Source organism: Hyperoodon ampullatus (genome assembly GCF_949752795.1).
Source record: "Hyperoodon ampullatus genome assembly, chromosome: 2".
In the NCBI taxonomy this organism is placed as follows: domain Eukaryota; kingdom Metazoa; phylum Chordata; class Mammalia; order Artiodactyla; family Ziphiidae; genus Hyperoodon; species Hyperoodon ampullatus.
The window spans coordinates 137,462,238-137,750,595 of NC_136915.1; the positions used below are offsets into that span (position 1 = coordinate 137,462,238).

Consider the following 288,358-nt stretch of genomic DNA (forward strand, 5'->3'; position numbering starts at 1 on the left):
AACATACTGAAACAACCTTAGCCACGGGGGACAGACACCAAAAACAACGGGAACTACGAATCTGCAGCCTGCAAAAAGGAGACCCCAAACACAGTAACATAAGCAAAATGAGAAAGCAGAAAAACACACAGCAGGTGAAGGAGCAAGATAAAAACCTACCAGACCTAACAAATGAAGAGGTAATAGGCAGTCTACCTGAAAAAGAATTCAGAATAATGATAGTAAAGCTGATCCAAGATTCTATTTCCCAGATCCAAAATCTTGGAAATAGAATAGACAATATGCAAGAAACAGTTAACAAGGACCTAGAAGAACTAAAGATGAATCAAGCATCGATTAAAAACACAATAAATGAAATGAAAAATACTCTAGATGGGATCAATAGCAGAATAACTGAGGCAGAAGAACGGATAAGTGAGGTGGAAGATAAAATAGTGGAAATAACTGATGCAGAGAAAAATAAAGAAAAAAGAATGAAAAGAACAGAGGACAGTCTCAGAGACCTCTGGGACAACATTAAACGCACCAACATTCGAATTATAGGGGTTCCAGAAGAAGAAGAGAAAAAGAAAGGGACTGAGAAAATATTTCAAGAGATTATAGTTGAAAACTTCCCTAATATGGGAAAGGAAATAGTTAATCAAGTCCAGGAGGCACAGAGAGTCCCATACAGAATAAATCCAAGAAGAAATACGCCAAGACACATATTAATCAAACTGTCAAAAATTAAACACAAAGAAATCCTATTAAAAGCAGCAAGGGAAAAACAACAAATAACACACAAGGGAATCCCCATCAGGTTAACAGCTGATCTCTCAGCAGAAACTCTACAAGCCAGAAGGGAGTGGCAGGACATAATTAAAGTGATGAAGGAGAGAAACCTGCAACCAAGATTACTCTACCCAGCAAGGATCTCATTCAGATTTGATGGAGAAATTAAAACCTTTACAGACAAGCAAAAGCTGAGAGAGTTCAGCACCACCAAACCAGCTTTACAACAAATGCTAAAGGAACTTCTCTAGGCAAGAAACACAACAGAAGGAAAAGACCTACAATAACGAACCCAAAGCCATTAAGGAAATGGGAATAGGAACATACATATCAATAATTACCTTAAATGTAAATGGACTAAATGCTCCCACCAAAAGACACAGAGTGGCTGAATGGATACAAAAACAAGACCCATATATATGCTGTCTACAAGAGACCCACTTCAGACCTAGAGACACATACAGATTGAAAGTAAGGGGATGGAAAAAGATATTCCATGCAAATGGAAATCAAAAGAAAGCTGGAGTAGCAATTCTTATATCAGACAAAATAGACTTTAAAATAAAGACTATTAGAAGAGACAAAGAAGGACACTACATAACGATAAAGGGATCGATCCAAGAAGAAGATATAACAATTGTAAATATTTATGCACCCAACATAGGAGCACCTCAATACATAAGGCAAATACTAACAGCCATAAAAGGGGAAATCGACAGTAACACAATCATAGTAGGGGACTTTAACACCCCACTTTCACCAATGGACAGATCATCCAAAATGAAAATAAATAAGGAAACACAAGCTTTAAATGATACATTAAACAAGATGGACTTAATTGATATTTATAGGACATTCCACCCAAAAACAACAGAATACACATTTTTCTCAAGTGCTCATGGAACATTCTCCAGGATAGATCATATCTTGGGTCACAAATCAAGCCTTGGTAAATTTAAGAAAATTGAAATTGTATCAAGTATCTTTTCCGACCACAATGCTATGAGACTAGACATCAATTACAGGAAAAGATCTGTAAAAAATACAAACACATGGAGGCTAAACAATACACTACTCAATAATGAAGTGATCACTGAAGAAATCAAAGAGGAAATTAAGAAATACTTAGAAACAAATGACAATGGAGACACGACGACCCAAAACCTATGGGACGCAGCAAAAGCAGTTCTAAGGGGGAAGTTTATAGCAATACAATCCCACCTTAAGAAACAGGAAACATTTCGAGTAAACAACCTGACCCTGCACCTAAAGCAATTAGAGAAAGAAGAACAAAAAACCCCCAAAGTTAGCAGAAGGAAAGAAATCATAAAGATCAGATCAGAAATAAATGAAAAAGAAATGAAGGAAACGATAGCAAAGATCAACCAAACTAAAAGCTGGTTCTTTGAGAAGATAAACAAAATTGACAAACCATTAGCCAGACTCATCAAGAAAAGAAGGGAGAAGACTCAAATCAGTAGAATTAGAAATGAAAAAGGAGAAGTAACAACTGACACTGCAGAAATACAAAAGATCATGAGAGATTACTATAAGCAACTCTATGCCAATAAAATGGACAACCTGGAAGAAATGGACAAATTCTTAGAAATGCACAACCTACCAAGACTGACTCAGGAAGAAATAGAAAATATGAATAGACCAATCACAAGCACTGAAATTGAAACTGTGATTAAAAATCTTCCAACAAACAAAAGCCCAGGACCAGATGGCTTCACAGGCGAATTCTATCAAACATTTAGAGAAGAGCTAACACCCATCCTTCTCAAACTCTTCCAAACAATATCAGAGGAAGGAACACTCCCAAACTCATTCTACGAGGCCACCATCACCTTGATACCAAAACCAGGCAAGGATGTCACAAAGAAAGAAAACTACAGGCCAATATCACTGATGAACATAGATGCAAAAATCCTCAACAAAATACTAGCAAACAGAATCCAACAGCACATTAAAAGGATCATACACCATGATCAAGTGGGGTTTATTCCAGGAATGCAAGGATTCTTCAATATACGCAAATCAATCAATGTGATACACCATATTAACAAGTTGAAGGAGAAAAACCATATGATCATCTCAATAGATGCAGAGAAAGCTTTCGACAAAATTCAACACCCATTTATGATAAAAACCCTGCAGAAAGTAGGCATAGAGGGAACTTTCCTCAACATAATAAAGGCCATATATGACAAACCCACAGCCAACATTGTCCTCAATGGTGAAAAACTGAAACCATTTCCACTAAGATCAGGAACAAGATAAGGCTGCCCACTCTCACCACTCTTCTTCAACCTAGTTTTGGAAGTTTTAGCCACAGCAATCAGAGAAGAAAAGGAAATAAAAGGAATCCAAATTGGAAAAGAAGAAGTAAAGCTGTCACTGTTTGCAGATGACATGATACTATACATAGAGAATCCTAAAGATGCTACCGAAAAACTACTAGAGCTAATTAATGAATTTGGTAAAGTAGCAGGATACAAAATTAATGCACAGAAATCTCTGGCATTCCTGTACACTAATGATGAAAAATCTGAAAATGAAATCAAGAAAACACTCCCATTTACCATTGCAACAAAAAGAATAAAATATCTAGGAATAAACCTACCTAAGGAGACAAAAGACCTGTATGCAGAAAATTATAAGACACTGATGAAAGAAATTAAAGATGATTTAAATAGATGGAGAGATATACCATGCTCCTGGATTGGAAGAATCAATATTGTGAAAATGACTCTACTACCCAAAGCAATCTACAGATTCAATGCAATCCCTATCAAACTACCACTGGCATTTTTCACAGAAGTAGAACAAAAAATTTCAAAATTTGTTTGGAAAAACAAAAGACCCCGAATAGCCAAAGCAATCTTGAGAACGAAATACGGAGCTGGAGGAATCAGGCTGCCTGCCTTCAGACTATACTACAAAGCTACAGTAATTAAGACAGTGTGGTACTGGCATAAAAACAGAAAGATAGATCAGTGGATCAGGATAGAAAGCCCAGAGATAAACCCACGCACATATGGCCAACTTATCTTTGATAAAGGAGGCAGGAATGTACAGTGGAGAAAGGACAGCCTCTTCAATAAGTGGTGCTGGGAAAACTGGACAGGGACATGTAAAAGTATGAGATTAGATCATTCCCTAACACCATACACAAAAATAAGCTCAAAATGGATTAAAGACCTAAATGTAAGGCCAGAAACTATCAAACTCTTAGAGGAAAACATAGGTAGAACACTCTATGACATAAATCACAGCAAGATCCTTTTGGACCCACCTCCTAGAGAAATGGAAATAAAAACAAAGATAAACAAATGGGACCTAATGAAACTTCAAAGCTTTTGCACAGCAAAGGAAACCATAAACAAGACCAAAAGACAACCCTCAGAATGGGAGAAAATATTTGCAAATGAAGCAACTGACAAAGGATTAATCTCCAAAATTTATAAACAGCTCATGCAGCTCAATAGCAAAAAAACAAACAACCCAATCCAAAAATGGGCAGAAGACTTAAATAGGCATTTCTCCAAAGAAGACATACAGACTGCCAACAAACACATGAAAGAATGCTCAACATCATTAATCATTAGAGAAATGCAAATCAAAACTACAATGAGATATCATCTCACACCAGTCAGAATGGCCATCATCAAGAAATCTAGAAACAATAAATGCTGGAGAGGGTGTGGAGAAAAGGGAACACTCTTGCACTGCTGGTGGGAATGTGAATTGGTACAGCCACTATGGAGAACAGTATGGAGGTTCCTTAAAAAACTAAAAATAGAACTACCATATGACCCAGCAATCCCACTACTAGGCATATACCCTGAGAAAACCATAATTCAAAAAGAGACATGTACCAAAATGTTCATTGCAGCTCTATTCACAATAGCCCGGAGCTGGAAACAACCTAAGTGTCCATCATCGGATGAATGGATAAAGAAGATGTGGCACATATATACAATGGAATATTACTCAGCCATAAAAAGAAACGAAACTGAGCTATTTGTAATGAGGTGGATAGACCTAGAGTCTGTCATACAGAGTGAAGTAAGTCAGAAAGAGAAAGACAAATACCGTATGCTAACACATATATATGGAATTTAAAAAAAAAAAAATGTCATGAAGAACCTAGGGGTAAAACGGGAATAAAGACACAGACCTACTTCAGAATGGACTTGAGGATATGGGGAAGGGGAAGGGTAAGCTGTGACAAAGCGAAAGAGAGGCATGGACATATATACACTACCAAACGTAAGGTAGATAGATAGTGGGAAGCAGCCGCATAGCACAGGGAGATCAGCTCGGTGCTTTGTGACCGCCTGGAGGGGTGGGATGGGGAGGGTGGGAGGGAGGGAGATGCATGAGGGAGGGGATGTGGGAACAGATGTATATGTATGACTGATTCACTTTGTTATAAAGCAGAAACTAATAAAAAAAAATAAAATAAAGGAGAAATGTTCACTTTTGTTAAGATGGAAATTGACAAACTCAGTAGGCAGAGGCACTGTTTCTGTTTGGCTGAATTCATGTTTCTAGTGATAATTCAAGGTGTAATAGGGTTTTCTCTGCCACTGCAAAATCTGAAAATGATAAGCATCTCACCAGAGTTTCAGGATGGCCCATTACCTATTCTGTGGAAAGGATATTCAAAATACCATGCTCCATCAATGTCTTCTTTGACTTATTAATCAATGGACAACTACTGAGTTATCTTATCCTTGCTTCAAAAAAAAAAGAAAGAAAAGAAAAGAAAACCACAAACAAAAAAAAACTGTTAACGATGAAAACGTATTATGCCAGGCCTTACTATGGCCTGACTTGGAAATTTAGTTTCAGAGGCTTTTGTGAATAAACCAAGGAAAGAGGACCTAGGTGTATCTTATTCCCACAGGCCGCCAATAAATATTTGCTTAACGGAGAAAAAATTAATATATAGTGTAGGAGAGAACCTGACAGATGCTTAGCATTATTGAGTGATAGCAATGCCCAAACTCATCTGTGATCAAACACTATGAAGTATCCTCCTAAGGATAAACTTATTACAAATAAGAAGTGAACATTCAATTATGAAGATACTTTCAGTTTCAGCTCTGATAGGTAAAAAGCTTGGAAGTTGTCACTGTATCTTGTCCTTACAAGATAATGCTGTAGAGAATGAAAATCAATGACTTTTCTCAGACATGATTAATAAAACATGTAACTACGAAAGAATTTTAAAACTGTAATTATGTATGTGTATATATGTGTCTCTGAAAAATCTGGGTCAAAGAAAACTGGGGCTATCAGTATAAACTCATTTACCTCTATCTCTTCTTACCTTTATTTCCTCCCAAACTTACCAGTATCCATCCAACTTGAAGGATACAAGTGATTTTTATATACTGTGCAAGGTTTTTTTCTTATTCATATGTCCGTGTTTCCCCAATTCTCTAAATTACTGTCTACATCTTCAGTATCTCCTTTATCGGTTCCTCCATTTCAACATATAAAATAGAAGTCCTTCTCATTCTAAAAACTTCTTTTTTGCTAATTATTTTCTCTTTTCATCCAAACTCCTTCAGAGCAGCCTATTCCCACTGTCTTCACTAGCCCCGCCTGGCCCCCACAGGCAGCGCTATGCCCTCAATTTATTGCAGTCTGGCTTTCTTGTCCACCACCTCACTGAACTGCTCTAAGGTCACTGGGGACCTAACTGCCCAAATCCAATGGACACTTACATTCTCTGAAGTATGACGCTGTCATCTACTTCCTCCTTCTTGAAACTCTATCACCTCTCTCCTTCCCAGAATTCTTTCTCTGCTTATTACTTAAACGTTGTCAGTACTCACAGTTCTCTGAAATTTCATCCATTTTCATGATTGTAATGACTGCGAAGTGCTGGTGACATTCAAATTTTTATCTTTCCATGTCTTCACGTGCATGTCGAGTTACCTATTTGTCTCCTGAATTCTACAGGTGCTTTCAAATTCTACATGTCCAGAACTAAAGTCTTTTCCCCAATTCAGTTATTTATCCCCTATTTCCAAACTCAATGATACCACCACCCAACCTTAGTCACACGGATGGGGGTTCAGCCTCCGCCTCCTACTTCTTCCTTACTTCCCAAGATCAAGTCTTGCTTGTAATTTCCTAAATAAAATTAGAACTTATTTCCTCCCTTCATATATACCTTATTTCAGACCCCTTTCTATTACCTGGTCTAGAAGTTACCAAATTGCTGTTTGGTGGAACCAGTTGGTAGACACTTCTATGAAAAGAGGACTCTACAGACAAATAGATTTGCAGGTGGCTGTGTACCATATGCCTGCTGTGACGATCCAGAATGCACATTAGCCTACAGCAGCCCCAAGAAGCTGTACAGTAAAGAAACCTCCTCAACTTCACTTAAGCCAGGTTCTCCCTTCTGCCGACCTATAAACCTTTCAGTAGGGACAGGAGAGGAGGTGGCAGCATGAAAGTCCCCCTCGAAAATAAAAAACACTGCTCCTCAGAAGAGTGGGGCATAATTATCTCCAGGCTTCTTCAGATTCCTCATCCATACTGATGTCAGTGGTCTAAAATGCCACCTGAACTTTTCCTTTCCATTCTTAGCTATTTTCTGAGGAAACCAGCTCCACGCACATGGATGGTTAAGACCCGCTCTCCTCCTCCTCGCTGCCTCCTTTAGGGGCACTTGCCGCTGCCTGGGGACACTGCACTGATCCTCCAGAGCCTGTGCCTGTGGCTCCGTAACACACCCCTCGCACACTCACGGCTCTGGACTTCTGCTGTCCACTCTGCCTTGAGTATCCTTGCCTTTCACCGGCTGACTCACCAGTTTCTCACGAGTCCTTTAAGACTTAGCTTAGGGACTGCCTCTTTCGATGACTTTTCTTTGCCTCACAGCTCCCCCTCTTCTTCCACAAACGATGACTAAACGCCCTGAATATGCCCGTCATAGCATGTCACGTGCAGGATGAGACATCTGCTGTGCGTCTTCCCCTCTCACTCCACTGCTAAAGGGCCAACACTACATCTTGCTCATTGTTTCACTCCTCTAACACACAATCCATGACTAATGAACTAACTAGTACTCTAGTAGTCCTCTTAGTAACAATCAGGCAGGACCTTTGAGAAGAAATCTGACACTCCAGCTTTTCTCTGATCTCACCTTTCAGTCTGACTGAACTAAAGACTTATCTGTGCATATTTTACCAGGGAGACATAATTTAATCCAGAGATGTGTCATCACATACTCTTACATACTCTGCTGTTTAAAAATTCTGCTCAGATGGGGGAAGGAGACAGGTGTGCTCTCTGACAGCCCCACTGTTTTGCACTGCCAGTGCTCACTGGCTTCTCTCTCAGTGCCTTCCTTAAACCCTTCTTAACAACAAGGAAACAGAATAACAAAGTGATTAAGAGCCTGGGTTCTGCCTATCTGTGAAACTGAAGCACAATCAAGGAAATAGAGAATAGACTGGTGGTTGCCAAGGGGGAGGGGGTGGGAGAGGGTAGGATTGGGAGTTTAGGATTAGCAGATGCAAAGTGGTATATATACAGGATGGATAAACAAAAAGGTCCCACACGGGACTTCCCTGGTGGTGCAGTGAATAAGAATATGCGTGCCAACGCAAGGGACATGGGTTCGAGCCCTGGTCCAGGAAGATCCCACATGCCGCGGAACAGCTAAGCCTGTGTGCTACAACTACTGAGCCTGCGCTCTACAGCCTGCGAGTCACAACTACTGAAGCCTGTGAGCCACAACTACTGAAGTCCATGCACCTAGAGCCCGTGCTCTGCAACAAGAGAAGCCACCAATGAGAAGCCTGCACACCACAAATAAGAGTAGCCCCTGCTCACCGCAACTACAGAAAGCCCGCGTGTAGCAACGAAGACCCAACGCAGCCAAAAATAATATAAATAAATACATTTATTTTTAAAAAGTGGATGTATTAAAAAAAACACCAAAAGGTCCTACTGTATAGAACAGGGAACTATATTCAATATCCTGTGATAAACCTTAATGGAAAAGAATATGAAAAAGAATGTATATAAATGTATAACTGAGTCACTTTCCTGTGCAGCAGTAATTAACACAACACTGTAATTCTACTATATGTCAATAAAAAATACAATTTAAAAAAACTGCCATAAAAATCATCACATAAGGGGGACTTCCCTGGTGGTCCAGTGGTTATGACTTCGCCTTCCAATGGAGGGGGTGAGGGTTCAATTCCTGGTCGGGGAGCTAAGATCCCACATGCCTTGCAGCCAAAAATCCAAAACATAAGACAAAAGCAATACTGTAACAAATTGCATAAAGACTTTAAAAGTAGTCGACAGCAAAAAAAATCTTTTAAAAAATCACATAAATCAGAAACAAATGAAACATAATAAACTCCATACATTAAAAAAAAAAAAGAGCATGGGTTCTGGTCACATCCCAGCTTCCCACTTGGTTACAGCTGTGTAATTCTGGGCAACTCACATAATGTCTCCTCAGACTCCTCATCTATAAAATTGGGATGGTAGTATTTCCCTACCTCATAGTGTTGCTGTAATCCATAAACACGGTTAAGTGCTTTGGTAAATGTTTGATGCTCTCTGGTTATTGTGAATTAAAATATGTCCATGGCTTCTGGCCATATGATTTATAATAGTTTGACAGTTAACCAAATGGTAAAACGATTCCATTTATTATTCCCATCTCTTTTTACCCCTTACCCTGTTTTGTTGTTTACGTATTCTCCCACCACAGAGTGTTAGTTCCAGGAGAGTAAAGGCTTTATTTTGTTCACTGCTGAAAGCAATAGCACCCAGCAAAGTACTGTACATATGAAGCCCTCAGTAAACACCAGCTGAATGAATGGTGCAAACTGTCACAAGGAAAAATACACCAAAACTTTCATTATAATAAAAAAGTATAGATAAATCTTTCTCTAATGGCTTCCAGTCAAGTATTTCAAAACACCATATGCTATAGTAAAAACATAAGTAATTTATTAAAATTTGAAGGCAAAAACATAATTTTAAAAGATTTAGACCTATGTTAGGCGTGATGGAATATGGATGCTTTCTGGAAATTCACAATCAGATCCAAGAGTCTCACTTTCAGAATGTTCTAGTAGACTGAGTTTACTTTTAGTTGTCTTTGATGAAACAGTCACTATTGTACAGAAATTTCTTAACAGAAATGTGTTTTTTCGAAGACTCACTTCTAATTGGTTCAGTAAGCAAAGAATTATTTTGCCCAATTCCTTTGCTTTTCTGCTTTACAGGTGAGTCAGAGCAGGAATGCAGGTCCTTCCCAGGTGGTTTCTTAGCAGAGTCGTTTTTGGTATATTATGCTTTGGTCATTTTCTCTGAAGAAGACCTGCTATTTCTAGGTAATTCCTCTTCTTTTCTTTGACTTCCAGTTGCAGAAATGACGTCTGCTGAAGAAGAACACGTTCTAGCATTGAAATCTTCAAAAGACTCCTGCCGCTGCTCTGGGACTATGACCCCCAGGTTGTCTTTGGAAGTTTCTAAGGCCTCCTGAGTAGAGACTGGGACATGGAAGGAGTCAACAGGCAAAGGAATCCCAGCATCACCTGTAATTTTCTGAAACTGGAGGGAAAGACAAAAGACAAGACAAAAATTCAGTGATGAACAAAGCCAACCATTAAAAAGTAGAGTTCAAAACTTCAATGTTACTCTGTGATCTTATTATTAACATAGTCAATTGATTATTCAGAAGATTTCAGAGCCAGTTTTTTTCTAATTATATCTTGCCAAGTGATTCTCAGCTTAACCTAGCTATCTATATCCAAGGCTATGTCTGCTACATTTTCAGACTTTGGTGATTGGGGTAGTTATTACCCATTTCCTTTCCCTCACTAAAATGAAACCCTACTCTGTAAGAAAATTAATTTCTTTGCTATCCTCCAGGCACAAGTAAACAGTATATAGTTTGTGACCAGACTGTGTTCTCAAGCTGTCAGTTCACAAGACCAGTCTGAGATTGGCTGAGCTGGGCAAAGGGGACACCAAGTGAGGCTGGAGGAAAAGCTCACAGGTTTCCCCTCCCATTCCCATGACCAGGTGAGTCAGTATAAGATCTTACGTATCAGCTATGTCAAGATTACTTATTATAAAAATTATATCAGTACGTGTACCTTCATTAGTGTTCCTTCATTGTAAGCTAACTGCATACAAATAGAAACCTAGATAAAATATGAATAGAACAGACATTTATACAATTTAAAATTTGGAATATTTTCTGTAATGTTTTCTTTCTTCATTAAGGAGAGTTTGCTGTAACTCCTACATTTTCTAAAGAACTTCCAGTTTTCTTATGTACAACAATACAGTATCATGAAATGGGCCCACATTTACTAATCTCAGATTTGGAGAGGACTCCAGAGTCTTCTAGCTCGCGAGCATGTGAACTATTAGAGACTGACCATTATTATTTTCTCTGTGATTTGGTCATTTCCTTTTTGCTAATCACTCTTAGAATCATTAAGTGCTGTCCTCTCCACTTACTTGGAGATTTTGCATTGGTCCTGGGGCACTCTGCTTTGATTCTGATTTTTCTTCTTCAAGTGCCTTCTTTTCTTCTTTAGGTGGACTACTAACAGTAGAATTCATCTGGGGACGACCTAGTAAATGAAAATCTGACTGATCTATACCAGCCATTGTGGCCAGCTGCCCAAGCCTGGACCAGAGGAGGAAAGGAGAAAAGACAAAGGTTATTATAATCACAGAAGAGCAATTAAGATTTCCTTAGAGCTACAATCATAATACTTCTAAAATCTTAAAAGCCAACATCCTACTCCAGACTACAAGCCTCTCTCTCCCCCAACTTCTCAGCCCCTTCCAGATTCATCCTCTAGGAGACATCCCACTGTCTCAGTAGCAGCTTCAACATGTACCATGCACCCCATCCACTGCCTGTCACACCTCCATTCCCACACTTCTTTACCACCTTTCCTCCAGTTTCCAAGAATGTGTTTGTTCCTTCCTTCCCAACACCAACGCCAATTCATTCACTAACAAAACACCACTCCATCAACTATCAATCTCCACTTCCCTCTTTCAGCAAAATTGCTCGCAGTTGAGAACCACTGACCTATATCTTCCCTGCAGATTAATAATAATTTTTATGTCTAAGACAAAAATAACTTTAATTCAAACTTATCAAACAAGCAAAATAAATGAAAGAGAGGAAAATTCTTATCCATTCCCGAATATTTTCAATGAAAACTGCCTTCAATTTAGTCTTTAGAAAAAACTGTACCTACTAATTACTCTGTCTACAGGTTACTCTTTTATAATGGGCTCCCCACTCTACCAAAGCAGGCTCCCCTATTTGCATTTCTTAAAAAATTTAATTCCTCATGTTAAAACGTCAACTATATTACCTATAATTACACTAAATTTGGCTAAATATGGCCACGTAAGTGATGAAAATTGCTCCAGTTCCTCAGCAAACTACCATTAGAGTCGCAAAGAGAAGAATGCCATGAAGAGAAATGAACTAACCCAGCATCTTTAAGGAGAACCAGGAAAGCATGGAACTTCTGAAAAGAATTCTCAGTGCTGCCCCAAACACCTTCATCATCCAGGATCATGCTTGTCAATGAGTGGGCATGAAGGGCTTCAGACAAAGAGAAAGTTGTGTTTCTTAACTGGGCATTTTCATGTTCCAGCTATACAAGAAGACTGAAAATGTCTGACATGACTTTTTCTCATTGTCATCAAAAGTAGTCTTGTCTAGTTTCAAGGAACAAAACTAAAACACTCAAAATGTAATTAATCTGTAATTAACCTAACTCTCCACCAGTAAAGACAGAGACCATATCACATAATAACCAAAACCCCCAGGCACCCAACAAAGTTTCCTATATAACGCTTAGGTGGTATATAAATAAACCAAAGTTATCGTTTTATTAATGATCTTTCACAAAAGATCACATTTCTAACTGGTTCAATTCATAATGGAGCCTCATTCCACATTAGAAAATTACCTGCTTTAAGTTTCCCTTAAATTAGAAAGTGAATTCTAGAATCTGATTTGAACAAAACATATTACAACTCTGCTGAATGTTAACAATTAACTTTAGTGAGCAAAATATCTAATGCTTACGTTTAAAAGTCCTAAATCGGGCTTCCCTGGTGGCGCAGTGGTTGAGAGTCCACCTGCCGATGGAAGGGACGCGGGTTCATGACCCGGTCTGGGAGGATCCCACATGCCGCGGAGTGGCTGGGCCTGTGAGCCATGGCCGCAGGGCCTGCGCGTCTGGAGCCTGGGCTCTGCAACGGGAGAGGCCACAACAGTGAGAGGCCCGCGTACCAAAAAAAAAAAAAAAATTCCTAAATCATACCCAACCCAATTTATTAAATGTGCGATCACCAGTATTTTCTTGGGCTCCTTCAAAATATTCACTCGTGTGCATTCTTTCCCTTCCGCTCATCACCTATGCACTTAAAACCCCCTATAAGCTCAATTCCAGTATTTCTCAGAAAGGCTGTTATGTTCATGATGCCCCTTTTGCCTTATATAAGCAGGTGCTCACCATTTATTGAATGAGTGTCCGCCAATCCAGTGGATGCACTTTGAAAAATTCCTCCCTATGCTCAATCTCTGATAAAGTATATTTAGATAGAACTTTTTAGATTACGCCCTGCTTTCATGCACATTACCTAATGTAATTCTTAGAGTATATATTTTTATCTTTCATCGCATTCTTAGAAGTTTTCCAATATCTTAAATTTATTTAAATGATTCACTTTCCTAATTCATTGCCAGGAGAGTCTCATCATGTCTTTTATGCTACTGTATATACAGTATATGCACAAAAAGTGCTTTCTTGAATCAAAGAATTATGAACAGAAAATAAGCTAATGTCATAAGAAAGCGCACACACAGACACACACAAAATGAGATTTTCACATTTTGAAAAACATGCTTTCTGGAATATAGATCATATGATCACTAAATACCAGCAAATGCAAAAGTCCACATGATACAACCAATTTGCAACATATTACAGTTTTAAAGTTTACAAACTATGTGTACATGGCTTAAAATCAAATTGAAATAACACCAAAACACTCTCAAAAGTGTAAGAAGTTGTTTACTTCATTGACTCATTTATCAGCCTTCAGTCTTATTACTCTTTCCTCCTTTAACTGCTTTAGGCACTCCTCCAGTTTTTCCTGAACAGAGTAAATGTTATAACTAATTCGTAGTATAATATCCAAAAGCCTTTCCAGCTATAGGCCTCGTCAGGTTTTAGGGGCAGAGCCAGAAGTGAACTCAGATTTTAGTCTGCTGCTGGTGATATCATACCGTGCTAGTGAAATGAATTATCAAAATCTATCAAATTAACATAGTAAAGATTTATTTAAATTCCACTCTTTCCAACATAAATGTGTGGTAGCCCACCATAAAAGGCATATGCGTATAACATAGCAAATCAGAAATAAATAGTTAAGACCAAGAAAGAAAAGTTCTATTTTTATTTGTGGGTCTCTTTATAGTAGGAAGTCCTATTAATGAACATGTTTAACATACCTGAATTGCATAATTGCCGATTCAAAAGCATTATTTTAAAAAGTAATCACTTTTTTTTTTTTTTTTTTTTGCGGTGCGCGGGCCTCTCACTGTTGTGGCCTCTCCCATCGCGGAGCACAGGCTCCGGACGCACAGGCTCAGCAGCCATGGCTCACGGGCCCGGCCACTCCGCGGCATGTGGGATCTTCCCCGGACGGGGGCACGAACCCGTGTCCCCTGCATCGGCAGGCAGGTGGACTCTCAACCACTGCGCCACCAGGGAAGCCCCAAGAGTAATCACTTTTAAAGCAATTTACAAGTCAAGCACTGTTCCTGGAGTTCCCTGGGCATTAAATAATCTAATCATCAAAACCCTAAGAGGGGGCTTCCCTGATGGCACAGTGGTTAAGAATCTGCCTGCCAGTGCAGGGGACACAGGTTCGAGCCCTGGTCCAGAGAGATCCCACGTGCCTCAGAGCAACTAAGCCCAGGTGCCACGACTACTGAGCCTACGCTCTAGAGCCCCCGAGTCACAACTACTGAGCCCGCGTGCCACAACTACTGAAGCCTGCGCGCCTAGAGCCCATGCTCTGCAAAAAGAGAAACCACCGCAATGAGAAGCCCGCACACCACTACGAAGAGTAGCGCCCGCTCGACGCAAGTAGAGAAAGCCCGTGAGCAGTATCCAACACCCAGCTCCGCCAAAAATAGATAAATAAAATAAATTTATTAAAATAAAAACCGTACGAGGAAAGAACAATCACTAACTCCATGTTATTTTACAGATGGGGGAAACAGAGGCAGAGAAGTAGAGTAAGTAGAGCAGCACAGCCAAGGTCACACCACTAGGTAGCAGAGCCGCACTGTGGACTCAGGAAGCTGGCTGCCATTCCTGCTCACGGAGGTGGTAGTCTTCCCATCCACCAAGGTTAATAAAATAAAATGAACACTGATAAACTCTCTTAGGAGTTTTAGGAACTAAGACACTTCGGTCCTTGAAATGGGGACACTGCTTGCAATAGGCAGACTTCTAACAGAGCCCCTAAGACTCTTACTTACTGAAGTACACAAACCTTCCACTTATCCAATCAAACTCTAAATCTAGGTGCTGCAGTGAAGGGATTTTGCAGACGGAATTAAGGTCCACAATCAGTTGATTTTTGTAAGACAGGGAGATTCTTCTAGGTGGATGGGACCTACTCAGGCACCCCATGAAAAGGACCTGAACGCTTCCTGAATTGAAGTACAAAAGGGACAAAAGGGAGACTCTCCATTGCTGGCTCTGAAGAAGTCCAATGCTGTGCCAGGAAAGGCAAGCAAGAGGCCTCTAGGAGCTGAGACTGTCCCCCGACTGACAGCCAGCAAGGAAATGGGGACCTCTGTCCTGCAACTGCAGAATCTGAATTACGCCAACAAGCCGAAGAAGCCTGTAGGCATTCTTCCCCAGAGCCTCTGGATGCTAACACAGCCAGACTGACATCTTGATTTCAGCTCTGTGATCCACACAAACTATGGTGAACATCCAACTTTTGGGGCTCAATGTCTTACACTTAAATTTCATGTGCTTTAACAGGAGGGAACTCACACGTTCCCGTGTGTATCTGAGCAGGAAACCTAGTCACGCTGTGCCTGGACTTCTGACCTACAGAACTGTGAGCTAGTCAAATAGGTATTGTTTTCAGTCAGTAAGAGTGTAGTAAAAGAATCAATATCCTACTCAACCTCCAGGTTCGTGAACAAAATAAATGATTGTCATTGTTTTAGGCCACTGTTTCGGGGTGGTTTCTTATGCAGCGATAAACAATCAGAATTCCTATACTTATGAAAGCAGTACGGTATATTTATACCTTTTAACTGCTTTGAACAATCACTTAAAGAATGAGGAACTCTAGGGTTTCTCTGGTGGCGCAGTGGTTGAGAGTCCGCCTGCCGATGCAGGGGACACGGGTTCATGCCCCGGTCCGGGAAGATCCCACATGCTGCAGAGCGGCTGGGCCCGTGAGCCATGGCTGCTGAGCCTGCGCGTCCAGAGCCTGTGCTCCACAACAGTGAGAGGCCCGCATACCGAACAAAAAAAAAAAAAAAAAGAATGAGGAACTCTATTATATGTCATCATTGGGAGAGGAACTGGTATCACTTTCTGGCGAGTAGCTCTTGGTACCTAACAACAATCGTATATCAGGAGTTTATCCTAAGAAAATCAAAGATGTGGGCAAATATTTATCTACCAACATGATGCCATAAGATTGTTTATAAACAAACCCTAGAAGAAAGCTAAGAGCCTCCAAATTGGGACCGGTTTAAATAAAAACAGCTCACCATCCGAAGGAATGCGCTGTGAAGCCACTAAGAAAAGAATGACAAGAGGACTCAACCACAGTTAATGAATGGGCTTCAGGAGTGCTACATTCAAAATATATCTGTGCATTTTTCCTGGGAGATGATGCATAAGCTTAATCAAATTCTCTGATGTAGAAGAGTATTTAGTGACATGGCAAAATATTTCTGATACTTTTTTAAGACAGAAGAGCAGATTAGCTGTGTGTACATGCAGAGGTGGCTTTTATTTCCTTCAAGAAGTTGTTCATTGTTTTCAAACATTTGCTCAATGAACATATATTTTTATATTCAGAACATGTTTAAAAAATTGAGAGTCTAAGAACTTCAAATTCTTTAATGTTTCATTACTAAAGCCAGTCAAGTTTTCAATGGGGAAAAAGGGAAAAAAATGAAAAATTCCTCTACTTTTACTATAATGGTTTCATCAATCTTCTAAAACTGATTTCAAAGAAATTCTAAACAAATAAGCAAACAAACAAAAAACCCTCACCAGTCAGAGGAAAGTAGACTAAAATTCCTGACTGGTTCTAAATAGCACATCAAAGTGCAATTACATGCAACAGTTTCTCCCTCTAGTGGAGGGAATTAGAACACAGTGTTGAATTTTTGTGAAAAAGTGTACCCTCCTCCTACAAAGTATTCAGAATTCATGTCCCTTACATGGAAATATGGAACCAAAAAAGTTAGAAAGTAAAATTGCTTGATATTCTATTACTTAAACAAGACTAATGATAAGGCTTTGGAATAATTTTCCTTCCTGTCATCTGCTCTCCTTCCTCCCTTCTGTACACTGGCTAGGGTGATTTTTCTAGGACAAAGTTCCCATCATATTGGATATCAAATTGTTTGTTCAACTTTTCTCCATTTAACATTGAAATCAATCATTTCTCATATAATCAGGGGATTCGTAACCTTGATTTTTTTTTGTGTGGGCTACAAAATATTCCACTGAGTGGGTTTACTGGTTAACCATTTCACACATTTAAATTCTTTCCAACTTTTCAATATTATCAGACAAAATAACCGTTTTTATGCATGAAGGCTTTTTTTCCATATTGAGAATAAGGTTCTTACAATAAATCCATAAAAATGAATTTGAGATCAAAGCAAATGAACATTTTTAAGGCTCTGAGGTACCTATCTCCAAACTTCTTTCCAAAAGATTTCTGAGATTTTACACTGCCATCAGCGACGTATAACTTGGTATATAACCTCTACTATAACTGTTGGCTTACTTCCTCACTTAGAGTGCAAGTTATTTGAAGATAGGGGGTGTATTTTATTAAGTGTTTATCCCCAGCAACTGTGCCTAGCAAAACGTAGACGGTCAATAAATAATTGCTTAATAAGGAAAATCCCTGCCAATACAAGATGTACGTGTGTGAAAGACAGACTCTGTGTTTTTCTCTAACTGGATAGATGAAAACTTGTCATCTTCTTTAATGTGCAATTTTTTTGCTTATAATTAGTCATTAAATTTCTCTTTCAGATTATATTGTAAAAATTCAGATTCTCTGAGGCAAATGGGCCTGGCACTACCCACTAGGTATATAACCTTGGACAAATTCTATAACACTAGGCCTCAACTTCCTCATCTATAAAATGGAGATAAGATCCCATATCACAGAGCTCTTGTGAGGATTACATGAGTTAGAACACATATAAAATTAGAAGAGTGCTTGGTACATAGAACATGTGCAATTAATGCTGAATGAATGAACATGCGAATGCAAACAGTAGTGAAGGGCTTAAAATGAAATGGTCTCATCCCACTCCCACATCCAGCACTCAAGAAGCGACTGATTCTTTATGCAGGTTTTTAATTGTAAAATATGATATGTGTACTGAGAAGTGCACAGAACAAAACTGTCAATGTGACAAATAAAAAGAGAATACTTACATAACCACTACCTGAATCTGAAAGTATTAATACTTGTCAGCATCGCAAAAACCCCCCATATCCTTTTCTTATCACAAGCTCCTTCCCTCTTCCCAGATAAACACCAACCTCACTTCTTGACAATCATTTCCTTTAACCTGCATGCATCCCTAACAAAAAAGTTTAGTCGTGTCAACATCTAACTTTATGTAGAGGATCATAGTATATGAAGTCTTTTCTATCTTATTTCTTCCTCTCAACATTGGTTTAAAAAATTCATCCACATTGCTGCCTGTAGCTCTAGTTCATTCAATTTTATTGCTGGATAGTTTTCCCACTGTACGAATACACATCATTTATTTAATTTTTGACTCTTAATGGACATCTGGTTTGTTTTCAGTTTGTGCTAATGCAAATCATGGACAGGAATCCTGCTTTACCCGTTATTCTGGTGCATTTACATAGGGCAGGGGTGAGGGCTGCTGGCTCACAGGCTATTTATATACCTTCAGTTGATGGAGAGTGCTAAATGCTTTCCAAAGTAGTTGTGTCGATTTATACTCCAGTATAAACAGGGTAGAAGATTCCCATAGTACTTCAGGTCTACAATACCTGATACTACCAGACTTTTTATTTATGTATTTGTCAATCTGATTGACATGTAGTTTCCTTGGTTTTGACTCACTTTTCACTTATAACTTAATGAAGTCGTACACTTTTCTGTGTTTACTGGCTGTATGGATTTCCTTTTTTATGAGGTTTACGTCAAATATTGTTATCTTTTATTATTTTATTATTATTATTTACTTTTGGCTGTATTGGGTCTTCGTTGCTGCGTGCAGGTTTTCTCTAGTTGCGGCGAGCGGTGGCTACTCTTCATTGCGGTGGCTTCACTTGTTATGAAGCACAGGATCTAGGCGTGCAGGCTTCAGTAGTTGTGGCACGTGGACTCAGTAGTTGTGGTTCGCAGGCTCTAGAGTGCAGGCTCCGTAGTTGTGGCAAACGGGCTTCGCTGCTCCGTGGCATGTGGGATCTTCCCGGACCAGGGCTCAAACCCGTGTCCCCTGCCTTGAGAGGCAGGTTCTTAACCACTGAGCCACCAGGGAGGTCCAACTATTGTTATTTTGAATTCTTCTCCATTTCCAAGTAATACTCTTGCATGACTATTTTCTCACTAAATTGGACGCATTATCTGTTCACTTTCTAACTTACTAATAAGTAAGGGTTTAGTTCCTCTACACTCTTTCCTATGTCCACACTGCTCAGTAAAGTTCTGTCATCATGAGTTATTCCACTGCTCATGATCTCTTTGACTTGTAGTGATATACTTAAAAACCTACATTGTTGATCAACTAGAAACTCTCTCGACGTCACGCTTTGTAAAATGAGGACATTCATACCATCTTCCCTTTTTTCTACCTCCTGTCTACCTTCCAAACCTAGCTTTTACGTTGTCAAAGTTGAAATTTATATTCTGTTCTATGTGCAGTTAAGTCTTCTGTTATTTGAGAGTCAGTACGGAGTAAGGTTTAAGAGAACAGGCAGAGAGCCTAAACTCAAAGCCTCGATCCAACCTTAAATTAGGTACAGCCTGGGCAAGTTCCTTCCCTGCCTTAGCTTCCTGTTCTCAAAAGTGGGAATGATATTAGCACCAACCTCATAAGGCTATTCAGAGGATTAAATGAGTTAATATATGCAAAAACACTTAGAGCCTAATATATACTAAGTACATACTAGTACACAATACATTTCAGTACATACCAAGTTAATACTAATACATACTAAGGATAGTTTACTTTAGTTATTTGTGATTACATGCAAGTTGACAATAAAAGCTGCAAACCAAGACAGTATTGCCATTATTACAATGAAATTAATATTGCCCACTGCAGATGTACTGTGTCTCTGTGTATAGACTACACCTCGTTCCCTACTGTGCCAGTGTCACTGCCCTTGTGCAGGGTGACCAGATAACCCAAGCCACCTTGGGGTGTTCCAGTTTATACCTGTTGTTCTGATTTTACAGCATCAGAGCGCCTCCTTACACTATTGAAGTGTAAGGAGTTTGGACAAGTTCTGGTTTGGACAACAAATTAGATAGGTGGTCATTACCCTTGTGTGTCACTGAAAAGGGGGACATCTATAGTGTCAAATTTAAGTGGATTCTTCCCTTCCTCACCAATAGTAGGTTAAAAATCAGCCATAGTTTAGTTTGCTTCAGGTTTATGTCCGTATAGCCCTTTCTCCTCTGGAGTTCAAGTTCCTTCTCCTCTTCCTCTCCCTCCTCCCTTCCAACAGTGCCTAATACCTAGTAAGTACAATATGCCTCAAGGTGTTTCTAAGCTCTCAACCACACAATCAATAGAAGCCTCTCCACTCTAGACTAGCTGCAATCTGCACTGAATCCCCTATTACCTTCCTTCTTGGTTTATTGCCTCATTTTGCTGGATTATTTCTATAAATAGCTTAAGGTGTGTAGCACAGGAGGTCAATTTTTCAAATTTCTTTGTGTACAAAATATCTTCTTCAGCCTCCACTTATGACTCATAGTTTGGCTGGATACAAATCCCTAGGGTGAAAATTATGTGCCTGAAAAACTTTGGAGGTATCTTTCTAATGCCTTCCAGGATCCATGGTGCTCATGACAAGTATGATAAAGTCAGATTTTACATTTTTTTTTAGGTGACCAGTATTTTTCTCTCTGGAATGGATGTATCCTCTCAGTATTTTATTCTATTTTAATTTATTTTTTCAGTATTTTAAAGTTTCACAATGAAGGGTGCCTAGGTATGAGTCTATTCTTGCTCGTCTTGCATAACTATTTTCAATCTGAGGCCTGATGTCTACTTTCAGCTGTGGGGAATTTTGTTGCCCTTTGACAGCTTCCCTCCATTTTTTTTCTGGGTCTGGAGTTTCTAATCGTAACATGTGGGATCTCCCAGATGCAGCCTCTCTAACATATTTCTATCACATTTTCCATTGTGTCTTTCTTTTTTATATACTGAGAAATTTTTTAAATTCCTACTGAATTTATTTCAGCAACCATATTTTCATTTCCAGGAAAACTCTCTTGCTTTCGGACCATTCTCTTTTTCATTAATACCCTAGTCTTATTTTATAGTTGCTAGCTCTTTTTAAACCTCTCTCAGGATACTAATTAGGGTTTTTTCTTAAATTATTTTGTTCCCTAAGTTGTCCCTGGTCCTACTAGGATATGTTTTCACTCTTTTTCCCCCTCTCTCATGTTGTAAGCTTTACTCAACTATCAGGCAACTGACAGTTATTTTCTATTTAAGAATGAGTGCAGAAAGCTCCCTGAAGTCAACGATTGATTGGCTTCTTATGCAGGAAAAAGCGGGGAGTAACTGTAACAGGATCCCCCCCAAACACAATTTTCTAGGGTGTAAAGACTCACACTAGCTGCCCCAGTTCTCGCCAGTTTCACTGTTTTCAAAATGAAATCATCTCATTTCAGGAGCGTGAGGGCGGGGCTGGGAGTCCACTCCTCCAAACACAACCCTTCAATGAGCTCCCCTATTTCAGTCACACTTTTAACTAACTCCACCCTCTCTCCTACATGCGCACCTGAGCATGGGGCTACTTTTTCAGGTGGGGTCAGAATCCTCCTCAGTTGCAGGTGGTCCCTGTGCATATTCTAGGTGATGCTTTTCCTCTGTTCTACTGCTTCAGTTTCACACTCTTCCACCTGTCTTCTGTCTTTCAAAACTATGTTGAAATCTCTTGATTGTTGTGGGCATATATACTTAAACACTTTGATACCATCATTGTAGTGTCTTGTCAAAACAGAGAAGAGCTAAAAGGGTTCTCAGTGCCTTCTGAATCTGCTATTCTGTCGTCCCAGTGTTTAAACTTCTTGGACTTCCCCAGTGTCTATGACTGCTTTTAGAAATCTCGTGGTCTATTCATGAAGGAATACACCACATCTAAAATAACAAGGAATGTGGGTTAGATGCTCTAGGGTCTTGTCAGACTCTGCCATTTACTAATAAACCACTAACGTTCTACAAATTTTAGGTGCTCATTTATAAAACGAAAGGGGGTAACTCTACATGAACTATAGATTTCTCCTACTCTAACATATCATAATTTTCTAAGTTCTTTTCTTAAAATTTCTCTATATTATCATTAATTTTAATTAAAAAATAAAAATCTAACTTTCTCTTTTGAAAATCAAAGAGTAATTCCCGTAGTCCTACAATAATGGGATAATTAGTTCTGAAACCTGTCAAGTTTCATGTTTCATATGAAGAGAAAATCATATTAAATAATTTTAAAAAATTAAACATGGACTTTGTAGCACAAAGACAAGGTCCCCCCCAAATGGTGTTCCTTTATTTACTAGAAATGTTCAGCTCTGCATTAAAGTTGAAATAAAATAAATATATTAATTTTGAGGTGCAAAAATTTCTTATACAAATCAATTTTTCTTTTCTGTCCATACAAACAAAAGTATGGAATGACATTAGAGGTCAGGTTTATTTGGTAATAGAATGTAGCTTCTTGATATATATATATTTTTTGTTTGTTTTTGTTTTTTTGCGTTATGTGGGCCTCTCACTGTTGTGGCCTCTCCCGTTGCGGAGCACAGCCTCCGGACGCGCAGGCTCAGCAGCCATGGCTCACTGGCCCAGCCACTCCGCAGCATGCGGGATCTTCCCAGACAGGGGCACGAACCCGTGTCCCCTGCATCGGCAGGCGGACTCTCAACCACTGCGCCACCAGGGAAGCCCGCTTCTTGATATTTTTGATTTTAGGAAAGGAGAATATCAACATCAAAACTTTTTTCAACTTTACTTTTATTTAAAATGAGGCCATATTTTCCTCTTATAAAAAGAGAGTTCAACTAGAACTGTCAACTTTCTCATCTGTAAGACAAGAGCACTCAATCAGCTGACTGTATTCATTCAGAGCTCAATTTCCTTATCTTATGATCACTAAGGTTCTCCCTAAATCTAATATACTAAGGTTCTAAGGAAAGGAAAATATATTACTAATGACATGTTTTGATTTTAGTTTCTTAAGAGTTCAAATGTCCACCATTCACCTTGGTCTAAGCTTAAGGAACCATTCAAGGGGATACAATGCAGATGGCATGAGAAAACAGAACCCTCACACAAGCTGTGCCATGTTGCAATCAGCCTTCCATTTGAAAAATAATCTTCTCTATAGCTTTAAAGTGATAACTTTGTACCTGCAATGCTTCTTGTTTCAAACGGATTTTCTCTGGCTCTTCCTGAACACGTTCTGAGGAATCATCGACCTCTTTGATTTCTGAGGAGGAAGGACTCTCTACTGTCACAGTCACAGGAAATTCTGATGGACCTGAGTGTCACAAGAAGAAGATAGGAAACCACAGAGTTGTTAAACTAAAGTGCAAAGAAAGAAGACAAGATTGTATAAAAGACAACACAAGCCAGATACCAAATATCCAAATATTAGAGGACATTTAACAAAAGTGATCTGAGGTATCATTATTTATAAATGTCTCTCACTGCTCCTTAGTGTAAAACAGGCAATGACTAAGTAAAAGTACAGGAACTTACTTTTGCTATGTTACTGGACAGACCTCTGTTGTACGTGGTTAGGATTAGTAATGGGAATTGCCCGTATTATTTTATTAAGTTTCTTTCACAGAAGCCAAGTGAAGATCCAAGGTAAACATTTTTTTCTCAGATCAACTTTATACTGCAAATGAAAAATTTATTCTTCACCATCAGACAAAAACAGTCTGGAAGAAAATGTAGTTTTTCAGAGGAAAATACATCAGTAAAGGGACTGATGAATAATCAGAAAGTCAACATATCTAAGCTGTGAATAACAGACATTAGAATTTTAAAAAATAAATCGCATACACATACAGAACTAAAACTGACCCATCAAAAATTTCATCTTCTCACCACCCTTAAGCCAAAACTAGGGCAACAATTCTCCCAGCAAGCTTCACTGCCACTGCAATGTTGTTCAATAGGACATTTCCAAACATTTAAAAACTGACCTTGCCACAACCCCATAAAAGTCTACAGATCATAAAGAACTGTGCTGGGATTATATAACCACGCAGAAGACAAGTCACTAGGACATCATTTTGACAACAAGCAGCAAACCCTGCAGCATAGGAAAACCCTAACAGGAGAACGAGGTGCACACCCCTCTCTCTGGGAATGCAAGGCCAGGACTGACACCCAAGATGCTCTTCTCTCAACCTCAGCAGTGGTGCCTTTCACAGAGCAACTATGCAGTCTCCCAAGACCACTGGGAAGGAGAATCTGATACTGACAGTATTAGCTTGCCATGAGGCCATAAGCGAGGGAATGTGTGTGGCCTTGGTGAGAGAGCAGAGGTTTGGGAGATGTTGCTTTATATTGGCTTTCAGATCGGGAATTTGTACATATAGCCCGCAAACAACGTTTCTTGAAAACATGTGAACATTCTTGAGTATGACAGCTCCATGTGAGGGGTCAGAAATGGCAGTCAAGTTCGTTTCACTGTGTAACAGCTGATTTGCAGACTGGAAAACAGGCTTCCTGGTTTACAGACATAGCCACAAGGCTGCCCATTGTGTGCCAAATCCACACAACTACACAGTTGCATTGGGAGAGCGAACAAACATGTTTTACATGGATTTATTTCAGAGAGGGAAATGCTTCTTGTAAGGCTCTGTCAGTTTAAAAAGCAAGAAGAATGACCATCCACCTTTCCCAGTTCAAGCCCTGTATATCATAAATATGATAGCTACACACCAGCAACTGATTACATACGAGCTTTGATGAATGGAAAGCCCCTAAAAAGATATCAACAAAACGAAGTTAGATCTTCATGTAAATACATCACCAGTTAAACCCAGTTAATACAACTATTTAGTAGTATGAACAGTATCCATACAGAATTGTGTATAAAAATAAATAAGCTCAAAACAAGGACCTGGAGGGCTCTGCTACGGAGAAAACAGAACAGAATTCAGCCTACTGGCTTGGTAATAACTCTCTGAACTGCTGAGAGGCCCCTTCAGCTCCTATGTTCAGGACGGTTGAGATTTCAGTCTCACTTCTTTAAATGGTGATATTAATCGTTCTCTAATTTACCACCCTGTGTGACGAGGATGGACCTGCGATTACGTGTCTCAGGAAGAAGATAGGAAACCACAGAGCTGTGAAACTCAAGTGCAAACACTGGGGATTCAACACTATAGTTTATGCAACAGCAATTCACATTACCATTTGCAAAAAAGTAGTCGGTTGTCCAGTGGGGATTATAAACATCCATTTAACATGAGCAACTGAACAGATATTTTACACAGTAACTACTTTAAGCACTATTTAAAATCAATTCTCTTTGTTTTCTTAAGCAATTATTAATCCCCAATTTCGTGATTACTACCAAGTAAGTCACCTGAAGATCATCTAGAGCCATCTATTTCACTTAGCAAGCCTAAAGCTATATTCAACCATTTTATTTACTGTTCTGTGACAAAAAATTACCATAAACAGCTATCCCCTGGATAAGAAATCAGGTAATGCTAGTTTGACTCACTAAATCTGATTTATTGAGTTAATAAGCCAGTTGATTTAGAATAGGTCTAATGCATATTTTTCATCCATTCTGCATTAAACTATTTCCCATGCCTGAAATGTCTTTTTTCCCATTCGTACGTATCCAAATTCCTACTTCTGTGCTGTAGGGCTTCGCTCAACTACACCTGCCTTTAATGAAACTTTTCTCACATGCACAATTGGTGATAATTTTCGTCTCCTCCAGACTCCCACGGGGTTACCTCTGTTGTGACACTTGAGAAACAACTTGAAACTCCCAATTTTTGTTTTTCTTCCTTAGAGGGCTCATTAGGCAGAAGCCATGTGTGAGTTACCTTTTTTCCTCTACACAAAGCACCAGAGACCACCCACATAATAGAAGTTCCAAAATAAAGAACTCTAAATGACTGAAAAAAGACAGGGAATTCAAACAGGTTACCTGTTGCTTCTTGCACTTTCTGCAGTACACAAGGCCGGAAACCAGACACTCCAGGTGGTAGCGGTTCAGGAGGGTAACATTCTTTACCAGCAGAGTGTTTCCTTCCATTACTTACAGGCTTCTTTGCGGCCAAGACTACGTTTGACAAAGCATGAAAAGAAGGAATCAAGATGCACCAAAGGTCTACAGAGCAACTGTCACACATGTACACGTCGAAAGGAATCAAACAGGCACTTGACAATGATGCCAAGCCCATTAAAAAGAGGATCGTTTTGTACAAAGGTTTTACATAAGCCAGCATTTTTAAAAAATATAAGTTCTCTACAGTAACAAGTTATTTTAACTAAAAGTATTGAGATGTGCAGAAATGCAAAAATAAAGTTTAAAAAAAAATCCCAAAGTATGATACATTTTATGTATCATGCAGAAACACTCAAGTTTTCTGAATCTCAAGGACACAGAAACACCCATGACTTCTGCCAAACAGAATCTTCAGAAGTAGACCGAAATTTAAATTTAAGATGAATTTTTCTACGTAAAAACAATAGAAGTTATAAGGCTGCAAGTTGCTGGGGGGTAGGTGAGTCAATGTTACCCTCCTATAAGCCTGTCAAGCTTCACTGCTCCTTTGATTTCATATAGAAAACACACAAAAAAACAAATGAAACCCACTGGATAAAAGAGTGAAATGTGGAGACTTATCCTATATTTCAGTAGTAAAGAGGCAAGTATCTTTATATGAAACACTTGGTTGCAAAAACTAGACCTACGTGTTCATATTTTACTTAGAACAAGCCATATATTAAAATTCACGTTTAAATATTTAATTTGAATTTACTGAAAACAAACATCATAGGTTAAAATGATTATGTTTATCCTTCAAAGCTACTATATTTTATGTTTATTTATTTATTTATTTTAATAGATCTTGATTGGAGTATAATTGCTCCACAATTCTGTGTTAGTTTCTGTTACACAACAAAGTGAATCAGCCATATGCATACACATGTCCCCATATCCCACCCTCTTGAGCCTCCCTCCCACCCTCCCTATCCCACCCTCCCTATCCCACCCCTCTAGGTCATTGCAAAGCACCAAGCTGATCTCCCTGTGCTATGCTGCTGCTTTCTACTATATTTTAGCAGCATTAGGATGCAGGGTAAAATGGAGTGTATGCGGTAATATAGGACAAATATTTCATACAGTGTAGCTTATTGATAATCACCACACGATCCTGTGTGATTTACATGCCTCTTAAAAATATATAGGAGCTCAGTTCATTTTGTGCTATTTTATTGTGTTTTTTAACTTAATTGCCATCAAAGAAAATGTTTGTATGCATATGGTTTGTATGTGTATACCCTTCCTTTACTTTCAGAAACTAATGCAAATGCATTTGTATTAAAATTTTTTTTAATTACACTTTTCTTCTTAGGAGATAAAAAAATTTCTAATAAAAGTTCCCATCTTTTATTAGGTATACATAAGTACAATATAAATGTGACACAATTCACACCATTATTTCACCCCTATACTCACCTGGATCTAGGTATATACCCAGATACTGATTTGGCTTACCTCTATGTCTCCAAATAACTGAGGCAAATACAAAAAAAAAAGCCCAAGAAATAAAATTACTCTTAAAAGAGCTCAATGAGCTTGTATACTTCAGTTACATTTCCACTTTGTTTAATCATGCTAAATAAAAAAAATGTTTAACTGTTTTCTTCTCATTCCATGATGCCCTATTATTCTGTACTAATTTTACAGAATTCCTAATATGTTTTACATATACATGTTTCATTTATATATATTTCCATTTCTAATATCATAGCAAAAGTCAATGTAGCTATTTTAAGAATGCTTTACATATGATATAAATTTTTAATAATATCTAATTAGTGTGATATCACAGATCTTAACTTCTTTGAATGTACTATTTGATTATTAAAATATCACTCTTGAAATAACAATTGGCAGACAATCATAAGCTTTTTTTTGACTTCATAAACACTCTTAACAACTTATTTAATACACTAAGCAAGTTGATTAATAGAGAATCAAAAACATACAACTTTAAGTAGAAAAAAAAAAGCTGTATTTATGAAGATGTTTACAACAGTTTATTTTAGGTTATTTCCAATTTTTCACCGATTTAAAAAATTGACCAACTCAATGAAACCTTGTGAATGCAATGTTAAAAAGTATAACTATGAATCACAGAGTTTAAATTTAGTATGAAAAGATATGAATGGCAAATTATATTGAAGCTATGTGGAATTATGTTTATAGACAGCAGGAAGAGAAAATAAAAATATAAATATTGCTTGATAGGATAATGGGATTAGAGGTGGTCTTTTAAATTTTTCATTTTTATGCTAATACAATACCTTTACAAAACCCAAAAATCTTCAAACAACACATTTTTTAAAAATTATGGTAAACTACACAAAACAGAAAATTTATCATTTTAACCATTTTAAAGTGGACCGTTCAGTGATATGAAATCAACAAATTTTTAAAACTTTCAGAGGGCACCTGAATAAAAGATGTGCTGTCCACTGGTGATTTTAATGTATCTGGTATATAACTAAAGTCACCAAAAAACTCTTTCTGGGAAATTGGAAGATCATAAACATAAAAAATTTATTTTGCTTTTTATTAAACCTTATTGTTTTGGTGTTTCAAAATTCAAATTTACTCACAAGAAAGAGTCAGTTTCATATTAGATTTGGTTTCACAAATGCTGCTCCTGCTATTCATTCTTATCACCAAAAAAAAAAAAAGACTATTTGTGACTAACGATAATATATTCCAGAAAATAAAAAGTTAAAAGGTTTTCAATCTGCATATCTGGGAACCTAAATTAAAGCATCACACAACATTTTCAAAAACAGAAAAGCCATTTGATTTGACTAAAATCTTAGTTTTAAGATGGCAGAAAGTACCTTGATAATTTTCTTTTAAGAAAGAAAGAAAACCAAGCCATTGAAGAGAAATTCTTCCGAGAGAACTGAAACATGTTATATACCTCTGACTTGGCACCCCTTCCATCTGGAGAACTTTTTTGGTAACTATTATCATCCCAGAATGATCTAAAGTAAAATGAATTGAAATTAGAGTAATTATTTTCCAATGAGTGGCTATTTCCATTTAAAACCAAAAGCCAAATAATTATTGCTTTTCCCATAAAATTAAATATGAAACCTACATTATGTAATTATACACTTATTTCCCCCTTTGTGTATTCTAATTTCTTCCTCAGAAACCTAAGATGCCATCTTGCAGACTGCCCACAGTGGCTACTATTTTGGCAGCAGCAAAGGTCAACTTTAAACATTTTGCATCTAAAGTGGCTTTGGATACCTTTGGATACAAAGTACAGTCTGAGCACCGTCCAGACACTTAGATACCTAAAGGGCATCTAAAATATCAAACCAGGGCATCCAAGATAACAAACCAAAGTCCTGATGTTCCCTCAAAAGCTGCTCCTCCCACCAGTCCCCTTCTTCTAAGTGATTCCACCCAGTTGCACACATAATCATCAACGACTTGTCTCCTTGTTACTATTTCCTTCATACCCCACATCTAATCTATCTGCAGGTCTTGATAGCTACACCTTCAAAACACAACCTGAATTCAACCACTTTTCACTTGCTGCAAACTTCCAACCTAAGCTAAGCCATAAACATCTCTTATTTGGAGCCCTGTGATAGTCTCCTAACTGGTCTCCCTGTTTCTCTTCTTTATCCTCCCAAGTCCATTCTCTATACCAGGTCACCTTATTCATATACTATTTGGATCATGCCTTTTTCCAGTTCAAACCCCTCTTCTCATTTAGAATAATCCACATCTTTACTCTGGCCTTCAAGACTTTACAAGAGCAGACCCCTGGCTAGCTCCTTGACCTCATGTCATACCACACTCTTCTTCACTCGGTACTCTGGCCATGTTGGCCTCCTTGCTTTTCCTTAAATACTCCACCCACCTACATGCCTGCATACTCATTGCCCCCTTGTCCTGGAATGTGCTTACTCCAGATCTTCCAGGGCTTGCTCCTCTCTTCATTCATGTCTCTGTTCAAATGCCACTTCTCCAGTGAAGCTGTCCCCTAACAAACCTATCCAATGGAGTCCTACCTGCTCTCCCTCACTCTCCTTACATTAAGATACTTTTGCACTTCCTACCCTCTAAAATTATATTACTTATCTGTTTACTCATTTCTATCTGATCTCCTTCACTGGAATGTAAGCTCCATGAGGGCAAGACTTTTGTCTGTCTGGTTCACTGCTTTAACCCTAGTGCCTAAACCCGTATCTGGCACACAGAAGATATTTAAAAAATTACTTGTGAATCTGACAAATGAATAAAGTACTCCTGGCAAGAATTCAGAGGTTGCACAGGAAAGAAATAATGCTCTTGGTGGAAGCAGGCTTAGTATCTAGGTTCACCTCTATTCACAGCAGATCTAGGTTCACCTCTATTCAGAGTAGAGATAAGAACAATTTACAAGTATAATTCACTTTAATTAGTACATTATCTGCTAAAAACATAAGGGAAGTGCAACACTAGAAAAGTACAGTTGAAGCTTGAACAACATGGGTTTGAACCTCACAGGTCCACTGACACACGCATATTTTTCAATACATATGTACTATCGTCCTACATGATCCAAGGTTGGTTGAATCCACAGATGTGGAACCACTGACTATAAACTTATACCCAGATCTTCAACTGCGTAGGGGTCGACACCCCTAACCCCACATTATTCAAGGGCCAACTGTATATGATGAGGAAAGTTAAACACATTGTTTTAAAAAACTGTCAATACGTGAACAAATTCTTTTTGTTTTGCTATGTGTTTATCAATTTAAAAAAAGTGACCACATACCAACAAGCAGATTTTTTTCTTATATCCAGAACGAGCAGAGTTCTGTTGGTTTCAAGGGCCTTTAGTAAAGCCTTTGCTCCTTCACTGGTGAGGCCGCACTGCTGCAGGTCAAGTGCTTTCGATGAAAGACAAAAGGTCACTTGCTAACTCTACAGATTTAACATAGAGACAACTCTCATTTTCTCACGTGTGGAAGAGTCCTGCACAAGACAAGTCATGGCAGGTTTGTAATTTTGGGTATGGAAAAAAACAGAAACATATCCGCACACACATAATGCATAATCCAATTTGAAAACCTCTTCTTGGATGTGCAATGATAACCCTGGCTTTAGTACCAATAAATCATACAACATATTTTACAATTACAGAACTGAAGAATAACTGTATATAACGTATGAGCAAAAAGCATCACAAAATGAATCTCAGTTCATAATTAGCAAGGGCGGCAGTGGCATGTAAACCTCACAAGCAAAACCTGGTGGAGCTCAGAAATGCACTGCATTCTTTTGATCATGATCTTCAGCTCCAAATCACACTTGAAACTAGTTAAAAGGGGAAAACAAAATAGAAGAAATGTAATAACTGTTAGTTTTAGAGGAAAAAAAGACAAGTCTAAGAGGATACAAATAATAAAAACTTTAAACAATGTGTGAATAGAGAATACATACTAAAAACCTACCATGAAAGTATGATGGTCAAGAACCCTCGCAGTAAAAGGTCAGACAAAAACCATAAAAACTGATCATGAATTCTAGTAGTTCTGGGGCTGAACAACCTACTCATTTAAACCAAAGGGATCATCACTAAAGCACAGGTATTAAAAAATATTACATGAAAGGAAACTATCATGAGTCTTATTTTTAAGTGTTGTGTGGACCATCACATTAAAATAACTGGAGTCTTTCAACACCCCCATGACGCACAGAAATAGCAAGTCAGACATACGGATCTGAAAGGATATGATACAACCCTTACAAACTCTCACTACAGAAGAATGGACACAGGGTATAATTAACCAAATAGCCAAATTAATACAAACAGCCAGTAAACCTCACCAGTAAATCAAATGAATACAAAATAAAACAAAATGTGGTTATTCTCCTATCAGATGAAGCCAAGATTCTGTAAGAAAAGCCTTTAAATCATGTCTATACCCTTTTGATCCAACAACTCTCTTTCTAAGAATTTAACCAAAAGAAATAGTCAGAGATATAGGTAAGGATATATATCAGAGTACTATTTGTAACTGAAAAACTGGACAAAGCTTATATACAAGAATGGATAAGCTATGTGCACTGTGGCATATTCATATAATGGAATACTGAACAATCACAAAAAATGATGTAGGAGATGCAAATTTACTGACTTGCTAAAATGCTCATACTAAATTAATTGAAAAAAGTTATAAAATTTGGAGTAATCCCACTTGCATAGAAAATGGAGAGGTACTCATTTTTGTAGTTTTACATTTTTTTTTTTTTTTTTTTTTTTTTTTTTTTTTTGTGGTACGTGGGCCTCTCACTGTTGTGGCCTCTCCCGCTGCGGAGCACAGGCTCCGGACGCGCAGGCCCAGCAGCCATGGCTCACGGGCCCAGCCGCTCCGCGGCATATGGGATCCTCCCAGACCGGGGCACGAACCCGCATCCTCTGCATCGGCAGGCGGACTCTCAACCACTGCGCCACCAGGGAGGCCCTGTAGTTTTACATTTTTTTACAAGTGCTACAGGCCAGTGTTTGTGAGAGGCAGGCTTCACATCTACTGTTGGGGTGGACTACAAATTGGCATAGAATTTCTGGGTGGTAATTTGGCCATGTGTATCAAAAGTCTTAAAAATATGTCACACTTAGTCATTGCACTTGTAGTACCTTATTCTACAGAAGTAATCCCGATGGACACAGAGATGTATATACAACGTATTCACATTGTTTCTGACAGGGAAAAGCAAACTGTCTAAATCGAATTGCAAAGAATTGATTAAACTATGGGACATCAATACGACGCAATACTACATGATACATCATTAAGTGAAAAAAGCAGGAATATGAAATAGCAAGTATACTACAATTCTATTTTTGTAATCCCTAAGTGTACATATATATTTGTAGAAAAAGAAAGACTGAAAGTATATACACCAAAATGAACAGTGATTATATCTGGATATTAAAATTATAGGTAATTGTTCTCTTGTTACTCTGTATTTTCTATAAAGGATATATGCAACTCTTAGAGAAAGTTTAAAAGCAAAATAAAAGCTATCAGTAAAATGAGGCTTTAAAAAAATCCTATCACAATAGTATCATGCCAAAAGCTAAGCATATTTCACATTAAAAATTCAATATTTTCAAGTTTAGAATTTACCTCTAAGCCATAAATCCTCACTAAGAGATTCTGCCAAAGCACTTGCACCCAGGTCACCAATGAGCGTGTTGCAGTTCAGAGTGATGTGCCTCAAACCAGCCATACAGTCAAGATCAGGTCTACTGGAATGAAGACTCTCAGCCCAGGTTTCTTCATGCCTTCTGGTAGTCTGACACTTCAAAGATTTAATGGGATGAAATTAAGATGCTTGAATAAGGAAACAGGGTGTGCCTGAGTACGGCTTATTATGTCAGAGATTTACACACACACACATATCAAGCATATATGCCAGGAGCATCAACCTGAGAAATTCAACAGTCACTTCTGCTTTACGAGTCCAGTGACCCAGATTCTGCTCGGTCAGTGATTAGATTCTAGCCACTGGATTTCCTGTTTCTGAACACTTATGTAAAGTTGGACAACTCAATTACAGTCTATGAATTATTTTCCTTATCTTCTAAGTCAGGGAATTGGTTCTAAATTCTATCTTTGCTGAGGCCCTATATTTCATCATCCTGTCCTCCAATGGCCTCCAAACACCTGACTGGGCAAACCATAAGAAAACTTTTTAATATGCATCTTATTTATTAAATTATATACACAAAGTTCCATATATATAATTTATGTACATGATAAACTACACAGATTTTTAAAAATAATACAAAGGTAAAAATGTTCTAATATTTTCTTTTCCTAATTCCTAAGGCATTATTTTATTTTACTTATTTTTTTATAAAGATTTATTTATTTGTTTGTTTGTTTGGCTGTGCCGGGTCTTTAGTTGCAGCATGCCGGATCTTTTAGTTGTGGCATGTGGGCTCTTAGTTATGGCAGGCACGTGGGATCTAGTTCCTTGAGTAGGGATCGAACCCAAGCCCCCTACATTGGGAGCACATAGTGTTAACTGCTGGACTGCCAGGGAAGTTTCAAGCATTATTTAAAAAACTATATTTACAAAGTGTATCTCACATGCTACCTAGGGTATGCACACAAGCTTTAGAGGCCTGGACTATGCACAGCCAGTTTGATGTGCCTTGGGAAAATAATGGTTTGACATTTCAGCAAAAGTACTGTCTTGAAGACATTCAATTCTTTATATTCATAAAGTAAATTTGGGTAACAGGGAACACTGACCATAAATGAAAAAAGTCTTATTACATTCCTGAAAAAGTAAGAGTCAAAGTGCCTTTGTTACTCTAAAAGGAAAATCATTAGTGTCATTTTTCTATTAACAATAACTTATTAAAGCTCCAAGGAGAAACAACAGCAATCACTTACACAGTGCTTAGTATGTGCCAGGCACTATTTATACAAATAAGTGCATTTAAACCTCATAATGAGGCATAGAGCTTAAGTGATTTGCCCATGGTCACTAGCTATGAAATGGGAGAAAGGGAATTTGAACCTAGGCCATTTGGCTTCTGCACCCAAGTTCCTGACTGTTTTCTACCTCAGGGGTCAATGGACTTGCCCTGTATAGGCGCAAAGAATTTTTCAATTTTTAAAATCTAAATTTAAACATTTCCAGATTTGTGGGCTATACAGTTTCTGTTGCAACTACTCCGCCCCACTGGCGTAGGGTGAAAGTAGACATAACTACCATGTAAACAATGGGTGCGACTATGTTCCAGAAAAACTTCCTTTACAAAGCCAGGCGACGGGCTGGATCTGGCCCACCAGCCAGAGTTTACCTATCCCTGATCTGCACCATCCAACTATTAAAAAGCCTTCATGTCAAATTACTAACTAACTTTAGGCCTAAATACAGTCATTATAACCACTGTAAAGTTGTTAAGGCATCATTTTAAAAACTGTATTTACAAATTGCTGATGTACTGACTTTTATTTGTTTAAAAACTACAACAGCTAATAAACACTTGATTCATTTAAGTCTTGAAGACTATAATGGCATAGTTTCTTCACAGTATTACAATAAATGTTTTCAGTAAAAAAACATACATAAAAGTATTATTAGGTATTATATATTAAATCTCTTATTTCTAAAATTAAGTGGACTATCTTTACTAAATGGTAGAATCCCAAACTGAAAACTGGTCATATTCTTTCAGCAAAATGAAAGCTGCGCTCACATGTATCAAAAGACAAAAATTAGGGCTTCCCTGGTGGCGCAGTGGTTGAGAGTCCGCCTGCCGATGCAGGGGACATGGGTTCGTGCCCCGGTCCGGGAAGATCCCACATGCCACGGAGCGGCTAGGCCCGTGAGCCATGGGCGCTGAGCGTGCGCGTCCGGAGCCTGTGCTCCGCAACGGGAGAGGCCACAGCAGTACCGCAAAAAAAAAAAAAAAAAAGACAAAAATTAACTGCCCTCTGTATCAATATATTAATGTATTTCAATCACATATGTTTTCATGAAAGTTTAAACATAAAATCACCTTTAAGATCTAGGCCATATGATCTGCTCCCTGCCATGTCAGAATACACCCCGTGAAGTTTACTTAACTTGTCTTAAGTGTGATAGAATTCTTTATACCTTGATAAATAACTAAAAGGAAAAAAAAATCCACACACACAATAAGGTGAAGAGCCTATACATTTGTCAATCTTGACTTATTTGCTTTTCTTGAGTCAGTTGGAGGTTTATAGCCACATTCTTAAAATCATTAACTACAATCTTCCCAAACAGGTCATTGACGAACAGATGCATTCTAAAACTTGTCAGTAACAAAGTGCTATTCCAGTTTACAGCAACAGTTTAATTCTATTTAGATACTAAAACTGAATACACTGAATACTGCAAACTTTATGCCCAACCACTCAGCAAAGTACTACATACCTTTTCAGATATAGGAAAAAAAAGAAAAAAAAGAAAAAGCATACGATTCTTCCTATTTTCATTGCCAAAGATACATCCCAATCTTAATGATCAATCAGCGATTTAAACGTCAACTATAAACCCAGTATACTGCTGCTATGCAGTGTACTAGAGCAATAGAAGAGAGAGGACCTCAAACCCTCTGTTCCCTCAAATTCAAAGGCAGGCTTCCTGACCCCTCCAGACCACTACTGGACACAGGGAAGGCACACTAATGTTTCAGGACCCCAACCAGCAGTCACCTGCTTCGTGATTACTTCCATGACACACCCTCACCAACACCACTGACTTTCCTGCTCCTACGGGACGTTACGTGTATTTACTATTTTAACACATAACACAGTGCATCATAATTATGATTGCACATAGATGTTCTAACAATTTAAAGAGAATGATGACTTTTTTGCTCTTTACATCTTGCTATTTCCCTTCCCATAATATTTCTTGAAGCGAAACCATAAAATATAGACAAACACAAAAAACAGAAAATATACAAAATGTGTGGTTTGTGGCTTAACACAAAGTTAAGTAAAATTAGTTCTGACAGTATCCGGCGTGACAAACTTCCATGGTACAAATGAGAATGGACCAAGATTTGAGCAGGTACAGGAGACAATCCAGGCATGAACACCACCAAGGAAAGGTAGACAGGAAGTAACATGGTGTGTAGGAAATCACGAGACCAGTCTGATGGGAAGAGACTTAAACAAGACTGAAACTCACTTTCTAAACCTCCATCTACAATTGGACAATTCGCAGGACACAGGTGCACCAAAGTGGCCAATTTATTCAATCCCTTTAATATGGAGGAAGAGTTTAAAATTTTACTGGTTTAATTTGCCCCAAAAGCAACTCTCAACACTTATGGCCTCTGTCGTCGGATCTTTGTATGAAATTAAGTCAAAGTGTGGAGCTCCTTTTCCTTATTTTTTTTCTCCTTAAAAAAGAAAAGAAACAATTGTTCCGAGTAAAAACAAACATATTCCAAAGCATGTGTACATTGAAAAGTAAAGAAACTTTACTAACAACTTCATAAAAACTGACTTAAAAGTTTAAAAAGAAAAAAACATTTTTCAAAGTCCTTCCGACTGGAGTCGTGTCTCATAGTGTCCTTTCTTTACAGAAATAGTCGTATTATGACACATATGCACAAGGATTAACACCATGACACACTGTACACGGCGGGCCCCGGCGAGCTCACCAGTCGTCGTCTGAGTCCAGGTCTCTGGGGGGGATCCACTCCACGGAAGAGCCCAGCAGAGTCTGAAGCTCGTTCGTGAACTCCACCAGATCTAAGAGCTCCTCACTTTCCGGATTAAAGGACTCCAGGTCTTTGGGGCAAGAGAATAAGAGACTTGCTGACACTTGCCGGTAGAACTCGGCCTCCGCGACGGTGACAATTTCCGCATTTGGGAAATTGCAGCGGAATATGCAGGAGGACATTTGCAGTTTCTTGAGCAGGTCTGAGAGCAACAGCCAGTTACGAGGCCTGCACCAGAGAAAGGACAGTGGTTTGAGTTTCCGGCAAAATGAGAAACGCTCCCAACTATGCACTACCCGTCTCCTGGCGGTGAAAGGGCCTGCTGCTTCCACTTTGATTACCCCACCCCCACCCCACTTCTCACTGTCCTTAGAAGATCTACTTCTTCTTTTTTTTTAAAAAAAATTTTTTTATTTATTTATTTTTGGCTGCGTTGGGCCTGTTGCTGCGCACGGGCTTTCTCTAGTTGTGACTCACGGGCTCTAGAGCACAGGCTCAGTAGCTGTGGCGCACAGGCTTAGTTGCTCCGTGGCGTGTGGGATCTTCCCGGACCAGGGCTCGAACCTGTGTCCCCTGCACTGGCAGGCGGATTCTTAACCACTGCGCCACCAGGGAAGCCCGGAAGATCTACTTCTAGCGGGGGAACTCTGGACTCATGTGCATGTGTTAAGAGATCACCTAGGGCGGATCAGCCAACTTAGACAAAAGCAGGAGCAGCGCCCCTGAACGAGCCTCGTTGCAGGCCACCCCAGTGCTGCCTTGGCTCTGGCCACAACTCAGGTCACCCCTATCCAAGTAAGTGCACCCCATTCTAGTCACTGGGGAAAACCAGTCTGTATGCCAACCCAAGGGAGATGGCAAACACCTCTTTGACCTCTCCTCTCCTCCGGCCCTCACGGAGAGAGCATGAGAAACACTCGAGGTCACCTGGCTTTCCTTTCCTTTCCCACACCTCCAACCCGCCCCTCAGTGCTGCCGGGAGTGAGGCTTTTTCAAGAAGGGAGGTGGTACAATCCTTCCTGATACCCTGCCACGCTTTATGATCTCTATCCCGAATAGAATGTCACCACAAAGGCAGACACGTTCCCAGCCTCAGAGTCCAAGGAGGATGCTACTCCTTAAGCACCGGGGTCAACACACAGCAGAGAAAGGTCTCCTGATGTGTTCACTCCGAAGGGTTGGTCATGGGGCGCAGTGGCCCGACTGTGGGGACAAGACTCGATCTAAGCAAATCTGAAGACACATAAGATCCCAGGTGCCACATACGGCTTTCTCTAATCTTATATGAGAAGAGGGTACATCAGTATCGTCCCGTGGACCTCACGCGCCTTGGAAGGCCCCTACGGTAGCCGTTTGGGGAGGATCCCTTCCCCAAGAGTTTAGTGACTGAAACTGTGCAATTGCAGTCGCTGACTCCCGTGTCCTTTGGGCTCTAGGGATGTGTTCCAATGAGGGCAGTTGGCTGGGGAGCCCTCCCACCCCCCAAACTTTTCTGGAAAAGTTCTACTGCATTATGTGAGGTCGGTGGACACTTGGTGAGGAATTCACTCACCCCCCAACCCATCCACCCTCATCTGCTGAAGGGGATTTCTAACTCCTGCCACCCCATAGAGCAGCTGGGCTGGCTCTCGACCACACGCTGGCCACGCTCACCCGAGCGACGGACACCTGCACGTTATAACACGGCAAAAGGGGGCTTTCGGAAAATTCAAATTCCAATAGGTCACCAGAGGCCTCGTTGCTGTCATCCTGGTCCTCCGGTCCTGGGGGATTTGCTAAAACATCGTAACCACTTTCATCATCTGGTTTTAACCGGGGGGGCAAACAAGAGAGAGGTCAGTAAGCTGGAGCAAGATTCCAGCTGTTCTCCAAAAAGGACCCTGGAAAAATTCTATCCCAAGCAAGCCCTGCTCACAGCACTACCACCACCCCCACCCCCACAAGCCCAACTGAAACGAACAAGGCTGCTCACCACACACACAGCTGCCAGAGAACTCCGAAGAGCAACCAGGGTTACTGTCGTCAGGAGCCTGCAGGTTATTTAAACAGTCTGGAGAGAGAGGGGGAGAGAGAGAGAGAGAGAGAAACAAGATAACGCCTGCTGGTAAGAGGCAAATGCTGCTGGAGTTCGGGAACATCTCACGCTGGGGCTGGTGTCACCTCCTGACAAGTCCCACTGCACACGCCTCCAGGTATCTGACTGAAACCTCCCCACGCATCCACCCGCCTTCCTGAGGGACTGCCCGCCTCACCGCCCCAGCCTGCCAAACAAAAGCTAGCCTGGCTAGCTAAGAGTTTTCCAGGCCCCCACCTTGCAAAACTCAAAGTATGTATCTCTTCTTTGACAGACTAACGTTGGGCCGCTTTTCCCAGTAAAGGGTCACTTAGGGTAAACGGGGGGTGGGGGTAGGGGGAACCCAGGTGAAAGGCTGTGAAGTCACCGTCTAGATGCTTGAACAAGACCGTGTCTTGACCTCTGCCGTACCTGTTAAGAACTTCTCCATAAGTTCGCTGTGGTTCACTTTCTTGATGGTTCTACCTGAGTAAGTAGCCAGGGTAGGATCAACACCGTAGGAGAGGAGCAAGCAGACAATTTCGACATGATCATTCTTGACAGCATCGTGGAGAGGCCTAGGAGAGGTGCGGGGGATTACACCTGTGCACGCGACGCTTGCTTCTACGGACACGGGGCAAAATCGAGCGTGTGCGGCCAAGCCTCGTAGGCGCGCTATTTCACCGAGGAGGTGAGTGTACGGTCGCTGCGACAAATTACTCTGTTATTTCAACACATAACCCTTTACGGGACAGGTGAAGGGACCATCTCAGGCCTAATCCTTCAATGCAAATCTCTCTTAATGCATGGCCCAAGGAGGAACTCAGGCCACGATGAAAACGTTTCCAATGAACTTAAATAGTGACAGACTGTAAAAAGGTAATGTACGGCGGGGTGGGGCGAAGAACCCCAGCATCACGGAAGCAGATACGACAAGCCATTGTTATACCATTACAAACAAAACCCCAAAAGTGCAGTTTGTAAAAGAAACTAGGGGCAAAGTGGAACCTCTCCTGAAACCAACTTGGAGATGAGTGATCAACCCTCTCGCCCAGAAGCAGTCGACAGGCAGGGCGAGTTCTCAGGAGGGTACAGAGTCCTCCTGCCCGTGTCCGCTGGGGTCAGGAACACTGTCCGCAGTCCCATCCAGAAAGGATGCTATTTGGAAACCATGAACCACCAAATACCTTACGGTTTTGCTAATTTTATGACTGTCAGGAAAGCCCCAGTGCCCTGCCTCGTGGTGGCATCCCAGGTACAACCAGGAAGATGCTTGGGCTGACTCAGACCTGGGCCTCTGGCCAATAAACCGAGGTCAAGGACAGAGTGGGGGCCAGGCCCGGGGATGTGGGTGGACACGGCAGGTCCTATCAAGCCAGTTGCCACTGGACCTGTCTGTACTCCTGGAACTTTCAACTCACATATATGTTAAAGATTGAGATTCAACAGACGCTGGTGAAGAGTCCAGGATCTTAAAAGAGAACACCCCTGATTATTCATGCAGGCTCAACATTTTCAGGGACTTCTGTCCATAAGAGCGTCACAGAGTTTTAAAGTTCTATGTAAATTTGCCAGAAAGATCTGTCCGATTCCATTCTAGAGGACTCCGCCATCAGTGTGCTTACATGGCACTCACTCTCCATCTTTCCTTCTGGGGTTCCCCGCACACCCTGAGAACCACTGCCTATGCCCCAGCAGGGCCAGGCCAAGAGCAAGACCGCCACTGACCCGGTTCCATCCTGGGCACTGCAGTTTACATCGGCGCCACATTCAAGGAGGTGTCGTACGATGTTGAGCCAACCTCTTGCACAAGCCTCGTGCAGGGCACAGTAACCTGCGTTGTCGCGGTGGTTCACATCACAAATCTTGTTCTCCAGGCAGTACAAGACCACCTCCTACGGGGAGAGGAGAGGAGAGGAGATACCATCAGACCACCATACAGTGAACCTTGTAAGGCTGACCTCCCCATAGCTTGGCGGTGCCCACTTTCAAAGGCATACATCCTTGGGGCCAAAAGCCCACCATGGCGCGGGCAGGCGGCAGGCATCCTGGTGGGGGGCGAGAGTGCGTGCGAAGGGCTTGGAGATGCAGACAGTGTTGTCTAAGGCTCTGCTGCACCAGTGGCCTGGCCATGGGCAAGTTACCCTTGAACTTCTCCAAGCTTCCACAGGGCTGCTGAGAGGACGCATTCGGATAGCGATGAAAGCCCTCAGCCCAGGGGCCGACGTGACCAGTACAGAGGTGTCACGGCTGCTAACATCTTAGATGACACATTGCCAAGCACAGACCATTCTCACTTGATGGGTCTGTTCAGTCGGTGGCAGTGGACGATAACACAAGTTTAGATAAAAGTATGGATGACCAACACTTAAAGAGAGCTTAAATCAGCCGGAGAACATTCCCCAGCTTAGAGAAGCAGGGACACCCAGGTCAGCTACATCCTCGCGCCCCCTGTTAAGACCCCAAATCAGAACCTGGGCCTCAGATGCTCTTGTCTGTATGTTAAGTAGGGTTAAAGAGAAGCTCTCTCCCTCCATCCTCGAGGAATGACACAAAATGCCTCCAGTAACCCCACCCTCTATTTTGCCTCACTCCACCCTCTCGGGGCAGAATCAGTCTAATATTTTCATATTTACTCAAGTTAATGACAGGAACCTGATACACCACAGGCTGCAACCTCCACATTTCAAGAATCAAATAAAACGATCACCGCCCCCCCCCACCAGAGATGTTCTGTGTCGACACTGTGCATTAGAATCACTGTTATTAACCTTATTTCTTTGGCTTGTTAAAATATTAATATGAACCACTCAAAGTAAGCAGAGCAGGAATTTATTCAATGTTTTATTACCTTAAGAAAGTTTTCAGACACATCGAAAGCATTTGCCACCAGAAAACACGTTATACTGTTTATACTGGGTAAGTCGTGCCCAGCAGAGAGCCGTCAGGTTCTGAGAGCTGGGAGTAGGCAGAACGTGCATGTGGCCCAACACATGGTCTGCTGGGTAAGGGGGGATGGGATGGGGTCAGAACAGGCCTCCTTGTGACATCTCTCAGGTAACTCATCTGTTAAACCTAAATCGGGGGTCATTCTAGCCGCCCATAAGTGCGAGATGGGTTCTGTAAAACCTTTTATGCCCTTTAGAGGACACGCCAATCAAAGGTGACCACTCACTTGGGAGCGAACTGGAATGTTCCATTTGCTTACCACGTGAACCCAATGGGGCATGCTGGTAAACCTGGCCATCGGTGCCCTGTTACTTCAGGTCACTGCAGCAGCTCCCTTCCAAAACAAGAGGAGGAAGAGAAAAGGCACACCCACGAATGCGTTTCTCCGTTTACATCCCAACCTGCCAGAAAGCCCACAATCCTCTGGGCTCCCAGGCCACCTGCCCCGAGCCCTGGTATCCAGGATACCGCATGAAGCTGCTGCTCTTTTAGCAGGCCCTCACTAGCCAGACTTGAGTGGACGGCTGCAAGCTAATGAGTTGTGTGCCCCAGCCAGGGAGAGGCCCTGTCACGTGGCTCTGGGATCAGGTCTGGACGCCACCAACTGCTGTGCACAGATCAATTTACTCAACCTAGGGTTTATTTGCTGTGACAATCATGGCCTTCACCTGGAAACCTTCATCACTACTAGGGCAGATTCAAGGGTACCTAGAAATGAAAGGCCGTCCAAGCTGATGGGTAAGTCAACTCTCTTCTCGTGGAAGATGGCAGCAAAGGCAGCAGTAGCCCCACGGCCAGGTCAGACTTTTTGCCACGGGCTGTCCTAACTCAACCACGTTGATCCCACTATTTACAAAGTGCTTCTCATTTCCCCAGATGAGGACGTCTTCTGTCACCCACAGGAACCCAGGAGATAGCAGGAAAGGAAGGCAGTACTATCCTCATTCAACACTTGGAAACTGAGGCCCAGAGATATTAAACCCCAAGTTCAATTAACATGAAGTACTAGACCTATAACTCAGGTCTTTGGTACCTGGTCAGCTGGGAAGATTCAAAAGGCCCAAGAGGGCCCCAGTTAGAGGGATGCAATCCAGCTGTGACGAGCATCCCACAGGCCTTCTCTGTTGGGGGTCAAGTGGGCTAACTACACTCTCCTAGCTAGGAGGGTGATGGCCTCTAAACGGATGGCAACCGTCGCCACCAACACTTTCTCTAATTGAAAGGTGAAGAGGCGGGGCGAGTCTGTCGACACAACACATTCCTTGGTTTATTTTCTCCGCTAGAAATAAACTGGAGTGTCTGAAGGGCAGCCCACCCATTCCCGAGCAAAATCCAACTGCTTTTGTTGGACAGCTCTCTGTTCAGCGGCTATAAGCCGAATGCCATTGCCCGCAAAATGTAACCATAAAGGCCATGAACCCGATGTTGTTCATTAATTAAATGCCTCATTAACTTTTTAAAAAACATGACTTATTCAATTCATAGAAAATTTAACCATCACCGCTAAAGGCACAAGCATGTGGCTGCACACTGGCATTTTAGCCTAAGAAATAGAAGCCTTTTTCCCAGGGGGGAAAGGTTTGAGGTCTTTGGCCACGCAAGTGATCTATTTAACGCGGATCTGAAGCCAGAGTGTGTTTCTTAACTTCCAGAACCAGATTATCATGACATAAAGCTCAGACAGCCTTTATACTGCACATGGTATCTTTGGCTAAGCAGAAGAAAATAACCAAGAATGCTGAAGACAAAACTTCAGGGAAACCCTCCCAAACCACACCCTTATCTGGTTAAGCAAACTGTCCTTCAATTTTAAAAGGTTTAAGCTGCCACATCTCCCAACTGGGCCATCATCCCAACATTTAAAATTCTGCCCAGAGGGCTTCCCTGGTGGAGCAGTGGTTGAGAGTCCGCCTGCCGATGCAGGAGACGCGGGTTCGTGCCCCGGTCCGGGAAGATCCCACATGCGGCTAGGCCCATGAGCCATGGCCGCTGAGCCTGCGCGTCTGGAGCCTGTGCTCCCCAACGGGAGAGGCCACAACAGTGAGAGGCTCGCGTACCGCAAAAAAAAATAATAAAATAAATAAAATAAAATAAAATTCTGCCCAGAGAAATCCCAGAAAGTTGGATTCAAAGTTGAAAGCGTTCATCTATCTACTTGTCACAATGTTCAGCATCAACACTGGTGATCTGTGTAATCTACATATTGAAATTTACATTTGAAGAAAAAAACAAATCCGACCATAAACATTCCCAAGGCTTCCTGTGCAATCAAAGGCCAGTTAGCCTAAAAAAGTATGGATCAAGTGCCCCTTGGTCCAGGCCTCAGAGCCACCAAACCAAAATGGAAACTGTCTTAGAGGACCAACGAGGGACTTTTGACGTCTCTGGTCCCAAAGGGAGACTGCTGGAAATGATGCCAAGTTCACAGGTGGGGCTCGGAGCCCCGCCCTCCACGGCGGGTGCAGCAGCACCCTGCCCCCACCATCTCCAGCATTTGCTGGAAGCAGGAGTCTACTTTCTCAACCCTAACCCAAAAGTTGGGGTTGGGGGCTCCCCCCCACCTCCAGCGTTTGCTGGAAGCAAGGAGTCTATCTTCTCAACCACGGGGGGTCTAGCTCAGCACTATGTGCAACATCTGCTCTGTCCTCCTAGGCGCCCACTGTCAGCTCTTGGGAAACCAACTGGGCGCTCCTTGGACTTCACCTGCAAGTAACTGCGCTAACTACCAGAAAGTGCTCTCTAGCTAATGGAGAGGTCTCCAAGAGACGTGTAGATATAAACAACAGCACATTCAACCCACAACACCAACAAAAAACACCCCCAAATTAAGCATAGCCCTAGTGCTTCCAACTTCCCACCCACAGTCATGCCTTAGGGCCAAGGCAGGCACACCTCGAAGGGCTCACGGCACTATGGACAGGGGTGGGGGGACGACGGGAGACGGGGGACGGGGGCATAGAGCTGGCTGAGGGTGTGGGCGCCAGGGCTCCGGGCCAGCCTGGGTCCTGCCACCCCAGTGCTCATCCACACCTCCATGCTCAGCCTGCTGAACCGCATTTTACTGTCACCATTCAACTCCCAGAGGGCTGATGCCAGCACAGAAAAATGCCTTTGCCCTGTGGGCTATTACATCACAATTGCTACTGACAAGTATGGTGGGGGAACTGCACAGGGCAGAGAGAGTCACCTGTCTCACAGAGGTTTTGAACTGTAAAAAGGGCAATTCCAATGTGAGCCAGTCTTGCTGAGGAGCGTGGTGGGCTGTGGAGCACTGCTGGATTGCTACCTGTACGGGTATCTGCTAACCCCTCTGAGGCTCTCGTTACTCCCAAGTGAAGATGTTAAAAGGGTGAAAGGAGTTACTACAGATCACACGGGCTTAGACAGATTATCACCTATCTTTCTGTCTATGTTGCTCTAGCAATAGAAGCTATCACTGTCATCAGCCGTGCTGGGTTGGGATACAGCAGTGTGGACAGGGAGTTTTGGGCAAGGCTCAACCCCCACTCCCCGCCCATCAGCCCTCGGCTCCCGTGCCCTCTCAGAAAGAGACTGCTCAGGTCTGCCCCACTCCCACCCCTACTCTGCACACACACTTCCCACCCGCTACCCCACAGGGGCATCACTCTGCCCCAAACAGCACAAGTTATTAGAGCTAATAACTACTCTCCTTCTTGCTACTCAGAATCCAAAAGGGCTCATTAAAATTCCCCCGGTCGCCAAGCCCTGGGTTAGGTCAGATTTGATATCAGAGATAAGTGAGCCGGACTGGCCGAAGCAGCCTACCTGCCTGAACGGGAACGGAACATCAGAGAGGCCTGCCTTTCTTTTCACACCACGACTGAACAAGCCACCAAAGAGCCCGCAGTGTGAGCGGGGCCAACGCAAACACCCTGCTGGAACACCCAGCCCAGCCCGCCACGTGGAGGGGGCTGGGCTCTGAGACCCGCCCCCCATCCCCAGCCAGTGTGTCCCCCACCCAAGGAGCAGCAGCCGGCGGATCCTGATCCGGGGCACCCACAAGGATGCTCACCTCGTAGCCAAGCCGGGAGGCCTGCTGTAGGAGGGTCTCGCCCGCGTTCTTATTGACAATAAGTCTCCGCGCTTCCGGTGGCATCAGGCGGGACTGGGTGGTCTCTGGAGGGGAGCTTGAGCATGTCAGCCGCGAGGCCTGGGAAGCTGGTAACAATTGCTGCAAACGGTCCAAGGGCTTCTGGTCCTGCTTGGCCGGCGAAAGATCATAGTCGGAACTGGGCTCAGGCCGCTCCTGAGTGGAGGAAAGCACTTTTCCTCCTCTCTGTCAGGGGGAGGCGGGGCGCGAGGAAAGGGTTGCATTTTTACTAGCTGGAAACTTCACCACCACCCAGGAGACAGGTCCCCTAGGAAGGGGCAGTGACGTTTTGGGGGGAGGGGTTCAGGAAAAGGAAAGCTTTGTCCCCAGAAGCAGAGAAGTAGGCAGGCGGGATGTGCCTGCACAGGCCCGGGGGGCAGGGGAGAGCCAGGGGCAAGAGGTACCTTGCCATCCGCATTGTCCACGTAGGAGTCCCCTGGCAGCGGCAAGCCCCGCCTGGGCTCCTGAGGGATCAAATGCTTGGTTTTGCACGGTCGCTTCCCGGGTGGTTTCTCGCTGTTGTCGGTGTATTTCTGCGGCAGGGGCGAAGGCTGCCAATCCATTTCTTCGTCCATGCACAGCACATCTGTCAGGGGGAGAAGAAGCGGGCGTTACACAGTTGTAGCCGGTGAGGAAAGAAAAGCCCATTGTTAGCACTGATCGTTGGAGCAGCTTCGGTTTTTAAAGACATACCAATTATGTTTTCAAAGCACTAATATTTTAATTATCCCACATTCAACCGGCAAATAGGCTAACCCACGAAACGCCAAATGGCAAGTCGCTTCAAAGGGCCGCAAGAGAGGGCAGAAGCCAGCCCTTCGTGCGCTCCTGTCCCCACCCGTCGGGGGCCTGGATGCTCGGGACAGGGCGACTGGGGACAGCCTGAGGCTGGAATGAGGGCACTGACAAGCACCCAGGGTCACCCAAGACTTCCCTTCCTGCCCAGCCGCGGGCTGGGTGATGAGGAGCAGCCCAGGAAGTCGAGCTCCCGCCTCACTGTCCATTCCATAAGAAGTGTGCAGGCTGAAAGGACCTCATGAAGAAAACTCCCCGCTCGCCACACACTACTCTTGTCAACTTGGATGGCGCTCAGGTCCCCTCCAGGGCCGTTTCCCACAGAGGGCGGGTGATCCACCCTCCAGGAGCGCCCCCCGCCCCGTGCGGACCTTGTTCATTGTCACTGCATTTAAGGGACTCCTCCAAGCAGCTTCTGTTGCTTTTGGCCTCTGCCCTTTTCCTGCCAGGTTTCTCTTCGGAGATGCTATTGCCCTGGGGGGTGACCGCAGGCTGAACCGCCTGGGTCACTTCCTTCCTGCCCTGCCAGCCAGGTTTGCTCTCTGTTGCCGACACCTGCTGCTCCCGCCATTCCCTAAGGTGCAGCAAGCGGCGCTGCTTTCTGGGATGGAGCCCTGTTAATTCAATGCACACCTCAGGTTGGTCAGCTCACTATAATGTGGCTCTTCTAAGTGGTTAGAGGAACTGTTTGTCATTTCCCTCTCAGGCCAGTCAGCTAATGGAGAAATAACTACAAATTAATGAAGAAGTCCCCCGGGGCGGGGAACAAACTGTCTTACACATCACTAACAGGGGTGGGGGAGGGGAGGGGTGTGGTCACTGTGTTGGCTGGAACTTGTCACCAAGTCTCGGGAGGGGGCCTATTTGCCTTTGGCCACCTTTGGGCTCCAGCCCCGGCACCTGGCTTTGCGGGGGTCGGGGGTGGGATGGGGGTGGGGGGTGGGGAGGTGTGAGTGGCTCCCCCCAGGGACCCAGGATGGGACTGGAACTTACCACTGCTCCGCTCCAGGACTTCCGTAGGGTGCCCTGCGGGCCCGAAGCGAAACCGAGCTCACCTTTGGAGACTCGTCTCCGCTTGGCTTTCAGCAGAGTCCTCCGGGAGCTCTTCCACAGTGGTCTCAGTGTGGTTCCTAACGCCAGAGACCTTGCGCTTTCTGTTCAGCTGGAGGGTGGGGCTGCGTGACGCGTCCGGGGCCGCCTGGTCGGCGGGGGTCTCTCTGGGGGGCTCTGTGTCCATGAAGTAGTCCTCACTGTCTTCTGGGGCTTCAAAGGGGTCAGGTTTGCTTCCATCATAACACTCCCCTAGGGGAGGGGAGACAACCCGGAAAGGAGGGAACAAAGGTCACCAGGAGCAGGCAGGACCCCCATGCCCAAGGCAATCTGCTACCAACAGACCACCCCCCCCTTTGGAGACCAGGGGCCTCACACACTGGAAGCACAAAACCCTCAGAAAGACGTCCCAAAGGAAGGACAGCTGAACACAACCAGCAAAGAAAGCAGAAAATGAGGTGCGTAGCCCACTCACGATCCATCCTTCAAGGGTCAAGGTGAGGCATCTACACCATCCCTCTGTAGGCATGTGAGATAACTGCCTAACTGCTTAACTCTCCAAGGTGGCTTACTCTTGGGGGGGGGTGGTGAGTGACCTCACAGTAAGATCCAACCCATCAGGGCAGAGCTACAAATTACTACGGAAACAGCTGCTAGTAAACAAAAAAGGCTGATGTCATCAAGAGACCAAATAGCCCCCAACTGCCATCTACACAGACATAGCACCAATGTTCACTTGGGTTAGCAGGGGCGAGGGTGAAGAAAAAGGGTAGGGAAAGAATGGTGGGAGGCTGGGAAGCTGGGGAGACCAAGGGAAGAGGAGCCTGGCAAAGGGAAAGGAAAGGCTTCCTGGTGCACACACAAGGGTCAAGGGCAATTTCAAAGAACTCAACCAGATTGCTACAAGTCCGTCTGTCCTCTTTCCACACCCGTGGGTGGGAAAAGCATTTCACTGCCATCGAGGGGCTGCTCCTATTTCCTGTCTAGGAAGAAGGCCCTCAGTGACACCAGTCACCCCACCTGGCACGTCTCCACGCCTTCCTTCCCAGGCAACAAGCATCTAAGGACATTTCAAAGACAAGGCTCCAACCCCCTTCATGGGGGGTGGGGGGTGGGGGGCGGCGGGCAGGGCTGAACTGCTCACACCCCAGCTCCGCCTGTGTTGCTCCTGCCCCCTCTGCTCAATCTAGCATCCACTTGGGGCTTTTCCTCCAATCACCCCAGCCTAACATCACTCCTCACTTTTGCTCTAGCCAAAGAAACAGTTCAACTGCTTTGCTAGTCACATTGTTTCTAACACACAAATAATTCCATAATGATCACTGTGCTGTTAAAGAGTTCCCCGAAGATGACCCTGTGTCCATCACCGGCCGGGGGTGGGGGTGGGTGTATGAGTTTGGTATTTCGTTAACACCTGAGCTAAGCTCCCACAGCCCGTTTTTCTAGATGAAATCATAGACAGACCCCTCACATGCTGCTCGCATTCCTCCACTCGCATAGACCACTTCAAGTATCACTCCCACTTCTGCCCAGCCGGCTGGTCCCCTGATCAGCCTCTCTTGGGGGCATTCCCAGCATTTAATGGCAGTCAGTTGTGGGGATGAACCTCACCCTGGCCTGGGCTAGCCTGACCTGTGTTCTCAATGGTGGAACACACTTAGCTTTTCTCCAAGGGTATCCCAAGGTGGGACAGATCCCCATCTACTCTTGCCGGAATGGTGGAATCACCCCAACCGCGAGGGTCTCCTGTCATGGCAGCAGGAGAAACCCCAAACTCCTGGCCTGTGCTTACGGGTGATGCAGCCCAGGCTACCGCAGGCCCGGTGAAGACGGCGTGCTGCAACTCTCACTCCGGCTGCTCTGTGACCCTCTTAAACACTCGGGCAGGAATGGCGCCGCTTTACAACTCGGCCCCCTTCACTTGTAAAGTGGGAATGTTACCGCTAGCCTCCCTCCAGGGTGGGCTTCATAATCACGGGCCGGGCTCAGCACAGAGAAAGGCTGGAAAAAGCCCTTTAACCAAAAGATGCCAAGACTTTCAGACCAGCCTGAATCTCAGGCCTGAAATGTATGAAATTTTAAGAGGTGAGCCCTGCTGGTTACACCATTGGACTTCTCTGGTCCAATCAGCCTTCCCTAAAAGCTCTGTGGGAGGGGATCCATGGAGGAATGGAAGGGCTACCTTAAGAACCCCCATGTCCAATTTTAAAGTTTCTTTTTCCAAACTAGGTCCATCCACCCTTCCCCCAACCCCAGAGCCTTTTAGGGCAAAGATCTCAATTCCCCTCAGCTAAGGCCCCCCAAGACATTACGCTAGTGTGACCTTACCCAGGCCAGTAATAACCCTGAAGGACACCCACCCCGACTGCGCAAGATACCCATGGCCACCAGCTATGGGGTAGAGGCTCCGTGTCACTTGGAGCTTCTCAAAGACTGTTCTAACCACGACCCACAGGAGGATTACCCGTGAGGGCAAAGGAGATGGGGAGATAAATAGATACACAGGGATCCTAACCATCAGACTTTGCCATCATTGCTACTTTTGGCCCTTCTAAAAGTGGGAAGCCATGTGCCCTTGGTCACCCAGTCTAAGCAAGATGTGAATGTGGTCCCTGCAGCATGGTCCTATGACTCACAGCACATATATCCCAAATTCATTATGGTTGTACCATAGCATCACCTCACAGAAGCATCACCACAGCAACATTTACAAGTCACTGTGGCAACAAAGGACCCTCACCACTGTTGAGCCATGCCCAGGTGAGGCCTAAACAAGGTGAGAGGGTTCTGAGTCGCTGGAAGGCTCCCCAGGATTAAAATCCCCTTCTCTGTACCTTAACTATAATAGCACCTCCAGTCAGGGCTAACCTTGTTAAAAGTTACACCCGCTACAGAAGGAGTGCAGGGGATCTCTGTTCCAAAGTAGTTTACAAACGTGCAGGTGCTCAGCTGGAAGAGAAGTTCCCTGAGCAAAGAAGTTTCATGAAGCCCCTTGACTGAGGCTTCCTCCAGCCCCTGGCCAGGCACTGCCACTGAGCAGGTCCTAGGCCTGTCCCAGCCAAGTGGTTGGCAAGGGAGATGGTTACTCCAAGTTTGAGAAGGAAGGGACCAATGCCTCCTTGCCCCGCCCCATCTTCAAATGCCACTGAGGGTTCCTAGTGATGAACTTCCAAGTCTGAGGAACCTCCAAACTCATTTCGTGAACTTCCAAAATAAAAATTTCACTCAGCCACCCATGTGATCATAAAGAATAAATGAGTATCTCAGCCACTGTGTTTTCAAGTTAATTTCTTTTTTAAACAAGCCCCTAGCAACAAGATGCACCCGCACCAGGACAACCAGGGCCGCGCAAACAGCACCCACCACCTTAGAAGCTCCTGGGCCCTCCATGGGTAGGGGCTGCCTCAGAAGGGGGAAGGCATCTTGAAGGCGTCCTGGACCCTCTCTGTGACCCCTGCCCGCCCCAAATCCCCGCCCCAGCTCCCATGTGCTCACAGCTCGGCTCTCAGCCACACCGACACCCATGAGAAGGACCTGAGCCCATATCAGCTCAAGACATCATGGCCCAAGAACAAGAAGGCCCATTCATATCCAGCTGAATGGAATGAACACCTGCTGTGCCTTGGATGTGGAGGCCGCAGTAAGAACAGTGGCCCCTTCAGGTGACCTTTCCTGACCAGCTATTTACAAACCACACGTCTCTACAAGACAGAGGGTGGATGGGGAACCCACCTCCGTTGCCCCAATCTTTCAAACGGAGCCCCTCAACTTCCCCAACCCTTCTCCTGCCCTCCCATGGTGGCGATTCATGGCTCACTGGGCCATGTCCCGGGTGCTCCAGGAAGAGACCCGTCGGTCGGTCTGAGATGGGAGGCAGGCGGTGGGGGGAGGGGGCTTTCGGAATCATCTGGGGCTCAGGCCCTGCTCCCCATCAGCCATACCGAGTTCTCGTCTCCACGCTCAGCAGGAAAGACTGGGAAGGACGCACACAAACGTCTCTGGGAAGAAGGGTGGGTGAGGCCACTGAGACGTGAAGGGCAGCGGCCACCCTGGGTTTGGCCACGTTGCTGGAGAAAAGGGCAAGAAGACTCGAGGCCGGTTAACTGCCCGCTCCCTTCCTCCAGCCTCCCTCACCGTCCACCCACAACAGGCAGATCCCCTCCTCAGAAAAGTGCATCCCCGTGAACTTGGCCTTGCCCACTTTTATCACATCTCTCTGAGAAACTTCCCCAAGAGCTGAGTTATGAGGCCACTCAGGAGGGTAAGGGCTGCGTGTCAGCTGTGAGCACAGGCAAGGAGGGAGGCCTTCTTGCTGCTTCACTCCAGGCTGGCCTGGACCCTCCGTTTTTCATTCCAGTCCCGAGGGGAGGAGCTCGGAATCGTCTACTCCAGGCACATCAAGAGCCCCATCACTCGGGTAAGGCCGCCACTGACTAGCCCCAGAAATCCCCTTCTACGGGAGCCACGTAGGACAAACCGGTCCCGGTGTGGCTTACCCAGAACCCTGGCCACAGGCCTTTGTCTGACCCCAAAGATGAGCTGGGGGAGGGCAGTGCTCCAAGCAGCAGAGAGAAGCACACGCTGTTGCTGACCACAATTTTCCCGAACTGCATCAGGCATCCACGACCTAAGCGTGCGGGCGAACGCCAACCCTACGACTGGGTCCAAGGGCCTGGGCCTCCCAAACGTGCCCACCACCCCCGACTGTCCTGTCTCAGGAGGATTTCACGCCCACCCTGTCCTCGACGTTCACCTAGGTGCCCTCACTCACCACCACCGGTGAGGTTTCTGGGGTCCGGAGCAGGCTGCAGGCCACAAGCACGCACACTGAAGAAAGCGGAAGAAAGACCTCCACTTGCTGCCAACACATCTCATTAGCCCAGGAAGTCTCGAGGGCAAAGCCCGAAGTCAACCCCAGTGGGGGAGCAGCTGATGGGACCGCAGAGTGTGACTCGAGGCAACACTAGCTTTCTCTCCAATTTTGCCTCCAAAACATAATACACCCTGTCTGGTAGGAAGAACGCCCTCGTTTATCCCACGCCCTTGGAGCGTGCTGTCAACTCCTAATGACTGCAAACAAGCCTGCCACAGAAAATAATTATGCTCATCTTTCTGGTGCCTTCATCAGCCCTCATCTCATTTTAACGAAACCTCTGCCTTTGGAGGGAGAATCCGAGTACTCTCCACTCCCTCCCGTAGGAGACTGTCACTCTGGAGGGTCTGGCTCTGGCTGCAAGTGTCATTCCACTGCTACCAAAAACCCGTATCCGTACCTGCTACAAAACAGAACACATACCTGCTACGCTGGAGGTCTTGCACTGCCATTCCTCTGCTCTACTGTATCAGACTATTACTAACTACAGGACTAGCATTTCTCTGGAAAAAGGAGACGCGTGCCAGGAAACAACATTTCATAGGTGCTTCACTCCTGGATGCTGCAACGCTCAAAAGGACAACCAGCCTTGCAATCCACAGCTGGGAAGGGTGGCCAGAACAGCCCGTTCTCCGAACAGTCAGCACCCAGACGCTGGGCCATCGGAAGCGTATTGTTTCCTCTCACCTCCCTCGGCACTGGGAGTGGAACCGCCCCATTCCCACCGACGTGGTACCACACATGAGCCGCCTGGGTTCACTTACATCTCTCACTGTCGTTCTGGTCGGCAATGGCCTCCTCCAGGGCGACCGACTTTGGCTTTTTGTCCTGACTTCCTTTCAGCCTTTCCCAGTCAGCGGGGCTGAATTTGCGCACCTCGGAGTCTTTGGTCGTGGGGTGGCCACCTTCTCGCTCTTTCATCTCCAACTCTGAGAAGCGCATCACTGCACGCTAGAAAGAGAACGGAGATTGAAAGAAGACACACCTTACCACCAAAGCTATTTCACTGCCCTTACCTTAAAGGAAAGTATCTTCAAAGAAAAGTTTGCCCAAAACCAACCACAATTTATGATACAACTGAGATATTTTAAAATTGAATGATAAAAATGTAAGAGTGTCTATGTGTAACTAGTCACACACTCTTTATTCGTAAAGCCATATGTATGTAGAGATATATGTGGTGTGTATGTATAGCCATACATACACTGTGGCATAGAGACAGACATTCTCTTTCGAAGGTAAATAAAACAAAACAAAAACACAACGCAAAGAAAGCAAAACAAAAACACAACAGAAAAGAAAACAAATGCACAATGAATAAAGACGACCATGGCCCACAAACTTCCCTTTGTATATTTGGAAATGAAATTTAACTCAAAAGGTTTATGTAAGATTCTAGTAATAAAAATTTGAAGAACTGACCTCACAGTAAGCAGCGGGTAGACATAAAATACTGTCCTCTTGTAATCCTTCCATCTATGTAATTAAAATGGGCACTCAATGGATCATTTAGATAACTTCATCCATTTTTATAAGCATAAACCAATTTTTTTCTTAACATTGCAAAACAATTTGGCTTTATTTGTCTTTTAATTAAAAATAAAATATGTTAAGGAAATTCCTATACAACATCTGTCATTCACTAGCAAGTTAAATACATACTCTATCCCTTTAAGCAAGGTTTGTTTTTTTGTTTGTTTTTTGGTGGAAAAAAAAAATTGCACGAATCTCAGACATGCGGCCGCTACACACCTCCACCAAGTATCACGTAAGGCATTCTAAGCAGCGCTTTTAGGTATATTTGTTAACGTACAGTAACGGCAGAGAAATCAAAGCGATTGATAGGTAAATGTCATGCAGTCTTTTAGACATCCTTCGCAATAAATAAAACTTCCGTCATCAGCATTCGAGTGGAGTTCGCTTAAAATCTACAGAATAACTTAAAGTATCCACTTACGTCCCCTTACTGGACACATTTCAAACATTTAAATTATCCTAAGCTTCATTAACCAAATCAGCCTGGTGTCCTGCCCTATCATACCCCCGGCCCCCTCCTCTTCACACATTAAAAAAACCTGACAACTGGTCAGGCTCCTGAAATTCGGGTGGGGGGGGCTCACCTGCAATGCCCGCTGCTCCCGGCTGAGCTGACTGGAGTCTGCGTACAGTCCGGTAGCGACACACTTGAACCGGTCACCCACGTAACCAGCGGAGTTTGCGATTCTCTTTGCCAGCTTAGATGGCTTCGGTTTCAGAACTTGCCATCGGTTGATCCCGCCTCGTCAGCTCCGTCTTTGGTGTAGGTGAGGGTGACGTCCACACTCGGTGGGGCACTGCCCACGCAAAATGGTTTGGGATCCTCTTGGGTTTTCCCGAAAGTGACCACAGAGCCGTCCCTCCCCAGGGTCGGCTCCAGGAATGGAGTCGAGACTGGCGTCGCCAGGTTCTCCTTGTTGGTTACCGCTGGAACATTCTCCTTGCTTAAGCCAGAAACTGGCTGAACCGGAGCCTGTTTGAAAGTATAGGCTTCGTGGAAGTCACTGATGCGCCCCAACTCCTCTCTCAGGGCAATGAAATCCCGGTGTGGCTGTAGGGCCACATTTTACTTTTTTATTTTTAATATATGTTCACATGTTTCCATAAAGGATCCAAGGTGGCCCATAACGTAAGGACACACAATATTAGCTTTAAAAAAACATGAAAAAAAAAAAAGGGAAATCATGATCCTGGAAATGGGTTGCATCCTTTTAAGGGGTATAACAGAATGAGTGAGCCAAAGATTTGGGAAAGGATCTCACATTTCCACATGTCCAAATCTTAAAATTGCACCAAGTGGGAATGTAGCCGTGGCAATGTTAACCTGAGAGAGCTCTATGATCGTTGTCTTTACTCATCACTTGGTTGCAAGGTTATAAATGACAGGGTAAGTCAAGGAGGGCAAGTAGACAGATAAGAATCATTTCCTGATTCTCAAAAGAAGGGGCATCACCTAGGGAAGGGTACTCCAAAATCCTACAGGAATCATCTTGATATACTAAATTTTCTAGGTGGCAAAAGTATCTCATTTGACCCTAGCAGCCAGATGGAACTTTTCTAAAAGTAGTGAAAAGCTACCCAACTGAATGCAAGTCATATGACTAGGAGCATGTCAGTGAAAACTTCAAGTGAAGATGCTGTGGAAGAGCAATTCACCTTGTGTCTGAGCGTCCTCAGAATGTGCAATGGGAGACGCAGTACCTGCTCTGTCTCACAGTGACCCTCCAACCTCTAAACTCATCTTTCCTGGGAAGCTGAATTCAAAAAGTCAATTTAAAAAACAAGATAGGGCTTCCCTGGTGGCGCAGTGGTTGAGAGTCCGCCTGCCGATGCAGGGGACATGGGTTCGTGCCCCGGTCCGGGAAGATCCCACATGCCGCGGAGCGGCTGGGCCCATGAGCCATGGCCGCTGAGCCTGCGCGTCCGGAGCCTGTGCTCCGCAATGGGAGGAGCCACAACAGTGAGAGGCCCGTGTACCACAAAAAAAAAATTAATTAATTAATTAATTTAAAAAAGATAAAAGTCTCTAGTAGAGAAATTTTATCAGAGCCTAGTATTAAGAGCTGTAGAGCCACAAGTTTCCCATGATACAGCCTTAGCAGAGGCTGTTAAGGCAGTGACAGAAAATTTGTACCGAGGGAAATAGCAGAAGAGTTTGCCTACAATTCACGAAAATGATCCCTGCACTTGGCCTGAAGGAAATCAGCAAAATTTATAACAGCTTGTGTATTTGTATGTGGGATTGAGAATGAATTTAATTTTTTAATTTCTCTGAATTATCACATAAGATTCAGAAGATGCTCTCTCTGCCTAGAAGCCACCCCACTGGGATAACTATGCCTATGGAGTTCCTTTGCCTATGACTCCTACTTGCTAACAGACTGGCAGCCTGGCCCCAGGGCCTAGTCGCTGCTCCCGGTGCAATGGTGGATATGGTGTCAACGGTTGCAAAATCAAAGCCCCTTACATCTCTCCATGCCTCTGTCCCACCCCCCACCCCACTCACCATTGATGTTCAGGAAGGGGAAGGTGTCCTGGATGGGAACGTGGTGCTGTGACTGGTCCAGCTCATCTTCCTCATCTTCTTCATCCACATCATTATCTTTCTCATCCCAAGGAGCAGATCCAGTGGATCCTACCCGAGAAACACACACACACACACACACAAAGGTCAAAAGTGAGGCGCTCACGTTGCACTGTCATCCCTGCAGCTGACCCACTGTTCAAGCTAGGCACTGCCAGCACAGAGGTTCCTTGGGTGCAGTGTGCACCCTCAATGCCAAAGAGTGGGAACCAAGGGTGTTCACCCCACTCCCAGCTCCTCCTACGGAGCCCCAGTGCAAGCTCTCATCCCCTCCCCTATCCAGGAGCTGCAGACCCTACTCCCTTCTCCTAGAAATCTTTTAATTCCTACTCTAAACCCCTTTCTACACATTAGCATCCCTTCTAAGGACCCAAGGAGCACAGCTTCTCTCCTTTATAAGCTTACTGTGAAGACAGACCCTTTCCTCATGGCAGAGCCTCACTAGATTCACTGGAGGTCAAGTCTAAATTATCTGGCTCTTAGTCGGAACTTGCTAAACATTGAGTAAATATAGGGATCAGGTGGTATTCTCCTAGGAAAAATACCATACAAATTAAATGATCACTTACCCATCATTTATAAAGAGAACTTAATAGCCTTCATAATGTCATGTCAATTGATTCTTAGAACAGCCTTTGAAATACGCAGGAAAGATGAGAACCCAGATTTTATAGTGGAAGAAGCTGAGGCTCAAAAGGTTGAATGACTTGATTCAATGTCCCACAAGTAGTGAGATGGAAAGACCGAGGTTTATAACTCAGACCTTCTAAGTTTTAATCCCTCCTTCTTCTAAACTACCTGGCCTCTCTTCTCAGTGTTGAGTCCCAAGAGAAGTTATTTTTTATAGAACTCAATACCCCCTCTTCTTTCTAATGCTTTACTGTTCCACTGCGTGGGCAGGAAGACTGTGCTGAGTTTATATCTTTTGTTCTCTGGGTTCTTTCTAGGGACAGGATTTCTTGCTTTATTTACCAGTCTTCAACTTTGTAAGCGAGGAGACTTTCAAGTCGACTATCGCTTTAAGGGCCCAGCCCGGAACCTGGCACACTGTCCACCTTCTCCCCAGCAGCTGGGGCCTCACCTGGGTTAATGACAGAGCCCTGGGGCTGGGGGATGTCACACACTTGATATATCTTCACTGGGTTCATGGGCACCTCCTTGGTGCCGTCGTACATCAGGTTGAATTCCCTGCTCTTGTTGAGCGCACAGCGGAGCTGGGCCTTCCATTTAGCTGGGTCAGGGTCGTCCACCCCTTCCTGGTACTTCCCCTGTCTCCACAGCCCAGGCCTGAGGGATAGGAAACTGCAGTGAGTGCCTGCTTGTTGCCCAGAAACACTGGAAAGTGTGCCCGCCGTCCCTCATACAGACACAGATACACACAGCCCTGCCTGACCGCCCCATCACCCCAACTCCAATTTACAGAGACTGCAGCAGAAAACACCACGCTGGGGACCAGGCAAGGCGGGGCCTGAGAGAAATTAAGCCAAATGCAAATACAATATTTTAAAAAGAGGAGCCTCATCTCAAGTGCTTGTGCCAGCATCATCTGTCAAGACTACAATGGCCTTAATGAAGGGTTGAAAATAAAGAAAAATCTGGAACAAGTATACACCAAAATACTAATGGTAACTTTTGGATAGCAAGATTTCAGGTAATTTTGTTTTGTTTTGTTTGTCTTATTTGTTTTTCACATGAATTGCTTATATAATAAGAAGAGAAAGGGAGGTGGCGTATGATATGAAGAATTTAGGCTTGCTGCTCCCTCTCCCTTCAGTCTGTAATCTGATGCACAAATAACTGTTGAAACCAAGTACCTTTAGGAGTAGCAGCCCATAGGAGGGCAGGAAGCACGCTCTGGGGGTTCAGCTGGCCTCAGTGCGAGGCTGAGGGCCTCAAGTCCTAATAAACTCACACCACCTGCCTTTCCCTGCTTCCTCAAACTCCCACATTGGGAACATTTTGCTGGGAACACCAGTGGCTGGTGGCCTGGGCCAAAACCAGTGTGGCCCCGCCTCTCTGGTTTTCAATGTCCAGGTCTAACAGGCATTTATGTGTCTGTTCACGGGATATCAGCCCTCCCCCACTGTTAACATATCTCAGATGTCTACACTTTCTTCAGGGCTGTGATGTATGTGCTGGTGCAGAAAAGGGGGATGTCTTTTGCAGAGGACTCAAGATCAAGAAAACGAGATGGACCGGCCAGACTGCTCCCACTTGATGTTAGGAAGATAAGGTGGCCATGTAGTTAGAATTCTGCAGGGGAACATAGTCTATATAGTCTATGGGTTTGCGGATCCACAACTTTTATTTTTTCAGTAATGCCAACCAAGCTCATAAGAGACTGACATATAATCCAGAATGCCAGTCTACTCGTTTTCAATGGGGGATAAAGCTGGTCAGTGACCAGCATGGTTAAGTCCAATAACCTGGACATAACCACGTATGATCTCAACCAGTAACTCCTGTATCTGGTTTCTAATGACAATTCCAAGAACATAAGACCCACTCAACATTTAAGTCCAAATTTTCAGATGACTCCAAAGCTAAATGGAAATGATTTGATATTGAACTCTAAATTTGCATTATCTAGACTATCTCTTACCCAGTTGCGTAACCCAGAATCGACAGTAAAAGGCTCCTGCTTTCCCCAAAATCACAGGGCATAAAAATGAAAAGCACTGGAAAGGCAAGACCCCCAGTGAATTTGCAAAGCTGCTCTTGTGTCTTTTTCTTTTTGACCTTGAAGCCAGGAGAAATTCTAAAAATACAAATGTATTAATTTTTAAAACTTGACTTTACTGAATATTGTTCAGATCCCCAAGCCTACAAAAATAATTTTATTTTTTTAAAAATGCTCCCTGCCTCAAAGGAGTTTACAATCCCTTAAAGGAGACAGATGAGTCAATAGATTAGAAATATAGATACTATGTGAACGCCAGTAAAACTGCCTAATCCATAAAGAGTCGGGGGGTAGGTATGGTTGGCCAAGTTTATCAGAATTTATGATTCTAGGGCTGAATCTTGAACATGGGTAGAAGTTAACCAGGTGAGAAGCGTGGGTCACGATACTCTAAGCAGAAGAAGCTTTATGGGCAAAGGCAGAGGCTGAAAAGCACAGTGCTTAGGGGACCTACAAGCAGTTCAGCTTGCGTGGAGGCAGCATGAGATGAAAGTCTGGGCTTGTAAGTAGGAACCATGCCAAGGAGTTTGGACCTGATTCTTAGAACACTGAGAACCACTGAGAGATTTAAGCAGGTTGTGATGTGATGAGATTTAAGTTTTAGAAAGAACCCTCTAGCTGCAGGACTGAAAAGGGTTTGAAGGGAGGCAAGGCATGAAGATAATATATAGTCTCTATATAATCCATATAATAGTATTACTAGGGTCTGAACTAAGGAGGTGGCAGTAGGGATAGAGGATACAGGTAATGAGCTGTTAAAGACGTTGACTTGACAAAGCTTGATGATGAACTGATTCCTTAAAGAAGGTGAGAGAGAAATCAAGGATGATTCCCTGGTTTAGGGTTTGGGAGACTGGGTGGGTGGTGATGCTGGCCACTGAGATAGGAGCAGGCTTAGAAAGATGATTTCCCTTTGGAAATGTCGGATTTCAAATGCCTGTGGAAGGCCTAGGGGAGAATGCCCGGCATGCCCAGGGCAGTTTTTTATCCCCACTCACCTCTCACATCGCCTGAGGGACTCTCCCTGCCTGCCCCCAGCCTGGAAGAAGGTCCACCAGATGACTGACATCTCTGCCCTGTGGACAAGGACCAACTTCTTTTCAGTTCTGTGTCCCTGCTCAGGCTTTAGCACACAGTAGGTCAATGTGTATTCGTTGAATTGCCTCAAATTTACAGAAATACACTTCTTGGGGAATGGATAAGTTGCTATTACAGATGGAAGAGCAGAAAAACAGCTATGAGCAGAAGGCCAAGGAGACACTGCAGAAAGTGCTGGAGGAGAAAATGCGTGCAGAACAGCAACTGCAGAGCACACAGGTGTGGGGATGCTCCATAATCCTTGGGGCTGGGAACCCTGGGGCAGTCTGGGTGGCAAGGGAGCCAGCTGCACAACTCCCTGGAACCCCCAAGGCACCACCCTCTCCTCTGATCTCCCTCAGCGGTCCCTGGCTCTGGCCGAGCAGAAGTGTGAAGAGTGGAAGAGCCAGTACGAGAGCCACCCCCAGCATACAACTGTCCCCTACCCTGCCAGCGCAGTAATCATGAATGCCGTCTTCCTTCTCTTTTTTACAATGTGGTACATACGGATTTTTTTTTAATTAGATTTAACCAGCTTTTAAACCTTTCTTCTTTCTAACAATATTAGTACTCTCTGACTCTCCAAATGCGCCTTTTAAAGTTGACTTAATTTATGGAAAAAATCACCCTTCATACTTTCCCTTTCTTTTTTAAACCTCCCCATGGTAGTGTAATGTAGTAGAAGGAGATTTGGCCTGGGAGTTTGGACACCAGGGTTCTAGCTGCAGTAACCCACAGTTACACACGTTGTATCATTAAAGAAAAACGTAACTTACAGAAATGTATGAGGCCATTATGCACGTACACACAAATATATATTCACTCATATATCCATAAAAAAGTAGTCTGGAAGGTTCTATAAAATGTTCAAGGTGTTCATCCCAGGGTGGAGGAGATATAGGTTAACTATATTACCCTCTTAAATTTTTACAGGAAATATATATTACTTTTATAATTTAAAAAACCAAACTTTTCATTTTTAAAAACCTAAAACATGAAAGAAAACTGGAAAACCAACAAAATCAAAAAAGTCCCTAAGTCTGAGGCAACGATTTTTTTATCCGAGTACAAGTGATGAATGAAAATACTAAGAATGGTGTGTGACACCTTAAAGTATAGAAAAAAATACAGTAAGGCAAATAGGCATTAAGATAACAGAATATAAAAAGTTACCCAGATATATTCAGACAATGGACTACTATTCCAGTAATAAAAAGAAATGAATTACTCATATGAACTACACGGATGAGTCACAACAACATGAGGAGCCAAAGAAGCCACATGCAAAAGGGTACTTATTGTGTGCTTCCATTCATATGAATTTCTAGAATAGGAAACACTAATACATAGTGAAAGAAAGCATGTCAGTGGTTGCCTGATGCCAGGCCTGGGAAACTGACTGTAAAAGGACAAGAAGGAACTTTTTGCAGGTATTGGAAGTGTTCTGTATCTTGACTTTGGCGATGACAATATAGACAGACACATCTGTCAAAACTCATCAAATTACATGCTTAAAATGGGTACACCTTGTTGAATGTAATTCATACTTCAATAAAGTTGATTTTAAAGTTAAATTAAAAAGTCACCTATGGGGACTTCCCTGGTGGCACAGTGGTTAAGAATTCGCCTGCTAATGCAGGGGACGTGGTTTCAAGCCCTAGTCTGGGAAGATCCCACATGCCGCAGAGCAACTAAGCCCATGCACCACAACTACAGAGCCTGTGCTCTAGAGCCCGTGAGCCACAACTACTGAGCCCGTGTGCCACAACTACTGAAGCCCACGTGCTTAGAGCCCATGCTCCACAACAAGAGAAGCCACCACAGTGAGAAGCCGGTGCACTGCAACAAAGACACAATGCAGCCAAAAGTAAATTAATAATAACTTTAAAAAAAATAAGTCACCTAGATGTCCGAGTGAGACAGAGTTCCTTTAAGCTTTCAATCCCAGCTCTTCTCTGAAGCCTCCCCTCATGCACCCTGGCAGCATGTGACCACTTTGCATCTCTTTAACACCTTATATTTATCGGTTCCATTCAGATTTGATGCTTGAAAAGTTTTGTATATTTTATGTCTATCTTCCACTAAACTTGGTTCCTCTAAGGCAGGAACAATAATCTCTTTCATAAATTGAGACCATTACAAAAACAGAATTATGTTCCCTTTCCTCTCAATCAGGGGAATTTGAAGTAGGATTGATGAAATCCTGGAAATCATAAGCAAAAATGTCATTTCTGCATTTTTATGGCCAGAGGGTCCTCTGTTTTCATCAGATTCTTGAAGATATCACAGAGCCCAACAATGTTAAGAATCTCTGCTTTGAATCCATGTGCTTTCACCCAGCTCTATGGTACAAGGCACCCTGCCCCTGGGGCAATCTGTCTGTGGTCCCTGCAAAGATGATAAACCCACATCAAAGACACTTACTCTTCTGCATGTCAGTAGACTCTACTGCCGTCTCTTCCTCCACAATGATGTCACTATCGCCATCTTCAAGATTCATTTCTGCCTCATCTATAACACTGTCTTCTTCCTCTTCCTCCTCCTCATCTTCCTTGGAAACATCCTTTAATGTGGCAAGTAGTCTGTTGTAACCAGAAACTTGTTCTGGTTCACTCTATGCTTCACTTTCAGAACTTGAAGTATCTATAAACTCTCTGACTAAAAGGAAAATGGGGATTTTAAAAACAAAAATTATATTGTTCTTGTTGCTACCCCACGACTATCATCAGGCCCACAGTGGAACCAAGTTCAGACTTTTCTAAATAAAAACTAGCTTTTCTGCAAATATGCAATCTCATCTATTCAACCAAATCTAGCACCAAATTTGTTTAAAACAGCTAATCTAGCTATGATTCTAGAAGCTCTTCCTCTTCTTTGAACTGCTAATGTACCACATGGGAAGACAGCAAACTAAACACATGGAGCTTTAGGTTATAAGGCGATCTAACCTATGTGTCAGACACTTGGCACCTTTAAAGGAGCAACAGGAAAACTTACAACAAAAAAGTGTACTTTATTTCTGAGTCTGGGGTAATGAAATAAGACCTTTGATGATTTTGCACTCTATTTTATGTTAAGAAAACATGACATTCCCTCTTAGGATTCACCAAGAGCCCTCTGGTAAGCCTCCTTAACAGGTTCTAACAGGCTAATCTCTCAGGACAGTTTCATACTCTATACTATATTAGTTATCACAATGGCGTTTTAACAGACACCTGCACTTAAAACTAAGCAATATTACTAAAATACAGCTTACATCTGAAATCAAAAAGAGTGGAAATGTAGCCAAACTTTATTACCATATATAATCTTAAAAGTAACAGTCCAGAATCTACTATCATAAAGAAGGTATAAAGCATTACCAGTTGACAAGTCTGTGGTTTTGCTTCCTTTCTGGAAACCCTGAGAAGAAACAGGCAATGTTAAACTCTAACTTCTAGTATGTAGCAATTAGGAAAAGCCTAATGATACAACTTTAAATGAACATGGCAGACTATACCGTTATAAATACATTATTATCTATTGTCAAGTAAAAACTCCATATGCATTTGGACAGGTTTTGTAAGGATATGCCAAATAGATAATAGACGAATGAAAAAGTCTAACAAGACCACATGACAAATACTACAGTCACACAGGCTCTCATCCAAAAGATGGGAAATTTTGGCAAATACAAGCCCTCGGGGTTCACCTTTTCTAGCAAATTTCTTAAGTAGACTATCCCTCTAACTGTTGATAAAGCAGCCCAAAGGGGGTGGGATGAGCACTAAGATCATAACTGAGAGTCTGGACACTTATAGAGGAACCCACAACTACCCAAACATTAGTTTCCTCGTGGTCATTGAATAGATAGGTGATGTCGAGGGTCCCAAGCAATTCTTTTCTTATTTTTTTTTAACTTATCTATTTATTTTTGCCTGCTATGGGTCTTCGTTGCTGCGCCCGGGCTTTCTCTAGTTGCGGCGAGCGGTGGCTTCTCTTGTTGCGGAGCAGGGGCTCTAGGCTCGCGGGCATCAGTAGTTGCACCACCCCGGCTCAGCTGTTGTGGCTCGCGGGCTCTGGAGTGCAGGCTCAATAGTTGTGGCGCACGGGCTTACTTGCACCGCGGCATGTGGGATCTTCCCGGACCAGGGCTCGAACCCCTGTCCCCTCCGGGGGCAGGCGGATTCTTAACCACTGCGCCACCAGGGAAGCCCCCAAGCAATTCTTTAAAAACATATAAAACGAAAACAAGCTTATAAAATCTCTGCCCAGTAGCCACACAGGAGGCGTGCCGTCTAGCATAAAACTACAGGCTCAACAAAGGGTAGGAAGACCGGTGAAGAACCCCATCTCAGGCGGGAAGCCGCCAGGCTCCCCGGGCGAGCTAGGCCGGCGCCGGGGCAGCGTGGGACGCGGCGGGAGCTGCCCTGTCACTACCCCCGGGGCACCGGCGGACCAAACGCAGGGACACGCGGGCTCCCACCGGGAAAGGACGCCGGTCCCAGCCTTGCCTCTCCATACGTGTCACAGAAGGGATGCTCCTCGCCGAAATCCCTTAGATGCTTCTTCTGCTTTTTAGTTAGGGAGCTGAGCAGCTGGCTCCGGCTCCGGCTCCCGCGTTTGCCCATGGGGAAGACGGCAAGTTAGCCAACCTCCAAGAATCGCGTTTTTCACCCGGAAGTAGTCTTGTCAACCCACTCACGCGAGATTGAAAACGGCGCTTTACGGCGGAAGCAGGGTGCCATAAAGCAGACCCGCTTTACGTCGCGCTTGTACGACAGGCGTTAGAACTTCCTGTTTCCCATTCCGCCCCCTAGCGAGGCTCTTTGGAAGCACGTGCACGCCTGCCTGCGCAGCTTTTCTCTGAGCCCCATAAGGAAGGAAGGCAGGCAGGCAGGGAGGCTTCGGGCTTCCCCAGGTGGGTAAATGGGAGGGTGTACTTTGTGCGTCTGTTTTGGCTGTGAGAATCAGCCTGCATAAACGTGTAGTGACTGAGATGGTTGAATGCAGTGCCTTTATATTATGCCATAATACAAATACCAACTAACATTTAAGGCTGCCGGTGCATCTCAATTCATCCTCACAACAACAGTAAACAAATAGGCCTTGTTAATAAGCCTGATATTGGAGATGAGAAAGCTGATGCTTACAAAAGGTTACATACACACTAGCAAGAGAGGAGATGGAAACCTAATTCTCTCTGATGCGACCATAGGCTTTTCCCACTAGGATCTGCCCCATGCGTGTGCCATGTGAAGAATGAGGACGCAAGGCTGAGATTCCCGCCCTTACCCTACCCCCTCATTTTCTGAAAGGATTGCAAGGGCCCTTGGTAACAAATCTGTTCTGGCACTTTTCATGTTGTAAAAGCAAAAACACATCCAGAGAGGTAAAGTGACTTTCCTAAATCACCCGGAGAGTCGATGTTAGAGAAAGCAGTAAAACTCAATCAAGTGTCTCAAAACTGAATTGGGGCAGATTGGGATGGAAAACTTTTAAAGGGTAAGTAACTTTTCTATATCTGGATCGTGGTGGTGGTTACACCTTGTATACAATTACCAAAATTAATCAAACTGTACCTTTGTAATTGGTACATTTTAATGCAAGTAAATAATAACCTCAATAAACAAAGAGGTAAAAACAGCGCAACTGGACTTAATACTCTAGAGACAGGCAGAGTGTGCAGGGATACTTAAAAACCACAGGATAGGGCTTCCCTGGTGGCGCAGTGGTTGAGAGTCCACCTGCCGATGCAGGGGACACGGGTTCGTGCCCCAGGTCTGGGAAGATCCCACATGCCGCGCGGAGTAGCTAAGCCCGTGAGCCATGGCCGCTGAGCCTGCGCGTCCGGAGCCTGGGCTCCGCAACGGGAGAGGCCACAACAGCGAGAGGCCCGCGTACCGAAAAAACAAAACAAAACAAAAACCACAGCATAAACACAGAGACACTTTGTTTCTAATAGTAACTTACAATGTCAATCATAAACCACAGAATTCACCTGAATATTTAAGGTAAAATAGGAGCCATCAAAGATAGTGTTCACTGCCTCTGCTATTAGACAAGCGTCTGTGAGAGAATTGGACCTTTGTCCAATACCATGTCACACCTATACACGTCGCACTACAACTATTCAAATCCTAGTTTTCTCCTTCTGGGGACCATCTACTCCTAATTAGATTCTGGGAGCTTAGGGTGGGGGAGGGAGGCAAAAGGGGAGGGAGGATCAAGAAAATATGCAAACAGCAGGTGGTGCCAGCAGGTGGCCCAGCCAAGGAACCCAGAAACAAACACACATCTGTCTTCTGTCTCATTTCAGCATAAAAAGTACAGTCACTTACGTAAACAAAAGGCTGCTTGCAAATCTCATCATACATACTAAGGCACTAACCACAGTATAACCTGGCTATGACAATAAAGTCATACAATGTTTTGTCTCCTCCCACCCTATTCCAAGTGCCCCAGCTTCCCTCCCCAGAGGCAACCAGTTTCTTGGTGTTCTTCCAGAGATCTGCTCTAAAAAGCTATACTCTTGAGCACTTGATGTGACTCTTTACTCTCTCCTGCTTTCCATGTCATTGTAGTCCTATGGACAGGTCTAGACTGTTCCCAGGTTCAGACACAACTGTGCCCTTGCTCCACCCAAGTGGTCTCATCATTGGCTCACTGAGCCCGCTTCTGAAAATATTTATATTAGCCTTTGACAACATAAAAGGGGATGCTTTGTGAAATTTTAAAATGAGAGTTCAGAATTTAAACATATTTTTCATGCCTCCAGTGAAAGTTCTCTTAGTAAAACCCACACAAAGAAGATGCATGTGCCAACTAGTGAAGGCCCTGGTAAAATCGTAATAAAGGCAAAATTTGTTCTTCCCTTTCTTCTTCCCACGCTCACCCCTTCCTTTTCCCTCCTGCAGGGTTTTCTTTGCCCTTTGCCCTCAAGGACTCAGTATTTTCAGGGGTAAAAACAATCCAGGAAATAATCTTTTATACTAGTTTGTAAAGAGAGGCTGATGAATTAATGTTACTTGGGTATTTCAATTCGGGGAGACTCCCTAGGATAACGATCTCAAGGGGTGGGAGGGCGGTGGCTGTCCCTTAAGACAAGATGGTCAGAATATTCAGAAAAGTGTTAGTTTTTCTTTATTAAAAACTTTTTCTTTGGAAAATTTCAAGTATATACAAAAGTAGACAAAACAGTATAATACACTCCCATGTTCCCATCCCTCGGCTTCAATGCAAGGCCATCTTGTTTCATTTATATGCCCACCCACTACCCCTAACTCCCGCCCCTGTATTATTTTTGAAGCAAATCCCAGACATGGTATTATCGTATCTGTAAATATTTATTTCTAAATATCTAAAAGATAAGGGTTCTTTCTTTAACATAGCTACATTGGCACTATTTCACCTAAAAAAAAGATGATAACAATTATTTAATATCATCATGTAACCAGTCAGTATTCAGATTTCTGATTGTCTCATAAATGTCATCTTTTTTTTTTTACACTGTTAGTTGAACATGTTCTGCTGTTCTCTGTGTTTCTCGCGAATACATTGTGGGATTTAGAACTTTGATCAGATCTCGTTATAGCTGATATTTTATACTTCCATCAGGAGGCGTACACCGTCTGGTTGCCTTTCATTTTGTGATGTTACCAGTCATTGGTAGTCAATGTCTAAATTCGTGAATTCATTAGAGGTCACATTCTAATTGTATCATGAGGTGATATTCTAATTCTATCATTTCTTCTTCACTTACTTGCTGGACTATTTCTATGAAAGCAAGCTTTTCCTTCCCCTAAATTTTGCTTACCCAGTGGTACTGTTTGTCTAGGAAAAGCAGAAGAAATGCTTGATTCTCTCCCTTCATTTACTAATTTTCAACACAAGGAGTCAATTCACTGGATCTTCTAATGTTGACCAATCAACTTTTTTTAAATTTTTAGTATCATTATGAACTCATGGAATTACACAAATTGATGTGTTTTAATCCCTTGCAAATATTATGGTGTACATGATTGGAAAGAGCTTATTTGGCATATAGTGATGTATTTGAAAAGACAAACTATGTCCTAATACAAACCACAGAAAGTAAACAGGAGTCTATCTGAGATTCTCAACAGAGCAGGAATGGGAAGGTGGGGAAGGAGCACAATTTGAGGATACAGATCAGATGCTGGGGAAGTTTGAGTTTTGAAATTTATGTGATAATATAAGTGGTAACAAGGGCACATGTGTTCAAGATATGTTGACAGGGAGCCATAAATAATCCAAAGGTATGACTCTCTAATTATGAAAGCTCCGACACCTCAGCTACTGATTTGGGAAGATTCTGGGGAAGGTGTGTGTGCACCCACACATCTGTCTCCTCCTAGATGCCTCAAATCAGACAGTCTCCTCCACCACATGTATGCATACATGTCTGTATACACCCCAAAGCCATCCAGCCTCTTCCTGAGAGTGCTGGCAGAAATCCATAAATGAATCTATCTCACTTTCCAACCCAGACAATGAAACAGACTTTGGCTTGGGACTTTAGGAGACTTCTCCACTAACATGTTCAGAATTACTTGTTTCTGACTCTCTTCTTATCCTTGGACCAAGCTGAGCACTGGTAAGTGTTCTCAGAGAAGCAGCTTTCTTTATTCCAAACTTGGACCTGTATAAGAGGAGGAGGAGGAAAAAGAAGGCTCAGTAACTCCCTTGGAAGTACGCTGCCCACCTGGGGCCCTCCCTCCAAACTTCTTCCCTTCAGCACCAATCTAACAGCCCACTTCCATCTCCCCTGGCAAAGAAAGTTGTCACTGCACCTGCAGATAAAAGAGCCAAACAAGAAATTAAAAGTACCATGAGCGTGAGGGTTCATAGTCCTGATTTCAAATATGTTTCCCTGTTGGGACAGAGCAGTGTCCTGATTTTGACTTTGGTCAGCACCAAACTACCTATCCTTTGATTTTCTATGGCTATGATATGAGATCGTGGATATGAAAGCTCTCTGAAATTGGACAAGTGCTGTGTGGATGGGAGGGCTTCTCACTGCTATTATCTGCTTTTTGTTTCCTCCTGTAAATCATTCTCTCCAGGCCTCAGTCAAGTCCTTGAGGGCAGCAAGGCACAGGCCAGACAGGAACTCCTGTAAGTCAGGAGCTCCTGGCACAGGGCTAGGGGCAGGGTGATCTGCACGAGCAATGGAGAATGTGTTGACTTCAGAAAAATGAGTTATCTGGGGATACAGGATCATTGGGGGTCAGTGAGACGAAAAACTGGACTTCTGTTCAGTAAGACTGATTGACCAAATGTGTTTTATCATGTCTCCCTCCCCAGGCCATTCCAGTAAAATGACAATGAAGGAATAAAAAAAAAAAAGATTTTAACCCACAAGGTTAAGAGAGGACAAAAGCACAGGCAGGGAGATAAGATGGATGAAAGATTTCAACAGGAAATATTAGGAGATGAAATATTATGTTAACAAAAATAAGGAGTGGGGAGGGCTGATATTTTGATTATAAAAGTTTCAGTACTATTTAATTTTTAAAGCAGATATATATAAAATTTAAGAAAAATATTATTATAAGTATTTTTTTTTAAAGAAAGAAGCAAGAGCACCTGGGACTCAGGAGAGACCTGGGTGTCAGATCTTTCTTTGGTACTTGGTGACAGCAGAGCTTGTCACCGTTTCTGTCTGAGCCTGAGCCCCTTTATCTGAAGGAGCTGAACAAATCCCACAATCACCTTCTAGTTCTAACAATTCCTAGTTCTACAAGTAACTTATAGAGGCAGCACTGACGTCCTCAGAAAAACAACCTGTGCTTTGGAATTAGTCAAAAGTTGTCTCAGATTTCCCCTCTTTCAATTCCTAGCTGTGTGAGCTGGCTGGGCCTCAGTTTACTCAACTCATGCATGAGGATACTGCCTATTTCTCAGGACTGACAGAAGGATTAAATGAAATAAGTAAAGCAACAAATAAGTGAAGCAGCAAATGTATGTTTTCTCAACTGCTGCACCTCCCATATTTAGGCAAGGATCTGGCACAGTTCTGGTCACCAGGCATTGGTTTAATTAAAACCTGAAGAGTTCAGAAATGAGTCACTGTATTATTTATTCTTGGGGTAGGGAGATTGTGAAGCACCTCATTTCTGTTGATTGTATTAGGGGCAAGGTCCAAGTGTGGATATCAGAGCCTAGTGAGTAATTCCTTTGAGGAGAGGTAGCTAACTAAAGGGTAGACAAGGGAGGGCATGAATGAGAGGTTCTTTGACCAAGTACCCTCCATCCCTCCACCCCTCCACTGTGGGAACTTTCTCTTAACAGTGTCCACATACACAACCTCAACCTAGATTAGCCTCCTATTCCATTACCTATCGTTCTGCAGAAAAGGTAAAGATGGTGTCCACAGGGATTTCCTCTCTCTTGAGTGGCTCTGGACTGGCACACTGATTTTCCACACTATGGGCTGCCTTCCACACTAATTTCTCCACATCTCTTAAAACTTTGGTTGCATAGCATTCAAACAGGTCATTCGATCTGGATGCTTCTCCTAGACACCTACAGCTCGACCCCCCTCCTCAATTCCCACAGTCTGAATCCCAATTTGTCTGAGTTGAACTGAGGCCTACAAGGTGACTAAATGCCATGGAGGGTTAGCCCAATCCAGGAAGAAAGGGAAGATGTACATACAGATATAAGAGTTCAGTGTTGATCTCGTGTAAGCCCTGACCACGAGCGCATCCGAGTCAAGATCAAAAAGGATTTATATCTTTTCTAAGACAGACCCAAACCAGAGCCCTGGATCCATCCCACATGAGACACAAGCATCATTCCTTCATTCATCCTTCAGTAAATGTTTATTCAGCGCCTCTTATATGCCAGACAAAATCCCTGCCCTCATGAAACTTACTGCCTCCTACTGTTTTCTTTTATTCCCACTGAAGCCCTCTGTTTAAACCTTCCCAGGTGTATCCTTCTACTATTGTGGCCCAATCCTATCCCCTACCCTAATCTATCCTAAGCCCCTTTGTGAGCTCTGATCGGTTTACTCTTCTGGTCAAAAACATTTTGTGATTTCCCAATGTTTATTGAATCAAGAAACTTGATTCACTCATCCAACAAATGTTTATTGCATGTCTACGATGGGTCAGGCTCTGTTCTAGGTGCTGGGGATACAGCAGTGAGCATGAGAAACAGATAAAAACTTCTGCTCTTATAGTGCTTATATTCTAGTGGGGGAGATAGACAATAACCAAGATAAACAAGTACGACAAGTAAAGCATGTTAGTTGGTGATAAGTTCTAAGAGCAATAAGGCAACAGGTCAGGAAGTGGAGGGGGCGAGGGAGAAGTAAAATTTTAGATAGACTAACCAGCAAGAAGAAGACATCCAAGTAAAGATCTAAGAAAATGAAGGAGGGAACCCTGGGGATAGCAGAGGGAATATGGGTCCAGAAAGAGAGGCTGGCAAGTGCAAAGGCCCTGAGGTAAGAGCACACTTTAAAGGATGAGCAGGGAGGTCAGAATGAGGCCCAGTGTCTGGCAGAGTGAGGAGAGAGGGGAGACGGTTGGGATGTGAGATCTGAGATCTAATAGCTGCAGCTTTTACTCTGATAGAGATAGGGGGCCACTAGGGGCTTTGAGCAGAAAAGTGACGTGGGGTGACTTGTTCTGCAGGATCACTCTGGCTGCTGTGTTTAAAATAAAGAGAAAGGAGAAAATGGCCAAGCAGGGAGATGAGTTGGAAGGCCCCTTGCTGGCCCTCTTCTGTTTGTCCAATCACATCTCTTACTATTCTGCTACCCTGTAGCCCTAACAGACTCTTCTTCCCCGAACACACTTGGCAGCGGCTGACCTATCATCCTTGATGAAGTGGCCTCCACTTCGAATAATAATAACAACGGGAATAATAGCTGCTACTTATCCAGCATCAATAATTCCATTCAATTTTTTAAAAAGTATTGTCTAATTTCACTTACAGACATTATTTCATTTAATGTTTATATTTTGTCCCCACTTATTGGGAAAGCTGAGGCTTTTTACAAGTTGCCACCAATTGGAAGGTCCCTGGGCCCAACCATAAGATAAAGAACACTTGATTCCCTTTTGGTCTCAAGTGGACCATTTGCATCTTTATGGGTCTCCAGACCATGTGACCCTCTGGGCATTTCCTCACAGGAAGCCTGCACAAAGGGAGAGGGAGGTGTTTAGGATGACCCTTAAATGTCAATATTAATTATCTGGATAGAAAAACAGAAACAAAGGACGTTTTAGGCAAAGAAAATAGCACTGCACAGGTTCAGAGGTACCACATGGGAGGGTCAGGAAACTGCAGTTTACTGGTGTGTAGCATTTATAGGGAGGCATTAGGCAGGAAACAGATCTGGAAGGCCTTGAATGGAATGTCATATCAAAGAGCTAGACTTTCTCCTATTTACAGTGAGGGAACATTGAAGGGTTTTAGGTAAACAAACAAGTAAACAAAAATATTGTTTAAGCTTTAACAAGGTAAGAGTGTCCGGGAATGTTGAGGACTGTGTCTACTTGGAAAGCATGCATTCCTTGTAAAGGAAGCAGCCAGAGTTCTGGCTGATGGTTGCTGTACAGAAAGACAGGCCCAGTTTTGCCACTGGGAAATCTAGATTTTTATATAAAATCTTCCAATTTTTTATATGTTTGCAACAAGTTTTTAAAAATTTTTGATTACGTATAAAATTTTAATTGTATATAAAACCCCGCATAGGAGCTGCCCTCTGGGGGCTTCTGCCTGGAGTATAAGTAAGCTCCAGGAGGACAGGGACTTTGTCTTATTTCCACTGTGTTCTCAGTGCTTGCCACAGAGTCTGGCACACAGTAGGTGTTCATACATGTTTGCTAAATGTATATGTATGTGTGAGTTATTAGTATTCGTATTGTACGCTTGAGGAAACTGAGGCTCATGGAGGACAACAGATGACACGGGAAGTGGCCACACTCAGGTTCAAGTTCAAATCTCTGAACTTGGAAATAGACAAAATGTCTTGCAAGAAAGATGGATTAAGGTAGACTAAGAGTAGAAGAGTAGAAACAGCTCTTCGTCAGCCCCTTACACCACCCCCATCCCCGATCCAGGATGTGGGGACGGCTCAGATGGCCTGTGTGTGGCTCCACTTGATTTTCACCCCCCTGGGAAACTTCTGATGCCGTTCTCTGGGACTGTTTTCCCTCTCTTATCTCATTCAGACCTAGGAGTCAGAGATGAGGCAGCCCATTCACCACCTGTCCCTCCCCAGCACAGTGACATCTGTAAAACGTTGAGTTGCTAGCAGTAGCAGTTTCTTCTGGGTCTTTCAAATCCAAACAAGGACCCACCAGATCTTGCTGTCCAGGATCCTGGATGACTAAATCCCTAGGGGTACCAGGTAGCTACAAGGCTTTTTCTGATCTAGTTCACTCTTTTGCAAACATTATTAGCAGAGCTGCTCATGGCTGCTGCATACATAGAAATGAAAGGAGGGGGGCTGTACAGCAGAAACTAACACAACATTGTGAAGCAACTCTACTCCAATAAAAATTAATTTTAAAAAAAGAAAGAAAGGAAAGCAGGTGGGAAAACAATAGAGCCAGTGAAGGGGGATTTGGGGAAATAGAATATCAGTGTTTGAGGCTTCTAAAATCAGAGTCAGGATTTCTGCTAAGATCTACTCAGTTGCCATAAAATCAATCCTTCCTTCCTTTCCCTCTTTCTTCCTCTCTTCCTCCCTTCATCAAATCAGACAATAGTTTAGTCAGTCAAGAAACATTTGTTGTTCAGTGTTCAACAGACTCCCATAATTGGCAGGGAATGATTTGAATGATGCCCATGAACTGTGTCACATTTTATTCATATATTCATACACTTTCAATTTATTCAGAAAGGATAAGGAGAGAAGGAAACACTAGCATGTTTTGCCAACTATTACAATTCACAGGGGAAAGCTGTTGTTCCTCTCAACAATTCTGAGAGTAATTTACCAATTTCTGGACTCTTTCCAGAAGCTTGTATTTGAAGGCACAGTCACGGCTCAGTGCACTGCTTTCTGTGCCAGAACCCCACGCACTGCATTGCTGGCCAGTCAGTTCATCTTGCACACATTCATTTTCCTTTAGTGGATTTATTTTCAAGTCCATTGGGGGATTTTTCTTAAATTTAATCTTTAAAAGAGTCTTACCCAAGGTAAATGGATAAATTACCAGCTGGTAAATGGTGAGTAGGAAGCGGGCCAGGCCCGATCTGCCTGCCCCTGTGTCCTTTGCATTAGGTCATGGAGGGGAACCCAAGCTTTGGAATGTTAATCTTGCCCACGGGCCTGAAGTAAAATCCCAGGATGTGAATGTGCATGACCATGTGTCTGTCCTGGGGGCGTGAAGAAGGCAAGATGCTCTGTCCTTGACCCTGACTGACTGAACCCAGGGGCTGGATCTGGAGGTTTAGGGGCCGGGGAACCTCTCTCTAAGTGCTTCAATGTCTGGAGGCCCCAAGAGTTTCGCTGTTTCAGAGCAGGCATGGCCAACTCCCAGTTGCTATTCTGCGCTGTGGCAAGTGCCAGCTTGCCTTCCCTTCCCGCCCAGCCTGGGAAACCAGAGGCGTTTCTAGCTCAGGCCCAGACCCGTCCTGGTGGCCTGGATTCCACCGCCTAGGCAGAAAGCTCATCTCAGCCCAGGGACCATTCCTCCCTGGGTTTTGTCACAGAGGAATTTCTATTCCAGCAGTTCAGGGCGATGGGGGTGGGTGGGTGGCCACGGGCTTCTTCTCCCTTAAGCTACAGAGTGGTGGGGTGCATATCAGTGTGTGGAGAAGGAAAGGGGGGAGGGAAGGGAAGCTTGAGACATTCCATCCCTGAGGTTGTTTCATCCCCAAATCCAAGGCAAATAAGGGAGTTGGGAAGGCTGGACTGTCTGCCCAGCAGCCCAGTCCTGAGTCCCTGAAAGGAGGACTTTCTCGCATTCCTACAGGAGGGCGGGAAAGAGACTGGGTCTGGGCAGGTCTGGAGAGCACCTGTTCCCTGTGGCTTTGGGGGAACGCGTCCCGACTCACTGAGCTCTCAGGTAGGAGTCTCTGGGTAGGAAGCCCAGCCTCTGATTGCGCAGGGGCTGTGTGTGTGTGTGTGTGTGTGTGTGTGTGTGTGCGCGCGCGCAACAAATAATTGTTTGGTGCATCCGTGAACTTTTTGCTTATCTGAAATTCAAATTTAACTGAACTTATCTGGCAACCCCAATATAGGGGGCAGGGCTTGGTTGGACTGGACTGAGGCTGACACTCCATCCCCCTGCCTCTCCAATTTCAGGGAGGCAAGGGCCAGTTTCTGGACACATAACCCTGCCTTGACCTGCTCCCCACCCTGAAGCAAGAGAATTCCTTGGGCATTGCCTGTCCCACACAGCTAGGGCCCCTCGGACTTCAGACTTCAGTTCTGAAACTCCAGAGACTTTCATGTCAACTGGTAATGCTCCGTCCTGGAGTCCCTTTGAAGATGAAAAGCTCTCCTGAGAACTGAAGTGCTCTGTTATTGTAATTAACATAATTAACAGCACTTTTGCTCATAGCCCTGTAGGAAACTGGGGGACTTTGCTTTTTGTAAGAAATACCTACCTCACTCTCCCAGGAGATGGCCAACCTCTTCTAATCCAATACGAGGGTAGATGTCCCTGCCCGCCCGTGTCTGCTCCCACCTACCCTGACTTAGCCTTGTCTTTTTATTTGTTCAGATGGTTTTTCACTACAACAAGGCACCCGGCTCTCCCGGCACAGTAGACACCCTCTCCTGGGAGATGTCTGTGCCTTCTTGATGAATGGTAAAGCCTGGAGTAAAGCCTTTTGATAAATGGTCTACCCTAGCTCTGCAACGGACAGAAGGGGTGCCAGCTGCTGCCATCTCACTTCTCAACCCAAACGCCCTGACCACTAGGAGCAAACTCTTCCTTAATGCCAGGAATCAGGTTGTTGCTATGTAGAGTGGCCATGTGGGAGGTATATAGCATTTCCTTCTGAAGGTAGCTGGTCATACAGTGGTAACCAGGGTAGCTAAAGGTCACGCCCAGGGGCCTTGTCCAGAGTCTGTTGTCTTAATTATTTATTTCTAGGAGTGCATCCTTCTGCTTTCCCCAAGGAGGTGATCAACTCTTGCACAGGAAGAGCCAGCGCATTCCATTCCCTAAAGGTGTAGCATAGAGGAGATACTCAGCATTGCTAATTGGGTTGTGAAAAATTGATGTTTGTGATAGACCAGAGAAGCATGTCTGCCTCTCTCTGGATTCCCAGGGCTCTTAGCAGCTCTCTCTGGGTTTCCTGGCATACCTACTGTATGATTTTTATCTGGCCTGTCACGTGATTGTAAAAACTTACAGAAGTGCTCTATGTTGTTACTACTGGCAGTGCAAGGCCTCTGCCCAAACTGGCTGAAGGTTCAAGAATTTTAGACAGTTGACTCTGATGACGGCTAGAGGTTATAAAATTTCCCTGTCACCCCACATCTGTCTTCAACACCTTGGTATTGTCCTACCCTAGATTCTCTTAGGAAATCACAAGAAGGAAAATTAGAGTCCTGGACCCCAGTAGAATGTGCTTTCAGGTCTTTATAGCCTGTTCCTCCCCCCACAACATACACACACACACACACACACACACACACACACACTCATCTGCGAGTGGCAGAGTCAACTCCTCCCCACCTTCCTATTTCATTCAGTTTAATTTAATAGGAACTTATGCTTAGACAGAAAATGATGCTCAACAACAATAATGGCTCACATTGAGCTTTGTAGATCTAGTCTCTTTGAGATTCAGAGTCACCAGAACATGTCAGATGAACTAGAGGGGTCCTGACAAGGCTCAATGACAGACAGTTGTGACAAGGCCACTGAAATGACCTTCACCGTAAGACAGTAGTGACCTAGGGCCTGGAGCCCATCATAGGGGTGAGTTGGCTCTGGGAACGGCATGAGGCTGATGCTGAAGCCTCCTTCCAACCCACCTGCCTTGACACTATGGGTGTGCCAAGGGAAATGGCCATGCACTCATCAAGTGAAGAACTCGGACCCTAAAGAGCTATACCACTGGGAGCTAGTGGCATGCCTGAGACTGAGTATAACAAATTGGGGGGAGTTGGGAGGGCACAGGGAGGGCTGGGGAGAATGTCTGCTCTTGCCCCCTGGAGCACAGCCAGGCTTCAGCAGTGACTGCTGATGAATGTAACCAGGACTGACCCTTTGGACTGGGTCAACATCATTGAGAGACTTGGCCAAACCAGAAGGAAGACTGAACTCCTTGCTAATCTACTCTTGGAGAAACTTGGTGTCTTAGTCCATTTGGGCTGCTATAACAAAGTACCATAGACTGGGTGGCTTATAAACAACAGATATTTATTTCTCACAGTTATGGAGGCTGGGAATTCCAAGAAGATTTGGTGCCTGGTGAAGACCAACTTCTAAGTTCTTAGAAGGCCATCTTCTTGCTGTGTCCTCCCATGGTGGAAGAGACGAGGTTGCTCTCTGGAGTCCTTTTCATAAGGGCACTAATCCCATTCATGAGGGCTCCACCCTCATGACCGAATCACTTGCCAGAGGCCCCAGCTCCTGCTACCATCACATTGGGGGTTAGGATTTTGACATATGAATTTGGCAATGGGGCATGGGGACACAAATATTCAGTCCATTGTACTCAGTGTCGTTGGGATTCCAACTTTAAAAGAGACTTGGTCCCTTTAGTTAAAGGCTGAAGTACAGGGACAACTTTGAAGAGCAGTTATTCTTCAAATAATATATACCCTTCAAGGGAAATAAACCTTAACTATCTTTTCTAAGAGAAAAAGCTAGTGTTTTCTTCATTTTTGAATCAGGGCTACACAATTGTCTAATTTTATTTTCTTTTAATGAGTCTTCATGGTCTTTTTGTTTTGGGAAGAACAAACACTGGTTCCTGGGTATATTCCTGGCTGGTTGAAGAGAATGTCCTCCTTGGATCCCAGCTGACAGTGCTCAACACTTACCCATGCTGCCCTCATCTCTTTTCCTGCCTTGTCCCAGATACATTCACTGTCATCCACCCCAGCCATCAAAGAGACTACAGTACAGTTACTTTAGGATTGGAGGACACAATGATCCAAACATTCATCTGGCTCCACAATCCCCTCTTCAGGCAGAGCTGGAGGAGTTCTAAGTCTGCAGAATGAAGGTAGTCCGCCTTCAACACTGACTTACAAGCAGCTTTGCAATCTGCCTTTGTGGAATTTTCAGTGCAAGAATTTATGGTAAACTCATGAAGGACATCTTTAGCTGCAAACTTTATTTCTAAAATTTTTAGTTCTAGTCAGAATAAATGCACAGAGAGGAAAACAAGGAGAAATAAAAACCACAAGAAGATGCTGGAAATCTTCTTCATGAGAAATGTATGGTTGTTCAATATGGGAAAGGCTGACATTCTTGGGGCTTCACTATCTGAATAAGAAAAGCTGCCCCCAAAATGGAAGGTAAATCAGCGCCCAAGGAAAAAGATTAAGATCGATCACTGAAGCCTCCCACACAAGATGTAACAGGCTGGGCAGTTAAGCCTGTGATGGGAGAACCACACCAGGGAGTGATTTGCTAACAGTCAAAAGTCGGAGAACATAGCAGCTGCTGTCAATTTGAGCTAAGAGGCAATTATAGATTCACTTTCATTCAAGATGGTAATTCTTAACTTCATTTTTTTAAATGTAGGACCGTAGTCTATATCCTGAGGATCTTTTCCCCCACTTCTTTTCTCCTAAAGAAAAGCATTCTCATAAACTGTCATGTAGGTTAACTGGTGGTGCTCAGAAAAGTCATGAATTTTATGGGCAAAATGGCATGTAAAAGGTGAATGCTAAAAAAAAAAAACCCATCACATTTAAGTCAGGCCTTCGCAGGCTGGATTAATCACTCCACCTCTGTTCTCTCGGTGCATGGCTCTTACTTTCATTCAAGAATTTACCATGTTGTGATGTCATGGACAATCATCGGCTTCTAGGACTCCTCCTTCCCTCAGGACTCTGAGCTCCCTGAGGCCAGGGCCTCTGTTTTATTCTTTCTCATAAACTCCCTTGCCACTCAATATATGCCCAGTGTACAGTAATGCGCAATCAGTGATTACTGAACAAATACCCTCCAGGTCCTATACTAGTTCCAGTGGCATATATGAAGTGTAAACTCATTTTGTACTTACTGTGATGGAGATTTGAATCCAGATCCAACTGAGTCCAATACCCTCAGTCTTAAGCCCTTTGTAAACCTGCCTTTCCTGAGACGGATTGATCAGTAAATGGGAGAAGATATCAGCTTTCCTGCTCCCCAAATGGCTTCTCCTTCTCCATCACCTTGCTGGTTCTTCTTCATCGCCCCCCCAGCCCCTGAAATTTACAAGCCCCCAGGGTTCGGTTCTCAGGCTCCTTCTCTGTATTTACACGTCGTGATCTCATTCAGTCTCATTCATATGCTGACCACTCCCATTTGGGCATCCTGGACTCTCCCCTGAATCCCAGATGTGCATGCATATTTGACTGCCTCCAGGACCTCTTCACTTAGATGTCTAATAGAAACCTCAAATTTAATGTGTGATTTGAATGATCTTGACATTACTTTTTTTTGATATACCAAAGTAATAAATTCTGTTTATGACTTCTTTAAGTTTACATAGTGCTCCAACATATTAATACCCTCTGAGCTTCAAAAAACCAAATACATTTACAGTAGCATTATCAGTCATCAAAATGACAGGGAAGGAAACTTTACCTTGTGAGAATGCACAAATGTTCTCATTAAGGCAGCATTGACCCAGACGATCATTTAGTATCTGTCAAGATGGATAAAAGGGTCTCTGAGCCACAGGAACGGAGGGAGAACAGAAGCAGTTAACAGCGATGGGGAGCAGGGCCCATTAGCTTGGCCCCTATGATCCCCTCATGTTGTATCCACGCCCCACACAGGAACTAGCATGGATGGCGTGGATTTCACAAAGTGAATTCACTCCAGTCTCAACTGAGAATAATTCTATCAGGAGAGACTTGAAATACTAGCTTCAAGAAATGTTGAGAAGTGGGAGGAAGCCCTTGGTAAAAACATGAAAAAGGGCTTCCCTGGTGGCGCAGTGGTTGAGAGTCCGCCTGCCGATACAGGGGACGCGGGTTCGTGCCCCAGTCCGGGAAGATCCCACGTGCCGCGAAGCGGCTGGGCCCGTGAGCCATGGCCGCTGAGCCTGCGCGTCCGGAGCCTGTGCTCCGCAACGGGAGAGGCCACAACAGTGAGAGGCCCACGTACCAAAACAAAAAACAAAAAAAACATGAAAAAGTCTCCAAAGTCTTTTGGAGGTGGGCAGCATCAGTAGCGAATCGGCTGCTCCAGGAAGGCGTCGGAAAGGAAGATTTAATGTCCTTGTCACCCGTACAGACATCACCGTGATTTCGCTGAAGTCCAAATCGGTTCACATAACCCCCTTGCTTGAAATCCTTTAAGCGTTCCTCACCTTACATGGGATTGGGCCTCAATGCCTCAGCAAGGCATGCAAGGCCTTTAGTGGGCTGAATCCTCACCTGTCTGTCTCTCCAACCTCTCTACTCCCAGCCACCCACCTCAGCAACAGGGTCCACAGACAGTTCTCCAAACACATCTTTCCACCTTGCTCATGCTATTCCCTCTCCCTGGAACCTTCTTTCCCAGGAAACCCTGACTCAGTGCATCCTCTGTGCAACTCCCCATGACCTTTCCTCTCTCCTCCACAGCAAGAGGAGCTTCTTTATCTTCTGGGTTCCTAAAACCCTTTGTAGACACCCTTCTAATCTAGCCCATGACAACATAATTATTTGTTAATTGCTTTGTCTCCCCCAATTAGACTATGAGGTCTTTCAAGGGGAAAGCCTGAGGTCTGAGCTTTTTAAATCATTAATGCCTAACATTATGACAGGAACACGGTAACTGTTTAGAAAATGTTTGATAAATGAATGAAGGTTTGCCTGCTAAGCCTCTGCCAGAAAAATGTGAAAAACAGAATGTAGTTACACCAACATTCCACTAGAGAGAGGGAGGTAAAACTTTATCCCCTCTAGTGTAGCATTTTAGCCTTGTTCTCAGTCAGATGAATATAATCTGATAAAATATTTCAGTTTTAGGCTAGGCCTAATATAAAACAACCTCTGATAAGCTTGAGGAAACATAATTATTACAGGTCACTCTATGCCAGGCTCTGGGTTTGACAATGGATAGTTCTTCTGGGTACAGATGAATAGAAAGGGTAGGCACTATATATAATAGTGTTTTACATTTTCAAGTTATGTAGAGTGCATTGAAATGCACTACAAAGCTTTTCTCTTTTCAGACATAATCTCGTTATCTAAAACATGCTCCACCTAGAAAGCTCATTGCTCCTTACACAATAAACACTGTGGAATCCGATGACTACCCAGCTCTCTAATTTCCTGTTGCCCTATATCCCTCATACCCTGTCTTGAACACACACACATGCTGTTCATGAAGTCAGCTGAAACAACTCATACAGCCTAAAATCTACAATCTAGATTAATCTCAAGTTCAATACCGATGTTCAATGAGCGTGACAGGCTGACAAACGCTCAAAGGCAGCAGATGACCCTGCTCCCCGGCCCCCAACCCCCAGCAGCACCAAAACCCTGACTGAGCTGCTTCCTTAGCACCCAGCATCTATCAGTTTAGCATTTATCACAGTGTATCGTAATAGTCTGCATACTTATCCATACCTGGATGAGGCTGAGAGCTCCTTGGAGAGGCTGGAATGGATCTTATTCTTTCCCCCAGCCTCAGCTACTAGCACAGCACCTGGCACATGGTGTTTAGAACATTTTTTTAATGAATAAACAAGCTCATTTCATTATACTGGTAGCGAGAGACTGATTTCTACCAGCACTCTCAGGAAGAGGCTGGATGGCTTTGGGGTGTATACAGACGTGTATGCATACATGTGGTGGAGGAGACTGTCTGATTTGAGGCATCTAGGAGGAGACAGATGTGTGGGTGCACACACACCTTCCCCATAATCTTCCCAAATCAGTAGCTGAGGTGTCAGAGCTTTCATAATTAGAGAGCCATACCTTTGGATTATTTATGGCTCCCTGTCAACATATCTTGAACACATGTGCCCTTGTTACCACTTATATTATCACATAAGTTTCAAAACTCAAACTTCCCCAGCATCTGATCTGTATCCTCAAATTGTGCTCCTTCCCCACCTTCCCATTCCTGCTCTGTTGAGAATCTCAGATAGACTCCTGTTTACTTTCTGTGGTTTGTATTAGGACATAGTTTGTCTTTTCAAATACATCACTATATGTCAAATAAGCTCTTTCCAATCATGTACACCATAATATCTGCAAGGGATTAAAACACATCAATTTGTATAATTCCATGAGTTCATAATGATACTAAAAATTAAAAAAAAAACTTGATTGGTCAACATTAGAAGATCCAGTGAATTGACTCCTTGTGTTGAAAATTAGTAAATGAAGGGAGAGAATTAAGCATTTCTTCTGCTTTTCCTAGACAAACAGTACCACTGGGTAAGCAAAATTTAGGGGAAGGAAAAGCTTGCTTTCATAGAAATAGTCCAGCAAGTAAGTGAAGAAGAAATGATAGAATTAGAATATCACCTCATGATACAATTAGAATGTGACCTCTAATGAATTAACGAATTTAGACATTGACTACCAATGACTGGTAACATCACAAAATGAAAGGCAACCAGACGGTGTACGCCTCCTGATGGAAGTATAAAATATCAGCTATCATGAAATCTGATCAAAGTTCTAAATCCCACAATGTATTCGCGAGAAACAGAGAACAGCAGAACATGTTCAACTAACAGTGTAAAAAAAAAGACGACATTTATGAGACAATCAGAAATCTGAATACTGACTGGTTACATGATGATATTAAATAATTATCATCTTTTTTTTAGGTGAAATAGTGCCATTGTAGCTATGTTAAAGAAAGAACCCTTATCTTTTAGATATTTAGAAATAAATATTTACAGATAAGATAATACAATGTCTGGGATTTGCTTCAAAAATAATACAGGGGCGGGAGTTAGGGGTAGTGGGTGGGCATATAAATGAAACAAGATGGCCTTGCATTGAAGCCGAGGGATGGGAACATGGGAGTGCATTATACTGTTTTGTCTACTTTTGTATATACTTGAAATTTTCCAAAGAAAAAGTTTTTAATAAAGAAAAACTAACACTTTTCTGAACACTCTGACCATCTTGGGTTAAGGGACAGCCACCGCCCTCCCACCCCTTGAGATCGTTATCCTAGGGAGTCTCCCCGAATTGAAATACCCAAGTAACATTAATTCATCAGCCTCTCTTTACAAACTAGTATAAAAGATTATTTCCTGGATTGTTTTTACCCCTGAAAATAATGAGTCCTTGAGGGCAAAGGGCAAAGAAAACCCTGCAGGAGGGAAAAGGAAGGGCTGAGCGTGAGAAGAAGAAAGGGAAGAACAAATTTTGCCTTTATTACGATTTTCCCAGGGCCTTCACTAGTTGACACATGCATCTTCTTTGTGTGGGTTTTACCAAGAGAACTTTCACTGGAGGCATGAAAAATATGTTTAAATTCTGAACTCTCATTTTAAAATTTCACAAAGCATCCCCTTTTCTGTTGTCAAAGGCTAATATAAATATTTTCAGAAGCGGGCTCAGTGAGCCAATGATGAGACCACTTGGGTGGAGCTAGGGCACAGTTGTGTCTGAACCTGGGAACAGTCTAGACCTGTCCATAGGACTACAATGCCATGGAAAGCAGGAGAGAGTAAAGAGTCACATCAAGTGCTCAAGAGTATAGCTTTTTAGAGCAGATCTCTGGAAGAACACCAAGAAACTGGTTGCCTCTGGGGAGGGAAGCTGGGGCACTTGGAATAGGGTGGGAGGAGACAAAACATTGTATGACTTTATTGTCATAGCCAGGTTATACTGTGGTTAGTGCCTTAGTATGTATGATGAGATTTGCAAGCAGCCTTTTGTTTACGTAAGTGACTGTACTTTTTATGTTGAAATGAGACAGAAGACAGCTGTGTGTTTGTTTCTGGGTTCCTTGGCTGGGCCACCTGCTGGCACCACCTGCTGTTTTGCATATTTTCTTGATCCTCCCTCCCCTTGCCTCCCTCCCCCACCCTAAGGTCCCAGAATCTAATTAGGAGTAGATGGTCCCCAGAAGGAGAAAACTAGGATTTGAATAGTTGTAGTGCGACGTGTATAGGTGTGACATGGTATTGGACAAAGGTCCAATTCTCTCACAGACGCTCGTCTAATAGCAGAGGCAGTGAACACTATCTTTGATGGCTCCTATTTTACCTTAAATATTCAGGTGAATTCTGTGGTTTATGATTGACATTGTAAGTTACTATTAGAAACAAAGTGTCTCTGTGTTTATGCTGTGGTTTTTGTTTTGTTTTGTTTTTTCGGTACGCGGGCCTCTCGCTGTTGTGGCCTCTCCCGTTGCGGAGCCCAGGCTCCGGACGCGCAGGCTCAGCGGCCATGGCTCACGGGCTTAGCCGCTCCGCGGCATGTGGGATCTTCCCAGACCTGGGGCACGAACCCGTGTCCCTGCATCGGCAGGCGGACTCTCAACCACTGCGCCACCAGGGAAGCCCTATCCTGTGGTTTTTAAGTATCCCTGCACACTCTGCCTGTCTCTAGAGTATTAAGTCCAGTTGCGCTGTTTTTACCTCTTTGTTTATTGAGGTTATTATTTACTTGCATTAAAAGGTACCAAATTTAAAGGTACAGTTTGATTAATTTCGGTAATTGTATACAAGGTGTAACCACCACCACGACCCAGATATAGAAAAGTTACTTACCCTTTAAAAGTTTTCCATCCCACTTTGCCCCAAATCAGTTTTGAGACACTTGATTGAGTTTTACTGCTTTCTCTAACATCGACTCTCCGGGTGATTTAGGAAAGTCACTTTACCTCTCTGGATGTGTTTTTGCGTTTATAACATGAAAAATGCCAGAACAGATTTGTTACCAAGGGCCCTTGCAATCCTTTCAGAAAATGAGGGGGTAGGGTAAGGGCGGGCATCTCAGCCTTGCGTCCCCATTCTTCACATGGCACACGCATGGGGCAGATCCTAGTGGGAAAAGCCTGTGGTCGCATCAGAGAGAATTAGGTTTCCATCTCCTCTCTTGTTAGTGTGTATGTAACCTTTTGTAAGCATCAGCTTTCTCATCTCCAATATCAGGCTTATTAACAAGGCCTATTTGTTTACTGTTGTTGTGAGGATGAATTGAGATGCACCGGCAGCCTTAAATGTTAGTTGGTATTTGTATTATGGCATAATATAAAGGCACTGCATTCAACCATCTCAGTCACTACACGTTTATGCAGGCTGATTCTCACAGCCAAAACAGACGCACAAAGTACACCCACCCATTTACCCACCTGGGGAAGCCCGAAGCCTCCCTGCCTGCCTGCCTTCCTTCCTTATGGGGCTCAGAGAAAAGCTGCGCATGCGTGCACGTGCTTCCAAAGAGCCTCGCTAGGGGGCAGAATGGGAAACAGGAAGTTCTAACGCCTGTCGTACAAGCGCGACGTAAAGCGGGTCTGCTTTATGGCACCCTGCTTCCGCCGTAAAGCGCCGTTGGCAAGCCCGCGTGAGTGGGTTGACGAGACTACTTCCGGGGGCAAAACGCGATTCTTGGAGGTTTGGCTGACTTGCTGTCTTCCCCATGGGCAAACGCGGGAGCCGGAGCCGGAGCCGGAGCCGGAGCCAGAGCCAGCTGCTCAGCTCCCTAACTAAAAAGCAGAAGCAGCATCTAAGGGATTTCGGCGAGGAGCATCCCTTCTATGACACGTATGGAGAGGCAAGGCTGGGACCGGCGCTGCCGGCGTCCTTTCCCGGTGGGAGCCCGCGTGTCCCCGCGTTTGGTCCGCCGGTGCCCCGGGGGTAGTGACAGGGCAGCTCCCGCCGCGTCCCACGCTGCCCCGGCGCCGGCCTAGCTCGCCCGGGGATCCTGGCGGCTTCCCGCCTGAGATGGGGTTCTTCACCGGTCTTCCTACCCTTTGTTGAGCCTGTAGTTTTATGCTAGACGGCACGCCTCCTGTGTGGCGACTGGGCAGAGATTTTATAAGCTTGTTTTCGTTCTGTATGTTTTTAAAGAATTGCTTGGGGGCTTCCCTGGTGGCGCAGTGGTTAAGAATCCGCCTGGCAACGGAGGGGACAGGGGTTCGAGCCCTGGTCCGGGAAGATCCCACGTGCCGCGGTGCAAGTAAGCCCGTGCGCCACAACTATTGAGCCTGCAGTCTAGAGCCCGCGAGCCACAACAGCTGAGCCAGCGTGGTGCAACTACTGATGCCCGCGAGCCTAGAGCCCCTGCTCCGCAACAAGAGAAGCCACCGCTCGCCGCAACTAGAGAAAGCCCGGGCGCAGCAACGAAGACCCATAGCAGGCAAAAATAAATAAATAAGTAAAAAAAAAATAAGAAAAGAATTGCTTGGGACCCTCGACATCACCTATGTATTCGGTGACCATGAGGAAACTAATGTTTGGGTAGTTGTGGGTTCCTCTATAAGTGTCCAGACTCTCACTTATGATCTTAGTGCTCATCCCACCCCTTTGGGCTGCTTTATCAACAGTTAGCGGGATAGCCTACTTAAGAAATTTGCTAGAAAAGGTGAACCCCGACGGCTTTTATTTGCCAAAATTTCCCATCTTTTGGATGAGAGCCTGTTACTGTGTGACTGTAGTATTTGTCATGTGGTCTTGTTAGACTTTTTCATTCGTCTCTTATTATCTATTTGGCATATCCTTACAAAACCTGTCCAAATGCAATATGGAGTTTTTACTTGACAATAGATATAATGTATTTATAACGGTATAGTCTGCCATGTTCATTTAAAGTTGTATCATTAGACTTTTCCTAATTGCTACATACTAGTAGTTAAAGTTTAACATTGCCTGTTTCTTCTCAGGGTTTCCAGAAAGGAAGCAAAACCACAGACTTGTCAACTGGTAATGCTTTATACCTTCTTTATGATAGTAGATTCTGGACTGTTACTTTTAAGATTATATATGGTAATAAAGTTTGGCTACATTTCCACTCTTTTTGATTTTAGATGTAAGCTATATTTTAGTAATATTGCTTAGTTTTAAGTGCAGGTGTCTGTTAAAATGCCATTGTGATAACTAATATAGTATAAAGTATGAAACTGTCCTGAGAGATTAGCCTGTTAGAACCTGTTAAGGAGGCTTACCAGAGGGCTCTTGGTGAATCCTAAGAGGGAATGTCATGTTTACTTAACATAAAATAGAGTGCAAAATCATCAAAGGTCTTATTTCATTACCCCAGACTCAGAAATAAAGTACACTTTTTTGTTGTAAGTTTTCCTGTTGCTCCTTTAAAGGTGCCAAGTGTCTGACACATAGGTTAGATCACCTTATAACCTAAAGCTCCATGTGTTTAGTTTGCTGTCTTCCCATGTGGTACATTAGCAGTTCAAAGAAGAGGAAGAGCTTCTAGAATCATAGCTAGATTAGCTGTTTTAAACAAATTTGGTGCTAGATTTGGTTGAATAGATGAGATTGCATATTTGCAGAAAAGCTAGTTTTTATTTAGAAAAGTCTGAACTTGGTTCCACTGTGGGCCTGATGATAGTCGTGGGGTAGCAACAAGAACAATATAATTTTTGTTTTTAAAATCCCCATTTTCCTTTTAGTCAGAGGGTTTAGATACTTCAAGTTCTGAAAGTGAAGCATAGAGTGAACCAGAACAAGTTTCTGGTTACAACAGACTACTTGCCACGTTAAAGGATGTTTCCAAGGAAGATGAGGAGGAGGAAGAGGAAGAAGACAGTGTTATAGATGAGGCAGAAATGAATCTTGAAGACGGCGATAGTGACATCGTTGTGGAGGAAGAGACGGCAGTAGAGTCTACTGACATGCAGAAGAGTAAGTGTCTTTGATGTGGGTTTATCATCTTTGCAGGGACCACAGACAGATTGCCCCAGGGGCAGGGTGCCTTGTACCATAGAGCTGGGTGAAAGCACATGGATTCAAAGCAGAGATTCTTAACATTGTTGGGCTCTGTGATATCTTCAAGAATCTGATGAAAACACAGGAAGGACCCTCTGGCCATAAAAATGCAGAAATGACATTTTTGCTTATGATTTCCAGGATTTCATCAATCCTACTTCAAATTCCCCTGATTGAGAGGAAAGGGAACATAATTCTGTTTTTGTAATGGTCTCAATTTATGAAAGAGATTATTGTTCCTGCCTTAGAGGAACCAAGTTTAGTGGAAGATAGACATAAAATATACAAAACTTTGCAAGCGTCAAATCTGAATGGAACCGATAAATATAAGGTGTTAAAGAGGTGCAAAGTGGTCACATGCTGCCAGGGTGCATGAGGGGAGGCTTCAGAGAAGAGCTGGGATTGAAAGCTTAAAGGAACTCTGTCTCACTCGGACATCTAGGTGACTAGTTTTTTAAAAATTATTATTAATTAATTTATTTCTGGCTGCATTGTGTCTTTGTTGCGGTGCGCCGGCTTCTCACTGTGGTGGCTTCTCTTGTTGTGGAGCATGGGCTCTAGGCACGTGGGCTTCAGTAGTTGTGGCACATGGGCTCAGTAGTTGTGGCTCACGGGCTCTAGAGCACAGGCTCTGTAGTTGTGGCGCACGGGCTTAGTTGCTCTGCGGCATGTGGGATCTTCCCAGACTAGGGCTTGAAACCACGTCCCCTGCATTAGCAGGCGAGTTCTTAACCACTGTGCCACCAGGGAAGTCCCCATAGGTGACTTTTTAATTTAACTTTAAAATCAACTTGATTGCAGTATGAATTACATTCAACAAGGTGTACCCATTTTAAGTATGTAATTTGATAAGTTTTGACAAATGTGTCTGTCTATATTATCATCGCCAAAGTCAAGATACAGAACACTTCCAATACCTGCAAAAAGTTCCTTCTTGTCCTTTTACAGTCAGTTTCCCAGGCCTGGCATCAGGCAACCACTGACATGCTTTCTTTCACTATGTATTAGTGTTTCCTATTCTAGAAATTCATATGAATGGAAGCACACAATAAGTACCCTTTTGCATGTGGCTTCTTTGGCTCCTCATGTTGTTGTGACTCATCCGTGTAGTTCATATGAGTAATTCATTTCTTTTTATTACTGGAATAGTAGTCCATTGTCTGAATATATCTGGGTAACTTTTTATATTCTATTATCTTAATGCCTATTTGCCTTACTGTGTTTTTTTCTATACTTTAAGGTGTCACACACCATTCTTAGTGTTTTCATTCATCACTTGTACTTGGATAAAAAAATCGTTGCCTCAGACTTAGGGACTTTTTTGATTTTGTTGGTTTTCCAGTTTTCTTTCATGTTTTAGGTTTTTAAAAATGAAAAGTTTGGTTTTTTAAATTATAAAAGTAATATATATTTCCTGTAAAAATTTAAGAGGGTGATATAGTTAACATATATCTCCTCCACCCTGGGATGAACACCTTGAACATTTTATAGAACCTTCCAGACTACTTTTTTATGGATATATGAGTGAATATATATTTGTGTGTATGTGCATAATGGCCTCATATATTTCTGTAAGTTACTTTTTTCTTTAATGATATAACGTGTGTAACTGGGTTCACATTAGCTTAATCACATAGTATTCCATTGTAAATAATATGTGGTAATTTAATTAGTACCCCTTCGATAGAAATGACGAAATCATTTTTTCTAGTTATTTGTTATATCAACGCTGATTTGAACATCTTTACATGTACTAGGTCAGCAGTCAAGCTCAGTTTTGAAACTTATGTCTTCTACCTGAATTTGCTTAAAAGTAAATGATAGCCTAAGGAATTAGATTTCATTTGTCAACAGAAGTGTAATTATATTTATGAGTAGTAAATAATTTCACAAAATGTTTTATCAAAACTGCAGATGCGGCCTTACCTGCTGACCCTAAGGGAAAAGATGGGCACGGGCCACCTGGCACAGCAGAGGAATCCCCAGAGGAGTTTACAGATGCAAAACATGAGTCATTCTTCAGCCTAGGAACCAACTTTCTCGAAGAGGAAAGAGGAGGCAACTGTTCTCTGAAAGCATCACAAGGTCAGAGCACAGCTCATGTTGTTTGAATTCAGCTGGTGCTTAGTATGGGTGGTTGTGGTCTAATACCTGTTAAATCTCTTGTTATTGGAATGAGCAGTAATAGAAACAGATAGTTTAGCAGCTAGATGTAGAGCTGGAAAGAAATGCTTCTCCGAGATCTTTTGTGTTTTTCAGGGTTAGGCAGTGTTGCGAGTGGGCGCGGCTGTTCATGAGGACAAACAGTTGAACAATGATAGCAGGGAAGGCCAGTTCCTCAAAGCTCACGATCCACAGCTGGGGTCAGGGGAAGACTTCTGATTTTTTTCCCCAAGCAGGGAAGGGAGAGAAAGAGGAGAAAAGTACTTTGCATTTTTCTCTCTATCCTTCACTTGCTCTTCCTTACTGGAGCAGTAATTTTACAGATTTGTGAGACCCGGCAGTGGCTAATCTGATTGGTCCTTATTACTAGGAAGCACCTCAGAAGCCAGAAAGCTCCACCCTGTCTCCCCAGTCTCTCTCTTTATTTTTGGCTGCATTGGGTCTTTGTGGCAGTGCGTGGTCTTCTCACGGTGGTGGCTTCTCTTGTTGTGGAGCGCAGGCTCTAGGCACACGGGCTTCAGCAGTTGTGACACGCAGGCTCAGCAGTTGTGACACATGGGCTCAGTAGTTGTGGCTCGCTGGCTCTAGAGCTCAGGCTCTGTAGTTGTGGCGCATGGGCTTAGTTGCTCCGCGGCACTGGCAGGTGGATTCTTTTTTTTTTTTTTTTTTTTTTTTTTTGCGGTACGCGGGCCTCCCACTGTTGTGGCCTCTTCCGTTGCGGAGCACAGGCTCTGGACACGCAGGCTCAGTGGCCATGGCTCACAGGCCCAGCCGCTCCACGGCATGTGGGATCTTCCCGGACCAGGGCACGAACCCGTGTCCCCTGCATCGGCAGGCGGACTCTCAACCACTGCGCCACCAGGGAAGCCCGGCAGGCGGATTCTTAACCACTGTGCCACTGGGAAAGTCCCCATAGGCGACTTTTTAATTTAACTTTAAAATCAACTTTATTGAGGTATGAATTACATTCAACAAGGTGTACCCATTTTAAGTATATAATTCGATAAGTTTTGACAAATGTGTATATTTATATTGTCATCGCCAAAGTCAAGATACAGAACACTGGGCCATGCCTCTGTCCCCATGACTGTTACTTAGACAAGCCTGTGGTAGGCTGAGGCAGGGCTCTGCTGTCTCTCAGGTCCTGTGTCTTAGCCTGTGCCTGGGTGGGCAAGTCAGGTTGGTCTCATTCTGTGTCCTGACTGCCTTTTTTGGTCCCAGTGCCATTCTTCAACCAGCTGTGCCACTGAAGTTGAAATTTTAATCCTCATTTGGTTCTGTTAGCTATTCTAGACAAGAGGAAGAAGTAGCAGGTAGAATTTGGGCAAAAACCACGTTCTGAACTCAAAAAACGTTAAAAAAAAAAAACCCTGGAGGAAACATTAGGAGGCTTGACTATCCTAAAGTTTCTCTGGTTGTTTGGTCTGTACTGATATATTATCACCTAGAATTCTTATTTCCTATCGTTCACCTTTATCTTAGGTCTTAATATAAGGTGCACTGCATTTGAAGTTTTACTACCTGGGTCCCTGAATGGGTCATTTAACTTTGCTTCTTACATGAGTGGGGCTGGAAGAGAAGGTTGGGTGGCCAGTGCAGAGCACTGACCCTGCCATTTTGATCATTTGTTCACCTCAGTTGAGTGTTGAGCATTTATATTTGTCTTCCAGTGCAGGTTAAATCAGACATGGAACCTGCCCTCAGGGATCTTGCAGTCTAGTTAGGTGAGGTAGGACATGCACATATATGTGTTGGTGTGGATAACTGAGGGCAGGGTGGGGCGCTTGAGAGAAAGTGATGACTGTCTATAGGGGACCAGAGATGGCTTCTTTGGAGCCAGAACTGTGCCTGACACAGTAGGCTCTTGGGAAATAGTTACTTACTGTGAGTCAGGGGGTAACATTCAACGGATACTATTTGGATATATAGAAATGCGGTGAACAAGAGGATAGAATTTTCAGTTAAAGGAAGGAAAGCCACAGTGGCAGAAGAATTTGAGAGCCACGTAATTCAAAAATTACATTAGAGAGGTAGGTTAGAGGTGTATGTTGAATTTCAGTCCAAGAAGTTTCTTCAAAGGTTTTTGAGGTGGGGAATAACGTGATTAAAGAAATGCTTTAGGGAGATGAACCTGTCAGAAACTTTTAAGCTCTGGACTGGGATAAATGATGGGGAAAGTTGATGGGGAAAAAGATGAGTTAACATCATGAAAACAGGATGTCATTCACAGGGGAAGACTGGAAAATCCCTGTCATTTGCCCTAAGTGTTCTAATATTCTTTATTTCTGAATTAGATCCATTTGCACAACATGTAAACAAAGAACTGAAAGAAAAAGAAATCCAGGCTGTTGCCACAAATCCCAAAACTACCCACCAGCTAAAAGTAAGCATTGTTCCATCATCACAGTTACAAATGGAGAAAAGCAGTGGTCTTGGGTTTTAGTGGTCTCCCTGAATGTATGATACACACCCGTGGCAGATGGCTTGATAGGGAGCAAGATAGAGGAAGACTGGAAGAGCCCAGTAAGGCACAGGCATAGCTAGAAAAGGCACTGGGAAGCTGGAAGGTGGGGACCAATAAGATAAGAATGCTTTGGAGACAGGTACACCAGGGTTTAGACCAACGTCTGCAAGGGGCTATCTCATGACCTAAGGCAAGTTAATCTACCTTTTTAATCTTCACTGTTCTCATCTGTTAGAGGGGGACAGTAATGCCTGCATCAAAATAAAGTAATTTAGTTTACTGGAAGACATGTACGAAGTGTTCAGTCAGACAGTAGCTACTGCTGTTCATTTGTTTGAAATATCTGAGATAAGTTCACACCTAAATTATTCAGTATGGAGCAGTTTTTGCTTCTTTTTTCGGTGATTTTTTTTTTCACCACTGATGCTATTCATAAGAATTGGTCATCCTTGTTTCATTGAAATTTTTATTGAGATAATAATTATAGATGCAGTTGTAAGAAATAATACAAAGGTATCCCATGTGCCCTTTGCCCGGTTTCCCCCAGTGGTAGCATCTTACAAAACTGTAGTACAATATCACAAGTAGGAAATTTCCACTGATACAACCTACCTGTCTTATTCAGATTTCCTCACTTTTGCTCCTGCTCCTTTGTGTTATTTAGTTCTCTACTGTTTTATCACGTGTAGGTTGCCCTGGCCACCACCACAGTCAACATACAGAGCATTTCCAGCACCATAAAGATCCCTCCTCTTCCCTGGTGCCATTTTATAACCACACCCACCTCCCTTCCCCCATTCCTAACCCTTGGTAACCACTAATCTGTTCTCCATTTCTATAATTTTGTTATTTCAAAAGCGTTATATAAATAAAATCATACAGGTTGGCTTTTTTCACGCAGCATAATTCCTTGGAGATTCATCCCAGTTGTTGGCATATATCAATAGTTAATTCTTTTTTATTGCAGAGGTCATCCTTTCTTTATTGCTAAGATCAGCAGTTTGTTACAGTGCAAAAATTCCCAAACTGGTATTCCACAAAATACTATTCTTTTTGATTCTAATATATGTCTCCAAAAAAAAAAAAATCCAAAACAACAACAAAAACCTTGTTCCACGTCCAAGTAAATTTGGAAAACTCTGGGTCAAACGAAGTGGAACGGAGTCCTTGTTACAGGACTCAGCAGAACCTTTAGTGTCCGATCTGCATGTGACTCTCCCTGAGGGGGATTAGGTTTTGTGGTGGTTACCGAAGTTATTTGACCGTTGGGCCCCCTTTTCTTTTGTCTAGAGTAAATTTTGACTTCCTACAGTGTGGTCCACAGGACAGTTTGTGACCCACTGATCTAGTGAAGAGCTCACAAGGTTTCTAAAGTCAGAAACCTTGGGCTCTAACCCTTAGCTCTGTTCGCCTCTGTTTGTCTGAATCCTATAAGCTCTGAACCTCAGCATTTCCTAAACTGCAAGAAGAGCATTATAGTGTTTAGCTTGTAAGGTTGTTGTGAGGATAAAGTGAGAGGATCTGTAAGTTGTGAAAGGCCTTGGTAAATTATAAAGCACTATATGAATGTAAGGTACTATAATTCATTTCTAACTTAGTTCTTGATCATTTCTCCCACAGTGGCCCATCCTGGGCCAGCTTGTCTTTTCATCCAGGTTTTAACAGTTGGAAACCTTTAAACCCCCAAAGGACATTGACTTAAAGTCACTTCATCTCCAGAAGCCTCTGGAATCCACCTGGATCAAGACCAACAGCCAGTTCCTCTCTGGTCCCCCAAATTCAAGTAGCCCCTTCACACCCCTCCAGAAAGAGCTCTTCTTAATTATGAATTCTTACCGGGACCTGTTCTACCCAGAAAGGACTGCCCTGAAGAAAGGGGAAGAGATTCGCCACGTGTACTGCCTGCATGTGATAAATCACGTTCTCAAAGCCAATGCCCAGGTGCTTGCCAACAACAGCAGATGCCGAAGCCAGAAACTTGGGTTGGGTGATGATGATGACTTCAGGGACCAAGGGCTAACGAGGCCCAAGGTGAGTGGCAGCAGCAGAACTTTGCCCTCAAGGAGGCTGTAAGGCTCTAACATATGGGTCCTGGCACTTAGCAGGTTCTCAGATGTTTTAATGATTGGAATAATGAATGAGTCCAAGAATGAGCATATTAGATGGGCCAGGTAATGTCACAGCAGTGCTGCAGACAGCTCAGTGGACTGTCTCTAATAGCAGATCTAACTGGAAACTGGAGTAGGAGGTACCTCCATGATAATTCTCTCCTTAAAGCTAAACCCTGATCCTACATAAGTAACACTCCACTATAAATCTCTTCTTTGTGATTGTCAGAGCTGGATGGGACCTTAAGGAGCCTTTTATTCAATCCCTACATATTACACCTGTGGACAGAGACCCAGATTCGTAGAGGACCTTGCTAAAGAGAACCAGGGAAAAAGTAGCAGAGACAGGACTAGAACCAAGGATTCTCTTCACCAAGCCACATAAATATGTAAACCTTGGAAAACAAAATCCCTGTTTTTGCATTGTATCCTTATTACTGCTTAAAGTGATGATTATATTTATGTGGCTCATAAGCCTAAGCTCCAGTGGATTGGGAGCTTACATCGTTTAATTCTGTCTACATTTTTCATGATGTGCTGGAGCTAGATACTGTGCCACCCATACCCCCTTACCCCTTAGCCTCTGTGTCTATATTGAAGAAGCCTCATCTTCTTAGATTCTTCCCATTGGGCTTAATAGGATTTTAGGATTTTGATACTGATATGGCTCTTAGAGATTTCTTAGTCCAACCCTCTTGTTTGATAGTTGGGGAAACCAAAGCCTAGACACTTACTTAGTGTGACAGCCGGGACAGTAACTTGGCCCTCTTCAAAACTGATCCATCATCCCTGCACTGTACCAAACTGAATCACTACACCCCTCTGGCTGTGCTGGTTGCCTTTCTGAGAAACTATCTCAGAATCTTGAACATCAGGATAATAAGATTATCTGTTTCCATTTAGAATTGCAAAATAGAATATGAGGTAGATTACCCATGAATCACATTCAGAATTTGGTGAATTGCCTGATCTGACTGGGGTTATATCCATTGATTGTATTGTTTACACAAGAGTAGTTAGAAGGTAATCATTTGTTAAGCATCTTCTGTTTTTTTTCCTCAACAGTTAAAATTAAGCACTTTTGGAAATGTTTGGAAAACTGAATCCTATATTTCCCATTGAAATATCATCTTATTTCAGAAATCCTTTATCATCATTTCTGAAAAATGTACTAGGAAATGTACTAGAAAAGTAATGATGCTTTAGTCCTTTCCTTACTAACTTTATTCTCTACTTAATACATCTAATTCATTTGTTCAGCATATTCCTTGGGTCTTACGGATCAAAATACTGAACTAAGTTCTGTGGGAGACAGAAATGAGTAAAATTTCTTGTCCTCAAAGAGCTTTGTGTGTTTATGCCCTTGGGTTTTTGCTAATGGACTTACCTCAAAAAGTATTTCTGGGCTTCCCTGGTGGCGCAGTGGTTGAGAGTCCGCCTGCCGATGCAGGGGACACGGGTTCGTGCCCCGGTCCGGGAAGATCCCACATGCCGCGGAGCGGCTGGGACCGTGAGCCATGGCCGCTGAGCCTGCGCGTCCGGAGCCTGTGCTCCGCAGCGGGAGAGGCCACAACAGTGAGAGGCCCACGTACCGCAAAAAAAATTTCTACATTCTGCTTAAGAATTGCGCCCCCCACCCCAAGGAGCCATGAGATTGAAGTCCATAGGACATGGTGCTGTGGGTCGGAAAGATGCTCAGCCTTCAGTACTGAGTCAGGTCCTGTGTAAAGGGGGTGACACGGATGTGGTCCTTGGCCAGGGGCTGTGGAACGGAGGGCTCCTTAGGTCCCCAGCAGGCTCACCTCGAGCTGTCCTTCCTTCCCCGTGCCCCTCCAAGGCTGCCCATCACTCCCTCCACAGGTGCTGATAGTGGTGCCATTCCGGGAAGCTGCTTTGCGGGTGGTACAGCTCTTCATCAGTCTTCTTGAGGGCGACAGCAAGAAGAAAATAATTGTAAGCAACAAAAAGAGGTTTAATGGAGAGTATGGCTCAGATCCCAAGGAGAGACCACCCAACCTGAAGAGGCCTGAGGATTATGAAGCTGTATTTGTCGGCAACATCGATGACCACTTCAGGACTGGTAATTCCTCCTTGTCAAAACTGAGACCCTGAGGGACCTGAGGTGTGAGGTGCACATAGCTGGAAGCTAGAAGCCTGGAATTAGGCATTCTTTCAGAGGGTCACTGTCTCAGCCTCCTAGCAGAACCAGGACGCATTTGAGACCACTCGTCTGCCAGGGGAGAGTCTTGCCTTGGCTAATGGGGTACATACTTGGCTAATGGGATGGAGTGTCTGTGAAGGCATGTATGAAAGGCACCTGCATGTTTATAACAAATGTCTCAGCATGCCTATAGCTGGTAGCTCACAGTCAATGCTACAGGGCTTCTTCGGGGAGTTGGAGGTGATGGGGCTGGGTGGGTCAGCCTGGGGAAGATGAATAAACTAGAGCATCTGTACGTAATGGACTTCCCTCCTGCCTGCCATGTGGAGTGCCCACACCTGAATTATCTCCACTCTGGACTTACTGACTCCCCCCCAGCTTTGCACATTTTTGCTTGTTTGTCATTCAGCTCCCATGTACTTGGTTGCTTGTTCATTGAAAAAGTTCCTGGAAAATATTTATTAGTCACGTATGCCCATTTACCACTTATTAAGCATCTACTATGTGCCAGGCACTGTTAAGCTGGAGATATGGAATTAAAAGTTACTGTTAAGCAAGTCCAGCCTTAAGACAAATCAGACAGTATGGGATGAGATGTGTTACGGTTAGAGGATAGTGGGTGTTCTAGTTAAAGTATTTAAAGCAAATATCCTTACTCAAAATGGGCTCAGGACTGTTAGGGAAGGCCTTCTGTTGGAGGTACCATCCATACTAAGTTGAAACCTGAGTCAGATTTAGCCAGGTACAAAGTGGAGCGATGAGAGTGGAAGAAAAAGTTTCAGACAGGAAACGGCAAGTGTGGAGGCATCAGGGTGAATAAACCGGCATGACTTAGGATTCAGAGGCTTTAGCATGGCTGGAGTGTGCAGTGCAAGGGGATTAGAGCTTATGGTTAGTTTTAAACATATGCAGGCGGCCAACAAGGAGCTGATAAATCAGTCTTTTGTTTAATTGATATATAATTGACATATTAGTTTCAGGTGTACAACATAGTGATTCAATGTCTATATACCTTACAAACTTATCACAACAATAAGTAAAGTTACCGTTTGTCACCATACAAAGTTAATGCAGTATTATTGACTGTATTCCCCATGGCATACATTGGATCCCTGTGACCTGTTCACTTTATAACTGGAAGTTTTATACCTCCTGATCTCCCCCATCCATTTTGCCCACCCTCCAACCCTGCCCTCCCTGCTGGCAACCACCAGTCTGTTCTCTGTATCCGTCTGGTTTTTTGTTTTTTAGATTCCACATATAAGTGAAATCACATGCTGTTGATATTTGTCTTTGTCTGACTTATTTCACTTACTGTGATACCCTCAAGGTCTATCCTTGTTGTCGCAGGTGGCAAGATTTCATTCATTTATGGCTCAGTAATATTCCATTGTGTGTGTGTGTGTGTGTGTGTGTGTGTGTGTGTGTACACACCACATCTTTATCCATTCATCATCTGTGGACACTTAGGCTGCTTCCATATTCCATATTTTGGCTATTATAAATGTTGCATTGAACGTAGGAGTGCATATATCTTTTTGAATTAGTGGGTTTTTTTCTTTGGATAAACACCCAGAAGTTGAATTGCTCAATTGTATGGTGATTCTATTTTTAATTTTTGAAGAACATCCATACTGTTTTCCATAGTGGCCGCACCAATTTACATTTCCACTAACAATGCACACGGGTTCCCTTTTCTCCACATCTTTGCCAGCATTTGTTATTTCTTGTCTTTTGGATAAGACCTATTCTGACAGGTTTGAGGTGATATCTCATTGTGGTTTTTTTTCTCTCTGTGCTTTGGTTAATAGCAACTTATAATACATGGTGGCTGTAAGAATTTATAACTCCAAAATCACAGCCTATCATTTTATATTATTTCATTTTGATCACAGCACTTACTAGCCACCTGATACATTCTTCTTCTTTTTTTTTTTTTTAATTGGAGTAGGTATAGTTGATTTACAATGTTGTGCTCATTTCTGCTGTACGGCAGTGACTCAGTTATACACATATATACATCCTTTTTTATATTCTTTTGCATTATGGCATATCCCAGGAGATTGGATATAGTTCCCTGTGCTATACAGTAGGACCTTGTTGTTTACCCATTCTAAAGGTAATAGTTTGCATCAACTAACCCCAGACTCTCAATCCATCCCTTTCCCCACCCCTGACCTTGGCAACCACAGGTCTGTGAGTCTGTTTCTGTTTTGTAGATAGGTTCATTTGTGCCATATTTTAGATTTCATATATACGTGATATCATATGGTATTTGTCTTTCTCTTTCTGACAGACTCCTCTTAGTATGATAATCTGTAGTTGCATCCATGTTGCTGCCAAATGGCATTATTTTGTTCATGTTTATGACTGAGTAGTATTCCATTGTATATATGTATCACATCTTTATCCATTCATCTGTCAATGGACATTTAGGTTGTTTCCATGTCTTGGCTATTGTGAATAGTGCTGCTATGAACATAGGGGTGCATGTATCTTTTTGAATTATAGTTTTGTCCAGATATATGCCCAGGAGTGGGATTGCTGGATCATATGGTAATTATATTTTTAGTTTTCCAAGGAAACTCCATACTGTTTTCCATAGTGACTGCACCAACTTACATTCCCAACAACAGTGTAGGAGGGTTCCCTTCTCTCCACACCCTCTCCAGCATTTGTTATTTGTAGACTTTTTAATGATGGCCATTCTGACCAGTGTGAGATGGTACCTCATTGTAGTTTTGATTTCTCATTGTGATTTTGATTTGCATTTTCCTGATGATGAGTGATGTTGAGCATCTCTACATTTGACTGTTGGCTATCAGTACGACTTCTTTGGAAAAATGTCTATTCAGGTCCTCTTTTTTTTTTTTTTGCAGTACGCGGGCCTCTCACTGTTGTGGCCTCTCCCATTGCGGAGCGCAGGCTCCGGACGCGCAGGCTCAGCGGCCATGGCTCACGGGCCTAGCCGCTCCACGGCACGTGGGATCTTTCCAGACCAGGGCACGAACCCATATCCCCTGCATCGGCAGGCGGACTCTTAACCACTGCGCCACCAGGGAAGCCCTGTTTGGGGTTTTTTGATAATGAGTTACATGAGTTCTTTATATATTTTGGATCTTAACCCCTTACTAGATTTGCAAATATCCTCTCCCATTCAGTAGATTGCCTTTTTGTTTCATTGATGGTTTCCATCGCTGTGCACAAGCTTTTTAGTTTGATGTAGTCCCATTTGTTTATTTTTGGTTTCATTGCCCTTGCCTGTGGAGTCAGATCCAAAAAAATATTGCTAAGACTGTTGTCAGGGAAGTTACTGCCTATGTTTTCTTCTGGGAGTTCTGTGGTTTTCAGGTCTTATGTTCAAGTCTTTAATCCATTTTGAGTTGATTTTTGTAGATGGTGTAAGCTAGTGGTCCAGTTTCATTCTTTTGCATGTAGCTGTCTAGTTTTCCCATCACCATTTGTTGATGAGACTGTCTTTTCTGCATTGTATATTCTTGTCTCCTTTGTCATAGATTAATTGACCATATAAATATGGATTTCTTTCTGGGCTCTCTGTTCTGTTGATCTGTGTCTGTTTTTGTGCTATTACCGTACAATTTTGATTACTGTAGACTTGTAGTGTAGTTTAAAATCAGGGAGTGTTATACCTTCAGCTTTGTTCTTCTTTCTCATAATCAGTTTGGCTATTCAGGATCCTTTGCAACTCTGTACAAATTTTAGGATTATTCTAGTTTTATGAAAAATGTCATGGGTATTTTGATAAGGATTGCATTAAATCTGTAGATTTCTTTGGGTAGTATGGACTTTGTTTTTGAATTTTCTTTCTTTCTTTATACAGCAGGTTCTTATTAGTTATCCATTTAATACATATTAGTATATACATGTCAGTCCCAATCTCCCAATTCATCACACCCCCACCCCCACCCCCACTTTCCCCCCTTGGTGTCCAGTATGGACATTTTAACAGTACTAAGTCTTCCAATCTATGAGCATGGTGTATTTTTTCATGCTTCTGTCATCTTTAATTTCTTTCATCAATACCTTGTAGTTTTCCAAGTACAAGTTTTTTACCTTCTTGGTTAGATTTTTTTCTAGGTAGTTTATTCTTTTTGATGCTATTGTAAATGGATTGTTTTCTTAATTTCTCTTTCTAATAGTTCATTATTAATGTATATAAACACAACAGATTTTTGTTAACTTTGTATCCTGCAACATTACTAAATTTATTTATTAGTTCTGACAGTTTTTCGGTGGAGTCTTTAGGGTTTTCTCCATAAAGTATCATGTCATCTGCAAATAGTCAGTTTTACTTCCTCCTTTCCAATTTGGTTATCTTTTATTTCTTTTTCTTGCCTAGTTGCTGTGGCTAGGATTTCCAATACTATGTTGAATAAAAGTGGCAGAAGTGTGCATCCTTGTCTTGTTCCTGATTTTAGAGGAAATGCTTTCAGCTTTTCACCACTGAATATGATGTTAGCTGTGGGTTTATCGTATATGCCTTTGTTATGTTGAGATACGTTCCCTCTATACCCACTTTGTCAACCCATCCTTGCATCCCTGGAATAAATTCTACTTGATTATAGTGTATGGTCCTTTTAATGTATTGTTGGATTCAGTTTGCTAATAATTTGTCAAGGATTTTTGCATCTGTGTTTATCAGGCATAGTAGCCTGTACATTTCTTTTTTTGTGGTGTTTCAGTATCAGGGTTATGCTGGCCTCATAAAATGAGTTTGGAAGTGTTTCCGCCTCTTCAGTTTTTTGAAATATGTTTGAGAAGGATAGGTATTAAATCTTCTTTAAGTATTTCGTAGAATTTATCATGAAGCTCTCTGGTCCTGGTCTTTTGTTTTGGGGGAGCTTTTTGATTACTGATTCAATCACATTACTAGTAATTGATCTATTCACATTTTCTGTTTCTTCATGATTCAGTTTTAGAAGATTGTGTGTTTCTAGGAATTTATGTATTTCTTCTAGGTTATCTGACTTGTTGGTGTATAATTGTTTGTAGTAGTCTCTTATGATACTTTGTATTTCTATAGTGTCAGTTATAGCTTCTCTTTCATTTCTGATTTTATTTGGGCCCCTTCTCTTTTTTTCTTGAGTCTGACTAAAGGTTTGTTAATTTTGTTTATCTTTTCACAGAACCAGCTCTTAGTTTCATTGATCTTTTTTTTTTGTCTCCATTTCATTTATTCAGTATTTCTCATCTGACTTCTATTATTTCCTTCCTTCTTTGTTGGAAGTTTTTTCCTTTCAGCATATTTGAACATATCATGCCATCTCCTTCTGGACCACAAAGTTTCTGATGAAAAATCAGCTGATATTCTTATGGGGATTCCCTTGTCTGTAATTAGTTGTTTTTCTCTTGCTGCTTAAGATTCCCTCTTTACCTTTGACTTTTAACATATTAATTATAATGTGTCTTGGTATGAATCTCCTTGGGTTCATTTTGTTTGGGACTCTTGGTTCTTGCTGGACCTGAATGTCTGTTTCCTTCACCACGTTAGGGACATTTTTAGCCATTATTTCTTCAGATAAGTTTTCTGCCCCTTTCTTTCTCTGTCCTCCTTCTGGGACCCCTATAATGTGGATGTTAGTGCCCCTTTCTCTCTCTTCTTCTGCGACCCCTTAACACCGATGATAGTACACTTGATGTTGTCCCACAGTTCCCTTAAACTGTCCTCATATTTTAAAAATATTTTTTCTCTTTGCTGTTCTGTTGGGGTGATTTCTACTGCCTTGTCTGCCAGGTCACTGATCTGTTCTTTTCTACCATCTAGTCTGCTGTTGATTCCCTCTAGTGTATTTTTCAGTTCAATTATTATAATCTTCAGCTGTGTGAGTTCTGTTTAGAACTTTCTTATATTCTGTCTCTTTCTTGAGTTTCTCACTGTGTTCGTTCATTCATCTCCCAAGTTTGGTGAGCATCTTTAGGACTATGACTTTGAATTCTTTATCAGATAAATCACTTACATCTGTTTCATTAAATATTTTTTCTGGGGTTTTATCTTCTTCCTTCATTTGGAACATGTTCCTCTGCTTCCTCATTTTGCTTGACTCTCCGTGTTTGTTTCTGTGTATTATGCAAAACAGTTACTGCCCCGTCTTGAAGGAGTGGCCCTGTGTGGGAGATGAACTGTATTTTTAACTTTTTCCTAGTTCTTGGTCGTCTTATAAACTGTTTGTTTCACTCCCATGGAGTCTAGAAATGCAGTCCCACCCCCATCTGCCTGAGCCTGGTGCTCAAGGAGTGTCCCCTGTGTGGGCTACATGCGATTGTTGCCTCAGGTCGTGTCCCGCGAGTGGCATGAGATGGGGTAGGCGTGGCTGCTCGTTGTCCATGTTTGTCAGTGCTGCACACAGGCAGTGCAGGGCCGTGGGGTAGGGGGTACTCACCCACCACCACTGTTAGCAACTTAGAGTGAGAGTGCAAAAAAGTGGCACCCACCAGTGCCATCAAGGTAGAGGGAATTTGTAAAAATGGCATCTGCCAGCATTCTGTCCCCAGAGAGAGTCCCAGCCAACTTCTGCCCCTCTGGTAGATGCTTTAAGATTAGCAAGTGAATCTCCTTCACATATGATCTGGGCTCTTTACAGACTGCTACTTGTTGCTTAGGAAAGAGATGTGGGCAGGAAATATAAATTTTTGTGATGATAATGTTAAAGCCATAATTAGTGAATATATTTATCCAAAGCTTTATGTAGAGTGAAAGAGAACTTGTGGGTGAATCCAGGGATTTGTTGAAGAGCTCTTTGAATATGGAAAAATAGATAAGGACCAGGTCAGTAATAGAAGTAAGTGTTAAAGTGATAGAAACCACCAGTAAGGAAAAGAACATTTCAAGGAGGGTGTGCTTATGCATTCGTGACAAGAAACACTAAAGTGCCATTGAATTGGTAACTGAGAGCTGTTGGTGACCTTGGCAAGAGTCATTTCAGTGGTGTCCTGAGACTCAGAGGGAGATTGCAGTACATTAAGGAGTGAGTGGGAGATTTTAAAGTAGAGATAATTTTTTGGAAGGTTTGCCAGTGAAGGAAAAGAAGAGGGTGGGAGCTAGAAGGGACCGTAGATGCAAAGGAGGGATGATGATGATGACGATGATGATTTTAATAATTAAAGCAGTTTGAGCACAATTACATGCAAAGGGGAAGATGTGGAAGGTACAAGGGGAGGCTGCAGTTTGAGAGGGTGGAAGCTAATGGCTTGGTGGTGACTCATGAACTGATGTGTGCTTGGCTGTTTTGTGTATAGGGGTAGCAATACTGCAGAGAAGCATCCGACTTTATGCCCCCTTCTATTCGTCAGACATCCTCATTGCCTCCCCTCTGGGCTTGAGGACCATCATTGGTGGAGAAGGAGAGAAGAAGAGAGATTTTGACTTTCTGTCTTCTATTGAGCTTCTCGTCATTGATCAAGCTGACATTTACCTGATGCAGAACTGGGAGCATGTCTTGGTAATGCTGGTCATTAACATTTAGAGACAAGAAGCTCAGTGGTTTGAGTCTGAAATGGTTATTAAAGTCCAGATTAAAACTCAGCTTGGAAATGGAAATATTCCACATTTTCCAATTTGAAAACGGGAAATGTTGTCCCCTCTTCTACCCACAAGTTGGTCAGTAAAGTATCCAGAAAGATAAAAATTCTTGTCAACATTTTCAAATCTCCAGAAAAGATTTCTTCCCCTTAAAAGTTGCTTCTAGTAATAGACCAGTTTAGTGTGGTTGGTTGGTTGGTTGGTTGGTTGGTTGGTTGATTGAAATCCCTCCTCACCAGGAATGTTTTTATCTAAAATAGTTCCTCCTATTTATGCTCGTTCTCTTTTGTTTGGTCTTCAGTGGAGATGGAAAACATTGCTCATGATTTCTTAATTTGTGATGTTTTACAGAGAAACGTAAGATGTTTTTGTCCCCCTACTGTAATTTGTACTATGATTTTTTTTCTCCCTCTCAACATACTCTGCAATGTTTTGGGGTTTAGGATTGTGCTTTGGAACAATCCTCATCACAGAACTATAGGTTTATTTTTATAAGGCATGTGAGAATTTACCTTTTCTACAACCCCAGGACTTGGAGTAAGTTTGGGACAGATAAAGGGGAGTACTTATTTATAAAGTAGGGAATAAACTTATAGTACTTGTGACCCTTCAATATACATTACAAGGTAAAAATATGATTAAAATAGGAAAGGCACGTCGATGGTTGAGTCATCTTTATTTTGAGCAAAAGGCACATGTAGTCACTCAGGGAATTTTCTAACGTTTTGGGAACCAAGTCATGGAAGGACAGCAGCTCTGTTTTCCATGTCATTTCCCTTCTTGTCCAAGTCTGGAACTGAGTGGCTTATAGAGTGACCAGAGTGGCATTTCAGAATTTCCTTTAAAAGAAATATTCTGTATAGGTAGCATCTTGATCCTTTTTGAAAGATCCACAAGGTGGCCAGTTTGAGCTTTTCTTCTTGTTCGCTTGACTATGGGCAAGTCACTCACCCATCTGAGCCTGTTTTCTTGTTGTAATTTGGGAGATGATAGTATCTACTTCATGGGGTTAAATAAGATGATGGGCTTATAGAAAGGTTAGCAACGCCCAACAGGTTAAGTGTTCAATAAGTATTAATGGAGTATTATTTCTGCTCAAAGCATTTGATGAACCACATGAACCTACTGCCCTTGGACTCACATGGGGTGGACTTTTCTCGAGTGCGCATGTGGAACCCCAATAATTGGTCCAAGTACTATCGTCAGACGCTGCTGTTTGGGGTCCTGCAGGATGCCCAGATCAACTCTGTGTTCAACAAGTACTGCGTCAATGTGCAAGGCCAGGTGGGTTCTCTCCTTCTTTCTCTGAATTTTCATGAAGTATTGTGTATTGTTTGGGTCATGAGGCAGAAGGAGAGGACAGCATTTGGTCAACAATGGGGATAGCTCACTTCCTAATGTTCTCACTGACTCCTGGCAGGTGGCTGTGAGGAATGTCCCGATGACAGGCTGCATCAGTCATGTCCTGGTGCAGCTCCCACATGTCTTCCAGAGGATGGAACCTGAAAACCTAGCTTCAGTGATTGATGCCAGGTACCCTCCCCTGTCCCATTGGATCCCTGGGGGGTCACAGAGAGGGATTTTACTTGGGCGTTCAAATTTAGAATTGTATTCCGTGTTGGCTTTCTTAGTTACCATTTACGAAATGAAATGAGATAATTGAATCCAATCATGCCACTGACAGAGGAGGACACTGAAGGCCAGAGAAATGGTGTGTTGTCCTAGTTCCAATAGTGTCAGGGTTAGTAAATCAAGGGTACTTTCCCCTAGACTGTGGCATTTTAAAATTACATTAATTTTTTAATGCCTCATGTCAACAACTTAATTCTAAGCCCTTCAGGGCAACAACTGTTTTTCTAATTCTCTATGTAATTTCCCCCTGTCTTCTCATTGTGTTTAGTCAGGGGACCCATGGTAGCAGAATGGTGCTTAACACATGGTAGGTGTTCAGTAATTATTTGTTGACTGACTGATTGACAACTGAATGAATGAATGATACAGTTACGTACTTCCTAGAATAATTCTCTGGGATATACAAGCATCACATCTATTCTTTATGATGAATAGTGTTGGCACTTACTTTTTGATGTGCTTAACAAGTTTTATCCCTATATAATCTCTTTGCAATGAGGTAGGCCAAATTGGCCTCTTAGGGGAGGTAGAAGGCGATTGTGACTTGCCCAGGGTCATGCAGTTGGCAGTGACACTATGGCTCACCTCTAGACCACTGACTCTGCCCTTTGCCTTTCCAAATCAGGTTTAACTTTTTCGTCAACAAGATTTTGCCTCAGTATCGTGATGCAGTCATGTCTCACACGCTTATCTATGTCCCCTCCTACTTTGACTTTGTGCGTCTCCGAAATTACTTCAAGAAGGAGGAACTGAACTTCACTCATATCTGCGAGTACACCCAGAAGTCTGGTGTCTCCAGGGCCAGACACTTCTTCCTTCAAGGAGAGAAGCAGTTCCTGCTCCTCACAGAGCACTTCCATTTCTACAAAAGGTAAAGTAGGGCCAGGTTTCAAGTGTCCTCTCTGGAGGGTCTGCTTCCAAGTGCATGGTGGGCTTTGCTGTGTTATAAGGTCCTCCCTTGCTTCACCTCCTGCAGACAAGCCAGAGTTTGGGGGGCTGGACAGACTTTTCTTGATTGGTTGGTTGGATTTCTTTCAAAATGGGCATTGTTGGAAAAGGTGGTAGAAACGAATGAGTGACTACAGCATAACCTGTATATAGATCTGGAGTGGGTCCATACTTAGGGTACCTCCTGTAGCTGTGGGTATACCCCTCAAGAAGGATATTACAGAGTTGAGCAGCTCTCAACTGAATACAGGAAAGGGAGGAACCTGTCGTAGAAGCACAGATGAAACACTGGGGACTGTGTGGTCTGTGGAGATGGAAGTTGAGTACAGGGTCAGTGTTCAGAAAGCTCTCATTTGTCCTGAGGCAGTGCACACACACTTCTGCACCAAGGAGAACCAGGACTAAGGGGCTCCTTGAAGTTTAGGAGAAGCAAAAGGTGAGGGGCTTAGAGGTGAGTATTTAAGGGCTTCAGGGTTTGCTTCTTGCTGGCATCATTATTTGCTTTGTTCCAGTGAGTTGTTGTTTTCATTCATGTTGGAAATGGTATTTTGGGGGAGTTTGCACTCAGCAGGTCTAAAGAGCCCTTAGTTTTCCAAAAGCTTGATACATCAAAGCAAGTCCTTTAAATGAAGTGGATGGATTGGAAAACTTCCCAGCGTGATTGTCTGTGAACTAAGCTGGGATGAAGACTGCTCTCAAGTAGCAGCTTTTCAAGGAGAGGGCATGATGTCAAAGGAGCCCTTTCTCTTAAGTAGGCAGGACAGTCTTCTGTCTTACACTGTTCATTTATTGACCAAACTGTTTTGTCCCCAAAGTCACTATAAAGACAAACCGAACACGTGCCATTAGCTTTGTACCCTGGACCAGGTTAGTGGGTGTTTAAGTTGAATGGAGATAATCTGCAACTGCCAATTATCTCAAGGTTCCCAGCTATAGATTTTTTTTGCTTGAGAGGTCACCAAGGTGATGATGGGTATTTTGATCTGCAGTGTCTTTGTGATTTGATTTTTTCATTTGACCTTGGGAAAAGTACATGTATTTTACACTTTAGTATCCAGCTTTAAAATTCTGTATTTATATTCTCTATGGAAGTAGGCCGTGTTAGACATATTGCAGTTCATTTGTGAGCTAGCAAAAAACTTTCATCCTGAGGATTTGTTTTCTTTGGGGAGATGAAACCAGTAGAATCTTAGGATGGGATGGGCATTTGGTCATGATGGCCCTCCTGAGGGGAGGACAGTTCACAGTTCTTTCTCTGAGCATTATCAGTGGGTTAGCACAGGAAGGATTCTTAAGCAGGGGGCAATCAGAAACTCTGGAGGTAGGATTTCTGGAGGTGGGAAACGCTAGTGGGGTGTTTCTGAGTGCTCCCTGCCTCAGGGAGAACCCCAGTTATAGAAGTAACAGACCTCGTCTTTATAGACTGTATGCAGGAGCCAGCCTTGCAAGTCAGTTGTGGTTGCCTCATTTATCTTTAACAGTTGTCAGGTAACATAGACATCGGGAATGTCCTTAGTTTTAGGTCCTGTCACAGTGTTACGCCATATTTGTAGGGGTCACCGAAGACCCAAAGCACATACAGGAGAGGAGGAAGGCAGGGGAAGAGGTGCAGAAGGTCATGGGAATTGTTACTAACTGCCCCTCTGAAGAGGTTCTGGTCACGTGCTCTTATTTCCAGGAGATGCCTAGTCTCTACTGTGCACGAATTGGTACTAAGAGAGATTTTCTTGGGTTTTAAATATAATACCTATTGGAATTGGTTTTGTTGTTTTATTTTGCTTTAAAAATACTCTCATTATAAGAGTATTACACAATTATTGTAGAGAACCTAGAAAATCTAGGTTAAAAAAATGGGATCACCTATCATCTTACTGATATAAATACCCATTTTGGTGTATTTCTTTCCTGTCTCTTTGATGTAAAAAACATGTGCACGTGCACACACACACAGACACAGGCATTTTAAAAAGGACACCAACATTGGGATCACAGTGTACGCATTTGGATTTTTTTTCTTTTATCTTGAATGTTTCATGTGCTTATTGAAAAAAAGCTTAAATAAGTTAGCATTTTGGTATATACTTGTATGTTATGGATGTATTTTTAAGTTAATATATATATATAGTTCTACTATATCCTGCCCCCGCTCCAACTTTTTATTTGGGAAGATTTCATTTCAAAAGACATTGTAAGACTATCCCAGTGAACATCTCTAACTCCTTCCACTTAGGCTTCACCAGCTGTTAGCATTTTGCCACATTCTCATGCACCCACATTCTCTGTCTCTCCTTCTCTCTTTCCACTCACATCTCTTATTTTTTCTTCTTGAACCATTTGAGAGTAGATTATGGGAGGCTTCATGACACTTAACTCCTAAATCTTTCAGCCTGTAGAGCTTAAAAACAACATTCTTTTATCTAACCACAACACCATTAACATACCACTTGACATTACTGCAGTAATACCATCTAATATTTAGTCTGTATGCAAATTTTCCTAGTTGTTCCCAAAATGACTATTACAGCTGTTTCTCACCACCCCCCCACCCCAATCCAGGATTTAGTTAAGAATCCTACATTGCACTTGCGTGACATGTTTCTTTAGTCTATTTTAGCAGTTCTCAAGCAGGAGCAGTTTTGCTCCCCAAGGGACATTTGGAAATATCTGGAGACATTTTTGGTTGGTACAGTTGGAGGGTTATTCTAGTGGTCTAGTGGTTCAAGCGGGTCAAGGCCTGGGTGCTGCTAGACGTCCTACAGTGCACAGGACAGCCCTTACAACAAAGAATTACCTGGCTTAAAATGGCAGTAGTGCCAGGGTTAAGAAACGCTGATCTAGAATAATTCTCTTCCTTTGTTTCTTGCTGTGATACTGATATTTTTTGAAGAGTCCAGTCCAGTTTCCTGTAGAATGTCCCACATCTGGATTTGGCTGTTTTCTTATTATTTAGATCAGTGTTCCCAAACTTTGCTACATATTAGAATCCCCTTGGGGAGCTTTTAAAAATCTGAATGCCCTGGTCATACCCCAGTATCAATTAAATCATGGTGTTTGGGGATGGGGACCAATTACAGGTATTTTTAAAAAACAAATAGGTGATTGAGTGAGCATCAGAGTTCGGGGACCAAAGATTTAAACATTATTTTAGTAAGAATTCTACATAGAGGATATTGTGTACTTCCCCCTGCATCTCCTCAAGAGGCCCAGGGTGTCAGTTTGTCCCATTTTTGGTGATACTAAATGTAATCACTTGGTCAAGGTGTAGGTCTGCTAAATCTTTACATTGTAAAAATACCTTTTCTGTGTAATTATAAGTAACCTTTAAGGTGTGTATAGCATCCTTTTTAATGGTTGCATAGTGTTACATTGTATGGGTATATAATTAACCCAGTTTCCTTTTAATGGGCATATTGATTTGTTGTTTTCTGTTATTATATACAATAATGCCAAGAGCATCCATATGCATAGTTGATAGCATAGTTGCCTAGGCATTTCCTTAGGATAAATTTGGAAAGGAAAACTTATTTGTTCAAAAGCTGTACCCAGTTTAAAATTTGCTGTGTGTTGCCACTCCCATCTTCTCCCCTCCCCGGTGAAATACACACACAATAATTTATACTCCATTAGCCTGTTTCTGTAAATTCTGTAAATATTTCTGTAAATTCTCCTTTTTTCCAGTGACTTGATAGTCAAAATGATACCTCATGGTTTTAATGTCTTTTTCTTGCTTTTCTGTGTTTTTTGTAATTGTCAGTTGAATGTAGTGCCTGAGTAAGTAGTTGGCCTGGACGCCTCTTCTGTCAGGCCACTAGCGTGGCAGTTGTGAATCTAGTGAGGATTTGGTTGTTACCGTCGTTGCCTTCTATTTACCACAAACTGCCAGTTCCTCCAGCAGACAGTGGCCCACTGTGGGGCCCAGTGCTGGAGGGCCTTGTCTCAGTGTCCTGCTCCCCTCTCAGCTTTCACCGTGCCCTGCACCCCTGTGCCGAGGGAGAGCCTCTCCCACGCTCCGGCCCCTCCCCCAGCAGCAGGCTGCTCCTGCTCGCTCCTCCCCTAAGGCTTGATGTGGGGCAGTTGTCCTCCTCCTGGTCCAGCTCAGATGCAGGCAGGTTCTGTCCGTCCTGGGCTTTGGAGCTGGCGCTTTCTCAGGGCTCCTGCACCACCCTCCATGGTGGCCAGCCTCTGCCTTGTTCTACGAGGGGTCTTGGTGGGAAAGAGTTCCCTGCTTCTCTGCAGTGGTGGCAAACATCTGCTTACATCAGTGCAGGATCTTGGGCTGAACAGGCTTCATGCCCTTTCCCCTTTGCCCAGACTGCTCTTTTTACTGGATGTAAGTCCTGTGGTGGGGAGGGATGGGGTGAGGGGTTAATGCTCCTCCCTTAGGGCACACAGTTTTGCTGCTTCTGACTCCCCCCTGGCAGTTGACCTTTGCCCCTCTCACTGGCTTCAGGCTTTAGCTTCATATACAACATGGCTCTGAGAAGAGAGTGAGTTTTCATGTCTGCACCACCATCGGGGTCTCTCAGGTCTTCTGCCTTGCGTCCAGTCTTTCCAGGGCTCCCAGTGGAGACCTTTGGAAAAGCCCTCATGACTGTGAAGTAAAGGAGTGTCCGGGAATCCCAGGGATTCTGAACTGTCATGCAAGCCCATAATTGCCCTTTAAGAACTTGTTAAAAGTGTAGCTTTTTTCTTCCTACCCACTTTCTTAGCAGCTGCCCTCTTCCCCACTGTGCTCTGCCAAAGGTGAAGTGGTTCATATGTCCTGTCTTTCTTCAGACCATCTTGTCACTCTTTGGAATTCAGTCAGTGATGGGCTGAAGCTGGCTCATACCAGCTCTTAAGGTATGGTTGCACATCTCTTCCCAGTTCCAAGTTCAGCAACATGACACTGGTAGCTTGAAATGGAGTATTTACACCACAGAAATTGGCAAATGCTTCAAATCAGCACCTATCCTCCCCCACTGAGAATCAGTTGTTAAACACACACCAGGGCACCGTTGAATCAGTTCACTTGGTTGCCCTGTGACATCAGCTGTCTAGGCTCAGGAAAAGGAACACTGTTGTAGATTATCTTTTTCTTGTTAGCATGGGAGCAGTATTCTCTTGAGTTTTCTACATACTAAGCAGAAATGGAACTCTGTGTTTGTTTTGATAACTACTGAGGCAGAACTGTGTTTTTTCAACATCATTAGCCATTAAAGTTCCTTTATGGAAAGAGGATGTGGAAAGCTGATCCAAGTAATGGACTGCAGTTATATTTTGGGAGAGGAGGGTCTCCAGAGAGATCAGGATGAGCCAAGGGATAAAAAGACAAGGAAAACTTACCGTCCATGAATAAAATAAAATTCCCGAGGGAGTCTGACATCAGCCCTGTATGAGAGTCTTAACAGGAAAAATCAGAAACTTGTCAACGTATAAAATCTTTGGTCATGGAGCCCAAGAGGGAATGATTGATCTCAACCCGAACCGTAAGGCGCGTCCCTAGGGTCTGCACCCCCCCCACACACACACCATGCAGCCCTGTGCAGCAGGGAAAGAAGCGAGGAAGCTGTTGAAATTAATTGCCTTCCCATAATGCCTAATGGGTCCTCGGGCAGGATTTTGTAAATGGGTGAACTTGGGACATCTGCCATGGAGTTAACATGTCTACAGAATGACAAGAAAAGACTAATGGGAGTGCATTTACAGTTTATGCTGTTTATTTTATGTACTGGGTCTGGTCTGACCTCATCTCCATTACAGAACACTGTTTTGCCTGATTATAATTAGGATAACGTTAAATTGGAAATGCCTGCTTTTCAAATTTTCTGTGACAGATTTCTAATCCTTGTCTACTATTCTTCCCCACCCTACCTCAGTCTGCTCAGATTAGGCTCAAGAAGTGCAAATTCATTTTATCATTATCTTAAGCCAAACATTAGGAATTCAAATACACTGTCACAAAAAATGAGCCCCTCCAGCTCAAATTAGAGTAACTTTTGGTCTGTGTGTTATTTGTGCCATGGTCTTTCTCCTTGCATGAAACAGCGAGAGTGACTATGTCCCTGTAAAACTCTTCGGTGGCTTTTCCATAGAATTTCTCATGTAGACATAGCCTCTCTTTCTCCTTCTAACAGATACACAATAAAAGGCATCAGGAACCTAATTTTCTATGAACTGCCAACATATCCCCACTTCTACAGTGAAGTCTGTAACATGCTGCAAGCCACCACCAGAGGAGAGGAAGCTGCCTGGACCTGCACTGTCCCCTACTCCAAGTACGATGCCCAGAGGCTGTCTGCTGTGGTCGGGGTGGAGCGGGCTGCACAGATGCTGCAGTCCAAGAAGAACGTCCACCTCTTCATTACTGGAGAGAGATGAGAATTGGTTGGACAGGAAATGGTGTTTGGTGTGATATGTCATGCTTGATTCTGTGTCTCTTGGACCTGATTCTGATCACTTACACAAAGAAGGGCTGCAACAAGGAAGGAGCACCAGGCAGGTTCTTAGCAGATACTTCTTTCTTTTCAGACCATATATACCTGAAAAGTTCCGTGTAAACCAGATTTTGGTAAAACCCATCTTTCAGAGGTCAGGGGAGAGCTCATGGAACTCTGAGAAGTTGATAGAAGGAATCTTCTACTTGTGAATTTTTTTGTACGCCATAAATTCTTTTGTTGTGATTTCACCTCTAATTTATTACACTGGGTAAATTCTTTCAGATTTGCCTGTTTCTATTTGACACCTTCTTAAAGTGAGGCATGCATTTCTTTGCTTGTGAGAACTGGTTATGAGAAATTGGAATACTTCTTGCTGTTGAATATCATCTTAGTTTTGGATCGCAAAGGTTTTGCAAAACTGTTATTTTTCCCCAGCCAAACTTTTTTAAACCTTAAATATTCTATTTTAATTCAACCTAGAAGAGCACATTCGTTCACTGATCTTTTTTTAACTCCTAAATGTTTTAATGAAAATATATACTTAAAAAATCACATTATATAAAATAACATTAATTTCTACCTTATTTCAAGAAATAATTTTATGAAATTCTTGATGTCGCAAATTCATCGTCAACATCACTGTCTTCATTGCTATAGTCATTTTTTAAGTCATATAACATAAAAAGGAAAAGAAGTTACACTTTTAAAAACATTTTTAGGGAGTTCCCTGGCGGTCCAGTGGTTTGGGCTCGGCGCTTTCACTGCCGAGGCCCAGTTTCAGTTCCTGGTCAGGGAACACAGATCCTGCAAGCTGCACAGCGTGGCAAAAAAAAAAAAAAAAAAAAAAAATTGAACTATTCTCGGACAGAAAAATTACCAATTCAGAACCTGAATCATCTGAAAATAAATTGCCAAGTTGCTGGGCCTGTCACTCGTAAAAATCACTCCTGAATTTAGTATGTATTTCATGTAAACAAGGACATTTTTCTATGTAACCTCAAAACAACTGTCAAATCAGGAAATTGCCACTAATCCTTGGGCCCCATTCAGATTTTGCCAAATGTCCCAATAATAACCTTTATAGCAAAAGGATGCAGTTCAGAGTTACATACTGCTTTGAGTTGTCATGTCTCTGTAGTGGCCTTTATTCTGAATGGTACCCCAGCTTTTTCTTGACCTAGACACTTTATTTTTTTAATTAAAAAAAATTTTTTTAACATCTTTATTGGAGTATAATGGCTTTACAATGGTGTTTCTGCTTTATAACAAAGTGAATCAGCTATACATATATCCCCATATCTCCTCCCTCTTGCGTCTCCCTCCCACCTTCCCTATCCCACCCCTCTAGGTGGTCACAAAGCACCGAGCTGATCTCCCTGTGCTATGCAGCTGCTTCCCACTAGCTATCTATTTTACACTTGGTAGTGTATTATAAATCCATGGTACTCTCTCACTTCGTCCCAGCTTATCCTTCCCCCTCCCCGTGTCCTCAAGTCCATTCTCTATGTCTCCGTCTACCTAGCCTGCCCCTAGGTTCTTCAGAACCTTTTTTTTTTTTCAGATTCCATATATATGCATTAGCATATGGTATTTTTCTCTTTCTGACTTACTTCACTCTGTATGACAGTCTCTATGTCCATCCACCTCACTACAAATAATTCAATTTCATTTCTTTTTATGGCTGAGTAATGGACGTTGACACTTTAGAAGATTACAGGCCAGTTACTTTGGATGGTGTTTCCTGTCAGATTAGGTTAGGTTAGGTTTAGTTTATGCATCTTTGGCAGGAGCAGCATAGAAGCAATGCTGCGTCTTCCTCGCTGCATCTCTTCAAGCGGTGCATGATTTCCACCTGTCCCATCATTATGACACTAACTGACCACTTGTTTAAGGTGGTGCTTGCCAGACTTTTCCACTATAGAATCACTCATTCCCCCTTTATTAATTTATATTAATATTACAAGTATGGATTCTTCAGTTTTTATTCAGTGGGTTGTAATTGGTTATTATCGTTATTCCTTTAGATGCTTAAATGGTCTCAGATATGGCCAGCAGGAACACCTTCAAGCTGGCTCCTGTGTCTTCTTGACACATCCCCCTTTAACTTGGGCATTTCTTTATTTTCTGACACTATAAGACATTCCAAGTTTGTCTTGTACTTTCCCTATTCCAGCCCTGCTTTCTTTAGTGGAAAATTATCTTAAAGCAAAGATTTGAGTGCTAAGTGTACCCAGTACTGTTGTGGAGCCACTGGTCCCAGGCCATCTCAGTGGTCAGAGTTTGGGAATATCTGCATGTGTGTGTATGTATACACATACCTATGTGCCCATGACATCTAAATTTATTTCTGTATCCATATATTGAAAACCATGAATTTACACCTTACCTCCAATTTCAGACTAACAACACAGGGTTCCTTTTGTTTTCTCCCTTTCCAAACTTGTAACTCCCTTGTCAGATAGACATGTGGCTCCCATTAGGCTCAGTGGAACAACCCATATTGGTACAGATTTTCTTCCTCTTGGACATGCTTAAAATTGCTCATCAAAAAAAAAAAAAAAAAGGGCTTCCCTGGTGGCGCAGTGGTTGAGAATCTGCCTGCTAATGCAGGGGACATGGGTTCGAGCCCTGGTCTGGGAAGATCCCACATGCCGTGGAGCAACTAGGCCCGTGAGCCACAACTACTGAGCCTGCGCGTCTGGAGCCTGTGCTCCGCAACAAGAGAGGTCGCGACAGTGAGAGGCCCGCGCACCGCGATGAAGAGTGGCCCTCACTTGCCACAACTAGAGAAAGCCCTCGCACAGAAACGAAGACCCAACACAGCCAAAAATAAATAAATAAACAAATGTGGGGTTAAAAAAAAAAAAAAAAAAGAATATGTTAAGAAAAAAAAAAGTGAAATCACTTTTGGGGTACTTTTCCTGCTAGATATTTAAATAGGCATTTTTATTTGTCTCTCAACATGGAGAGTAGAACTATTCATTCCATATATAGATGGGTTCCTAAAGTTTTGCAAATTTATAGGCTTAAGCCAGCCAAACTCATGGTACAAAGAACATTTTCTTAAATATATATTTTTAAAATGGAGTATAGTTGATTTACAATGTTGCATTAGTTTCAGGTGTACAGCAAAGCAAATCAGTTATACATGTATCCACTCTACAAAGAATTGTCTTATCCATAGAGTGCCCTGTGGTTATTGGCATATTTGTGCTGTGTTTACCATAGAGCCTGTGTATTATGAGAAAAGAAATGAGTTATTTGCCTAGTTCAGAGATATGAGGAAGAAGGGACTCTGATTACCCCCATCTTCTATTTCCATATTCTTTTCCCTGTGAATTGTAGCTAATTCATGGCTTTCATTATCACTATTCACAAGACTCTCAAATCTCCATCTTCTCTGGACCTCCACTCACATGTGAGCCTGGATTTCAAGTCTATGTATAGCCCCAGAAATACATGTTTTTTTTAAGCATCCCTACTGATTTTAATGCTAGCTTGTAGCCAGCTAACTGCTTCTCGCCTACAGAGAACACTGAGGGTTTCAAGTGCGAACCAAGCAGTATTGCTTCTGTTCCTGGCTCAGCACCTGGGAAAGAAGGTAAGCCTCAGCAGTGGCGCCGGCTCCTGAGTTGATTGCAAAGAGTTGACTTTTTGGAGTGGTTTCATCAAAAGCATGCCTTAACGTCAGGTCTCTCACACAAAATAAGGGAGAGAAGAGGGTCTACTGGACCACGGATAATAACACCTGAGCTGGAATTATACACAGTCTTGATATTTCTTAGCAAGGCTCATCTTCAGCAAGCAAGTACCTATATAGTGCTGGTAGAAAACAGACAAAGGAATGGTCCCAATCCTGGGAAGAGGTAGAATTTTAAGGTAGGAAGAGGAACTTAACCAGAAAGTAAGAGTTTTAAACTTTTTTTTTCTTCCCATAGTAATAACAACTTAGCACTTTTCTCTTTGAGGGGAAAAAAGCTTTGAGTCATGAATGCTTTCTGCAGCTGGCTGCACCATATGCAGTATTCAAAAGACAAGAACTAGCTAATCATAGAGAACCAGCGGCAGCTTAACAGCCCTCTGCTGGCTTCCAAAGGGCTTATAATTGAGTGCAGATGGTCCCGGCAGGATGGGTATGAATCCCTGCTGACTCGGGCCAAGGGGGGCTCATGAAGCCTCCCAGCCCTGATTGTGCCCTCGTGGGAGCCACTGAGGAAGGAGGGGAGGCAGGTGGTGTGAGAGCCTGCTGGCTGCCTCCTGCCCAGCCTTCCCTTGGCTGTGTGGACAGATCTTCAGGCTGCAGAGTGTAGCCAGGCAGTATTGTTGGCCTCAGGCTGTACTGCCAAGTCCTAACGGCTACAGAGGACAAAAATGGGATCACAAGTCCTGAAGTCCAAAGGCTCTGCCTATTCTTTCTTCTTGTCTCTGCAGGAACCAGCATAGAGATTGTGCTTCAAGGTTGACGCCTGGCCATTTGGTGACAGTGCGGAGTGAGCGCTAAGACGTGTCTGGCTTTGTGCCATCACTTCCGTCATCTCCAATCCAACTGGATCTATAAGAATGAGGGAGGACATATGTCTCCTCATAGGGTTTATGGAAACTGATGGTGGCAGAAAAATAACTGGCAAGAAAACAGACTTCAATTCTCTGAAAGTTGGCGACCACCTGTTTTTCATTTCTTCAGGTGTATTTCAAAGCAAAACTAGGAAATGGGTCCAGATCCCCAGTTTGGTAGCAACTTAGAGGTCTTGTGGTCCAATCTGCTGCTTGACCCCTGAGTCGCCTATAGGTTGTCTCTGAGAGGGAGATCAGCTCAGTGCGTCGTGACCACCTAGAGGGGTGGGAGGGAGAAGCAAGAGGGAGGGGATATGGGGATATATGTATATGTATAGCTAATTCACTTTGTCATACAGCAGAAACTAACACAACATTGTAAAGCAATTGTACTCCAATAAAGATGTTAAAAATAAAAACAGGACTATCATACAGAGTGAAGTAAGTCAAAAAGAGAAAAACAAATACATATTAACATATGTGGAATCTAGAAAAATGGTATAGATGATCTTATGTGCAAAGCAGAAATAGAGACACGGATGTAGAGAACAAATGTATGGTTCCAAGGGAGAAGGGGTGGTGGTGGGATGAATTGGGAGATTGGGATTGACATATATACACTATTTTTTAAATACTTTTTTTAACATCTTTATTGGAGTATAATTGCTTTACAATGGTGTGTTAGTTTCTGCTGTATAACAAAGTGAATCAGCTGTACGTATACATATATCCCCATAGCTCCTCCCTCTTGCGTCTCCCTCCCACCCTCCCTATCCCACCCCTCTAGGTGGTCTCGAAGCACCGAGCTGATGTCCCTGTGCTATGCGGCTGCTTCCCACTAGCTATCTGTTTTACACTTGGTAGTGCATATATGTCCATGCCACTCTTCTCTCACTTCATCCCAGCTTACCCTTCCCCCCCACCATGTCCTCAAGTCCATTCTCTATGCCTGTGTCTTTATTCCTGTCCTGCCCCTAGGTTCTTCAGAACCATTAAAAAAAATTTTTTTTTCTAGATTCCATATATATGTGTTAGCATACGGTATTTGTTTTTCTCTTTCTGACTTACTTCACTCTGTATGACAGTCTCTAGGTCCATCCACCTCACTACAAATAACTCAATTTCGTTTCTTTTTATGGCTGAGTAATATTCCATTGGACATATATACACTATTAATACTATGTATAAAATAGATAACTAATGAGAACATACTGTATAGCACAAGGAACTCTACTCATTGCTGTGTGGTGACCTAAATGGGAAGAAAATCCAAAAAAGGAGATATATGTACATGTATAGCCGATTCACTTTGCTCTACAGCAGATACTAACACAACATTGTAAAGCAACTATATGCCAATAAAAATTCATTAAAAAAAATAACAGGATCTGAACCCAGGTAGTATGATTCCCCCAAACCCACATTGTTTTTCACTAGTTGATGCTTCTCTAAAACAAAAACAAAAAAGCAGTCAATAGATTGTAGCTATTATTATTACTACCCCTTTAAAAGGAGAGATCTGAAATTGTTGAACTCTTAAAAAGACAGAGGATTATAATGCTTTCTTGGTGGTGGTAGCGTTGTTATAAACAAACACTAAGTTGTTTTGTATGCCATGCTTCTGGATTGTATGACATTCTAAAGGGCGGTCTAGGCTTCTGAGAAGCTTAATGCCTCATATAGCAGATGATTATTGAAGGCATATTTTTAACTTGTTTGCTGCTCTGTTTATCCTTGGTCCATCGAGCTTTACCCAGGGAAATTAAATTCTTAATATCAGGCCAAATAAAAATTAAGAAGATACCTTTTCTTGAAACATGCACCTACACGGAAAAGCAGCATAACAGTGTTTAAAATCATGGACACTGAAGCAAGGCTTCAGGCCTGGGTTCAGATCTTTGCTTTGCTACTTTCTAGTGATTTTTATGAAATTCCTTAAACTCTCTGTGTCTCAGTAGCCACATCTGTAAAATGGGCTTATGGTAATAGTAATACCTGTCTCTAGAGTTGTTATAATAATTAAGTTACTTAATCCATGCAGGGTACTTAGAACTGCTTGGCACATAGTCACTGCTCAGTCAGTCTGAACTAGTATTACATACAGACCTTCCGTCCCACAGCACAAAGCTAAAAGAAAACAAAGGAAAGTCGTGGGGCATCAACTTCTGTTTTGGGTGATTCTTGTCTATAAGCCTTATTCTTTTTAAGTGAGTGAAAAAGAAATTTTGAGAGAGAGGGCTTCAGAAAATAGCTGTGGGGATTTTACTCAGCAAATTCCAGGGCTTAAGGACAAGGAAGTGTGACATTTTAATGAGTTATAAACACCAGGTGGTGCTGTAAACAAGTTCAGTAACAGGCTCTTCACCTCCCCTCTAGCTGCCTCTGGCCTGCCACTGCCCTGCGCCCTCTTGAGCTGAAGAGACCCAGAAACCCAAGCCTCTTTTTTTTCTTCTTCTTCTTTTTGAAACAATTCCAACACATAGGAAATGTGAAAATTCAAAGACAGTTACAAAAACTTGTGGTATAATTTAATTGTTTATAAGTTAACCCCTTTTAAAAATGAGTCCACAAATAACATGTTTATTTCAGGACACAGTTTGTATAGAGCAGTGTACATTATGTTTTAAGAAATGGAAAATCACTACCAGGTGCAATCCATAATTAAACTCACAGATAACTGTTAAAAATTAACATTTTAAACACCCCAAATTATAATAACTTGATGAATAACTTCCTTTGGGAATCCAACCAAATTTGTACGTATGAGGCCCAAGTCAAATGGTCCCCTGCTTCCCCTTCACCAAGCTCTGGCTACACCTTTTGTGCAGAGAAAAGACTGGGCACATGACTTGGAATTCTGGTTGCTTGTCTGAACCTTCATTATAGGGGGGGTCAGAGTTTTCCTCATAGAGAAAACTGCTGGGTACTTTCCTAGCCTCTTATCCACCCACCTCTTCCAGGCCTGGCTTGTCACTCACTACCTTCTTGAGACTATCCATTTCCATACCTGCCCCAGAGCAGATGCCCTCCTAACACTTCCTCCCTCTTTGGTCCTCCTCTTGGGAATAGTATTTCCCAGACCTAAAGATAGCAGGAGGCCATGGGGAAAGAGAAGTAAGTTAATATTTATTGAACACCTACTATGGGCCAGGAACTGTCCTGGGTGCTTCATCTGCATCATCTCATATAACAACCGCAAACCTAGTATCTGTCACCATTTTTTTTCATGTGGGGGAAACATGCTTGGAGAAATTAGATATCTAAGGCTTCCAAAGTTAAACAGCTAGTTAGTGGCCAATGCTGCATGTTTTTTCTGTCATCCCCATGAGATTGAGAAGGAGGTCAGGACTAGCGGCTCAGATGGTGATGAATCTGCAGGGGATTCTTTCAGTCTGTGGCCACGTCTGCTCCATTTTATTAAACCCAGCAACTCTTAAGCATGAACTCTTCTCTCTGACTCCCTTGCCACGGCTTTACTTAGTTCAGGCCTTTGTTAGCCTCTTCCTGTGGTACAGTCCAGACTTTGGAACCTGCTAGCTTAGGCTTCAATGCCAGCTTTACCTTTTACTGGGTGTGTGACCTTTGTCAAGTTGCTTGCCTTTGTCTTACCTCAGTTTCCTTATTTGTAAGACGGAGATAATGACATCTTTCTTAGGAAGGAGAATTGTGAGGTTGAAATGAAACCACATAAGTACTTATAGATCTCATCAAATCCCGTTCTCTCCCTTTTGCTTGGACTGCCTACTGATTCATCCATGCTACAAATATGTACTGTGCACCCACCATGTGCCAGGAATTCTTTTGGGCACATAGGATAGACCTGCTTCCTGCACTTGGAGAATTAGAGTGCATGGGGGAGACAGAAAATAAACAACGAGAAGCTAGATAAAAATATAATTTCAGATGGTGCTAAATGCTGGAAGAAAATAGAGCAAGGTCAATGGATAGAGATCTTTGGCTATCTTGTTTCCTCTGCACAGAATGCCCTGTCGCCACTGTGGAACTCTTACCTTTCAAGACCCCCTTCAAATGATCCCCTGCCCCCGTCTACGGCCATACCACCCTGAACGCGCCCGATCTCGTCTGATCTCGGAAGCTAAGCAGGGTCGGGCCCGGTTAGTACTTGGATGGGAGACCGCCTGGGAATACCGGGTGCCATAGGCATTTTGCCTCCCGCTGCGGCTCCGCCTTCTCCTTTAGTCGCCCTTGGCGGTGGCCGCCAGCTCCGCCCCCGCGACGGGCACCGCTGCAGGCCCCACCTCCTCCGGCCCCTCCCACCACAGCGCGCCAGAGGGGGCGCTCTATGCGGCCAGAAGGCGGCCCTGAAAGGCGGCCGCACCCCAGACGCTCCCGGGGTGGCTGGCCCGGACTCAGACTCCGCCGCGGGCCCGGGTGCCGTCCGTGCGGCCCGCGAGCCCCTCGACCTGCACCTGGCCGCCCCCTCCGGCGCCCTGCCCCGGCGCCGCCACCTGTCCGCCGGTGTGGCTCTCCACAGCTCCCTCCGGATAAAGGCCCCCCTCCGCCGTTTCGCCACGGCCGGGGGCGGGAGTGGGAGCGCGGGACGGGGCCTCTTCCCCGGGCCTGCCGGCCACCAGGGCGGGTGGTAGGTGTAGACGGTTGCAGGTGTAGACGGTTCGACAGAACCACTTTCTAGGCTCTTGTAGCCAAGTCATGGCCACGAGTCAGACTGCATCCTGGCTATCCTGCAGGGCACAGAGCTCAGTAAAGGTATCCACCCCTTCTACAGCAATGTCAGTCGGCTCACCGGCTTTGGCGAGGTAAGGACGCGGATTCCATACCCTGCCCCACGTGAATGTACAGCCCCGCCTGTGCCCTACAGATAAATACACACAAGATAAATGCAGCCCTCATGCCCTCTCCCCATCCTATCCCTGCAGAAGGTGGTGGCAGAAATGAACCGCCTGGGCATGATGGTGGACTTGGCCCATGTCTCGGATGCTGTGGCACGGCGAGCCCTACAAGTGTCACAGGCACCTGTCATCTTCTCCCACTCAGCTGCCCGGGGTATGTGCAAGAACACTCGCAATGTTCCTGATGATATCCTGCAGCTTCTGGTGAGAGACTGCCCTGGCCCTCAAACCTAAAGCAAGAGATTCAAACCAGGAGCCCTTGAACCTGAGCCTCTTCTCCCTCCATTTCCTCAAACGCCAGGTTAAATATCTTCTGCCCCCAAAACCCACGGTCCACAGCCCCTGAACTCTTCAGCCCTAGGTGGGGGTCTAGGTGGTAAGATGCTCCTCCAAACCCGGAAACCCAGGGCCAACACACCACCCAGACCGGGGCTGCGGCTCCTCCATTCACACAAACCCAGAGAGGAGACGACTCTGACCTCAAAGCCAGGGCTGAACACCTTCCTCACAGGGGCCGAGAGAGTGAACAGGCAGCTGGCTGTGCTGGGGGCCAAGCTGACTGTCCACGGGTCCGCCCCTGCAGAAGAAGAACGGTGGCATCGTGATGGTGCCCTTGTCCGAGCGGGTGCTGCAGTGCAACCCGTTAGCCAACGTGTCTACTGTGGCAGGCGAGCCTCACCCTGGGCTCTCTGAAAACTCGGATTTGGAGCTGAAGCTGGGTCCAAATTTAGGGAGGACTTCAGAAGAGCCCCAGTGGTTTGACCCACCTATTGGCAACAGGTACAGCACCCAAAAACCCAAGAATGGACAGTACACAGCACCTTGGTGCCATGTGGAACTGGGGCCACAGAATCAAAACTGCGATACGGATGGGTATCAGGGAGGCTGTCAGACACTGCTTTATGTCAAACACATAAAGAAAATATCCACTAACAGAACCGTTGTCTGACTGACTTTTTTTCACATCTTTCTGACAAAATTCGTGAAGTTGTGAGTACCACAAGCGTCATTACACTTCTGTTCAAGATGTACTCTCTGGCTCACAATCATTGTTTAGCTTCTGTATATTGCAGTGTACATGAAGGTCTGTATTAGTCTGGTTGGGCTGTTATAGTGAAATACTATAGACTGAATGACTTAAACAGCAGAAATTTATTTTCTCACAGTGCTGGATGGTGGAAGTCCAAGATTAAGGTATTGAATACCATAAGAATTGGTTTCTGGTGAGAACAATCTTCCTGGCTTGCTGATGGCTGTCTTCTTGCAGTGTCCTCACACGGCCTTTCCTCTACGAGCAGAGGGAGAGAGATCTCTGGAATCTATTCCCCTTCTTATAAGGACACCATCAGTCCCTGTCAGATTATTACCCCACCCTTATGACTTCAGTTAACTTCAGTTACCTCCCTAAAGGACCTATCTCCTATCTTCTACAGTCAAATGAGGAGGGGCCTCAACATATAATTTTTGGGGGGACACAATTCAGTCCATAACAACAACTTAAGATAGCTTTCTCTGATTTTCAGTCTTTCACTAATACCTCCCTCTTTGTCTATGAATTATTCAAGTTTCCTTAAATTTTTTTTTTAATTTTCTTAAATTATCCCTTCCCTTTAAATGCTGTCTTCACTTCTTAATGGGCATCTCTTGCAAATGAAGGCACCTTTCCTCACAATATATTGATTACTCTCCCCACTGTAACACAGCGTCTTCTCCCATGACTTTCCTGAAATGGTTCCACTTTTGTTCATAAAAGTTTAGTCATCCAATCAGATGGTTTATTTTCAGTTCCCACAGCATTTTGCCTTTGGGAAACAACTGACTCCATTAAATGGTGCTTCTTTGAAAACTACCTTCCTTTATGTTTTATAGCAATCTTAGGATTTCTGTTGGCATACCACCTAGCTTCTTTCTCATCATTCTTTTTATGTTTATTTTTCAGTTGTTTCTCTCCTCACTCCTTACCGTTAGATACTACATACAGTTGGCCTTCTTCTCATCTCTTATATACTCTCTCTCTTACTCCAGCAGCTTTGTTTACCATTTAATATATTATCTGCCAGGCGCCTTCCATCTGTTACCAGCATCTCTCCCTCTGCCTTTGTCATTTCAGCCTTCGCTATGCTCTCTGAGCTCTCACAGGCAGATCTACTGAACACAGGGATCTCAGTGGAAAATACAAGTACGTTGTTTCTCTACTGAGTAAAGCCCTTACAGATCACATGGTCCTGATCCATCTTGCAGCCACGTCATCTGGACTATTTGACCTCCCATGTCACAATAGCAGAGGACCAGACAAGAGGGACACTGGCTCCTAATGACCTCAGCTCAGAAGTGATACACTTGATTCTGCTTCTTTGCCACTGGCCACAACGAATCAAAGGAAAACAGTTGAACTACAAAGGAGGATGAAAAATGTAGATAAGCACATAGGATATTTGATGAGCGCTATCTCGAGGTGACATCACCTCCCATCAAACTTTTATTTCACAGAGAAAACACAGACTATAAAGCAAAAACACCCCGAACTAACTTTTTCTCTTTACGTCCAAGAATAGCTTTTCGACATAGTTTATAAATACCTATTCTCACTTCCTCAGTACCTTCCATTCATTTTCCCACCTCATTGGGATTGTTAAGGTTTTCCTCTTTAGCGATTTTATTTTGGCCCCCTCCCATTAAAAATTACTCTTGCTTGATGCCAAGTAATTCTCTAGTTACCTTTTCTCTCTTCCTAATTTCACAGTGCAGTTTATCAAAAATTGTATTTATTCTCATTGTCTGTATTTTCTTATCTTTATGTACCTCGTGACTCACACAATTTTGCTCTTTTCTTCTTACTTATCTGCACTGGAATTGCATTCACCAACATTTAATTTGTGATTAAATTGAGTGAATGTTGTTTGGTCATTCTGTCACCTTTCAGCAATATTTGATTTTGTTGATCAAACTTGTCATCTCAGAAAAATCTTTCACCTTAACAACAGTAGCATCTTAACCTGCTACTTCTTCCTCCTGCCTCTGGACATCCTTATCTCTTTCATTGGGCACTCTCACTTTGCCCTCTGCCAAGAGATGTGTATTTCTCAGAAGCTCTCTTCTGCCCTTGATAGATGGTCTCATCTACTCTTGTGATTCCAGCCACCATATATATCACAGATCTTGACCTAAAACTTACATATCTCTCTCCTGAGTCTCTTACAAACTTAACTAATTGCCAACTGAACAACTCTGCCCAAATATAACACGGACACTTAAAATTAATTATGTGATGTTACTGAACGATTAATTTTACCTTCAATACTTACTTCCACTATTCATCTCTCTACATCATTTATACCACCACTATTTGTACACTTGTCCAAGTTGGATACTGGGGGAACACTGAAGACTCTGGACTCTGACAACCCTCAGAATGGGAGAAAATAGTTGCAAACGAAGCAACTGACAAGGGATTCATCTCCAAAAAATATAAACATAAATAAATTTGTAAACTATATAAGCAACTCATGCAGATCAATATCAAAAAAAACAACCCAATGAAACAATGGACGGAAGACCTAAATAGACACTTCTCCAAAGATGGCCAACAAACACATGAAAAGATGCTCCACATCACGAATTATGAGAGAAATGCAAATCAACACTACAAGGAGGTATCACCTCACACCGGTCAGAATGGCCATCATCAAAAAATCTACAAACAATAAATGCTGGAGAGGATGTGGAGAAAACGGAACCCTCCTACACTGTTGGTGGGAGTGTAAATTGGTACAGCCACTAGGGAGAGCAGTATGGAGGTTCCTTAAAAAAACTACAAATAGAACTACCATATGACCCAGCAATCCCACTACTGGGCCTATACCCTGAGAAAACCATAATTCAAAAGGAGTCATGTACCAAAATGTTCATTGCAGCTCTATTTACAATAGCCAGGAGATGGAAACAACCTCAGTGTCCATCGTCGGATGAATGGATAAAGAAGATGTGGCACACATATACAGTGGAATATTACTCAGCCATAAAAAGAAACGAAATTGAGCTATCTGTAATCAGGTGGATGGACCTAGAGTCTGTCATACAGAGTGAAGGAAGTCAGAAAGAGAAAGACAAATACCGTATGCTAACACACACACACACACACACACACACACACACATATATATATATATATGGAATTTAAGAAAAAAAATGTCATGAAGAACCTAGGGGTAAGACAGGAATAAAGACACAGACCTACTAGAGAATGGACTTGAGGATATGGGGAGGGCGAAGGGTACGCCATGACAAAGTGAGAGAGTGGCATGGACATATATACACTACCAAACGTAAAATAGATAGCTAGTGGGAAGCAGCCGCATAGCACAGAGAGATCAGCTCGGTGCTTTGTGACCACCTAGAGGGGTGGGATAGGGAGGGTAGGAGGGAGGGAGACGCAAGAGGGAAGAGATATGGGAACTTATGTATAACTGATTCACTTTGGTATAAAGCAGAAACTAACACACCATTGTAAAGCCATTATACTCCAATAAAGATGTTTAAAAAAAAAGAACACTTGTTTTTTCTTTTGTTTTGTTTTTTGTTTTTTTGTTTTTTACCTTCTAAATTTTAGTTCCTGCCCCCAAACATCCATTAAGCCCCCAGGAGAAGGGAAAGGGGATGTGACTAGCAATAGAGAGAAACTTTCTTCACAACAATGGCCATGGCAAGCTTAGGCACTTTTGGTGAAATCTCTCTGGGAAGTACTGGCAGAGGAATAAAAGGCAAACTGACACAGAAGTATTGCCTGGTGTGCATTTCCAGGCTCTGCCTTCTTTCTCATGACTTGGCGGCAGGTGGAGGAAGAGGAGAAAAGGTTAAACTTTTGTATCAACCGGCAGAATAAGCTTATAACATCCTCTCACTATCTCTGCATAGGTTCTAGTCTCTGCAGCACTACATAAGCTTTGCCCAAAGTAATGAACAGTTGAAAGTCAAATGTAATACTTCACCAAACAACTTAAAAATGCTTGCACACTGGAAAGGATTCAGTTGCAGAGAACACAAATGGACCCAGAGCAACTTTTGCCAAAAGAGAATATTGTGCTAAATGTACAGCCATAGCTCTTTTCCATATGAAGAAACAGTCAGAAGGATAAAAGAACTGGGTCAAAATCACACATGTAAGTAGGACAGAATCTGGTCTGTCTGTCATAAGGGTTGTGTTATTTAACCACCAGGCTGGCTTTTCCCAAACCTCATTCATGGATAGAGTAACTATACACCTCTGTTTGCCTTGAATATTCCGTTTATACGTATGCCTGCTGCAGTTTTTAATATTGCCCACTTTGACTCCCCAAAGCAACTGAGAACACACAATAATTTGGTCCCTCTATCCATGGACCACTGTGGTGGGACTGCCCAGGAAGCTTAAAAGTGCAGCCTCCCGAGCCCTACTCCAGATCTGGATAAGTTTTCTTAGGGTTGGCTCAAGAATCCAGGTACAAGTCTTTCTCAGTGCTTTTGTGAGTCTCTCGCTCTCGTAAGTTAATAAACCATTTATTCCGCCTTCCCCAGATGCCCAGCCAGGTCCTGTTAAGGTAGGAGTCCCCCCGCCACATCACAGGGATGCTCCCAGTCAAGTAATCTCTGGAGCCGTGGAGAATCTGAATGGTCTCATGCTGGCCCAGCTGCCATGACAAACCTCCTCCAGAGCATTCCCCTTCACAGTTTACATTCTACCACTCCCAAAGGCAGTCCGCTCCAATGAGGCCTGACTTCGTCTGTCCTAACGTGTACCCGCTGATTCAAGCAGTTTAGGAAGAGAAGGTGCTGTGCTTCTCAACCACGGTGGCCCAACCTCTAAAATGGTAGTCGAAGCAGTCTCTACCTCCTGGGAACAACGCCTCTGCAACAGCCCCATTAAACCAATGTCCCATCTTTGCTTTTTCAGGGTCGGCAGCAGGGAGTCCCCTCCTAAAGAAGGTTCTCTCTCATTGCCACACTATCAGAGGCTGCCCCAAATGTGCTTGCTTCCCGTGGGCCTGATCAGGCTAAGGGCAGAGTTGTCTCTTTCCTTCTCTGAGGCGGACCGAATCGTCTTAGTAACACCTCTTCACACGGTTGACCATGTTTCTCACGGGGGCTGCTGCTGAGTCTTTATCTCATCCTTTCATGGTGGAGAGAGAGAGGATTCTAATGACTTTTACTTCTAGGGGAGAGGGGACTGTAGTGATTATGTTGTCATTTTGTATTATGTCCTTTTGTCATGAATTTGTTTTCCATTTCATGTTCAAATGGGCCCACCATTCCCACTTTGTGAGGTCATTCAGCACCCGCATTTTGCACCTTTAACATCTCTCTCAGTATCACTTGGAAATGTTTGAAATGGCAGGAGCTTGTCCTCACATTCCTATCAGCTGTAAACCTGGAGCCCCGACATGAACCTAACCACTGAGCAGAACACCTCTCCACTACCTGTGTACCACTGCGAAGGCCCCTTAACCTCTTGGTTTTTTTAAGTCCTCAGTTGTAAAAATTTCAGGGTGCTAGGAATTTATATTGGGGGCAGGACAAGGTCGAGAAGAGTGTGTCTTTGCTTTTATTCTTCCAAACTGGAATGTCTTCCCTCTTTTCCCCATGGGTCCAAATCTCACTTGTCCTTCAGGCCCACTGCAAAGGAGCCTTCCCTGATCCCCCAGTCCACACAAATCTCTGCCTCTTAGGGTAAGTGCCATACAACCTAGCTTTCTCTTACGTTCATCTTGCCTCTCAAGCCAATCACAGAATGTGGGTCTCTCTTGCCCTCCTGTGGCCCCTGGGGCTGTGCCAGACCACCAGCACGCCTCACCTAGGGTGTCTACTAGACTACGGCATTGGTGGGGAGGCCCAGGTGTGAGGGGCCAGGCAGAGTACCTCTGCCTCTACCCTGTTCTCCTCCAAAAAACTGCCCCTCCTCCTGAAGCCTGCCCCTCAAGTCACAGGTTCCATATATGACCTCACTGGCTAGTGATGCCCTCACAGGCCTTCTCACAGATTCCATGGTAACAGATTCCATGGTAACTGACAACAAAACAGATTCGTACCTGGTGGAGAACTGGTAGGGAAGTTTCTCTGACTGTCAGAGACAATGTCTGACTTCATAGGCTATATATACTCAACCCTGTGCTCTGTTCCCTGGGTGGGCAGTGCAGCAGGTACACCCAGACCGGCCACCTCCACAGGAGGTATGGGATACAATCCACCTCACCTGGCTGGCACATGTTTCTGTGGGGCCTGCCAACTATGTACAACTGAGCACACTCCCACATGTAAGTAATACCAGTGACCTGGGACACCTTCAGGGACCCACAGGGCTCACTGCTGAGGACAAGTGAAAGGTCATCCCTGGACAAGTGTGCAGGATGGTTCTAAGCTTTATAATGTAGCCTTCCCCTTTGGGCTACAGGATGCTTCCATTCAGACCCTTTCCTGAATGGCCTCTTAGCAAAAGACAAGTGTATTTTTGTTGGCAAACGGTAAATGGAGCAGTTTGAGGAAGAGGGCCACAATTAGAAGCACACCCTCAAACCCAGGCACCTCTGTGCTGTCATGCAGACATCTCTATCGGTCCTCTCAGACACATCCCGTACTGAGTTGCTGAGTACTCGGGGACAGGGTGGTGCCATATTGATGGGAAGACCGGAAGAATGAAGGGGGGGGGGTGATGAAGTGCTAATGAGACTGGAGGGCTGAGGAGATGGTGTCCCAGGAGGCTGCGTTGATGTGAGCCTAGACTTGGTACCCAGACCCCGGTTCTGAGTCTCCTGATCGCTCTGCCTCAGTATTTAGCCTTGTTCTAATCTACATAAAAGTACCAGAGGGCTAGAATTCAGTGTGGTTGAAACAGGCAGTATAACTGGGGCCCAAGAGGGGTTGCCAAGGTGAGAGGGGTTCTTAACAGATTTGTATTAGATTATTTCTTTCCAAAACTTGAAAGACATTTCCCTTAAAGCCTCAGAAGTGACAGACTGCAAGAAATGTTTTCTCTGTTGTGGAAGGGAGAGATGGAGAGGATCATGAGTGCAATTTCTTTCGGGTTCTACTGTTTTCCCTGGAAAACGGTGAAGAGACTTCCTCATCTGCTGCAGCCGTAGGCTCTAGGGATTGCTTTTGCAGCCAGTGTCCCTTCTCTAGGGACTCATAGAGGTGATGGGCCAAGGCTGTGTTTTGGATGTCAAGTAGATGAAAGGTCTTCAGCCAGAAACTGGGAGAGACATGAGAGGGGGAAATTGTGGCAGGAGACTGTGCACAGCACAAGTGATTGATCGGTTCTGATTCTCTTTGCAGCAGCAGTGGCTCCCGTTTCTCCTCCCACACCCGGGCACTACCATGTCCTCTACCGAGGGCGTGGAGAAACGCAGTTGGGCTGGCATGGGGAGACATACTGCCTGGTTGGTGGCTACCGGGCCTACGGGGATGTTCCTTTGGCCCCACCAGCAAAGGTGGAAGCAGTGAAGCCAGTCCCCAGACGTGCTCCCAAACGAAAGCACTCTTCAGAAAGTTCGCACGAAGAGCTGGGCTGCTCCAGACCCAAAACCCGGCGATTGGAGCACGGTGGACCTGCTCCCTGAAGCAAGAACAGGATGGAGAGTCAAGCAGCATGCACCCTGCCCCGAGGTTCACATGCTCCTTTACTGCCAGCCCTTTCTGTCCCCAGTGGGGTCCCTTACTGCTCAATAAAATGTTTGTGTGTAACAGATTTCTAGGGTCGCCAGTGCTCAGACTTAGGTCACTACCCCTGTGCTAGGCACTCCTGCCACCTGGGAAAGGTTCCAAAGGTGGAACAGCTCCAGGGGGTGCCAGGGATCAGAGCAAAAACTTGAGAGGCTGGGGATGAAGGAGTTTGGGCACAGTCCCTAAAGCATCTCTGTGGTCGAGCTTCTGTGAGAAGGCACATCCCCAGAGAGAGAGAGAGAGAGAGAGAGAGAGAGAGAGAGAGAGAGAGTGTGTGTGTGTGTGTGTGTGTGTGCTGAGGAGAGGGGGTCTCTAGAGGAGGCAGCTAGGGGGAGGGCCTGAGGCTGGAAATGGGGAATGGCGTGCGGCCTCTGAGTAAGCACAGGCACTTAAGCCCTTGAGGTTTCTGGGAAAGCTAGAGCCACAAGGGCCACGAGATAAGGCAAGTGTAGCAGCAGAACCCAGGTGCCAGGTCTTTCCTCAGAACCTATACTTCTCCACGAGACCGGGCCTTCCACGCTGAGGTAGGAGGGATCCTGGCCAGAAGGTCAGCCAGCAGCTCTGGGAGGAAGGTTGCTGCGGTGGGGGCTCTGCTGCCATGGAAATCACTTCATTTCCTTCCACTCAAATAGCCTGCTGACTGGGTTCCTGCTCTGTTGAGTAAAAGGGTCGCTGACTCTCCCCAGAAGGTCGTTCAGTTCACATCCTCAAAGTCCTTCTATTCAGGCCCTGGGGAGGTGTAGAGACTCCTGAGGGCGCTCTTCCCTGAGTCTGGCTGACAGAAGTGGGGGAGGTTCCTGATAGTTCCCAGGCGCTGGTTGAAGTCCCCAGAGAATGGTCATGCAGGTTGGGGAGTCAAGTAGGTGGAGAGAGAAGGTCGGGGGCAGAGGACCCCTTCCTGAATCCAGAGCTCACATGGTTACCCGCCCACCCCGCATTTCCAGAAACTATCTCTTCCCCCACACAAGCCCTCATGGCCCAGTCCCGGGAAACCGGGAGCCCAGAGCACTTGTGGCCACAGAGACACTGGCACGCAGCCCTCAGGGTGGGCGGGGCCGGCTGCAGGCAGATGGGGACAAGGTGTGCTCCCGGGAGGCCTCGGGCTGAAGGTGGCCCTCTGAGAGAAGCACCCCAGCTTGGACAGGAAGGTTACAGGCCGGGGAGAGCAACCTAGGGCGCCCCCTCGGAGCAGTGGGAGTGGGAAGAGGGGCAGGGGTGGAGGGAACCCGCGATGGGAGGCCAGTGGGCTCTCCGCAGAGGCCAGCTTAGCCCGCAGGAGCTGCCTGTGAGCAGGAGGTGGGAGGGCACTGCCGCCCTGTGGCTGCTGGGCTTCCCGGATCGCGGCTCTCTACGCACGGGTCGCAGGGTCCTGTGACTCTGTATCCCCTCCCTCAAACCGCCCCCCTCGCGAGGCCGCGCCGCTGGGTGCCCTGTGTCGACACGCAGAACCCCATTGCCCGCCCCTCTCAGACCCGCCTCTGCCCGCCTCGATGGTCTCCGCGCACTCAGCCAGTGGCCTCTGCTGTGTCTGCTCCTCCTGCTGGGTCTGCTGCTGCGGCCGGTTACCTGTGAAGACCACGAGGGGCACCTCCAGTACCCCAAGTCCGCGGGAGCGCACACGGGCCCTGATGCGGGACTTTCCGCTTGTGGACGGGTGGCTGCAGTGTGTGCGGGCCGCTGGGTGCCTAGCCTGGCCCCGGGCAGGGCAGGAGGTCCGGAGCATGCAGAGCTAGTGGGGAGGCTCCCTCACGCCACCCCTGGACGTCCTCTCCATCATCTATGGATGCCCTTCCCCTTCTCTGTCATCCCCTCCCTGGTGGGCACCCCGCAGCCCAGGCCCCAGCTGCTCCTAGTACAGTCTGTGTGACAGTGGGAGGTGGGGGACCCACAGGCTGGCCCAGGCCAGGCAATGTGTCCTGCCTGATCCCAAGGCCTAAGGAGCCCACCTATTTGCCTTGACCTCCCTCCAGCCACAACGACACGCCCCTGGCCCTGAGGCAGTTTTACCACCACGGGCTACAGGATGTTAATCTGCGCAATTTCAGCCATGGCCAGACCAGCGTGGACAGGCTGAAAAATGATCTCGTGGGTGCCCAGGTACCAAAGGGACACACAAGGTGCCACCATGGCTGCTGGGGAATGTGGGGCAGTTTGGGGGCCTCAGAGACCACAGGTTCGTCACATTGGAACTAAGTTACCATAGTGACCTACAAAGTGCCATGCCATGGATGCTGGGGGAACAGGGGTCACAGTGAGCCAACCTGACGGGCATCCAACCACAGAAAAAGCAACGCATTACATGTGACTTCTGGGCTCAGTGAGTGTTGTGCCAGCTGAGGAGGCTATGAGAAGCCCAAGGAGCTCCAAAGCCCAAACTAAGCCCTTGCCTTCCCTCAGTTCTGGTGAGCCTACGTCCCATGCCGGACCCACGAACGCGATGCTGTGCGCCTCACCCTGGAGCAAGTTCACCTCATCTGCCTCATGTGTGCCTCCTATTCTGAGCTGGAGCTTGTGACCTCAGTTAAAGGTAGACGGGGGACTTCCCTAGTAGTCTAGAGGTGAAGACTCCACGCTTCCACTGCAGGGGGCTCGGGTTTGATCCCCGGTGGGGGAACTAAGAGCCCTCATGCTGCGCGGCACGGCCAAAAAAACAAGAAAAAATGGTAAACAGACTGGTGGTGGTAGGTGTTAGGGACTTCAGTTAGCTACCCCTGCCTCTGAAAATGATCATCTGACCTACCTGCCCCCAGCTCTCAACAATACCCAGAAATTGGCTAGCCTCATTGGGGTGGAGGGCGGCCACTCACTGGACAGGAGCCTCTCCATCTTGCGTAACTTCTATGCGCTGGTGTGCGCTACGTGACACTCACCCACACCTGCAACACGCCCTGGTGAGCACGGTGCAGATGGAAAGTGCCCAGTGAGGCAGGGATCTGCCCAAGATCACGCTGGGGCCCAAAGCAAGTTTACCCCTGGGATCCAGCCCTGAACCTGGGGTCGGGAGGGGAATGGAGGTGTGCAGAACAAGACTGAATCCCCAGAAGGGCCCTCCTACTGCCAGGCACAGCCCAGTTTGGGTCCCTCCTCTTGCATCAAGGAGTTGCAGGTGTAGACGGTTCAACAGAACCTCTTTCTACGCTCTTGTAGCCAAGTCATGGCCACCAGTCAGACTGCCTCCTGGCCATCCAGCAGGGCACAGAGCTCAGCAAAGGGTATCCACCCCTTCTACAGCAATGTCAGTCGCCTCACCGGCATTGGCGAGGTAAGGACCTGGCTTCCATACCCTGCCCCACGTGAATGTACAGCCCCACCTGTTCCCTACAGATAAATACACACAAGATAAATGCAGCCCTCATGCCCTCTCCCCATCCTGTCCCTGCAGAAGGTGGTGGCAGAAATGAACCGCCTGGGCATGATGGTGGACTTGGCCCATGTCTCGGATGCTGTGGCACGGCGAGCCCTACAACTGTCACAGGCACCGGTCATCTTCACCCACTCAGCTGCCCGGGGTATGTGCAAGAACACTCGCAATGTTCCTGATGATATCCTGCAGCTTCTGGTGAGAGACTGCCCTGGCCCTCAAACCTAAAGCAAGAGATTCAAACCAGGAGCCCTTGAACCTGAGCCTCTTCTCCCTCCATTTCCTCAAACGCCAGGTTAAATATCTTCTGCCCCCAAAACCCACGGTCCACAGCCCCTGAACTCTTCAGCCCTAGGTGGGGGTCTAGGTGGTAAGATGCTCCTCCAAACCCGGAAACCCAGGGCCAACACACCACCCAGACCACGGCTGCGGCTCCTCCATTCACACAAACCCAGAGAGGAGACGACTCTGACCTCAAAGCCAGGGCTGAACACCTTCCTCACAGGGGCCGAGAGAGTGAACAGGCAGCTGGCTGTGCTGGGGGCCAAGCTGACTGTCCACGGGTCCGCCCCTGCAGAAGAAGAACGGTGGCATCGTGATGGTGCCCTTGTCCGAGCGGGTGCTGCAGTGCAACCCGTTAGCCAACGTGTCTACTGTGGCAGGCGAGCCTCACCCTGGGCTCTCTGAAAACTCGGATTTGGAGCTGAAGCTGGGTCCAAATTTAGGGAGGACTTCAGAAGAGCCCCAGTGGTTTGACCCACCTATTGGCAATAGGTACAGCACCCAAAAACCCAAGAATGGACAGTACACAGCACCTTGGTGCCATGTGGAACTGGGGCCACAGAATCAAAACTGCGATACGGATGGGTATCAGGGAGGCTGTCAGACACTGCTTTATGTCAAACACATAAAGAAAATATCCACTAACAGAACCGTTGTCTGACTGACTTTTTTTCACATCTTTCTGACAAAATTCGTGAAGTTGTGAGTACCACAAGCGTCATTACACTTCTGTTCAAGATGTACTCTCTGGCTCACAATCATTGTTTAGCTTCTGTATATTGCAGTGTACATGAAGGTCTGTATTAGTCTGGTTGGGCTGTTATAGTGAAATACTATAGACTGAATGACTTAAACAGCAGAAATTTATTTTCTCACAGTGCTGGACGGTGGAAGTCCAAGATTAAGGTATTGAATACCATAAGAATTGGTTTCTGGTGAGAACAATCTTCCTGGCTTGCTGATGGCTGTCTTCTTGCAGTGTCCTCACACGGCCTTTCCTCTACGAGCAGAGGGAGAGAGATCTCTGGAATCTATTCCCCTTCTTATAAGGACACCATCAGTCCCTGTCAGATTATTACCCCACCCTTATGACTTCAGTTAACTTCAGTTACCTCCCTAAAGGACCTATCTCCTATCTTCTACAGTCAAATGAGGAGGGGCCTCAACATATAATTTTTTGGGGGACACAATTCAGTCCATAACAACAACTTAAGATAGCTTTCTCTGATTTTCAGTCTTTCACTAATACCTTCCTCTTTGTCTTCGAATTATTCAAGTTTCCTTAATTAAATTTTTAAAAAATTTTCTTACATTATCCCTTCCCTTTAAATGCTGTCTTCACTTCTTAATTGGCATCTCTTGCAAATGAAGGCACATTTCCTCACAATGTATTGATTACTCTCCCCACTGTAACACAGCGTCTTCTCCCATGACTTTCCTGAAATGGTTCCACTTTTGTTCATAAAAGTTTAGTCATCCAATCAGATGGTTTATTTTCAGTTCCCACAGCATTTTGCCTTTGGGAAACAACTGACTCCATTAAATGGTGCTTCTTTGAAAACTACCTTCCTTTATGTTTTATAGCAATTTTATGATTTCTGTTGGCATACCACCTAGCTTCTTTCTCATCATTCTTTTTATGTTTATTTTTCAGTTGTTTCTCTCCTCACTCCTTAGCGTTAGATACTACAGACAGTTGGCCTTCTTCTCATCTCTTATATACTCTGTCTCTTACTCCAGCAGCTTTGTTTACCATTTAATATATTATCTGCCAGGCGCCTTCCATCTGTTACCAGCATCTCTCCCTCTGTCTTTGTCATTTCAGCCTTCGCTATGCTCTCTGAGCTCTCACAGGCAGATCTATTGAACACAGGAATCTCAGTGGAAAATACGAGTACGTTATTTCTCTACTGAGTAAAGCCCTTACAGGTCACATGGTCCTGATCCATCTTGCAGCCACGTCATCTGGACTATTTGACCTCCAATGTCACAATAGCAGAGGACCAGACAAGAGGGACACTGGCTCCTAATGACCTCAGCTCAGAAGTGATACACTTGATTCTGCTTCTTTGCCACTGGCCACAACGAATCAAAGGAAAACAGTTGAACTACAAAGGAGGATGAAAAATGTAGATAAGCACATAGGATATTTGATGAGCGCTATCTCAAGGTGACATCACCTCCCATCAAACTTTTATTTCACAGAGAAAACACAGACTATAAAGCAAAAACACCCCGAACTAACTTTTTCTCTTTACGTCCAAGAATAGCTTTTCGACATAGTTTATAAATACCTATTCTCACTTCCTCAGTATCTTCCATTCATTTTCCCACCTCATTGGGATTGTTAAGGTTTTCCTCTTTAGCGATTTTATTTTGGCTCCCTCCCATTAAAAATTACTCTTGCTTGATGCCAAGTAATTCTCTAGTTACCTTTTCTCTCTTCCTAATTTCACAGTGCAGTTTATCAAAAATTGTATTTATTCTCATTGTCTGTATTTTCTTATCTTTATGTACCTCGTGACTCACACAATTTTGCTCTTTTCTTCTTACTTATCTGCACTGGAATTGCATTCACCAACATTTAATTTGTGATTAAATTGAGTGAATGTTGTTTGGTCATTCTGTCACCTTTCAGCAATATTTGATTTTGTTGATCAAACTTGTCATCTCAGAAAAATCTTTCACCTTAACAACAGTAGCATCTTAGCCTGCTACTTCTTCCTCCTGCCTCTGGACATCCTTATCTCTTTCATTGGGCACTCTCACTTTGCCCTCTGCCAAGAGATGTGTATTTCTCAGAAGCTCTCTTCTGCCCTTGATAGATGGTCTCATCTACTCTTGTGATTCCAGCCACCATATATATCACAGATCTTGACCTAAAACTTACATATCTCTCTCCTGAGTCTCTTACAAACTTAACTAATTGCCAACTGAACAACTCTGCCCAAATATAACATGGACACTTAAAATTAATTATGTGATGTTACTGAACGATTAATTTTACCTTCAATACTTACTTCCACTATTCATCTCTCTACGTCATTTATACCACCACTATTTGTACACTTGTCCAAGTTGGATACTGGGGGAACACTGAAGACTCTGGACTCTGACAACCCTCAGAATGGGAGAAAATATTTGCAAACGAAGCAACTGACAAGGGATTCATCTCCAAAAAATATAAACATAAATAAATTTGTAAACTATATAAGCAACTCAAGCAGATCAATATCAAAAAAACCACAAATACCGTATAATATCACTTACATGTGGAACCTAGAAATATGGTACGGATGAACTTATTCGCAAAGCAGAAATAGAGACCCAGATGTAGAGAAGAAGCACATGGATACCAAGGCAGGGGGAAGGGCCGGATCAATTTGGAGATTTGGATTGATATATATACACCAGTATGTATAAAATACATAATAATGATAAACTATGGTACAGCACAGGGAACGCTACTCAATGCTCTCTGGTGACCTAAATGGTTAGAAATATTAAAAAGAGGGAATATATGTATAGGTATAACTGATTCACTTTGCTGTACAGCAGAAACTACCACAACATTGTAAAGCAACTATACTCTAATAAAAATTAATTTAAAGGAATAATAAAACTCTGGACTCTGTATAATCATCCCTCACCTTCATAATTAATTCAGTAACCAAGTACTCTCTAACCTAAATTCCTACTATCCCTCAATATTGTCTACTTTTATTCAAGCCTCTTGCCACTACTTGGTTCTGAGCTACATTTTCTCTTATTTATGGAACATAAACAGTCTCAACTTTTAACAGAATAAATCTTTTAACAGAATAAATATTCATTGAGTACCTACAACACTGGTAAATAAGGACATTGTTCACATGCAGTTTACAATGTAGTAGGGGCAATGAACTATAAAATAGAACTATACCTCTCATAGGTAACTGGACAGCCAAGTTTTATAAGAACACGTAGAAAGGGAATTTAATCTCTAATGGAAGTCATGAAAAGCCAGAGATTCAATGTTTATTTTGAAACATATGATGAGAGTGCATTAACCGAGGATTGAATGAGTAAAGTATGATACAAATTGATGACATTACCTGGAGAAAGTTCAGCATTAAGAGAAGTCTAACCCTGAAGTCTACTGAGTATTGCTGAAAATTTATGGAAGAAGGAGATGCTAAGTAAGGATAGAGAAAGCAGATGAGGGTGGACTAGTAGGCAAGAGCACAGTGCTTGAAGCCTTTTCACCAAAATTAAAGAGAAGCTATCAAAGAGCTCTAAGCCGTTGAGTGAAACTTAGGTTGCAATGCAGAGAATAAACAAGACAGAAATAATACTGGAGTCAGGGAAAAAGTGAACTGGGATGTTACATCCTAGTAAGAAATGTAAAAGATATGACAATGGACATAGAGAAGAATGGACATATATGTGTGTGTGTGTGTGTGTGTGTGTGTGTGTGTGTGTGTGTGTATAGATATACATATATATACACACATATGTGTGTATATATATGTGTATATATATATATATATATATATATACATATATATATATAGTATAATTATGACAACTCTTAGGGATTGTTCCAGAGTTTAAGGGAGGGGAGAAGAGTAAAGAATGACTCTCAGTTTCTTGCTTGGTTAATTGGGTTAAAACAGTTTGCAATAAAAAAGATTTAGCTTAAGTCATTTAATCATTTTAAGTGCATTCTGAATCCTATACAAATAAGTTTGAGAAATTTAAGAAAATTGTGTTTCCTTAAGTTTTGCATATCTTTTGTTATTCCATGTAAATTCCCTTCTTTTTCATATGATTAAAGTTATGAAAAAAATAAGAGAAATGAGAGAAAATAAGATCTTATGAAAAATTATGAATGATCTTTATCTGTTTTTGTGCTTACTGTAATTTCTTATTGTTTATCTCTCTATATACATATTCTGAGATATCTTCTCAGACCTGCTGAATCAATCTGTGAGGAGTAAGTTTAACTAATCACTCAGATGAACCTAAAATTGGTTCATCTACAGGAATAACCAACATAAGAGAGTAGTCATGGTAGTCTCAAAATTAGAGAAGACTTCCCAATTATTCCCATTATGTCAAAGAGAGAATATGAGCAGGTACTTCAAGTATCCGAACTTCGTATGATTAGATTCTGCAAAAGCATTTTAAATAGAAAAAATACATAGAAGAAAGGTTAAGACAAAACTTCCCCAGGATAAAATGGATCCCATATTTTCACCAGATGCCTTTACTTAGGAAAAAGAAATGTTAAAGAATTGTAACAGTATCCAACCTGGAAAACGAAATACAGAAATTTTCACCACTAAGCCTGAGCTCTGTACAACTCTGAGTTAGTGTTTTTTCGAGCCTTACACAGCAGTCTCTATTTTTAAAATATTTATAAGTAACCCATTTTGTAGGAAAACACCTAACTTTCATCATAAGAATTATGACACTTTATATTTTTATTCCAGCCTAACTTTTATACTCTATTTTCTACCATTTGGCAACTTATACCCTACGCTCTAGTCAAAAAAAAATCTCATTTACAATCACTTAAACATATTGTGTTGGTTCTCAAGTCCAGGATGTTCCTTCTTCCTGGTATGCCCCTGACCTTCTCTCCACGTGGAACATTCCTACTGACATTCAAAACCTAATTCCAAACCCCCTCATTGTTGGCATTCTCTTTAATATCCCCTATTAGCAGGGTTAGTGACTCCAAGTTCTGTTTTACAAAGTTACATTTTTATGATCTATTTATTTAATAGCCTCTCCCTATTTGATTGTAATGAGTTGTTTATGCATCTCTCACACTCTCTTTTGAGTTCCTCTGGCCTTTATTTTTTCTTTTATCTCTTACCCATAAGCACAGTGCTTGCCCCATAGTACGTGCTCAACGTGTTGGCTGAGTGAAAAAAGACACCTTTTAGCTCTAATCATTTGTGAAATGTCATTTAAAATGACATCAGATTACCCTTTGTTTCCTAACTTAATTTCTAGTACTATAGAATGTACACTCAGAACATCGTCAGTGGCCTACAGAAACAGTGTTCTCACTGGACTTCACGCATATAGTCAACCCCATTATAACTTTCTCTGGCATACAACTGCCAGACATGTTATTTAAAAAAAAAGATGTACCAACCCCTCACCTATTGGAAAACTTCCAGAAGCTCTCCATTCCTTATTGTATCTTTTCTATTTGATTTTTCAAATACCTCTGTCTTACTTCATCTATTCAGAACTGGCTTTTCTACCTTTGCTTTCATTTTCAATTTCATTCATATCATTATCTGCACTTACCCATAGAACCTAAGCATATTTCAGTTTCTTATGCAAGTTTCCTCACTAGAGGTCAAAGGGGCAAGGACTACTGTGATAAAATATTAAATAAATAGACGATAGGACTTTGTTCTATTGGTCTGGGAAAATTACTACCTGAAACAAAAGAATTCTGGAAACTGAAGGCATCAGACCAGTCAGCTTTGTTTACTTCAGACTCAAATCAATGTCTTGTCTTTACCTGAGCTCTGGTTACATTTAGAAAAAAGTACTGTAAATACAGTGAATGAGCAAGGCCACTATCTGAGACATGTCTGGGTCCTTAGTATAGTAACTGGGGGAATGGTAAGCATTGGTCAATGTTTGCTGATTGATGACTCAATAGATCTGGTTAAGCCTCACCATCAGAATTCCAGACTTTTTAACAAGCTTCTCAGTCTTTTCAACCCAAAGAAAAAACTAAAGAAAACCGGATGACAAGAATTTCAAATTGTAAAATACCCCGATTGTCAAATTTAAATAGGGATATCCTGTGCAATGGAGAGGCTGGCTGGTGCCAATTTCACATTTTGTTCTCTAGTGTCTGGACAAAGCCTGCTCTGCCAGTGAGCTGACAGGTCGAGAGCACTCCAGCTTCCACAGACACCCGAGAACTTTCTATTTTTCATGGTCTTCCTACCTTACCTAAGGGAAGGACTATATTCACAATGAAAAGAGTTATGATTCATCACCAGTAGAGAGATTCTTCCACTTTCTGGGTGCCCACGTTAAAAGTCTGGTATAGTCAACACTCCCTCTAACATAGATCATGTATTGAAATGAGAAAACTATCACCTAATATGGCCAGAGAGATGAAGGGACTTGGCCCAGCTGAGCCCAGGAGACACCACTAATTCAAAACCTCAACCATTAACGTAGTGATTGTGATCAAGGAGACTTACAGCACATAAGAGATTCAAAAAGCACATTAATCCACCTCTGGCAACACTGCCAGTTTAAAAGAATGATTAACCTTCTCTCCCACTTGATTCAACCTGGCTATGTATTATACCACTCTAAATGCTAGCAGACTCTATGCTCATGGCCTCCATTAGGTAGCACTTAGTATACATGAAAACTTTCTTCAAGAAGTAATTACTTTTGAAACCATAAACATTTCAGTTGGGAAAAGTGAAAAAGAAAGGAGGTGCAAGTAAAGGGAACTAGGAAAAAATAAGAAAATACCCTCAAATATAAACATGTTGATTCAAAAAATAATTTAATGGGGATTTAAATGATACTAGGTGAGCATTTATTCTGTTTCTGCTTTAAATAAAGCATTTTGTTCTATTTGTTAGGTGTTGTACTTGTTTAGTATCTAATGTCTGTTAAAAACCTCTCGAAAGAGATGTATTCATTCTGGTATCCTAAGCACCTATCTGGATGAAAAGCACAAGCAATGGGAAGTCATGGGGCATAATGGACCTTGCAAAGGCTCTGAAATCCATCTCTTACTTATGGTCTTTGAGACTCAGCCTCCTCCTCTATGTAGTGTTCATAAAACTTAGTGGAGATAGAACACTAGGGACACAGAAGGTCAAAGGAGGTATTTACTACGACTTTCCAAATATCTTCCTTTAGGAAAACAAATATATTTTATTTGCAATGAGGCTTTCTTGTGAATTTTATTCTTCTAAAGAAGAATATTTTTAGTGAACAATTGATTCGTTTGCCTCCCTGTGCTACTTTATTGACAATACTCAGGTAGGGGTGGTTTTCTCTCAAGCAGTTACCTCCATGTGATTTGTATATCAGACCTTCCTAAAAGCATGTTTTCCTGCTCTTTCGTTCCACCCCATCCCAGCTCTACTTAAAATATTGTGATCCTCTATTAAAATGCACAGAACCCTGGGAAAATAAGGAGAAGCAAAATGTTTGTCACTGCCAGCTCTGGTACGCATATATCAGAGGCTAAATTATAACTGATGAAGACAGAAATGGGACCCATTATCTGTCTGACTTCAGAAACCAGAAGTGTAGCTACTACAAGCTGATGAATTGGAACTCAGATCAAGGCCTAGAGTGGAGAGGAGTCTTCTGAACAGAAGGGGAAAGTAAACCAAGGGCAGCGTTTAATTATTTAATAAGAAGTAAGAGAATGACTAGGGTGTTTTTACAGAACAGGATATAATATTGAAATAAAATCCCCCAAAGTGACACAGAAACATAATGCAATCCTCTTAAGCTACAACCCTTCCTAAACCAAACCATACCATTCTCTTCACACATCCTGGAAAGTCAAAAGAAAGGGGATACTGATCTGCATCACACTGGCATTAGAAGCAGATCTAGTTTTAATGAAGTATTACTTCATGGACTGAAGTTTCCCCCCAAAAAGGGTAAGCTTTTTTCTCAAGAAACATCACTGTGTAATAATCAAGGAGCCAGGGATGGTGGTATTAATTGTTCTAAGTACAGGGATTTGTTTTGCAGAAAGAAGTACCAATCAGAAAGAGAACTGACCAATAATTACTTAACAAAACTGCTTCAGAAGTAGATTTCTAAATCTACTTTTAGATTGATAGTTAGAAAAATCTTACTAAGTTTATTCATTTAGAGGAAATCTGTGCAAGCCTCTGAAACCAAGAGGTATTGTATCAAAAGAGATAAGGTCACTAGACACTTATGTAAGAGCTACTTCTTCCTCAAATGGCCACCATATAGTCATTTCTGACTATTACATTACCAAGAAGTAACAATGCACCTTTAGGAAACTAGTATGAAAGAAAAACATAATAAAATTTTTTGCAGGTGACTCTTTGATCTCATAGGTGTGTGTTAATTTTCCAAAGTTGGGACTGGATCCTGCCTTTACAAAATGCTCCTTGAAATATCACATTGAAAATCTTCTCTTTTACTCCTTATTGTAAACACTGTACATGTTTTTAAGAAGACCAATAAAAAATATGGACTATGGGGCTTCCCTGGTGGCGCAGTGGTTGAGAGTCTGCCTGCTGATGCGGGGACACGGGTTCGTGCCCCGGTCCGGGAAGATCCCACATGCCACGGAGCAGCTGGGCCTGTGAGCCAGGGCTGCTGAGACTGCGTGTGCAGAGCCTGTGCTCCACAACGGGAGAGGCCACAGTAGTGAGAGGCCCGCGTACCGCAAAAAAAAAAAAAAAAAAAAAAAAAAATATATATATATATATATATATATATATATAGAGAGAGAGAGAGAGAGAGAGAGAGGGAGAGAGAGAGAGAGAGAGAGAGACTATGAAATTATTTTTCCAGTAGTGAAATTGTGGAGAATACATCTTGCATTTCTACTGTATTCCCGCAAAAAGAGGAAGTTCTTTTCCACAAAGACTCTCATCAATGTTAACTCTGGGAGAGAAGTATTTGTAGTTGTCTCATGCTTTGTGGTGAGAGACTCGCACTTTTTCCCGTCTCTATTGTGGGAAACAGGGCACACTTTGGGCTGAGAATTCATGCTGTGGTTGGAAAAGAAAGAAACAAAAAATACCCTCATTAACACTGCTCTTTAACAAGTTCAGCAAATGGGCTTCAGGCATTCTAAACAGCAGCAATTAAAAAATAACTTTAGATTTCATACATTTCTTCCAGTAGGATGAAAAGCTGAGGTATGTTAACTTTAATTTTATGGTTTGGGTGAATACCGAGTTCGATTACTCCCTGTCAAAGCAGAAATCAGCCTCTTACAGGGAATAAGTGCTAATTAAGCAAAACAGAGTAAGCATGTTATATGAAGTATATTTGATTCTTTCCTGTGCACTTTGGCTGCACAAGCTCTAACCACAGTTTCCGGAGGGACCATCAGTGCTCCCTAAGAATGCCAATGCAGTGTTCCGTCCAGTTAGTGGGGTGCAGAGACCAGTCAGAATGCTGATGCTTTCCACAAAGGAGATGGGGCTAGGGAGGCAAATGCAATCAGGGAGTATTACCTCTGTCTTGTGTGCCTGCTACAAAACCGTGTCCTCTCAAGACTGCTCTATCCCTTCTTTGCTTTATACGTGTATGTGTAAGTTTGTATATGTAAGCTTTACAAGTCTCTCATAAGAGAAAACTGAAAATGCCCAGGAAAAAGACAAAACTGCTTCAACAGAGAAAGGTCTCTCTGTTCCAGTTGAAGAGGATATAGAGTTAATAACAGGAAATATCCATCCCCTGAAACTGTATGAAACATGGATGCTTCCACAATTTACTCAAGGTCTCACTGACCAGGCTATAAGTAATTTTAATTATTATTTCTTATGATTATGGTTGATAAAAAGTCTCAGTGGTATGCTAAAAATCTTTAACACTTGTTGACCTTTTTTCTTGATAGCTTTCCTCCTCCCAGGCTCCAGCCAACGGCAGCAGTAACAGATATCCAGATCTTAAGAGGATAGAAGTATAATGGTGCACTGAATATGGAAAGGAAGAACCAGTAATGGTTCCTATACATTCATAACGCGAATCAGCATCAAACTAAGCTTCCCCAAGAAGAAGCTGACAGCAAATAGTTTCTCCTCTTAATGAACTGAGGAAACAACTTTGAAGTTATCCGTAGCCACCGCTTCTGAAGCGACCAGTAGCTTTGCAACTATTAGTTTACTTGTATTAGATTAATTTATATTAGAGTTTATTTAATGCAATTACTCACAAATTTTAAACCATTTTGTAGAGTAGTGTTCTGTATCTGTTTAAATGAAATGCTTTCCTAAGCTCAAAATCAGTGTTTTTATGTTGTGTAAATTATGAAATTACTGTGGAATATCTGGTAAACTTGATAGGAAACCCCAGATGTCAGCACTTTGCTGGGCAAGATTTAAAGTGGCCCACACCATTAGCCCTCATCAGGAGCAGTAGCAGTGGGCTAAGTCATAAGGGCACGCCCATCCATTACACTCACCCAGGATACTGTGAGTGAGAAACAAAGGGCAGTCAGACAGGGACCTCTATGCTCAGATTCCACTGCCAAGAAATGGCCTAAGTCAGCTCTTGTTGTTGAAGAAAATAACCCTTTAGGAATCAGACTGAATCCTATTTTAAGTTTTAGAGGAGGAAGGATACTATTTAAACATTGATGAAATGTGCCTCTTTTTTTATCAGCATAGAAATTTATTTGAATTCAAAAGAATATGGTTATATTTAGCATAGTGTAATAATTATCTAAAGCACATATCATCATTGGCTCTGAAACAGTTCTAAAGATGTCATTCTTTTGAAGTCAAAAAATATGCAGTAAAAATGGACAAGGAAGCAAAAATATGAAAAAAAAACAAGTTTGCTGAGTATGGGAAGTTGTTACAAGAGGGGCACAACAAGATAATGTAACAGAGTCCAAATTACATAACATGCAGCAAGGAGTTCTCTTGCTTTAACAACTCCTAGAAAATAAATCAGTAATCCCAATGCAAGAATATCACCACTGGGTTATTTAAAAAGACAAATTTTCTGAGGGACACAGGTAGTAATTCACTATACTTCCCCTTTCTCTAATATCTTTTCTCACACCAATTTCTTTTCTTTCCTCGAGGATAGATTTTATCCTGTTGAAAACAATTTTAGCTTTATTTGTAAAGTGGAGTAAATAATACCCTGAGTGAAGTAGGCAGCGTTTTAGCTGAAGATGCTCAGGAATCAAACTTTTGAAAAAGGCCAATCAGCTAGCTAGCTAGCAGTTACCATTAGTGGCTTGCAGAAAAAAAAATTACAGATGATATGTTTGCTAAATAGATAAAAAGAATAAGCAGTTTAGAATGGGTGAAAAATCCCAGGATCTATTGTGACCTAGACCAGAGGTCCCTAACCTTTTTGGAACCAGGGACCGGTTTCCTGGAAGCAAATTTTTCCAGGGAGGGGGGGCGGGGTGTGTGAGGTTCAGGCGGTAATGTGAGCCATAGGGAGCAGCAGATGAAGCTTAGTTGGCTTGCTTGCGACTCACCTCCTGCTGTGCAGCCCGGTTCCTAAGAGGCTGTGGACTGGTACCCGTCCAAGGCCAAGCGGTTGGGAACCCCTGACCTAGACACTCAAAAGCAGACAGTTGACCTCTGATTAAGCCCATTTTCCTGTGGAGTGAGCCATAAGGGGCTCCAAGACACAGTTTGGTTTCAATGTTTCAGTGTTCACAGCCAGAGGGCAAACTCAGAATGTCTCCTCCTCTTGCAAAAACTGGACCACGGATGAGAAGTCTTTTTTTTTGAGTAGCCCTTCACGCACAACATCCCTGCAGATCCGATGGGCTTGACTGCCCAGAAGGACTGGGCTCTTCGTGCTGGTAGCAGAGTCTCATGCTAATCCCAGATCCTTAGCCATGAGTGTTGCTCCGAATCCGCCCTGATAGTAATTAGCCGAGGGAACTCCATCCATCACCCCAGGTACAGGATTATAAGTGTCACTTGACCAACATTGTCCTGAGCTCGTATTTAGGATTTTAGCCAAGAGTTTTGGGTCAAGCCCTAACCTGAGTCCCAGATTCATAGCTTCAGCAGTTCCAATCCTACTAATAGCTAACAGCAAGTTTTTGCAGATCTTCGAAGCCTGGCCAGTCCCAACAGCTCCACGATGCACCACATGGGAGCCCATGCACCACAGCAGCTCAAGCCCTCCCATCCTAAGTGTGAGGTTGCCAGATCGAGCCATTCCCACACTACCAGAAACAGGGGCATCCGTGAAAACCGCTCCCATTTTCTCAACTTCTTTGGCCAATTCTCTGAAAACCATAGGATCAACAGTACTGGAATCTATTAATAGTGAGTCTTTCTTCACTTTTTTTTGAATTCCATTTGCTCCACAATAAGCTTCTAGTGCATTGATGCATTGTAATAATTCTGTCACCTTTTTCGGCTACATCCCCTGCAGAAGACACTACCGGGTTCATCTGCATCTAGAACCTCTTTGCATGAATCAGGGAACACATCAACAACGGTGAGTGGCTAGCCATGTTTCATGAGCTCTTTTGCCACTGGACTCCCCACGTTGCCTACTCCAATGAATCCAACTGGAGTCTTGGAAGCTACTGACCTAGAACACAGCGCTGCAAGGCTGGCCACCACTGGCTGCTGCAGACGATTCCCTGTACCGGAGGCCGGAGGTAGCTCCATGGAGACGGAAGGAGGCTGCCACGCTGCCCGCGCCCCTCCTTCCCACGGTGACCTCCTCGACTCCCGGCTCACCCACTGGCTGCTATAGGGTGCGTGATGCGGAGGGCCGGCTCGGCTCTGGCGATTCTTAATACCTCTTTGGTACTAGGTTACACATACAATTTCACCTAGTGAGCGATTTAACAGAAGGAATTTTTTTCTACGGCATTTTTGTGACACAGCAGATAGAAGCGAGGTCACTATTTCTTTGAAAAACTGAATTAAAAATTTATAGAAAGTCATGATTCATTCTACAAATATGCCGAGTCAAAGAAACGTGAAAATTGATGCGATGGAGGAAGAGCGCTAGACTTCCCTGATGCTCAACTGGCACCTTTCTTCTGGTGTCAGAACATGGTTGTGTAACTCCTTTAATCCCAGTGGATTTTCCAAAAATTCCAGAATCTTCAGATTTTGGTAGCCCCTGTTTACTGCCTTTGCCCCCCGCATGCCAAACCCCACCCCACCCCGCACGCCAAACCCCACCCCACCCCGCACACATTTATTTTTTACCAGTTGTCCTCCGGGGTGTTTTTCTTTATATAGTTATTGCAGCAGTTTGTTAGACTACTGACCCCCAGTGCAAATGCCCCTCCCCCCCGTTTTCTCACCCTGTGTAGTTTTGTTCCACCTTGACCTGGGCTTGGTCACGTGACTTGCTTTGGCCCAGTGGCATATCAAGAGCTGAAGCTTGGAGAGTACTCGTGCTTTAGGGTTTGTCCTCATGGAAACCTGACCTGTTAGGAAGCCTGGCTAACCTAGTGGAGACTAGGCACAGGCCACAGCCAGCACCAATGGCCAGACATGTGAAAGCAACCAGCCCCGGTCCAGCAACCAGATGATGGCAGCCTCAGTAGTCACCTCAGGTGAAAGCAAGATAGATCCACCCAGGAGATCCCAGCCCATTCTGCTGATTCACAAATTGTGAGGAGATAAAGTGCCTGCTGTTTTAAACCACCAAGCTTAGGAGTAGTTCATCACACAGGAAGAGATATAACTATCTTCACTGTTAGATTATCTTCCCATTTTATACCATGTTTCCCCTCAAACGACTGTTCCTTTAGCCAAGATTCTAGGAAAGAAATAACAACTGATGAGGCTGATAGAGCCTTAACATTTTTTATAAGTTTTGTAAACTTTTAAAATAACTATGTTAATAAAATCAATATTTATTTGATCACAAAATTATTTTCTTCAGTTGCCTTAAGAAGTAATGCAGAATTGTACTAAGTTTATACATTTGGAGGCTCTAAAAATGTGTTATTCCTTGGATTCAAGTCCTAGTGTACTTTATGTGGGCATTCACGTTTGCAAAATGATTCCAGGAAAGTTGCGATTTCATTTTACAACTTTGGCCTAAGGAGTCTTATGATATTTTACCTGAGAAAAAGAACACATTAATTCCACTTTCAGCTATTAAACCCATGGCTTCCTGTATTTTCTAAATTCCCTATCAGTGAAGAAGACTATGTATAGCGTACAAGACTGTCATGATTAGGAGGAAGGTAGTACAGAAAGAGCCCATCAAATTAGGCATTGCCCAGTCATGTCAGTATACTAACGTGGCGAGCCACAGGCAGCTTGAAGCCTGGAAAAAAGACAGATACAATGTAATGATTATCCTAAGGATCCGGATAATGATTCCTATGATTTTGTTTTAAATATTAATGGCAGAGGATTCTGGGGAAATGGTGGTGGCTACAGAGAAGATTTTTATCCCTGAATATGCCACCCCTCCCCTAAATACACAACCCCCCACCCCCACAAAGAAGAAAGAAAAGCATCTAGGATAGCAAGATCAAAAACCCACAGACAACATCTACAGCAAGGTGTCCACATGAACTGCAACATACAGCCAGGTAGGAACAAATCAACAACAGGAAAAAGACCTACATATGTGTATCCCAAGGTGTGTGGGAGGAAGACGAGGGAAGGACTCTCTCTCTCTTTCAGGAGAGCCAAAGGTTACTATGGTTCACGAACTCACTGAGATTGAAAAACTCACTGAGAACAGCGGCAGAAACTGGGAGTGAATGTTGCAGGCTCCACTTTGCAGCTGAGTGCAAGAACTTTGAAATGTTCTGAGGACGCCAAGTGTTCTGGGGTCTGTGAAACCTTGACATCTATCAAACCAAAGCACCATTCCAGAACAAATCCCCATACTCAACAAGGACAGGAAAGAGGAGGCCTGGGTAAATGGGCATAGGAGGGCCGAGGAGGAAGATTTTAGAAATTTTAAGGTCATTTTTTAAAATTATGTTGTGGGGCTTCCCTGGTGGCGCAGTGGTTGAGAGTCCGCCTGCTGGGACACGGGTTCATGCCCCGGTCTGGGAAGATCCCACATGCCGCGGAGCGGCTGGGTCCGTGCGCCATGGCTGCTGAGCCTGCGCATCCGGAGCCTGTGCTCTGCAACGGGAGAGGCCACAGCAGTGAGAAGCCCGCGTACCGCAATAAATAAATAAATAAATAAATAAATAAATAAATAAATAAAATTATGTTGTGAAAATAATAGAAGATAGTGAGCCCTGGAGTTCTGAAGCTAGAAATTATATTCTGATCTATGTTTCCCTCCTAAAGTGGAAACTTATTTCATTTAAAAATGAGTGACAGAAGAGTATTCCATTCACATCCTGTAGAAAATCAGTGAGAAAAAAAAAGAAAAAAGAAGGGTGAAAAGAAAGTTCCAGCAAATCCTGAACACGTGACAGAAAGACACGTCCACAGAACAAATGAAATTTATTGCCTGATATTGCGGAAAAAGTAAAAGAAATTTTCAAAGGAATAGAAACTGGTTTTAAGAAAAACATAAAAAAAATTAGAAAAATTCAGAAATGAAGTGATTGGAGAATAGCAAGATTTGAAAAGGTGAAAAATTCAGTAAGTAATTTGTTTAAAAAAAAATCATGTCTCGAGAGAAGGTTAAACTAGAAGGAACACAAGTTTGAATAAACACAGTGGATAATGTCTCCTTGGAGAAACAGCTGACTTCAAATCCAGCATAAGAAACGAACAAGATGTTCCTGTTACATCTTGTCATACAAGACAGCTGGGAAGACTCCAAAGACTACTGTGGTTGTGTGGAAAGGACTCAGGAGCCAACTTGAACAGGATCCGTGAACCTAAGAGGGGACAATCTCTGCATCGATACTTATAACAACCTCACTGAAAACAACAACAAAGAAAGAAAATACCTCATTAGTCATCTTTGGAAGAGTCAACCTTTCTCTCTCTTGTTTTTTCTTTTTTTGTAAAACTGGTAAATAAAATAAAAGAAACATTTATTCTTCCTTTCCTAATTAAACTGTAACTCAGGGCAACCAAGTGGTTGATGAAATAATGTTCTAGCTAGTAAATGAATAATCATCTAGTTAGTAGAATATCACCATTTGGTACCCTTAATAAATTAATGGATCTAGACATTGATCATTAATGGCTGCAATGTCACAGTAAGACAGACACTTTACAGTTCCTTTTGGAATTCATCAATATTATCTATGAAGTAAACTTGACAAAAAAAATCACACCTGAATTATGTCCGTGCTCTAGATCTATCTACCAACTGACAGTAAATACATGGGCCAAAGGAGCATGATAAACATATAAGCAGAAAGGGGATGCAATCAGCATAATCCAGACAGTTGGGAACCCTACTGGATGAATGCTTTGAATTCAATGACAAATACTTGCAAGAAAAATGAGCAAATTGAGTTCTTTTAAACCTATACTTTAAAAGAAATTGTGTTTGGATCAGCAATCAAATAAATAATGGTTATTAAAATAAAAATACATTTATAGGACAATCAAGGAAACATGAACTGACTGGCTATTTGTTGATATTAAGGAATCATTATTATTTGCGGATGTGTGATAATGACATAGTTGAGCTTAAAAAGGGCAGTTCTTGCATTTTAGAAATATGTATACTGACGTTTTCACTGAGAAAAAGAAATCTGGGATTTGCTTTAAAATTGCTGGGGATTATGGTGGTAGTAGTAAGAGAGGGTATAGAGAAAGTATATTGGCCTGAAATTGATATTTGATGAGAACAATTGATGAAAGTTTCTACTTCTTTCTTTTTACTTCTGTAGATGTTTGAAATTTTCCATACTAAAACATGTTTTATAAATGTAGATGGCTTGCAATTTGCTCTTCTGAGCTCTCAGAAGGCAAAAAGCCATTCTTAAATTAGGAGCTTTCTTCTCTAGCCAAGAATTCTAATGATAATTTTGTCCCAACTGGCCAGTGCACTCAAATTGCTCTGAGATCTGTTGGTGGGAAAAAAATCAGCACAAACAATAAGGAGGCTCTTCAGTCTTAGAAGAAAACAACAAAGAGTAAAGGCTGCTGCTAAGTCTGGGGCAATAGTGTAGTTACCAGTATAAGACAAAATATTAGTTTCTTCCAAAATCCACTTGTTACTACTGTGTATACTTTTGCAGCAAAGTATCTTTTCTACGTTGTCAGCATTAAAGTAAATTTACTATTTAGGTAGCATTTAAATTATCATATACTCAAAGCCTAGAAAGAATCCCCTAGGCTGAAATGACATTAAATCTTATTTTGGCCATTGCAGTGTATTCTCCAGTCTTACTTGCTTTGTCTATAACTGTCGTAAAAAGGTGTGAGGAGATCTGCCAATATTAATGCCAGGATTCAAAATGAGTTCTTTGTAGCTTGCTTCCTTCAGGATCTTCTGCCCTCAGACCCATGTATTTACTTAATGCCTCAGATTATTGTATATGTCACATCTTTCCAACTAGAAGACAAGCTCCTTTAAGGGCAGTGACTAGTCTCATCAACATCGAATTTACTCCAACACCAGTGCTTTCAAAATGTGTGTTGCTTAGTATATGTCTGATCGTAAGAAGTTATAGAAACAATTCTACTCTAACTAGGTAATAATGATACTACTACTACTATTTCTACTACTACTGCTAATAAAATGTATGAAATAGAGTATAAATGGGAAAATAAAGATCACACTGGAAATCCCAGACTATAAAATGAATGATCCCAAAGCCACTGGCCAATCCATCGACTGTAAACAGTTACTTGTGAATTGGTCAACATTTAAATGCATAATTGAGAGAAGAGCTAAAACAAATTTTATTACCAAAAAACACAATTTTTATACCTACAATTTTTGAGCTCAACTAACCTGTAGTTTTAACAGAAATAGATGAGATTCAAAGTATTCATTCAGTTTCCTAAGTGATCCATTCCCTATCTTTCCTTATGAAACAATCAGTTATAACTCTAATAATTTGTCAAGGATTCACCAATCTCTACTTCCTTTATTTTCCAAGGTTTGGTATCATTACAAAATCAAGTCCTTTGGCGGAATTTAATAGTTTCAAAATCCCTCATCAATATTATTCACTGGGATAAAATAATATGAAAAGTTAACAAACACTGACTATGTGCTGAGAAATGATCCTTCAGTGATTCACTCCAGGTGGAGACTAGCATTCAGGCTACACCTGAGGTAGAATTTGAATTCCAAAGTGGACCTTTAAACCACAGCTCATCTTCTCTTTTTAAAACCATCAGAAAGAAGCCTGTTGCCTGACCTTTGAGATTCTGCAAAGAGACCATATTTAGATCTTTTGTCTCTTTTAACTTCCCTAGTCCCCTTCTCTACTTTCAGAATAGTGATTCCCAGATAAGTACAATGAGTTCAAACAGTGTGGTTAAAGGGGTAATTAGTCTGCTCTGCAGCCAAGTTACTCACAGAATAAATAAGTTGGCTTTCACAGTGGTTAGCTTCTTCCTGGGCTTTGTTTAGAGGGGTCTCAGCTCAAGCAAGCAACCTGTCAGCAGCCTGAAATAACTCTGTGGAAATCTAATGGCATATATGTAAAATATGTCTATGAAACCTTTTATTCAATCTTAGGTGCATAATTTTACTACTTCTTTAGGCCTGGAAAAGGATATTCAGCTACAAAAGGACAGAAAAGAAAATGTGTATAATACCTCATGCCCTCCTCACACCCTAGAACCTTATTTTACCCCTGTTTCATCAGAAAATGATGTATACTGTAAGAAACATTTTTTAAATTAGTTGATCAAATATTTAAGTGCACTAAGTCTCTGTATTTATTAAAGCAAATATAGTTACCTTTCTGTCCCTTTCTAAAAGAAAGCAAAAGATACAGTTCTTTTTTCTTAAGACTCAGGGTTTATGGATATTAATTATTACACTATATTGACACCCAGACATGTTTATAGGAGGCTTTTGAGACATACAGACCTATTTATTCCCATACCAAATGGCACTTCTTTTTCCTCTGCCTTCTGCTTGTATTTTTTCTGTTGCGATTATATCCCACTGAGGCTGCTACATGTCTTTGTTTGATTTGAGGTTCTGAAGGTAAGACTGTATAGTCTCCCTTTTACAGAATAATAATGGGTTTTATGACTGTTTGCCTTCAGAAGCCTCTTTTTCCACTCATTCTCATTTCATATCTATGGTGAGGTGTCTAAAACAGATGAGTTAGTTCTGAACTGGTGATATATAAATCAATTATTATTTGATTCATATTCAAAGCAGCTCCTCCTAAAATAGCGGCCTTCCTGCCTGTGGGATGTAGTCTAACCTACTGCCTGGATCTACACCCACCAACATCCATATTTTGTCTATTGTTACCTTGGACACTTGTAGGAACTGAGTGAGTTTCTGTTTCTATAGTGTCCATTGACAGACAAATGAATAAAGAAAATATGGCACATATGTAGAATGGAATGTTATTCAGCCTTAAAAAATAAGGGAATCTTGCCATTTGCAACAACTTGGATGAACCTTGAGGGCATTATGCTAAGTGAAATACGTCAGAGAGACAAAGACAAACATTGCATAATCTCACTTTTACGTGTAATCTAAGCTGCTCTCACAGAAACCGAGTAGAATGGTGGCCGTCAAGGGCTGGGGAGTGGAGGAAATGGGGAGTTGTTGGTCAAAGGGTATAACCTTCCAGTTATAAGATGAATAAATCCTGGGAGTCTGATGTACAGCATGCTGACTATAGTTAACAACACTCTATTGCATACTCAAAAGTTTCTGAGATAGTAGATCTTACATGTTCTCATCACACACACACACACACACACACACACACACAAGGTAATTGTGTAAGGTCATGGATGTGTTAACTAACCTTATTGTGGTAATCACTTTGCAATATATACATGTATCAAATTATGATGTTGTACACCTTAAACTTATACAGTGTTATATGTCAATTATATCTCAATAAAACTGGAAAGAAGAAAAAGATTCACATGGAGAAGGGTGAGGCTGGTAGAAAAAAGCCACTGCCTTGAGCAGTACCGAGGTGGGCGGAAAGCCATGGGCCTCTATTAGCACTGCTGGGTAGGTTCTGTTCCCACGTGTGGGGAGGGGGTAGGACAGCACAGCTGTTGTGATCCTTACTGCAGGCCCTAGGCAGCCTCAGGCAACTTTTCAAAGTTAGATGCTGAAAACCAATAAATGAAACTATAAGGAAGAATTACATAAATGCCTTTATTCTACTTCTGGTCCTCTTGGCAACTTTTTCCATCTAAAAGCTGCACCCTGCAGTTCTCAAAGCAGGAACATTAACATGGATCAGAAGTTTCCAAACTTTTCATCATCAACCCCTACACCAAAAGAAAAGTTGAAATTTTATGACCCCTAGTATATGAAGTATCTTGTGTGTTTTTAACATTTATCAAGAGAACATTTAACAGTTACCTACTATGTGCCAAGAGAAAATAAAAATAAGACACAAACTTTCAATGCAGACTTTGTTCCGGTATTATTCTTCGTTTTGACTTCAGTATAAGAACTATTGAGCTATTTGCTGTCCCAATAAGGGGATAAGCAGACGATTACAGAATGCTGTGATCTCTTCCCAAGTTTGCAACTATAGGGTTGGTCCTAGAATTGCTCAATAACTTTGTATTTTGATTTAAGGGGAAAGTAAAAGACCTTCCTGTCCCAAAGTAACTCTGCTTTGTGGAGACTGGAGGTGCCCTGCAACTGACTCAAGATACTGTTTATTTGTTTAAACAGTTCAATGAGTAGTTTCTATTTAACAAGTGAGCATAAATTTTCACAACAGTACCTACCCCATGACATAGCTCAGACGAAAACTCTGAGGGAAAGGAAAATTATATGGGCAAGAAGTCCAGGTTCCATCCACTGTACATTGGATATTGATAGGCTTGTAAAACTTACAGAGGTACCTGGAGGTACCCAGGAGCCCTGGGTATTTAGTATACAGATCAGCAAAGGATGGTGGAAAATAAGACGACACCAGGTCAGGGGACAAATTAAGCAGGTGAAGCTGGTCCTTTATACTCTTTTCCCTTCTGATACACCACTGCTCTGTCATGTCCAGAATATGTTCTGTATCCTCAGTAGACCTACACACACACACACACACACACACACACACGTGTAGCACACAAACATGCACGCATGCATGCATGTACACATACATGGACTTCCCAGTCTTCTCAGTTAAAATTCAGCTTGTAGTAACTAAAGAAAATTTATAATGCTCTATATTTTATAGACTTTAAAAATACTTGCACTTTAAGAGAAAACTTTTCATGTCTGAAAATCCTTCTCACGAAGGAAGTTATTTCTGATATTGGAGGTTGACAGTTTCACAGAGAAAACTTCAGGAGCACAGAGATATGCCTGACCCTCTCCACACGCACCATCTGGGGAGAATTCACCAACACAGAGGCTCAACCCCTGTGCTAAGTCAAAATCAAGTATACCAACATCATTATTTCACAGAGAATACCCTACCTCATGTCAGGCATTCATATGTATTTTATTTGTTGAAGGGAGGAAGAAGATATAAAGGAGGGAATCATCCGAAATTACAGAGGACAGCATTTAAGTCAATATAGATATTTAAATTTAAGGTAAAATTAAATGATAATTTGAAATTATATGTGGAGTTTTATTTACTAAAGAATATTTTGGAAAGTTCAACTCCTATTTTCACTTATATTTTCAGAGAAGGTATTTGGTCCAAATGAAGAATACCTTCAATTATTGTTCTTTTATTGCAAGCAAAAAAGGATTTATACTTCTTTTCATGAAATATGGTTGTTTGACAACAGAAGGATAAATATTTTATATTTTTAGAAACAACAGTCAGGCTACTGATATTCTTAATTAGTTTTAATAAATCTGAATGCTTCTTATCATCTACTCTTTAGCTTGTACCTGAGGAGTTGAATACCTCCGGGAAGATACGTGCTCCAGACCCGTAAATATGCAGTTCACAGAGCCCACCACCACAGGGCAATAAAGAAGTCAAATCTTGAAACCATGGAGTGAAAATAGTGGGAGTTTAAATAAAAGCAACATTTCACAGTATGCTTTTCTGACCAACGTTATATCTAATAACTTAATGGATTGTATGTACATGGATTCTGAAAAGTCAGCAGCACACTTCACTGGTCAATTTCTATGATAAGGGGAACGTAATTGGAGTGTAGAAAAACAGTATACTTACATCTTAAAATTCCACCCCTACAGAATCTACTACTCACTATTGAAAAATGGTAAGAAGAATGGCTTTCTGTGTCTCAGTTACCAGTTAACATTTTCAAGAGTAGAATTTATCTTCCTATGATGCTCAAATACACAGGAAAAATGCATATCTAGGACAATGGATAAACTCTATATGACATGTGAAAATAATTATTCAAATGGAAAAAGTAAAAGATCTACAAGGAACAGTTTTATATGCATTAGTGTGGATATATACATAAAGAGGCTCTAAGAAACATAAAAATCACTTCCAGGAAGTAATTTTAGATAGAAGAGAATTAACATGGATGAGGAAGAAAAGAGAGTTGGTTTTAAGATAGTTTCATTTACTTGTTTTTTTGTGTTTATTTATTTGTTTTATTTATTTGGTCTTTGGAATATAAGGAAACAGTGGCTTTCACATCCGTATCCCAGTGGAACAAAGGGACCGAGGTCTATACTGGAGCCCAGCCATTGTTTGACTATCTTGTAATAATACTGGTGAAATACAGCCAAATCGTTTGAACTACAAGCATCCTCTCTGACAATAATCTTAAGACATCAACATTATAAATTAAAGAAAGGAAAGAGAGAATACTGTTTTCTTTAGAGAGAAAATACAGATTCTGGATCAAATCAATAATGTCAGCAAACCTCACGGGTATAAAATATTCTGCTGTCTATCATTTAGATCATGCCTCTAGAAGAGGGAAACTGGGTGATAATTTCCCCAGATTTTATATTTAATTCAAATATTTTAGGTAAGAGGCATCTCTAGTAAAGCACTGTATCATTGATTTTTTCCAATAGGATAGCTCACAGGAGTTCCTCTTTCCTTCTCAAATACATATGGGGAAATGGAACTGGGTGTGGGTTAGAGGAACTATCTAAATAGAGCATAGTAATCAACAGTTTGTTTTTTAAAAATAGAAATTTCTATTTAAATTGTTTCCAGAGACAGAAACACACAGAGACAATTCCATGTGACAACAGTGGAAGAGACCAGAGTGATGCAGCTGCAAATCAAAAAATGCCAACACCAGTGATTGATGGCCACCACCAGAATCTGGTTAAGACAAAGAAGGATCCTCCCCTCGAGGCGTCAGAAAGAACATGGCCCTCTCAACACTCTGAGTTTGATCTTCTGGCCTCTAGAGCTGTGATAAAATAAATTTCTGTTCTTTTAAGCTAACAAGTTTGTGGTATCTTGTTATGGTAGCCCTAGAGATAACAGTATTTGATTCCTGAGATGGCAACTGTATTCTGGCTATGTAATGACTATTCCAAGATGATCAACAGACACAAAGATAAAGAAAGGCAAAACTGAGACTAAGCCCAGTTCTTTTTATTCCCAGAAGAATAAATGATTTTTTAATTAATTTAGATCTCTTTGTCTAACCCCTCTGCTTTCCAAAAGACTATGTGCGACCAATCGAATATTAATATGTTATACTTTCCTTTTACTTCATCTCAAATTATTTCTAATTCCCCTTATGAGTTCTTACTTGACCCATGAATTATTTAGGAATATATTGTTGAATTTCCATTTGTGATTTTCAACAAATTTCTTTCTGTTAACGATTTCTTATTGCATTCTGTTGTCATCTGAGAGCACTCTTTGTATTGTTTATATCCTTTAAAAGTACTGAAATTTGTTTTATGGCCTAGCATATAGTATATCCATGTGCATTTGAAAAGAATGTATATTCTGACGCTGTTGGGTGGAAGGTTTTATAGATGGCTGTTAGGTCTAGTTGATTGATAATGCTGTGCAAGTTTTTTTTTTATTTTCTTGTTGATTTTCTGTCTGTTCTGCTATTGAAAGAAAGGTATTAAAGTATCCAACTATTATTGTAGAACTGTCTGTTTCTCTTTTCCGTTGTGTTGATTTTGCTTCATTGTATTTTGAAGTTCTGTTGTTAGGTGCATATAAGTTTATAATTATTATACATTCTAGATGGTATAATCATTTTATCAGTTTAAAATATCTTTGTCTCTAGTAAAAATTTTCATCTTAAAATATATTTTTTTCTGATATTTTCTTAGCCACTCCAGTTTTGCTGTTGTTGTCTTGTTTTGTTGTGTTGTTACTGTTATGGTATATCTATTCCAACCCTTTTACACTTCACCTATATATTTTCTTGACTCTAAAGTGGGTCACTTTCTTGTTGATGTTATATACATATATAACTGTATATTACATTCAAAAATTACATACATAATAACAAATTATGGCAGACTTTGAACTGGACCTTTTATTTTTTTCGGTACGCGGGCCTCTCACTGTTGTGGGCTCTCCCGTTGCAGAGCACAGGCTCCGGACACGCAGGCTCAGCGGCCATGGCTCACGGGCCTAGCCGCTCCGCGGCATGTGGGATCTTCCCAAACCGGGGCACGAACCCGTGTCCTCTGCATCGGCAGGCGGACTCTCAACCACTGCGCCACCAGGGAAGCCCTGAACTTCACCTTTAAATGAGTATGATTTAGACAGTAGAGCTTCCCTACCAAATGCAAATAACTCACTTGAACTCTCTTTTTTGTAAAGGACAGACCAATTCTTCCAAGGGGAATTCTTGAACTCATTAGATATGTGATATTCATTATAATTAGTTGCATTTAACACCACAGAAAGGACTTGATCAAAGGCTATTTTACTCTTTTCTTCCTCACTGGATGATTAGCTAGGTTCATTGTTAAATGGAAGATATACTCTAGATATTTCAATGTAGGGCATCTCTTCCTTTCAAATCTCAGAAAGAAAGGTGTGCTTCAGTTTCCCTGCAGAAAGCTCTAGTATCTTGCCCCCCTTTTGAAAGAGGAACTAATCCTTCTTTCTCTATTCTTCTTTGTCTTCTTCCCTTCATCAGCAATGAGCCTCTTTATCATTTTTGTCAGCCCAAAGAATAATTTTTCTCTTTCCAGGCCATTCAAAAATTGTACACTACAAAGTAAACGGGAAGAGCTTTATTTATAAAAATAAAACAGCTATGGCATTAGTTCTTAAAGAGTATAAAATTTTGATCCCTCATTCCAACAAAAAGTCTTGTTAGCATTTAGGGTTCAATGAGAGGCAATAAACAAAAATGTTTTGGTGACTCATTTGACATCTTTACTAATAGGTTTGAATTCATACTGGTGAATATCAGACATATTTGTGTTAGGCAATTAAAATTAAATTATATCTAGACGTCTTTTAAATTACCATATTAACATTAACAAGTAATCTTAGAACTCATCTTGAAAGTAAAAGGTACTTTTATACTTTATAATGAAAAAATCAATAAAATGTGCCTTTATGCAGAGAAAATGTAATTATAATACCAATTAATGTTAACTGGTCACTTTTTTATTGAAGTAGAGTTGACATACAATATTATGTTAGTTTCAAGTGTTCAACATAGTGATCCAACATCTAAATACATTTGAATTGGTCACCATGATAAGTCTAGTAACCATATATCACCATACAAAATTATTACAGTATTATTGACTATATTCCTTATGCGGTAGATTGCATCCCCAAGACATTTATTTTATAACTGGAGATTTGTACCACTTAATCCCCTTCACCTATTTCTCTCAGTCCCCTATCCCCCTTCCCCTCTAGTAATCACCAGTTTGTTCTCTGTATCTACAAGTTTGTTTCTGTTTTGTTTTCTTTGCTTTATTTTTTTAGATTTCACATATAAGTGAAATCATACAGTATTTGTTCTTCTCTGTCTGATTTATTTCACTTAGCACACCTAGTACTCTAGGTCAATCCATGTTGTTGCAAGTGAAGATATTTCATTCTTTTTTAGGACTAAGTAATATTTCATTATATATATGTGTATATATACACATCTTCTTTATCCATTCATCTATTTATGGACACTAGTTTCTTCCATATCTTGGCTATTATAAGTAATGTTCCAATGAACAGAGGGGTGCATACATCCTTTCCTATTAGTGTTTTTGTTTTCTTTGGATAGATACTCAGAAGTTGAATTGTTTCATCATATGGTAATTCTATTTTTAACATTTGGGGGAACCTCTGTACTGTTTTCCATAGTGGCTGCACCAATTTACATTCCCACTAACAGTGCACAAGGGTTCCCTTTTTGATGATGGCCATTCGGACAGGTGTAAGGTGATCTCTCACTGTGGTTTTGATTTGCATTTCCCAGATGATTAGTGACATTGAGCATCTTTTCATGTGTCTTTTGGTCATTTGTATGTATTCCCAAAGCAATGTAACCCCGATCAAAATACCAATGGTATTTTTCACAGAATTAGAACAAATAATCCTAAAATTTGTATAGAATCATCCAAACAAACAAAAAACCTCCAATAACCAAAGCTATATTGAGAAAGAAAAACAAAGCTGGTGGTATGACATGCACTGATCTCAGACTATACTACAAAGCTATAGTAATCAAAACACTATGGTATTAGCATAACAACAGACACATAGGTCAGTGGAATAGAATACAGAGCCCAGAAATGAACCCACAGTTATGTGATCAATTAATCTACAACAAAGGAGGCAAGAACATACAATGAAATAAAGACAATAAATGGTGTTAGGAAAATTGGACAACTACTTGCAAAAGAGTGAAACTGAATTATTTCCTTACACTATACATAAACATAAATTTTAAATGGATTGAAGACTCACATTTAAGACCTGAAACCATAAAACCCCTAGGAAAAATACATTGACATCGATCTTAGCAATATTTTTGGGGGGTCTATCTCCTCAGGCATGGCCAACAGAAGTAAAATTAAACAAGTGTGATTATATCAAACTGAAAACCTTTTGCAGAGAGGAGAAAACCATCACAAAATGAAAAGGTAACTTACTGAATGAAAGATTTTTTCAAATGATATATCTGATAAGGAGTTAATATCCAAATTATCTAAAGAAATCATACAATCTAATATCAAAAACCCCCAGATATTCCAATTTAAAAATGGGCAGAGAACCTGAACTGGTTACTTTTTAAAGTGTTTGATACAGTACTTAGATGCGTTCTTTTTTCATTAGCCTTGAATATCAATACTCTTAACATCTCCGTTTATAAATGAAGAAATTAAGGAATGGAGAGATAAATGACTTGTCTAAGGTACAAAGCTTAGTACAAAAAAGATTATACTAAACCAGACCTCTGATTCAGATTCCTATACTTTAATCATTATGGCTTACTGCAGAAGATTAGAGACAGAATTTGACATTGAAAGCTTAGATTCCAGTTTTTAATGAGACTTCTTCACCATGCCTTTATGTCTAAGGGAAAAAATTCTGGTCTGTACTGCCATTAATGATAATACTGCTTTAGAGAAATGTTCTGGAGGGAAAGGATATTATTCAAATTTATTTTTAAAGTTTTTTTTTTTTTTGGTTTGACTTTGTTTCTTAATTTTCTCATGCTAGGATGGGAGGGCAAACCAAACCTAAACTAACAATACCAACTATACGTGTGTGCGTGTGAGTGTGCCTGTACTTATAAGTATGAAAATACAACTTACAAGAAAAGGCAAGGCCAGAATCTATAAGGCTAAGGATTTTGACTTTATCTTAGATGCAAGAGAAAGCAATTAAATGAGAAGATAGTTGTGTAGATACTAGGCTGTTCAAGTAGAGCAAAGGAGAAATGGTAGTGGCTAAGATGGTGGCAATGAAAATGAAGAGAAACATTATATATGTGATGAGAGAGAGAGAGAGAGAGATGAGATTCCAGAGGACCTAATGATACAGTCTATGCAGAAAGTGAAGAAAAGGAAGGAATTGAGGATCATTCCCAGGTTTTTTGCATTGAGTTACTTTTTGTGTGAATCATGGCACCATTCACTGAGGAAGAAAAGATTTGCAGGATGGGACAGTTTGGAAGAAGGAATAATTGAAGTTTCATTTTAGACATCTTAGTTGTAGAGACGTCAAGCAGTGTTCCTCATATTTCTCCAATGAAAAGAATCACCTGGGGATCTTATTGCACATATGGATTATCACCTTTTCTGCTAGAACTTCTGGTTTGGTAGTCTGAGTTGAACACAAAGTACTGGATTTTCTCACACTGCAGAAGAAAAAAAAACACACTGAAGGAGGTGGGAAAGAGCTAACCTAAGTAACTTTGGAAAACAGTATTTTAATATACTGTAATTAACCATGCACAATATATACTGAAAAGCTAAAGACAAAAAGAAATGTACACAAATATTGAACTTGTTAGTAAATTTATTTTTCACACGTGTACAGGTTAATGATTTTTAAATATTTTATGTGTATTCCAGAATTGAGCAAATGACTAAATAGACTGCAAATAATGAGAATCAGGTTTCTAATTGTTAAAGAGTGACAAATAAGGAAAGGGTAAGGGAGGCTAGAATAAACCCTGTGGTGTTGCATTGGAATCAAGGTATCAATTTGAATTCATATATCAATTTGAAGTTATATATATATGTAGATAGATGATAGATAACGTGTGTGTGTGCACACGTGTGTGTGTATACACACACACCCAGATAGATAATATGAAAATAGAGATACTTGTATATTTTTATGTATTCGTATATATATTTTTAGCTCTCTCTGCTGAAAACACAATGAGGTAGCTTGGATAGTGATAAATCCACCTCATACCAAGATTCTGGTTTCTGAATACCATTATTAATGCAAGGAACAAGAACTCCATGGAGAAATGACTGATTCAAGGCTGAGACAGAGGAAAGTAAAAGATGGGTCTGGAGCATTTTGTGGTGTCAGAAAGTAAGATATTACTCCAAAAATTGTATGGCCATGTAGGAAAAATATAGGAGACAGCTGGAAGGAGTACCAGTGACCAAATATGGAACACTTTGAGAAACAAAACTATTAATGATAGTAATAAATTTTAACCCGTAGAATAAAATAAATATCCACAAGTTCACACTGATGTATGTATATATATGAACAAATAACCAGATAAATACATAAATGAACGAGAAGAACAGCTCTTTCTTATACTCAAATTATAGTTAATAAATGTAGAGGGAACGATGGGAATAGAAAATGAACAATCATCAAACACCACAGTAACTGGTGGAGTCAAAAATTATTGATGGATGCTAAAATTAGTATGGGAAAATTAAACAAGAAGCAGAATATTTGAACAATCTCAAATAATTACAAAGGGAAAAATAGTGATTTTGCAGCTATCATTATAACTAAGTCATCAAAGTTAGCAACCCCAGTAGTGAGACATACAGATTTGTTTGTACCTCTAATATGTACTGAAAATGGCATAATCTCTCTCCTGAAGTGTTCTTGTCAAGAAATTCATATCCTCAGTCTAACCATGAGAAAATATCAAACAAACCCTATTTGAGAAAAATTCTACAAAATGACTGCATAAGATTTTCCATTAGTTCAAGGTCATAACAGACAAAAAAAGACTGAGGAACTATCCTAGATTAGAGAAGAATGGGGAGATATGACAAGCAAATGCAATAAGGGATCCTAGATTTGAATCTGGACCACAAGACAATAGGCAATATTTGAATACGCGTCTATAAATCGTTAGTAGCATTGTGACAATGTAAACTTTCTGCTTTCAATAATTATACTCTAGTAATATAAAATGTTAACATTTGGGGAAGCTGAGTAAAGGGTATATGGGAACTCATACTGCTATGTTTGAAGTTTTTTGATAAAGAAGATTTGATAACACAGTTTTATAAAAATTTAGTTTGGACATTTCTGAACCTCTTTTTTGTTTCCTTATGGAAGAAAGTTGCTTGTTTAGGGATAATACTAGTTCAATGGGGGTAAGACTTACACAGGACCAACCCTAACATTCATAGTGTGTGGCACAGGAAACAACTTTGAAGGGCCATTTCAAGGAACAATATACTTAAGTGTATACAATGAGTAAAATGGATGAACTACACAAATTAATGAGTTGAAAAACCAGAGAATCATAGAATTTTCTCACTGTAAAGGCTCTTACTTTCATAACTTTTCATAACTTTTCAGGTCCTATGGGTAAATACCAAAGAGCATGATTACTAGATCACTGTATGGTAAAAGTACGTTTATTTTGTAAGCAACTGCCAAGTATCCCGCTCGCCACAAATGAGAATTCCAATTGTTCCGCATTATCACCAACTTCGGTTTTCAGTTTTGGGATTTTAGCCATTTAAATAGGTGTGTAGTGGTATCTCATTATTGTTCTAATTCAAAATTCACTGATGACATGGAATGTGTAGCATCTTTTCATATGCTTATTTGCCATGTGTCTATTTTCTTTGTTTAACCATAGTAGTTTTGTTGTTTTTTTTTAACCAAGGCCTGCTAACTCTTGTCCTCCTGTGTCTATTTATATTGTCTTTTTTCTTTCTTTCTTCTTTTTTGAACATTTGATCATTTAGTCTTTTTCCTGGTTATGTCCTATTATTTTTTATACTAAAATTGGGCTTAACTTATTTTAGGAAACTATAAAGATACCTCCACATTCTGGATGTTGTTATCTTTCTCTTGAAAAGATTTACTTTGGCCCATGGCAGACAGTTACTATAGGGACTGGTAACCTTAGTCCATTCTCAGTTTGAGCTCATTCAAAGCCGTTTTTCAGTCTGTGTGAAGGTTGGTCTATTTCTGTCTTGTCCTTCCTCTATGGGTGTTGCCCTTTGGGATTACCATGTGAATGTTTGGATTCTCCCTATTCCCAACTACCCTTGTATTTGTTAGGCTTTAAATGTAATGGTTCCCGCAGCCCTGTGAGACTAAAGATACACTTAGCTTGTCATTCCATTAGTTGTTGCCTTTAGCTTGAGCTGTTGCCCATTGGCTTCTGTGGTTACAGTCTTTTGAACTCTTTGGCTTTTCAGCTCCTAGGCTGTATGAGCTGAATCAGCAAATGCCCCAAGGACAAAAGCTGCACCAAGTGTCAAGCTTGCGTCTGTGTTTCCCTTCTCTCCACAACTTGGCTCACATGTCTTGGTGTCTCTCTAACATTCAGATGCCAGCGAACAGATGTTTTCTTACTTTATCCAGCTTTTCTAAAATTTCTTTACACTTCACCTGATCTTATGTTATTATTGAACTATCATCTCAATTACCCCAGGAAGAAAATTTACAATTTTATGTTTTATTTTTTTATTTTCTATATTACCTCAGTTTCTGTAGAGACCTTTTACCTCACTGTTCGGTCTAGTTCCTGTGTTAGCAGTAAGATGGAGATAAGGTGGAGGCTAAGAATACTGGGGGGAAATCACTGATGAATGATATGTCTCGTTCTTTTTGTTTTTTCCTCTCCTTATTTATTACTCTGGCAGCCTACACCTGCCTTTCTTCATTTGACCCAGTTGCCCAAATAAGAAACCCACTCTGGCAAAGACCTGACTTTACTCTCATAAATGTCTGCATGTTAGGATTAGCTAGATGATGAACACCATGCCAGAGTTCTTTGTGTGAGACTTTTGCAGACTTTTGTTAGCCCTTTAGTTTGCCTCTTGCAAACGCTGCTCAGATTGTTGAGGTTTTCTAAGATTCTGTAGGTCAAACCTCTCTACCTGCATACCAGATGAGCCCTTCTCTCTTTCCTGACTTCACTTGTGGGAGGTTAGCCCTCGGTTCTTCTTTTTCCCCATCCAATCATAATTGTTCATGAATTCCAAAAGGCCCTCAAAATATCTGTCGTCCCTTTCTCTCTTCTCTTTTTTATCAACCCTGTTAAATATTAACCATATATTTGCATACCTCTTTCTTACTTACAGTGGAATATTGGAAGGCTTGATCATTAAGTGTGAGCCCCACCAAATTAGGACTCATACAACACTCTCCTCCAGGCCAAAACTTCTGATATCCACTGGGTTTTTTTATACTATCTTATATGTATCTAAATTTGTAATGATTTACTTAATTCCTGAGTTACGTGACAATAAGAAATCAGTCAAATTAGCACTACAGAAGTGCAGCTTAGACCTAGGGACCAGAACCAAGGACCACAAAAACCTGTGAACCAATAAGTTTCACTTGTACTTCATGTTTAACAACTGCTGAGGGTGAATGGGAAGTGAGGGAAAAAGAGTTTAACTTCATATCACAGAAACTTGCACTAAAATGAAGAGGAAAATGACCCAGTTCCTGGTTCAAGTCACTGCAATCTGCTTCAATAAATAATAACAGCACACAAGGAAAACAAACACTCTATGACAGGAACAATGGATAATTAATTACCAGATCAGGGAGGACAGATTACACTTGCTATGGGATTTCATTAAAGAAGGATTCCAAAAAGTACTGGCTTCTTCTGAGAAGACTTCTCAGAACAGGTAGCATTTAAACTGAGTCTTGAACAAGTATATAGAGGGTAGGGAACAGGCCTTCCGGGCAGGGAACAGGCACAGTGTCAGGAATGGCACAAAGGCCTTATGGAATAGGGGACAAAACTGGCTGAACACAGGAGTGCTACGTGTTGGGGAATATGGGGGAAGGCTGGCTGAGGTTGGTTAAATGAAACATAATTAGATGGAAGAGAAAGTAGGTGGAAAGACACATGGAAGACTGTGGAAAGCCCCTGAAGATGGAGGTCAGCATAATAATATGAAGAACTCAGTGGTACTTTGACACTGTATGAATGTCTAGGTTTAAAAAATCAGGAAAACACAATAAAAGAATAAACTACTGATATAATGATATGTAACCAGAGGCCAGATACCAAAGAATACACACTGTGTGTTTCCACGTATGTCATATATGGTGATAGATAGAGGTCAGCTTAGGTGTTGCCCTGGTAGAGTATGGAACAGAAAGAAGTAACAGAGAACCGTATAGGGTGTTAGAAATATTTTATAATATCTTGATCTGGTGTTGGATACATGGGTGCATAGAGGTGTAAAAATTCAGTTATTAGCAATGCAGTTAACCTACTAGAGTTTTTTTTAATGTATGCGTACATTAAAAAAAACTCTAGTAGGTTAATTAGGCTGTCAGTTGTATGAAGTAAATTTTGGTCAAGGAATAGCCAAGGTAGTAATGCAGTAATAAGTTATAAATGTACTCACTGTGCTCTAGAATGTCACAATTGGAATACAAGAAATATGTGTAAGAAAAAAGACAAGTATTGAATATTGATGGTTGGATGAGCTGAATAAGTTAGATCACTCTACTTTCAATTTAAGAACTTGGCCAGTGTTTGGATACCTTTGAACAAAGAAAAAAAAGAAATACAATTTTTATTACGCATATGCTATGTATCAATCCCTGACTTATATTTTGACACATATAAACATGGGAAATATTGCACCTTGTAACTGAGACAATGAAGATGAGTGAGGTAGCTGGTTTTGACACTAGAGGCTGAGAAAACCATCAGCTCATAATCGTAAGAAGTCTGAAGTCGGAGGAAAGAATCAAGAGGAAATAGTGGTAAGTGCCAGGAGCTTCTGGAAACTACATCAGAGATGAAGACTCCAGGATTGTTGAGCTTTCTAAGAGTCCCAATAACTCAGGTAAAAACAGAGGGCTTAAAACTGAATCCTGGGGATATATGTATGCATATAGCTGATTCACTTTGTTATACAGCAGAAACTAACACAACACTGTAAAGCAATTATACTCCAATAAAGATGTAAAAAACAAAACTAAAAAACTGACTCCTGCAAAGTAACAATTGTTAGGACAAACAGTAAAGAATTATAAGAAAAATAATCACATGCCTGTCCCAACAGAGAAATATCCTAAGCTCCATCTCACCATTTCTCCGATTGGCCTTTCACAAAATACAGTCCCATCAGCTGAATATAGGTTTGTCAAGTAACTGTGAGTAAGACTGAATTAAACAAAAATAAATCAATTCCTTCCTCCAAAACTTTTCAGAGTATGTAATGTAACAAAGTGAAACTTGAATTTCATGTCGGGATGTAGAGTACAGCTCTTCCCAAATGCTTCTGTCTTGTAACTACATTAACATCATCTAAAACCAGTGTTCTGCAGGACAGAGATTGTGAAACGCTGCTCTCATCATGTAAGATATCAAGTCTTTCTGAAAATCCATTCTTCCTTCTGCCCTTTCTCGTGTTGTCCCTGTCACCTGGAATGTCTGTCCTAAGCTCCACCTGCCAAAACCCTACCCATTTTTAGGATCCAAGAGATAATAAAAGGCTTACATTACTGAAAGGCAGAGAAAGAAATCCCTTCCTAGGGATCTACATTTCCTTCCTAGGGAGAAGAAAAATTGTAAAGTATACCACAGTGACCTTAAGTCTATGAATGTAACTATGTTGTGTTACTTTGAGTTCTGTAAAAGTCAATGTGCTACAATATACATGGATATGAATGTTTGATCGCTTACAAGTAGAACTTGCTGATAACTTTCATCATGAGCGAGGTTAATGATTAAGGGAGCCATTGTATTTGGCTCAGCCCTTATAACTAGGGAATACTAAAATTGGAAAGGTCCCTAGATATTAGCAAATCTATCCACCTCATATTCTAAGTAAGGAAACTGAGACCTTCATAGATTGGATATTTATATTAACAAAGGAAAAGGATATAAGAATGGCAGAACTACCTTTTAGATTAAGAATTTTGAGATTTTTATAGACTACTAGGACATTATGTCCACTGATATTGAGACAATGTGTTTCTTAGTCATCATTTTCTATTGCACTGACCAAGCGAGGTGGCAGTCAGTAGTTGTACAAAGGGAAAAAGAGAACTTTAGGAACTCCCAATTTATATACGCAGGGAAATTCATCATTCATGTTATTTAAGCTAACTGGATGCAGTTTATCAGCTACATTGAGGAATGGTGAAGTGTCTATACAATTAACATGTTAGTTTGTGTCATGACCTCCCTGTTGTTCAAGTGAGTTAACGGTTAGCACTCAACTAGGCACTTAAGAGTCCATTATAAATCTGGACTAAACGTTTATCTGTGGCATCTTTATTCTTCTTTGGTGCCCTTAGGCAGAATTAGCCCTCTTATGTTTTGAAGCTGGAGTACTTCTAGATTTAAGAATGGTCAGATTGAGGAAGAAGAGTCTTATGCCAGAGGTGAAAGACGACTGATTATAATTACCTATTTTTAAAAATTCCAACCCTTTTCAATGTTCTAAAGTGATCAGGAAGTACATGGGTATGCTAGGAAGTAAGGGAGTCAAGCAACAATATTCTCTAAGAGTTTGTGGATGGCAATGAAGAGGAAAGGAAGATAGAGACAATCCTAGAAAAGGTTTTGGTTGGCCATAATAATGAAGTCAGAAGGAGAAGAAGAAGAAGAAGAAGAAGAATGACACATGCAATGGGAAAGAGAAAGCAAGAACAGAGAAGCAAAAGGGAGAGTAGAAAAATGAGACAAATTTGGAGAAGGAAATGAGGAAGAAAACTGGGTGAAAGAAGGAAGCACTGATGGTAGACCACTTGACACTCAAACATTAACACGATGCACATTTAAGATGTGTCATCCATGGCCATGGTCATTACCCTCAAATAGTTTATAGTACGTGTTTCAGAGACATTTATAAATTGAAAATACCATTAAAATAAGTGCCAGGGTATAAGTATTCATGGAATTGTATGGGAGAATAAAAAGTCCCCCGTCAAAGAGCCTTCTGAGACATCGGAAAAAAAGGAAAAACCTAAAAAGCATAAGACTCTTCCTATTTTCATTTCCAATGATACATCCCAATTTTGATGATCAATCAGCGATTTAAATATCAACTATAAACACAGTATTTTATGAGCTGCTATGCAGTATACTATACTAGAGCAATAGAACAGAGAGGACCTCAAACCCTCTGTTCCCTCAAATTGAAAGGCACGCTTCCTGACCCCTCCAGACCACTACTGGACACAGGGAACACACACTAATGTTTCAGGACCCCAACCAGCAGTCACCTGCTTTGTGATTACTTCCATGACACACCCTCACCAACACCACTGACTTTCCTGCTCCTACGGGACATGACATATATTTCCTATTTTAACACATACCGCAGTGCATTATGATTGCAGGTAGATGTTCTAACAACTTGAAAGAGAATGATGACTTTTTTCTCTTTACATCTCGTTATTTCCCTACTCATAATATTTCTTGAAGAGAAACCATAAAAATATAAACAAACACAAAAAACAGATAATATACAAAACGTGTGCTTTGCACCTTAACACAAACTTAAGTAAAATTAGTTCTGACAGTATCCGGCATGACAAACTTCCATGGTACAAATGAGAATGGACCAAGGTTTGAGCAGGTACAGGAGACAATCCAGGCATGAACAACACCAAGGAAAGGTAGACAGGAAGTAACATGGTGTGTAGGAAATCACGAGGCCAGTCTGATGGGAAGAGACTTAAACAAGACTGAAACTCACTTTCTAAACCTCCATCTCCAACTGGACAATTCGCAAGACACAGGTGCACCAAAGTGGCCCAATATTCAATCCCTTTAATGGCGAGGAACAGTTTAAAATTTTATGGCTTTAGTTTGCCAAAAAGCAACTATCAAATGTTGGCAGGACACAATGAAGGCTTACCTTTGTTAACATAGTTAAGTCTCTCTCTCTCACAACTAGCCCACTTGGATCCACGTTCCTTAGCACACCCGACTCACTTACACAGCATTGATGAGCTTTACACAACTGGAAGGTCACATCTTTATTTCTTATTGCAGGAACACAACATCTGGAAACTTTATTTCTATCGGAAGCTAAAGCAAAATTATTGTAAAATGAGTCATTTAAACCATACATTTTATCACCGTTAAAAAGCATCTGCTCTGTGCTAAGGATTAGAAATGACTCCTGTCCTTAAAGCCTCATTAAGGACGAAGATCTATAAACTCAAAATTTCAATCACATGAGATAAAGAACCATAACCTTTAAGCACAGAAGTGCCTATGGAGGCCAAAAGTTATAGCTAAGTGACGGCTTCATGATAACCCTGAAGTACAGTCGAGAAAGATGAGGCTATGCAGAGGTGGAGTAGGAGGTGCATTAACTGCAGAGGGAACATCTGTGAAAAGACACTCGAGCCTGACACCTGCTGGGCACTGTAAATACTGCAGGTGGGGATGACTAAAGACCAGGAGTCCAAGAGTGAGAAGAGACAGAAATAAAAATAGAGATGTTGGCCCAAGCAAGCCTGGGAGAGAGCATGGCTTGTATCCCACAGGTGATGAGGCCTGGGGCTACCACTGGCTGAGTAAGGGTGCCTCCGCTGATTAGAAAAAGGCGCCCCGCTGCTGAAGGACCAATTAGATAAAGGGAGTGATCACAAAAAGCTCCCCTTCCTCAGGGCCAAAGAGCCCCAGGAGGCTTGGCAAAGCACAGTTCAGATTACAGGCCTCTGTGCAGAGCACATGCTGGGCGGCTAGTATGCACTAACTCTGTGTGGGCAAGCCATTAGCAGCATTATTTTAGGCATATCTTGTCATGTTAGAAGATCACTCAACCCGAGTAGGCAGATGAACTTAGAGGAACTGAGACCGGGGCCGCAAAACCACCCAGCAGTTTCTACCATAGTCGGGGCAAAATGTAATGTGGATGAAGAAGCAGATTTAGGAGGAGGCCAAAATTTACAAGCTAGACCCACTGGATGAAAGTCATAAAGAAAGTTCAGTGAAGGAATTCTGAAGAGAATGGGCTCTGCATTTTTCTTACAATCAATGTAAAATATTAGGCAAAATTAAGTACAGTGGCTTTTAAGGTCCCTTCCAGCTCTAATTTCTTTTGATTTCTAACTTATTACTCTGGTTAAGTAAAGTCCCTTCAGAGGTACAGAACAGTTCCTACACCTGAATGGGATGCAAAGAAAAAGAATAATCTGACTTCTCTTCACCAGGGGATGAGTTGAACTGTCCTTGCAGAAGAGGTAACACATGGTGAGAACCCCAGATCCTAGAAAAGGGCCAGGCACACGATACGTATTCAGCTTTTTGAAAACAAATGAACAATCATTTCCTCTCCTACATCTTCACACCCTTTCTCTGCTGGCTGCTTTCTTTCAGCTTATAAACTTCCTCAATATACCCACTTCAAAAGCCCTCAGACCTATGATTCTTTGGATCTTGTTGTGGGTAACCTAAGTCTCTCCCATGCCTTCAAACACCTCTCCTCACCAAAAGCCCAGATATGAACCTTGGGCCCAGACCTGTCTACCAGGCCCCTCTAAAGCACTGAAGATGAAGTAAGATCCTCTCCCCACCCCCAATCCCTTCCTACTGTGCTCTGTATCTCTCAAAAAGATGCAGCTGTAAACTGTCACCCACGCTTGCTGCCCTCCCTTTTCTAACTGGTCACCAGGCCTCACCCATTCTCTCTCAGATCTGCAAAATCCAGTCCAACCTTTTATAACTTAAGTGGGAACCTTAGATTACAATTCATCCTGCACCCAATCAAGTGCCTTGCACATGGAGGTCCGAGTGAGCCTCTAAACCACAAGTCCATCTCACTGTTCTTTAGGGTTTCCCACAGCCCTCAGGATAAACATCTAAACTTCTGACAGGACAAACAAGGCCCCCTTCTCTTGGGCCCCACTAAGTTTCCAGTATCAACTCTCATTTCTTTCCCAAACCCTGAGTTCCAGTCCTATACCTTAGTTTTGCCATATTTTCTTATATTTCTCAAACTTTGACACACACTGCTCCCTCCTGACACCCCAGGACCTTCTACGTATCCTTAGAAAGGATGGCACCTCCTCCAAGAAGCCTACCCTGAACTTTCCCTTCCAAGATTCTGTGCTCTGCAAAGGGGAAAGATCGGGGGGAGGGATCCATTAGGAGTTTGGCATTAACATATACACACGACTCTATATCAAATAGATAATCAACAAGGACCTACTGCATAGCACAGGGAACTCTACTCCATAGCCTGTAACAAACTGTACGGGAAAAGAATCTGAAAAAGAATGGATACATGAATAACTAAACCACTTTGCTGTACACCTGAAACTAACACAATATTGTACATCAACTAACCTCCAATATAAAATAATAATTAAATTTTAAAAAAAGATTCTGTGCTCTGGAGCACCAGAACTCACTTCTTCCAGAGCACTGACTACTGTGCTTGTGTTTACCTGCCGCCCAGTAGAAGGGGAGATTACCTAGGGCAGAAGCATCGTCTCCAGCAGCCCTTGGTTCTGACAACTCATTCAAGTGCCAGGTTACTTTACACACATAACCTGCTTAATTAATTCTAAGAACCCACAGAAAGAGTGGTTTTTAATGTCATTTTACAAGTGTGGGGATTGCAGTTCAAAAGTAACCTGCCCAGGCCACAGACAGCATAAGCCCTGGAATTCAAACCCTAAGCTGCCTTCACACCAGTGCTCTTTCCACTATATGATACGACTACTGAAAAACAGATTTTTTTTCCTGAACCCTGTTTTAATGGAAAGGAAATGAAGCTGGGATATACCAATTTCCTAATCGCTTTGGCGTGTACCAGGCAAAGTCATTCAACAGACCAGGTAACATCTGTGGAACAATGAACGATGCTCCAAACTGTCCTAAGTGTTCTACATTGTAGGGTCTGCAAACATTAACACAGTGCGACCTTGTAACCTCCAGAGAGAGTGAGTCCTGTTCAGCCCATGCTACAGATGAGAACACTGAGACCTAGAAGCCTTAAGGCACTCGGCCGGGGTCACCGAGCCGGCAGGAGTCCTAGGCCGCACGCCCCATCCAGCGCACACACACCCGGGCACTGGGCACCGGTTCTAGTGCCCACCCTCCACCTTGCACCATCTAAAACCCCGCTTCGCAGCGCCCACATGAGAGCCCCTGGAAGCGGGAAGTACAAAGCTGTCTCAAACAGATGAACCAGTTTGCAGGGCAGAAGTTGAGACACAGATGTAGAGAACAAACGTATGGACACCAAGGGAGGAAAGCCGCGGGGGGGTGGGGATGGTGGTGTGCTGAGCTGGACGAGTCGGATTGACATGTATACACTGATGTGTATAAAATTGATGACTAAGAAGAACATGCTGTATAAAAAAATAAAGTAAAATTCAAAAATCAAAAGAAAGAAGAATACTGTCTACTGTCCTCCACGCCCCCTGGAACACTCACTGTAAATATCCAGGAGGTGCTTGCAGAATGAATGAATCAATGAACAAACAAGCTCACTCATTTCAAACGTGCAGTCACATACGTAATCTGACCTTCCGAGAAGTTAAGCTTCTGGAAGGAGCCCATTTTCTTAATGTATTCAGCATCGAGTCATCACAGAATATGAACTCTTATAAAGTACTGCCCCCTCACTTCCCATCAGAGAGCAAAATTCCTCAGCAGGGAAATGGGAGGGTAGCAGACATTACCCGCAAACTTTAGGAAGGCTGCGGCTCGCTGAGCACTTCACTAGGGCCCCTGACCGCCTGCCTGGTAGTAGGACAGACACACCAGGAACGGCTGCTGACTGGCAGAAAGAGCGCCCGGCCACGCAGGCAGCACACCCCGCACCCTGCCAAGCGAGGTCCGGCCAGCAAGGGAAAGACGCTCTCCACTTCAGAACCGCCCACCACTAGAAAGCCAGGTCCTGCCAGGGCCTGGACACACGAGGCCTTCCTTACAAGGGTTACAAATCTGTGGCCTTGCTCTGCCTCGAATAAAAGACAGTGACGGGGACAACGTGACCATCTCCAGATGAACTTCCAACTTCGTTTCAAGTGCCTGGGTGCTGGGTCACAGTGGATTTCTAAACTCTTCCAATATTCAAAAATATCAATTTCTAAGATGCAGGAGGGTTGTTAAACATACACTTAGCACAGACCCCAGTCCCACTCCTGAGTATTTTCTCAAGTGAGGTAAAAACCCAAGTTCACATGGAAAACTGCCCTGGGATGTTTACAGCAGCTTTATTCCTGATCCCCTCAAAAGTGGAAACATCCCACAAGTCCTGCCACCCGCAGGCGAATGGACAAACGGAAAATGGAATACAACACAGCCAGAAAAAGGAGTGGCTTCTCATACCCGCAACAACAGGGATGACGGACTTCCCTGGTGGTCCAGTGGCTAAGACTCCGCGCTCCCAATGCAGGGGGCTCGGGGTCCATCCCTGCTCAGGGAACTAGATCCCCCACGCCGTTAACTAAAACATACTGCACGCGGCAATGAAGATCCCATGTGCCGCAACGAAGACCCGGCACAGCCAAGTAAATTAACTAAATAAATAAATATTTAAAACAACAACAACAAAAAAACAAACCCGGGAGGAATCTCGCATAGGTTTTGCTGAGCCAAAGCAGCCAGAATCAAAAAGCTACATGCTGTTGTTCCGTTTATCTGACTTTCTGGAAAAGCCAAAACCTTAGGGACAGAGAGGAGATTAGTGGCCAAGAGGCTAGAGGCACCCTGGCGCCAAAGGGCAGCAAATGGGATGACAGGATTGCTCTGCCGCCTGATGGCGATCAAAACTCCTACAACTGTGCACTACAAGTGAACTATGCTTCACGGCTACTAAGGACACACAAATTATTACATTTTGAAAAATGCGCCGGCCAGCCATCCCGTGCATGACAAGTGCAGTAAGAGGGGCGGGGAGGCGAGGCAAGTGGATCAGCTGGAGTTCTGAAGGTTCTCCCCACTTTCAGTTTCCCTCCCCTGGCATGTCTCCCCGCCCGGCCCACTGCTGCTCAGGCCGCCCACCCGGGACACCCGGAGTTACCCAACCGGAAAAGCCAGAGCCCAGGCTCAGCCACGCCTCCAGGCACAGGAAGGGCAAAAATAGAAAGCGCCAGTGCGCAGTGGAGGGCTGGAAACCCTCGGACCTCAGATAACTGCGGAGAACCGGGCCTCGGAGTCAACATCGGCTCCCAGGCGGTCCCAGCGTCCCAACCCCGACCCCGGTCGCGACACAGTTTCCACAAAACTGACACACACGGAGCCCGCGCGAGGGGCGGGTCGCGCGGGCTTCCCCGCCGGGTCGCCTGGAGGCCGGTCCCCCGCAAGCTGAGCGCACGAAAGGGCGCCCCAAAGGCGCCGGCCCAAGGCGCCCGCTGCGCTTTCCCTCCGGAAGGTGGGCTGCGGGGCCCAAGCGTAAACCCTGAGACAAGGTACACGCACACCACGCCGCCACAGGGGACGAGAGGCCGGGCGCCCACCTGGCCGGACACCCTGCATTTCTGGAATCACCGGACTTCTGTGTAAATTTCCCTTTGGCGTGTCATTTTCCAAAGGCCACTCAAGATCAGGGGACGGAACGCCTCCTCTCCAAGTGTCCTGCCAGCCCACCCACTCAACATCAGAGGGACAAAATGCCTAACTAAAACAAAACAAAACAGAAACACAAAAAACTGGAGAGAGGGAGGAAAGGGTGCCCTCAAAAATAAAAAAAAAAACCTAAGCACGTTGACAGCGCTAAGAATAAACTACCAGGAAACAGAATCCCTACATGTCAGATCCTAAAGTACAGAAGGGCAAGCCCGCCGGCAGTCCAGGCCCGGGGGGACCGGGGTCCCCAGCCCTGCAGAGCCAACCGCAGACCGGCTCGGGCGCCCCTCGGAAGCGCGGGGTCCCCGCGGCCGAGTCTGCGCCCCCGGCCGGCGCCGGCTCCCCTCTGCCCACCCTGCGCGCGGGGGCTGGAAACGGCCGCGGAGAACCACGGCGCGGGGGGAAGGGGGGCTCCAAAGAAGGTCTGGCGACTCGAGTCGCTCCGTTTCTCGGTGGGCTCAGCGCGCGCCGTGGGGGAAGAGGGGCGGGGGTCCGGGAGGAGGGGACGGGTGGCACTTACGTAGACCTGCAGCGGCCACAGGCAGACGGCGGGCTCGGCCCTCACGAGCGACTCCAGCCTCAGCTCCAGCTTCTCCCCCATGTCTTCGCGCGCGGCCCCCGCACCCTGCTAGTCTGGCGGTTGGGGGAGGGGCGCGGCGCCGCCGGCGGGGGCGGGGCACACGGGCAGGCGGGCGGCTGAGGGGAGGGGGCCTGGCCTGGGCCTCAGCCGCCACCGCCGCCGCGCTCCTGTCCGGCCCCCGGCTCCCTCTTTGTGGTCACAGGCCTGGGGCCTCCAGCGCTGCTGCGAACTCGGGCCGGCGTGAGGCGAGCACAGTGAGCCGTGGGCCGGAGCGAACCACTCACGGCATGCGCGGCCCACCCCGTGGACTCGCCCGCTCTCACGACGCACGCACGCACGCACGCACGCACGTCTTCGGCTGACCCCGGCCACCCCCACCGGCCCGAAGTGGGGACCCGAGGAGAGCCCTCGGGGCCTGGGGTGGCGGGTTCGACTCCCGCCCTTGACGTACCGTGACACACACACACACACACCCCTCCCCCCCAATAAGAAGACTATAATTCCTCATTAAATATGACAGCCGGAATCCCGGCTTCTGTTCACAAAAATGCCGTGTATTTAGCCTATGCTAGGCACCAGACCGCGGACGCTCAGTACTGGCAAAAAAGGAAATGCCCTGCCCTCATGGCACTGCCATTTTAATTGGAATAGTAGTGACAATGGTCAAGGGAGAAAATAAAGTGTCATCATCGCCATCCCCATCGGGGATGGTTAATCTCATGTGCGCACTGCGTGGGGCCCCGGCAACCACAAACATTATTCCAGATGTGGCCAGGAAGGTATTTTTCGGAAGAGATTAACACTGAAATTGCTCCATTTTGCGTAAAGGAGATTGTCAGTGCCGCGGCGTGGGTGGGCCTCGTCCACCAGTTGAAGGACTGGAGAGAAAAATGAGGTTCCCTAGAAAGAGGGAACTGTTCCTCCAATGGCCTTGGGACATCAGCTCTTCCCTGTGTCTCCAGCCCAGAGTCCTGCCCTGACTTGCCTGCCTCACGGTCACGAGTCAACTCCTTAAAACAAAACTATATATGTAAAAATACTGAATATACACAAGCCTATTAATTTGTATATGTGTGTATACATATTATATATGTATACACATGTTTATATGTGCATGCGTTTGTATATGTGTAAGTACTATATACAGTATACATACAAGCCTATATGTGTGTGTATATATTGTATGCATGTATGTATGTGTATATATATAGTATACATATTATAAATGTGAACATGCTGTATATATACACACACCATATATTGATATATGGGTGTGTGTATATATACAGTATAGGTACACTGTATGTATGTATGTATACAGTGTATATTTATATATAGGTGTGTATATATGTTGTATACCTGTATGTGTATACATTGTATAGGTATTATATGTATATATGTATATACTATATATAGACACACTTGTGTATGTATTTATATGTGTATTTACATGCACATATTTACATATAGGTGTGTATGTGTGTGTATACATTGTGTATATGTATGTGTATATATCATATATATGATATATGTATATATATGATGAATTTATATATACAGTACATATATATTTTTATGCTACATGCTTTTATATGTAGGTGTATATGTGTGTCTATATGTACGTGTATGTATTGCATATATTATATATGTATGCATACTATATATATATATACACACCTAAATATCTTTGTATGTGTGTATATATGTATGATATACATGTACCTAGGTGTCTATTGCATGTTATACGTATGTGTACATACTGTATATATATAAACTATGCATTTTATGTGTGTATGTATAGTGTATATGTATGTGTGTATTGTATATGTGTGTATGTGTGTATACATACTGTATATATACAAACTGTGCATTTTATATGTGTGTATATGTGTGTGTATTGTATATACTATATGTGTATATGTCTGTATGCATACTGCATATATACACAGCTGTATATTTTTGTATGCATGTACATATGTACGTGTGTGTGTATATATACACACATAAACCCTATGGATTCTGTTTGTCTGGAGAACCCTTACTGATACGGACACTTATGACAATTGAGCACCTGCCCTTTGCCAGACAGGGAGCCAAACACTTGTCTTTTCGGTGTCTGCCTTAAGTGTCACAAGTCCCGGGAGGGAAGGTGATGCCGCTCCTACCAGATGAGGTGCCTCAGGGTCAGAGAGGTGCACAGCGCGGGGGGCTGGAGCCTGGTGGAGCCCAGGTGGAGTTCTAGCAGCAGTACAGCCTAGCAGTCCCACTTCCCCGGGTGCTTCTCACAAAGACGCCGAGGGAGAGACGGGGTCTGAAGGAGGGGATGAGGAAGCTTCCGTGGGTCCGCAAGCCCAGACCAAGGCTGACTCGTCAAGGGTGTTAGAGGTCAGGACTGTGGTCACCCTGGGGGTGGGGTTACACAGAGCCATTCCCATTCTGGAAAAGTATCCATTCTGCTCTTGTTTGTATGTTTACCCCCCTCCCCCAAATCTTTTACAAACAGATTCTCTTGGCTGCTGGGAGCACACACGGGGAAGTTGTGTGTGAGAGGGTGCAGTCCAGGGGACAGGGAGGATAAGACCCCCACCCTTAGGGCCAGGAGTGGCTCAGCTTTGTGAGCTAAGGATGGCCCGCGAGGTCCCAGAGAGAAGGGTCCCTACTCCGTCCCTGCTCCGTGCACCCCATTCCAAACCTGAGAAGCCTAGAGCCACCCACACACACACACACCAGGGAGGAGAGCCAGTCACCCTGGCTCACAGGCTGCGGCTCCAAGACTCCTGGCACTAGGAGCTCAGCTTTCATGCCCTAGGACAGGGCCAGAGCTGTTGTCTCCGGAAACTCTCTGTCTCTCGCCCGCCCTCCCTCCCTCCCTCCTCCGCCTCTTCCCTTCCCGCTCCAGCTGGCCTGCCCTCCACCCTGCATTTCTACACAGGATGGCTCACAGACAGCTGCTCCCTGTGTCCACCCACCACCATTCGATGGATGTCAAAGCAAGCCCTGGGGACTTCCCTGGAGGTCCAGCGATTAAGACTCCGAGTTTCCACTGCAGGGGGCGCGGGTTCGATCCCTGGGCAGGGAAATAAAATCCCGCATGCCGCACGGCACGGCCAAAAAAATAAATGAATAAAAAATAAAGTTATAGTGATGAAACAGCCCTAGTGGTGCTAGGATGGGACATATAGCTCTATGGTATAGAATAAAGGTCCAGAAACAGATATATGAGAACTTGATATGACAGAAAGTGGGGAAATTAAGGAGTTTTCAATAAATGGCATTAGGACAATTGCATATCCATGTGGGAAAAAGTAAATTAGAAAAAAAAATAGCAAGCCCTGGTCAGGTGTGACCTTGGGCCCAGGGCCATTGGCACACGTTGTCGTGTGGGATGTTCTTCCTTAGACTCCTCCCTCCCTCCTGTGCCACTTTCCCCGCCAGGTAAAGAACTCTGCCTGGTCAATAAGACCCTAGAGGTCCTTGGCCATTGCTATTGCAGTTGGAATTGTTACTGTGTTTACATAGGGTGACCAACACCCGCCTCCAGTTTGCCCAGGACCGCTCAGGTTTGAGCGCTGGAACTGTGGGGAAACCCTCATTCCCGGGGAACCCCAGAAGGCTGGTCAGCCTATTTAGGACGGATCTCTCACTTGATCTCCCAACCCCCGAGAGCCAGAAAGGGAATCTCCCCCCTCCTTCCATTGTAACCTTCATTCATTCATCCACCCATCCCTTTATTCAACTCCTTTATTCAGCAAGTATTTATGAAGCATCTACTACACATCACTCTTCTAGGTGCTGGGGACAGTAAACTGAGAAGGTGTGATTTATTACATAGGGATGATGTCTCGGAGACCACTGCAGGGCAGGGGAGCTGGGAAAGGGAAGGGGCAGTTCTAAATGCAGGCTCTGACGGGATTGGGGCAGACCTTGCCCTGGGACAGGCTGCTTGCTTCAACACAGCTGTCCTCACCCAGGGCCATCCTGCCCCCGCCTCACCCAGTTCTTTGGTCATGTCTGGGGAAAATCTGTGGTGGTCACAACTGGGTGGGAGGGGCCCCTGGAATCAAATGGGTGGGGCCAGGGATGCTGCTGAACCCCACACAGTGCCCAGAAGGGGCCCCCAGCAGAGGATGACCCGCCCCAAATAACCCCAGTGCCGTGGGGGAGACCCTGCACTAATATTATTCAGACCCGCTGGTGCCCCTAGATTCCTGCACAGGCAGGGACTCTAACTGGGTCATCTCTGTATCACGAGGTGACCTAGAGTGGGGCAGCCAGGAGGGCTGAGTATCGGGGGTGAAATGACAAATCTCTGTGCCCACTCTCCCCGCCGCACCCCAGGGTCGATGGCCTCTATCTCCTCCCTGTGCAGGTAGCTTTTCCCTGAGCCATTTCTTCTTGTCAAGGTCCCTGTCGCAGGTTGGGTTCCCCAAAGGTGACGTTGAGAGCAAGGATTGGAGTGCAGGTGGTTGATGTGAGACATGAAGACAACAGATACAGCTGCCATAGGGTCCCGCAATTCCACTCCTGGGCATAGATCCGGAAAAAACTCTAATTCAAAAATATACGTACACCCCTGGGATTTCCCTGGTGGTCCAGTGGTTAAGACTCCGTGCTTCCAGTGCAGGGAGCATGGGTTCCATCTCTGGCCAGGGAACTAAGATCCCACATGCCGTGTGACAAAAGAAAAAAAAAAAAGAAAGAAAGAAAGAAAGAAAGAGAGAAAGAAAAAGAAAGAAAGAAAGAAAGAAAGAAAGAAAGAAAGAAAGAAAGAAAGAAAGAAAGAAAAGATACATACACCCTAATGTTCATTGCAGCACTATTTACAATAGCCAAGATGGGGAAGCTACCTAACTGTTCACTGATGGATGAATGGATAAAGAAGATATGGTACATATATACAATGGAATATTATTCAGCCATAAAAAGAATGAAATAATGCTATTTGCAGCAATGTCGTGGATGGACCTCGAGATTATCATACTAAGCACTGTGAAGTGCCTGGGGCAGCCACTCAGAGCAAAGCGGCCACCAACCCTGCTGCAGCTGCCCGAACAGAGAGTGGAGGGCGAGGGAAAAATACGTTGGCTTCTCCCATCCCCCTGCCCTCCAACCTCTGGCCAATGTTTTCCACTGGCTGAACCTACCTGGAAAAGAGTTGGCGAGGAAATCTGGGCGATGGGGTTTGCAGGATCAGCCCTGTGACACGGAGGAGAGCAGTGGAAAGACAGGGAGCCAGTCTGAGGCAAACAGGCAAATGGCAGCGCAGTACCCACTGCTCCCTACCTCTCCTGTGCCACTGAGTGGAACCATCTTCACGCGCGAGCTTTCTCTTCCCTCATCTCCCACATCTACCCATCCATCCTCTAAGCAGCTCATCCATTCCTCTCTCTTCCTCACAGCCACCGCCATCACTCACTATCGTTACTGCAGCAAGCACCGCTCTGCCTTCTCCTGTCTCCAGACTCCCTCTTCTAATCAGTCACTACACTCCAGCCAGAAGGATTTTTCTCAGATGCCTATCTTACGTCACTCTGCCGCTTCGAGTCCTACAATGGCTGGCCCGTTGTGCTTAGGAACCAGTCCACATTCCATGGCAGGACTTCATCACGTCTCCAGTCTCCCCTCCCCTGACATACGCTTCCATCCTCCACATTCCCACATCCTGAACCTCAGGCCCCTGAATTTCCTGGGGCGGCTCTCAAGTCAGGGCCTTCACACGTGCTATTCACTGTCTTCACAGAGCCCTCCCCTATCCTGCACCTCTTCGGACTTAAGCCCTCTCATGTTGGCCTCAATGGCAGTACTTCTAGGAAGACGTCCCTGGTCCTCCTCACCTGTGTTCCCTTGCACCCAAGACTTTCCCTGGTGGTAGGGGTATCAGATTTAACAAATAAACCATGCAAGTTTAACCGGGTGTCCTGTATTTTATCTGCAACCCTGCCTGATAGGCACTTGTTCCAGAGTATGACAATTGCATGTTGACATTTTAATTTCCCTACTAGGCTCCAAATCGCTTAAGGATAATGATCTTGTCAATACGATTCCCCATTTTGCTAACTAACTAGGTAAGGTTGGATGAATGGATCAGTGACTTGTGGATGGGAGTTTTTACTTGAAATCGTATAGAACTAGACTTCAGCCCTAAACAGGAGAGATGCTTAAGAGACTAAAGGGAGGCTAATGACAATTACTCACCCAAGTGGAGGCTCCTAGGTTGGTTCTGGGCCAGCCTCTCAGGGTGTAAGAGAAGAACTTGGAGGTGGAAACTGTACACTAAAGGGAAATGACCAGAAGGTATGACTGGCAATGATTATGTAAAGCTTTCAGGCTGCACAAAGCTAACAGACTAACTTCAGCTGGTTTGGGGATTGCTCTGGCTCAGTTCTGAGTCCTGCACACAGCTGGAAAGTTTATGCTCCTGCTGCTAGGGTTAAAACAGTGGAAAAGGCCAGAAGGGTGATGCCAAAGATCATCGTACTCTTTTGACCTCGCGATGGTCTTCTAATAGAAAGCTTAAATCTTGCTATTTTCAGACCCGGTACCCAAGGGCAAGTACGTAACAAATATGAAAAAAGTGAGAAAGGTGGAAGAAAGGCAAATTAGAGCCCACCATCTGAAGAGGCAGCCTCTACTGGCTTCAGACAAACCTCCATGCTGCAATGCAGGCCCCAATTTTCTCCCCCTTCAAGAAAAGACAGGAATCAAGATGTTAATGCTTCATCTCATGATTTTTTTTAACATGCCCATTAAGTCAATAAGTATTAAATGGTTCAAAAAGAACACAACTATAAGTTTATTACTCTGTGCGGGCTTCCAACACTTTACGTGGAATCAACATGTGTCTCCAGGCTGAGATTCCCCTCAACTTGCAAACCTCAGGCAGATGCTGATTCAAATCCCAGAAGCCTCTAGTTGAAAATCAATGTCTGAGATGCTCTGTGGAATCTAGGGAAGCATTTGCTAATTTGCTCTGGGGCGAAATCTTCTATCAATATCAATCAGGCATGAATGTAGATAATTCTCCCACGCTACCAATATAGTCATCTATATGTTTAGTCAACATTTATTGACTATCGCATGGGGAGGTTTGGTGGTCAGTAAACAGTGGAAAGAGGCCCAGAAAAAAAGGGGGTACACTCAGGCTTGAAATCCACCAGGTACACGCCTCTGCTGCCATACCAGTTATTTAGATACTTATCTACTACTTCCATCCTAGTTGGTTAACAGTCTCTGCCCCAGCCCTAGCCCTGTGGGCCTCAGACCCCAGCAGTAGGCCACTCATCTGTGGCCACCTACGGCAAGGTGGTGCTTTCCTGGAGTCATCCTCCTTTGGCCACTTGTAATTTGGCCCTCTTTAGGGTACCATACTAGTTGTTCAATATTTTGAGCATCACACACCAACTCTCCAAAGAGAAAGTAAAGTGATAAAGGTTCCCCCAAATGCTCACGTGGCTTTTGTCTCTCCCTAACCTCTTTTCTTGATTAACTCCTGCGCAACCATTCAGATATCAACTCAAATGTCACTTCCCATTTCGCCGTCTGGACCGTGTCTCCCTGACATTTATTCTCGCAGCTCTGTTCTTTCACTTCATATCTTGTATCCATTTGCTTATTTGTTTGTCTGCCTCCCTGATGAAGCTGTAAACTCCATAAGGGCAACAAAAAGCAGAACTTATTTGGCAAACTGCACGGGCTTCTATATGGTTTACGTGGGATTGGCCACCTACCCAGCTCCAAAGATGGGTCCTGTTGTATTCCAGCCAGTTAGCATGTCCCTTCCTCCAGGTCCTGCTCATTGGCACAGGAACGAGAACCTGATCTAAGGCAGCCCAAGCAGAGTGAGGCTGGACACTCTGGCGAGGAAAGCAGAGCTACAGACCCGTTCTGAAGAGGCAATGTCACCAATGTGGTTATCATGAAGCATGACACGAAGGAGGACAAAGACGCAGAGTCCCAGAAAGATGGCTCCAAAAGATACACAACATGGGCCTCTCGAGTAAACCAGATCTGGGCTGGCCCTTGTGTTTGGACTGTTCAGTTACATCAACCAATAATTTTTTTCTTTTTTTTTTTTTTGCTTTAGCCAGTTGGGATGAAGGTTTCTATGTATTGTGACCAACAAAATCCTAACTGATATATCTTGTCCCTGTATCCACAAGAACCTTGCTCATGAAAGACACCATATCTTGAACAATATGCCATTGGGAGAACTGGAGATGGCTTAATGGGGGAGGTGACTGGGTAACATCAGCTGGAGCCTTAATTTGAACATACTTCTTTAGAAAATATGTTAGACTGCCCAAGATTTAAATTCATCAGAAATTCAGGAGTATTTTCCCCGGTGTGTTTTACAGCAGAATTGTTCCTACCTGAGGTTATTAACCTGCTCACCTGTCATTTCCTAAGAACTCCTAAAGATTTCTGCTTCAAATCCTGGACTTTCAACCTAAAGAACCTATGGTTTTAAATTGGGGGAAGGGAACAGGAAAGAATGATTCAGCCTCTAGCCGCTTTTTACTCTGCTGGATAAGATCATTAATATTTTCCCCCCAGAATGACCTGTGACTTCCTACATTTCTTACATTTCAACTTCAAGTTTCATTTCTCGGGATGCCTACAGATTTTCACCTGGCTAGATGGAAGCCAAGATTTTACTTTTCTCTTGGGGGCTATTCTGCTGGGCTAGAGTCATTAGAAGCAACTTTAACTTCAGGTTATTATAAATATCACATCTTTTAAAGCATAATCAGGCTATGTGGTTCATCATCTGGTTATTAGATTAAAGGTCTGTGTGGCCAAAGGGCTGTACTTCTACAACTATTGAGAAATAAACAACCTTGACTAGTCAGGGAAGGAAAAGTCTGCAAGTCGGTCCCCATAGCCTGATCAGGGGATTCTTTTCCTCCTTCCCTGATTCACCAGAAAGCACACTTGCTCATACTGTTCACATTCTCAAAGTATGTTTGTTACTCTCAGAGCTCCTGGGATACATATCCTCCAACGGTTGCCTTTTGTCAATGAACTGTTCTGCACAGCTCCGCTGCTTATATTTTTTTTCCTTTGGGAGAGAGAAGAGTGGCTTGTAAAACTACTAGTGGAAAATAAGCATTAAGAATCACTTCACCTTCTTCATCAAATAAATCCACCTCAATTACTGGTTCTATGAACCAGTATGTAATTCAAAAGTTTGATGAAGAACAGAATACTTTGAGTCTCAAAATATCCCTCCATAAATTACTTATTAACTACAAAGAGACAAATAATAACTTCACAGTGGAGAAAGTGCGGGGGCACCACCTTAACCAAGATGCTAAATGAGACAGATGACCATCAAGGGGCTCCTGTAAGGATGCACAGAGAGACACACCGTCACCTCTGTGGAACCCCATCCAAAGCACAGAACATGAAAGAACCATGAGGAAACAGGACAAACCCAGAATCAGGATCATTCTACACAACAACCAGCCTATACTCGTCACAAACTCTCATAATATGAGGAACAAAGAGGCTGAAGAATTATTTCATACTTAGACCAAAGTGACATGAGAACTAAGTGCAATGCATGATTGTAGACTGGTTCCTGGCCTGAAAAATTTAGCCATTAAGGATGTTACTGGAATAACTGGCAAAATTTGAATATGGATGGTAGATCAGTCAACAGTATCAATGTTAAATTTCTGACTTAGACCACTGTGCTGTGGTTTGGTAAGAAAATGTTGTTTCGCTTAGGAAGTAATCACTACTTCCAGGGAAAAGGGCAAAATGTGTCCTTACCCTTAAGCGGTTCAGGAGGAAAAAAACATGTATATATGGAAAGACAGTGAATGCCAAAGCAAATAAAGCTAAATATTAATAATTGGTGAATCTAGGTAAAGCACATACAAGAGTTCTTTGCACTAATCTTGCAACTTTTCTTTAAGTTTGAAATTATATCTATAACTATATATCTACATCTAGATAGATATATAAAAATCAACACACACAATTCAAAATAAAATGCATCAACCTAAAATTCAGCCTATTCTTCAGGTATTGTTGGCAATCTGAAGAGAAACAAAGGCTAGGATACCAAAAGGGATTGGGTCAGTAGATTCATTCATTAGGACCCTGAGTACATTTCTACTAACTTAAATTATGCTTTCATTTGAATCAAACATTTTGGACTGCCTTCAACTTAGTACCAATTACATATAAACACTCAAAGTATGAATTCCATACTTTTCCCCAAGTGAGGCACAAGGCTGTCAGTATTCTCGTGTGCTAACAAGTAAGCAAGGCCAATTTCTATAACCTAACTATAGGACTTCTGGGTACGTAAACTTTTTCTCATATGCCCAGTTCCCTATTTTCTTAGAAAATCCAATTTGCTCTGGGATTTCAAATACCACAGGCTCTTGTTTTTGTCACAACAAATGAACTATTTTATTCTGTAGATTCTTAAAAAGAAATTCAATGAATCTTTGCTCACTGCTAGCTTTTCTAGATCTCTCCCAATATCTCTTTGATCAAGCTTTCCTACCCACTCTGGAATAATCCAGGGGTAATGAGAACTTCTTACCTTCTTTAGCCCAAAAGGAGCCAATTCATCACAAGCTGTCATGGATTCTGATTCTAAATTACCAAGAGCCCCATTACTAACAGAGGCAGGGAATCTTCTTTGCAATTAAAGTGATTGATTTCTTTGCAGACGCAGTAGCATTTCACTTTTTAATTATGTTCATTCGCATCAAATGTGAGAAAATTCTTCCTCATTTTATTTTCCATCCAAAGAACACGATACAACAAACATTAATCCCAGAGTGATACAAGGCCAGACCTGCAAGGGCCTTAGGCAGAGCTGGACATCTATCAATGGGTCTTGTCCATTTTACAGGGTCTTAGTGGCTCCTTAAGCTCTAAAGGGGAGAAAAGGGACTAATTATTTGTTACATCACATACTTCACCTAAGGGCTGGCCAAACCTTCCAGCATCTGCTAAGTTGTGAAGAGACAGCATTAGATGTTTAGATAAACATAGACTAGTGCCGAACAGAACAATTTTGTTTCTTGTGCAGGAAAAGAACAGAGCCACAGTGCTGGGGATAAAGCAGTGTGTGCAGGTAAACATAAGCAACGTGGGAACAAATCTGTTTTTTCTCACTTAGGTGGTATTAACATGGTTATGTGTTGTCAAATTTTGAAAGAGAAAAATAAACAAAAACAGTTTGGGAGAAGAAGGAGGACACTCCGGAGGATCTGAAGGAACGTGAGGCCACCAAGGCTTACACAGATTTCCCAAGGCCTGAAAGACACCTGTCTGTCCACTTTGCTTTTAACCTTAAAGACTGGCCAGTTGTGGCTCCCGCAGCCTGTAGACCCGGGGCCTGCATCCTTATCTCCCCTTCCCCACTCTCCACGTGGTCAGCAGACTGGCGTCCGTTCACTCACTTGAGACATTCAAAGGTCAAGGTTTTCGCTCAATGAGTATCTTCCAGCGATCTGTGCTCCAGACAACAGTGACTACCCTTTGTCCTGGTATGAATGCAGTTGCTCGCCGTTTTCCAAACACTTTCACACATATGTAAAGAAGAGTCTGGGAGCCCTCCAAGATTTTAAATTTTAGTTAAAAATGAAATTATATAGTAAGCTTTTGAAAAATTAAAACATCCACGTATGTGAGATTGTACCTCTGCCTTTCCTGCAGGCTGTTTGCAAAATTCAGGAAGCCCTGCCTTTCCATTCATTAAACACATAGTCGTTGAGCACCTCCTAAGGGCAAGGCAGGATGCCAGGTGATGGAGGTGGAGAAACAGGGCTTGTTCCTTGCTCCGATGGGGAAGGCACGTAAGCAGACACCCTCGGCACAGGAAAACACAGAATGGAGGTGCTGTGATGGGATAAAAGGGTCACGCTTATAAGAACAAAGGAAAAGCGCATCCTTCCAATGCAGGAGACACAAACAAGCTCAGGAGGTTGGCAGGTGTCTTGAAGGAACATCAGTCTTGCTGAGGGGGGGCAGAAACTCCAGGCTGACCTGACGTAGCACGGGCATATACGCTCACCACATCCCAAGAACCAGAAACACAAGAAAGAAGAAGCCAGACCAGACACCACAAAGCTGTCACAGACACCACAAAGCTGTTGGGCTCAGAAGTCTGGGATTTTTATGAACCAAGGAGGAGCATGAAGGGGAAGTGATGGTCCAACTGGCAGTGCTGGTAGGGGCAGGTGGGGGCAGATGAGGCTGCTGAAATGATCCACTGAGGGCTGACAGAGCTGGCTGTGGCAATGGGAATGGAAATAAGTGGAGATTCAAGAGATTTGGGGCCGGTACAAACCACAGGGACTTGGAACCATCATATGAATGGATGAGGAAGTAGGCAAAATAGACTCTGAGCACTATTATAAGTGAACACTTGGATGGCGTCCATGGACTGGCCGGCTTTTGCTGTTGAAACATTTACTGTGTTTAAACAGTCACATCCTGCACTGAGCCCTTGTTTTAAGCTCTTCAAACATCCCTGAGATAAGTGGGGGAGTTGTTTCAATCCTCCTTTTTACACATGAGAGAACCATGACTGGCAAGGTTTAGCCCTAAGCAGGAAACCCAACTAACCCAACTAATTGGTGCAGAGCTGGGACGAAAGATCAGTGTAGTCCTCATTACACAATCCAGCGAAACACAAAGATGGCTCAAAACTGTCCTAGTGGCATGTTTCCAGCCTAAGTGGGACAAAGTTCATACAACTTTATATCGTGAGCTGTGTTGTAAGGTGGTTTGTTGATAATGTCCATTCCAAAAGCCAACGGAAAGCTACCAGTACGCTGAATCATTAAAAACATGGAGGTACAGGACTCAAGTCTTACACGTTTCTGAAAAAAATACCCTTCACAGATGCTATTTTTAGCAAGTTTTCCCAGCATAAAGTTTTTAAAAGAACAATCCGTCTAAAAAAAGCATGTAAAGAAATTCATTGACAAAGGTTTAGATGTTTTAGGACTTTAATGTCCTTCACACGGTCAACATAAAACACTGACAATGGATGAACAATAGGGGAAAAGACTATTCAGCAAAGATCTTCCTTCTTCGGCATCACTGGTCAAACACCAGAAAGAAAACAATCACGTGAAGCAACAGTAAGGGAATTTAACACAGATTTTTAGTTTAACAGCATAACTGAAAAACAAAACCAACCAACCAACCAACCGATCTTCTACCCACTGAAAGGAAAGGAAAAGTGAATCAGGGAGCTTCCAAATCTTGTGAAGCAGCTTAAAAAGGGAGGGGGAGGGGGAAGGGGAGGCGCACGACCGTTGAGAACCTAACACTCTAATGCACAAGGTCAAGGATCCTAACAAATTCTCAAAGTCTCAACATATACCAACAAGAACCGTATTAATAGAAATATAAAGGCACAGAGATATAAATGCATAGAGATATAAACTATTTGGTAGTAAAAACAGACCTTGCTATATAAACATATAGTAAGTCACTTCTATCGCTTTATGAGAATAGCCGTATAAAGAAAGAATCCAGAAGACCCCACTGCTGTCATCTTGCAAAGGATCAAAATTCAGCACCTAGAGGGCCCCACCCACCCTCCATGCTGTGTGTCTGTGTTTCTCTAAAAATAATAACCTGCAATTGGTATATAATTAAACCCATAGGCAGCTTTGAATATGAGATCTAGGCAGAAAAAGTAGCAGCAAAGACAACAGTAGCTGGAATTTGGTAGAAAAGTAAGAGAAGACTTTTTAAAAGCTTCCAGTTCAAGTCAGAATTAAGGTTAAGTTTCAACAGCTTGGGATAGCTGTGGATGCTTTTCTGTTCTCTGAAAAAAGAAGAAAATCTATCATAAGTATGTTCATTCGAAAAAAATACTGTTTTTTTTAGCCATGCCCAGGTGACTTCCAATTTTGTACACTGTTCAAGGGCAGAGTGTATATTAGTTAGGATGTGCTCATAGCTGGTGCATCTCCAAAAAATGCTTCATGAAGGCTGCCAGCTTCTGACATCTTCGATGGTGACAGCATTATACAGAGAGGCCTGAATGCCTCCAACGGACCCAGAAGAACCACCGATGCAGCCGTTAAGAACAGGAGCATCTGGTTGAGCATCAGGATGACCCTCCTTCCCATCACCAGCTCCTGCGAGAGTCACGGCACCTGAGGCCGTCGTGTCCAACCTCCCACCTGAAAGCCCCTGCAGGTGGCCAGGAGCGTCACACAGCTCAGTCATTAGAAAATTCCTTTCCAACGGCAGTGAAGGACCGTCACGCTCACAGGTAACCTAGGTTAGCTCAACTCTTCAATGAGCCTGCTGTGCAGGGGGCAGGGAGCGGGCAGCTATTCTCATGCGTGAAAACATACATCTTCCATGGAGCTCACAGAATTAACTACTCTCTCTGATGTTCAGGGGAGCAACAGTGTCTGTTCTTACACTGAACAGGCTTGTGCCAGCTGCACTAGAGATGGGATGGCACCCTTTGTGCTGTCAGAGCAGAGATTTTCAAAGGAAATTTTGACCAAAGCTCCTAGAAGGTGTGGCCCCCCCACCCCGTGCTCTCGGCCGTGGAATCGTGCTAAGGGGCCTGTAAGCAGCAGCAGGAGCACCCCCGTAACAAACGGTCTTTCCCAACTAGTTACAATAACTGCTACTCCAGGATGGACAGGCTCCTAGATGTGTCTCCGTCAGCGTCTGAAAACTAAACCAATTCTCTGACAAGCTTCTGGATGGGACACGTACTCACCACCTATGCCCTTTCAGGGAGATCATACTGAGTTCAAGAGCTTTGTCGAGAAATCTTTTTTCTAAAGCATCATCTCCTTTGGTGGTGCCAATGCGGAATGGAATATTCATCTTGCTTCTATTCTGGGCCTGCACTGGACATCTGAAAAACATGTTTTTTCTTCCAGCTATTTTTCTGCAATGTGCAACTGCCATTAACAAAGCAACAGAAAAGTTTTAAAAACCATTTTCCAGATGCAAACAAGAGATTAAAAAAAAGATCTGTGCCAGGACATTTATCATTTACTTAGGGAGATCACTCTTGCATATGGAACAGTGAGTTAACATTCTCTTATATGACTCATACTTAATTTCCAAGAGCCTCAGTTTCCTCATCTGAATATTAGCAATAATAATAATATCTCCATTTCATACTAGTTATGACAGTTCAGTGGTACAACATAGATGAAGCTTTCAACCCATGGCAGCCACACAGCAATGTGAATGACCCTTTCTCTACAAGGCTGCAGAGAAAAAACATAAGTTGGTCCGAATAGTGGCGGTAAGATTTAAAAATAATGAGCAGCAGCTTTCAAAGCACTTAAAACACTGTATTGTCCCAAGCTGTGTGACCTTGAACAAGTTACTAAATCTTTCTGTTGTGCCTCTCTGATGTGAGGACTAAATGGCCACAAATTCTCTGCAGCCCTCCCAGCAAGAGGTGGGGTCTAGTGCTCCACACCTTTTGAATCCGGGCTGGCCTTGTGGACTTGCTTTGACCAAGAGACTGCAACAAGAGTGATGCTGTGCAACTTCCAAGCTGAGGCCTCAAGGGGCATGAGGCTTCTATACCTGCCCTCTTAAAACATCACTGCCATGGAAGCAAGCCCGAGCTAGCCTGCTGGAAATAACAGGCCCAGCCCACAGCCAGCACCAGCTGCCAGACAGATGAGGGGGGCCATTTAGACTCTAGGTGGATCACCAGATGACTTTGGTTGAGTAAGTGATCTCAGATGAGACCAGCAGAAGAAACCAACCCACTGAGCCCAGCCCCACCTGCTGACTGAAAAGAATCCTGAGCTAAAGAAATGGCTGTGGTTTTCAGTCACAGTCTTGAAGTGTTCTATGATGCAAAAGTAGATAACTGATAGAATTTAGAACAGCATCTGGAACACATTCAATGCTATGTAAATATCGATTGAAGTCAACAGAGCTGTCTTTTCATTCTCCGCACCTTGCACAGGGATCATACAGACTCTCAAAAATGAATGGGTCACGTTTCATCTAGGATACGTTAGTATTGGACTTCAGTTTCTGATTTGGAGAGTGAGCAAGCCAAAATTATCTTCCGCTGACAACCAAAGGAGACAAACAGAAGAGCTGACATGCTATTCTGGATTACAAGGAAAATATGTCATAACTCTCTCAATTTTCTCAAGCACATCCTATTTTATTCTTCCACTTCTACAGCGTGGGATTCGTTAAAAGTAAACAGCAAAGAAAAGCAGTGTGAGGAAGCCCCCATTAAAAGCTATGCTCGGCCCTCAGGGCACACACATAATTCCTGTTAAAGTTAATAGGAGTCAAGTGCACGTCGACAGACAGAAGAGACGCAAGCAGGGAAACCAAGTATCTGGTAATAGGCTTTGAGCCTGAATTCCGGGCCCCCCTTTGCACAGGTAGTAGGTATCCTGGTTGACATTGATGTTAAAAATGTAGTGTCTACCCTCTTTGATATTCTGCTGCCTCAGGCTCCCCAGGTGACAGTCCAATTATAGAGCTGGAGCAGCAAAAAGGACACGTGATTTAAGGGGAAAAATATTAAAAGGGGGAAGAATTAAGAACCTGGATTTACAAAGAATCTGTATTTACAGTCGTCCCCCACACATTTACCCATCCTACTGTGAATGTAGGTGGTATCCTGACAGCAACAATGTCATAACAACTAGAAATTGAAGATTAAATTTGCACGGTGCCTGAGAATGTCCCTGCTGTGGGGCTGAGGGAAGGAAGAAAAAGATGAAGGGGAATCAGCTGCTCCCAACCTAGCAAGATGGCTGTGGAGGGAATTCAGATTCCACAGGATAAGCGCTGTGGAAGCACAGAGCTGAGCAAGTACCTCTGCCCAAGGGAAGGTTGAAGGTTTCAGCGGAAGGGAGGTGGGAAGGGTCAGGACAGGGGGAGACGAAGGAAGGGCATCTGGCAGACAGCTGTCTCTGCCAAGGCACGGGGGACCGCAGCAAGTTCTCTGCAGCACCTGAGGTGCTGGGTGCCTGGCTGGGGGCAGGACTGCAGACCGCAGAGGGCCCTGCAGACACGCTCTCCTGGGAACTGGATCCATCGGATCCTGGAGCACGAGGAGCAATCAGGTCTGCACAACAAGGAGTTCTGCGTTGTAGAAGAAGCACTAGGACACAGGGGCTGGAGGGTGGGGACACTGGGGGAGAGGCCTGCTAGAAAGCTCCCACAAAGAACTTTCTAGGTCAACAGAATTAGGGCTCGTGATCAAGACAGGGACACTGGGGAGTTTCAAGCATGGGCAGTAAATGAAAATGCCAATAAGGACCCAACGGTCATATAAATGAGTATAACAGGCCCAACATGACAGACTCAGCACAAACCCCCTACGTTACCTGTTAACTCTGAGGGCCCATTCCTTACTTCCACAGAGAAACAGTCTCCCTTTTGCTTGAAACATACGGCCCTCCCAGTCTGTTTCTCCCACTTTCAGAGACACGGGGATTATGAAATAAGACATCTGGATTTAAATCATCTTCCCATGTTCCAGTAAGGGCTCAAATTGTGTGTTTTAAACCCTGTGAGCCACACCGAGCAGTGCCGTGGGCTGTGCTGGGCCACGACTCCCAGGAGTTATCACTAAATCCCACAGCAGGGGCAGGGCCTGTGGCCGAATGAGTTGGGGGCAGGGAGAAGGTGCCAGGCTGACAGAGCGCTAGCAGGGGGCCGGGTGGGTGTGGAAGCAGCAGGTAATCCTGGGACTACTAAGCTTCCAGGACAGAGTCTGAGCAGCACTCCCCAGGGAGTCTAGGACGGAAGCTGATAAGGATGGTTGTGACTGGAAAAGCGGTGCCACAGTCAGTCATAGACATTTAGGAAATCCTGAATTAACAGGGCTACACGGGTTTCTTGACTCAACTTCCTAGAGCGTCTCAAGAGCTCCGGTGAATCGTGAACTCCCAAGAGGATAATTCATACAGGAACAGAGTTTTCCCCAAATGCATGTGGCTGAAAAACCCACTGCATCTCTGGGATGAGTATTCTAGAATGCCCACTGAGAAACCCCTGGACTTCCCAAGGTACCAGAGGGGTGTGTGTGAGGGGAAAGGCACCACCTCAGCGCGAAACAGCATCTCACAAAGGTGGCGACGGTTAGTAGGGCGCAAGAAAACCGCAGGCAGCTGGCAAGCGATGACAAGACGCTCGTTTCAGTGGTGTCTGCTCCAAAAGACAAACCAGAAACAAGAAGGGCGCGAAGAGTGCATCCTGAGGTGAGAGAAGCCCACAAAACAGTCACTAGGCCTCTCCTGACTGCCTAACTTTTAAATAAAAAATTAACTCTAAATTTGCACACGATTAGGAAAACTAGAGTAAAACTATAAAGATCTATTCCCTTCCATAGACGTGGTTGCCATTAACAGTCTTTTGTGCATTTTCAGGATCAGATACACAAATGTGTATACGTGTATATATGCGTGTTTCCGTATGTACATATATACATATATAGTATTTACAAATACAAACACTGTGGGTTTCTAAGTCGAATCATAGAAATGTCCTTTTCTACACCTGCTCTTTTTCCTTTTGACCTCATGACGTATCAGGTCATCTTCCCAGTTTGCTCACAGACCTTCCCCGTTCTCCACACACACGTTACTCCATACCACGGATGGATCCTAATTTCCTTCATCAGACCCCTCCTGAAGGACATCCGGGTTGTCTCTAGATTTTCCCCATTATGTAAGTATCCCTCATTGGACTTGCGGGTGCCTGATTTTATGCACACTTCTGTGCAAGGCAGAGTACTGGCAGAGGGCAGGTGCCTAGAAGTAAAAGTCTTTGGTCAAAGAGCAAGAGAGTTTTGAACTTTCATGGACGCTGCAAACCTCACTCCAAAATTGAACACATTTATTATACTTAACATAGGCAAAGTGTGTTTGTTCCCTCGTCTACACCAGATGTTATCCGTCTTTAGAATTTCTGCCCATCAGAGGGGAAGAAAATACCATGGTTTTAATCTGCATTTCCTAAAGGAGTTGGCCCCTCTTCAACTGTCTAGTAGCCAGCTGTGTTTCTTCTGAGTTGTTTGCTCATACAGGTAGAAACCACCCCCTGCCTTCTTAAAATTTGCTTATCCTTTTTCATTTATTTGTGGGTTCTTCTCTATATCAACAGTAACCTTTATATGTTAATACACTACCCAACTTTGGTGTCTGTCATTTTGTTTTGTTTACGTCTTGAACTGTAGAAAAGTTTTAAATTTTCATGGAATTAAATATCTTTTACTTTATGGCTTCTGAGTTTTATGGCTTACTTAGGAAGGCTTCTGTACTCCCTACACTTACACAGAAATTCTCTCCTGTATTTTATATTTGCTTCTTGCATTTAGTTGCCTTTGCATCTTTTCGACTGACTAGAATTTGTGTATGCTATGATGCAAATATCTAATTTCTGTTTTTTTTTTAAATGAATTATCAATGCTTCAATCAATCAATTAGACAAAAAGTCAAGTTAGACTGTAAAATTGTCTAAGTTAAAATACAATTCTCAAGTAAACAGGGACCTGTTTCTGGACTTTTCCTCCGATCTCTGTTTCCCTCTGCCAGTGGCTTTATATATTAATAGATCGTATGTTAACATTACATTTTATTAATGTTAACATATATGTTTAAAATGTTTCATCTATCCTTTTGCACTAACTTTTTCAGGAGAACACTGAACTGGCTTCTAGATATTTACTAATTTTTGTGACTATTGCAAATGGGATCTTTCCTTGTTTTTCAGTGTTATTTCTGGCTTATGGGAAAGTAACTGACTTCTACATACTTAGACACAACTGATCACAATTCTGAACATGATCATTTCTAGTTTTTCCACTGATTCCTGCATTTTGAAAAAACAGTCATGATCATCTGTGATTTCTGTTGTTTCCTTAGTAAAGGCTCTGGAAACAGCCCCCCCCCACCAATCTCCCCATGTTCTTATCCTGCCTGATCCCACTTCCCCACTGCACCTGACCCTAACCTGTCCGCACTGCTGTAAAACACTGTCTGTTCACAGGGTTCTGATGACAATAAAAGGTATTCATATCTGTAAAGTGCCAAGGGCTCTGCCTACTTTATTTTATTTTGGGGTTGTCAACAGACACATCACATGCTTCCCTCTTTCCTAAGGCCTGGACCTCACATGAAAGGGAGAAAAGGTGACCTCGTATCTGGATATGGATTTTGTCACTTCAAGAGCTTTATTATATTAAAATTAATATCTAATAAATATTAAACACTATGTGTCAGGAACATCCTAGGTACGTTCCATAAGAACCACAAATAATATTAACAGCTAACCGTTAAGGAAGTAATTAACTGTTAAGGAATAACCATTAAAGCTGTTTTAATTTTAGCACACCAGAAAATATAAGGGGTATAAATTCTAGTAGCATTAAAAAAAAGAAAGAGGGCTTCCATGGTGGCGCAGTGGTTGAGAGTCCGCCTGCCGATGCAGGGGACACGGGCTCGTGCCCCGGTCCGGGAGGATCCCACATGCCGCGGAGCTGCTGGGCCCGTGAGCCATGGCCGCTGAGCCTGCGCGTCCAGAGCCTGTGCTCCACAACAGTGAGAGGCCCGCGTACCGCAAAAAAAAAAAAAGAGTTACCAATTCTAATAGTAGCTTTTCCTTTTCGACCACTTTCCAAAATTATAGTTCTCTTTTTCTGTCTAGAAGCTTTGGATGGTTCCTTCACCGATGGAGAAGTTATCCACTGGTACTGAGAGAGAAATGATAAATATGCCATTTAAATTACAGGTAATTTAGGAGGGTTTGATCTTCATTAGAAATTAAGATATTTTAAGTTAATAAAAGGTCTTCAATCTGCATTTCTGGGAAGCTAAATTAAAGCATCACACAACATTTTCAAAAACAGAAAAGCCATTTCATTTGACTAAAAACTTAGTTTTAAGATGGCAGAAAGTACCTTGATAATTTTCTTTTAAGAAAGAAAGAAAAACAAGCCATTAAAGAGAAATTCTTCCGAGAGAATTAAAACATGTTATATACCTCTGACTTAGCACTCCTTCCATTCTGGAGACCTTTTTTGCTAATTGCTTTCATCACAGAATGATTTAAAGTAAAATAAATTGAAATTAGAGTAATTATTTCCCAATGAGTGGCTATTTCCATTTAAAACCAAAAGCCAACTAATTATTGCTTTTCCCATAAAATTAAATATGAAACCTACATTATGTAATTATACACTTATTTCCCCCTTTGTGTATTCTAATTTCTTCCTCAAAAACCTAAGATGCCATCTTGCAGACTGCCCCCCAGTGTCTACTATTTTGGCAGCAGCAAAGGTCAGCTTTAAACATTTTGCACCTAAAGTGGCTTTAGATACCTTTGGATAGAAAGTACAGTCTGAGCACCATCCAGACGCTTAGATACCTAAAGGGCATCCAAGATAACAAACCAAAGTCCTGATATTCTCTCAAAAGCTGCTCCTCCCATCAGCCCCCTTCTTCTAAGTGATACCACCCAGTTGCACACATAATCATCAACGACTTGTCTCCTTGTTACTATTTCCTTCATACCCCACATCTAATCTATCTGCAGGTCTTGATAGCTACACCCTCAAAACACAACCTGAATTCAACCACTTTTCACTTGCTCCAAACTTCCAACCTAACCTAGGCCATAAACTTCTCTTATTTGGAGCACTGTGACAGTCTCCTAACTGGCCTCCCTGTTTCTCTTCTTTATCCTCCCAAGTCCATTCTCTATACCAGGTCACCTTATTGAGATACTATTTGGATCATGCCTTTTTCCAGTTCAAACCCCTCTACTCATTTAGAATAATCCACATCTTTACTCTGGCCTTCAAGACTTAACAAGAGCAGACCCCTGGCTAGCTCCCTGACCTCATGTCATACCACACTCTTCTTCACTCGGTACTCTGGCCATGTTGGCCTCCTTGCTTTTCCTTAAATACTCCACCCACCTACATGCCTGCATACTCATTGCCTCCTTGTCCTGGAATGTGCTTACTCCAGTTCTTCCATGGCTTGCTCCTCTCTTCATTCATGTCTCTGTTCAAATGCCACTTCTCCAGTGAAGCTGTCCCCTAACAAACCTATCCAATGGAGTCCTACCTGCTCTCCCTCACTCTCCTTACTTTAAGATATTTTTGCACTTCCTACCCTCTAAAATTATATTACTTATCTGTTTACTCATTTCTATCTGAACTCCCTCACTCTCCTTACTTTAAGATAATTTTTGCACTTCCTACTCTCTAAAATTATATTACTTATCTGTTTACTCATTTCTATCTGAACTCCTTCACTAGAATGTAAGCTCCACGAGGGCAAGACTTTTGTCTGTCTGGTTCACTGCTTTATCCCTAGTGCCTAAACCCATATCTGGCACACAGAAGATATTTTAAAAATTGCTTGTGATTCTGACAAATGAATAAAGTGCTCCTGGCAAGAATTCAGAGGTTGCACAGGAAAGAAATCATGCTCTTGGTGGAAGTAGGCTTAGTATCTAGGTTCACCTCTATTCAGAGTAGAGATAAGAACAATTTACAAGTAAAATTCACTTTAATTAGTACATTATCTGCTAAAAACATAAGGGAAGTGCAACACTAGAAAAGTACAGTTGAAGCTTGAACAACATGGGTTTGAACCTCGCGGGTCCATTGACACACGCATATTTTTCAATAAATATGTACTATCGTCCTACACGATCCAAGGTTGGTTGAATCCACAGATGTGGAACCACTGACTATAAACTTATACCCAGATTTTCAAATGCGTAGGGGTCGGCACCCCTAACCCCACGTTGTTCAAGGGCCAACTGTGTGTGATGAGGAAAGTTAAACACATTAAATTTTAAAAAACTGTCAATATGTGAACAAATTCTTTTTGTTTTGCTACGCGTTTATCAATTTCAAAAAAGTGACCACATACCAACAAGTGGATTTTTTCTTATATCCAGAACGAGCAGAGTTCTGTTGGTTTCAAGGGCCTTTAGTAAAGCCTTTGCTCCTTCACTGGTGAGGCCACACTGCTGCAGGTCAAGTGCTTTCGATGGAAGACAAAAGGTCACTTCCTAACTCTACAGATTTAACATATAGACAACTCTCATTTTCTCACGTGTGGAAGAGTCCTGCACAAGACAAGTCATGGCAGGTTTGTAATTTTGGGTATGGAAAAAAACAGAAACGTATATGCACACACATAATGCATGATCCAATTTAAAAACCTCTTCTTGAATGTGCAATGATAACCCTGGCTTTAGTATCAATAAATCATCCAACATATTTTACAATTACAGAACTGAAGAATAACTGTATATAATGTACGAGCAAAAAGCATCACAAAATGAATCTCAGTTCCTAATTAGCAAGGGCGGCAGAGGCATGTAAACCTCACAAGCAAAACCTGGTGGAGCTCAGAAATGCACTGCATTCTTTTGATCATGATCTTCAGCTCCAAATCACACTTGAAACTAGCTAAAAGGGGAAAACAAAATAGAAGAAATGTAATAACTGTTAGTTTTAGAGGCCAAAAGGACAAGTCTAAGAGGATACAAATAATAACAAATTCAAACAATGTGTGAATAGAGAATACATAGTAAAAACCTATCATGAAAGTATGATGGTCAAGAACTCTCTCCATAAAAAGTCAGACAAAAACCAGAAAAACTGAACATGAATTCTAGTAGTTCTGGGGCTGAACAACCTACTCATTTAAACCAAAGGGATCATCACCAAAGCACAGGTATTAAAAAATATTACATGAAAGGAAACCATGATGAGTCTTTTTTTTAAGTGTTGTGTGGACCATCACATTAAAATAACTGGAGTCTTTCAACACCCCCATGGCACATAGAAATAGCAAGTAAGACATACGGATCTGACAGGATATGATACAACCCTTACAAACTCTCACTACAGAAGAATGGACACAGGGTATAATTAACCAAATAGCCAAATTAATACAAACAGCCAGTAAACCTCACCAGTAAATCAAATGAATACAAAATAAAACAAAATGTAGTTATTTTCCTATCAGATTAAGCCAGGATTCTGTAAGAAAAGCCTTTAAATCATGTCTATACCCTTTTGATCCAACAACTCTCTTTCTAAGAATTTAACCAAAAGAAATAGTCAGAGATATAGGTAAGGATATATATCAGAGTACTATTTGTAACTGAAAAACTGGACAAAGCTTATATACAAGAATGGATAAGCTACGTGCACTGTGGCATATTCATATAATGAAATACTGAACAATCACAAAAAATGATGCAGGAGATGCAAATTTACTGACTTGCTAAAATGCTCATACTAAATTAATTGAAAAAAGTTATAAAATTTGGAGTAATCCCACTTGCATAGAAAATGGAGAGGTACTCATTTTTGTAGTTTTACATTTTTTTACAAGTGCTACAAGCCACTGTTTGTGAGAGGCAGGCTTCACATCTACTGTTGGGGTGGACTATAAATTGGCACAGCATTTCTGGGTGGTAATTTGGCCATGTGTATCAAAAGTCTTAAAAATATGTCACACTTAGTCATTCCACTTGTAGTACCTTATTCTACAGAAGTAATCCCGATGGACACAGAGATGTATATACAACGTATTCACATTGTTTCTGACAGGGAAAAGCAAACTGTCTAAATCGAATTGCAAAGAATTGATTAAACTATGGGACATCAATACGACGCAATACTACATGATACATCATTAAGTGAAAAAAGCAGGAATATGAAATAGCAAGTATACTACAATTCTATTTTTGTAATCCCTAAGTGTACAAATATATTTGTAGAAAAAAAAAGACTGAAAGTATATACACCAAAATGAACAGTGATTATGTCTGGGTATTAAAATTATAGGTAATTGTTCTCTTGTTACTCTGTATTTTCTATAAAGGATATATGCAACTCTTAGAGAAAGTTTAAAAGCAAAATAAAAGCTATCAGTAAAATGAGGCTTTAAAAAAATCCTATCACAATAGTATCATGCCAAAAGCTAAGCATATTTCATATTAAAACTTCAATAGTTTCAATTTTAGAATTTACCTCTAAGCCATAAATCCTCACTAAGAGATTCTGCCAAAGCACTTGCACCCAGGTCACCAATGAGCGTGGTCCAGTTCAGAGTGATGCGCTTCAAACCAGCCATACAGTCAAGATCAGGTCTCCTGGAACGAAGACTCTCAGCCCAGGTTTCTTCATGCTTTCTGGTAGTCTGATATGTCAAAGATTTAATGGGATGAAATTAAGATGCCTGAATAAGGAAACAGGGTGTGCCTACTGAGTATGGTTTATTATGTCAGAGATTTACACACACACACATATCAAGCATATATGCCAGGAGCATCAACCTGAGAAATTCAAGTCACTTCTGCTTTACGAGTCCAGTGACGCAGATTCTACTCGGTCAGTGATTAGATTCTAGACACTGGATAGCCTGTTTCTGAACACTTATGTAAAGTTGGACAACTCAATTACAGTCTATGAATTATTTTCCTTATCTTCTAAGTCAGGGAATTGGTTCTAAATTCTATCATTGCTGAGGCTCTAAATTTCATCATTCTGTCCTCCAGTGGTCTCCAAACACCTGACTGGGCAAACCATAAGAAAACTTTTTAATATGCATCTTATTTATTAACAAATTATATACACAAAGTTCCATACATATAATTTATGTACATGATAAACTACACAGATTTTTTAAAATAATACAAAGGTAAAAATGTTCTAATATTTTCTTTTCCTAACTCCTAAGGCATTATTTTATTTTACTTATTTTTTATAAATATTTATTTATTTGTTTGTTTGGCTGTGCCAGGTCTTTAGTTGCAGCATGCCGGATATTTTAGTTGGGGCATGTGGGCTCTTAGTTATGGCAGGCACGTGGGATCTAGTTCCTCGAGCAGGGATCGAACCCAAGCCCCCTGCATTGGGAGCACATAGTGTTAACTGCTGGACCGCCAGGGAAGTCTCAAGCATTATTTTAAAAACTATATTTACAAAATGTATATCTCACATGCTACCTAGGGTATGCACACAAGCTTTAGAGGCCTGGACTATGCACAGCCAGTTTGATGTGCCTTGGAAAAATAATGGTTTGACATTTAAGTAAAAGTACTGTCTTAAAGACATTCAGTTCTTTATATTCATAAAGTAAATTTTGGTAACAGGGAACACTGATTGTAAATGAAAAAAGTCTTATTACATTCTTGAAAAAATAAAAGACTCAAAGTGCCTTTGTTACTCTAAAAGGAAAATCATTAGTGTCATTTTTCTATTAACAATAACTTATCAAAGCTCCAAGGAGAAACAACAGCAATCACTTACACAGTGCTTAGTATGTGCCAGGCACTATTTATACAAATGAGTGCATTTAAACCTCATAATGAGGCATAGAGGTTAAGTGATTTGCCCATGGTCACTAGCTATGAAATGGGAGAAAGGGAATTTGAACCTAGGCCATTTGGGTTCCGCACCCAAGTTCCTGACTGTTTTCTACCTCAGGGGTCAATGGACTTGCCCTGTATAGGCTCAAAGAATTTTTCAATTTTTAAAATCTAAATTTAAACATTTCCAGATTTGTGGGCTATACAGTTTCTGTTGCAACTACTCCGCCCCACTGGCGTAGGGTGAAAGTAGACATAACTACCATGTAAACAATGGGTGCGACTATGTTCCAAAAAAACTTCCTTTACAAAACCAGGCAACGGGCTGCATCTGGCCTACCAGCCAGAGTTTACCTATCCCTGAGCTGCATCATCAAACTATTAAAAAGCCTTCATATCAAATTATTAAATAACTTTAGGCCTAAATACAGTCATAATAACCACTGTAAAGTTTTAAGGTATTATTTTAAAAACTGTATTTACAAATTGCTGATGTACTGATTTTTATTAGTTTAAAAACTACAGCAGCTAATAAACACTTGATTCATTTAAGTCTTGAAGACTGTAACAGCATAGTTTCTTCACAGTATTACAATAAATGTTTTCAGTAAAAAAAATACACAAAAGTATTATTAGGTATTATATATTAAATCTCTTATTTCTAAAATTAAGTGGACTATCTTTATTAAATGGTAGAATCCCAAACTGAAAAGTGGTCATATTCTTTCAGCAAAATGAAAGCTGCACTCACATGTATCAAAAGACAAAAATTAGGGCTGCCCTGGTGGCACAGTGGTTGAGAGTCCGCCTGCCGATGCAGGGGGCACGGGTTCGTGCCCCGGTCCGGGAAGATCCCACATGCCACGGAGCGGCTAGGCCCGTGAGCCATGGCCACTGAGCCTGTGCGTCCGGAGCCTGTGCTCCGCGACGGGAGAGGCCACAACAGTACCGCAAAAAAAAAAAAAAAAAAAGACAAAAATTAACTGCCCTCTATATCAATATATTAATGTGTTTCAATCACATATGTTTTCATGAAAGTTTAAACATAAAATCACCTTTAAGATCTAGGCCATGTGATCTGCTCCCTGCCATGTCAGAATACACCCCGTGAAGTTTACTTAACTTGTCTTAAGTGTGATAGAATTCTTTATACCTTGACAAATAACTAAAAGGAAAAAAAAAACCACATACACAATAAGATGAAGAGCCTATACATTTGTCAATCTTGACTTATTTGCTTTTCTTGAGTCAATTGGAGGTTTATAGCCACATTCTCAAAATCATTAACTACAATCCGCCCAAACAGGTAATTGACGAACAGATGCATTCTAAAACTTGTCAGTAACAAAGTGCTATTCCAGTTTACAGCAACAGTTTAATTCTATTTAGATACTAAAACTGAATACACTGAATACTGCAAACTTTATGCCCAACCACTCAGCAAAGTACTACATACCTTTTCAGATATAGGAAAAAAAAGAAAAAAAGAAAAAGCATAAGATTCTTCCTATTTTCATTTCCAAAGATACATCCCAATCTTAATGATCAATCAGTGATTTAAACGTCAACTATAAACCCAGTATTTTATTAGCTGCTATGCAGTATACTAGAGCAATAGAAGAGAGAGGACCTCAAACCCTCTGTTCCCTCAAATTGAAAAGCAGGCTTCCTGACCCCTCCAGACCACTACTGGACACAGGGAAGGCACACTAATGTTTCAGGACCCCAACCAACAGCCACCTGCTTTGTGATTACTTCCATGACACACCCTCACCAACACCACTGAGTTTGCTGCTCCTACGGGACGTTACATGTATTTACTATTTTAACACATAACACAGTGCATCATAATTATGATTGCAGATAGATGTTCTAACAATTTAAAGAGAATGATGACTTTTTTGCTCTTTACATCTTGCTATTTCCCTTCCCATAATATTTCTTGAAGAGAAACCATAAAAATATAGACAAACACAAAACACAGAAAATATACAAAATGTGTGGTTTGTGGCTTAACACAAAGTTAAGTAAAATTAGTTCTGACAGTATCCAGAATGACAAAATTTCATGGTACAAATGAGAATGGACCAAGGTTTGAGCAGGTACAGGAGACAATCCAGGCATGAACAACACCAAGAAAAGGTAGACAGGAAGTAACATGGTGTGTAGGAAATCACGAGACCAGTCTGATGGGAAGAGACATAAACAAGACTGAAACTCACTTTCTAAACCTCCATCTCCAACTGGACAATTCGCAAGACACAGGTGCACCAAAGTGGCCAATTTATTCAATCCCTTTAATATGGAGGAAGAGTTTAAAATTTTACTGGTTTAATTTGCCCCAAAAGCAACTATCAAATGTTGGCAGGACACAATGAAGGCTTACCTTTGTTAACATAGTTAAGCCTCTCTCTCTCACAACTAGCCCACTTAGCTCCACGTTCCTTAGCGCACCCGATGCACTTACACAGCGTTTAAGAGCTTTACACAATTGGAAGGTCACATCTTTATTTCTTTTCGCAGGAACACGACTTCTGTAAACTTTATTTCTGCCAGAAGCTAAAGCAAAATTATTGTAAAATAAGTGATTTAAAACACACATTTTATCATCATTAAAAAGCATTAAAAAAAGCATCTGCTCTGTGCTAAGGATTAGAAACGACTCCTAGGGGCTTCCCTGGTGGCGCAGTGGTTGAGAGTCCGCCTGCCGATGCAGGGGACACGAGTTCGTGCCCTGGTCTGGGAAGATCCCACATGCCGCGGAGCGGCTGGGCCCGTGAGCCATGGCCGCTGGGCCTGCACGTCCGGAGCCTGTGCTCTGCAACGGGAGAGGCCACAACAGTGAGAGGCCCGCATAACGCAAAAAAAAAAAAAAAAAAAAAAGAAACGACTCCTGCCCTTAAAGCCTTCATTAAGGAGGGACATGTGTAAACTCAAAATTTCAATCACATGAGATAAAGAAACATAACCTTTATGCACAGAGGTTCCTTTGGAGGCAGAATGTTATATCCAAGTGATGGCTTCATGATACCCCTGAAGCAGAATCTAGAAAGATGAGGCTATGCAGAGTTGGAGTAGGAGGTGCATTAACTGCAGAGGGAACATCTGTGAAAAGACACTCAAGCCTGACTCCTGCTGGGCACTGTAAATACTGCAGGTGGGGATGACTAAAGGCCAGGGGTCCAAGTGTGAGAAGACACAGAAATGAAAGAGATGTTGGCCCAAGCAAGCCTGGGAGAAAGCATGGCTCGTATCCCACAGGTGGTGAGACCTGGGGCTACCACTGGCTGAGTAAGGGTGCCTCCGCTGATTAGAAAAAGGCTCCCCGCTGCTGAAGGACCGACAAGATAAAGGGAGTGATCACAAAAAGCTCCCCTTCCTCAGGGCAAAGAGCCCTATGAGGCTTGGCCGAACACAGTTCAGACTACACGCCTCCGTGCAGAGCACACGCTGGGCGGCTAGTATGCAGTAACTCTGTGTGGGCAAGCCATTAGCAGCATTATTTTAAGCACATCTTTTTATGTTAGAAGATCACTTAACCCGAGCAGGCGGATGAACTTAGAGGAACTGAATCCAGGGGCCGTGAACCACCCAGGAGTTTCTGCCATAGTCTGGGCCAAATGTAATATGGATGAAGAAGCAAATTTAGGAGGAGGCCAAAATTTACAAGATAGACCCACTGGATGCAAGACATAAAGAAAGTTCAGTGAAGGAACTCTGAAGAGAATGGGCTCTACAATAAATTTTTCTTACATTCAATGTAAAATATTAGGCAAAATTAAGTACAGTGGCCTTTAAGGTCCCTTCCAGCTCTAATTTCTTTTGATTTCTAACTTATTACTCTGGTTAAGTAAAGTCCCTTCAGAGGTACAGAACAGTTCTTATACCTGAATGGGATGCAAAGAATAATCTGACTTCTCTTCACCAGGGGATGAGTTGAACTATCCTTGCAGAAGAGATAACAGATGGTGTGAACCCCAGATCCTGGAAAAGGGCCAGGCACACGATGAGTATTCAGCTTTTTGAAAACAAATGAACAATCATTTCCTCTCCTACATCTTCACACCCTTACTCTGCTGGTTACTTTCTCACAGCTTATAAACATCCTCAAATATACCCACTTAAAAATCTCTCAGACCTATGATTCTTTGGATCTTCTTGTGGGTAACCTAAGTCTCTACCATGCCTTCAAACACCTGTCCTCCCAAAAAGCCCAGATCTGTACCTTGGGTCCAGACCCGTCTACCAGGCCCCTCTAAAGCACTGAAGATCAAGTAAGATCCTCTCGCCACCCCCAATACCTTCCTACTGTGCTCTGTATCTCTCAAAAAGATGCAGCTGTAAACTGTCACCCATGCTTGCTGCCCTCCCTTTTCTAACTGGTCACCAGGCCTCACCCATTCTCTCTCAGATCTGCAAAATCCAGTCCAACCTTTTATAACTTAAGTGGGACCCTCAGATTACAACTCAGCCTGCACCAAATCAACTGCCTTCCACATGGAGGTCCGAGTGAGTCTCTAAACCACAAGTCCATCTCTTCTTTGGTGTTTCCCACAGCCTTCAGGATAAACACCCAAACTTCTGACAGGACAAACAAGGCCCCCTTCTCTTGGGCCCCACTAAGTTTCCAGTATCAACTCTCATTTCTTTCCCAAACCCTGAGTTCCAGTCCTATACCTTAGTTTTGCCATATTTTCTTATAGTTCTCAAACTTTGACACACACTGCTCCCTCCTGCCACCCCAGGACCTTCTACATATCCTTAGAAAGGATGGCACCTCCTCCAAGAAGCCTACCCTGAACTTTCCCTTCCAAGATTCTGTGCTCTGCAAAGGGGAAAGATCGGGGGGAGGGATCCATTAGGAGTTTGGCATTAACATATACACACGACTCTGTATCAAATAGATAATCAACAAGGACCTACTGCATAGCACAGGGAACTCTACTCCATAGCCTGTAACAAACTGTGCGGGAAAAGAATCTGAAAAAGAATGGATACATGAATAACTAAACCACTTTGCTGTACACCTGAAACTAACACAATATTGTACATCAAGTAACCTCCAATATAAAATAATAATTAAATTTTAAAAAAAGATTCTGTGCTCTGGAGCACCAGAACTCACTTCTTCCAGAGCACTGACTACTGTGCTTGTGTTTACCTGCCGCCCAGTAGAAGGGGAGATTACCTAGGGCAGAAGCATCGTCTCCAGCAGCCCTCGGTTCTGACAACTCATTCAAGTGCCAGGCTACTTTACACACATAACCTGCTTAATTAATTCTAAGAACCCACAGAAAGAGTGGTTATTAATGTCATTTTACAAGTGTGGGGATTGTAGTCCAAAAGAAACCTGCCCAGGCCACAGACAGCATAAGCCCTGGAATTCAAACCCTAAGCTGCCTTCACACCGGTGATCTTTGCACTATATGATACGAGTATTGAAAAAAATTTTTTTTTCCTGAACCCTGTTTGAATGGAAAGGAAATGAAGCTGGGATATATCCATTTTCTAATCGCTTTGGTGTGTACCAGGCAAAGTCATTCAACAGACCAGGTAACATCTGTGCAACAATGAACGATGCTCCAAACTGTGCTAAGTGTTCTACTTTGTAGAGTCTAGAAGCATTAACACAGTGCATCCTTGTAACCACCACAGAGACTGGGACCTGTTAAGCCCACGCTACAGATGAGAACACTGAGACCTAGAAGCCTTAAGGCACTCGGCCGGGGTCACCGAGCCGGCAGGAGTCCTAGGCCGCACGCCCCGTCTAGTGCACGCACACCCGGGCACTGGGCACTGGTTCTAGTGCCCACCCTCCACCTTGCACCATCAAAAACCCCGCTTCTCAGCGCCAACACGAGGGGCCCTGGAAGCGGAAAGTACAAACCTGTCTCGACAAGCCGTGGCTGGAAGAAGCTCTGGATACAGATCAGGGGCAGCGGGTGCTCAGGAGCGGCGCCCAGGGCACCCCGCGGAGGCGGTCGGCCTTAAGTCCAGCGGGGCGTCCCGCAGGGAAGCGCGCACGGAGGGCAGAGGCACCAAGTCCTGCAGCGCGCACAGGTCCTCAGAGCGCGGAAAGAAGTCGGCCACGCTGTCCCGGCGCAGCTTCACCGAGTGATCATGGCCCGAGCACGGCCTCGGGGACGCTGGCTGCGGACACGATGGCCACACCCGCCTGGGGGCCGCGGCCCCTCGGGCGCCCACCGCCCGGCGGCTGCGGCCCCGCAGCGTGCGCAGGACCGGCGTCGCAGCCAGAAGACATAGGGCCACGGGCCCCAGCTACGCCAACCCCCCCGCCATGCCGCGCTCCGGACACCCCGCGTGGCCTGGTGTTGGCGCAGGCATCTAGGCCCTCCACGCCGCGGGGCTGGGGTTTACGTCAGCAGGCGGGACCGTTGGGGCGGGGCTCGAGGACGTCTGCACGCTCGCCGTGCGTCCGCACGCAGCCCTGTCTCCCACGGTGACGCGGCCTGAAGAGTAGGGGCTTGAGCTCTGAGACTAAGGCAGCGCGAAACGTACGAGGTGTGGAGACTTTGGGCTTTCCAAAAAGCGTTTGCTGACTCATCCAAACAAAAGTGAGACCTGGTTGTATCAACGCATTTTAAAAGTAAACTCCCGTAAGTGTCTGTGCTCCCCCCACCCAGGAGAGAGCGTGCACTCCGTGAGGGACACACGAAAGGCTGAGTGAACGTCTGCCTGTGGTCCTTTACCTGGTGCACAGGTGTGTGAATTTATGTGGAGAGCCCTTAATTTCTGTAGTTTCTGCTAACTTGACACGGTAGTTGGCAAATGGTGATGTGTTCCATGCATTCAGGACATGATCGTGGTTACTAATAATCACTTTGTTTGGTACTGACAACTCCACAGAGAATTTACTACTGAATATCCACTTTCCAGAAGAGAAACTGAGGCGTAGGAAGTGAAGTGACTGAGTAAGAGTAAGGACTCAGACAACTGGTGTTAGTAAATTAACCCTGCAAGGAGGCCGTTAGCCTGCGGTGGCTCTAGTGATGCGGCCGCCTACGTAAACCAACAAAAATCTAAGCCTGTCAACGCCTCAGGGTGGCGAACACTGCTGAGGACAACCAGTCACAAACCACCAACTAGGCTTTAAAGTTATAGCAAGTCAGTCATTTCCTTGCTTTGCTTCTGCCCTTTTAAAATAAACATCTCTGCAGCTCCTGTGGCTGGAGTGCTCCTCACCGCTTCCGCTTTGGTGGTGCCTGAATTGAATCTATTTTTGCTCACGTAAAGTCTTATTTTCAATATGCCTCAGTTTGTCTTTTAACATTGGTCGTAGAAGTTGGATTTGTGTCCAGTTTCTAGAACAGTGGTCGTCCTCTGGTCAGGCCTTAGGCGTTATGCATACAACGTTCCTCTTCTACCACCACCTTCTGGATGCCTCCACCCACTACCAGCTCCCGCGTATCGGATCCCCTAGATGTGGTCAGCAATGGCTTTCACATGCAGCATGCTCACATTATAATATCGCAGACACTCCTCCGTCCTCCAGCCAGCGTGTGAACTGAAACATTACCATTCCTGTTGAAGAGCCTGCTGTGACCACTTTCCCAAACACAGCCACTCCCCAGCTGACCCTGGGTAACCACTCTTCTGAACTTGGTCTCCATCACTGCATGGATGTCTTTCTATTTAGGCTACATTTTTAAGTATTCTTCAACCTCATATAGTATTCTACTATGTTTTCTCTTCTTACTTGCTTTTTTTAGTGTTATCTTTGCTAGGTTCATCCATGCTGACACGTAAAGATCTGTCTAGTTCATGTACTTTCCTCACTATGTAGGATTCCCATGTAGGGAAGTACAATAATTTATATGTGCATTTTCCTGTTGATGGACATTTAAATTGTTTCCAATTTTCAGTATGATTTCTGTTTTAAAACATTTTTATATACTTTCTAAAGGTCACTTTACATTTACTGTTATTACAAAATATTGGCTATATCCCCTGTGTTGTACAATACATCTTTGAGCCTATCGTACACCCAGTAGTTTACATCTCTCACTTCCCCACCCCGTATTGCCCCCTCCTCCCCCTCCGCACTGGCAACCATTAGTTTGTTCTCTATATCTGTGTCTCCCCTTCTTTTTGTTATATTCGGTAGATTGCTGTATTTTTTAGATTCCATATATAGGTGATATCCTACAGTGTTTGTTTTTGTTTGACTTATTTCACTTACCACAATGTCCTCCAAGTCCATCTATGTTGCCGCAAATGGCAAAATTTCTTTCTTTTTTAAGGCTGAGTAGTATGCCATTGGTTATATGTACCGCATCTTCTTTATCCATTCATCAGTTGATGACACTTAGGTTGCTTCCATATCTTGGTAATTGTAAATACTGATGCTCCGAACATTGGGGTGCATGTATCTTTTCAAATACATGTCTTTGAAAACACGTGTTTTTGTTCTTTTTGGATTTATACCCAGGAGTGGAGTTGCAAGGTCATATGGTAGTTCTATTTTTAGTTTTTGAGAACCCTCCATACTGTTGTCCACAGTGGCTGCACCAGTTTACATCCCTACCAACAGTGTACCAGGGTTCCGTTTTCTCTAAAAATTGTAAATTTTCTTCCTAGGGGTAATTGAGATGATAGTTGAATAATAACATAAGATCAGGCGAAGTCTAAAGAAATTTTAGAAAAGCTGGATAGAGTAGGAAAACTTCTGTTCGCTGGCGTCTGAATGTTAGAGAGACACCAAGACATGTGGGCCAAGTTGTGGAGAGAAGGGAAACACAGACGCAAGCTTGACACTTGGTGCAGCTTTTCTCCTTGGGGCATTTGCTGATTCAAATGTTACAGCCTAGGAGCTGAAAAGCCAAAGAGTTCAAAAGACTCTAACGACAGAAGCCAAACGGCAAGAACCGTTTTACATTGATAAACAGCATTTTAACTATGTAGAAGCAGAAAATGAAAAGAAAGAACTTTGCATTACATTTAATAAAAGTTTAGAGAGATCTTTGTGGTATATTAGTGAACTTATTTGTGGAAATTTAGCCATGTACATTGTGTTGCAGAGGCACCAAGAGTTCAAGAATTCTCACAATTTGAGTACACAGTTGCCTTAAATGTTGGCATGGTGGCATCCATTTACATAACAATGATTTGGAGGATGTTGTGTTAGTCAGCTCTTGCTGTGATAATGCTGTGGAACAAATCACACCAAAGTCAGTTACATAAACAAGAATTTATTTCTCTTGGACCTATGGGCTAGCTGCAGTGGCTCTCTTTTAGACCTCTAGATGGCTAGTTTTGCTCCGTGTTTTGGGTCAGTTTGAGGTCTGTTACACAAGCCCAACTGTGAGGCCGCAGCTCCCAGGTCCTGTCTTCTCTAAAAGTTCACTGAAACATAAGAGGTGAGCCCAACCGCACAAGCCCATTTAAGGCCTCTTCTGCTCATTTAAGGCCATCATGTCTGCTCATACTTCAGTGGCCAAAACATGTCACAGATCTAAGCTGTATTTAGAATATGTGTATTTGTTTAAAGTTGGGTGCTCTCACAGAAGAATATTGCATTTTGGACAGTGTTAGCTTGGCATTTCCATTGGCATTTGCAAACGTGATAAACGTCGTGTGCACTTTTTCACCTTTGAGAACTTTTTGAAATTGTGGGACAATTTCTATGGGAAAAGAGGAAGGTACATTTTAGAACTCAACTCTAGTTATAGCAGTGTTGGGAGAAGAATTAATGAGATAAGGTCAATACAAATGAAAGATTTGGGATTCACATATTCATAATTAACATTAGCATTCTTCAGAGCATTCCTGGAGAATTGTGATGCTTGCTTTACGTGATTTTATCATAAATCATTATAATCTGACCAAGCCACTTCAGTAAAACATACATCATACAGTACATCGCATTTTAGTTTTTCCTACCACTGCACAACTTCTCATCAGGCACGAAAGCCTACATATGGTATGGTTCCATTTATGCGAGATGTCCAGCAGTGGCAGATCCATACACATGGCAAATATTATACATTAGTGGTTGCCAGGGGTTTGGAACAGAGGGAAATAGGGAATGACTCCTTAAAATGGGTGTAGGTTTCCTCTTGGGGTGATGAAAATGTTTTTCAGCTGGACAGCAGTGATAGTTGCACAACATTGTGACAGTACTAAATTCCACTGAATGGTACAGTGAATTGTAAAATGATCAAAATGGTGAATTTTGTGTTCTGTTCATTTTACTACAATAAAAAGGAGAAAGAATTAGGGAAAGACTTAGAGTTTGGGAAAGTAAGGTGAACTGGTCAAGAAAAAGACAGCTCTACTGTTCAGTTTTCTCTCAGCTCTCCCAGTGCATTAATCCTCAGCAAAAAGTAGCCTGAACTTGTAGATGATAGTCATTCAACACAGTGCAGGGAAAAGTAAATAAAATAAAAGCCAACTCTTCTTCTTTAGCACATCTGTGAAAGGTTAACTTCCTGCTCAGCCACATGGACATTCATGAAGACATTTCACTTTAGGTGTCCTCTACTTCAGTACTTTACTCACAGCTCATTCACACATGTAGGCAACAGCATTCCTTAATTCGATGGAATCTGCAGTGCTGGTTGTGATCAGTCTCATGAAAAGAAAAGGGAAGCAGGAAAAAGCCTCCACATTGACTTGGTGGTCTTGACAAAATGGATGCAGAAGACAGCTTGAGTGTCAAACTGGAAACTTATTTTCCTTTTCCTTTTCTTTTTATCTTTCCTATCAGGTCTTCTGCCCACTTCCCACCCCCTTCTTTCAAACAGGAGAGACACTAATTAGCTGCTTTTTTTGTTGTTTGTGCTAAAACAACTATTGTTTTGGGTTTCTTGTTGTTCGGTGAACATTTTTGTTTTTACTGCCAAATGAGCTTCGGTGGTTGGTGTAGGGGGTCTCTTGGGAACTTAACTTTTTCCAGTTTAAGTGGGAAAGCTTTTTTGTTTGAATGGGCTTTTACTGGGTGCTTCAAGGTTTGCTCTTGGCTCTTTGATGGGGGACTGGATAGCACTGTGTTTCCTTTGAAGTTCCGATAAATAAAGGATCCTATGTCCTCCTGGGCACTCTTTGTTGATTTTGCTGTGTGTCCTCTCTAATAGCCAGATGCAGATTCCAGGAAAATGACATATAAATGAATATAAGTAATCTAATATTTTTAGAATTTGCTTTGGCCATACTCCTGGTCTTATTCTACTTGTAGCAGATGGCTTTAAAGAGCATTAGCTATGTATATATTAAATATAATATAAATATACCAATATTAAATATTATATTGATATATAAATTTAATATACTAATATTTATATTAATGTATAACAATTATGTATTATATTAATATATATTTTTGCCTAGCGTATATTATATACAAAATATATGGGTAATGAAATGTATTTATATGGTTAATATGTTCATAATATTAATATGATATATCCTGTAAAATTGATTATAGAACAATTATATCATAATATATAAATTATAAATATATATATTTATATATATTATAAATATATAATTATTATTATCTGATATAATACACTATAGTTAATATATTCTATATAACACAATACGTAATGTATTAGTATAAGACAATTATATTATGTAATATAAATATAATACATCTATAAAACTATATATATTTTAATTATACATTACACATACAAGTATGTATAGCTATTTATAATTTTATTTACATAGGAATCTGTTCATCCTAACAATTGATGTAAAAATATGCAATATTTTCAATCAAATGGGCCTTTACCTCACTACCTACACATAACTACTTTTATAATCGTGAACCCTGTCTAACTCATGCTTCCATATCTCGCAACCTGCTTTTCTACACATGCACATAGACGACACACATTTATACACGATATATATGTATCCTGCCAGTTTTCAGTTCAATGTATATAACTATATAATATATATAATTATATTCCTGTGTATGTATACAAATATAAATCAAAGGTATGTGTATAGGTATGTATTTCATATGTTTATATAACTATATCATACAAATAATGTATGTGTATATAAATACATGACTATATACATACATACCCAGAAATATACTTCTTTAAACAAAAGGGACCTAAATAAAGAGTTCTCTAAGAATAAAACTAGTTATGTCTCACTGTTTCAATAAGAGTTTATAGTTTTCTACTGTATGTGCTTCTATAATTGTTAGGAACAATTCCCATTTGTTGAATGTTAAGTTGTTTTAATTTTTTGCCATTATTAATGAAGCTCTAAAGAATACGGTGGGCAAGTTTACTTGAAAAACTCTCCTGAAGGAAAACGGTTAGGTATGCTAGGTTAAATGTACACAACTTATTTTTAAGTGCGTGGTTGATTTTTGAAGTATGCAGTAGAAATTTCCAGGACCCATGAAAGAAGGGTGGTACATGTGTGAGAGTTATAGCTATATTAGGAGTGGATTGAAGATCTTGATAGCTTAGAACAGAAGCCGGAAATCCTGCTTTTATGGAGCCAAGTGGCAAATATTTTAGGCTTTGTAGACCAAAGAGCAAAATTGAGGATATTATTTAGGTACTTAGGTAACCATTTAAAATGTTACCAGTTAAAATGTGAAAATTATTCATAGCTCACAGGCCATAGAAATAGGCATCTGTCTGGATTTGTAATACAGGCCATAGTTTAATGACACAACTGACATAGAGACTTGTTTATAAATGGCCATAACCACGTGAGAGGCAGGAGGTAAGACTCCATCCCTACTAGATGGGAAGATAGAACTAAACCTATCTATCCCTTGCTTCACCTTCAATGAAAGGGTGTGCCAGGAGAAAAAATATCTGCTGGCAAAGGGAGACTAAGACCAAATTCTCTTGGCCTCTGCTCTGGGTAGGAAACAGGTAGGAAATCTTGAGAATTCTGAACCCCAGATCTGTGTTCCCAGTGTTTGGGTTGCAAATTTATGTGCGGTCTTGCAAACAGAAGCTAAGAAATTAACTTAAAATGCTCCCAAATCGGTGGTATTCCAAACACAAAACTAAACCCTTTCTGGAGAGGTAGACCTTCAACACAGACCTATAGCATTCCCACAGATAAAGTTTAGCTAAACATGAGCTCATGATCTAAATTTACACAATAATGAAGAAATCAGCTAGAAGTGGAGAGAATCAGCCAAAAACAATCAATACCAGAATTATATTCCCAAGGCCATCCATCAGATGTTGGAATAATCAGGTGCAAGGCAGAAAATATACATAAAACTAGAACTGAAACAAGGAACAAGGATGTTTTAAAAGACTGGGTAGGATCTTTAAAACATTTTTCAAGTACATGTCATTGATAAAGCTAAAAACTCGAAGGTTGTGTAATACAGCAGATTAATCATGGAGAAGTGTGAATTTATGCTGTTTTTAAAAATATGGCAGGTCAGATTTTCTGCCTAATTATATAAGTAGGTTTATCTTTAAAAAATACACATTATTTTAAAGATTTTTTGGCTGTAAAATAAGTTAAGGTTATTTCAAAGGGCTTCTCTCCAAAGAAAAGTGAGAAGTAGCAAAACACAGAAAGTCGAGGGGAAAAAATGTCAATATATACATTGCAGTAGGGTGAACTAAGCCTTAGGCTAGCAACAGTGTGGACGAGCTGACCCTTAGATACTTACAACTAAGCTGGAATCTTCAAAAAGTTCCACTATTTATAACTAAAAAGATTTCTAAAATTAATAACCAAGTGTTTCAATTGACATCAGAAGAGTAAAACAATAAACCCTGAGAACATAGAAAAATAGATAATAAATATATGAGCAGAACTTAATAAAACAGAAAAAAAGTATAAAATTGAGGTGATTTAGTAAGTCAAAAGAATATTCTTTGAAAAGATTTAAAAAACACACTTTGATTAAGCAAAACAAAAACATAAGTAAATAATATACAGAAAGAATCCGGACAATGTTAGAGCAGAGAATATATGAAATGCCAGTAAATTTGAACATTTCTGTAAAGTGGACAATTTCCTAGCTCCTAAAGTTTACCAAAACTGACACAAGAGGAAATTTATAGCTGGAGTTCTTTCACCAGTAAAGGAATTATGTCAATAGTTTACAATCTTTCACCAAGAAAATACCAGACCCAGCCAGATCATTTGGGAGGTGAATTCTATGGAACTTCTATTAAACAGATAACATCAATATGAACAAAGAAAGACTTCTAGAGATAGCGAAGGAAGAATTCTCCTTTATTCATCTTATGAAGTATAATCCTAATACTGAAAATAGATTAGGACTGTAAGGAAAAAGAAACTTACAGGTCAAATTTACTTGTAAATATAAAAGCAAAAATGTTAAACTATGATATTAGCTACCCAAGTTCACTAGAGTAAGAAAAAGCATGAGCAAGTTAGGTAATCCAATGAATGAAAAGGTAGTTTAATGTCAAGGATATATATCAATAGATTGAAAACACCACATTTTATTTCTTTCATCTGTCTCTTTAAAAAATGATAATTGATCTCTCTTGTACTAGGCACTGTGCTAAGTCACTTACATATTTACTCCTTTAAACCTTCTATCATCCCTGTGGGAAAGTTCTATTTTGCTTCCATTTCTTAGCTAAGACTCTAACCCCCAGGAAAGTGAAGCAACATTTGTAAGATTTTGTGGATGGTCAGTGATGGGACCAGTACAGGAACATCCAAAGTCTGTGCTTGGAAACAGTGCCCCATGTTGACACTCACATTACAGATGAAAGGAAAGGAACCATGCACTTACCATATAGATTAAGTCTCACATTACAGGTTAAAGGAAAGGAACCATGCACTTACATTATAGATTAATACCCCCATAACAGGTTAAAGGAAAAAGAAACATGTGCTTCCTCCAAAGTTGTAAAGAAAGCATATCCATTTCTTAATATATTTCCCAATTTCTTTTGCTTGTTTTCTGACCTTTGTAGTGCATTTTGCCATGAGGCAAATTTTTATTTCTTATATAATTAAATGTATCCTTTTTACTTTGTATCTGAGAAAGGTATTCCTCATGAATACTTTATTTCATGTCTCCCAGGTTTCTGATACTTCTACAGTTTCATTATTTTTTAACTTTTAACTACTTGCTGTATCTAGAATTTAGTAATGATAGCCATATTTTCCCCCTTTTGTTGAATAATTTTTGCTACTGATCCAAAATGTGAATTTTATTTTAAACTCAATTCCCTTATGCTCTTGCATCTAATTTTAAGATGCTTCCTATTCCACTGGTTGTTTTGCCTATCTAAAACAAAATGCTACCTTAGTTATAATGTAATTATAATATAATAAATGTAATTAGTAAACATAATACGACATATAATAAATAGCATATATAAAATAACAAAATATAATTTACCATATAACAGGGTCCAAGGAGAGCAATACTATACAATCACTTGAAATATCCCACAAAAGATAGCTTATAAAATTCAATATTCATTTGTAATTTAAAAGAAAGAGTAAAATAGGGATTGATGAATGCTTCCAAAATAAGGAGAAATTATATGTCTAAAAGAGAAAGATATAAATGATAAACTTTAATAACACTGGCAATAAATGCAGGACAAGATGAGGATGCCTGACATAATGTTAAAGAAAAAGTATTATGTAACATTGTTTTTGCAGCACTGATGAGTTCAGTGAAAAGAGAATCTCATAGAACAGAGTATCTCATTCTTCTTAATGTCTGTACACTTGTCCATTGCATGAACATAACAGCTTATTTAGCCAATATGTTACTGATCTGCATCTGGATTTCTAGGTTTTCATGGAATTTTATTATGCACAATTGTTTCAAACACTAGGACTTCCTCTTATGTTTATATCTTTTGAAAGAAACAATATCTCCACAGATGATTTATCTGTTCTGGCTGCTAGCTGACTTTGGGTACTTCTCAGTTCTTCCCTTTACCTTCCTTGTCAATATGAAAACGGAAGGCAAGAAGTTCTCCTGTTTAGAGGCTGTCAAGATAGATCTTGGTGATAAAGTCTTGGTGGTAAAGGCTAAAAGTATCAACCCAGAACAAACGTTTTTCCAGCTGTAACTATGTGTGATTCCCTTGGCTTGATTCCGTAGAGGATGTAAGACAAGACTGTAGAATCTGCCGTCAAAGTGCTTCCAGTAGGATGAGCTAAGTCAAGTATGGTGGCATATGTAATTCAAGACAAAATATAATGTCTCCTTTTCTCTCCTAGCAAAACTTGGTGGAGTGAATGTAGAAGTCACTGTATGCTTTGAATTAAAGGAACACAATAAATCTTGTTTTGGAAGGTAAGTATTCTGGTCTCTTTGTGGAGATGAATTGGAAATTGTCTAGAAGAAGGAAAATGAGGTTAACCAAAGTTAAACTCATAAATAATTGAGCATTACTTAAATATCTGTGGTCTATGTTTGTCTTTGATCATAATTTCTCCCAATTTATAGACCTCTTTGATACTTGATGAATCCTTGTCAAAGATGCACTTAACAATGGTTATCACTTGTGTATTAGGTTTTGCCTGGGCCCTGAAGAAACTATCCTAAATTACCAGCTATGATTGTCACTTCATTTCCTCACAGAGAACAATCAGAACTCCTTGTCTTAAGTGGCTTGGAATGTGAAACTAGTTAGTCTCTTAGATAGTGTTAGAGGAACCTACAGAGCCCATTGGTGAAAATTTGGAAAACATTGGGCTTCTTAAAATTGATTCTTGTAGTGCTATAGGAAAGATCACTGAACCAAAAGGATAATGGTGCTTCTGGTTCTGTTGTTAGCGTTCTCCATGGAAACATTGCTGAAGCTTCTGGACTCAATTTCCTTCCCCATGTGTGAATGTCACTGAAAATATCCAAGTCCCTTCTATCTCCATATAACTTCAGGAACTAAGCAAAATGAAGACTCAAAATTCATTTCAAATAATGAAATGAATATATAACGTAGAATGGAACTGGGAAAATACCTGGTTTAAATTCTGGAAAGTACCAACTATACAATTCTGGATAAGTTGCTTACTCTTGCTTAGACTAATTTAATGCCCATCTCACAGGATGTTATGATGATTAATTTAATATCTTTGTATAACACACAGTGTTATGTAATTTCTTCTTGTTTTTCTTGAGTAAATACATATCCTTAAGCAACTCACTGTAAACAATAGTTACTTACTTGCTTAAATTACTCTTATCTTCTATTATCGCCTGAACTGTGTCCTGCTCAAGTTAATATGTGGAAGTCTTAACCCCCAATACCTCGTAATCTACCTGTATTTGGAGATAAGGCCCTTAAATAGGTAACTGAGGTCAAATGAGGTCAAATGGGTGGGCTCTAATTCAATATGACTGGTGTCCTTATAAAAAGAAAATATTAGGACACAGACATGCACAGAGAGAAGACCATGTGAAGACCAAAGGAAAACATGGCATCTACAAACCAAGAAGAGATACCTCAGAAGAAATCAATCCTGTTGACACCTTATCTCAGATTTCTAGCCTCTACACCCGTGAGTGAGTAAATTTCTGTTGTTTAACCTCCTCAGTCTCTGGGACTTTGTCATGGCAGCTCTAGGAAACTAATACAACTTTTTATGGCCTCCTTGTCTCAAGTTGAAAGTTCAATATTTGGTATCATGGCTAAGAAACAAAAATATCATCTACATTCCTTGTTGTGGTCTTTCTTCCCCATTCTCATCGCTAGTAATTTCCATATTTGGGTCTGTTTTCTGTATCTTGTAAACAGAGCGTTATGCTCATTTCTTGTCTTACTGCTAATATACAGTAGATGTGCAGATACCGAATAGATTTTGGAGAAGTGCAACATATAGTTGGTACATGTGTGATATGTGTGTATTCATATAATTTATACTTTTTCTCTATTTTCTTCCTTTGGTGTGAGCTAAGATTCTCTGCTTTTGTGACTAGCGCTCCTGAATACTAATCCCTGAATTTAATTCACCAAAAATTGTGAAAAATAATAATCATATGGGGAAAGAGAGAGTGATAGAGGGAGAAGAACAAACAATCAGGCAAGGGCAGTACTGTGAATTATTAGGGTCTTATTAATAAGATTATGTTAGTCTAGAGGAAATGACCGTAAGTACCATCAGTGAGCCCAGTTGGTCTTTACTGAGTGCTAGACACATCCCTGAGTTCTGTTCTTAGTGTCCAACTGTATGATGGCTACTGTCTGGAAGTATTATCTGAACAACTAAGGTCACTTAATGGAAAAGGAATATGTCTTTAGAGAAGCAACAGTAATTTTTCTATCTGATTAAAAAGCAATGTTGACTGTCTGGAAACCTCAGTCATATTTGTAAGCAGAAAAGCATTGGCTATTAAAAGTGGATGACGTAAAGAGATGAGCAGAAACTTTGGTGATAGGTATACCTGGATTTAATTCTCACTTCTACCACTTGGCAGCTGGATAGCCTTAGGCAAGTTTCATACCTCCCTGAAATTCACTTAATTCAGTCTGTAAAATGGCATAATAACTTATTATAGCATCCTTTTAGGAATTTTAAATCAGTTATTGAAATAAAAGTACACACTATATAGAGAAGTATGGATTCCTCAATAGGTGTTTGACCTTTCATTTCTCCAGTATCCCACCCCCATCAAATAAAGAAAAATACTTTTTAAAATTTACGAATATTTCATTATTCTAAAGTTAAAGCCATAAAAATAAAAATAATCAAATGGCCTACGATCATACCATTAGAAGAACAAAAGAATAGGTGTTCATGAGAGTTCCAAATTAGAATACAAGTTTTCATTAGGCACCTGTTTATGTATGCTATTCTGCTCTTTAAAATAAATAATTAAATTTGAACGACTTATTTCCTCACTTTTAAGACTTTATTAGTTTACAAATTACATATCAACCAATGCTAAATATTATACTGACCCATGCTAATGAATTCAGTACAGAAAACAAAAAACACTGCACTCAAGCAAACTACATATATATGTGTTTGTGTATATATATATATATATATATATATATTACTTAAATGCATTTATATCCTAGCGTGTCTCATAAAGCATTGTGGTAACTCACCGGAATACAAACAATCAAATATAATGGCAAAAGCACTTAATATAAACAGGGCCAAGGAAACATAGACAGAAGATGAAGAAAAGATGAGGGAAATGTGAACAGGAGGAAGTGTAGTTAATCGAGTTGTATGTTTTGACCTTAAGATTCTCTGTGTGGGGACTTCCCTGGTGGCACAGTGGTTGGGAATCCGCCTGCCAGTGCAGGGGACATGGGTTCGAGCCCTGGTCCGGGAAGATCCCACATGCCGCGGAGCAAATAAGCCCGTGTGCCACAACTACTGAGCCTGTGCTCTAGGGCCCATGAGCCACAACTACTGAAGCCCGCGTGCCACAACTACTGAAGCCCCAGCGCCTAGAGCCCATGCTCCGCAACAAGAGAAGCCACAGCAATGAGGAGCCCGCACACCACAACGAAGAGTAGCCCCCGCTCGCCCCAACCAGAGACACCCTGTGTGCAGCAACAAAGACCCAACACGGCCAAAAATAAATAATAAATAAATTAATTTTTTAAAAAAAGATTCTCTGTGGATAAAACAACATGTAAATAATTGGTTACAAAGCCACATTATTTGAAGGTGCCAGACTGCACATTAACAGTCTGACACAAAGGGACAGCACAGGAAAACTATTCAAAGATAGAGATTTTTAAATATTTGCAGTTTGAAACCTTTTAGAGCACGTATAATGAGCTCGACACACATTTCAACACTCAACATGTTAATCACATGTTCAAAGTATGTCTCAAAGTCCTTGGAAATAGCTGTTGTCTCTGTCCCTGATATCCAAAACTGATCTGTGATGTGTAAAACTCAGGAGGTATTGATATCCACTTTTTGGCATCTGAACAGGAAACAAAGTTGTTTCGCAGTGATAATAAAGAATGAAGTAAATGCAAAAGGATACAAAAGACAAAGTACTGAGGGAATGTATTAACAGAACGAGTCAAACTAAATTCTGGTGAACTGGGGCCTATGATTGTACACACTCCATGGAAATACCCCAGCCTAAATACTGGCATCGGAGGAAGGGTACTACGAAGCCCATCACAGTATAATCCTTTAAAATGTCCCTTTCAAGGTTGGCTCCACTCAACACCGAGTATAGGAAATCTTCCCATCAGGCAGAAACACGGGCTGCCCAATGATTGACCAAGAAATTAACACACTAATGAATAAATGATGCTAATTTATTTCTATCCCTGACAACGGGAAACAGCACACACTCTGTGTCAATGGTATGTCCTCTTTCCCACTTTTCTAAGTGGTAAATTATGTTTTTCCCTTCATTGCTTTATATCATGTGTGGCAGGCATGATGGAAAATGGCTATCAATGGTTCTGTTATTGATTTCTACCTTCATTTCACTGTGGCTAAAGAAGATACTTTGTATGATTTCAATTTCTTAAAAATGTATTGGTACTTGTATTGTGGCCTAACATATGGTCTTTCCTGGAGAGTGTTCCATGTGTACTTGAGAAAAATGTGTATTCTGCTGTTGTTGAGTGGAGTGATCTATATACGGCTGTTAGGTTTAGTTGGTTAAATGTGTTATTCAGTCCCCCTACCTCTCTACTGATTTTCTGTCTAGATGTGTTTTCCATTATTGAAAGCAAGGTATTGATCTCCAACTATTATTTTAGAACTATCTATTTCTTCCTTCAATTCTGTCAATGTTTGCTTCACATATTTGGGGGTTGTTTGGTACATATATGTTTATAGTTGTTCTATCTTCTTGATAGATTGAACTTGTTATCAACATATAGTGGCCTCCTTTTCCTCTTGTGATAGTTTTTGATTTAAAGTTTATTTTGTGTGATAGTAACATAGCCATCCCAGATCTATCTTCCTTCCTTCCTTCCTTCCTTCCTTTCTTTTTCTGTCTCTCTTTCCTTCTTTTTTGTTACTATTTGCATGGGATATTTTATTCTATGCTTTAACATTCAAGCAACTTGTGTCTTTTGAAATCGAGTGAGTTTTTTGCGGACAGCATATACTTGGATTATGGTTGTTTTTAAAGTCCATTCTGCCAATGTTTATCTTTTTATTGGAGAGCTTAATCCACTTACTTTTTCAAAAATTACTGATGAGGAAGAACTTAATTCTGTCTATTTCCTGCTTGTTTTCTGTATGTCTTATGCATTTTTTGCCCCTCATTTACTTCATTACTGACTTCTGTGCTTAGCCAATTTTCTTGTGGTGAACTCTTGATTCCCTTTTCATTTCTTTTTGCATATAGTCTATTGATATTTTCTTTGTGGTTATCAAGAAGATGACATTTACCATTCTAAAGTTAAAACAATATAATTTCAATTGAAACCAACTTCAGTAGCACACAGAAACTCTGTTCCTCTACAGTTCCGTTCCTCCTCTTTACATTATTATTGTCACAAATTACACCTTTATACTTTGTGAGCCCAATAACATGGATTTATGATTATTTTATACATTTGTTTTTTCAATCATGTAAGAAATAAAAAGTAGAGCTACAAGCCAATAACACAATACTGGCTTTAGTATTTGCCCATGTATTTATCTTTACTGGAGATTTCTATTTCTTTCTACAGCTTCGAGATGCTGTCTAGTGTCCTTTCATTTCAACCTGAAGGTTCAATTTAGCATTTCTCATAGGGCAGTGGTAGGAAGTTGTAAAATAAATGCCCTCAGCCTTTGTTCATCTGGGAATGCATTAATTTCTCCCTAAGTTTTGAAACCAGTTTGGCCAAATATAGAATTCTTGGTGGACAATTTTTTTTCTTTCAGCACTTTAAATATGTCTGGCCTCTTGCTTCCGTGGTTTCATATAGGAAATTAGCTCTAATCTTTTTGAGGATCCCTGCTTTGTAACAAATTTCTTTTTTCTTTCTCCTTTGGGAGAAAAGATTCTTTCTGTGTCGTTTGGCTTCTGAGAGTTTGATTATACTGTTTTTTGCTGTGGGGTTCTTTGAGTTTCTCTTAGTCCTGAAATCAGCCAAAGATTTATAGCAACCAAACACATACTGAACCAGGGAAGAGGCAATTTGAAAATGGCAGGAAAGCTTTGTGGCATTTTTACTTGCCCTTGCCCCATCCACTGTTAGTGTAGTGATGGTGTTAAAGTGGTGGAGTCTTAATGCAGTGATAGTCTTAAAGTAGCAGCAGACCATTCCTAGTATGGGACCCTCAATCCTGCTTCAGGAGGGAGCAGAAGAGACCGTACTCTCAGATTATTATGTGTATCTGTTCTAACCTATCTGTTCTGGGAGCTACCTGAAGGTCTGACACACGATGCTTATCTCTGTCCTAGCTAACTTGGAACACAGTCTGGAAAAGCAGTGGTCAATGCTCAAAAAAAGTGCAAGGTGAACTAACAAAGCACAGATGCCTGGGGCAGAAGACTGTGCATTGAAATAAAATAGACCACATAAGATGCAGGAGCCAAAGTTGGGGGAGATTCTTTGGGAAATTAGAACCTACAAAAAGTACACATGTCCAGAGAAATTAGGAAAGCCACATGCATGTTCTGAAAACACCAGAGGAGTCTCTAAGCTTTTACCATGGGCTGAGCCCTGAACTCAATGCAGGTCAGCTAAATGATGAAGGAGTGATCCAGCAATCTGCACAATGGGCAGAGGTGTGTGGTTTTGAGTGTGCATGTGGATGTGCTTGTGTGTATTTATTTTTGTTTGTTTTAGGTGCAGGAATTCAAGGAAATCTCTGTCAAAACATTAGCTAAACATGAACTAAAGTAACAGAGATTTCAGTGCATACATACGATAAGGAAAACAGTCATTGCAAAAATAGTTTGGAAAGGTCCCTAAACAAACAGACTACTACAGACTCCAACAATCAAAAGCCCAGGAAACCCTGGGAAAGTGGGAGAATCTGATTTCCATAGATACCACATTATAATATTTGAAAGACAAATTTTCAACCAAAAAAATCACAAGGTATAGAAAGACATGGAAAAGTATGGTCCATTTAAGAAAACAAATTAATTGATGAAACCATCCCTAAGGAAGCCCAGACATTTCTCCACTGCATATTCTTGCCTCCTTTGTCATAGATTCATTGACCATAAGTGCATGGGTTTCTTTCTGGACTCTCTATTCTGTTCCAGTGATGGATGTTTTTGTGCCAGTACCATACTGTTTTGGTTACTGTAGGTTTGTAGCACAGTTTGAATCCAGGGAGCATGATTCCTCCAGTTGTGTTCTTCTTTCTCAAGACTGTTTTAACTATTCAGGATCTTTTGTGTTTCCATACAAACTTTAAAATTATTTGTTCTAGGTCTGTGGAAAATGCCCTTGATATGTTGATACAGACTGCATTGAATCCGTCGATTTCCTTGGGTATGATGGTCACTATAACAATATTAATTCTTCCAATCCGTGACCATGGTATATCTTTCCAGCTGTTTGTGTCATCTTTAATTTCTTGTATCAGTGTCATATAGTTCCCTGGGTGCAGGTCTTTTACCTCCTTAGGCAGATTTATTCTTCTGTATTTTATTCTTTTTTACGCGATTGTAAATGGGATTGTTTCCTTAATTTCTCTTTCTGATAGTTCACTGTTAGTGTATAGAAATACAGTAGATTTCTATATATAAATTTTGTAGCCTGCAAATTTACCAAGTTCATTTTTGAGCTCTAATAATTTTTTGATGGTGTCTTTCAGATTTTCTATGTATCATGCCATCTGCAAACAGTGACAGTTTTACTTTTACCTTTCCATTTTGGAGTCCTTTTATTTATTGACTTTTCTTGTCTGATTGCTGTGGCTAGGACTTCCAAAAGTACCTTCAATAAAAGTGGTGAGGGCTTCCCTGGTGGTGCAGTGGTTGAGAGTCCACCTGCCGATGCAGAGGACACGGGTTCGTGCCCCGGTGCGGGAGGATCCCACATACCACGGAGCGACTGGGCCCATGAGCCATGGCCGCTTAGCCTGTGAGTCCGGAGCCTGTGCTCCGCAACGGGAGAGGCCACAGCAGTGAGAGGCCCGCGTACCACAAAAAAAAAAAAAAAAAAAAAAGTGGTGAGAGTGGGCATCCTTGTCTTGTTCGTGATCTTAGGGGAAATGCTTTCAGCTTTTCACCGTTGAGTATGTTAGCTATGAGCTTGTCATATATGGCCTTTATTATGTTGAGGTATGTTCCCTCTATGCCCACTTTCTGGAGAGTTTTTACCATGAATGGATATTGAATTTTTTTCAAAAGCTTTTTCTTCATCTATTGAGATGATCATATGGTTTTTAGTCTTCAGTTTGTTACTGTGATGATAAGAGACCTAAGAGAGCTACAGAGGCTAAGTGACCTTTCCTTCCCTGAATGGGTAGATATCCTTGTTCTGCCTTCTAATTGAGTTAGTATCTGAGTAAAGAACTGCCAGGTGTCATTTAGTTCACAATACACTGCTGTGGCAATATAGAAATGAATTTGCCTAAATCATTTGGCTTTTCTAAATTATAGTAAATGAATATACTGAATGAATACTTCAACTTAAGGAAATGTTCTTAAAAATATATTAATGGAGGCACTTCAGCAGAGAATTGAAAACAGAACAAATAATTCAGGTAAAATTAAAGTACACTCAGTTGTATCCCGTTTCCTCTTGTAAATCTCTCTTTTTCATTTGAGTGGACAGTCACTGGAGAATATCTGACTTGGGGCTAAGGAAATCTAAGCCTTCTTGGCCACACTGTATTCTCTTATGTCGTTTAATAAAGACACCAGTTGGGTTGCTGAAAAAATAGTGGGAAAAATCAATCCCTCACATCCAAAGGGCAGCTCTTGAAAATATGTGGATTGTTGTAGTCATTTTGCTCTTCTGGCCTCAGAAGTTCTAATCTTAACCTTAGCCCCTCATGCAGAGAGACTTTTTAAACCAATTTGCACATTACTCATTATGTGACTGTTGAATAAGAGAAACCCAGCTCTTTTCCTGTGCTTTCAAGCAGTTATCTTCTTCAAAACTTTGTTTGGATTGTTATACCTTAATCTTGCCTGGCAAGGGACTTATGGGAAGGTTCTTATTGTTTGAAAGTTTGGTGCCAGTATCTGCAAAGAAAGAAGAAAGTAAAGAAGGAAAGGTGTGTTTATCAAACATCCCAATAGTGAAGGTGTGTGAAAGCAACTTTTGAAAAAGTGAATCTGTCAGAGTTTAGCCATATTATTACATTTTATTTTATTCATTGAACATAAATAATTATCAGTGAATCCTTTCTAGATTTTCTAGTTTCCCAAAGTTCCCTGTATTCACATTCTAAGGTGAAAAATGGTATTTTAAGTCACTGCTCTCCACCTTATATTATTTATAATCACTCCTCATGACCTCTTCCTTCAAAGAAACGTGATCCTGAGAAGTGTCCTTTGTTTGTCTTTGTGGAATAAGTGATGGGGATGCATCCTGGAGACCTGTGAGATGTTTAAATTGTGGCCTAATGAAACTAGGATGGAGAGTTCTGGAAAGATCTGGAAAGATGGCTGGTAGAGTGTGGCCAGATGTGGGAGAAGAGACACGTACAGAGAGAGGGAGAGGAAATTTTCAGAGGGAGACAATTAAACAAAGAATTCAATAAGTTTTGTTGTGTGGTGTGGGATGCAAGCCTTTCTCTCCCCCTTTCCTTCACAATCTCTTTGTTAAAGACTGTGTTTTTCATTAGTTTTACTAAGATAGGATTTGCCGTTTTCTTTGGATACTGAGAATGGACCCATGGAAACAGTTACATTTGGGTTATCTCTGACTGTCTTTAATGAAGAACATAAATATTGGCCACACTATCTATGCACATGCTATCACTATGCCTTTTTTGTTCTCTGTTCATATATCTAAGTCCTCTTCTTTGAGGTCAATCTCAAATCTCATCTGAAATGTACATTTATTGATAGATTCAACCCATAATGAACTGTCCCTTCTTTGTGCTCCTTAGGCTCTGATTATTTATAAAAACTCATTTTTGAACTTAGACACTGTCCAATATGATATATTAGTTATTTCATCAGCATATGTTATATCCTCAACACAGTTATAAGCTTTTGTGGGGCTGGGATCATACATTCTGTAATTTTTCTCAGTACTTACACTTACTTTGATAGAAAGTGCATTCATTCATCTAAACATCATTTATTGAGTGTTAATTAAATGTCTCAACTCAGTCAATATTGTTTGAATGAATGCATGCATGAATGAGGGAGTATGCAATAGGTAGCCTAAGTACCGCCGATGTGAAAAAACCAAAAACATAAACACAAAAGCAAGCCGAAAAGTGGACCAGGACTTTCTGTAAAATATCCTGCTTTTGTTGGATGAGGCCATGAAAATCAAAATGCTCCTGAAAGGTCTTAAGAGCTGACCAAGAATAGTAAACAATTGAAATTCTCTCAGGCTTATTCAACCCTATCACTGGACACATTTATACCTCTCAGGAATGTTATTAAAAGAAGAGATTAATAAAGCTTTTATAGATGAGTTGATAAATCTCTAAATATTTAAATCTTCATTTCCTCCTAGGTTTCTCTAGTTTGGGTTTCCAAAAGATTTCAAGAAACCACAGGATAATTAAAAAATTAGACATTATCTTTCTTACCTTCATGTTTTTTGATGGTAAACACATTGTATTTTCTCCATAGTGCTGCCCAATTTCCACCAGTACAGTTCTTAAGTGAATTTTGCTCTGGATGGTGGGATATATAAGATGTAAATGAATTGTTTGTATATGTTTTAGAATTCTTCAAAAGGGCCTGGCCATGGCAATGCATTGAATCTTACTTAAATAAGTAAAGTAACTTCCTCAGAATTATTATTTTATTCTGGTTAGGATACTCTCTGCCCTGGTTTGTTAAAATTTCCCTCTAGTGTGTTTTTAAGTTTGTTTCTGATAGGGTCCTAGGATTTATTGCCACACCCATCCTGCATCTGGTTTTCTTTGAATTACTCTCCTTGCAGTTTCTGATTCATACAGGGCCTTACAGGTTAGTGACAACCTGGCCATCACAACTCTGGGAAGGACAGGCCTACTTTTCAGAAGTGTTGATGTTTTCTGTACCTGAAGGTTTTCAAGAGATATCAATCTTCCTCACCACCTCCCTTGGCCCTCTTAATGGACTAAGCAGTTCCTCATGAAAGTTCTGTAGGATATCTGTACTAACTTCTCCATATTGTTCCATCCTGAGTCTAAATTCCTGGCCTCAAGGTAATGTTAGATTTCTAGCTCCAGGCCCTATTTACGTAAGGCCTATAGTAAGGAACGGAACCCATACACATCAGTCTGCTCTTATTTCTCTGGATTTAATTTCTGTGTTACTTTCTGAAACATGCAGGTGTTCCTTTCTTTCTTTTAATCTCAGCTATGTGCTTTTAACATTTTCAAAACTGACCCAGAATTTACATGTGTCTCCAGTAAGAGTACATTAAATTGAGCTTAGTCTGGTCTTCTACTGGCATATTTGAGATCCAAATAATTTGCTACTTAACTGGATTCAGTTACCTGTATATTTCAGGCACCTAAAACTCACCATGTTCCAAATTTCCCCCTTTATTGTTAGTAATTTTCTTGGGAATCTGGATAACATTAGATGGAATAAAGTTAGTGAGTGACCCAGGATTTCCTGAAATTTTGTTTGTCAGAGTGGCCAGGGAAAGTTAAGCAAAGAAGAAAACCAAATGAAAAACAGAATCACATTATTATGGCTGAGACAAGATTCCATGCAGAACTCTCTGTAGAGCTGGGTTGGGTCATAACTTATGCCAGAGCTCTAGGTGGGGCTGACACCATCTCATGCCAAGCTCTCAGTTCTGGGCTAACGTCATCTCTGGTCCACTCTATGGAGTGGAAACTTTGGAGGAATGGCCAATGTGTTCCGCGGTGTAGGAAGAGGGAAATTGTGAACGTTACTTTCTAAATTGTGGAGGAACTAACCACTGTAAATGTGCCTTGAACTATGGTGTTTAATTTGACCAGTCAGATCAATGACTTTCCCCTTGAATGAAATGCTGCTACGTATATGAGCAGAAAAACGAAACTGCTATAAGGAATAGATAGCTAGTGGGAAGCAGCCGCATAGCACAGGAAGATCAGCTCTGTGCTTTGTGACCACCTAGAGGGGTGAGATAGGGAGGGTGGGAGGGAGGGAGATGCAAGAGGGAAGAGATATGGGGACATATGTATATGTATAACTGATTTACTTTGTTATAAAGCGGAAACTAACACACCATTGTAAAGCAATTATACTCCAATAAAGATGTTTAAAAAAAAACTAGTGTAAGGAGATGGAGAGACTGGGAGTCTTATTTTCCCAGCAATTAACTTTTCCTCGACCATGACCTTCCCTTTGAGTCTCCTAGACGTTGGGGATGATTGCAACCCCTAGGGTTGGGTGATGGCAACCCCATCTTCACTAGAACCTCTATAGTTAACTTTGATCTTTCCCACTCCGTCTATCCATCCCATGTATGCAGTCAGACATTTGATCTTGGACTTTTACTGACAAAATATCCTTGACTATAACCATTTCTTTTCACTGCCACTGCTACTGCTTTTGTCACTGCCTTAACTAGGGCTTTATCTTTAAGTTCTTTATATAAATATATAAATATCTATATATAAATAAAATATACAAATAAATAAAATGTAATATTAATTCTGATGATTTTAAAGTCTTTTCTTGATAAAGACTTTTCCTGATAAATATACACAATATCTTATATAAATATTTTTGTATTATCTGTTCTTTTCTTAGAATTTTAGTCATATGATTCTATCTCTTGGTATGTCTAGAACTTTTTGATTGAATGCTGACTATTTTATTTGGCTTTTAAAATTTTTCTCAGTGGAAATGTTGTTTTACTTCAAAATATTTTACTCTACCTGGAAGTACCAAATCTTCAAATTACAATTTTTTAAATGCTTTCAAATATCAATACTATAGGTGTCACAAAATCTAGAAAAATGACATTTGAAAATTAACTACTGCCAGATGTGTCTCTATAAAACATTTTCCCCACTCTTGTAGCTATATATTCTTTAACTGCCTCCTCATATGACAGTTTATGTGTTTTAGAAATAAAATTTTAAGAAATAAACTTTGTAGTTTATAGACATAGATTTCTTTTCACATGGTTGATTAGAGTTTGCTTTTAGTTATTAATAGTTTAGAAAAGTTTATTTCAGCGTCACAATTTATTATTGATAATGTCGCATTAATGTTCATTGTTAACTTTGAGAAAACCTCTATGGATTACTTCCTCATAAATATTTACTATTATAAATGCATTACTGATTTCAGTACTGCTATAGGTTTGTGCATTACAGGAATTCTGATAAAATACTCATTCACACCATTCCATTACACACATTATTGATGGAGTATATTCTTTTACTTATTTATTTATTTATTTTTGACTGTGTTGTGTCTTCGTTGCTGTGCACAGGCTTTCTCTAGTTGCAGCGACTGGGGGATACTCTTTGTTGCGGTGTGCAGGCTTCTTATTGCGGTGGCTTCTCTTGTTGCAAAGCACAGGCTCTAGGCACACAAGCTTCAGTAGTTGTGGCTCGCAGGCTCAGTAGTTGTGGCTCACGGGCTCTAGAGCGAAGGTTCCATAGTCGTGGCACACGGTCTTATTTGCTCCACGGCATGTGGGATCTTCCCGGACCAGGGCTCAAACCCGTGTCCCCTGCATTGGCAGGTGGCTTCCTAACCACTGTGTCATCAGGGAAGCCCCTGGAGTATATTGGTTTTTTTTTTTTTTTTTTTTTTTTTTTGCGGTATGCTGGCCTCTCACTGTTGTGGCCTCTCCCCATTGTGGGGCACAGGCTCCGGACATGCAGGCTCAGTGGCCATGGCTCACGGGCCTAGCCGCTATGCGGCATTTGGGATCTTCCCAGACTGGGGCACGAACCCGTGTCCCCTGCATCGGCAGGCAGACTCTCAACCACTGCACCACCAGGGAAGCCCTGGAGTATATTCTTGACAGAAGGAAATTTCCGTTTTGACTAAGCATTGAAGAAAACTGAATCTTTGACTTATCTTTCACATGCTTGATGATTGAAATAATTTTCCACAGAATAACTTCTGGTTTTATACTTTTCAGTTCTTTTTTTCTTCTTCAAACGCACATGCTTTGAGAGCTGTGAAGTGCAAGACATGGCTATATTGTAAGGTGGTTTTTGTCCTTACGCTTCTGTGTCTTGTGCTAGTTAAGTCAGTAGAGTAGTCAGTAAGAGTACTGGAAGTTATTCCTCTAATGGGATATTATATAGTCCATTACATATGGTGGTGTCTGAAAATCACATAATAGCCTCACTTAAAACATCTCCTTAGCCAGATTTCAAAAAAGCCTGTGACCAATCCAATATGATCCAACATAGCAGAATATGATAGAAGGAACATTGACAAAGAAATAGACGCTGGACTTACCTGATGGAAATTAAAATATCTCACTTTTGACAATTTTGCAAAAACCTATAATGACATGAACTAATTTCTAGGGTTCTTCGTAGGACCTAAAAAGGAACCCATAGAGTTGTGGAACAACAATAGAAGCTATTGTGATGAGAAGCCCGGGCACCGCAACAAAGAGTAGCCCCCGCTCGCCGCAACTGGAGAAAGCCTGCACGCAGCACTGAAGACCCAACGCAGCCAAGATAAAAATAAATAAATAAAAATAAATAAATTTATCTTTTAAAAAGTAATACTCAGGTTTGAGGCATGAGAAATTTGATGAGGAGAAATTAGCAAATGTTTGCAGAACTTTTAAAATATCAAACTCAGTCTCTAAGATTTTAGCATTCTATACAACATCGGTTACTTATTAGTGGTTTGGGAAGGCCAATTTAAAATTTTCTCATCTTACTGTATTGAAATTCACGGCCCTAATGTTTTCCACGTTGACTATACGAATGATGAAGAAAAGTCAATCATGTATTTCATTTCCAACTGGACAGAAAACAATATTTTAAAAAGTGTTTGGCCTACTGACTTTTGGTTTCTTCTAAGGCAAATGGATAGGTAATTTTTATTCCCTGATTAGGAGAAAAATGGTGGAAGAGGGCAGGGTTAAGAATTAAGATTTCAAGAGCATGAGAGGTAGATGGCCAACCATAGTTCCTAAGGTTCGGTGCCTGTAACTGTTGCCGCCGCTTAAGCGTGCCAAAGCAGTGGTACGGCTGCTGCGCTCGTGTTTGCTACCACTAGAAACATTCTTGCCAGTAGTGGCGGCAGCGGGACTCCATTACCCCCTTTTTTCACTCTCTCCAGAAGCTCCAGATGGCGTCTTCCGTGGGCAACGTGGCCGACAGCACAGAACCAACGAAACGTATGCTTTCCTTCCAAGGGTTAGCTGAGCTGGCACATCGAGAATATCAGGCAGGAGATTTTGAGACAGCTGAGAGACACTGCATGCAGCTCTGGAGACAAGAGCCAGGCAATACTGGTGTACTTTTATTACTTTCATCTATACACTTCCAGTGTCGAAGGCTGGACAGATCTGCCCACTTTAGTACTCTGGCAATTAAACAGAACCCTCTTCTGGCAGAAGCCTATTCGAATTTGGGGAATGTGTACAAGGAAAGAGGGCAGTTGCAGGAAGCAACTGAGCATTACCGGCATGCATTGCGTCTCAAACCAGATTTCATCGATGGTTATATTAACCTGGCAGCCGCTTTGGTAGCAGCAGGCGACATGGAAGGGGCAGTACAAGCTTACGTCTCTGCTCTTCAGTATAATCCTTATTTGTACTGTGTTCGCAGTGACCTGGGGAACCTGCTCAAAGCCCTGGGTGGCTTAGAAGAAGCCAAGGCATGTTATTTGAAAGCAATTGAGATGCAACCGAACTTTGCAGTAGCTTGGAGTAATCTTGGCTGTGTTTTCAATGCACAAGGGGAGATTTGGCTTGCAATTCATCACTTTGAAAAGGCTGTCACCCTTGACCCCAGTTTTCTGGATGCTTATATCAATTTAGGAAATGTCTTCAATGAGGCACGGATTTTTGACAGAGCTGTGGCAGCTTACCTTCGTGCCCTAAGCTTGAGTCCAAATCATGCAGTGGTACATGGCAACCTGGCTTGTGTATACTATGAGCAAGGCCTGATGGATCTGGCAATAGACACCTACAGGCGAGCTATTGAATTGCAACCACACTTCCCTGATGCTTACTGCAACCTAGCCAACGCTCTCAAAGAGAAAGGCAGTGTTGCTGAAGCAGAAGATTGTTATCATACAGCTCTCCGGCTGTGTCCCACCCATGCAGACTCTCTGAATAACCTAGCCAATATCAAAGGAGAACAGGGAAACAGTGAAGAGGCAGTTCGCTTGTATCGTAAAGCATTAGAGCTCTGCCCAGACTTTGCTGATGCCCATTCAAATTTAGCAAGTGTATTGAAGCAGCAGGGAAAACTGCACGAAGCTCTGATGCATTATACGGAGGCTATTCGAATCAGTCCTACCTTTGCTGATGCGTACTGTAATATGGGAAACACTCTATGGGAGATGCAGGATGTTCAGGGAGCCTTGCAGTGTTATACTCGTGCCGTTCAGATCAACCCTGCATTTGCGGATGCCCACAGCAATCTGGCTTCCATTCACCAGGATTCAGGGAATATTCCAGAAGCAATTGCTTCTTATCGCACTGTTCTGAAGCTTCAACCTGATTTTCCTGATGCTTATTGTAATTTGGCTCATTGCCTGCAGGTTGTCTGTGATTGGACAGACTATGATGAGCGAATGAAGAAGTTGGTCAGCATTGTGGCTGACCAGTTGGAGAAGAATAGGTTGCCTTCTGTGCAGCCTCATCATAGTATGCTCTATCCTCTTCCTCATGGCTTCAGGAAGGCTATTGCTGAGAGGCATGGGAACCTCTGCTTGGCTAATATAAGTGTCCTTCATAAACCACCGTATGAACATCCAAAAGACTTGAAGCTCAGTGATGGTCGACTGCGTGTAGGATACGTGAGTTCTGACTTTGGGAATCATCCTACTTCTCACCTTATGCAGTCTATTCCAGGCATGCACAATCCTGATAAATTTGAGATATTCTGTTATGCCCTGAGCCCACATGATGGCACAAACTTCCGAGCGAAGGTGATGGCAGAAGCCAATCATTTCACTGATCTTTCTCAGATTCCATGCAATGGGAAAGCAGCTGATCGCATCCATCAAGATGGTATACACATCCTTGTAAATATGAATGGTTATACCAGGGGTGCTCGAAATGAACTCTTTGCTCTCAGGCCAGCTCCTATTCAGGCAATGTGGCTGGGGTACCCTGGGACTAGTGGCGTGCTTTTCATGGATTATATCATCACTGATCAGGAAACGTCACCTGCTGAAGTTGCTGAGCAGTATTCTGAGAAACTGGCTTATATGCCCCATACGTTCTTTATTGGTGATCATGCTAATATGTTCCCTCACCTGAAGAAAAAAGCCATCATCGATTTCAAGTCCAATGGGCACCTTTATGACAATCGGATTGTGCTGAATGGCATCGACCTCCAAGCATTTCTTGATAGTCTATCAGATGTGCAAATAGTCAAGATGAAATGTCCTGATGGAGAAGACAACGCAGACAGCAGTAATACAGCTCTTAATATGCCTGTCATTCCTATGAATACTGTTGCAGAAGCAGTTATTGAAATGATTAACAGAGGACAAATTCAGATTACAATGAATGGATTCAGTATTAGCAATGGACTGGCAACTACCCTGATCAACAATAAGGCTGCCACTGGAGAGGAGGTTCCCCGTACCATTATTGTAACCACACGTTCTCAGTACGGGTTACCGGAAGATGCCATTGTGTACTGTAACTTTAATCAGTTATACAAAATTGACCCATCTACTTTGCAGATGTGGGCAAATATTCTGAAGCGTGTTCCCAATAGTGTACTGTGGCTGTTGCGTTTTCCAGCAGCAGGAGAAGCTAATATTCAACAGTACGCACAAAATATGGGCCTTCCCCCGAGCCGTATCATTTTTTCACCTGTTGCTCCTAAAGAGGAACATGTTCGGAGAGGCCAGCTGGCTGATGTCTGCTTGGACACTCCACTCTGTAATGGCCACACCACAGGGATGGATGTCCTTTGGGCAGGGACCCCCATGGTGACTATGCCAGGAGAGACTCTTGCTTCCCGAGTTGCAGGTTCCCAGCTCACTTGTTTAGGCTGTCTTGAGCTGATTGCTAAAACTAGGCAAGAATATGAAGAGATAGCTGTGAAACTGGGAACTGATCTCGATTACCTGAAGAAAATTCGTGGCAAAGTCTGGAAGCAGAGAACATCTAGCCCTCTGTTCAACACCAAACAATACACAATGGAACTAGAGCGGCTCTATCTACAGATGTGGGAGCATTATGCAGCTGGCAACAAACCTGATCACATGATTAAGCCTGTTGAAGTCGCTGAGTCGGCCTAAATAATGACTGTGTGCCCAGGAGAATTACCCCTGTAGCTGAGCCTCAACCTTCTGTGGGAAAGGGAACTACTTTTTCAATATCATGGTGCAGATGGGTGACAGACAATGATAAGAAATAGCACAGCCAGACTTGCTTCCTGCATGATCACGATAGGGAGAGACCCAAGAGATGCGAAACTGCTGTTCCACAAGGAGTCTCCATCGAATTTTGCAGCAGCCAGGTGTCTGGAAGGTCTGGAAGGTAAGTGTGGAAGGTAAGTCTGGAAGGTCTGATCTCCCTTGGTCTTCCAGGGGGATGGATGGTTAGTGTGCAAGGGAGATAGAGATTGCCCAGCCGTTTTGTGATTATCATGGATTGATTGAGTCTTCTGAATTAATTTTTTTCTTTATATTTTGGGTATTGGAGCTTTTAAAAATGTTTGGTTTCAGGTATTTTTATTCATGTGAAGTGTATATGATTCTCTTGAGATAAGGTTTTAAGCTAAAATATTCCTTGTTTTAGTTTCTGAACTCTACAGATAAATGGGGACTTTGCTGGTGTAGTCTTTTTATAGGTTTTATAAACCACTTGAGCCTATATCAGTCCCTTTAGTGTCTGACATAACGTTTGGAACTCTCAGTGCTTTGTTGGTTTGTAGATGATGGCCTCAATTCTTTTTCTGGTCCGTTTCCTTCTTCCCTTCCCCCCACTTTAAAAATTCTCCTGTAACGTGGCTAACAAAATACCAAGTGTGATTCAAAACCTCCCAGAGTGTTTCTCTTCAACACATCATCTGGTGCCAAATGAAGATTCTTAGGAGTTCTTATTAATTATGAAGGGCACAGTTGTGGTACTGTCACTGACGATAATAATAATGGATTTTTGGCCTAGAGTTTTGACCTATTTCACCAGTGTTTTACCGTTGACTGCCCCTCTATGCTGCTTCCAAAAGTGAGAGTGTGTGATAAGATTTTTACTTTCATTTCTAAAGTTTGTTTTTTTTTTAGGTGAGTCCTGTTCTTCCTTTTTCTTTCAGCAGAAATGAAATCCCAGGTAAGTATAAGTATTCAAATATTTGATCAGTAAGTCACAGTTATCTCCAGTACATTAAATAACTTTCATCAAAAAACATGTTATAGGTAAAAAGCTCTGAAGGACCAGCTATGTATATGATAATTATGTTTCAGGCCTTCTAGGGTATTATATATAATAACTTGTCTTCTGGTCGTGGTCTTGAAGTCTTTATGGATTCAGCCTCAGTAGTAGCGAACTGCACTGCTACTTGGTTTGGAGTACAAATTAGACTTTAGCCCTCCTGGAGGTTGAGTTTTTGGTATTGAAAACCACAGGAATGAGATTATTGTATTTCAACAAAGAATCGAGGGCTTGAGGCTTAAACGAGCCAACATATGTGTGGGAAGCAGTCAGCCTTGAGAGCAGGCTACGGACATGCCAGGCATGCCGCCGCTGCTCGAAGGGACTGTCCCTACTTGTTCCCCTCCTTGTTCCATTCCATGGGAGATAAATCACCAGGGCCCAGAAATCAGAAAGAATGTAAAATGAGACAAGCCAATCTGTCTCCACCCTGCACGTGCAGGTTATTTTGGATGATTCTGGGTTTATGGGTTTTCTCCCAGGGAAGTTAACCTTGAGCCGAGACAGTCATTAGATAATGTAAACCACCGTCTGGCAACCTTCCCTTTTCTAGTCTATATAATCTGCAACTGTAGCATAATAAAACTTGCCTTGCAACCATCAGTTGTCTTGGTCCTTCTGACCCCATTCGACGGTGCTACTTCAGTTCCTTACCCCGTCCCTTCTGACCCTGGGCGGTGAAATCCTCTTTCTGAGGCTGGTCCGTGGCACATATGAATATGTTTTTGTCTTGCTGTACTGCACATATGCTGTCTAGTAACAGATATTTTGTCTGCTATTAGTGTTTTAGATTATGTCTTTCCAAAGCGCTGAGGCAGTGCACCTATTTTGAAGTTGCAGCTGATGGCTGAACGTATCCTAGCTGACAAATTATTGATTAATAAAAACATGAATTTCTGAAAGATTTGTACTGTTAACCAAAATCTGAGCAAGGAGTGTCAAATGTAATTCTTAGCCAGAATTACATGTTAATGAACCATTTAACAGTGTAAATCAAGGAACATCAATGTAGGGATTTCTTTTCATTTATTTCTTACCTGCTTGAAATATCAGTTAAAGGTTGCCAGCTTGGTTGCAGATGAACGGACGTTTGAAGTTCCCCGAACTACTTAATGTGGAATAGGATACTAGACTTCCAACGCCCTCAAGGCTGTGACCTTGCAGCCATTTTACATAGCACATCATCCTCCTATAGGGATGAACCTTTCCCTGGCCCGAAAAGTAGCCACTCCGTTGAAGCTTTGCTTATTGTAACAGGCTTTTGTTTCCAGGTTACATGTCTGTGGAAGACTTAATTCTGAATAGAGATATAGATATTACTGGAAACTAATTGTTTTTGCTATTATACTCTGCTTTATCAAAAAAAGTAAAACATTTAAATTGTGCTACAAAAATTCAGATGTTGTTTTGCAATCTTTAAACAATAAATGAATGAATTACCCTTTAAAAAAAAAAGAATTAAGCAGTTAGTTAAGCTGTTGGTCCCACATCAGACAAATTATCCTTATACCTCCTGTCAATATTGTTAACAGAGACTGTTATTTTATTAATCCTTATGATCCCGTGATTCTTTCTTTCATGTTTCGGGGCACAGCAGGTGAGAGAGTGGGTTTGTTAAGCTGGGTGGGTTTATCCTTCTTTTATGCGTTCATTCAATTTTATGTTCATTTACTTATTGTATACATATGGCAATAGAAGCTGCTAAGGCAATCATTGCTATTCTGCAAAACAACAAGGCACAGAAGCAGATGTCTTATTTCCGAGATTTCTCCCCCCAAGATTATTATGATTAAAGATCCTTTCCCCCCACTCCCTGGAGAGGACAAGGAGCTGCTCGCTGGAGGATTTTTAATGACTTGGGGAAAGGCTCAAATATCCCCCCATTATGGTAATCCACCCCAGGGGCAAACCACACAAGAATATTATGAATTTATTTTATTTTTCTATCCTTGCAAAGGTAATACTCAGCTCATTAGAATATGAAAACTATACTGTCAAATTTCAGACTTACATGGATGAAGAAAATCACCAAAGTGGCATCATATCATGTGTGTTATAGTTGTATTTACTATATTGAGTATATTAAATATGTTGTGTTAACAATGTATTGTATAACTATATATTGAAAAGGCAAAATGCTGTAACGTATTTCAGAGAAAATAATTATGTTGGCCAACCCCAAATTGTGCATTGTAGACGGGTCCTAGGAAAAGAAGATTTAATTCATAGTGAACAAGAGGTTAGCTTCTGTTTTCAGCCATGTGCCATTTCAAGAATTAAACATCATGAATAATACAGGATATAAGAGGAATAGTCTAAAGATGGAAAAGCACATTTTGATTAGGAAAGAGAATTTAAGGCTTAAGTCTTTTTTTTTTTTTTTTAAGGAAAACTGCCTTATTACTATGAGATAAGAAAATTGTTTCCTTCTTTTCTTCCTTGCTTTCTTCTTCTTTTTTTTAACCCTTTTAATTTTGGATATTTGACCTCTAAGCTGAGGTGACTGAAAATGCCTCCTCTGGGCATCAACCTTTTTGAAAGACTTTTTCCCCCTCCCTAAGGGCTATTTGTCTCTTGGAGGCTTTGTCTACATTACTCCTCAAGAGGCAAGCATTTGTCCTTGCGCTAAATGCTGACATCTCCTGATAAGAGGGAAGCTGCACAGTAGAAGAATTGAAGGTCAGTATGTTGATATTGGTCTCAAGTGCATTGATGTACATTTGTGTATTGGGGAAGGGGAGTGAAGCTTGAGAGTGGGCCAGTGGGGAGGGGTAAATATTTTGTGATGCTGTCTACCTATGGGCTTATAAAGTTTACAGCTGCATTAGGAGGACAAGCATTACCATTAGCATGAAAAGTAGGGCAGACCTCAGTTGCAAAAGCTTCTAGCCATACACATAGGGCAATACGTAAATGATACACCTTATTGCATTCACCCATTCACCCTCCCCTGTTCACGCTAATTGGAAATTTCCATCCATTTCAGAGAAGTAACACAACTATCAATCATTTTCCCTGGCACGAATCTTCCAGGAGGAAGAAAATGGAATACACCTAGCGAGAGAGCTCACGCACTAGTAGTCCATGTGTCTTAGATTTAATATCTGATGACTAGCTGCATTGAAGCCAAGAGGTGGTTCACAAAGTTGCTGCACATTAGAATCACCTGGGGAACTCTGAGACCTCCCTGTGCCCAGGCTCCTGCCTAGACCTACTGAATCAAAATCTCTGGGGCTGGGACCCAGACACCAATGTTTTTCTTCAAAGCTCTTTAGGTAATTCAAACGAGCAGCAAAGCTTGAGAACCAGCCCAATAATGGGAACAAACTTACTTCACACAGATAAAGTGGGGCAATTCATATGTTAAAAGAACGTGAATATATGTATATATTTCTTTTTTTCGCTTTATTCTGTTTGTATTTCAAATAGGCTTTTTTTTTTCCTTCTGCAAAAAGCGTTATTGTTTCCATCTGGTCCAAGGCTTGGGAGAGGGCTCCAGGGCGGTTACAAAGCTGCCTAGTGGCTGCAGAGCGGGGCTTCAGGCAGAAGCTCTGACGCCAGAGGGTCTCCTCAGACGCAGCTGGACTTCAGAGACTCCTGTTTGGCTCGAGGGTGAGCCTTTCAAAGAGATACTCGCCCAGCACAGCCTGCGGACCAGCCAGCCTGCGGAGGTTGGTCAGGTGGTCGCCCATCTTCTGGATGAGTTTCACCTGCTCCTCCAGGAAGCGGCTCTCCAGGAAGTCACAGAGCTGGGAGTCTGCACGGGCAGGACCCAGGGCGCGCAGATCCGATAGTGCCTGGTTCCGATTCTTCTCCCTAAGAATGGCGGCTTCCACAGCATCCTGGGTTTTACCCCACTCATCCTGAGAAGGCTTCCGCGCATCCTGGAAGAGGGCGCGGCCGCAGCACTGGTTTTGCATTTTCAAGAGGCGCTGGGCGCCCTCACACTTCTCCTCAGCCAGTTGGCGAAAAATGTGGCCCATACTGTCCAGAGTCCTATTGTTGCTGTCGAAATAGATGCTCAGAGAGGTAAGTGTCCACAGATGCATGTTGAACAGGCGGTGGACGGCGGCCTCCACCTCGGTGGAATAATTCTGACGAACCTGGGAACTCGTGGTTGATCAGTGATAAGGAGCTAAGCTCAAAGAATGGTGTTGGCCTGTCCTGGAGGCTGAGGATAGCTGAGTGTCTGATTCCAAAGGTTGCGAAAGGAAGAAAGGTTGGAGGGTGGTCGGGGGCTGGAGCAAGGAGCGTCCCTGGGTCTGTTCATTCCAAACACTGTTGAAGCAAAAGACAGATCTGCAGGACTGCCGAACGCACTGCCTCAAATAGGCTTTGATATAAATGAACAAGAAGTCCAAGCAAGGACAAAACTTACCCTTCCTCCCACCAAAATAGCTGGTGATACTAGAATCTAGATCTGGGAAGGGATTCTTCCATTACTTTCTTAACATTCCAAGCCACTAGAGCAGTGGTTCTCAAAGTATGGTCACCTTGTAACCAAGCAGTACCCTATGGGGCCTTCCTAGGACAGACCCATCCCCCATATCCTCTATTGTAGTTTCTCTCTGAAGTACTCAGATAATAGTATCTCAGGCATATTTCTTGAGTTTTCAGACACTAAAAACCACCACCCAATGGAAGAAATGAACTCCTTGATGATCATGAGCACGTAGCCCCCAGACCTTCTGGCACCTAAGGATGGATAATGTTACCTGCCTTGTGGCCTCAACATCAGCCAATCAGAGGATTGTGCACGAGCTGATCACATGCCCTGGGATGTCCCTCCCTCACCTGGCCTTTAAAAATGCTTTGCTGAAATCCTTTGGAGATTTCAGGGGTTTTGGAACACGGACCACCCCTCTCCTTGCTCGATCCTGCAATAAACCTTTCTCTTCTCCAGACTCCAACCTTTAGGTTTGTTTGGCCTCACTGTGCTTCAGACACACGAACCTGCATTCGGTAACAAGCTGACCAGCTTTACCAGCGTCCCCTGATAATGTGTCAGATATTCAAGTTTTAGGGCCCTATCCCAGCCCTATGGAATCAGCAACTCTAGTGGGGCTCAGTGATCTCTGTTATAACAGGCCCTCCATATGATTTTTATTCACCTTAAAGTTTGAAGATATCTGCATTGTCAGCTGGCCAAAGCGTCCACCAGCAGGTGAAGGGGAGTGACGCCTGGAAAAGATAGGGAGTAGCCAAGGCAAGTACAGCAGCATTTGCCGTGGTAGTAATGGAGAATGCCTTTTCTCCACTGGTTGGCACAGACTAGTATCTGGGAGCAGTGGCAGGGTTATTTAGGATGCTTTACATTTCAATGTAGTGACCGCTGTCCTGGTTTGCCAGGGACTTCCCCTGTGTGAACACTTAAAATCTCATCCTGGCAAACCCCTTAGCCCTGGATTTGAAAAACTTAGGGAATAACATGAAATTTAGGGGAAACATGATCTAGGATTTGGGCAAGTCACAAGTGCTAATTAAAGCTAAGCAAGTATGGACAGCATCTAGCCTTCTTTACCCCTTTGTGGGAAGGTAAATCTGATTGGGTGAAAGGACTTATTGTTAAGAAATCTTTGTAGAAACATCCCCTGCTGCTTAGTCCTCTGGTTCTCAGTTCTGGCTAGACACTGGCATCGTCTGAGGAGATTTAAAATTATTTTATTGGTCTAGGATGACCAACAGTCAGTGTGAGGGTTTTTAAAAAGTGCTTCAGATGATTCTAATATGCAGCCAAATTTAGGTGCCACTGCTTAAGCTTTTGAACCACTGCTACATATTTTCACCTCATCTTCCTATGAGAATATCCAACTGTAGTTGAGGTTTGTTGTTTTTTCTTTTTCTTTTTTTAACTCTCTTATTATAAGATTTACTGTCTTAAATAAGATTGAATGTACAGAAAATCCTGCTAGTCCATCTGGTATAGCTAGACACTTAGAATAATATCGTTAAGATATATACCATTTAAGTACTGTGACTGGCCTTTTTAAAATTAACATATGCATTGAATTAGTACAATCTCTTTTGAAGTTGTCATGTTGGGGAGCTATACCTGTAATCTGCTGCCATTGCTAAATATCTGGACAACTCTTATTAGGAATTGTTTTTAAACATCTTTAGGGATTAAAACCAAGAGTGCTGTATTATTTGTACTGGGACCACAAAAACCTCACAAAGTTTCCCCACTGTACCTTCTACCCCCATCTCTAACCCTTGGCAACTTCTAATCTGTTCTCCATCTCCACAGTTTTGTTATTTTAAGAATAATATGTAAACATAATCATGAATTACTTAATCTTCGGAGATTGGCTTTTAAAAATTTTTTCTTCAGCATCATTCCCTTGAAGTTCATTTTAATTTTTGCATATATTAATAATTTGTTCCTTTTCGTTGCTCTGTAGTATTCTATCATAAGATTTTATCACAATTTGTTTCAACATTCATCCATTGAAAGACATTTGGGTAGTTGCCAGTTTTTGGCTATTATAAATAAAACTGCTATGAACATTTATGTGTAAGTTTCTGTGGGAACTTAATTAAGTTTTTGTTTCTTTTGGATAAATGCTCAAGAGTACAAGTACTGCGTTGTAGGGTGAATCTACTTTTAGGATTAAAAGAGACTGTCAAGCTGTTTCTCAGAGTGGCTAAACCATTTTATTTTCCCACCAGTGAGGTGATAAAACTTTTCTACGTACTCGCCAGCATTTGATGTTGTCACTATAATTTTAGTTATTCTCTGATATCTCATTATGGTCTTAATTTGCATTTCCCTAATGCTAATGATGTTGAGCATCTTTTCATGTGCTTCTTTGCCATGTGTATATTCTCTTCCATGAAATGTCTGTTCCTGTCTTCTGCCTATTTTCTAGTTGGATTTTTTTAAGTTGTTTGGAGAGTTCTTTGTATATTATAGATACAAGTCATCTGTCTCATATGGGATTTTCAAATATGTTTTCCCACTGTGTAATTTGAGTTTTCATCCACTTAAAAGGATCTTCTATGAAGCATTTTTAACTCATTTTGATGAGATCCAATTGATCAGTTTTTGCTTTTATTGATCATACTTTCGGTGTCAAGTCTAAGAATTATTCACCTAGTTCTAGATGCCAAAGATTTTCTCCTATTTCTTTTTCTAAAAATGTCCTGCTTTTACATTTCAGATTATGATCCACTTTGATTTAATTTTTGTGTAAGGTGTGGAGGTTTAGGTTAAGGTTCATTTTTTGTTTGTTTTTGTCGAGGGATGTCCAACTGTTTCAGTACCATTTTTTGAAATGTCTATTCTTCCTTGATAGCTTTTGCACTGCTGTCAAAAACAGGTTAAATGTATTTATGTCAGTCTATTTCTGGGTTCTCTATTCCATTCCATTGATCTATGTATCTACCGTCCAAAATTACTGCAAAGTCTTGAAATTGGGTGGATTAATTCCTCCCATTTTAATCTTCCTTTACAAATTGTTTTAGCTATTCTTCAGCCTCTTCTTACCATATAAATCTTAGAAAAAGCTTGTCTATATCCGCAAAAACCTTGAGGGCATTTTAAGAGTAATTGTGTTAAGCCTCTTGGGGAGAATTGACATCTTTATTATGTTGTGTTTTCTAATCCATGAACAAGGTATGTCTCCCTATTTGTTTGGGACTTTAAAATTTTTCTTCATCAGCATTTTGTAATTTTCAGTATAGAGGTCCTATAAATGTCTTAGTGGGCTTGTATTTAAGTATTTATTTAGGTCAGTTGTAAATGGCATCACATATTTTACTTTAAGCTTCTACACATTTGTTATTAATATATAATGTGATAAAATTGTGTTGATCTTGTACTCTAAAACATTTACAAACTAATATTATTTCTCAAGCTTTTTGTGGATTCCTTGGTATTTTCTCCATTTAGATTATCATCTCATCTTCAGACACAGACAGTTTTACTTTTCCTTAGGCAATATAATAGGATATATTACTATTCAACATTCAGTAGGATATATTCCTTCCTATTCAACATAGTAGGAATAGTCCTTTTATCTTTTCAATGAACTTTTTAAAAATTTAACTTTTAAATTTATGTATTTATTTATTTTTGCTTTATTTTCTTACTAGAACCTCCAGTAATATATTTAATAAAAGTGGTGAGAGTAGATATCCGTGCCTTGTTTCTGATCTTACAGAGAAAGCATTCAGTCTTTCACAGTTAAATATAATGTGGGTATAGGTTGTTTGTAGATCATCTTTATGAGTTTCAGTATGTTCCTTTTCTATTCCTAGTTTGCTTGGAGTTCTTTTTTCTTCTGTTTTTACAATCATGAATGGGATTGGATTTTGTCAAGTGCTTTCTCTGCATTATTGGATAGGATCACATGACTTTTCCCTTTAATCTATTGGATATGGTGGATAACATTGTTTGATTTTCAAATATTTAACCAACTTTGCATAACTAGAATAAATGCCACTTGGTCATGGTATATTATTCTTTTTATATATTTCTGGATTTAATTTGCTAATATTTGGCAGAGGATTTTTACAGCCAATTTCATAAAAAATATTGGTCTGTAGTTTTCTTCTTTCTATCCTATCCCTGTCCGGTTTTGGTATCAAGGTAATACTGGCTTCATAAATTTAATTAGGAACTGTTCCTTCTACTTCTCTTTCTTATCAAATCATGTAAAATTGGTGTTAATTCTTTATGTCTTGGGTAAAAGTGAAACATCTAAGCCTGAATATTCCTTTTGGGAGTTTTTAAATGAAAAATCAGTATTTCTAATGGTTACAGGAAAATTGAGATTATCTATTTCATCTTGGCTGAGTTTTGGTAGTTTTGAGTGTAGAAGCATTGGCCCATTTCATCTACATTTTTGAATTTATAGTGTAGACTTGTTCATAACAACTTGTCCCTTATTAACCTGCAGGATATGTCATGGTATCCCTGGTTGCATTTCTGATATCTGTGATTTGTGCCATCCATCTTTTTATCTTTATCAGTCTTGCTAGATCTTTATTGATTAGGTTGTTTATTTCCAAAAACCAGCCTTTTGTTTCATTGATTTTTCCCCCCTATTTTCCTGTTTTCAGTTTCATGGATTGCTATTTCATCTTTATTATTTCCTTCTTTCTGCTTGTTTAGTGTTTTTTCCTCTTCCTTTTTTACTGTTGTAATATAGAAAATTAGATTATTGCTTTGAAATACTTTCTTTCCCAATTTAGTGCTATAAACTTCCCTTTCAGCATTGCTTTCACTTCATTCTGCAAACTTTGATCTGTTATATCTCCATTTTCTTTTATTCTATGCATTAAAAAATATTTCCTTGATGCTGTCTTTTTTACCCATGAGTTATTTGGAATTGTGATGTTTAGTTTTCACGTGACTGAAGACTTTCCTGTTGTCTTTCCGTTATTGATTTCTAGTCTGATTCCATTATGGCTAGAGAACATACTCTATGATTTTAATTCTTTTAAATCTGCTAATTTTTTTATGAATATATAAATGAAAGAAATAAGAAAACCTCTGAGTCTTAGCATCCAACACTTAGGCACATTACAATTTAAATCTGCTAAGGTTCTTTTTATTGCCCAGTATATAGTATATGAGTGAATATTCCATGGACACTTGAATATGTACTCTGCTGTTACTGAGTGTGTTCTTTAAATGTCAGTTATATCGTATTGATTGATGATGTTTTCATTTCTTCCATATTCTTGCTGATTTTTCTCTCTGGTAGTTCTATAAATTGCTGTGCTGAAGTCTCAAATAATAATTGTGGATTTAAAATTTTCTCCTTTTACTACTTTTTTCAGTGTTTGCTTCATGTATTTTGAAATTCTGTTGTTTGGTGCATACACATTTAGTATCATTAGGTCATCTAGGTGGATTATTCCTGTTATCTTTATGTAATGACCCTGTTTGCCCCTAATAATTTCCTTTTCTCTGAAGGCTACTTTATCTGATATTAATATAGCCATTCCTACTTTTTCTGATTAACGTTCACATGATATATCATTATCTTCCTTTTACTTTGAACTACCTATATCATGATGTTTAAAGTAAACTTCTTATAGACAGTATATAGTTGGATCATGCTTGTGAATTTTTAATCTACTCTTCCAATCTCTGTCTTTGACTTGGTTATTTAGATCATTTACAGTTAATGTAATTATTGCTATGTTAAAGATTAGGTCTACCATTTTATTTTTTGTTTTGTCTTTTACCTTAGTTTCTCAATCTTGTGTTTCTGTTATTTTGCCTTCTTGTGGGTTACTTAAACATTTTTTAATAAGTCCATTTTAATTTAATTTATTTATAATCATTTGTGTGTACTGTTTGTATAGTTTTCTTAGTGGTTGCTTTTGGCATCACAGTATACATATGTAACTTACCATAGCCTACTGGAATCAGTGTTTTATTACTTCAAGTGAAGTTTCAAAATTTTACTTCCATTTAGTCTCTTAATATTCCCCAGTTTTAAAGTATGATTTTCTGTAGTATTTCCTTTCTCTACATTGAGAACCACATCAGATGGTGTCATAATATTTGCTTTGACCATCAGATAGTATTTAAGAAACTCATGAGGCTAATGATCGTCTCTTATATTTACCCCATTTGTTTTCACCCATTCCATTGTTCCCCTTTCCTTTCTGAAGTTCCCAGTCTTCTGTTGTTGTTTTTTTTATGTTTTCATAACATGAGGTGATATCTGAGCTTTCCAGTGCCATTGGATATGAGTTTCAGGAAACACTGAGTCTGGCTCACTTAATGCTGCTGAGTTGGAGGGTTTGTATATGTTGGGCCTGTTGGCGCAGCAGGTGCTAGCAGATTAGACTAATGTTGATGGGACTAGTGCCACAGGAGGATGGGTTCCCATTCAGGCTATGCTGCTGCTACAGTAGATCAAGTCCCCCTCTACCCCAAGTGTGGGGCAGTGACCTGCTGCTGTCACTGCTTTGTATTAGGCTGCTTTTGCCTCAGGTGTGTGGTGGGATCCCTTGGAACCTGCTGCTGCTGTCAATCACAAGGTTAAATTCATTTCAGAAATACTTAAGTATAAATATGTAGCCTGGCTCCTGTAGGACCCCTGTAATAGTTTTTATTTTTATTTTTATTTTATTTTTTTATTAGTTTCTGCTTTATAACAAAGTGAATCAGTCATACATGTACATCCGTTCCCACATCCCTTCCCTCATGCATCTCCCTCCCTCCCACCCTCCCCATCCCACCCCTCCAGGCGGTCACAAAGTACCGAGCTGATCTCCCCGTGCTCTGCGGCTGCTTCCCACTATCTATCTACCTCACGTTTGGTAGTGTATACATGTCCATGCCTCTCTTTCGCTTTGTCACAGCTTACACTTCCCCCTCCCCATATCCTCAAGTCCATTCTCAAGTAGGTCTGTGTCTTTATTCCCGTTTTACCCCTAGGTACTTCATGACATTTTTTTTTTAAATTCCATATATATGTGTTAGCATACGGTATTTATCTTTCTCTTTCTGACTTACTTCACTCTGTATGACAGACTCTAGGTCTATCCACCTCATTACAAATAGCTCAGTTTCGTTTCTTTTTATGGCTGAGTAATAATCCATTGTATATATGTGCCACATCTTCTTTATCCATTCATCCGATGATGGACACTTAGGTTGTTTTCAGCTCCGGGCTATTGTGAATAGAGCTGCAATGAACATTTTGGTACATGTCTCTTTTTGAATTATGGTTTTCTCAGGGTATATGCCTAGTAGTGGGATTGCTGGATCATATGGTAGTTCTATTTGTAGTTTTTTAAGGAACCTCCATACTGTTCTCCATAGTGGCTGTACCAATTCACATTCCCACCCGCAGTGCAAGAGTATTCCCTTTTCTCCACACCCTCTCCAGCATTTATTGTTTCTAGATTTCTTGATGATGGCCATTCTGACTGGTGTGAGATGATATCTCATTGTAGTTTTGCTTTGCATTTCTCTAATGATTAATGATGTTGAGCATTCTTTCATGTGTTTGTTGGCAGTCTGTATATCTTCTTTGGAGAAATGCCTATTTAAGTCTTCTGCCCATTTTTGGATTGGGTTGTTTGTTTTTTTGCTATTGAGCTGCATGAGCTGTTTATAAATTTTAGAGATTAATCCTTTGTCAGTTGCTTCATTTGCAAATATTTTTTCGCATTTTGAGGGTTCTCTTTTGGTCTTCTTTATGGTTTCCTTTGCTGTGCAAAAGCTTTGAAGTTTCATTAGGTCCCATTTGTTTATCTTTGTTTTTATTTCCATTTCTCTAGGAGGTGGGTCCAAAAGGATCTTGCTGTGATTTATGTCATAGAGTGTTCTGCCTATGTTTTCCTCTAAGAGTTTGATAGTTTCTGGCCTTACATTTAGGTCTTTAATCCACTTTGAGCTTATTTTTGTGTATGGTGTTAGGGAATGATCGAATCTCATACTTTTACATGTCCCTGTCCAGTTTTCCCAGCACCACTTATTGAAGAGGCTGTCCTTTCTCCACTGTACATTCCTGCCTCCTTTATCAAAGATAAGTTGACCATATGTGCGTGGGTTTATCTCTGGGCTTTCTATCCTGTTTCATTGATCTATCTTTGTGTTTTTATGCCAGTACCACACTGTCTTGATTACTGTAGCTTTGTAGTATAGTCTGAAGTCAGGGAGCCTGATTCCTCCAGCTCCGTTTTTCGTTCTCAAGATTGCTTTGGCTATTCGGAGTCTTTGGTTTTTCCAAACAAATTTTGCAATTTTTTGTTCTAGTTCTGTGAAAAATGCCAGTGGTAGTTTGATAGGGATTGCATTGAATCTGTAGATTGCTTTGGGTAGTAGAGTCATTTTCACAATATTGATTCTTCCAATCCAGGAGCATGGTATATCTCTCCATCTATTTGTATCATCTTTAATTTCTTTCATCAGTGTCTTATAATTTTCTGCATACAGGTCTCTTGTCTCCTTAGGTAGGTTTATTCCTAGATATTTTATTCTTTTTGTTGCAATGGTAAATGGGAGTGTTTTCTTGATTTCATTTTCAGATTTTTCATCATTAGTGTACAGGATTGCCAGAGATTTCTGTGCATTAATTTTGTATCCTGCTACTTTACCAAATTCATTGATTAGCTCTAGTAGTTTTCTGGTAGCATTTTAGTATTCTCTATGTATAGTATCATGTCATCTGCAAACAGTGACAGCTTTACTTCTTCTTTTCCAATTTGGATTCCTTTTATTTCCTTTTCTCCTCTGATTGCTGTGGCTAGAACTTCCAAAACTAGGTTGAATAAGAGTGGTGAGAGTGGGCAGCCTTGTCTTGTTCCTGATCTTAGTGGAAATGGTTTCAATTTTTCACCATTGAGGACAATGTTGGCTGTGGGTTTTTCATATATGGCCTTTATTATGTTGAGGAAAGTTCCCTCTATGCCTACTTTCTGCAGGGTTTTTATCATAAATGGGTGTTGAATTTTGTCGAAAGCTTTCTCTGCATCTATTGAGATGATCATATGGTTTTTCTCCTTCAACTTGTTAATATGGTGTATCACGTTGATTGATTTGCGTATATTGAAGAATCCTTGCATTCCTGGAATAAACCCCACTTGATCATGGTGTATGATCCTTTTAATGTGCTGTTGGATTCTGTTTGCTAGTATTTTGTTGAGGATTTTTGCATCTATGTTCATCAGTGATATTGGCCTGTAGTTTTCTTTCTTTGTGACATCCTTGCCTGGTTTTGGTATCAAGGTGATGGTGGCCTTGTAGAATGAGTTTGGGAGTGTTCCTTCCTCTGATATTGTTTGGAAGAGTTTGAGAAGGATGGGTGTTAGCTCTTCTCTAAATGTTTGATAGAATTCGCCTGTGAAGCCATCTGGTCCTGGGCTTTTGTTTGTTGGAAGATTTTTAATCACAGTTTCAATTTCAGTGCTTGTGATTGGTCTGTTCATATTTTCTATTTCTTCCTGATTCAGTCTTGGCAGGTTGTGCATTTCTAAGAATTTGTCCATTTCTTCCAGGTTGTCCATTTTATTGGCATAGAGTTGCTTGTAGTAATCTCTCATGATCTTTTGTATTTCTGCAGTGTCAGTTGTTACTTCTCCTTTTTCATTTCTAATTCTATTGATTTGAGTCTTCTCCCTTCTTTTCTTGATGAGTCTGGCTAATGGTTTGTCAATTTTGTTTATCTTCTCAAAGAACCAGCTTTTAGTTTGGTTGATCTTTGCTATCATTTCCTTCATTTCTTTTTCATTTATTTCTGATCTGATCTTTATGATTTCTTTCCTTCTGCTAACTTTGGGGGTTTTTTGTTCTTCTTTCTCTAATTGCTTTAGGTGCAGGGTCAGGTTGTTTACTCAAGATGTTTCCTGTTTCTTAAGGTGGGATTTTATTGCTATAAACTTCCCCCTTAGAACTGCTTTTGCTGCGTCCCATAGGTTTTGGGTCGTCGTGTCTCCATTGTCATTTGTTTCTAGGTATTTTTTAATTTCCTCTTTGATTTCTTCAGTGATCACTTCGTTATTGAGTAGTGTATTGTTTAGCCTCCATGTGTTTGTATTTTTTACAGATCTTTTCCTGTAATTGATGTCTAGTCTCATAGCATTGTGGTCGGAAAAGATACTTGATACAATTTCAATTTTCTTAAATTTACCAAGGCTTGATTTGTGACCCAAGATACGATCTATCCTGGAGAATGTTCCATGAGCACTTGAGAAAAATGTGTATTCTGTTGTTTTTGGATGGAATGTCCTATAAATATCAACTAAGTCCATCTTGTTTAATGTATCATTTAAAGCTTGTGTTTCCTTATTTATTTTCATTTTGGATGATCTGTCCATTGGTGAAAGTGGGGTGTTAAATTCTCCTACTATGATTGTGTTACTGTCGATTTCCCCTTTTATGGCTGTTAGTATTTGCCTTATGTATTGAGGTGCTCCTATGTTGGGTGCATAAATATTTACAATTGTTATATCTTCTTCTTGGATCGATACCTTTATCATTATGTAGTGTCCTTCTTTGTCTCTTCTAATAGTCTTTATTTTAAACTCTATTTTGTCTGATATGAGAATTCCTACTCCAGCTTTCTTTTGATTTCCATTTGCATGGAATATCTTTTTCCATCCCCTTACTTTCAGTCTGTATGTGTCTCTAGGTCTGAAGTGGGTCTCTTGTAGACAGCATATATATGGGTCTTGTTTTTGTATCCATTCAGCCAATCTGTGTCTTTTGGTGGGAGCATTTAGTCCATTTACATTTAAGGTAATTATTGATATGTGTGTTCCTATTCCCATTTCCTTAATTGCTTTGGGTTTGTTATTGTAGGTATATTCCTTCTGCTGTGTTTCTTGCCTAGAGAAGTTCCTTTAGCATTTGTTGTAAAGCTGGTTTGGTGGTGCTGAACTCTCTCAGCTTTTGCTTGTCTGTAAAGGTTTTAATTTCTCCATCAAATCTGAATGAGATCTTTGCTGGGTAGAGTAATCTTGGTTGCAGCTTTCTCTCCTTCGTCACTTTAATTATGCCCTGCCACTCCCTTCTGGTTTGTAGAGTTTCTGCTGAGAGATCAGCTGTTAACCTGATGGGGATTCCCTTGTGTGTTATTTGTTGTTTTTCCCTTGCTGCTTTTAATATGACTTCTTTGTGTTTAATTTTTGACAGTTTGATTAATATGTGTCTTGGCGTATCTCTCCTTGGATTTATTCTGTATGGGACTCTCTGTGCCTCCTGGACTTGATTAACTATTTCCTTTCCCATATTAGGGAAGTTTTCAACTATAATCTCTTCAAATATTTTCTCAGTCCCTTTCTTTTTCTCTTCTTCTTCTGGAACCCCTATAATTCGAATGTTGGTGCGTTTAATGTTGTCCCAGAGGTCTCTGAGACTGTCCTCTGTTCTTTTCATTCTTTTTTCTTTATTTTGCTCTGCAGCAGTTATTTCCACTATTTTATCTTCCACCTCACTTATCCGTTCTTCTGCCTCAGTTATTCTGCTATAGATCCCATCTAGAGTATTTTTCATTTCATTTATTGTGTTTTTAATCGATGCTTGATTCATCTTTAGTTCTTCTAGGTTCTTGTTAACTGTTTCTTGCATGTTGTCTATTCTATTTCCAAGATTTTGGATCTTGGAAATAGAATCTTGGATCAGCTTTACTATCATTATTCTGAATTCTTTTTCAGGTAGACTGCCTATTACCTCTTCATTTGTTAGGTCTGGTAGGTTTTTATCTTGCTCCTTCACCTGCTGTGTGTTTTTCTGCTTTCTCATTTTGCTTATGTTACTGTGTTTGGGGTCTCCTTTTTGCACGCTGCAGATTCGTAGTTCCCGTTGTTTTTGGTGTCTGTCCCCCGTGGCTAAGGTTGTTTCAGTAGGTTGTGTAGGCTTCCTGGTGGGGGGGACTAATGCCTGTGTTCTGGTAGTTGAGGCTCGATCTTGTCTTTCTGGTGGACAGGTCCACGTCTGGTGGTGTGTTTTGGGGTGCCTGTGGGCTTATTATGTTTTTAGGTAGCCTCTCTGCTAATGAGTGGGGTTGTGTTCCTGCCTTGCTAGTTGCTTGGCATAGGGTGACCAGCACTGTATCTTGCTGGTCGTTGACTGAAGCTGGGTGCTGGTGTTGAGATGGAGATCTCTGGGACATTTTCGCTGCTTGATATTATGTGGAGCTGGGAGGTCTCTTGTGGACCCGTGTCCTGAAGTTGGCTCTCCCACTTCAGAGGCACAACACTGACTCCTGGCTGCAGCACCAAGAGCCTTTCATCCACCCGGCTTGTGTCTCAAATACCATTCTATACCATGCTGGGAAAGCTGTGGATTCCTTGAGGGTATTTGTCTTGATTTCTGTGGTCCAATTTCCTTTTCACTGACTCCTTTTTGCTTAGCCGGCATGTAAAAGGGTACCAACAAGGTGGCAGCAGGCACAATAAATCTCTTTAAAAGACTCCTGTACCCCTTGCCTGTAATAGTTTTTTATTGCTTTCATACAAATTACCACAAGTATAGTGACTCAAAACAATGTAAATTTATTACCTTACAAGTCTGACATTGGCCTCAATTGAGTAAAGTACAAGTGTTGGCAGGAACGACAGATGAATGGATAAAGATGTGGCACATATATACAATGGAATATTACTTAGCCATAAAAAGAAATGAAATTGAGTTATTTCTAGTGAGGTGGATTGACCTAGAGACTGTCATACAGAGTGAAGTAAGTCAGAAAGAGAAAAACAAATACCGTATGCTAACACATATATATGGAATCTAAAAAAAAAGAAAAAATGGTTATGAAGAACCTAGGGGGCAGGGCAGGAATAAAGACGCAGCCATAGAGAGAGGACTTGTGGACACAGGGAGGGGGAAGGGTGATCTGGGATGAAGTGAGAGAGTGGCATGGACATATATACACTACCAAATGTAAAATAGATAGCTAGTGGGAAACAGCCGCAAAGCACAGGGAGACCAGCTCTGTGCTTTGTGTCCACCTACAGGGGTGCGATTGGGAATGGAGGGTGGTAGGGAGATGCAAGAGGGAGGAGATATGGGGATATATGTATACGTATAGCTGATGCACTTTGTTATGAAGCAGAAACTAACACACCATTGTAAATCCGTTATACTCCAATATAGATGGTTAAAAAAGAAAAAAAAAGTGTTGGCAGAGCTACATTCTTTTCTGGAGGCTCTTAGGGGTGTTTCTGTTCCCTGGACTTTATCCGCTTCCAGCGGTCCCTTGTAGTCCTTGACTCAGAGTCCCCTTTCTCCACCTACAAAACCCAAAATGTTGCATCTCTCTGATTCTGCTTCTATTAGGACATCTCTCTCTTTCTCTTTCTACAGTTGGGAATGGTTTTCTACTTTTAAGGACTCATGCAATTAGATTTGTTCCATGAGGTAATCCAGGATATTCTTTCTATCTCAAGGTCTATAACTTCAGTCATATCTGCAAAGTCCTCTTCACCATGTGAGGTAACACATTAATAGGTTCTAGGGATTAGGGTGAGGGCATTTTTAGGAGCCATTATGCTGCCTACCACACCCTTAACAAGTGACCTTGAGAAAATTACTGAGATTTTTAAAGCCTTACTTTACTCAAACATAAAATGGAAAGAAAGCTAACTAGTTAATATCATGAAAGTGAAACAGTATATATGAAATCAACTAATTCAAAAAATAAGATTTCTTCTTTTTCTTTATGATTTACATGATTCTCAGAGTTCAGTTCCTTGAAGAGTTACTTTTTTTTAAACAGAACTAAGGAATTTCAGGGTTCAGGTGCTGTAAGATTGTCTGAATTATCTGAGTAACAATTAGCTAAGCACAGGTGTAAAGCATTTGATTTACTCCCTGGTTTTCTTTATCTTCTCATCCCAATAAATGCCTATCCCTTTTCTAGCTCCAGCCAGTAGAGTCAGAGCTTGTTTTACTGTTTAACTAAAGTTCAATTTAAATTCTCTCTACATCTCCAGATTCTCAGCCCTGGTTGCATATTATAATCACCTGGGGAGATTTCAAGAACTACTGATGCCAAATTTCTACCTATCATGGATATTTGAGGAGGGACCTGGAATGAAATGCTCTAGCTTATGGTTTTTGGAACCAAATCATAGTCTACACTGAGCCAAATTATTTGCGAGATCACCTCTAAAAAGGAATTTATCTGTGGTGACTAATGCTCTTCCTTTGTCAGTATGCTTGATTTGTCCCTCTTTGGGGGAAAAAAAGAGGGGGAAAAAACCCCCAGCAGTTGTGCTCCCTGAATTATAACCCGATGCTGTGGAATTAGTGTTGGCTTAGAGTGCACATCTTCGGATACCCATTCTCTCTCCTGCTTCCTTGCATGAACTTATATCCTTGGGCAGTGTTTCATCCACCACCCTCTTTTGCCTCTAATCTTAGCAAGTAAAGTCTCCCCTTAATGAAACAGCATTTCATGAGGCTTACTGGGAGCATAGGTCTGTTCCAGACCTATCCTATGTTAGCTAAAGCAGATATAAGTGATGTATTTTTGGTATTCATCCTTGTGGGTTGCAAAGAGAAGACAGAATTTTATCCTTTAGGTGTCATCTGACTGGACAAATGGGCTCTTTCCCTCTGCTGCCTACCATGTAAAAACCTGAGGGTGTTACCTCTAGAAGGTATCTTCTAGTTATCAAAATAGTTCAGATAAGTCAAATTTCTCGGTAAAAGATGACAAAACTATGGCTTAGGTGGTTAATTTTCTATGTCAATTTGTCTGGGCCACCATGCCCAGTTATTTGGTCAGATATTATTCTGGATATTTCTGTGATGGTGTTTTCGTGTTTTTTACAATTTTTATTTATTTATTTATTTATTTATTTATTTATTTATTTATTTATTTATATTTTTGGCTGCATTGGGTCTTCGTTGTCACATGTGGGCTTTCTCTATTTGCAGCAAGCGAAGGCTACTCTTTGTTGTGTTGTGCAGGCTTCTCATTGCGGTGGCTTCTCTTGTTGCAGAGCATGGGCTCTAGGTGCACGGGCTCAGTAGCTGTGGTGCACGGGCTTATTTGCTCCACGGCACATGGGATCTTCCCAGACCAGGGCTCAAACCTGTGTCCCCTGCATTTGCAGGCGGATTCTTAACCACTGCGCCACCAGGGTAGTCTCTGTGATGGTGTTTTTGGATGAAATTCATATTTACATTGGTGTTGGACTTTGAGTAAAGCAGATTCTCCTCCATAGTATGGGTGCGCCTCATCCAATCAGTTGAAGCTCTTAATAAAACAAAGACTGACCTCGCTGTCGCAAAAAGGAATTCTGCAAGAAGACTTACAGAAATTGAACTGCAACTCTTCCTAGAGTCTCTAGACAGCCTAAGCTGCAGATTTTGAATTGACCAAGCCTCTATTATTGTGTGAACCAATTGTTTAAAATCTCTCTCTCTCTTTCTCTATCTTTATATAGATATGGATATAGATCTAGGTATCAATATTGATATCTAGATCTATATCTATCAATATATATGGGCACATTGTATACACATGCTGTTGGTTCTGTTTTTCTGGAGAAGCTTGACTAATATAGTGGCCCATATAAATAAAAGGATGAACCCAAGTTCACCCAGGTAGAAAGTAGTACAATGAGAACTGGAACTTAAGGCCTCATGACTCATTCAGCTGTGAACACTGACCCAGAACTGGGGTCCGCAAACTCTGGCCCACTGATCAGATCTCGCTTGACTCCTGGTTTTGTACATAACATTTTGCTTGAACACAGCCACACCCATTCATTAACGTATGGTGCATGGCTGTTTCTGTGCTACAGCAGCAGATAGGCAGTTGCAACGGAGAGGTATGGTACACAAAATCCAAAATATTTACTACCTGACCCTTTACAGAAAAGACCTGCTGACCCTTGCTCTAGGATGCCATCTGATTTCTGATAACACAGAGGAGAATAATTCATGCACATTGGGGTTGATTGTTAATCTCATGTCCTCCTTAGGTCAAAGATCTCTTAAATGCTCACCCTTGCAATAGCCAGCTTGGGGAGCATTGTCTGAGGATGCAGAAATATTTCTTGCCAGGTCTTTCCAATCCACACTGCTCCCTGACTATGGTTCTTAAAACCTATTTTTTAAAAAATTTTTCTTGGAATATAGTTGATTTACAGTGTTGTGTTAATTTCATGTGTACAGCAAAGTGAATCTGTTATACATATACATATATCCACTTTTATTTTTTTTTAGAGTCATTTCCGAATAGCCCATTACAGAGTATTGAGTGGAGTTCCCTGTGCTAATAAGAAGAGCAGGTTCTTATTAGTTATCTATTTTATGTATAGCAGTGTGTATATTTCAGCCCCAATCTCCCAATTTAGCCTCCCCACCACAATCCCCTGGTAACCCTAAGTTTGTTTTCTACATCCCTGCCTCTACTTCTAAAACCTGTCTATTTTAACCAACTACCACTCATTGCTTACTGTCTCTGGCTTCATGTACTTCATAATAAATCTACCTCTTGTTCAATCCTAGATGACATGTTCCAAGGACTGAGATAATATCTTATTCTACATAACTTGTCTTTGATATTGTCTAACTTGGGGTCTTTATCTATGTCCCAAAGAAGACAGTCACACTCTGTCTTCTAGTACTACTAATAATACCACATTTTATGGCATGAATTTGACCCAATGCACTGAACTATCCCTTTAGAAACTGTATGCAACCTGTCACTGGGTTTTAGCACCGGGATAGAGCTCAAATTAGTGTTCATATTTAAACAAATCTACTTGACCAGAAACTTTTTGTCTCACCATTTATTTTATGACACAAGTAACTTCTCTCTTTGCATCTATGATGTAAATATTTTTAATTTCCTAAATCATCTGCAAAATTATTTAGAGCTTCCATTTCAGTAGGCATTGGAATTGCTGTGTTATGACTATTTCATTATTTTATTTCCAAATGTTAAATTAGGCTTCAAGCTTTGGCCAAGAGTAGACAGGAAAGGGTTTTAAAAGAAATGAAGAATGGGAAAGACTTCTGATGCAACGGAGACTTAATAAAGATTTGATTTTGAATCAAGAATTTATAATAAAGGTTTGATTTTGAATCAATAAGTTATGTCATTGCAAAATAGCTCCCTGGTAAAATTCCATTCTTTTGTAATCATTAAGTACAGAAATTAACCATCAAAATATGCAGTGATCTTTTTCATTTTCTAAAAACAAACCTATATCTAGATGAGAGGAGAATTCATTTCATAACTCAGGCTCTGGACTTACGACTCCAAGTCCTGTTTTCTTTCAACCATGCCTGCTAAGTTTCTGTCTAACTTCTTGAGCATGAGGTAATGGCTTCAGCTTTCATCTCCTTACTCAGTATATAGCTTGGTGACTAAGAGTAAGGGATTTAAACCTTGAGAACTTGGGTTCCAATCTTGACTCTAAAATTTACTTGTTGAGTACTCTTGAGCATGTTATCTGTTTTGGCCTCAGTTTTCTCATCTATAATATAGAGATAACATTACTTCTCTCAGCGCGTTGCTATGAGGGTTAAAAGAGGAAATTCACACAATGCAAGAATTTATCAGTTCTTGGAACACAATAAATACCGAAAAGAAATGTTAGCCATTATCAAGGGCCCCTCATTTTATGGATAATATAGATGAGTTTATATAGGTCTAATATTTACATATACATAAATATTTTGTACCTATATGTGTGTATACGTTCTTCTTAGAAATTGAGCAGTCAACATTCACATCTAAAAGTATGTGCTGTGTGAAATGTAGATCTCCTGTGTACAGACACAGTGCTGTAGTTATCTATTGCTACATAATAAAGAAGTCCAAACTTAGTGGTGAAATAAACAAAAATTTTAATATGTGCCCAGATTCTGTGGTTCAGCAATTCAAACAGTACGCAGAGGAGATGGCTTGTCTCTACTCTGTGACTGATGTCTGAAACCTCAGCTCATGAGGATTCAAATGGCTGGGGCTGCAATCATCTAGATTATTTTAATTCACATGTCTGACCGTTGAGATGGGATGACTTGAACACTGCGCCCAACAAGGACTGTTGCCTGGAGTGCCTATAGATGGCTGCCCATGTGGCTTGGACTTCTCATAACGTGGTCGTTAGGATTCAAGATAGAGTATCCCAAGAATGAGCGTTCAGGGTTGAAGCATTCCAGGAGAATCATGCAAAAGCTGCATGACCTTTTATGACCTAGTCTTAGATGTTACATAGCATCACTTTATACTATTGCAGGCGTTGGAGACCTTTTTCCATAAAGTGTCAGACGGTCAATATTTTAGGCTTTACACGCCATACAGTCTCTTTTGCAACTACTTAGCTCCGCTGCTGTGATGTGAAAACAGACACAAACAATACATATACTAAGGAACATGGCTGTGTTCCAATAAAGCTTCATTTATAAAAGCCGGTAGAGGCCTAGATTTGGCCCACCAGCCATAATTTACTGACCCCTGCTCTATTGTTTGAAGCCATGGAAAGCCTGCCCAAATTCAAGGGAAAATGCCCACATCTGGATGTGAAGAATGGCAACGAATCTGAGACCTTGTATTAAAACCACTACATATGGGATACTTAGAAGAAGATCTGTCTGCATACCTTGTTTCTCCCATGTATGGTGGATATGAGGTATTGGCACATGTTACATCTCTGTAAGCCTGGGTCAAGGTCAAAGTTGGAATGTGAACTCAATGACCTTGATTTCTGGAATAATTGGTAACTCTACTTATGATATCCTTACACTCCTTACCCATATAAATACACCACAAAAGATAGATTTCAAGTAAAGAGTTGCTTTATGGCAGATTTTTATTATGTCTCCATTGACTGAATTATTCCATTTTGGTTAGAAACATGAGTTTTGTTTCTTTCCTAAAGAGATCTGCAAGTTTTCAGATGTGGCATTTCATTCTAATGAGAGGATGATGTAGGTTTTTATAAACGGAAAAAGCAGGGCAGGCTGAGTTCACTCAGATCATACCAATGCTTACAGGAATAACCGAAACTGGAACACAGGCTTCCAGGTTTTCCTGTCCTGTGCTCTTTCCGGTAGGTGCCATTGTCTGCTGGGCCTGGCAGTAATAAGTTTTGACCTTTACCTCTCTACGCTATTGTGAAGTGGTTTTGGGCTTTGTTAGCTTTCTTATGAGTTTGTACTAAATTGTGTCCATAAAGTAGGCTGAATTCCTCAGGGAAGGATGATAGCTGTTACTGTGTTATTACTGCAAATGTTGTGTTGGTTACTTTTTTTTCTTTTCTTTTGTCCAGTTGTATCCTGAACTTAAAAGTTATATTATCTGAAATGAACGATGTGCATCTGGTGGAAAACACTAATTTAAGGGATGAAAATTCCTGATGATTGCTTCAGTCAACCCTTAATACACACTGAGCTTCATTAGTAAATAGACAACTCTCAGACCTTTCCCTTGGAAGAGGTCGCATAATCAGGCTTTGTGTTGATTTCGCATTCTGTTCGTTAGAGACAGAACAAAGTAGAATAATTGGCTGGTACAGGGAAAGCAGAAAGAACTTTCTTCTATTTTGGTGATGCATCCCGTAATAAGGGTTGAAAATGAGACTGGAGGTAAAAACGTGAAACTCAGAAGAGCAAAGGAGAGAGGATATTGTTTCTTTGAAAATATTCTTTCAGTGTTGGCCCAGATGAAATATGAAGCTGAGGAAATTTTTTTTTAAATGATGATTTTTGTGTTAACAATGTGAGTGTGGAATTAGTAAGAATCAGAAAGCAAGCATCCTTTTCCACCAAGGACTTGGGAGCAAGTGAAACCATAAATACTCCCGGTTCTTGGAAACCCTTTTGGAGCAGTAATCAGAGAAGGGTAAAGGCAAAGCCTCAGAGCAGAGGTGTTCAGAGCAAAGGGATAGGAGGAGAACAAAAGGAGAGTGGATATTTTTAGAGCTGTCATTTTGAAATTTACCTGCTTCTGATTCAGTGCTGCTTTGCGACTGTGTTGATCCCGTGGAAATCCTCAAAGCAGGAGCAACCCTATTTTAAAATAATAAGGTTAGAGCAAGTGACTTGAATCCAGGTCTCTTTAGCTCAAGAGCACAGAGGAGAGTGTGAGGAAAGAGTGAGGCCACAAGGAATTGTTCACTGGGTACATTTTCCCCAAACCTCACTAACTGGGAGAAACTGACCACTGGATTATGTGGCTTGAAGGAAAGCAAAAATGTTGAAAGCAAAGAGTGTGGAGCTTGTTTAGAAAGCAAGCTCTATCATTTGGTCACCTGCTGATGATAATAGCATTGGCTGAGTCCTGACCATTTGCAATGAAGGCACTTCTGTAGGTCATAAGTTCCAGGAGGGCCAGAACTGTGTACGTCTGTTTCAGCATTTAGCATGGTTTAGCATCTTAGAGCCCGGTACATTATTGGCATATAGTAGACTTAAAAATGAATATTTGTGGATTGTCTGAATGAGTGGATGGATGTGTGTGATTCATATCCTATTTGCAGGTCCTATGCCCTACAGTGGATTTTCAGTGTCAGATTGTGAACGTATTTATGATGGGGATTGGCATTGTTCCCTATCTAATGGATAAAGATTACACATCAAAGGACTTTACATTGACATCCCAAAAACCTCATAGGAATTACTTAACAAAAAAATAAAATTGGATTCTGTATAATTTCTAATTTATAAGCTGGCCAGACCACTGGTATTTCTGCCAGTCCTCTGGTAGTTCCGATGATGTCCCCCTGATGACCCAGGCATAATCAGAATGGCTTTAGGATTTGGGAGCCAAAATTTTCCTCAGTATTTCCTGCTTTGCTAGTCCATTTAAGAAAATGGACTATTGAAAAAATAGCTTCAGACACAATATGGCATTTTATGATTTAGCATAAAATCTGAGAAATATAGAGGTTATCTGAAGCCTGCAATGGTAAAGTTCCCTCTGCTATTGAAGTTATTGTCTTTAAATAAAGATTCTACATCAGTAATGCTATATATATATATTTTTTTTTTCTGATATTCAGGTTAATTTCCTATTCTCTATAAGGAAGTAATTGGTTGGTTGGTATGAGAGATAGTGTGGCTTCTAAAAGTGAAAAGTATTATTTTGTTGTAATTTCCAGCTACCTAAGGATGGGAGAGGCCCAGGACACTGCAGTCAGTATATTATGTGGAGCAGGTTATATTTTGGTTTATTTATGACCTTTTACATGTTTATTTTCTATGCAATTTTGTGTGCTCCTTTTTGAGTTTTGGTAGATAAGTGTTTTGTAACTTCGGAATACTTGGAGTTATATATATATATATGATATATATATATATATCATATATATATATATATATATATATATATATATATATATATTATCATAGTAGTTAAAGCCGTGGACAGTGTACTAGTCTACCTAGGTTCAAATTCTGGCTTTACCCTATGACTTCCCTGTGGCTTCCTCTGCTCACCTATTTAAAAGGAGTATAATAAGACTGCTGTGGTGAGTTATATACTAAGTGCTATTTAAGCATTTGCTATAATGATTATGTATACTCGAAGGCAAGGAACTTGCCCCTTGATTGTCTCTGTATTCCTAGTGCTTAAGAATTCCTAGTGCTTTCCTAGAGCATTGTCTTAGGATAGAGATAGCTCAGTATAGTTCTTCTCACTATAAAGTACTGTTACGTTGAAAGTCTTTGCTTGTGTACTAATAATCTATGACATATCTGCTGAGGACAAGGAAAGGAATAGTTTTAAAACTGCAATGGATAACAAAAGATTGTATGATGTAATGCCTTTATTATGTAATTATAAAACTAACAAATGATCATGGTAGAAAATTTGAAAAACTCCTAGACAAAATAGAGATCAATAAAATTTGGAGTAGCGTTCAGAGTGTAGAGTTGTCCATGAATATTAGTGCTTTCACATTTTCCAGGACTTTAAGTAGACTCTGCTTCTTAAGAGTCTATTCATGATATTTTATTTTAATGATGTTTTCATCATGGGGACACACACACACACACACACAGAAATCTGTTTAAAAAAAAAAGAAAGACATGTAAATCACTGATGTTTCAGATAGCCACATGAAATAAAGTGAGAAAAGTCAACAAGCTGAAAGAATGTGGAGTAGCATCTCCTTAATTGCTTACATAATTCTGATAATTACCTCTCTGTGGATAATGTAATTAATGGGGAATCTAATTCAAGAAAAATGTATGAACTTCAAGCCTTCTCGAAGCCAAGTATTTCTTTCTGCAAAAGTTTAATCTCCACGGCCGTGCTTCCTTATTACCTGACAGGGAAAGTGTATTGTATGGCAAAGGATCTTCCCGAAGGAGGGTGCTTCCCACACTGATCGTCCTAAATGACTTCGGAATTACTGTTGCTATATTACCAAAATCTTAAACTAGGGTATTTTTGACAAATGCGGTCCTTAGTTAATTTTTAGAGCTACAAACTGTCAGATGGCTCTGCAATAACAATTGTCTGGCTGTTCTTCAGGGTGATCACAATATGGTAATGACCTTGAGGTACCACTAAAAAGCAGGAAGGTGTGAGTCTTCCTTTGGTTCCAGAGTGAAATGCGAGTTGGAGTTGGAGTTGGAAAAGAGGCCGACAACCAAGTGATAGAGAAGGAAATGTGAGGTAATTAATGAAAAACCAGGTTTAAGTTAAGGTGAAGAGGCATGAGGAAATGGTCAGCTGTTACAGTATTACAAAGATCATGAAGAAGCATATCCATGAATGTGGTTTGTATTGCAATCTGCTGAAAAAGAGACAAATATCCTGGCCTGGCCTTCATGGAGATTATTTTTATTGATTCTGATAATAGATTATTGTTGAAAAGGGCCTCCTATAAATTATAACCATGCAAAGGCAGCAAGATAATTTGTTTTTTCTTTATGTATGTGTTTCTCATTCCTACTCACTTCTCTCTTAGGGGAAGAGAAAATCACAAAACACAAAAATGTCAAATCTCAGCTATTCATTTTCAAAATAATTTTTTTTCCAAATTCCAAAGGAGGCAATAGGTTAACTGTTAAGATTTGTAAGGCTCAAAAAACTAGATTTTTAGAAAGTGTAGCCAAATTTTGTTCCATAAATAGTAGCTTTGGAAAGAATATGTGATGATGCAAAGTTGGAAAAAGCTGGTTTTTCTTCCGTAAATGACTTCACCGTGTGGGAGAAGAGGCAGAGAAGAAATCAAAGTAATTAAACATGGGGTGAGTTTTTCTGATAGGGGACTCTAGTGCTTTAAAATTGACTAGATAATCCTCGGGATAATCTGAGGGTCGAACAGACCAGTGCCTCATTTCCAATCTGGTACCCTGGAAGAAAACAGTGTATTTCCTTTGAGGCCTTGAGAGGTTTTTCTTCTTCTTTGTTTTGTTTTTGGTTCATTTTGTAATCAACTTTATTAAGGTATCATTTACACACAATAAAATGCAGACATTTTTAGTCAACGGTTCAATGACTTTTAATTAATGTACACATTTGTATAACTACCACCCCCATAAGATCGATAACAATTCTAAAACCCTAGAAAGTTTCCTCCTAGGCTTTTGCAAAAGTATCCCCATCTCCCACCCCAAGGCAACCACGGATCTGATTTTTATCTTTAGAGATGAATTTTGCCCAGTTTAGAATTTCATGTAAGTTGAATAATACAGTAGGTGCCCTTTTGATCTGGCTTCACTTGCTCAGCATATGGTTTTTGAGATTCATTCATGTTGGGATGTTTTAAACCAGGACTTTAGCCTGGGTGGCTGATGTTGTCTGAAGGCACCTATAGGTACATCTGAGTCTCTGGCATTGTCACTGTCTGTTCTTGGCTCAGTATTTTCAACTTTACTAAGAAGCACAAGGTTGAAGTAAGGAAGATCATTGTCAGTATAATGGAGGTGAAGTGGGGTCTGTTATATAATATTCTCAGCATAAATTGACCTGCTTGGAATCATTGTGTTGATAACCGACAAGGATACTCTTCCTCCAAAAACCTTGATACTATAAAACTTCTAAAGGACGCTGTCCTAGGACTCTTTTAGTTTTCATTTTTTGGGAAACATTTCTGGAAAATTGAAATGCTCACAACCTGAAAGAAGCAATTATTCACCTGAAGGCTAACTCTGCTAAAGTTGAGTTGTCCGACCTCTACATGCTGATAGAACCCAAATAGCCTTGCAAAACAATGCTCTCTTATTGGATATAAGCATATAGATTGTTTAAGACGGACGTGTATATGCAGTAAAGTGAAAAAACAAAGAATCTTTGAGTTTTCCTTGCTGGTTTTTTTTAATTTTTTCATTTACGCTTCTATATCATACGCTAATAGTTTAGGGTAACCTCAGGTTAGTTTTAGGTCCACTCTTTAGGTAAATGTTGATGTACTCCATATGCAACTTTTTTCTACCTTCCTTCTTTTCTTCCATCTTTCCTTTCTAACTTCTTATAATCCATTATACTTAATCCTGCATTTGTTGAGGTGGCAATTACTGTAGGAAAATTGAAAGCAGTGTGAAATTTTGCTGTTCAGAATGCATGTTGACCAAATTCTATATTGAGAAAAGGTCTGAATTTACCCACAGTAACCGTTTCTCAGCGTCTCTGAATAAAGGCCATAGAAACTGGGCTATATATAATATCCTGACAGGTATGTAGAATTCATAGCAATTGCCCTCAAAGAGCTTACCTAGCGTAGATGCATATGAATGCATTTAATGATTGCTTTATTGGCAGCAGTGCCAACATACACAGTCTATTTTGTTTTATATCATTATCATTACCTGCTGTTTACCACTGTATACATTGCTAATGGTGTGGTTTCTATGGCTTGTGAATTTCACGGCCCAATATCATGTAATTTATTGCACACTTTAGTGTAGAAGATGGAGACTCCATAAATTTTCGTGTGCTCTTTGCCCCTTTGGAATGTATTACACTGAGATCAGGCAAAGTAATAAATTTATTTCAAATGTGCGTGATAGCTAAGCATCAATTAGGACTTGATGGGAAATATTTCTTCTTCCAGCAACGTAACAGTTTTTAAAGACTAAGCCATTGAACGTGGAGTTCCTGAACATGGGACTCAGTTCACTGGGATCCCTTCTTAGAAAAATAAAGGAAAACTTGAATTGGATATGTGTGGCTTATTCAAGTAGTAACCAATCAGCTACATCTTTGTTAACTTAATTTGTCACAATGGTTTGGTATTTTATTAACTCTCTTCCCCTTCTTCCCCTGACTCTCACGAGAATGGATCATGAGTATCTTAAAACATACTAAGTCGTCTTCCATCCCTGTTAATCTAACTACAAAAACACACTTTCCTTATCCAATGTAACATACTGTCTTTTAGAGTAGCTGTGGTTTTAATTCTCTACAAAATTAAAACCAGCAAAGAGAAACATTTTCAAGGAGCCACCACATTGTAGAGCTTTAGAAAGAAGACTTTAGAATTAAGGGCAACTATATCATTTTATAGCTAAAGCACCTGAGATGTAAAGTAGGAAGGTAACCATCGAGGTCAGGGAAAGGGGTTGAAGATCAGGTTTCAAGCTGAGAAAGTGTCTACAGGGACTCAATCTGAGCAGGTCAAAAACTGAAATGAGACCACGAATGTTCTGGGAAGGGTGGCACCTGGACTCGAGGGTGGGATTCAAACAGGGAGTGGGCCTGGGGGAACTGAGCTTCTGCAGTAGGCAGAGAAGGCCACCTCATCTGCGGAAAGTGCCACTGACATCAGGGAGTTGAGGGGAAAGAGCAGTGAATTCCAGTCCCCCTGAGAAAGCAGGCCAATCTGATTAACTCTGTATTTAGGCTTATTTCAGATACTTCTAATTTTTTTTCTTTTTTTTTTTTGTGGTACACAGGCCTCTCACTGTTGTGGCCTCTCCCGTTGCGGAGCACAGGCTCGGACACGCAGGCCCAGCAGCCATGGCTTATGGGCCCAGCCACTCCACGGCATGTGGGATCTTCCCAGACTGGGGCACGAACCAGTGTCCCCTGCATCGGCAGGCAGACTCTCAACCACTGCACCACCAGGGAAGCCCAGATGTGTAGTTCTTTAAAAATATTTTTAACATTTTTCCAGCTACATGTAGAATACAACTTAGCATAAAAACAGTATGGGTTTTATTTTAAGTAAGTTAACATTTTGACATCCTCATAATGAAATTAAATCCAGACGGTTTCTCTCCATGATCTCTTGAAATAGTCCTTGATCATCCACAGTATTTCCCATCATCACAAAGGTGGTACCAAGGGCAGAGAACTCCAACATTATTAAAGTTTCATAAAGCAAAGTCAATTTTAAGAATATAATGTCCCCTAACTGATAAAGGTCTTGACAGATAATTTCAAGGGAAGCATAAATTATTTTCTGTTTGTCAGAGGGCAGAATTATTTAGGTTGACTTAATGAATGGTAGAGTTTTTGAGTGCAGAGTGTTCTTAAAATATTATGTAGATCTGTACTGTCAACAGATGCTAGCCACGTGGCATTATTTATATGGAAACAAATTTTAAAATAAGGTTAAAAATTCAGTTCCTCAGTTGCATTTGCCATATTTCAAAGATGTTTATTAGCTCCATGTAGCTATTGAATACTGCTTTGCATAGTACAGATATAGAATATTTTCATTATCACCAAAAATTCTATTGAGCAATACTAAAATTATACCCAGATATTCACAGAGAAGGCAACCAAGTCTCAAGGAAATAATATAACTTCCCCAAGGTCACACAGCTATGTTTTTAAAGAAAAGCAAAATGACACAAAGGAAATAGTAACAGAGGCATTAACGAAACCTAGTAAGTTTCTGGAGCAGTCAAAGTAGGGTTTAAAAGTGCACACTTAGCTGTTAGCAGGGTTGAAGCTCTTGATGGTTGGTAAGATCTACCTGCCTGAATTTGGACATTAGCATTTTATGCAATGAATTAAAAGCAAAAAATCATTTCAACGAATGCCTTCCAGCTCCATATTTTTAGCCACTGCCGTGCTTCCAGATTATGTTTATCACTTTCATATACAGGGCACCACTGTGAAATGTGATGGTTTATCTGACCCCAGAGAAATCAGGAAATCTTGTGGGGGTTATGGCTCTATTTGAAAAGGTTGATTTTTCAATGCATCATGCAGACTGGCCCTGTTTTAGAAGGGATTCCTGCCATCAAATAATCAAAATGTAAACCTCTTCTCAGCTTGCAAAAGTCAAAGATAGTCCCTGCATCTTTATTATTTCCTTGAAATCCAAATATTATTTTTCCTTTCTCTAACTTGTTTTCCTCACAGTGTGATCAACTATTGCCAAGGAAGGAAAGGTTAGATTTATCAATCAAAGTTTGCTAAAGGCCCCCTAGGTAATTGAAGCTTCAGGAGAAACAATCCTCATGTATTCTTTTCTGTTGTTTCAATAGCTTTGTAAAGAGTCATTTCAGTATGTTTGGTTCTGTAGCAGAGGTTCTGTGAAGTGCTTGTCGTCCTCAGAGGTCCAGAAAGTCTGCGAGTCTGTGGGTAAAGATGGGTAAGGAGAGAGAGGGAAGGAGGATAGAGAGAGGCTCAGGGCTGAGATAAGGACAGTGATCTAAAGCCTCCTGGGGGTGAGGCTGGGGTGCACAGACACCCATGACTAATCTAGACAGAAACTGAGTAATCAAGGGGATGACCACTGTGAGGTCATGTGGTCACCTCTCCCTCTAGAAATAAACATTGCCCTCAGTAAGTCTCCTCCCGCCCCAGAAGAGCATTAGGAAGGTCTGGAGAGGGGGCTTATTGGCAGAAATGGAAAAAGCAGGTTGAAGGGATTAGCCTGGAGCAGAGAGACCAAGAAACCCAAGCCAGTAGGTGGAAGGCAGACTTTTCATGGAAGTCTCCAAGCCCAAGTCAAGTTCTGGGACCACCAAGTACAAGTCAAAGAGTGCTCATTTAACCCCTTTGGGCCCCATGGGAGTGGAGGAAGACTGGACAGAGAGGGAGAAGGGGCCAATGAAGGTACAGTATTTACTATGGGATTTAACTCCTGAAAGGCCTCCCAGTAGCTTCAGGTCTGCTCAAGAATCCTTCATGTCCTGCTGGTTTGCAGTGAGTGGTTCACAGCTTCAAGGCCTCCTCTGCCAGATAGAGAACTATTTCAACCATCCTGCCTCTATTTTGGACTGTAGCAATGCAGACAGGCAACCTGACCCCATTTTCAGGTTCTAAAGAGAAATTCTAAGTACCTGAAAGACTGAGGAACATGGTGGCTTTTATTTAAGATGGGGAGCTAGAGAGCACATACCTGGACTTGGGCCTGCAGCAGCACCAAATTGCACCAAGAGTTCCCTTTATTTTCTCTCGCATCTCTGTTTCTCCTTTTCTCTCTGCTGGATTAGCCACGGGGACTCCAAGTTCTTCATTGTGTGGTCCTGGTACCAAGATTCTCCTGGGAATTATAAAGCTATTCACCTTCTACATGGAGCACTTCTTATTTTTTCCCCAGCAAAGTTAAGTCATCCTTAAGAGGAGTCAGGGTGCTAGCTCTTAAATATATTTTAGTCATCCCTTTGTACATTAACTGCTCTTTCTTGGAGACTGCTCCTGACGTGGCGTTCACCGTGCTCTCAGCTGGCCTCCTGAAGTTCTGCCCTGCCTTCCCCACCAGGTACAGTTCAGGAGCTGCCTACCTCAGGGTGATAGGTTATCTTCTAGTTGCTTTATTCCTTTCCCTTTTACATCTAGAAAATATAATTTGAATACATAAACTTCTCTGTGGCCACAGCTTTATTTGCAACCCACAGGTTTTGTTATGGCATATTTTCATTATCATTCAATTAATAAAATTCTAATTCCCATTGCGACTTTATCTTTGACTTACATAATGATCAGAAGTATGTTTTTAATATCCAACTATTTGGTAAAATATTGGTTATATATTTTTAAATTTCTTGCTTATTCGGAGTCTTGTTTTATAACTGGAATATAGTCAATTTTATAAATGTGCCATGTGCACCTAAAATTTTCTGCATAATATATATATTCCATCATTGTTGTTGCAGTGTTTTATGTAAATGTAGGCCAACGTTTTTAATGTTGGTATTCAGATCTTCTCTAATCTGCTGATTTGTTGTTGTGGTTCTATGTTACTGATCTAGGTAATTTGGATTTTTCTATTTCTACTTAGTTTTTTGGAATTTCCCTTCATCTATTGCATTGAAGTTTAGATTTATAATCTATTCCTTGTAAAGTAACAGTGAGTTTTATTATCCTGCCTTATCGCCAGTGATACTTTTTGCTTTCAAATTTATGTTAACATTAAAAAATCTTCTTCAATTTTACTTATTGTTGTTATGACATAATTTTTGAATCCTTTAATTTTCAATCTGACTCTTGTCTCTTGTAGGTGGCATAGAATTACGTTTTTTGTTTTAATAATCCTTGTCCTTTAATTTGAGTATTTACAGTGAAGGTATTTTCTTGTAGACCATTTACTCCTCGTTTACTATCTGTCCCACCTTGTTATGTTCCTTTTGATCTTCTTTCTTCCTTTTAGATTTCTTCAAATTCCATTTTCCTTGTATTAGCTTGTTATTTTTACATAAGTAGCAGTTACACATGTACCAAGACTTATTAGCTCTTTTACTGCTTCTCAAGCAATGCTGAGATCTTAAATATCTTTTTTTTTTTTTGATGGGGACGTACAATGATTTATTTTTTTTTATTTTTTTGCTTTATAACAAATTTAATCAGTTATACATATACATATGTTCCCATTTCCCCTCCCTTTTGCATCTCCCTCCCACCCTCCCTATCCCACCCCCCCAGGCGGTCACAAAGCACCGAGCTGATCTCCCTGTGCTATGCGGCTGCTTCCCACTAGCTATCTACCTTACGTTTGGTAGTGTATATATGTCCATGCCGCTCTTTCACTTTGTCACAGCTTACCCTTCCCCCTCCCCATATCCTCAAGTCCATTCTCTACTAGGTCTGTGTCTTTATTCCTGTCTTACCCCTATGTTCTTCATGACATTTTTTTTTCTTAAATTCCATATATATGTGTCAGCATACAGTATTTGTCTTTCTCTTTCTGACTTACTTCACTCTGTATGACAGACTCTAGGTCCATCCACCTCATTACAAATAGCTCAATTTCATTTCTTTTTATGGCTGAGTAATATTCCATTGTATATATGTGCCACATCTTCTTTACCCATTCATCCGATGATGGACACTTAGGTTGTTTCCATCTCCGGGCTATTGTAAATAGGGCTGCTATGAACATTTTGGTACATGTCTCTTTTTGAATTATGGTTTTCTCAGGGTATATGCCCAGTAGTGGGATTGCTGGGTCATATGGTAGTTCTATTTGTAGTTTTTTAAGGAACTTCCATACTGTTCTCCATAGTGGCTGTACCAATTCACATTCCCACCAGCAGTGCAAGAGTGTTCGCTTTTTTCCACACCTTCTCCAGCATTTATTGTTTCTAGATTTTTTGATGATGGCCATTCTGACTGGTGTGAGATGATATCTCATTGTAGTTTTGCTTTGCATTTCTCTAATGATTAATGATGTTGAGCATCCTTTCATGTGTTTGTTGGCATTCTGTATATCTTCTGTGGAGAAATGTCTATTTAGGTCTTCTGCCCATTTTTGGATTGGGTTGTTTGTTTTTTTGTTATTGAGCTGCATGAGCTGCTTATAAATTTTGGAGATTAATCCTTTGTCAGTTGCTTCATTTGCAAATATTTTCTCCCATTCTGAGGGTTCTCTTTTGGTCTTGTTTATGGTTTCCTTTGCTGTGCAAAAGCTTTTAAGTTTCATTAGGTCCCATGTGTTTATTTTTGTCTTTATTTCCATCTCTCTAGGAGGTGGGTCAAAAAGGATCTTGCTGTGATTTATGTCATAGAGTGTTCTGCCTATGTTTTCCTCTAAGAGTTTGATAGTGTCTGGCCTTACATTTAGGTCTTTAATCCATTTTGTGCTTATTTTTGTGTATGGTGTTAGGGAGTGATCTAATCTCATACTTTTACATGTCCCTGTCCAGTTTTCCCAGCACCACTTATTGAAGAGACTGTCCTTTCTCCACTGTACATTCCTGCCTCCTTTATCAAAGATAAGGTGACCATATGTCCATGGGTTTATCTCTGGGCTTTCTATCCTGTTCCATTGATCTATCTTTCTGTTTTTGTGCCAGTACCATACTGTCTTGATTACTGTAGCTTTGTAGTATAGTCTGAAGTCAGGGAGCCTGATTCCTCCAGCTCCATTTTTCGTTCTCAAGATTGCTTTGGCTATTTGGGGTCTTTTGTGTTTCCATACAAATTGTGAAATTTTTTGTTCTAGTTCTGTGAAAAATGCCAGTGGTAGTTTGATAGGGATTGCATTGAATATGTAGATTGCTTTGGGTAGTAGAGTCATTTTCACAATGTTGATTCTTCCAATCCAAGAACATGGTACATCTCTCCATCTATTTGTATCATCTTTAATTTCTTTCATCAGTGTCTTATAATTTTCTGCATACAGGTCTTTTGTCTCCTTAGGTAGGTTTATTCCTAGATATTTTATTCTTTTTGTTGCAATGGTAAATGGGAGTGTTTCCTTGATTTCACTTTCAGATTTTTCATCATTAGTATATAGGAATTCCAGAGATTTCTGTGCATTAATTTTGTATCCTGCAACTTTACCAAATTCATTGATTAGCTCTAGTAGTTTTCTGGTAGCATCTTTAGGATTCTCTATGTATAGTATCATGTCATCTGCAAACAGTGACAGCTTTACTTCTTCTTTTCCAATTTGGATTCCTTTTATTTCCTTTTTTTCTCTGATTGCTGTGGCTAAAACTTCCAAAACTATGTTGAATAAGAGTGGTGAGAGTGGGCAACCTTGTCTTGTTCCTGATCTTAGTGGAAATGGTTTCAGTTTTTCACCATTGAGGACGATGCTGGCTGTGGGTTTGTCATATATGGCCTTTATTATGTTGAGGAAAGTTCCCTCTATGCCTACTTTCTGCAGGGTTTTTATCATAAATGGGTGTTGAATTTTGTCGAAAGCTTTCTCTGCATCTATTGAGATGATCATATGGTTTTTGTCCTTCAATTTTTTAATATGGTGTATCACGTTGATTGATTTGCGTATATTGAAGAATCCTTGCATTCCTGGAATAAACCCCACTTGATCATGGTGTATGATCCTTTTAATGTGCTGTTGGATTCTGTTTGCTAGTATTTTGTTGAGGATTTTTGCATCTATGTTCATCAGTGATATTGGCCTGTAGTTTTCTTTCTTTGTGACATCCTTGCCTGGTTTTGGTATCAAGGTGATGGTGGCCTCGTAGAATGAGTTTGGGAGTGTTCCTCCCTCTGCTATATTTTGGAAGAGTTTGAGAAGGATAGGTGTTAGCTCTTCTCTAAATGCTTGACAGAATTCGCCTGTGAAGCCATCTGGTCCTGGGCTTTTGTTTGTTGGAAGATTTTTTATCACAGTTTCAATTTCAGTGCTTGTGATTGGTCTGTTCATATTTTCTATTTCTTCCTGATTCAGTCTTGGCAGGTTGTGCATTTCTAAGAATTTGTCCATTTCTTCCAGGTTGTCCATTTTATTGGCATAGAGTTGCTTATAGTAATCTCTCATGATCTTTTGTATTTCTGCAGTGTCAGTTGTTACTTCTCCTTTTTCATTTCTAATTCTATTGATTTGAGTCTTCTTCGTTTTTTTCTTGATGAGTCTGGCTAATGGTTTGTCAATTTTGTTTATCTTCTCAAAGAACCAGCTTTTAGTTTTATTGATCTTTGCTATCATTTCCTTCATTTCTTTTTCATTTATTTCTGATCTGATCTTTATGATTTCTTTCCTTCTGATAACTTTGGGATGTTTTTGTTCTTCTTTCTCTAATTGCTTTAGGTGCAAGGTTAGGTTGTTTATTCGAGATGTTTCCTGTTTCTTAAGGTGGGATTGTATTGCTATAAACTTCCCACTTAGAACTGCTTTTGCTGCATCCCATAGGTTTAGGGTCGTCGTGTCTCCATTGTCATTTGTTTCTAGGTATTTTTTAATTTCCTCTTTGCTTTCTTCAGTGATCACTTCGTTATTGAGTAGTGTATTGTTTAGCCTCCATGTGTTTGTATTTTTTACAGATCTTTTCCTGTAATTGATATCTAGTCTCATAGCATTGTGGTCGGAAAAGATACTTGATACAATTTCAATTTTCTTAAATTTACCAAGGCTTGATTTGTGCCCCAAGATATGATCTATCCTGGAGAATGTTCCATGAGCACTTGAGAAAAATGTGTATTCTGTTGTTTTTGGATGGAATGTCCTATAAATATCAATTAAGTCCATCTTGTTTAATGTATCATTTAAAGCTTGTGTTTCCTTATTTATTTTCATTTTGGATGATCTGTCCATTGGTGAAAGTGGGGTGTTAAAGTCCCCTACTATGATTGTGTTACTGTCGATTTCTCCTTTTATGGCTGTTAGTATTTGCCTTATGTATTGAGGTGCTCCTATGTTGGGTGCATAAATATTTACAATTGTTATTTCTTCTTCTTGGATTGATCCCTTGATCATTATGTAGTGTCCTTCTTTGTCTCTTCTAGTAGTCTTTATTTTCATGTCTATTTTGTCTGATATGAGAATTGCTACTCCAGCTTTCTTTTTGTTTCCATTTGCATGGAATATCTTTTTCCATCCCCTTATTTTCAGTCTGTATGTTTCTCTAGGTCTGAAGTGGGTCTCTTGTAGACAGCATATATATGGGTCTTGTTTTTGTATCCATTCAGCCAATCTGTGTCTTTTGGTGGGAGCATTTAGTCCATTTACATTTAAGGTAATTATCGATATGTACATTCCTATTCCCATTTTCTTAATTGTTTTGGGTTCGTTATTGTAGGTCTTTTCCTTCTGTTGTGTTTCTTGCCTAGAGAAGTTCCTTTAGCATTTGTTGTAAAGCTGGTTTGGTGGTGCTGAACTCTCTGAGGTTTTGCTTGTCTGTAAATGTTTTAATTTCTCCATCAAATCTGAATGAGATCCTTGCTGGGTAAAGTAATCTTGGTTGCAGGTTTTTGTCCTTCCCCACTTTAATTATGTCCTGCCACTCCCTTCTGGCTTGTAGAGTTTCTGCTGAGAGATCAGCTGTTATCCTGATAGGGATTCCCTTGTGTGTTATTTGTTGTTTTTGCCTTGCTGCTTTTAATATGATTTCTTTGTGTTTAATTTTTGACAGTTTGATTAATATGTGTCTTGGCGTATCTCTCCTTGGATTTATTCTGTATGGGACTCTCTGTGCCTCCTGGACTTGATTAACTATTTCCTTTCCCATATTAGGGAAGTTTTCAACTATAATCTCTTCAAATATTTTCTCAGTCCCTTTCTTTTTCTCTTCTTCTTCTGGAACCCCTATAATTCGAATGTTGGTGCGTTTAATGTTGTCCCAGAGGTCTCTGAGACTGTCCTCTGTTCTTTTCATTCTTTTTTCTTTATTTTTCTCTGCATCAGTTATTTCCACTATTTTATCTTCCACCTCACTTATCCGTTCTTCTGCCTCAGTTATTCTGCTATTGATCCCATCTAGAGTATTTTTTATTTCATTTATTGTGTTTTTAATCGATGCTTGATTCATCTTTAGTTCTTCTAGGTCCTTGTTAACTGTTTCTTGCATTTTGTCTATTCTATTTCCAAGATTTTGGATCTTGGAAATAGAATCTTGGATCATCTTTACCGTCATTATTCTGAATTCTTTTTCAGGTAGACTGCCTGTTCCCTCTTCATTTGTTAGGTCTGGTGGGTTTTTATCTTGCTCCTTCTCCTGCTGTGTGTTTTTCTGTCTTCTCATTTTGCTTATGTTACTGTGTTTGGGGTCTCCTTTTTGCAGGCTGCAGGTTCGTAGTTCCCGTTGTTTTTGGTGTCTGTCCCCAGTGGCTAATGTTGGTTTAGTGGGTTGTGTAGGCTTCCTGGTGGAGGGGACTAGTGCCTCTGTTCTGGTGGATGAGGCTTGATCTTGTCTTTCTGGTGGGCAGGTCCACGTCTGGTGGTGTGTTTTGGGGTGTCTGTGGACTTTTTATGATTTTAGGCCACCTCTCTGCTAATGGGTGGCGTTGTGTTCCTGTCTTGCTAGTTGTTTGGCATAGAGTGTCCAGCACTGTAGCTTGCTGGTCGTTGAGTGAAGCTGGGTGCTGGTGTTGAGATGGAGATCTCTGGAAGATTTTCGCCGTTTGATATTATGTGGAGCTGGGAGGTCTCTTGTGGACCAGTGTCCTGAAGTTGGCTCTCCCACCTCAGAGGCACAGCACTGACTCCTGGCTCCTCAATTTGGGATGATTTGTTGTCTATTCATGTATTCCACAGATGCAGGGTACATCAAGTTGATTGTGGAGCTTTAATCCGCTGCTTCTGAGGCTGCTGGGAGAGGTTTCCCTTTCTCTTCTTTGTTCTCACAGCTCCTGGGTCTCAGCTTTGGATTTGGCCCCGCCTCTGCGTGTAGGTCGCCGGAGGGCATCTGTTCTTCGCTCAGACAGGACAGGGTTAAAGGAGCAGCCTCTTCGGGAACTCTGGCTCACTCAGGCCGGGCGGGAGGGAGGGGCACGGAGTGCGGGGCGAGCCTGCAGCGGCAGAGGTCGGCGTGACGTTGCACCAGCCCGAGGCGCGCCGTGCGTTCTCCCAGGGAAGCCGCCCCTGGATCCCGGGACCCCGGCAGTGGCGGGCTGCACAGGCTCCCGGAAGGGCGGTGTGGACAGTGACCTGCGCTCGCACACAGGCCTCTTGGCGGCGGCGGCAGCAGCAGCCCCAGCGTCCCACGCCCGTCACTGGGCTCCGCGCTTTCAGCCGCGACTCGCGCCCGTCTGTGGAACCCCTTTAAGCAGCGCTCTTAATCCCCTCTCCTCGCGCACCAGGAAACCAAGAGGGAAGAAAAAGTCTCTTGCCTCTTCGGCAGCTCCAGAGTTTTCCCGGACTCCCTCCCGGCTAGCTGTGGCACATTAGGCCCCTTCAGGCTGAGTTCTCGCCGCCAGCCCCAGTCCTCTCCCTGCGCTCTGACCGAAGCCCGAGCTTAAGCTTCCAGCACCGCCCGCCCCGGCGGGCGAGCAGACAAGCCTCTCGGGCTGGTGAGTGCCGCTCGGCACTGCTCCTCTGTGCGGGAATCTCTCCGCTTTGCCCTACCCAAGTATGTGGGGAGTTTCTTGCCTTTTGGGAGGTCTGGGGTCTTCTGCCAGCATTCAGTAGGTGTTCTGTAGGAGTTGTTCCACGTGTAGCTGTATTTCTCTACATAATTCTTTATAAAGTCCTTATTTTCGTCTATGATAATCTTCCTTCAGCCTGCGGGTCTCCCTTTATAATTTAATTCAGTCAGTTCTGATGAGAACGTATTTTCTAAATTTTGTTTGTCTGCAAATTTCCTTATTTCATCTTTCCTTCCAAACAACATTTTCTCTGCCTCTAGAATTCCCAATGGGCAGCTCTTTTCTTTAGCACTTTAAAATGTTATTCCATTATTTTCTAGTATCCAGTCAGTTTCGTTGAGAAGAAAGCTGTAATCTTAATCCTACTGTTCCTTTGAAAGTAATCTCTCTCTTTTTCGTCGGGCAGCTTTTAAGATGTCATGTTTTTCTTTGCTATTCATGAATTGTACTGTGGTGATCTCAGGTGTGGTTTTCTTTGGATTTGTTCTTGTTGCATTTTTTAGTGCTTATTGAATTTATGGCTCCATATATTCTTTTTAGTTTTAGAGAACTCTCAGCTGTTAATATTTCTGAAATATTGTTTTCATCCCAATCTCTCTCTCCTTTTTTCCTTGGACTCTGGTTTACACATATGATAAAAAATATTTACTGTGGCCCATGTGTCTCAAATGCACTTTTGTCTACTTTTTATTCTTTTCGTTTCCCATGCTTTAGTCTTAATATTGTTACTACTCTATCTTCCAGTTCACGTACCTCTCTTTACCTGTGTCCAATCCAGTACCGAGTTTTAAATTTCGTATAGTTTTTAATTCTATCAGTTCAACTTCAATCAGTTTATAGTTTCTAGTCGTCAAGTTAAGTTCTCCACCTTGTCATCTATTTTCTTGAACTTGATAATATTTACCAAATATGTATGAACTTTAATGTTTAGGTCATCTATGATTCTGATTCTGTTTTGTTTTTTATTCTAATTCTCCTTTTCTTGGTAGTCTTGGTGGCTCTTCAGTGAATACCAGACTTGGGATATGACAAGTTGTATAGACTCTGAATGACATTACAGTTGCCCTTTGAACAACCTGGGTTTGAACTGCACAGATGCACTTATACGTGGATTTTTTTTCAATAAGTAATACAGTACTACATGATGTGTGGTTGGTTGACTCCTCAGATTCAGAACCACAGATAAGAAGGGCCGACCATAAAGATATATGTGGATTTTTGACTGCACAGGGAGTCAGTGTCTCTAACCCCTACATTGTTCAAGGGTCAACTGTATTTTCTTGAGGAGAGAATTTCCTATTCTTAGGTAGGGAGCAGAGGGGAAGATCACCTCAGTCACTGGACCAACTTCATACTCATTTTCCTTCTTTATAAGGTTCAATGTAGATGTTGCCTCAACCTTCCTAACACAAACACACACAAACACACACACACACACACAGACACACACTCACACATATGTAGAGATTTCAATGTCCTAATTCATATCATTAGTTTACCATTGGGCCACAAATCTTTCATAGGTTCTGAACCCCAATTTTGTCTCTTCAGCATTATGAACCAACTAAGTCTTTGCTTTGACTTCAGTTAGCTTTTGTTTGACTTCTTAGCATCTTGCCTTGTCTACCTATTATACATGGAAAATACTGCAAGGGAACACTGTTGTTGAATCCAGCTCCGTTCTCTGAATCTTTACTCTCTCTGTGATTTTGGTCCTTAAAATTCTAGCTGCCTTGTTATTTCTCAATTCCAATTCTGGTTTCCTTAGTCCTATGACATTGTCCTAAGATCTACTGGCTTTTCTACCTCTTAGGAGCCACATTTGGTTTCTCAGCCTTTTGCTCTTCATCAGTAGTTTCTAAATGACTGGGCTAGAAAAGCATGTGCAGAATATTGTTCTCACTTCAGTGAGTTTCTTTCTCTATTTTACTTTTCTAGGTCATGGCTACCTCAGTAGCTTTCTAACGCTCACAGTCCAATGTTGCTTATGATTTATCTGGCCTTTCTAGTATGTTTTCCTAAGGTAAACTGATATAGTTGGAAACAGAAGTTTGTACCCACCATTTAAAAAATGCTGTTTTGTCTTTCTATGAATTCTCTTTTCGTCCCATCTTCTGTCACTTTTTCCCACCAAAAATTCCCATTCTCCCAGATAGATTATTTTAAGATTAAAAATTATTATTAAGCTAATATGTTAATTTTGAAAGGAATTAATTTTGCTTTGAACAAGAACACAGATTGGTGAATGGAATATGGAAGATTCCTTAAGACCTTTTTCATCTCTAAGAGTAGTATCCAACCATCAGTACCATAATAAGTTTGTCAACAATGGAAGAAAGCAGTCTTTATAAAATCAGCATTATTCAGTAATCTCAAAAACTGCTTCACTTTCCTGCTCATGCCACCAATTTCCAAATGTTCAATAGGAGCAGAGAATCATGGGATGGGATGTGGAGAAATGGCCTGTCATAGTAACTATAAATATTGGAAGAATGGAATTATAAATAAAGAGGGTTTTCTATGAATATATTTGAAGTGCTTGTTCCTACAGAACTTCTAGAATAAGACTCAAAAGTTTAACATAGAAACACCTCTTAATAAGTATGAAAATCACTAAAATTTATCTCATAATACTTTTTTCTTTTGTGTTATGTGATTGTCAGAGTCACACCAAACTATTTTTATCTGGACTTCACAGATCTTCTTATTTTTACTATGGGATCAGTTACCCTACATTTTTGAAATTTGGCAAAATAGTTAAAATTGGAACATTTCCTCAAAATCCAGGGCATGTGACTTACATTTCTGTAGAAGGCAATATTATATTTCTGTCTAGTTCTGGGGTAAACATTTTCATACCTGCCAATCCAATTTGACTAATGTATCATTTTTCCAGTGCATTAGTGTAAAGTAAATGGTAAATTCAGTCAAACAGTCATTTCATACATCAAAAAGGCAAATCAGTCAACACAACTGTCTGACTGAAATGAATGAAGAAAACAAATCAAGGCAAACAACTGTCCCAGTAGACTTGTATAAATACCGTAGTGGTGTCATGTGCAGAATTAATCTTCCCTCACCCTTAACTGGAGAACACTCTGCCAGCCAATTCAGTCACTCAAATGATACTGAATTATAATATTCCAGTTTCATTTACTCTCAGTTACTGCTGACTGCCCTTCCTTCTCCTTCATCTGTCCATCAGTGGAGAATGTCAGAGCAGGAGAATAGTAATATTGGCATATTGTAATGTACTGTCTTGAATTCTACAGCTTCAAAATTCTTAGGATAACTCAATGATCTTAAAGAGTCTGGTGCAGAAAGGATATGTGAATTAAATCGCAGACCACTGTCTGACCCTTCCAGCACTAACACCCCTTATTCCTGGTTCTAATATATTACACAATACTCAAGAGGAAGGTTGTGAGTGGTCAGCAGAAATATGGCTCCAAAGCAGCCACATGGAAAAGAAATGTTGTCATCTCTGATCCACTTTAAAGTTGACTTGTCTTTTACTCATAAACCAGATTCAGTGTGAATTCTGTTCTGCTAAATGTTAGAGAATCTATTGGAGGAGTGTGGCCAATTCTTTTGAATTTTTTTACTCTCTAACTTTTTGTTTTTTTAACATCTTTATTGGAGTAGAATTGCTTTACAATGCTGTGTTAGTTTCTGCTTTATAACAAAGTGAATCAGCTATACATATACATATATCCCCATATCTCCTCCCTCTTGTGTCTCCCTCCCACCCTCCCTACCCCACCCCTCTAGGTGGTCACAAAGCACCGAGCTGATCTCCCTGTGCTATGTGGCTGCTTCCCACTAGTTTGTGTTTTACATTTGGGAGTGTATATATGTCCAAGCCACTCTGTCACTTCATCCCACCTTAGCCTTCCCCCTCCCTGTGTCCTCAAGTCCATTCTCTACGTCTGCGTCTTTATTCCTGTCCTGCCCCTAGGTTCTTCAGAAGAATTTTTTTTTCAGATTCCATATATCTGTGTTAGCATACGGTATTTGTTTTTCTCTTTCTGACTTACTTCATTCTGTATGACAGTCTCTAGGTCCATCCACCTCACTGCAAATAACTCAATTTCATTTCTTTTTATGGCTGAGTAATATTCTACTGTATATATGTGCCACATCTTCTTTATCATTCATCTGTCGATGGACACTTAGGTTGTTTCCATGTCCTGGCGATTGTAAATACTGCCACAATGAACATGGTGGTACATGTCTGTTTTCGAATTATGGTTTTATTAGGGTATATGCCCAGTAGTGGGATTGCTGGGTCGTACGGTAGTTCTATTTTTAGTTTTTTAGGGAACCTCCATACTGTACTCAATAGTGGCTGTATCAATGTACATTCCCACCAACAGTGCAAGAGGGTTCCCTTTTCTCCACACCCTCTCCAGCATTTATTGTTTGTAGATTTTTTGATGATGTCCATTCTGACTGGTCACAGAAAGAACTTTGGCATGGTGTTCATCATCTAACTTATCCTAACATGCAGACATTTATGAGAGTAAAGTCATGTCTTTGCCAGAGTGGGTTGCTTATCTGGGCAACTGGGTCAAATCAAGAAGGGCAAATGTAGGCTGCCAGAGTAAATAAGGCGAGGAAAAACAAAAAGAACGAGCCATATCATTCATCAGTGATTTTCCCCCCAATATTCTTAGACTCCACCTATCTCCATCTTACTGGTAACACAGGAACTAGACTGAACAATCAGGTAAAAGGTCTCTACAGAAACTGAGTTAATATAGAAAATTAAAAAAAACATAAAATTGTAAATTTTCTTCCTAGGGCTAATTGAGATGATACTTCAATAATAACATAAGATCAGGTGAAGTCTAAAGAAATTTTAGAAAACCTGGATACAGTAAGAAAACATGTGTTCGCCAGCACCCGAATGTTAGAGAGACACCAAGACATGTGGGCCAAGTTCTGGAGAGAAGGGAAACACAGATGCAAGCGTGACATTTGGTGCAGCTTTTCTCCTTGGGGCATTTGCTGATTCAAATGTTACAGCCTAGGAGCTGAAAAGCCAAGGAGTTCAAAAGACTGTAACCACAGAAGCCAAACGGCAAGAGCTGAAGCTAAAAGCAACAACTAATGGAATGACAAGCTACACGTATCCTTAGTCTCACAGGGCTGAGGGAACCATTACATTTAAAGCCTAACAAATACAAGGGTAGTTGGGAATAGGGAGAATCCAAACTTTCACATGGTAATCCCAAAGGGCAACACCCGTAGAGGAAGGACAAGACAGAAATAGAGCACCCTTCACACAGACGGAAAAAAAGGCTTTTAATGAGCTCAAACTGAGAATGGACTAAGGTTTCCAGTCCCTATGGTAACTGTCTGCCATGGGCAAAAGGACATCTTTTCAAGAGAACGATAACAACATCCAGAATATGGAGGCATCTTTATAGTTTC

General features: G+C 41.7%; 3 protein-coding genes and 5 pseudogenes across 8 annotated transcripts; 3 read left to right on the plus strand and 5 right to left on the minus strand.

The window, feature by feature from the left end:
* Positions 1-9,755: 9,755 nt before the first annotated feature.
* LOC307065619 (centrosomal protein of 78 kDa-like) lies at positions 9,756-213,629 on the minus strand (annotated as a pseudogene). Its single transcript has 18 exons — positions 213,594-213,629; positions 213,202-213,321; positions 212,711-213,102; positions 209,210-209,382; positions 209,046-209,118; positions 207,879-207,988; positions 205,484-205,652; positions 203,364-203,477; positions 201,460-201,521; positions 201,058-201,169; positions 26,523-26,657; positions 25,313-25,335; positions 23,746-23,876; positions 13,900-13,977; positions 12,301-12,467; positions 11,302-11,473; positions 10,932-10,979; positions 9,756-10,383 (listed from the first exon to the last, which is right to left on the minus strand). The product of its transcript is annotated as a centrosomal protein of 78 kDa-like (transcript).
* Positions 29,363-177,869, minus strand: LOC307048610 (centrosomal protein of 78 kDa-like; annotated as a pseudogene). The gene is made up of 10 exons: positions 177,836-177,869; positions 177,323-177,455; positions 174,865-174,914; positions 174,208-174,380; positions 37,329-37,401; positions 36,166-36,275; positions 33,773-33,947; positions 31,414-31,528; positions 29,554-29,617; positions 29,363-29,383 (listed from the first exon to the last, which is right to left on the minus strand). The product of its transcript is annotated as a centrosomal protein of 78 kDa-like (transcript).
* On the minus strand, positions 37,519-57,834 carry LOC307066849 (BCL-6 corepressor-like). Its single transcript, XM_079724075.1, is given in 17 exon segments — positions 37,519-38,094; positions 39,503-39,668; positions 39,839-39,916; positions 40,352-40,497; positions 41,648-41,814; positions 46,902-47,156; positions 47,384-47,571; positions 47,574-47,635; positions 48,097-48,409; positions 48,412-48,489; positions 48,830-48,864; positions 48,866-49,076; positions 54,462-54,648; positions 55,120-55,173; positions 55,818-55,954; positions 55,957-56,206; positions 57,740-57,834. Coding segments are annotated over 17 exon segments (2,622 nt in total). The 5' UTR covers positions 57,743-57,834; the 3' UTR covers positions 37,519-37,802.
* LOC307066860 (U3 small nucleolar RNA-associated protein 25 homolog) lies at positions 87,153-115,251 on the plus strand (annotated as a pseudogene). The gene is made up of 12 exons: positions 87,153-87,395; positions 88,514-88,553; positions 89,258-89,489; positions 91,488-91,658; positions 94,031-94,119; positions 95,821-96,231; positions 98,169-98,388; positions 105,727-105,929; positions 107,111-107,293; positions 107,430-107,542; positions 108,267-108,512; positions 114,706-115,251. The product of its transcript is annotated as a U3 small nucleolar RNA-associated protein 25 homolog (transcript).
* Positions 134,356-138,611, plus strand: LOC307048611 (dipeptidase 2-like; annotated as a pseudogene). The gene is made up of 9 exons: positions 134,356-134,420; positions 134,595-134,778; positions 135,095-135,221; positions 135,522-135,651; positions 135,875-136,015; positions 136,317-136,386; positions 136,507-136,683; positions 137,063-137,259; positions 138,593-138,611. The product of its transcript is annotated as a dipeptidase 2-like (transcript).
* LOC307048612 (3-hydroxyisobutyrate dehydrogenase, mitochondrial-like) lies at positions 149,182-168,226 on the minus strand (annotated as a pseudogene). The gene is made up of 4 exons: positions 168,173-168,226; positions 165,701-165,764; positions 151,742-151,767; positions 149,182-150,222 (listed from the first exon to the last, which is right to left on the minus strand). The product of its transcript is annotated as a 3-hydroxyisobutyrate dehydrogenase, mitochondrial-like (transcript).
* Positions 213,630-238,087: 24,458 nt separating the features above from the next.
* On the plus strand, positions 238,088-241,228 carry LOC307070217 (UDP-N-acetylglucosamine--peptide N-acetylglucosaminyltransferase 110 kDa subunit-like; the record flags this gene model as incomplete). Its single annotated transcript, XM_079728473.1, has 1 exon — positions 238,088-241,228. One exon carries the CDS (start codon positions 238,088-238,090, stop codon positions 241,226-241,228), a length of 3,141 nt encoding a protein of 1,046 aa, XP_079584599.1.
* Positions 241,229-245,950: 4,722 nt separating this feature from the next.
* On the minus strand, positions 245,951-267,160 carry LOC307065622 (ferritin light chain-like; the record flags this gene model as incomplete). Its single annotated transcript, XM_079722522.1, has 4 exons — positions 245,951-246,473; positions 265,786-265,876; positions 266,744-266,811; positions 267,054-267,160. 4 exons carry the CDS (start codon positions 267,158-267,160, stop codon positions 245,951-245,953), a joined length of 789 nt encoding a protein of 262 aa, XP_079578648.1.
* Between the last annotated feature and the right edge of the window lie 21,198 nt (positions 267,161-288,358).